Source organism: Oncorhynchus mykiss, chromosome 17, assembly GCF_057628025.1.
Source record: "Oncorhynchus mykiss isolate SJ-2025 chromosome 17, ASM5762802v1, whole genome shotgun sequence".
Lineage (NCBI taxonomy): Eukaryota > Metazoa > Chordata > Actinopteri > Salmoniformes > Salmonidae > Oncorhynchus > Oncorhynchus mykiss.
In genome coordinates, this window is record NC_143038.1 from 10078710 (window position 1) to 10363615 (window position 284906).

A 284906-nucleotide genomic window follows, 5' to 3' on the forward strand; every position below is an offset into this window, starting at 1 on the left:
AGCAAGGAGGCCTACAAACCTGACTCCGTTACATCAGCTCTGTCAGGAGGAATGGGCCAAAATGCACCCAAATTATTGAGGAAAGCTTGTGGGAGGCTACCCGAAATGTTTAACCCAAGTTAAACAATTTAAAGGCAATGCTACCAAATGCTAATTGAGTGTATGTAAACTTATGACCCACTGGGAATGTGATGAAAGAAATAAAAGCTGAAATAAATTATTCTCTCTACTATTATTCTGACATTTCACATTCTTAAAATAAAGTGGTGATCCTAACTGACCTAAGACAGGGAATTTTTAGTAGTATTAAATGTCAGGTATTGTGAAAAACTGAGTTTAAATATATTTGGCTAAGGTGTATGAAAACTTCTGACTTTAACAGTATGTATACTGTAGCTAAGAAAGTAATACTAAGTGTATGTTATGTAGTAAGCTGTTAGTAGCCCATGTGCCTCAGCCTATAATTTTGTCTATTTACCACTCTTAATTTTGCCTACTGTTCTGACTTGGTGGTGCACATGTAGTCCATAACCTGTTTTAGAGAAAAGTAATCATCGAATTTTGTAAGAGCTTCCATTGTCTGCATGTATGCTCCCTTTATTTATCCTACGGTTCTGACTTGGTGTACAGGGAGAACACTGTAAGAACGGCCCATGTTCTGAATTCGGTCGCTGTACATTTCAAAAGTGCTAAACAAATAGTTATATTGATTACGTCCACCCTAGCTCGCTCACTAATGTCTTTATCGAAATTACAGATTGCCTCTTATCTGCTTGTCGTCACCTTATTCCATAGTTTGTACATCTCAATTATCATTAGGAACCACATTTGTTTTTAGCAGGTCAGCCATATCAGTTATGTTTTTTTAAAAGGCAGTAAATGAGGCTGAATTAACTGTTTCTCTGCCAGCAAAGGCTCCGCTGATAGCCAGGTGGAGCAGTGGTAAAATGTTGGGACTGTTGTTGGGACAACTTTATGTAGGCCTTAACAGTTTGTGGGCACCTTTGTCACCTTTATAGTGCAATTAATGTATTGTTTAGTGTTGTGCAGTGGCTTTGATGGTATGCATCCCACTGTTTCATTTGTTTTTTTTTGCCCCACCAAGATGTACATGCTAAAATCGTCACTGATTGTTAGAACTCAAATACTTTGCATTCTTGCTCACATTCTTTGCAATCTGTACAATGTCAACAGTAATGCTTTATTTGCTTGTTGCCATCTTTATAATAACACATTAAGCCTCTTCTGACCTGGATTGAAATGTTTGTCATTTTTTTATTTATGGCTCTGCTATAATCCACTTGTTGTTTGATTTGTCAGGCTATTGATTCATGGTATGACCCTCCATTTGTATTGTCTTCCAACACGACCTTGAATACAGTTCAAATACGTTGAATACAGAAAAAATTGACATTTTCTCTGCGACAGTTATTTAGATAGTACTGTTCGATATCTATGGATAGGCCAGCTTGCGAACGTTGACCTCCATCACTGCATCACTTACTTGATGTGTGGCACCTGTTATGCAGTACTCCATTATATTTCGTAAGTATTTCATATAGCCTATTGTTCATGTACTGGGGAGAAGTGTGCAGAGATGGATGACCCCCTAGACTAAATGCCAGATGTAAGGGCTTAACTGACACACCCCCAGGCCTCCTTGGCACAGTCCTGTGATTCTGGATGCCTGCAGGCTGGGAAAGTCCAATCCCATTTTAAATCAAGCAGAGGATTCCACGTAAATCCCTTTTGACTTCCCATTTTTGGATTAGGCACATTATTTTTTTCTGAAAGTTCTGGGGTATTCTGATTCAGGCTCAGTTCTTCTTACGCCTGTAGGGCTCACCAATAGACTCAGGCAGTGGAACTAAGCAGCCTTGAAAGTTGACTCTGGTGGTGGACCATGCAGGTATTTTTAGAAGCGGTGGCAGTCACATTATTATGCTGTATCATTCCTAAGGTATTCGTTGGACATGCCTTGAGTATTACTGTTAACGACGTGTATATTTAAGTGGAGTTAGAAAATACATTTCTGTTAACAAGTCTTCAAAAGTTACATCCGGCAAAATACATTCTTGAGATTTTCAGTTGACAGAAACCTCAGCCTTTCTGGTTGGTTGACCTGGAGCTATGATTGTGTGGTGGACCTGGACCTGGAAAACAGTAATGAGATTATGTTTTTCTTAGCCTTTGATGGTCCAGACATAATGATAGAAACAACCCGTTTAGAAGTATACCCTTGGTTCTTGTGCAATGTATGGCCTACATACAATGTATGGCCTACACTTAGCACAGTATGCACTTTCCCTGAACTCAGTATTTTATTTAACTAGGCAAGTCAGTTAAGAACAAATTCTTATTTTCAATGATGGCCTAGGAACAGTGGGTTAACTGCCTTGTTCAGGGTTAGAGCAACAGATTTTTACCTTGTCAGCTTGGGGATTTGATCTTGCAACCTTTCAGTTACTAGTCCAACGCTCTAACCACTAGGCTACCTGCCACCTCAGTATCTCCTGTGTGGTGGAATATTTTATATGCCATGCAGCCGTTTAGAGAGGAAAAGAATCAGGCGAGAGATCAGATGCTACACGTTTATGATTTCATTCGATCTAATACAATGTATACAATTCTCTCATAGAGTAAACATTTTACTAATACCCCAATTATTATTCCATAACAAGCACAAATTCTTGCTGCGTGTTCTTCAATGTTTGTAAAGCATGGCCCTGTTCTGGACCACACATACAAGATCTTGACATGTTTAAACCCAGTATATAGCTAGGCTACACATGCAAAAGTTACTTTGAATCTTTTTACAGTAGAATTAACAGGTAAAGTCCAAGGCAAACAGGAATATCCTTCAGAAATACAAAGACAGTAGAGCAAAAGATAGAGATCAAGTAATATAGTGTAAGTATACACAGTTGAATGTAAATGAAACACCGAAGGTCTTGGATCCAAAAGGAAAACCAGGACCATTGACTTGAAACATAGCACTATTTTACCTAGAGATAATATCTACAGTAGCACAGAAATGGAATGTTCTTCTGTATGACCCATGTGACTTTTTAAACCTTTATTTAACTAGGCAAGTCAGTTAAGAACCAATTCTTATTTACAATGACAGCCTGCTTGTAAAGATAAGGCCTTAGACTTATGTATAGTGTTCTTCAGTACATGACAAGGGAATACAATGTAATGTACACAAAGCACTCCTATAGTTTTTGGGGTTTCATGCCTCAAAATACCTTCGCTCATAACATCTTTGGAGATGCCTTTCGTTGTTCATGTCACTTCATTGTGTTTGGAATACAATCAACTCATCAGCTACAGTATATCCTCCTTCCTTAATACCATTTCCTATGTCTTTCTAGTTGGGAATGACATCAGTAGCTTTGTTGAAATTATGTGTGATAACGGTTAAGAACAAGGAATTTTTACAATGACAATTCAAATATGACCAGCTTTTGGAAGATGGACTTTTCATTGGGTGCTGCTGGGGTGGAACTGCTCTTGTGTAGTCTAGGGGAATAGTGGATGTCATGGTGGAATGTGGCGGAAAGTAAGAGCATCCCGTTTCATTGAATTGCCTCAGAGAGCCAAAAATACACTTTAGGGACTTGTCTATTGGAGAAAAAGCTAATATGAACTATTAGTGATCATCAAGAGGCTCCGTTTCAAGGTTAATGACCCAGAAGCATGCAAAACTGGATGTCGGTTCAACCAGCCCACCGGGGATGTTTGTCTGTTTGGTCACAGTTTAGGTCAAAGTTTACCATATGTAGGTTAAGTAAATGTCTACAGGTTAGTAATAAGTTCAGAAGATAAGTCATCGATTGAGGGACTGCTAGGTAAACTACAACAGTATTAACATACAATATCCCATAGATCCTTTGGATAACTTTGGCAGTTTTTTTATTATATATATATATTTTTATACAAGGAAGCAAGTTACAGATACAGTACAGTTGGCTAAGTCCGCAATAATTGTCTTTGGCCCGGCTCATGTCAGGTCATGTCACACATCGACCCAAATGTCTTTGATATTGTGATTCTGAATGGCAATGTAATACAGCTGGTTTTCTATCTACTTTGTCCCCAGGCTGGGAGGTGTGAATGTTCAATGTTGCCTAATGAAATAAGATATTTCTGTCCCAACATTTACTACCCATGGTAGGTAGCAATGACAGCACAACCATGATGAAGGGCGTTGCTATGATGGGCTTAGTTGGACTTGCTACAGTATGTGTTCTGCTGTTCTGGATAACAGCCAGAGGAAAGGCCTTGAATGACTTCTAGGCTCCTCTGTCAAACCAGAGGGGTGTGTGAGAGAAAGAGTGAATGGTAAAAGTTGTGTGCCTTACAGACACAATGTGGCTTTGTGAGAGCAAATCAGTGCAATCCCAATGTAGCTTGGACTCTCTAGCGCTCTATCACTCACACGGTCTCTATTCCCTCTCCCTCTAGTCTATCTACTCACTCTCTGCTGACAAAAAGAGCTGCCTATCATTTGTAGGAGTCAGTTTTCGGACAACCTGTTCTGCACTCTTCTTTCAGTTCTTGAAAGAGGAAGCAGGACAACTGTTGCCCCCGTCCGTCTGGTTTACCCCCTCGGCACTGTCCCTCGCCTCTACATGAAGCTAACTGTGCCAGTGTACTGTTAACACCAATAATGAATGTCCAGTCGAGATGAATCCTTCCTGGAGTCAATTAGTAACCCAACTCTCTCAGGGGAGGATTAAGTGCACCATCCGTTTCTAGAAATGACAAACGACCGACCTCACTGAACTCACTGATCAGACTGTCCTGTATTCAAGGGTCGTCTTCTCTCCTGTATTCCCTGTCGTCCACAGGTTTAGCCTGAGTCAGTCAATCAACCAATCACATCATAGATCATATTCTGAGGGAACCAGTCATGATCTTTTCCACCCATTTGCAATACAGTACAATCAAATCGCTGTAGGGATGTTAACAGTCTTGTCCACGTAGTGTATGTGGAAGATATGTAGAGTATGATGCACTAGTAAGTTTGTCAACATAATAATTCAAATCAATGATTCCTTTGCTTCATCAATGATGTCAAACCTGATAACTGGCTCTGCCAGAGTAAAAGTCAAGGGTGTTCACTTATTTATACTGGAGGGAGTCCATGTATGACGATGATGCTATCTCTCTGTAAGGTTTCTAATGTTATTATATAGACACCTGATGTTTCTCCAAACATTTCAACTAGCTAGCAATTACAAAGGATGTCTAGAGCGTGTTTTTTCATCACACAGTCCTCTTCTCTTATAGCCGTAAGGAGTTTTCACTAGCCACACATGCTACAATCATGCAAAGTCACTACATTAGTCCATGAAACAGTCAGGCGGTTAACTATAGTAATGCTCCCACTGATATCTGTGTATTTAGTTGTATGTTTTATTTCATCAATGTAGTATAAAAACTTGGAGATATTTGTGTGACAGCTAGACAGTATTTGTGGTCAGTCACACATTTAGGCTATTCTAAGATTGTCCCCCTCATCTGGGAGTTTGTATCTCTGTCTCCTTCTGAAGAAACAATCCCCCTCAAAAAGCACAGGGGGAAGAAAAAAAAACATTTTTGGCACAATGAGTGTATAGCACCACTATAAACTACACAATACTGCCAACAAGCAGTCTCTTGGTTGGAAAGAAATCCTGTATATAGAAGCATATTCATACAAACATGAGAGCAGCAGCACTGGCGTCTTAGTACTTCAGCCCCAGCTGGAGAAACAAGATTATCCTATCAGCAGTGTACAGAGTCCCGAGCCCAGCTATGATGCCAGTCCCCCTGGACAAATAAGCCAGAGAGAGAGAGAGCTCCCAGTCAAAGAGAAGGGGGGGAAGCGGAGAGGAGGGAGAGAAGGGGGGGGGTAGCGATAAAGCACATCTATTCTGGGCTCCTCTCAGAGGTACAGTTTATTCTTTCAAAAGTAATCTCTCTTTTCACTACATGTCTCCAAATGTTGTGAAAAGCTGTGGCTTATCATCAATTGGTAATTCTCTCTCTCTCTCTCTCACACACACACACTCCCAATATTAATTATTTTCTACAGCTGCTGCTGAATGGTTGATGTTGAGCCATGTTAGGACACTTAACTCATGCAAAAAGGTTTTATGTTTTTTTGTTTCAAAGATGCTAAGAGATGGAAATCAGAGTTCAACTAAACTATACAAAACCAACGTTGTCCTGTTTTGAGAAGAATGATTACAACACTTTTATTTGGGGGCCTGTTGTTTGCCACCTGTTATTTAAAGCAAGAGCATCTTCCCAACTTCACAGAATCGTAAAATACACACATGTGCTCAAAAAGATGCATACAGACATACACTCACACACGGAAACAAACGATAATAAAATAATAAAATTCTATGGTTTCCTTTTATCTTTTTCATATCAAGCAAGTACCGTTAGCCTCACGTGGAGTGGGGCTTTAGGGTTAAGTCCTTTCCTTCCATAGTTGTAACTAAACAGCACCAGTAGAATTTGGCTGGCCCTAAGCCCTAGCCCTGGCCCCCCAGGGGCCCTGCCGGTCCCCTCCTCACTCTCTCATGGTTGCAGTCATTAGCTGGTGGCAGTCCAGTTCCCCACGCAGCTCCAGGGGCCCCGGCAGCCTCATGCCCGTCTTCTGGTCGACACACCAGCACTTTCCCCGCTGCCCGTCACGTGCTGGCTGGCACTGTAGACACAGGAAACAAGACAGGTATCAGTCAAAAGCCAAATGATATACTAGTTTATACTATTTGACAAAAACAGAATCATGTCTATGTATGCATGGGAATACTTCGGAACAGATTTCCTAAATTGAATCATTTTGAGCTGATTTCCTGGTGATTCTATAGTATTTTATGTCCAACAACGAAATATATATTTTTGTCGCTGAAAACTTCAGCACAACATGGAGCTTGAGGAAGACCAGTGGAATTAGTTGTAAATCTGTTCAGCGATCATTCCGCTCCTTGCCACTCCTGTCATGCTAATCTTTGGCAAGGAGTGGAACGTTAGCTAAACAACCTGGTACCCAGGCTAGTGTGGCCCATGTACAGTTGAAGTCAGAAGTTTACATACACCTTAGCCAAATACATTTAAACTCAGTTTTTCACAATTCCTGACATTTAATCCTACTAACAATTCTTAGGTGTCTTAGGACAGTTAGGATCACCTCTTTATTTTAAAAATAATGAGTAGAGAATTATTTATTTCAGCTTTTATTTCTTTCATCACATTCCCAGTGGGTCATAAGTTTACATACACTCAATTAGTATTTGGTAGCATTGCCTTTAAATTGTTTAACTTGGGTCAAACGTTTCAGGTAGCCTTCCACAAGCTTCCCTCAATAAGTTGGGTTAATTTTGGAACATTCCTCCTGACAGAGCTGGTGTAACTGAGTCAGGTTTGTAGGCCTTCTTGCTCGCACACACTTTTTCAGTTCTGCCCACTCATTTTCTATGGGATTGAGGTCAGGGCTTTGTGATGGCCACTCCAATACCTTGACTTTGTTATCCTTAAGCCATTTTGCCACAACTTTGGAAGTATGCTTGGGGTCATTGTCCACTTGGAAGACCCATTTGCGACCAAGCTTTAACTTCCTGACTGATGTCTTGAGATGTTGCTTCAATATATCCACATAATTTTCCTCATTCAGGATGGCATCTACTTTGTGAGGTGCACCAGTCCCTCCTGCAGCAAAGCACACCCACAACATGATGCTGCCACCCCCGTGCTTCACGGTTGGGATGGTGTTCTTTGGCTTACAAGCCTCCCCCTTTTTCCTCCAAACATAAGGATAGAATATGGCCAAAAAGTTACATTTTTGTTTCATCAGACCAGAGGACATTTCTCCAAAAAGTATGATCTTTGTCCCCATGTGCAGTTGCAAACCGTAGTTTGCTGAGCGGCCTTTCAGGTTATGTCGTTATAGGACTCGTTTTACTGTGGATATAGATACTTTTGTACCTGTTTCCTCCAGCATCTTCACAAGGTCCTTTGCTGTTGTTCTGGGATTGATATGCACTTTTCGCACCATCTCCGTCTCCTTTCTGAGCGGCATGATGGCTGCGTGGTCCCATGGTGTTTCTACTTGTTTGTACAGATGAATGTGGTACCTTCAGGTGTTTGGAAATTGCTCCCATGGATGAACCAGACTTGTGGAGGTCTACAAATGTTTTTCTGAGGTCTTGGCTGATTTCTTTTGATTTTCCCATGATGTCAAGCAAAGAGGCACTGAGTTTGAAGGTAGGTCTTGAAATACATCCACAGGTACACCTCCAATTGAATCAAATTATGTCAATTGCCTTATCAGAAGCTTCTAAAGCCATAACATCAATGTCTGGAATTTTCTATGCTGTTTAAAGGCACAGTAAACTTAGTGTATGTAAACGTCTGACCTTCTGGCATTGTGATACAGTGAATTATAAGTGAAATAATCTGTCTGTAAACAATTGTTGGAAAAATGACTTGTGTCATGCACAAAGTAGATGTCCTAACCGACTTGCCAAAACTATAGTTTGTTAACAAGGAAATTTGTGGAGTGGTTGAATAACGAGTTTTAATGACTCCAACCTAAGTTGTTTGTAAACTTCCGACTTCAACTTTAGATGTTTGGAAATGTACGCCCATGTATGGTCATATACGTCCGTGTAGGTATCTGGAAATGGTAAACAATTTTATACTACCCTTTTGTTGTTAACGAATAGGTTACATGCCTTTTGTAACTTAACTGCTAAGCTCATGGATTTTGATCTGTAAAATAGTCATTGAAAACACCTGTTAGACACAAGAAACCAGACAGGTATCAGTCACAAGCCAAATGGCATGATAAGCATATGATACAGATAAATGGCATCAGGTATGGTGCCTAAATACATTCAGCCGTGGGACGATTTTTCTTTGAAAGGATCGTCGGAGGCTGGAAAATAGTTATAAATATTTTGTACACTGCAAATTGGCCGCAAGAATCTCAAACAGATATACTATTTGACAAAAACAGAATCATTTCAAACCTTGATTACATTATGATACGATCACATATGCCTCTCTATGTATGCATTCTATAGTATTTTATGTCCAACAACGAAATATATATTTTTGGCTCAGAAAACCACAGGAATACATAAGGTATTGCAGTTTCTTAATAGCACTGGATTATTTAATGGTGAAAGAGCCACGTCCGTTTGTGATATTACAGAAGTTACTGCAAACACCAAACACTTTTTGGCATCCTCGGACATCATTGCACGCACGATAGAAGAGAGCAGTATGTACTGCAATCATTTTTTTCACCATGCTGCACGACTCTCCTCAGGTCGGAAAAACCAAAACAATAACAACGGTGGTAGGGCGGCCAGTGGCAATGTTTCCCCCCTACTGCGGATTCCATCTTTAAGGTACCTTAAATTTCAAACCTGAGGTACCTTAAAAATCAAACCACTGTTATATTTGACATTGTTCCCTTGGTGAATAACTTTCTCTCAAGCCCCTCATTCTCACCAGTGCGAATATGAAGCAATTGAATAGAAACTTGTATGAATCATAACCACTGAGTGATACATTTCTGTACATAACCTTGGGTGGTTTTGAAACACCCCATCAGCTTGGCTCAACTTTCCTATTGAGATTCCTCCTGTGCAATGAAAAGATGCCTGATGACCTCTCATAACCTTAGTTATGCTCAAAAGGGGTGCCGTAAAGCTCTACCACAATGCAATTATAGATAAACAGTAAACAGATGCCTTTTACACACTATACCGAGCAGACAAGGGTACTTTAACTGTGTTACACAATCAAGCCTGACCCCAGACTCTGATGCCCTTGGCAGGGTAAGACTTTTACCACTGACTGACTCTGCTACGCCTGTTGCTTCGTAGCGTATTCAGCTCCACAGAGCAACGAGCCATATCTAGCTCCGTGTTCTCAGATTCGTCCCGGTCTTATCTACAAAGTCGCCCATTTCAGACATAACAAGAAATAATTGCTTCGAAAAGCTAATGACATCTACCCCAGCAATGAAGCGATTACTGTCAACCATTTCAGGTTAACCACTGTGTTGTATGTAGACGGTTCAGTTTGGATTTTCTTTGATAAATCACTGCTTGTCTGTAGATGTAGAGTCTTGGCAGGAGAAAATGCTCACGTAAAACAATGCTGTTACACAGACTTGTTGTGTTTTGGCTAATAGAGCAGTGACGAAGTTAGAGGGGATTGTTCGCGTGTGCCTGTCTGATGCCAGACGGAGTGAATGATAGGTGATCGGATCTCGCTTGCTAAAGACCTTCTCCACAGACTACCTGGATAAATGTCTGCATCCAAAATGGCACGATATTCCTTATAGTGGTCTACTTTTTTGGTAGTGCCCAATATGGCTCTGGTTAAAAGTAGTGCACTACATAAGGAATAAATAAGGTGCCGTTTTGGAGTATGTCAAGGAGTACTTCCTGAATAGTGCATCATATAGATAACAGTGGGATAATGACTACTTGTCAGTCGACAAACCTGCTTGGCATGGAAGTCTCCGTTCTTGTCACAGTTGGGTATGGGGATGCTGTAGAGATCCTCGTGAGTGCGAGTGTTAGACACCAGTCGGTCCAGCGCTCTCTGCAGCTCAGCACGGCATGGAGCCTGAGGACAACCAGTGGAATTAGTTGTAAATCTGTTTAGCGATCATTCCGCTCCTTGCCACTCCCGTCATGCCAATCTTTGGCATATGAAACGGAGAATAAGGAGCTGAACGTTAGCTAAACATACTGGTACTCAGGCTAGTGCGGCCCATGTAGATGTTTGGAAATGTACGCCCATGTATGGTCATATACGTCCATGTAGGTATCTGGAAATGGTAAACAGTTTTATACTACCCTTTGTTGTTGATTTCAGTGAACACCTGGGTTACGTTTCATGAGATGACCATGAAATGTTGAGTGCTGCAAATAACGAATAGGTTACATGTCGTTTGTAACCTAACTGCTAAACTCATGGATTTTGATCTGTAAAATAGTCATTGAAAACACCTGTTAGACCTGCGTCGGTCTAGTAACTAGACTCCACTAGACTCTAGTTGAACGTTATGGGGTGACATTATTTTTTACATCCAGCACCTGCTCAAATACTTTAAATGTGCATATGTTATGTTTTCCTATACGTAATCTTTATGTGTAATCTTTTCTTATACGGAGGTGAACGGTGGTTGGTGCGCTCACCAGGGCAGCCTTTGGGTCCTCCCTGGCGTTATTGCTTCTCTGATTGGTGGATTTGGCAGGGTGGCGGGCCAGGGTCTTCTGAATGCAGCGTTTGTCCTGGGGACTGCAGCGGATGTTACTGTTATTTGGGTGCTCAGGGATGATCTCATCCTGTCTGTCCATCGCTGTGGGGACACAAGAGTTACCATTGAGTCACAGCACTACAAGTCACACACTTTTTATTTAAACTTTTATTTATCCAGTAAGTCCTATCAATGTCAAGAGACCTCTTTTACAAGGGAAACCTCTAGAGCTACAACCTACACAACACATGAAAGACTCGCAATCCCAACCCGTACAAAGTCGCAAATCATACGTGTCACAACACAAGAGTTAAAACACTAGACCATGCCATTTTTGACAGGCTTCTCTGTAAATTACACTGCCTCTCAGAGGCTTTACGCAATTTGTTGATTGCATGAAAATGTATAATTTAATGTACCAAATTTACAGCATATTACTGATCTGACCCAACGCAAACATTGTCATACCGACACAGAGCTATCTTTCCATTAATATGTGTATGGGACCAATAACATTTGATTTGATGAAAACACAATGGGGAATTGTAGGCTAACAACCGGGCTTAGCATCAAGGACAAACAGTGGTGTTCCCACTCAGGGGGGTAAAGTACAGTAATCTCAATTTGGACTTCAGCTCTCTTGGTCTTCCTTTAACCACTGGCACCACACTTCTGCCAAGGAGAGCTATTGATGCATTTGAAATGACCACCCCCTCTCTCCTCACTGCCTGCCTACCCATTGTGGCCTGTGCCACATTTACCTTGCAACAATCCCCCAGTTCTTTGGCCCTGCAGGCAGCCAGCTGTTTCCTAAGGAAACTGCCCCCCTCCACCCCTCCACCCCTCCACCTCCCCTACAGCAAAATAAAACCCTCACTGTGCCAGATGGAGATTGGAAGAGGGTATTTTGCAGTGTCACAAGGTGCCGGTGGTCAAAGGTATGGAGTGTGGAGAGATTTACAGCCGTTTTGTTCTGGCTTGACTGTTCACCTGTGGCCTTTGCAGGGTTGGTTGGTAAAACCCAAACAACTTTTTTCCTGGATTGGCACTGCAACCATAGCACCCGGAGCCTGGGTTTAAGTGCTGCCTTGAGCTTTTTCTGCCAGATCACTGGAAAGATCAAAGCATGAATGGTGTCTCACGTTAGTGTGGCGTAATACCAGTTGCTTCTGGGAACCTACTTTCTCTCATAGTCAGATCTTCTGCATTGCCCTCTCTGACCTTTCCACGTTTTCCAAGGTAATTCACTCTGTAATTAGGATTAAATAGCAATTAGCTTTCAACAGGTTTTGTTGTGAAGTTATTTTTGCTATTGAACAACGGATAGACAAGCCTACTCATGAGGTAAGGTGACCTTTGTCTGTTTCAGACTTGGGGTAAAGGGCTTTGCCATTAGCTATTCTAGTCATATTCTAGTAATGAGACGAGATGTTTACATTTCTATACCGTACCTCTGTACGTGAGGTTGAGGTGAGGGAGTTGCTCTGAAGTTGATTGACAGGCTGTGCTCTGCTGACCGGGGGTTTGTATATTTCCGTTGGCCTTTCTCATCTGCACTTTTTTCCAGACCCAGTACGACTTCAGCTGTTTTCCCGTCTCCCCATAAGTTGTTCTTTCCCTCTTTTGCCATTTAGCGGTTTGCCGAATCCATGCTCTTTTGGAGTGCCATTTCATACAAGCCCAAAGTTATTTAAAAGTGGGTCAGGGGTGCCATGTCCTGTTTGCTGCCACCTCTGTTCTCCGGGGAGGAAGCTGCTGCTTCATTGTGTGGTTTCGGGAGGATTGTATCAACATCTCAGTTTCAAACACAGGCAGGCTAAGGCACAAGGCAGGCTGCTGTGATGAAGAATAGAAAGGGTGGGACGCACTCCAGGAAAAAAAATCCAAGTATAATCTTCTTTTTAATAAAAAAAAGTATAATGTTAAACAAACAGAAGAAAAAAAAAACAGGGCCAAAACCATTTCAGCTAGATTCCTTTGTCAAGAGTTATGACGAAGAACACAAGTACGAACAGTGTGCAGTATGCACTCGGATCCAACCCCAGCCACAGGTGCATAGCCAAGATAAAGAAAGACTCAATTTTAAGACTGTTCTGATGAAGGCTCTAACATTTCCCTCTGTTTTGACAGCGTTTAAAAACCAAAGGCCATGAATATGTCAACCCGGGAGGTTCGTGTAAAGTTACTGTGTGTTCAAGAGCTGCAGGATCCCTCAAACCATCGTCATCTTCCGTCATATCATTGAATTAGTGCAGACTAGTCTACAACCGACCGAGTTGCAAACCATTTTTCAGTCATTTCCTCTGACTTAACCGTCCTCCAGTGAGGTGTTTGCTAGGGAATGTTGGTGGTGTGTTCCCACTCCCAGCCCACAGAGGTTCAGAGGGTGGCATGGAACTCCACTGTTCCAGTTGCAGCTGTCACTGGGAGTCTGGATGGAGCATGTGTACTAGTCTCAACACTGTCCTGGGGGACATGTCTGGCTCCGTAGGCTGGACTTTGTTACACTATATAGCACTATAGTATGTCAGCTAGCGAGATGCTTATCGTCAGCCGCCATTGCATCAGTGGAAATCTGGGTGAGGAGACAGTGGGCGTTTGGCACGCTTGAATGTAAATAGTGCACGTTTGACACAAGTTGTCTCCCACTGCATAGCCTATGTCAACTCTTTGCTCTATATGTAAGCTGGCATTAGCAAGAATGTGTACAGTCTGTTTAACTAAAGTGTTACCCTCCACTTTTTGGGGTGTATTTTAAGCTTATTGGTCCATAGTGCTTTGTGTGGCATATTTCTATACTGTAAAATAATACATGTGGACATTATTACAATAAAAAGGGTTGTGCTCAACTACCCTTCCCCTTTTTTTTTCTTAAACTTCCATTTTACTTCTCTGCTTAAACCATAGAGCAGCCATAAATAGAGGTAGGTATACCCCACAAAACTAGGCCAAAAATGAATTATCCATGAAATAAGAACTGAACCATAATTACTGGTTGGTTTGGGTTGTTTTTGCTCGTGTACAGTAAGAATATCCCACAAAACAGGATCATGCACCAAAATACAACATAAAACATTGCAGCAACACACCACTCGTGCCAATAGCATCACTGCTCGCGGTGATTAAGCACATTTTGATTGCAGTATATTTGAGTCTCTAGTGTGCAAACCGCGCGTAAATACAGACAACAGGCTTAATTCAAAATTAATGAGCGACTGTTCAAACAATGCACCATGGGCTGAGTCCCCTGCCAGATGTTCCCCTGCCAGATGTTCCCCTGCCAGATGTTTGTGATATACGTGTTTACATGGGATGTTTCCAAACAAAGCATGATGGGAGTGGTTGCAGTTTAATACGTTCACACATGAACTCACACAGTTTACGAGGGACTTTTATTTCACTGTGCTCCGAGGATTAGGCGTATTTGAAATTTGACGGCCAGCTAGCGAGCGCTCATCGTCGCTCTGTGTTGTTACTCAGCGCCAGTTGGTTTGTTTGTGTATCTCTGTCTCCACAGCTCCAACACCAGGAGGGGGTCCTAAATCCATGGTTCCATGGAGGGATCAATTAGCTAATCACATTTACTGAGTTCTGCTGCAGAAAGCCCAGCTGTACAAATGGGATAAATACCCAAAGTAAGCAAATAATAAGGACCAAAACATGCCATCAGGGACATCTGCAGTTTTTTCCTCCAACATATCCTCATTGGCCACAGAGAAATGATTGAATCAGTTTCATCATTCCAGTGAGCACACAGACAAGTGTTTTCCTCACATCGTAAGAAGAACAGGAGTTGTGGGATGGTTGACAAGAACAGATGGTTGACTAGAAGTGCCACTGATCAGGCCTGCCTAAAACGCAGATACATACTGTGCATCAGACACATGTGGCTCCTGTCAGCTTACCACCGGCGTGAATGGCATTCGCAACACCTCCTTTCAGTAAATGACATTTCCATTGACATCTGTATCTGCTTGTGAATACTATTACATGTCCGAGTTTCTAAGGTTCGTGAAGCATTTGAATATGACACTAAAGGAGACCCAGTCGGAATGTTGGAATGGATTCCAAGCCCTCATAATGATTTCTAAGAATTAGGATTGAGAGAGCGTTTCTAAGAATCAGTTATTAAGGAACTGCATTAGACCTGCAGGACATGGTAAGATGCAGAATGTACTCCAGTGCTTGCGGTTGCTATGGAAATTGAGTTTCCGAAATACTGTAGCTTTGAACTTGAAGGAAAGTAACAGAATGTGCACAGTAGATTGAATCTGGACATGTATTCCTCAGATTTAAATGGTCTGTGCGCCGATCCATGGAAATGGCAGGCTAGCTTTGGGAAATGTTTATTGACAAAACATATGAAAATGTTATATTCTGAGTATTGACCGTTTCATCGGGATATGAGGCAACATCTCAGTCTCTGGGACTGCTGCTTGATGGTAGCAAGTCATCTGTACACCTACTGTCAATTCAGGATCAGTCATACACCTTCCCCCTACGGTGTCCTTTTCTTTGGGAATCTGTTCCATTAAAAAAATAAAAAAAACGATTCTATTTTTATCAGACATGTTCACTGTTGCTAGGTCTGGGGCAGTGCGGGAAGCGTCTCAAGGAGATGTACCCCTCGGTTTAATAATGGATAAACCCGGCAAATGTGCCACAAAGGAACTCATATACTTGTGGCTTGGGTTTTTCTCTTCCTCCCTCTCTCTTCCTCTCTCTCTCTGTTCTCTCTCTCTCTTTCCCTTTTCTTCCTGTCTCTCTGTTCTCTCTCTCTCTCTGTTCTCTCTCTATCTTTCCCTTTTCTTCCTGTCTCTCTGTTCTCTCTCTCTCTTTCCCTTTTCTTCCTGTCACTCTGTTCTCTCTTTCTCTTTCCCTTTTCTTCCCGTCTCTCTGTTCTCTTTCTCTTTCCCTTTTCTTCCTGTCTCTCTGTTCTCTCTCTCTCTTTCCCTTTTCTTCCTGTCTCTCTGTTCTCTCTCTCTCTTTCCCTTTTCTTCCTGTCTCTCTGTTCTCTCTCTCTCTTTCCCTTTTCTTCCTGTCTCTCTGTTCTCTCTCTCTCTTTCCCTTTTCTTCCTGTCTCTCTGTTCTCTCTCTCTCTTTCCCTTTTCTTCCTGTCTCTCTGTTCTCTCTCTCTCTTTCCCTTTTCTTCCTGTCTCTCTGTTCTCTCTCTCTCTTTCCCTTTTCTTCCTCTCTCTCTGTTCTCTCTCTCTCTTTCCCTTTTCTTACTGTCTCTCTGTTCTCTCTCTCTCTTTCCCTTTTCTTCTTCTCTCTCTGTTCTCTCTCTCTCTTTCACTTTTCTTCCTGTCTCTCTGGCGCATGAGGTTTCAAAGGCGCTGCACCGAAGTGTTGATGTAAGACTTATTGAGTAGGGCTACGTTGGGGGGGTACTTTCCTTCATGACAGGACCCAGGGGGGGTCAACCAAAGCTCAACACTGGGATAGTGGGATTCCAGAACACTGAAAACAAAACATCCAAACATTTCGACACCATTTAGCATTTCATCAATCGCTGACACTCCCTATCTTGTCAAGAGAGTTTACGAGAACTCCCAAACCGCTGAACATTCACACTTTAGCCCACTTCTGCTTCAGCGCTGCTTGCCTCAAACAGACAACACAATGGTGGGGATGGGGAAGTCAGTCAGTAAACAATGTTTAGGGAAAAACATTCAGCCAAATTAAGCCATGCAGAACCAAAACCAAGACAGTCAACCTTTTATCATGCACTAAACAGCTTTCCCCCTGTCTCTGATTCCGTTTAGTCACGCTATGTGCTGGCCTAACCTAGGCTGGCCTCGCACAGAGCAGAAGGCTCTCATTTCTGCTCTGGCAGCAAGCGTGCTGATGAGCTCATCCTAGCAGAGCTGGACGGTGGGCGATGCGCTCCAGGGCAGGGGGGGGGGGGAGGAGCAGCAAAGTCACCCAGGCCCAGGGGGAAACTGATGCAGCAGAGCTGGACGGTGGGCGATGCGCTCCAGGGCAGGGGGGGGGGAGAGGAGCAGCAAGTCACCCAGGCCCAGGGGGACACTGATGCAGCAGAGCTGGAGACGACTGGAGACTTGGGTCTCTGGAAGTGCATCCAAAATGGCACCCTATTCTCCCTAAAGCAGAGCACTACTTTTGACCAGAGCCTTGAGAATAGAGTGCCATGTCAGACGCAGCCTGGAAGTTGAGGGCTGTTCAAGTCTGTCCAAAGTCTTGCCTTGCTGTGCTGCTTGGAACTGGGAGATAGTTCACCTTCATTACCGATAACCGTTGGAGGTCCCGGCAGCGGCGGTGCTGGTAGAAGAAGCGATGTTGGAACAATCAGTGTGGATGAGATCTGGAACAAATGAGTGAATTGCTTCGTTCGCGGTACGTTTTTACGATCGCCACTAAACGTCTTTGGCATAATGGAAATCGCCACCTTGAAAAACTGCCTACGAGTTCCCCCTGCTTTGGAAGGGGAGAGAGGAAGAATTAAAAAGCAGGAACAGTTTCATCTGCTGCAATCTGAAGAATACGATGGAACAGGAATAGCAGATAAGCCATACAGTATTAGATGTTAAAGTGGAACCAGACCTCTGCTGCTGCAGTAGGAAGAAGAATGTGACTACCGTGAGAGGAGAAAGACAGGGGTTGTATCAAGATGTCTGCAGAGGGAAGTGAACAAGACATCTCCAGTAAAAGAGGAGTCAGTCAGTCAGACATCTGCAGTGCCAGTGAAGAGGGGGAGGAATGGGGCCATGAAGAGAGTGAGAATGAATTACTGATTGCAGAGAGCTCTAATAGCCTGAGACTGGCCGCACTCCATTACAGAGTAATTTCATACAGGCAGACAGGCAGCTTTTATTACCTCCTCTTGTTAAACACACACACCCACCCACACACACACACGCACGCACACACATGCACGCACATACAGTTCCCTGCAATACAACACACACACGCATGGCCACGTATTAACATGCTGAGATCGATAACAGGATACACACAGAGATGGACATACATTCACATATATGGTGCATACGCCCACATATACTGCAGCTACATCAATACACAAATGCATGCACTCACAAATATATACAAATACACTTATAATGCATTCTCACACATTTCACATTCAGTTCACACAGACACTACATGACCACAAGTATGTGGACACCTGCTCGTTTGAAAACTCATTCCAAAATCATGGGCATTAATATGGAGTTGGTCCCCCCTTTGCTGCTATAACAGCATCCACTCTTCTGGGAAGACTTTCCACTAGATGTTGGAACATTGCTGCAGGGACAAGAGCATTAGTGAGGTCGGGCACTGATGTTGGGCGATTAGGCATGGCTCGCAGTCAGCGTTCCAATTCATCCCAAAGGTGTTCAATTGGGTTGAGTTTCAGGGCTCTGTGCAGGCCATTCAAGTTCTTACACACTGATCGCAACAAATAATTTCTCTATGGACCTCACTTTGTGCAACAACGCGGCTGAGCCGTTGTTGCTCCTAGACATTCCCACTTCACAATAACAGCACTTACAGTTGACCAGGGCAGCTCTAGCAGGCCAGAAATTTGACGAACTGACTTGTTGGAAACGTGGCATCTTATGACATGCCCTGTTGAAAGTCACTGAGCTCTTCAGTAAAGCCATTCTACTGCTAATGTTTGTCTATGGAGATTGCATGGCTGTGAGCTTGATTTTATACACCTATCATCAACGGGTGTGGCTGAAATAGCCAAATCCACTAATTTGAAGGGGTGACATACTTTTGTATATATTGTGTACGTACACACACACACACACATACATATACAAACCCACACACAGAGCACGGAAATGTGATCACGCTCTCCACATCCGATGTGAGTAAGACCTTTAAACAGGTCAACATTCACAAGGCCGCAGGGCCAGACGGATTACCACAATGTGTACTCAGAGCATGCGCTGACCAACTGGCAAGTTTCTTCACTGACATTTTCAACCTCTCCCTGTCTGAGTCTGTAATACCAGCATGTTTCAAGCAGACCACCATAGTCCCTGCGTCCAAGAACACTAAGGTAACCTGCCTAAATGACTACCGGCCCGTAGCACTCACGTATGTAACCATGAAGTGCTTTGAAAGGCTTTTCATGGCTCACATCACCATTATCCCAGTAACCATAGACCCACTCCAATTTGCATATTATCCAAACAGATCCACAGATTATGCAATCTCTATTGCGCTCCACACTGCCCTTTCCCACCTGGACAAAAGGTACACCTATATGAGAATGCTATTCATTGACTACAGCCCAGTATTCAACACCATAGTGACCTCAAAGCTCATCACTAAGCTAAGGACCCTGGGACTAAACACCTTCCTTTGCAACTGGATCCTGGACTTCCTGACGGGCCGCCCCCAGGTGGTAAGGGTAGGTTACAACACATCTGCCATGCTGATTCTCAACGAGGGGGACCCTCAGGGGTGCATGCTCAGTCCTCTCCTGTACTCCCTGTTCACTCATGACTGCATGGCCAGGCACGACTCCAACACCCTCATTAAGTTTGCCGATGACACAACAGTGGTAGGCCTGATCACCGACACCGACAAGAAAGCCTATAGGGAGGAGGTCAGAGATCTGGCCATGTGGTGCCAGGACAACAACCTCTCCCTCAACGTGATCAAGACAAAGGAGATGATTGTGGACTACAGGAAAAGGAGGACCGAGCACACCCCCATTCTCATCGAAGGGGCTATGGTGGAGCAGGTTGAGAGCTTCAAGTTCCTTGGTGTCCACATCACCAATAAACTAACATGGTCCAAGCACACCGAGACAGTCATCAAGAGGACACAACAAAACCTATTTCCCCTCAGGAAACTGAAAGGATTTGGCATGGGTCCTCAGATCCTCAAAAGGTTCTACAGCTGCATCATTGAGAACATCCTGACTGGTTGCATCACTGCCTGGTACGGCAACTGCTTGGCCTCCGACCGCAAGGCACTACAGAGGGTAGTGCGTACGGACCAATACAACTGTGGCCAAGCTTCCTGACATCCAGACCTCTATACCAGGCGGTGTTAGAGGAAGGCCCTAAAAATGGTCAAAGACTCCAGCCACCCTAGACATAGACTGTTCTATGACTAGGATGGCAAGCTGTACTGGAGCGCCAAGTCTAGGTCCAAGAAGCTTCTACCTCCAAGCCATAAGACTCCTGAACATCTATTAAAATGGCTACCCAGACTATTTGCTTTGCCCCCCCCCCCCTTTACACTACTGCTACTCTCTGTTATTATCTATGCATAGTCACTTTAATAACTCCTCCTGCATGTACTTCGACTAACCGGAGCCCGCGCACACTGACTCCGTCTGTATCTGTACCCCTTGTATATGGCCTCGCTAATGTTATTTTAATGCTGCTTTTTAATTATTTGTAACTTTTTTTTCTTATTCATATTTAATTTAATTTTTTTAACTGCATTGTTGGTTAGGGCTTGTAAGTAACCATTTCACTGTAGGGTCTACACCTGTTGTATTCTGCGCATGTGACAAATTACATTTGATTGGATATTTCCATACAAACACGCGCCCAGCCATACTATCCCCACAGTGCTTCTCTCTCTGACCGATAGCTTTTCTGCTCTGTCTAAGGCAGAAGGTGTCCTTTTACTGTATACGGCCGGGCGCAAAACAGCGGGGGACTGTGTGCTCTCGGGTCAGGCCATGCGTGAAGAGCTGGTGTGTGTGCTCTGGGCCGAGGCTTAGCAGAGATTAGAGCAAACAAGCAGCACATTGCCACACCCTCCCCAGCTCAGGTAAGAGCAGGGAGCAGGGAGAGAACACTCTGGCCCTGCCCCGGCACCCTGGCCCTCTTAAGTGCGTATGGTCCAACCGGACCAGCTATGATCCAACATGAGAGAGGGAGAGAGAGGAAGAGAGGGTGTGAGAGAGATACCAACCAGTCCACCAGGCTTGATTTACAGTTACATCATATTATATACAGTACTAACCTGGAAAACGACTGAGGCTATTGTTGAGGTGTCCTAATTCTGGGTAGGCGTGCCAGTGCGCCACTAAGAGTGTTGCGCACAGTAGCCTAAAATACAATATGGAGAGTCGGACCACAACTGAAGAAAAGAAGGTGGGATAACATAATGCATCACCCATTTTTAACAAAGGGTGACCACAAGTGATGCCACCTGCACATACAGCCACATCAGTGGACAAGCGTTAAAGATACCGGTATCCCGCAACCACACCTTCCCTATTGTCTCACCTGAGTTCTCTTCCACATCCCTCTCGTCGTTGCACACTCCCTGGCCATGCATGAGTGAGTGGAGGGGCCTCTCCACGTTCCGCGGTGGGTAGCAGCGGAGCCCCGTGCCGCAGCGGGGCGAGTAGACGCCGCAGTGCACCCCCTTGGCCAGGGCGCAGGTGGGGCAGCAGCCGCAGCCCGCCTCCCTCACCGTCTCTTCGCAGCTGCCGTCAGGCAGCTGACAGCTGGCCAGCCGCTCCTCAGAGCACACGGGGCAGCGGATGGCCTCCTCCGTCAGACACAGGGTCGCCAGCGAAAGGGCACCCACTGCCCACAGGCCCCAGCAGGGCGGCGCTATAGCCGCACCGCGACCTCGCACCATGGCAGTCCCGAAGGCGTGATCTCAAATCTTTGCCCTCGATTTCTCTTGCACTTTCCCGCAGTTCGTTTGTTAGTATTCCTTCTGTTTCTCTGCTCTCTCACCCACAACTGTTTGGTCTCTGCTTTAGTTTTGGAGGGTAAGGAGGAGGAGGGAGGCGGTTGGAGGGTTTGGTCTTTGATGTTGCCCGCTGGTTGGTGTTTCGGGTGGCAGGGGTTTTGGCAGGAGTTGGAACACAATGTCCCCGCTGTTTTACCTCGCCGTTTCTTAGGCTCGATTTCCTAGCCCTAGGATGTTTGGGAGGTTAGAAAAAGAATGCAGGTAGATCAAAGAATGCTAAATATCTAGTCCTTGCTCTCCCATGTGACGAAAGTCTTTACGTCTTTGAGTCGCACAAAGTGGTTATTTGTTGGGAAGTAGAACAAATGTCCACTGGTCTATTTAGGTGAGTCTTTGTCCCTTCAAGTAGAATTCACACAGAGCCCATGAAGCCTCTTATAGTGCAAAGAGAAAAGTCTGTGGTTTGCCAATGTCCAGGTGTAGGGAAGGGGCATCAAGTTTTTCAAGTCGAGTAGCAATTTCGTCTTCCATATGGGGTGTAGGGCAATGGGTTGCTCTTGAGAATGGCTCTACACGAGTGGTTCCTCTTGGAATTTATACTGCTGGCCAATGGACACGCCTCCTTCTTCAGGGGGAGAGGAGCTGAAAGGCACAGGGAAGAAATGCCAGGCTGAAGCGCTCTCGCTCTTTCTCTCTCTCTCTCTCCCTCACTCTTTCTTTTTCTCTTGCTGTCTCTCACTCATGCTCTCACACAGAGACACACACACATACTCTCCCTCACTTTTTCTCTCTCAATCTTGAATGCTCACACAGAATTGCAGGGAAGAAATACTGGGCTGAACCACCCTCCACACACACACACACACACACACACACACACACACACACACACACACACACACACTCTCTCTCTACCCACTCTCACTCTCTCTTTCCCTATGTTGAATATTCACACAATGAGTATCTCACTTTTTGTCCCTTTATAACACAGAATCACAGGGACAAAATATGTAACTAAAGCCTTCTCCTCTCTCACATTCAGACTCAAGAGCTGGCAGCACCTTCACGGCGACTGTGTACACACATTTCTAACTCGCATCATTACAATAGCTTTGCCTTGAACCACTAACCCCTACTCCCCCCCTCTCTCTCTCACCCCCCCCCCCCCCTCTCTCGTTCTCTCTCTAAATACACACTAGCCTGAATGTGCACTTGCACACTGACACACAAACCCACACACAGAGAACAACGTATCTGGAAAGCTATTATTCTCACTCGCAGTAAAAGGCATTCATACACACACAAAGGGGATAAAGGAAACCACTTCCAAGCCATCTTAAACTCTCTTTCACAGACACACACACACACACACCTCCAGCTAATGACAAAGCATTGTTGAAATAACAAAGCTTGGGCAACCTCATGTCCCTTTCCTGCACATGGCCGTGGTTAGCGTGGCCAGTGTGTGTGTTGTGTGAGAAGACGAGTCCATTAGGCACCAGCATCCCTCTTTTCCTCCCTCTGCATCTGCCCTTTACTCTCTCTCTCTCTCTCTCTCTCTCTCTCTCTCCATTCAATTCAATTCAAGGGGCTTTATTGGCATGGGAAACACATGTTTACATTGCCAAAAGCAAGTGTAATAGATAATAAACAAAAGTGAAATAAACTCACTCTATCTCTCTCTCTCTCCAACTAGCTGTGCGGGGCAGCTATAAAAGGCAAATTGACAGTAGCCCTGCCCCCGCAGGTCTTTAAAAAGCCTCCCCTTTCCAACAGAGGGAACTTTGAACTACATCGCTAGCTGGGAGGTTTTTAATTGTGGGTGTGTGTTTGCAAATTAGAGAATGTAAATTAGTAGGCCGCCTACGTGTGTGTTAGTGTCTGTGTATTTTGTGTATATGTGTGTGTCCAGGCTCTTTCTCATTCTCAACTATTTGGTTCCAAAGCTTACAGAGCTGGGATGACGCCAATTCTCTTTTATGTTCCTCTGCTTGTGTTTTACCATGGTAACCCAGCATGTATTGTAATGCCTTTGTGTCTTTTCCTTCCCTCTTTTTTTCATTCTTCAGACTGGTGGCCTGCTGCCATAGGCTGGGGCATGGGCCATGGGCCATGGGCCAAACCTCACTAGGCAGTGTAGTACCACTCAGGTGGGTGGTACGTGTTGTTAGCGATGTGATTCCTTCCTCTCTTGATATGCAGCAAATGTCTCAGCGTTCTGAAAGATATCAAAGTCTAGTCTGGCACAGTGAATATAAGTATTTTTCATTTTGGACTACATCAGTAGTCCTCTTTGCTGATGTAGTGGGCCTCATTTATATTCAGTACAAATCCCCATGAACCATTATTGCTTTTTGGTAATACCTTTTGTAATTTCTATCCAAGTCTATTGGTATAGGGGCCATTAAGTAATGAATAACAAACTATTACAATATTGGAACGTGTACTGTAAATAGTACAATAAAACCTTTCTTCAACTGTTTGCTTTTGGCATGTCAAATATCTTGTTCAAGACATAACTGGATTAAGTGAATACGCCTGTACTGTAACAGTGGTAGAGAAATCCACAGGTGTCATCTGTGGAGGTGTTTATTGGTCTCCCATCTCTCATGAAATAATAAGGCCAACTGTAGTGAGGTGTGTGTGTGTGTGTGTGTGTGTGTGTGTGTGTGTGTGTGTGTGTGTGTGTGTGTGTGTGTGTGTGTGTGTGTGTGTGTGTGTGAGCGAGAGAGACAGGGATACAGCATTAGGTGCTGCCTGGGTCAGTTGGTGGATAGTTAGCAATGAGGCCGGGAAAGGGGGTGAGTCGGTGATGTGCGGTCTGCTTCAGCCCTCACAGCAAATTTCCAGATACGATTGTGATTCTGTTAGTCAGTGTAATACAATACACACACACTTGATTGCTTGTCCCAAGCTGCAGTAAAGCACTTTTTGCTGCTCTGTATTAGTCCAAAATGTCCAATGCCACAGCTCTAATGAGCACATATTCACACACACAGTATAGGCTATAGAAAGCGATGATCCCGCTATAACCAAAAAGCTTCCTGTGGTAGACAGAACAAAAGGTTACCTGTGGTAGACAGAACAAAAGGTCACCTGTGGTAGACAGAACAAAAGGTTACCTGTGGTAGACAGAACAAAAGGTTACCTGTGGTAGACAGAACAAAAGGTTACCTGTGGTAGACAGAACAAAAGGTTACCTGTGGTAGACAGAACAAAAGGTCACCTGTGGTAGACAGAACAAAAGGTTACCTGTGGTAGACAGAACAAAAGGTCATCTGTGGTAGACAGAACAAAAGGTCACCTGTGGTAGACAGAACAAAAGGTTACCTGTGGTAGACAGAACAAAAGGTTACCTGTGGTAGACAGAACAAAAGGTCACCTGTGGTAGACAGAACAAAAGGTCACCTGTGGTAGACAGAACAAAAGGTTACCTGTGGTAGACAGAACAAAAGGTTACCTGTGGTAGACAGAACAAAAGGTCACCTGTGGTAGACAGAACAAAAGGTTACCTGTGGTAGACAGAACAAAAGGTTACCTGTGGTAGACAGAACAAAAGGTTACCTGTGGTAGACAGAACAAAAGGCTGTTTGAACCGGTAGACAACAACACTTCACATAAATGCATCAATATCCTTTACCCAAACAACATTTTCTTCTGACAGCATTACCATGCTTGGTCATGGTCTATTCATTCAATCACTGGATATACTTACTGGCAAATTATTAAATCATTGGCAGGGATACGTGCACAAAAACACCTTGAATGGAAAGAGGATGTAGTAGCAGTCTTTGGCCACAAGGTGGATTACTTGTATATTATATGGAGCCCGTCGTTGAACATATATTGTAATATCCTGTTTTGATCAGTCGTAATCATTCATATCATAATGATAAATCTATGCATACATGTATAACGCATATTCACCACTTCAACAGTTTCACTTCACCTCCATTCTTAAAATGTCTTCAGTCTAGTCTTCCTATACAATTACAAATTATTTCCATCGCTTCGTTTTGTCAAAAATCAGCCGCCTGTTCCTTTAAGACGGTCTCCAAAGTTTAGCGTATGACGTCAACATTGGCATATCCATACCGCGAGCCGATCCAGTGGCGGAGAAGGGAATCTGAACGGCGGGAGAGACAAGTGAATTTAAAACTGGACGTGAGCGCTTCAGTATCAGGAGGAAGATACACACGTTACAGGTAGGACATTTTAAAAAGAGATGAGATAAACTGCTGTTGTCTTCCTTGAATTAAACATATTTTTAATAGGAACTGGAAATGGGAATAGGAAGATAAGACTACTGTATAAAAAACGGAATAGTTCACATGAAAATAGGTGCATTTAGCTATAATTCTAAAAGTCTTTATATTATTTTAAGCATCAACTATTAGCTTTAATGTATCCTCAAAAACAGACGAAGGTGTGCTGTAAGAAATAGGGCTTAACTTTGTCAAATATATTAACTACTTCAATGGCAAAGTGTTTTTTCTGTTGAAAATAAAATAATATTCTGGAGAATAGTATGGCTACATTGCCGTAGAAGTTGGACGTCTCTTTCACAGTTTTCTATTTGCGTCAATTTGGCAGGAAATGCATGTTCAGTGAGCTCATATTTTTTCTTCTTCATTTGAATGAACTGCTAGGGTTGAGCAATGGACCATGCATGAACAATTTACCACACATTGTTTTGTAGTTTTCACGGTTATTTTCATAAAAATGTTTGAATTTATATACATATAGCATTGAGTATGTCCTACTTAATGGCTTCTTGAATGAAACGTCACTAATTCCATGGGAATATGCCAAATTAAATGATTATTATTTTGCATATAATAACTGATTTAGAACTTTCTGAGGTAAATGTTAACTTTTGCAGTGATGGGTTGATTGACAAACTGCTTCTTTTGTGTTTTATTTCCACAGAGAATCATTGAAGATGAACACAGAGGTAAAACAAGAGCTGAAGTCATCACAATATGAAACGATGGGTAAGAACTTTCACTATAAGACTTAGATTCCATACCGTAGGCTAATATTGTTGCAAAAACAATGTTGTGCGCAGTGCAATGGTCATAAGTTGACTTACAGAAACAATGGTGGCCCAAATAACATATACGGTTTGAGATGTGTGTTAGGTTCCGTATTAAAGACTAAGATGGTGATGGTCTCTTCACAGACGTTAGCACCGCTGTGACAGATGAGAGGTCACAGACAGAGGAGGCGGAGGGAGGAGAAGAGGCAGTGGAGAGGCAGGGAGAGGAAGAGGAGGCCCCAGAGAAGACCTCAGAGAGTGGAATGGAGTGCTCAGAACCCACAGGAAACGAGGGAATGACAGGTACGAAACACATGTTGATGAGTACATTGTCCCAAAACCATGCTGTATTGACTAGTTTACCCACTTGCGTTCAATACTCAACCGACCTATGGTATGATATGCAACAAGTCATTGGGCTTAACAGAGGCTGGGAACAAAGGGGGTCAGACGCCCAAGACCACCAAAGTGTTAACCAGACATTGACTCCATTTTACAAGTTAGAGGAGTTGCTGGTAATAAGGCATTATTAATCATTACTTCCACATTTATAAACCATTTATTAATCATTGGTAATCATAAGTATACATCGTTTATTTTTGCAGTCCCTAATCTAAAGTGAGCGCAATTAATACTTTATGTGTACTTTATAAATGTTTTGAGTGACCAGTGTAATTCTCACAAAAAGACGGGCATGCAATTGGTGGACATTCCTGCAGTACCTGGTAAAATAATAGGTACACAACACAGGATGTGTAAGGAAATATATATACATGTGTGAATAACTCACTTACTAACATTTACAGATGTGGGAGCAATGATAAATGAAATGGTGAGTAAAGTGTTTTTAAATGCCTTATAAATGGTTTATTATGGCCCCTTAAATAAAGTGTTACCGATTTGGTGTCTACTGGAGCTACTACTGGAGGCCTTGCTCTTCCTTATTTTAGTCTTTTGCCACAGCTACACGGTCCGGGTGTAACCATGTAGCTCTGAATTTCTACTGAAGCGTGCCCCGAGGTTCACTGCTCTCAGGTCCTGGACTCTATATGGGGCCTCTCTCACTGTGCAAATTTTCCATCGCACCTCTGAGCGCTTTGCATGACAACGAAGCACAGCTTTTCAGCACATCAGCCACCGCTGAGACCACAGTGTGGTTTCTGGATGGAATATAACTTGACTCTCAGCAGGGGCAGGCATTGCAGGCCAGAGCCCAGGACTTGAGGTATACACAGTTGCAGCTGTAGGATATATAGACTGTAGGACTTGGGGGATAGCCTATACTCTGCAGGTCTTGAGATGTACTTGTATGGTATGAGGTGCACACTTGCAGGGTTTGGGGTGCACACTTGCAGGGTTTGGGGTACACACTTGTAGGGTTTGGGTCTTAAACTTGCAATGCTTGGGGTGTAGGCCTACTCTTGCTGGGCTTATTGGTGTGGGGCTGGGCAATACAGCCAAAATATAATTTCACTATATTTTTCTCAATTTTGATGATTGGCGGTATTTTACAGTATTTTATGTTTCTGAGTAATACAAGTTCCAAATATGTTTTAGGAGTAGTGCATGACCCTAGAATGACAACAAATTCTGATCGCTTTTATTCACGATCAAACTAGGACAAAACTGACAGGTGAAGTAGTCCAATATGTTGAACTTTTAAGTTATTTAGCACTGTATAAAAAATATCTTTAAATATGGTATTGTAAAAATCCATACCAGTATGTGGGTGTTCACAATATATTGTCCAGCCCTATATTGTTGTACATTTGCTGGGCTTGAGTTATGCACTTTTAGGACTTAGGGTGCACACTTGCATGGTTTGGGGTAAACACTTCTAACTTGAAAGGCAATGCTACACTTTTGGGGAGGGCTATGCTCTCAATCTATATGTTCAGAAGAAGATGAAGCGTGGTTGTTGTTTTCTTTTCTTCAACGTTGACTGAGAGGTTTCTCTATGCCGCTTTGTTCTGCCCTGGTTCTGGTTTCTGAGCATTGAAAGGAAATGCCTTGCTGTTATCTCAGAAAACATCTCCTAAATATTTCTCTGACACTCTGCCTTGTCCTAAATTAGCCTAACCACACTAGGAGATGTGCTAGTATCAATATATTAAAATATTCTACAAATGTAGAAGTGGAGATGTGGCATTTATCACAAAGCCTTGTATAAGTTTCTGTCTGATGATTGGCCCCGTGGAGCTCTGCTAACCAAGCTAGCACATTTGGTGCCTTGGAAGTTGTGGGAATGTACAGTACCAGTAAAAAGTTTGGACACACCTACTCATTCAAGGGTTTTTCTTAATTTTTACTATTTTCTACATTGTAGAACAATAGTGAAGACATCAAAACTATGAGCTAACACATATGGAATCATGTAGTAGCCAAAAAAGTGTTTAAAAAAATATTCAAAGTAGCCACCCTTTGCCTTGATGACAGCATTGCACACTCTTGGCATTCTCTCAACCAGCTTCATGATGTAGTCACCTGGAATGCATTTCAATTAACAGGTGTGCCTTGTTCAAAGTTAATTTGTGGAATCTCTTTCCGTCTTAATGTGTTTGAGCAAATCAGTTGGGCTTTGACAAGGTATGGGTGGTAAAGACCAAGTCCATATTATGGCAAGAACAGCTCAAATAAGCAAACAGTCCATCATTACTTTAATACATGAAGGTCAGTCAATGCGGGACATTTCACAAACTTTGAAAGTTTCTTCAAGTGCAGTCACAATAACCATCAAGTGCTATGATGAAACTGGCTCTCATGAGGACCGCCACAGGAAAGGAACACCCAGAGTTACCTCTGCTGCAGAGGATACATTCATTGGAGTTAACAGCAGCCCCCCCAAAAATTCAAGTAACAGACACATCTCAACATCAACTGTTCAGAGGAGACTGTGTGATTCAGGCCTTAATGGTCAAATTGCTGCCAAGAAACAACTACTAAAGGACACCAATAAGAAGAAGAGACTTGCTTGGGCCAAGAAACACGATCAATAGATATTAGACCGGTGGAAATCTGTCCTTTGGTCTGATGAGTACAAATTTGAGATTTTTGGTTCCAACCGCCTTGTCTTTGTGAGACGCGGAGTAGGTGAACGGATGATGTGTGATTCCCACCGTGAAGCATGGAGAAGGTGGTGTGATGGTGACACTGTTGGTGATTTATTTATAATTCAAGGCACACTTAACCAGCATGGCTACCTCAACATTCTGCAGTGATACGCCATCCTATCTTGTTGGCGCTTAGTGGGACTATCATTTGTTTTTCAACAGGACAATGACCCAAAACACACCTCCAGGCTGTGTAAGGGCTATTTGACCAAAAAGGAGAATGATGGAGTACTGAATCAGATAACCTGGCCTCCACAATCACCCGGACTCAACCCAATTGAGGTTGTTTGGGAGGAGTTGGACTGCATGAGAGAAGGAAAAGAAGCCAACAAGTGCTCAGTATATGTGGGAATTCCTTCAAGACTGTTTTATAAGCATTCCAGGTGAAGCTGGTTGAGAGAATGCCAAGAGTGTGCAAAGTTGTCATGGCTAATTTGAAGAATGTAAAATATATTTTGATTTGTTTAACACTTTTTTGGTTACTACATGATTTCATGTGTTATTTCATAGTTTTGATGTCTTCACTATTATTCTACAATGTAGAAAATAGTAAAAGTAAAAAACATTTTTTTTAAATCACTGAATGAGTAGGTGTGTCCAAACTTTTGACTGTTACTGTAGATGTTTGGTTTCACATTGGTTGTGGGAACGAAGCCATATGTTTCCTGACTGGTAAAACTGAAAGTTTTTTTTACGTTATGAGAATGTTTTATTTTTAAGTTGCACTGAGTTTATGAGAATGTTTTACTCTGGTTCCTTGAAAGTTTTCCTGGGATCTTTTATTAAAGCTCTGAGAATGGAAATGATAGGTTATTTGTAGGTGTTTTAATAACTTCCTTAAACATTTCACAAAATGTTTCATTAACACTGCTAGCTTATTGTGGGTTAACTTTTTTGAAATCCAAGCACAGATAGGACACATGAAAATCCATTTCCTTAAGCAATAATTATGCAAATACATGTATTTTTTAGTGACACACCATGAGTGAGATTTGAACCTATAATCTTCTGTTCTCTATCTATGGAACTAGTCCACTGCACCACCAGGATGGAGCTAGCATGTCATGCAAGCACTCATTAAGATCAGAACACCATTAACACCTGAACACCATTAACAAGATAGAGGATAAAGAGAGTTTTGTGGATGCTGAGGACGAAATGTAAATGTAAATCTCTGAACATTACGAAAGTGTTCTTGTGTTTTTTATGGAACGTTTTCTTCACGTTCTGAAAACAGAATGTATGTTTTTAAATAACATTCTTAGAACGTTCTCTGAACATTACAACATTTTGGTTCTCGGGAACAATTGGAGAACATGTTTTTAAATAGAACCATGAGGAAACCTGTATGAAACATAATTGCTGAAGTACTGAAATTCCCACAGAAGAACATTGTTTCTTAATATTCTTGGAACAATTTGAGAACATTACTTTAACCTTCCTGTTGTGTTCGTTTCATGTTAATTAATTCTGTGTTCCCGGTCCAAAATGACCACCTCATTATAGCTGATTATAAATTCACAATAATACATATATTATCACTTAATGTTGTGTTAGATCTTTTTATCAACTTAAGTTCTTGTGAACATTATAAGTTTTGAACTTCTATTTGCTATTTATGGCCTGTAGACCTATTTGACCTGAGCTCATACAACTTGTTTTTTAGTTAAAAAAAAGCATAATGTATGGATTATTTTGACTATAGCAAATACTCAGATTAAACATATTGTGCTATTTATCACAGACTACTTTGTGTCAAATTTTAACAAGGACATTTGTTTTGAAACCATTTCACATTTTTAAATAGTGACAGGATTTTATGTCATCAACCCGGGGTATGGCGTATCTCGTTGGCCCTGGGGTCATTCTGATAACATTTTCAGCCGACAGCCGACCTCTCCTCTCAGGTGGGGAGGAAGATTATTTGACTGGAATGTAGTAACAACAACCTCAGCAGGGCCCTCTTTCTCACCACTGGTTGTCTCTTGGTCTGGATCATATTCTGTGGTGTCTTCAACTTCTGACACTTCCTCCTCTAATGCATCTTCATTGTCAGTTTCCTGGCCTCTCTCCTCACCAGTGTCATGATCAAAGATATGATCCAGAGCCTCACATACAGTATATCGTTTGGTCATTGTGCTGCCACAGAATGAATTGTGAGCAAGGACTCAAAAAAGCTTTATATACCAGAGTTGTGAGAAAAGTTCTATATATTATTGAAACAATGTTTCGATTGTTTGTGAGAATGCCAACAGGTGTGGTTCCCGTGGGGGAAGATTATATTGGGGAAAGGTTCCCATGGGGATTGCCATGGAAGCCAAGAAGGGGAGTGAGGTGTGTGTGTGTGTGTGTGTGTGTGTGCTTAAACACACATGCATGTGGGGGTCTGGGAGAGGAAGTGTGTCCATTTGATGAATGGGCATGTGCCTGAACTCAATTTTATACACTAATTGTAGTCTCACCCATTCATTTGTAATGACTGGTCATTTTTGGCCATGAACACCACAGGTGTACAAAAGTTAAATAAAACAGCCAAAATGTTATATAAAAAATAATTGTGTTCAGATGCCCTGTGTGGACAAAGTCATCGAACCTTATGACAATTAGATTAAATGAACTACAATTTTCAGAGAGAAAACTTATAAATCGGTCCAATTCGACCGGAACACAGCAGGAGGGTTAAATGGAACCATGTAGGAAACGTTATATTGAAGTAATGAAATTCCTGAAGAAGAAAGTTGTTTCTTTTTTCTTTCTTTAAAAAAAACAAAAACATTTTACCCCTTTTTCTCCCCAATTTCGTGGTATCCAATTGTTAGTAGCTACAATCTTGTCTCATCGCTACAACTCCCGTACGGGCTTGGGAGAGACAAAGGTTGAAAGTCATGCGTCCTCCGATACACAACCCAACCAAGCCGCACTGCTTCTTAACACAGCGCGCATCCAACCCGGAAGCCAGCCGCACCAATGTGTTGGAGGAAACACCGTGCACCTGGCAACCTTGGTTGGCGTGCACTGCGCCCTGCCCGCCACAGGAGTCGCTGGTGCGCGATGAGACAAGAATATCCCTACCGGCCAAACCCTCCCTAACCCAGACGACGCTAGGCCAATTGTGCGTCGCCCCACGGACCTCCCGGTCACGGCCAGTTACAACAGAGCCTGGGCACGAACCCAGAGTCTCTGGTGGCACAGCTGGCACTGCAGTACAGCGCCCTTAAACACTGCGCCACCTGGGAGGCCAGAAAGTTGTTTCTTAACATTCTCTCAACAATTTGAGAACATTCCCAAAGACAAACCATTTGGAGAAGGTTCCTAGAACATTACTAACATTGAAATAAAATTTAACCATGTTTGAACTTTTAGGAAACATTCTGTTAAGGAAATGAAACACCAAGAATTGTATTATCATTTTTTTTTGTCAAGTTTCTTAAATGTGCTGAGAATGTTCCAAAGCCAAGCAACTATCTTGCACCATTCCCAGAAAGTTGTGGGAAGGTTGTGTGTAAAATAACCATAGGACAGACCATGCTCTCACCAAGCTCTATGAAACCTCTGGTTCTCAGAATGCTGTGTGTTAGCTGGGAAGCTTTTTTTTATGTCCATATTTGCAGAAAATTGCATGTAGAATCATTAGATAGGTTTTACAACATAGACCGGCATTTTACTCTTCGCACACTGGCAGTGGACAAAATAATAACTTTTGAGGTTTAAAGTAGTAATCAGCAGTAGAAACAATAACAAAGCCAGCTCCCACCCCTGGTTCTGTAAAAAGCAGAGGGATGGGGCTGGAGAAATGTAACCACTCTCAAATTCGTAGGCAGAGCTATGGATGCAAGAATTGACCATCCATGATATCAAAATGATAGTTTTAACCATGTTTTGAGGCTATACAGTGTTTGTTACATGTTCTTTGTTTACAAACATTGGAGTTAAACAAGCTTATATTTTGGGTTTTGATGGGCTACGACAGTTGAACTAAGCTCATGAGGCATTTGCAAGTTATATTCTTCAAGAATCAATGTGCACATATAATTAATTTATAAGTCCAAAAATGAATGTAGCAACTGCTGATTGCCCCTTTAAAGTCAGTCAGTCTGTTTATGAAACCGGTCAGCTGAAATAAGACTAGTCCCCAAAATATATATATTTTTATGTTGTTTTACCACCATAGACAAGTCACAACTAGTTTTATGCAATTAGCTCCAGGTGCTCATGAAGTCAAATAACCAAGGAGGGAAATATATTTAACCCTCTCTTTCCCATCCTTCCTAGATGGGGTTCCCGTGAAAACTGAGAGGGAAGAGTATGACGATAATGATGATCAGTACCCCAAGAGTGAAGAAGAAGGTGAACGAGACAATTACCTTTATGAAGAAGAGGAAGAAGATGAGAAGGAAAGGGATGAGGAAGACGAAGGAGAAGAAGAGGGGGAAGGGGAGGAAGAGGGAGAAACCCTTAACGAACCACAGGACCTGTCTCTGGCAGATTATGTAAAGTATGAGAGCACAGGCCCGCAGGACGCCCACACCAACTCCTCGTTGTACGCAGCAGTACCCCGCAGCCAGGCAGCAGGCAAGCTCAACTGTGACATCTGTGGCCTGTCCTGCGTCAGCATCAATGTGCTGCTCGTGCACAAGCGAAGCCACACCGGTGAGCAGAGTAACACAGCCAAACCAACCCTGGCCTTAAATAATGGTGTTTTTTGTTATATAACACTGTGGCATTGTGGCTTTGATAAACTTAGTAGATCAAAGTGTTTGATTTAAAATATTTGCATTTCAATATGTACAGTGACTCATGCGTTACACTTTGAATGGACACATTTGACTTTACATGTACTCTACATTTCTTGCCCTAGTACTGATAAAATGCATTTCAACATCTGCTATAACACAATAATCACACTTCACTCAATGGTCTGCTTTATTAGACATGTGGAACAAACCAAGTGTTACTTCTATTTAGTCACAGTACTACTGAGTAATACATACCAGTAAACATACCACAGTAGCTCAACTATATGCTACATAACTACTGTATCAGTAAGCCTTGGCAGTGTTGACAGAGTTTCTCCATGACATAGGATCCCTCTGTTTTTTCCTACACCTAGGTGAACGTCCATTCCACTGCAGCCAGTGTGGTGCCTCCTTCACCCAGAAGGGAAACCTGCTTCGCCACATCAAACTGCACTCCGGGGAGAAGCCCTTCAAGTGCCCTATGTGCAGCTACGCCTGCCGCAGACGAGACGCCCTCAGCGGACACCTGCGCACTCACTCAAGTACCTATCCACCATCTGTGTGCCACCTGCGTTTACATATGTATGACCACACATGCATATTATAATAACACAAACTCAGGTATTTTCCACCTGTTCGCACTTACTCACACACAAAATATATGTGTACACATGCAAACACACACACACGTAGGTACTTATAACCTGTCTGCACACAGTTATTTAGATATATCACTTCACGTTGGGGCTGTCAGTGACGCTCATTTAAAGAGGTTCTTGAGGCCTCCACAGTGGCACAGACCCAGGTTCATTTCCCGGGCTGTGCCACAACCGGCCGTAGCCGGGAGTCCCATATTTATTTATTTATTTATTTTACCGTTATTTTACCAGGTAAGTTGACTGAGAACACGTCCTCATTTACAGCAACGACCTGGGGAATAGTTACAGGGGAGAGGAGGGGGGTGAATGAGCCAATCGTAAACTGGGGATTATTAGGTGACCGTGATGGTTTGAGGGCCAGATTGGGAATTTAGGGTGTGAGGACGGAGCACAATTGGCCCTGCGTTGTCCGGGTTAGGGGAGGGTTTGGCCGGTGGGGCTTTACTTGGCTCATCGCGCTCTAGCGACTTCTTGTGGCGGGCCGGGTGCCTGCGGGCTGACCCCGGTTGCCAGTTGAACAGTGTTTCCTCTGACACATTGGTGGGGCAGGCTTTCGGGTTTAGCAGGCGGGTGTTAAGGAGCGCGGTTTGGCGGGTCATGTTTCGGAGGACGCATGACTCCACCTTCGCCTCCCTAGCCCGTTGGGGAGTTGAGGCGATGAGACAAGATTTTAGAAAATAGGGAGAAAAAGGGGGTGAGATAAAACAACAAAAAATATAGGAGATTCTTGCAGAGATCGTAGTTGCCCCAATATTTAACTACAGCCTCAGTAAGCAAAGTGTATGATGGTTTGAAGTGGGAGTTTGTAGTTTTAACTGAAACTCTTTTCTCACAGTAGAGAAGCCCTACAAGTGCAACCACTGCGGTCGCAGTTACAAGCAGCGCAGCTCCCTTGAAGAGCACCGAGAGAGGTGCCATGTGTACATCCAGAACAAAGGCAATGCTGAGAGAGGTGAGAGGCCCCGGGACACTCCTACATACCCTCTGTTACACACACACACACACTTCAGACACCACACACATACACACTTACACAAACGCACTTTAGACATACACACTTTACTCATGCAATCACACACGCACGCACGCACGCACACACACACACACACACACATACAACATTCACAGGCACTCACTTACACTCAGATGTGTGCACATTCTGTTATCTACTCACACATTTGTGCACACACACATACATACATACAAATTTGCTGGCTGCAGAGTTGTGTAGCTTCATTCCATTGAGTTCATGGTCGTAAGTTAGCTCACCATTAGAGCTAAATAGGTTGTGGCTGTTGCTGTGGGAGACGTTGTGATGTAAGGACACCAGAGGGGAAGTCAGTCAGAAGAGATGTAGGACAAATGTCTCAGTGTCGTGATCTGACTGCACACCCCCCAGAAGTCTGTTTGCCTGCCATGGTGGACAGCCAAGACGGTTGCGACACAAACAATACTCTGTTGTTTTGTGGTCGGTTGAATGTCGTAAGAACGGCAGATAGATAGCGTGTGGTGAGGAAGCACATCCTCGACCTGCGGTCTTCCTCCTGCAGGCCTCACAAGTCGATGAGGCAAAACACCAGGAAGTGAGGTCACGGGCTTTGTTATCTTGGCTGCGATCAAATTTTCATTGGTTTCTCCTAGGGTGAGTTTCATTTTAAAGTCATTTTGTTTGTTAGCCCTGTAAAAGAAAAAGAGAATTTCACAACCTCAAATGCTCGAGGCAGTCGACAGTTGCAGCACAGGGTGACAGAAAGCACACACTCTGTCCTTACTGTACCTCTGTACTGCTAAGAGACCTCTCTCTCTCTCTGTGTATCTCTCAGCCGGTGAGGACACCCACGTGTCCAGGACTACTCACATGGGCATGGAGCGCGCTCTGCTACTGGACAGGTTGGCGAGCAACGTAGCAAAACGCAAGAGCTCTATGCCACAGAAGTTCACTGGTAAGACCAGTCTGACTCATTCCTCACTTACAGTTCAACTGTCTCGCAGGATGTCACCTTGGTAGGGTTAACTAGGCATGGGCAAGTGTGGGCGTTCATTCAAACAAAATTATGATTACTTTGTGACTAGACTTTGTGACTAGATAGTTGCTTACTCTTTTGAGAAATTGTTCATTTGGTAATTCAATAGCAATTTGATTAATTGTTGCTGCTGCTGCTGCTGCTATTATTTTATTAGTGTTTACTGTCAGTTGCATTTAATTTAAACAAATGTAAGTTTTAAGTGTATCATATCGTTGTCTGTCTAAGCTACATGTCTGTCTGTCTGTCTCTTTCGCTGTCTCTCTCTCTATCTGTCTATTTGCCTCTCTATCTATGCAGTTCTCCTGTCCCCCCTTGCTTTGCTTGCCAAGCAGGAATTTTGGCCAGAACGGCAGCCTCATCTGCTGCACCGCGCCATAGGGTGGTAGACCACTGCCCTAATTTCCCTGCCTGATGTATATGTTAGGTGGGTATGGTTAACCACGCATAGGAATAGAATGCCAATAACATGAAGCAATAGTGGGAGATGTGCCCTTTGCACACTGGAACTCTCTCACACACAAACTGACAAGTATAAACATCCAAGTTGTAGTGCTTCATTGAAACTTCTACACTACTACTACTGCTGAGTGTTTGAAAACCGTCAGTTTCAGTAAATTAGTGATTTGTCATCATGTTGACTTCCCAAACCCTAAGGCGTTGTATCCATTTCCTATACCCAGGTCACACTTTCTTGTCAAGCGTCTCCGCTTATCATAAACTGTTTAGTTTCAGAATTCGAGTCACTGCAAAGAAACAGCAAGCGTCTGGCCTAAAGAGATCCTCCTATCACCCATCACCCTGACAAATGAACTGAAATCTTGCAATATAACGACCACAGGAGGAAAAGAGAGGTGGTGTGTTCGACCACAGGGTTGAAAACAGGCGAGAGCGCGAAACGTGAGCAGATGCCTCCGTCTCCTCTTGTGGTGGAACAGCAGCTGCAGCAGTGGAGACTGAGAGGCCTCTTCGTCTCCTCCTCGTCTCTGTGGCTGAGTCCTAAATGGCACCCTATTCCCTGTAGTTCACCAAATGGTACCCTATTCCATAATGCACCATATAGAGAACAGGGTGACGTTTGGGACACAGCTTCTCTGTCCTGTCACGCCCTCTTAGTGTTCGTTCTGTGGTAAGAAGCTCGTTTATCTACAGGGTCAGCGTCTGCCTGCTAGTTCTCTATTGTACGAGCTATCAAGATTTCAATTGTACAGAATGTGCTTTTTTTCTTCAAGTGTGACCGAGCTTGCTCTTTTGCTGCTGAAGCTCCTTATAGTTAGTGGAGTTGGCTATCTTGTGGCTCCCTCTCCACTGCACGTCTCTGGCTCTTTTCTGTCTGCGAAATGGTTACTGCAGAGCTATTTATATAGAGATATATGTATATATATGGCCATATGTATAAATATAGAGAGATATACAGTTGATGTATTTTTGTCTCTGGGTTAGTTGCCCCACCTGCACAGTGCTGAGTGAGTGAGTGCTGAGGTGTCTCTCTCTGTGTGGGTGATCCAGGGGACAACGGCATGTGTCTGGACCTGAGCTTCAAAAGGGAGCTGATCCACCACTCTGACGTCATGCACCCTCCCCTCACCTCCCCAGGATCCGAGAACCAACACATCCACCAGCCCCTCTACACAGGCCATGACCCTGACTCTGCCTCCCCCCACAGGGCCTACCCCATCCCCCTGAGCCGCGCTGACATGAGCCCCCTGGCCCTCACCAATGGTCACAAGCTGGAGCAGCAGCAGAGCACCGGTCTCGCCTACCTGCCCCGGCCCAGCCAGGGCCACCCTAGCATGGACTCACTCCACACCGATCGGGCCCAGCTCTCCCAGCCTCTCATCTACAACCTGGGGCACTTGCTGGGGCCCAGTCCCCACAACAGCCTCTCACACCCCCATACCCAGGCCCACGCGCTCCCCATGCCACCCCTAGAGTCTCTGAGGGTGGTAAGGAGCGAGGGGGAGGTAGGGGTTGGGGTAGGTACAGGAGCGGGGGCGGTGTACCCCTGCGGTCACTGCAGGGTGTGGTTTCTGGATTACGTCATGTTCACCATCCACATGGGCTGCCATGGCTTCCGTGACCCACTGGAGTGCAATGTATGTGGCCATCGCAGCCGGGACCGCTACGAGTTCTCCTCACACATTGCACGCGGCGAGCACCGCCTGGAGTTGAAGTAGTGTAGACACACATGTGCACGTGAACACACACACACATACACCCATACATGTAGTCAGACTCCTAAACGGAATAATGCATACACATTTATACACTTACACACACAAATTGTGTATTTACATTACATACACAAAAAAGTATCTCAGGGACTTTCCTTTTTGTTTTTAATTAGCACCAGTATTACCACACACAAACACAAAGAAATGTAGCATTTCAGTAAAGTAGCATTTAAAATGTTTTATAGAGTTTATTTTTCCATCTAAAATGATGGAAATGTATGTTTTATGTGGGACTACATTTTATTCTGCTTCACTAAGCCACGGAATAACTTAAATACAGTGCCTTGCGAAAGTATTCGGCCCCCTTGAACTTTGCGACCTTTTGCCACATTTCAGGCTTCAAACATAAAGATATAAAACTGTATTTTTTTGTGAAGAATCAACAACAAGTGGGACACAATCATGAAGTGGAACGACATTTATTGGATATTTCAAACTTTTTTAACAAATCAAAAACTGAAAAATTGGGCGTGCAAAATTATTCAGCCCCTTTACTTTCAGTGCAGCAAACTCTCTCCAGAAGTTCAGTGAGGATCTCTGAATGATCCAATGTTGACCTAAATGACTAATGATGATAAATACAATCCACCTGTGTGTAATCAAGTCTCCGTATAAATGCACCTGCACTGTGATAGTCTCAGAGGTCCGTTAAAAGCGCAGAGAGCATCATGAAGAACAAGGAACACACCAGGCAGGTCCGAGATACTGTTGTGAAGAAGTTTAAAGCCGGATTTGGATACAAAAAGATTTCCCAAGCTTTAAACATCCCAAGGAGCACTGTGCAAGCGATAATATTGAAATGGAAGGAGTATCAGACCGCTGCAAATCTACCAAGACCTGGCCGTCCCTCTAAACTTTCAGCTCATACAAGGAGAAGACTGATCAGAGATGCAGCCAAGAGGCCCATGATCACTCTGGATGAACTGCAGAGATCTACAGCTGAGGTGGGAGACTCTGTCCATAGGACAACAATCAGTCGTATATTGCACAAATCTGGCCTTTATGGAAGAGTGGCAAGAAGAAAGCCATTTCTTAAAGATATCCATAAAAAGTGTTTGTTTAAAGTTTGCCACAAGCCACCTGGGAGACACACCAAACATGTGGAAGAAGGTGCTCTGGTTAGATGAAACCAAAATTGAACTTTTTGGCAACAATGCAATACGTTATGTTTGGCGTAAAAGCAACACAGCTCATCACTCTGAATACACCATCCCCACTGTCAAACATGGTGGTGGCAGCATCATGGTTTGGTCCTGCTTTTCTTCAGCAGGGACAGGGAAGATGGTTCAAATTGATGGGAAGATGGATGGAGCCAAATACGGGACCATTCTGGAAGAAGACCTGAGACTGGGACGGAGATTTGTCTTCCAACAAGACAATGATCCAAAACATAAAGCAAAATCTACAATGGAATGGTTCAAAAATAAACATATCCAGGTGTTAGAATGGCCAAGTCAAAGTCCAGACCTGAATCCAATCGAGAATCTGTGGAAAGAACTGAAAACTGCTGTTCACAAATGCTCTCCATCCAACCTCACTGAGCTCGAGCTGTTTTGCAAGGAGGAATGGGAAAAAATGTCAGTCTCTCGATGTGCAAAACTGATAGAGACATACCCCAAGTGACTTACAGCTGTAATCGCAGCAAAAGGTGGCGCTACAAAGTATTAACTTAAGGGGGCTGAATAATTTTGCACGCCCAATTTTTCAGTTTTTGATTTGTTAATAAAGTTTGAAAAATCCAATAAATGTCGTTCCACTTCATGATTGTGTCCCACTTGTTGTTGATTCTTCACAAAAAAATACAGTTTTATATCTTTATGTTTGAAGCCTGAAATGTGGCAAAAGGTCACAAAGTTCAAGGGGGCCGAATACTTTCGCAAGGCACTGTATATATATTGTTTATTTTATTTTTGATTACTATTCAACAGAAGTGTCAATAGTGTCAATAGAAGTGGTAATAGGCAGTCAATATTTGGCATTACCTTTGCCATGCCTGCTGCTTTTAGGATGTGATAAACTACAGTAGTATGTCCAAATGTCCTCTGTATGTACAGCAGTAGTAGTAGGACATAGTACTGAGTACATTTTACGTTCACTGTAAGCTGACTGACAGACTCTGCTGTACATTTGTTTTCCTGTTAACTGTGCTGAGGTTCGAAAATAAAAAAAGAGAATTAAAGCTAATGTGTGGACTGTACCTTGTGAAAGAAGTAGCAAGTGTCACTACAGAAAAATATGTCTTCTTAATAGTCTATGTGCAAAAAAAAAAACGATCCTTATGATCTCAAAGGTCATGTGTCTCGTTTTAGGCTGTGGTTTGAGAAGTTCACAGCTTCAAAGAAAGACAGCACTTCACAATACACTCCCCTCTTCACAACTCCTCAAAGTCAAACTGTTTCTCTGTCCTGGATTTCAACTTACAGTATTTATCTAGCGCTCCCAGAAGTTAAGGAGATGTGCTATGAACACGTGCTGTGAGAGACTGCTTTGTAGACATGTTCTGTGGCTCTACTTATTGCACAAGTAGACAGTCATTAATAAAGAGCATGTAGGATTGATAGTAGGAATTGTAATTTATTGCTGCTTGATTATCTTTCATTAATACCAATGTTTCACACTGTACATACAGTTTGACTTTAATGGGGAACTGTGCTTGCATGTAAAAGTTGGCTAAAGATATGGCAGGAGGGAAATCTTTTACAAAATGTAAAAACACGCTTGTTTTGATTTGGGGGGAATATTCCAATCACATTATGGGATTTTGAGATTCATTGTCCAATCCAGAGGCTGGTGTGATTCACTGATAGATTTCATTCTGCTTTTGTGGCTAAAGCAGGTCACTACTGTGGTTCGTCACCCAGTCAATAGTCTTGCTCTCCTGCTACGCTATACGTCTTCAGTTCAACTCAATATGAAACTAGACGTCTGGCACACGGTAAGCAATTCCCAAAGGGCAGAAGGTTCCTTAGGAAAGAACTTGCCTACCCCAATCCAGATAAGAAATACTCAAACCAATCGAAACTGCTTATGTCCACTTTCACCTGAGTATCAGTCAGTCACACCAGTAACTCACATACCTCATAACAACAGGTGTAGACTAACCGTGAAATGCTTACTTACAGGCTTTCCCAAAAACACATAGAGAAAAATTTTGAAATGATAGAAAAATACAAAAATAATAACACAAGGAATAAATACACAATGAGTAATGATAACTTGGCTATTTACACGGGGTACCAGTTCCGAGTCATTGTGCAGAGGTAAGAACGAGGTCATTGAGGTAGATATGTACATATATATAGCTAGACTAATCAGACTCCCTAGTCGTAACAGTAAGCAGGCAATAAGTTGACGAGCCAGCCACATATCAGACAGACCAGGGACACAGTCAGTCACGACTCACTGCTCGGACCGGCGTCAGACCACCAGAACAGGTGTGAGTCTCATCTCATCCAGCTGCTGACATCTCTTTATCTGTCCTTTCCATCAGCACTCATTTCCCCTTTCTTTCTCTATCTCTCTCTTTCTTTCTCTCTCTCTCTTTCTCTCTCAATGCAGAGTTGAGTGAAGAGACTTGATACTTATAAAGCAGGCTGTGCTCTCAATGAATACGCCCAGATATGCTTAACAGGATGTTTATTGTAAAGATGACAGGTGTGTATGTCTCTGCATTAAAAACAATGATGCTAAATATATATTTTTCAATGTAAACTGTAATAGAAACAACAGAACTGACTCCTATAGGTTGAAAGGGGAGTATAGAAGGGTAGAGAGGTGGGGTGGGTGTCAATGGTAGAAAAGCATACATCCGGTTGTTACTTCCCTCGTTTGATGACCCAGTCCTTTGTCTAACTTTCTCTATCTGCCCAAGTGTCCCTGTAAAGTTCCCTGTCTCCCTCTCTTCTACAAGCTTAAAACAAGTTACCGAGCAGCAATTTGCTTACACAGACAGCAGTGGAGGCTGCTGAGAGGAGAACGGCTCATAATATTGTCCGGAACAGAGCAAATGGGATGGCATTAAACACCCGGAAACCATGTGTTTGATGTATTTGATTCCATTCCACTGATTCCGCTCCAGCCATTACCACGAGCCCGTCCTCCCCAATTAAGGTGCCAACAGCCTCCAGTGAGAGACCGAAGTAATAAATTGACCATGGAGAACATACGATGCACAATGGAATAGGGCTCACAGTGACATCTACTGACTGAATCAAGGTCTAACTTATTTTCGTACAAGAAACTGCTTCGGTTGATAATTACACAAATAAAGAGTTTGAGAATATTGATAGTTCACCAAAACCACAAAAGTAATTATTTTAATAAATAGTTTTCAAGGTAAGGAAACTAATGTGTAATTTTGTAATTTGGGTGAACTATCCCTTTAATACCCCTGTGGTCCATTTTATTGGCTGGAGGCTATTGTTCTGTTAAAATTAGGCACCTTGCTCAATTTAGATTTCAAGCACGCATTTCCTACTATGTCCACTCAAATCATTGTTTTCAGTTTCAGTTTGACCTAGTAGAGAGGATTGGGTTCTTTCTGGACTCAGATATGATTTATATGAAGTCAGATGGTTCATCAAGACCTGCCTATATAAAGGGAAATCCCACTGTGTCCACGAAGATGAACAATCTGAACTTTCTCAACGAGGTCAGTTCTCAGTGAAACAGCCACGCTGTATCATTTAGAGGATCTTCCAGTTTCAAGAATTTTCAGAGAAAACATCAACATGGGTGAGCTTTATTCAGCTCTATCATGAATTCTGCATAATATTGTAATTGTAATTTACTAAAACCAGTTAAAAGATCCTGTCATATCTTTCTGTATTTGTAGGATGTGAATTGCCTGTGTGTGTAGTAGAACTCTCTAAACATTGTGTCTGGAATATAAGCCCACAGCAGGGTTTATTGAAAAATAATCATCAATGATTATGTTGTGGTATGAGTTAGTATGCACTCAAATAATAAATAATTGTCTTTATTTTAGCAAATCATTACGGCGACATTAGCAAAGTTGACACTAACGGTGCCTCATGGGCAACAGCAAATGCTGACGGGAAAAGTTCCAGTGGCATGTGGTTTCTGACAACTGTTATATATACAATACCAGTCAAAAGTCTGGACACACCTACCCATTCAAGAGTTTTTCTTTATTTTTTACTATTTTCTACGTTGTAGAATAATAGCGAAGACATCAAAACTATGAAATAACACAAAAAAAGTGTTAAACAAATCAAAACATATTTTATATTTGATATTCTCCAAAGTAGCCACTCTTTTTCTTGATGACAGCTTTGCACACTCTTGGCATTCTCTCAACCAGCATCATGAGGAATGCTTTTCCAACAGTCTGGAAGGAGTTTCCACAAATGCTGAGCACTTGTTGGCTGCTTTTCCTTCACTCTGCTGTCCAACTCATCCCAAACCATTTCAATTGGATTGAGGTTGGGTGATTGTGGAGGCCAGGTAATCTCCTGAGTTGTGCAGTGGTCTAAGGCACTGCATCTCAGTGCTAGAGGCGTCAGTACAGACACCCTGGTTCGAATCCAGGCTGTATCACAACTGGCTGTGATTGGGAGTCCCATAGGGCGGCGCACAATTATCCCAGTGTCGTCTGGGTTGTAGGCCGTCATTGTAAATCAAATCAAATCAAATGTATTTATATAGCCCTTCGTACATCAGCTGATATCTCAAAGTGCTGTACAGAAACCCAGCCTAAAACCCCAAACAGCAAGCAATGCAGGTGTAGAAGCACGGTGGCTAGGAAAAACTCCCTAGAAAGGCCAAAACCTAGGAAGAAACCTAGAGAGGAACCAGGCTATGTGGGGTGGCCAGTCCTCTTCTGGCTGTGCCAGGTGGAGATTATAACAGAACATGGCCAAGATGTTCAAATGTTCATAAATGACCAGCATGGTCAAATAATAATAGGGCAGAACAGTTGAAACTGGAGCAGCAGCACGGTCAGGTGGACTGGGGACAGCAAGGAGTCAGAATAAGAATTTGTTCTTAACTAACTTGCCTAGTTAAATAAAGGTTGAATTTAAAAAGTATATATAATAATCTGAGGCAGCACTCTCCTTGGTCAAATAGCTCTTACACAGCCTGGTGGTGTGTTTTGGGTTATTGTCCTGTTGAAAAACAAATGATAGTCCCACTAAGAGCAAACCACCGCGTGATCGGGAATAATCGCCCCTACGTGGACAAGTACAAGGGCCGTATCACCAATGCAGGGCAAAGGTATGGAGTGGACCCAGCCATCCTCGGTGGTATCATCTCTAGAGTCCAGGGGTGGGACAGGACTGATCAATGGCTCAGGGGACAATGGAAATGTCCATGGGCTAATGCAGGTAATATAAACATTTGCGTGAGAATGAATGTGAGACTCTGGATCAGGGGTTGAAATAACATCATTACAATCATGATTGTATGCAGGTTGTAGAGACGTCATTTGTACACCCGTTATTGTAATCTGGTTGTTGAATTTCAAACGTTTATATTTTTATAAAAACTCCCTAGAAAGGCCAGAACCTAGGAAGAAACCTAGGTCAGCACCTCAGGAGTAAATGTCAGTTGGCTTTTCATAGCCGCTCCTGCTGTCTCTAGGAGAGAGAGAGAGAGAGAGAGAGAGAGAGAGAGAGAGAGAGAGAGAGAGAGAGCATACTTAAATTCACACAGTACACCAGATATAACAGACTGACCCTAGCCCCCTGACACATAAACTACTGCAACATAAATACTGGAGGCTGAGACAGGAGGGGTCAGGAGACACTGTGGCCCCATCCACCGATACCCCCGGACAGGGCCAAACAGGCAGGATATAACCTCACCCACTTTGCCAAAGCACAGCCTCCACACCACTAGAGGGATACCTTCAACCACCAACTTACCATCCTGAGACAAGACCGAGTATAGCCCACAAAGATCTCCGCCACGGCACAACCCAAGGGGGGGTGCCAACCCAGACAGGAAGATCACGTCAGTGACTCAACCCATCAAGTGACGCACCCCTCCTAGGGACGGCATGGAAGAGCACCAGTAAGCCAGTGACTCAGCCCCTGTAATAGGGTTAGAGGCAGAGAATCCCAGTGGAGAGAGAGAAATCGGCCAGGCAGAGACAGCAAGGGCGGTTCGTTGCTCCAGTGCCTTTCCGTTCACCTTCACACTCCTGGGCCAGACTACACTCAATCATAGGACCTACTGAAGAGATGAGTCTTCAATAAAGACCTAAAGGTTGAGACAGAGTCTGCGTCTCTCACATGGGTAGGCAGACCATTCCATAAAAATGGTTCTAGTCAAGATTCTAGCAGCCGTGTTTAGCACTAACTGAAGTTAATTTAGTGCTTTATCCGGGTAGCCGGAAAGTAGAGCATTGCAGTAGTCTAACCTAGAAGTGACAAAAGCATGGATTCATTTTTCTGCATCATTTTTGGACAGAAAGTTTCAGATTTTTGCAATGTTACATAGATGGAAAAAAATCTGTCCTTGAAAAAGGCTTGACTATTCCAATTATGTTGTGGCCAGAGCTTAATATTTCAAAAAGCATGGCTATTAAAGTCTCACTGGCAGTCTGTCATTCCAAGGAAATAGAATCACATCTTCTGTTTTTGAGTTCTGCCATAAACTCCTATTAAATCTTTGGATTACAATTGAATTTTACGTTCATAAACAATAGTTGTAATCTGTAGGATTTTACAGACATTATTATATTGTATTGTTTTTTGCACATGTTCATGCATTCATTTCCAACATTATAGTTCACTTCACTTTCTGATAAAGATCATCATCATGTAATAAGTAATGTAAGGCTTTGCAGTCTAAGGTTTTACAACAATGCTTTACACAATGCATCAAACAAGTGCCTAATAAAACGCATTATAAACCTACAATTGTATTTTATTGACCTCTGATTAAGTAACCATCATTATGATACTTTATAATGCCTCTAGTACAACATAGTTATCTGATTCTGTTTATGGACTATTATTATGATAATACTTTTTAATATGCCTACATATTGGATATAGTTGTCAGAACGTTTCTAAATAAATCGGCAAAGTAGTTGACCTGGACTACATATTGCTGAATGATATTAACAGTTTCCTCAAACTATGTCTGGATATTCAATTTCGGCCAGTAGGCCTAGACATTTGTGTTTTGTCTGATCCCTAAAGATGGCGCTATGCATTTAAAGTGTTTTTTTTATCCACCGTTCAAAGAGAAGAGGCACGCTTTAGTCTACACTTGTCATTATTGCTTTTCGACAGCAGGAGATCGGGGCTGTTTTGTCATTATAATGTAGAAATGGAGCATATATATTGCCATTGAGCATGGACAACTGAGGACATACAACTTCAAGACATGGAAATATTGTCATCTTCACACAGTGAGACTATTCTGCAGATGTGGGCATGCGCACTGCATCAGTTCTACGGGGGACGGGAAGACATCACGGAAAAACTCTCTGTACCCGAACCCCACGCTGAAATTCATTCTTGATTGTAGTGTAGCACGACTACCGACTACCATGTTTGAGACACCGTTGAAGTCAGGGACTACTTGACACCCTGGCGATTTAAGTCGCCGCAAAACCGTATACAATACCGTATGGGAACAGTATGCGGGAAATGGTTGGAGGTTGCTGCGTGTGTTCCGATGAGCGAGGCTGGGCTGAAAATCCTCTTGTATACTGTGATGGGCACGGATGCAGCGTTGCTGTTCACCAGGGTAACTAGCTTGCTATTTTACAATGTAATTACACTATTGGGGGAAGGATGGGGTGGTGCGTGCCTACGTGCGTGTGGGTCTGTATTTATGTGGGAGGGGGTGTTTTCCTTCTGCACGCGTTGACGTGGTGCGACCGCGAGAGGAGACTTATAAAATGACATCAAGCCCTTATGGCGCCGACTAATGCGGTTTTTGTAGAATGGCTTTTATTCGATCCAAAGTTACGCACCGTTAGGAAGCATTTTCTACTACTGGAGCGGCAGACTAGCTGGCCTATCGGGCCTTGCGGATGAATTGTTTCCACAACGATATATCCACCTTCTTTGTTGACATCTTCGTATCTCAGCAATGCAACAACGTATCCACTCAATATGTCCATGAGTTTTGATTTGAATAAGAGCCACTAATTATGATTTAATGTGTAGATATTTACAGTTGTAAGGCTATAACAGTTGTACACACCTTCACAGTATATCCCCCCGTGGCTTTTATTTATTGTGTTATGTAGGAAACATCAGTAACAATATCGTATGTAGCTGACACAAAATACGATCTGAGTTTATAAACTGTTATTAATGTCAGTAAAACCAATATGGCTGCGTTCAAAACACCACCACTCTTTGAAAAAGATGACGTACATCAATAGCCTATCAATAGCCTATCAATATTTGTATAATCTCAGAATATTTGTGACAACAAATCTATAAATCATTGTCACACTTAACTTCATGCCCTGACTATGCCTTCTCTCAATTCAGTTGCCTTGTGGTAAGAGTGTTTGTCCCGAAAAAGTTGGGAATTTGATTCCCGGCCGAGTCATACCAAAGACTGTAAAAATGGGACCTGCTGCATCTCTGCTTGGCACTCAGCATTAAGGAGATAGATTGGGGGTAAAGCCCTGTGATAGACTAGCATCCTGTCCAGGGGGTTAACTTGTACATCAAGCTGCTTCACGCTACAGAAACAGGAGATGGGCTCTTTCAGCTATGTGTCGTTCTGGCTCACACAAGCCAAGGCTACTTACTTTCTCTATGCTTGCTCTCATCAGTAAACAAATAAATAAATACAAATTAAAAGTTGAAGGTATACCAAGAAGTTAGTTAGTTACATAACTAATAAGTTAGGTAACTGTTTTTTGTTCCTTTGTTTGTGTCTCACTCATTTGAGTGGTAGACTAAAGATGTCTGTATTTGTGTCTCTATTTGTGTGTGTGTGTGTGTGTCACAGCGTGCTATGGCATCGTCCAGGTGCCCACTGGACCATGGTTCTGTCGAAAATGTGAGTCTCAGGAGAGAGCTGCCAGAGTGGTGAGTATATATGTCCAGTATATCAATATATTATCCGTATACTCATGTACTGTATGTCTATCAATGTACAGCATATCCCTGCCTGTTGCAGTAATAACACTGGTAGTACATCATGCTATCGAAGCTACTGTGCGTAGTTGGTTATTGTGAGGTGTGCTCTCGTTTCTCATCAGAGATGTGAGCTGTGCCCTCACAAAGATGGCGCCCTCAAGAGGACAGACAGTGGAGGTAATCTACTGGACACAGATTTTCTTTCCTTTATTCTTCATCATCCACTTTCCATCAATCCCGCCATTCTCCACGTTTCCCTTGTCTTACAAATATATGATGTGTTTGTGTTAATGTGTGTGTATGCACGTCAGGGTGTGCTTGTGTGTGTGTGTGTGTGTGTGTGTGTGTGTGTGTGTTTGTGTGTGTATGTGTGTGTGTCTGTATTAATGTGAGCTGTTCTCGCTCCAGGCTGGGCCCATGTGGTTTGTGCACTCTATATTCCCGAGGTGCAGTTTGCCAACGTTCTCACCATGGAGCCTATCGTACTACAGTACGTCCCTCACGACAGATACATCAAGGTATTCTTCACTTGTTCACTTCAACTTTTGATAAGCTTGTTTGTCTTTTGTGAAGAATGTTTTGACCGTCATTTAAAATGCATTTTATAGGCCTATGAAGATTTAATCAATTTGGATATATTGTTTCTTTAGCCAGAGTAAATGGTTGTCCATCTATGTGCCTATCTTTAATATTCCACACCAACGTGTGGGGGCATTTTTGTCCGATTCTGTGATTTGCAAGCAGTCACTAGTATACAATATATTTTTTGCACAGGCAAAGCTTTCATGAGATCATCCAGAGTTTTTCCTAAGCCCTCTCTTTCAAGTCCTCTCTGCAAGTTATCTCTTTTAGAGTTAGCATCTGGATGATCATGTGCCATGTATCCCACCACAGTCTGCATGCTTTTAGGCCTAATGGTCTTGAGTGATCGCTATTGTGGAAAAATCTATATACAGCATATGCCCACCAGACAAGATTTTTTGGAATGAAAGCTTTTATGCGATTGGATTACAGTTCTATTAGAGTCAATGGGATCCTACGTAGACGCTTGCTGCTGTACAATAGTGAGTGCTTGTCTTGTAGTGGTCTCATGTTACAGTGTCAGGGGCAGCTACAGTAAATGGCTTGCACCTTTCTGGTCTGGATTGTCAGAGCCATTCATCCGGATTTGCTGCCCTCCATTCTTAGAGAGCGTTTGACTGGACAATAGCCGTGTCCCAAATAGCACCCTATCCCCTATGGGCGCCTGGTCAAAAGTAGCTATACTACACAGAGAATAGGGAGCCATTTGGGACGCAGGCAATGAGTGAAGGTTCAATAAGCCCCACCACCCTCCCTCCTTTACAGTAGCTCCAGATGCCGTTTCTCTGTTTCCCTTTGGCCCATGATACTTATGGCTCACAAGGGGAGAGGAGGGGTAGATGAGAAGAAAGGTAAGGAGCCCGCTGTTCCTTTGTCCAGCACCTGTTGCTAGGCAGACAGCCAGCCCCCTCTGTCTCTGTCTGGGTAATAGCCGTGGGGGAGCGAGGTGTGGAGGGGGCCAGAATGTTTCATAACAGCCTGCTATCAATGACAGACTAGGGTTGGACTCTGGGCACTGGTGAGGCCCATACAGTTGAACAGTATCACACTGGCTGTGTCCCAAATGGAGCCCTATTCTCTATGTCGTGCACTACTTTTGACCAGAGCCCAGAGTATAGTGCACTACTTTTTAGCCCTATGGGCCCTGGTCAAAGGTAGTGAGTGCGCTCTATAGGGAATAGGATGCCATTTGGGAAACACCTACAGACATCTAGATTTGGCTCGTTCCACCAATTAGCTACCTTTTGAGTAGTCTAACTTTTTATTTCACTTAATTGTATCATTCTGTCATAAAGAGCACATGTTCAACTTAATAGAAAACACTTTTTCCCCATCTCCAGACGGTAAATATATAAATATACTATTGTAAGTATCTATTAGGTGCCAAATAAAGTAACATGGTTGACGACTTCATCTAAAATCAGCCATAAATCTCCTTGTGACGGGGAATAAAAGTTTGTACACAGCAACAGATAGGGGCAATTATATGCTTACATCACTTTAAAAAAAATACATCTCTAGTCTATCTCTGGATAACAGGGTTGACGTGTTATGCTCGACCCACTCAGAAATGTTGGGTTAAGTGGGTTAAAATCTTCATATAAGTCACAGAGGATGCACAGAGAGACATGGGTTAAAATCTTCATATAAGTCACAGAGGATGCACAGAGAGACATGGGTTAAAATCTTCATATAAGTCACAGAGGATGCACAGAGAGACATGGGTTAAAATCTTCATATAAGTCACAGAGGATGCACAGAGAGACATGGGTTAAAATCTTCATATAAGTCACAGAGGATGCACAGAGAGACATGGGTTAAAATCTTCATATAAGTCACAGAGGATGCACAGAGAGACACGGGTTAAAATCTTCATATAAGTCACAGAGGATGCACAGAGAGACATGGGTTAAAATCTTCATATAAGTCACAGAGGATGCACAGAGAGACATGGGTTAAAATCTTCATATAAGTCACAGAGGATGCACAGAGAGACATGGGTTAAAATCTTCATATAAGTCACAGAGGATGCACAGAGAGACATGGGTTAAAATCGTCATATAAGTCACAGAGGATGCACAGAGAGACATGGGTTAAAATCTTCATATAAGTCACAGAGGATGCACAGAGAGACATGGGTTAAAATCTTCATATAAGTCACAGAGGATGCACAGAGAGACATGGGTTAAAATCTTCATATAAGTCACAGAGGATGCACAGAGAGACATGGGTTAAAATCGTCATATAAGTCACAGAGGATGCACAGAGAGACATGTCATATTGCTGAATTTTGGCACTTTAGCAAGTCTTTATTCATATTAAAAATCAGATGCATTGAATGTTCCATGTGGTCTTCATTTACAGTCAAATAACACGCTTTTGAAATGCAATATTTGTGCACAATTCTTACTTAATAAATCAAAGGGATGCAAAAAGCACTCATTTCATGGAATGACCGATTTATCGTCCGTAGCAAAGTCTGCCCTTTACATCTGCGAAGGATTTCAGGTGGACATGACATCTGACGTTGATAAGAGGAGATATGTTCTGGTCAGTCGTCATCCTTTTTCATCTTTCTCCCTCCCCTCTCTTTAGACGTGTTATATCTGTGAGGACCATGGGAGAGAGAGCAAGGCTGCTTGTGGAGCCTGCATGACGTGCAACCGCCAGGGCTGTCGACAAGCCTTCCACGTCACCTGGTGAGTGGTCCGTGTGTGTGTGTGTGTGTGTGTGTGTGTGTGTGTGTGTGTGTGTGTCTGTGTGTGTGTGTGTGTGTGTGTGTGTGTCCTCTCCCATCTGTCTGACTGTCTGACCCTGTGCAGTGCTCAGATGGCTGGCCTGCTGTGTGAGGAGGAGGGCCCTGAGGCTGACAACGTCAAGTACTGTGGCTACTGCAAGCACCATTACATCAAGATGGTAAGAGATGTATTCACGTCTGTTTTCAACTTTCTAGGAGATCTCCAATTCTTCTTTATTTGAATGGAATGAAATATGGAAATGTGTTATAAGAGTGTAGTGTAATAAGAAGACTTTGGAAAGGACTTACAACCTCCTCTTGGATTGGTAACGTCCATTCACATACTGCATTGAGGAAGGCAAGGAGACAGAGCTTTTCAACCCGGCGTGGAGAAATAGCTTCTTCCCCCTAGTTGCCCCTGTAGCTCTAGCTATTGCCCGTCTAGCTATTGCCCGTCTAGCTATTGCCCGTCTAGTTATTGCCCATCTAGCTATTGCCCGTCTAGTTATTGCCCGTCTAGCTATTGCCCATCTAGCTATTGCCCGTCTAGCTATTGCCCGTCTAGCTATTGCCCGTCTAGCTATTGCCCATCTAGCTATTGCCCATCTAGCTATTGCCCATCTAGCTATTGCCCATCTAGCTATTGCCCGTCTAGCTATTGCCCGTCTAGCTATTGCCCGTCTAGTTATTGCCCGTCTAGCTATTGCCCATCTAGCTATTGCCCGTCTAGCTATTGCCCGTCTAGCTATTGCCCATCTAGCTATTGCCCATCTAGCTATTGCCCGTCTAGCTATTGCCCGTCTAGCTATTGCCCATCTAGCTATTGCCCGTCTAGCTATTGCCCGTCTAGCTATTGCCCGTCTAGCTATTGCCCGTCTAGTTATTGCCCGTCTAGCTATTGCCCGTCTAGCTATTGCCCATCTAGCTATTGCCCGTCTAGCTATTGCCCATCTAGCTATTGCCCGTCTAGCTATTGCCCGTCTAGCTATTGCCCATCTAGCTATTGCCCATCTAGCTATTGCCCGTCTAGCTGTACTTGCCTCTGTGACCATTACGGTTGGCAGCAGTGTGACTCTCTGCCTCTCCTCTGCGGGGTCCTGTAGCAGAGGAAGATGCGCTCCAGTGGAGAGAACACAGAACGCAGCTCCTTCGGCCCCTCTAGGGGGCGCTCCACGTCCCCCGCCCAGGACAAACACGGCTCCCACCACCACAGGCTCAGGAAGGTGAGTGTGTGTGTATTGTGTGTGCGCGTACGCGTTCCTGTATTTGCATAAATGCTCAAATCCTCAGCCTTTCCCTTCGGGTTTCATTCAGAGTCACAAGGACAAGATGAGGCAAAAGGAGCGGCATAAAAAGTCATCTGATGGTCTGGGGTCCTCGCTGTCCAGCAGCATGGACAAGGTAAAGCCAACCCCAATATGTACACCCCTAAATGCCCTCGGTCTCTGTCTCTTTCTTTCTAACCTCTCTGTCTCTTTCTTTCTAACCTCTCTGTCTCTTTCTTTCTAACCTCTCTGTCTCTCTCTCTCTCTCTCTCTCTCTCTCTCTCTCTCTCTCTCTCTCTCTCTCTCTCTCTCTCTCTCTCTCTCTCTCTCTCTCTCTCTCTCTCTCTCTCTCTCTCCACCTCCACCCATCCTATCTGTCTCCCTTCATTGTTCTAGTATAACCATTTGGGCTCCTAAATAGTTTGAACTATTGCTTATTGCTAAGTTGATACATTTGAGAAAATGGTTTTATTCAGGTGAGGTCCTTGGTTGATCTCTCTAACAGGACCTTATTGCAATACTTTCTAATGAGCGTAAATGGCTTTAATCTATGACATCAAACCCCTTCTCAATCCATAATGATACACTTTCCCCCGTGGCCTCTCTGTGTTGTTGATTTAGTTGTCGTCGGGTCACCACAGCAACAAGGACAGCGAGGGGAATTCAAAGAGGTTGAGCTCTCACGGCCAGGTGGGACATCGCAGTAAGAAGACAGGAAGCATTGGCAAGAGCTGCTCCTCTTCCTCTTGCTCCTCCAGTCCCTTCAACACGGGTATAAAGCTAATCCTTTATGGGCCAACTAACTGGCCATTTTGTGTCCAAGCAACTTCTCAGTCAGTTCTGTTTGTGAATAACCAACTCTCTAGTGCAGAACTATTTGGTTTGGTATAACTTCACTGTGTTTAGTCTGAACGTGTGTTTTTATAATGGTGTTAGGTATAACTCTACCGTATAGTGTTGTCTGGTTATTGTGCTGTGTTTAGGAATAACTACGGTGTGTATTCCCAGGTGGCGGCTCCCAAGACTTCCTCCCGTTCTCCTCTACCTCTCGTTTGGAGTGCGACCCCGACCGAGGAGCGGACGAGCATGGTGCTGAGGAGCACCGTGACGAGCGGACCAGATGGACAGCGCCTGAGGAAGATGACGAAGAAGAGGAGGAGGAAAAGGAAGAAGAGAAAGAAGAGGAGGAGGAATTGGACAACAGTAAATATCACAACAAGGCCTCTCTGCAGCCCCCGGCCCTGACCCCAGTTGACGGACCTCACGGAGGGTCGTCGCAGGGTCACGAGAGGTCAGAGGGCGAGGCCAACTCCTTTGAGACCAAGGTCACAATCTCCACCTTCGGCTCCATCATGCGCATCACTTCCTCCTCAGGTGGGCTAGGCGGCGGCAGCAGCAAGCTCCGCAAAATCTCCTCCTCCTCTTCCTCGGGGGACTACAAGCTTTCAAAGTCGCTTCTCAAGTCCCCGCACCTAGCCACGCCCCCTATACTGGAGGAGGCCGACCTAGAGGAAGACAAGACCACGCCCCCACCACCGCTGCCAACACACCGGGAGAGGAGGCACCGTGGCAACAAGAAGAGCCGGCACGGACCGGGGCGCCCGCGGGGGAGCAAGAACCGGGAGCGGACGGAGAGGCTAGAGGAGGAGTACCGTCAGCACCATCACCACACGGCTCCTGCTCCACCTCCTTCCCTAACCTCCTCCACCTCGTTCTCCTCGCTCTTCCCCAGCTCCTCCCCCCTCCCCCACACAGCGTACTCCTCCACCCTGCCCACCTCCTCCCTCTCCTCCTCCTCCTTCCCCTCCTCCTCCACTTCCTCTAGCGTCAGTTTCTCCACAGGCCGCGGCTCCGGTGAGTCTCACCAGATCTGTCTGAGTGGGCGTACTCTCTGTGCGGTAGCCCTCTAGCTTCCTGTGTGCGCATGAGTGACTGCAAGCATGCACTTGCATGTGAAAATAATACACAGCATTTCTGTGTATTGTGGCTGTGGATGATGAATGTACACATTATAAGTATGTGTATTTAGAGATGTTCAGGAAGCAAGATACCTCATTTAGAAAATGGCGGCCAGATTTAAGCTTGTACATATTTGCACTACAGAGAAAGAAAAGGATGAAGAAGTGTAACAGATTGAGTAAAAATAAGAGGGAAGAACCCTTGTATGAATACATTTGTTTGCTTATGACATTTTGAACAGAACTAGAAGTGCAGACTGCACATACGTAGTAAATCTTAGGTAGTTAGTGATCTGTGCGTCGTAAAGAGATTTGTTAGATTGTGGTTTTGTGTTGTGTCAACAGAGAGAGCATGTGCGTCAATGGCTGGGTTGACTTCCTGCTTCTGCTCTACTTTGACAAGATATGACCTCAACACTTTTATGTGTGCGGTTGTGTGTGTGTGTGTGTGTGTGTATGTTTGTACATATGTGCATGTGTGTGTTTAATAAATGAATTGCATTTATGAATTAAGTCTGATATTACTCTCTTGGTTAGGAATCTACACCAGCCACAAGGACCCTCTGTCTTTGAGTGGGGGTGTCTGTAACACCCCTCTATCGTTGGGCGGAGGCGTATGTAGCACCACTCTCTCTTCAGGACTCCTGCCATCTCACGTCTCCACGCTGCCACTTCAACCAGTCAACTCTGCCCTCAACACCCAGGTACTCCAGAAATCAACATCATGTCTGCGTTAGAGCCTTACCCATACCCGCGGCATTCAGGCTCTATCCTACCCAGGCCCGATTGCTTCTGCCAAATTTAAGGCCCGGCCCTTGCCGAAATCAGAAATAACTTCCTGCGTTAGTCAATCCGTTAGCTGCTCCTCTCTGTCTGTCACGAGTTCCCTGCTCTGCTCATGGCGGCTCTGAGTCTGGGAGTAGCCATAGCAACGGCTCCGCTTGGGCTACTCTGCTCAATGAAGAGACATGAGAGAGCAGTTAGCTGTTAGATAATTTTCATCGCTCTAAACCCTGCCCGTACCCTAGTTATTGATGAATAAACAGGCCCCACCCGGCCCTAACCCCATGTATAATGTCAGAGCCCGTCGAGCTCGGGTCAGGTAGCAGAGCTTTAGTCTGCTTCCCAAATGGCACCCTATTACCTACATTTGAAGTCGGAAGTTTACATACACCTTAGCCAAATACTTTTAAACTCAGTTTTTTGCACAATTCCTGACATTTAATCCTAGTAAAAATTCCCTTCCCCAGTTAGGATCACCACTTTATTTTAAGAATGTGAAATGTCAGAATAATAGAGAGAATTATTTATTTCAGCCTTTATGTCTTTCATCACATTCCCAGAGGGTCAGAAGTTTACATACACTCACATAGTATTTGGTAGCATTGCCTTTAAATTGTTTAACTTGGGTCAAACGTTTTGGGTAGCCTTCCACAAGCTTCCCACAATAAGTTGGGTGAATTCTGGCCCATTCCTCCTGACAGAACTGGTTTAACTGAGTCAGGTTTGTAGGCCTCCTTGCTCGCACACGCTTTTTCAGTTCTGCCCACACATTTTCTATAGGATTGAGGTCAGGGCTTTGTGATGGCCACTCTAATACCTTGACTTTGTTATCCTTAAGCCATTTTGCCACAACTTTGGAAGTATGCTTGGGGTCATTGTCTATTTGGAAGACCTATTTGCGAACAAGCTTTAACTTCCTGACTGATGTCTTGAGATGTTGCTTCAATATATCCACATAATTTTCCTCGCTAATGATGCCGTCTATTTTGTTTAGTGCACCAGTCCCTCCTGCAGCAAAGCACCCCCACAACATGATGCTGCCACCCCCGTGCTTCACGGTTGGGATGGTGTTCTTTGGCTTGCAAGCCTCTCCCTTTTTCCTCCAAACATAACGATGGTCATCATGGCCAAACAGTTCAATTTTTGTTTAATCGGACCAGAGGACATTTCTCCAAAAAGTATGATCTTTGTCCCCGTGTGCAGTTGCAAACGGTAGTCTGGCTTTTTTATGGCGGTTTTGGAGCAGTGGCTTCTTCCTTGCTGAGCGGCCTTTCAGGTTATGTTGATATAGGACTTATTTTACTGTGGATATAGATACTTTTGTACCTGTTTCCTCCAGCATCTTCACAAGGTCCTTTGCTGATGTTCTGGGATTGATTTGCACTTTTCGCACCAAAGTACGTTCATCTGTAGGAGACAGAACGCGTCTCCTTCCTGAGCGGTATGACGGCTGCGTGGTCCCATGGTGTTTATACTATTGTTTGTACAGAGGAACATGGTACCTTCATGCATTTGGAAATTGCTCCCAAGGATGAACCAGACTTGTGGAGGTCTACAATTTTTTTATGAGGTCTTGGCTGATTTCTTTTGATTTTCCCATAATGTCAAGCAAAGAGGCACTAAGTTTGAAGATAGGCCTTGAAATACATCCACAGGGACACCTCCAATTGACTCAAATGATGTCAATTAGCCTGTCAGAAGATTCTAAAGCCATGACATAATTTTCTGGAATTTTCCAAGCTGTTGAAAGGCTCAGTCAACTTAGTGTATGTAAACTTCTGACCCACTGGAATTGTGATACAGTGAATTATACGTGAAATAATCTGGCTGTAAAAAATTGTTGGAAAAATGTATTGTGTCATGCACAAAGTAGAAACTCTAGTTTCTTAACGTAAAGGAGTCTGAAACTTCAAAGTGGAAATTACAAACTTCATGCGCCTTTTTAAACCTCAAGTACGCTAAGTTAAAAATGTCCTACTTTACAGGAAAGTTCTCCTGCAACAAGGTGATCAAATTAAGATCTTACATCTGTAGTGTACTTTTTAGTGCACTATGCAGGGAATATATAGTGCCATTTTTACTGAGCTTTTTACTGAGCTTATCAACAATATCATGTTACAACCAAAATAGTATCCCAAATGTGTTCAGTTGTAGGGTAAATGAGATCCTAACTTTGTTCTGTGTTAAACACTTGCAGGTGCACCCATGTTCCAGCTCTTCCTACAGCCTCAGCTCCTCTCAGCCATTTAGCAGGATCCTTTCTACTGCCCGTACACTGCCCTCGCTACTGAGCCAAGCCCAGACCTCACTTCAAGGTAACACACACACACAGTCGTTAGTGAGATACTTATGTTTGCTATGAAGTTACAGTGGGGCAAAAAAGTATTTAGTCAGCCACCAATTGTGCAAGTTCTCCCACTTAAGAAGATGAGAGAGGCCTGTAATTTTCATCATAGGTACACTTCAACTATGACAGACAAAGTGAGAAAAATAATCCAGAAAATCACATTGTAGGATTTTCTATGAATTTATTTGCAAATTATGGTGGAAAATAATAAAATAGGTGTTAAGCCTATGTTAAAATTATTAAAAGGCAAACAACGATTGTGATTGTGTTGAATTGTGTTTGGGAAATGAAGATAGACATGGTTTTAAAAGGGTAGTGGTAATATTTAATTTAGTACATAAATGTGTATGCGGCTTAACTCACCCTGTCCCACAGCTCAACTTAACTTACCCTGTCCCACAGCTCAACTTAACTTACCCTGTCCCACAGCTCAACTTAACTTACCCTGTCCCACAGCTCAACTTAACCTACCCTGTCCCACAGCTCAACTTAACTTACCCTGTCCCACAGCTCAACTTAACCTACCCTGTCCCACAGCTCAACTTAACTTACCCTGTCCCACAGCTCAACTTAACTTACCCTGTCCCACAGCTCAACTTAACCTACCCTGTCCCACAGCTCAACTTAACCTACCCTGTCCCACAGCTCAACTTAACTTACCCTGTCCCACAGCTCAACTTAACTTACCCTGTCCCACAGCTCAACTTAACTTACCCTGTCCCACAACTCAACTTAACTTACCCTGTCCCACAGCTCAACTTAACTTACCCTGTCCCACAGCTCAACTTAACTTACCCTGTCCCACAGGTCAACTTAACTTACCCTGTCCCACAACTCAACTTAACTTACCCTGTCCCACAGCTCAACTTAACTTACCCTGTCCCACAGCTCAACTTAACTTACCCTGTCCCACAGCTCAACTTAACTTACCCTGTCCCACAGCTCAACTTAACTTACCCTGTCCCACAGCTCAACTAAGTTGTGCCAAGATACCACTTTTTTTGGACAAGCTATGTTTTCAAAACAGAAAGGCATACTATATTTCCCTTGATGGAGTGATGCTGAATGTAAAAAACGGCTCAACTTACCCCAGTCTCCCCTACTGTAGCTACCTGGTAGTTTATCGGGATTGCTCTCTCTCCTCTCAGAGTCCGAGATGGACGACTGTCGCTTCCCATGTCACGACAACTCGCCACGAGAGAGCCTTTCCTCACAGTAAGTTTCTCTATGACTCACTGTCACTATCAACACAAATCTCTCTCACTGTCACTATCAACACTTTTATCTCTCACTGTCACTATCAACACAAATCTCTCTCACTGTCACTATCAACACTTTTATCTCTCACTGTCACTATCAACACAAATCTCTCTCACTGTCACTATCAACACTTTTATCTCTCACTGTCACTATCAACACTTGTATCTCTCACTGTCACTATCAACACAAATCTCTCTCACTGTCACTATCAAAACTGTTCTCTCTCATTGTCACTATCAATACTATTCTCTCTCACTGTCACTATCAACACTTTTATCTCTCACTGTTACTATCAACACTTTATCTCTCACTGTCACTATCAACACTTTTATCTCTCACTGTCACTATCAACACTGTTCTCTCTCACTGTCACTATCAATACTATTCTCTCTCACTGCCACTATCAACACTTTTATCTCTCACTGTCACTATGAAAATGTCTCTTTCATTGTCACTATCTACACTATTCTCTCTCACTGTCACTATCAACACTTTTATCTCTCACTATCAACACTTTTATCTCTCACTGTCACTATCAACACTTTTATCTCTCACTGTCACTATCAACACTTTTATCTCTCACTGTCACTATCAATACTATTCTCTCTCACTGCCACTATCAACACTTTTATCTCTCACTGTCACTATGAAAATGTACTCTTTCATTGTCACTATCTACACTGTTCTCTCTCACTGTCACTATCAACACTTTTATCTCTCACTGTCACTATCAACACTTTATCTCTCACTGTCACTATCAACACTGTTCTCTCACTGTCACTATCAACACTGTTCTCTCTCACTGTCACTATCAATACTATTCTCTCTCACTGTCACTATCAACACTTTTATCTCTCACTGTCACTATCAATACTATTCTCTCACTGTCACTATCAACACTGTTCTCTCTCACTGTCACTATCAACACTGTTCTCTCTCACTGTCACAATCAATACTATTCTCTCTCACTACCACTATCAACACTATCACTGCCACTATCAACACTATCAACACTGTTCTCTCTCACTGTCACTATCAATACTATTCTCTCTCACTGTCACTATCAACACTTTTATCTCTCACTGTCACTATCAATACTATTCTCTCACTGTCACTATCAACACTGTTCTCTCTCACTGTCACTATCAACACTGTTCTCTCTCACTGTCACAATCAATACTATTTTCTCTCACTGTCACTATCAACACTATTCTCTCTCACTGTCACTATCAACACTGTTCTCTCTCACTGTCACTATCAATACTATTCTCTCTCACTACCACTATCAACACTATCACTGCCACTATCAACACTATCAACACTATTCTCTCACACTATCTCTTTTACTTTTGTATACTTTACCATTCCATTTAATTCTGTCTCTTGTGTACCAACTTCATTCCATTTCAATCTGTTTCCGTTCTCTGTAGCCATATCCCTGTTGATTTACCACTGTTATTCTCTCAGGTCTCCTATGAGCAGTCTGCCCTTACTGTTTGACCAGAGGGAGGGCGTGGGCCCTGGGGTCAGAGGTCGCCCTGAAAACGTCCCTCCATCCAGCTCCCACATAGAGCTCCTCCTGGAGAAGCATGGCAACGGAGAGATGGGAGCCAACAGTAAGTGCAGTGGGTTGTGAAATGATTCACCCCCTTGGCATTTTTCCTATTTTGTTGCCTTACAACCTGGAATTAAAATAGATTTTTGGGGGTTTGTATCATTTGATTTACACAGCATGCCTACCACTTTGAACATGCAAAATATTTTTATTGTGAAATGAAGAAATAAGACAACAAAAAAAGAAAACCTGAGCGTGCATAACTATTCACCACCCCAAAATCAATACTTTGTAGAGCCAGCTTTTACAGCTGCAAGTCTCTTGGGGTATGTCTCTATAAGCTTGGTTCATCTAGCCAACAACTGGGATTGTTGCCCATTCTTCAAGGCAAACTGCTCCAGCTCCTTCAAGTTGGATGGGTTCCGCTGGTGTACAGCAATCTTTAAGTCAGACCACAGATTCTCAATTGGCTTGAGGTCTGGGCTTTGACTTGGCCATTCCAAGACATTTAAATGTTTCCCCTTAAACCACTCGAGTGTTGCTTTAGCAGTATGCTTAGGGTCATTGTCCTGCTGGAAGGTGAACCTCCATCCCAGTCTCAAATCTCTGGAAGACTGAAACAGGTTTCCCTCAAGAATTTCCCTGTATTTAGAGCCACCCATCATTCCTTCAATTCTGACCAGTTTCCCAGTCCCTGCTGATGAAAAACATCCCCACAGCATGATGCTGCCACCACCATGCTTCACTGTGGGGGTGGCGTTCTCGGGATGATGTGAGGTGTTGGGTTTGTGCATTTTAGTCTCATCTGACCAGAGTACCTTCTTCCGTATGTTTGGGGAGTCTCCCACATGCCTTTTGGTGAACAGCAAACATTTATTTCTTTAAGCAATGGCTTTTTTTCTGCCCACTCTTCCGTAAAGCCCAGCTTTGTGGAGTGTATGGCTTAAAGTGGTCATATGAACAGATACTCCCATCTCCGCTGTGGCATTTTGCAGCTCCTTCAGGGTTATCTTTGGTATCTTTGTTGCCTCTCTGATTAATGCCCTCCTTGCCTAGTCCGTGAGATTTGGTGGGCGGCCCTCTCTTGGCAGGTTTGTTGTTGTGCCATATTCTTTCCATTTTTTAATAATGGATTTAATGGTGCTCCGTGGGATGTTCAACATTTTGGATATTTTTTTATAACCCAACCCTGATCTGTACTTCTCCACAACTTTGTCCCTGACCTGTTTGGAGAGCTCGTTGGTCTTCATGATGCCGCTTGCTTGGTGGTGTTTCAGACTCTGGGGCCTTTCAGAACAGGTGTATATATACTGAGATCATGTGACAAATCATGTGATACTTAGATTGCACACATTTTTTGACTTTATTTAACTAATTATGTGACTTCTTAAGGTAATTGGTTGCACCAGATCTTATTTAGAGGCTTCATAGCACAGGGGGTGAATACATATGCACACACCACTTTTCCGTTTGTTCTTTTTTAAATTTCACTTCACCAACTTGGACTTTATTGTGAATGTCCATTACATGAAATCCAAATAAAAATCCAGTTAAATGACAGGTTGTAATGCAACAAAATAGGAAAAACGCCAAGGAGGATGAATACTTTTGCAAAGCACTGTACACCGGGATGCTTTATGGCAGTCTATAATATATCTTCATTCTCTGATAATTTTCAGTCTGTCTTTTTTGGGCGATGTGTCTGCCTTTTTGACACCGTCTGTCATACACACCCGATGTCAACTGTATTTTTGGACTCTTTGAAGAGGAAGTGGATTCTTATCAATCCGAGTCAGTCTGATACACTTGCTTTCAGATCCTTTAAAATGTGCTGTGCTGTTCAGCGATGATCATTAGTGTATCCCTTAGGACCTGTCTTTGCACAAACAGTACTGTGTGACAACAATCAGTATGGAAGCTGTACTAAAAAACGGAAGTGACTCGAATACAGTGCCATACTCTCACTCTCTTATTTTCTCACTTTCTTTCCTACCCCTTTTCCCTGTTTCTTCCCCCCTCTCCCGCCTCCCTCCCCCTTTCCGTCTCTCTCTCTCCTCCAGTTGTAGAGATGCTCCAGTCCCTCCACTCGCTGCAGCAGGAGAACCAGCGTCTCCAGGACCAGATTCTCAGCCTGACGGCCAAGAAGGAGCGGCTGCAGCTGCTCAACGTGGAGCTGGCCTGTCCCTTCCCCCCGCAGGTCCATCACTCCCACCACTCCGCCCAGGGCCTAGTGCCCACCACCACCCACGCCCACATCAGCTTCCTCTCCTCCGCACACGGTCAGACTCAGGAAACCCTCCTCATCCTCCACTCCTCATTCACCTCCTCTCAGAAGCTTTCTATCCTCCTTACCTCATTCGTTCTTAGAGTTAGTTTGCTAGTCTGAAAGGAGTGCCACCATCCCCAAACACAAACCTTGTTTTTGTCATTATAATCTGGACAGTCGTGTGTTGTGTTTTTGTAGTTGGTTCCCTGTCCCTGTATCTATATCCCTGTGTGTGTACTTCTCTTGTCCATATAGACCCCCTCAGCACCAATAAGAGTCCCCTGTCTAAAAGCTGCTTCCTGAATGATACCTCCTTCATCACCTCATCCGAGGTGAGAACCCCTTTGTGCTCACCATACCTTACTTAGTACCGGCCAACACCTGAACCCACTGTGTAGTTACTTACACAACACTCTTACCCTTTATCCCAAACTGTAGCATTAAAGGTGACATCTGAGTTTCATTTCCAATCAATGGTGCCGCTTCTACTTGTTTGTACATTGAGTAGCAACGGTCATCTAAATGGTTTAAAAGGTTTTTAAAACTATTCTAATAAATGCAACAGAAGGACAATGGATGAAGATACTTTTAGAATGTTTATAATCCATCAGATATTGACTGAGTTCTAGCACGTAAAACATCTTACTGGCACGGAAAAATAAGGAGTTTAGGGATTTAGGTGGGAATTCAGGTATTCAATTTATTGTGAAATTGTATTTTTGTTATTAGAATGCACTCACATATAAATGTTCTTATTGTATTAGGTATTTTGGGGGGTATTTTGTGTTAAAATAAAGACAATTCTATGTGCATCGTTTGCATAAATACACCAGGTTTATTTGCATATGAGTAAATTAACATAAAGGGGTGGCACACGGCAGCATCCCCCAAACCCTACCTCTGTCTACCCTATCTGCACTCACCTGCGCTGACTAGACTGCCCCATTAATTACTGTTGTTCTCACGTTCACTTGCATAATTCAACAAGTGTGTCAATAGCAGGATACCCTCAGATAAAAATCAACATGCTTGTCTCTAGATTTACACCTACACTATCTAAACATACTTTGCATTTTTTTTGCGAGATCAAACATAATATCACTTTAATCCAAGTGTTCATTTTCGAAAGTTGCTTTTGTTGGGTTCTGAGAATATGAAAATATACTTATTTGTGTCACTGATGGAGTGCTGAGGTTTAGAGGGTCTACACCAGAAGTTAAGGGTTATAGGAGGAAGGTATATAGTGTGTGCAACTAACCTTGGAATGTGTTGAGTGCAGGGAAGTGATTACATGTGGCAGGCATTGATAAGGGGAGAGAGCCATGGATTGGTGATGGAGGGGGGGGTTGAGGTCAGGTCACCTTAAGGGAGAAATAAAAGTTTATGGCCTGTATCACTAGTGTCCTGCCTAGCAGTAAAGAACAATGTTTGTACAGATGGCTAGGAGGTGACTCAGCCTATGAGGAACGGTTAAATATCAGTGCTTGTGTGAAAATGTGTTTGTCTAATGCAGCTGTATTGATCCTCTGGGAAGAATTCAACTTAAGCTTTCACAGTGTCCGTTGAGTGTTTTACTCTGAGAATTAGAACCTAACGCATCTCATTTGTAAACATGTCAACTGTATTACTTTTTAAAATTCCACAAAAAAGTGAACGCCCATTGAAATCAAGTTATCTTTCTTGTGATTTAAATGTCAAGATGGTGCGTTATATCCCTAACGAAGTTTTAGCGTTTTTTTATAGAATCAGTGTAAAGACAATTTATTCCATTGAGCCCATTTTAGCCATTACCAGAGTGTGTTTGACAGGTTGTTATAAACGTTTCCACGGTCGTAACGTTAAGCAAGAGTATGAAAGAGTCGCAGGAATAAAATGAAAGCAATTCATCCAGCGAGATTTAAGTGACAAGTGGATTTTCATCCCTCAAACACAGGAAATAGATGACTGAAAAAGACAGATCTTCAGGTGGGCGCGAGATGCGTGTTATTACATTGAGGGAATGTTAATATATGAACTATGGGGAAATTAAACTTACAGATTGCACCTGTAAATGAACCATAACTGTCCCATTAGTTTTACCCTGTGTTTTTATCATCCGACTCTAGGAGCTCCACTCTGGTAGTCCCTCCCGCAGTAGCTCCTCCCTCTCCTTCCAGAGCACTCCACCCCCTCAGCAGAGCCCCGCCTCCTTTGGCCAGCCCTTGCTGAACGGGCTGGGTGGGCGGGTTTTGACTGACAGCCTGGGGGGCCTCAGTCAGGCCAGCAGTTCCATGTTGGGCGGGCTCATGGCCTCCCAAGCAGGAAGTCCCCAGCTGAACATGAACGGCATGCAGGGCAGCCTGAACGGGGTGATCCAGTCACCTGTCCAGAACGGCCCCCAGCCCACCCTACCGGCCCTGCGGCCCCAGCCTCCTCCTTTGGGCCTACAAGCACTGGCACAGGGCCTGCAGCTCCCCAAGAGCATGAGTCCGTGAGTACCTCCTCAATGTCTGATCACCAGAAAAGTATAATGATTGGTGATAGTGTTGGTTGATTGTTTTGTGAGGATGTTGTTGGTTGATTGCTGTTGATCAGTTGTTGTTGTGGTTGTGATAGCCACGGCCACTATTTTTGTGACAATGATACATTTTTATATAGTCTGATAGTGACAGACAGTTGATTTCTTGTTGTTACTGGCTGTGCTGACTGATTCTGGTCTAGACTGTTACTGTCATTTATTTTTGTTGTGACTAATGGGTTGGCTGGGCTGAGTGTTGTTTGGACTGGAAGTGTACCATGATGAGTAATATTTAACATGGTTGTATTTCAGGTCTTCTCTCCTGTCTGAGCAGCAGAAGCAGCTCCTTCTCCAGCAGAACTTTACTCCAGTAATGACTCTACCATGCCCTACAAACACACTCAGACATGCAAACACTTGCAGTACACGCACGCTCGTGATCTTTGGTAACGCAATACAACACAACCGTGATAAGATGGTTATCATATGAAGTTAAGATAAAACTGAAACAGTATTAATGGATAGATTGCCATGACCGAAATAAGAGATACATTATTAAAATATAGCTGCGAGCAGCAATGAACGGGGTTCACAAAGCAAGCACTCAAATCATGTCATCTTCCTTTATGGGCAATCAAGATTCTAAATACTACATCTGGAGTGAATCTGACGTGTGGTTCACGAGGAAAATATGATTCTGAGCATTAGTGTTACATATGCAAAGAATGAGTTGTTATTAATATTTTCCTTATTTTTTTTTTAGATATCATTACCAAAGTCAGTGTGGTTCATCTTAGGGATGTCTATGATAGTGATGACAAGTTTCAAGTTGATAGGCCGCTGAGGAGTGGATTTACAGTGTTTCAAATGGACATGTGAAATCAGATTTTTTACATTTTAAGCTAGAGGCTTGTTGGGGGGGGCGCTACAGGCTGGAGCTGTATAGGGTGAGGTTAGATAGGATGAGTCTGGGGGTGAGGTGGCAGAGGTGATTGGTAGGGGGCGGCTGTAGCTACAGCCCTGGAATGGCGGCCCACTGCTGGTGGTTCAGGTGTTGCCTGAGCTTGATCAGGTGTAGCTAATGCCAACACTGGGAGCTGCGTTGGTGTACTGTTTTGGACTGGAATTTGTGCTAGAGGGTGCCATTTGAAACCTCAGCTTCTCCAAGATTGCTCCATGATTTTCAACAGTTGCCTATAAACCTTGCATCATAGCTTTTTGTGGATGGGATTGTCATGACCTATGATGGATGAGGTCATGGGTTGTCTTTGGTGTCCGGTTATGGGGTTTGGACCTGGATTAGGGTTGAACTTTGAAGTCTCCCATTTGTTCCTCAGATTCTTTGTACTCCTGTGCAGGGGTGAAAGAAAAATGTATTTATTCCCGGTACGGGACGTCCTGTAGTGCACCAAAACAAATGTAATAACATATAGAATCCCTATTTATTCAATAGGATCTCTGTGGGCCTAGTTGTAAAGAATTGTCATTTAACTTTTCATGTATGACCTTTTACTTGGTATTTTATTAGGATCACCAATAGTTGTTGCTAAAGCAGCAGCTATCCTTCCCGGGGTCCACACAAAACATGAAATAATACAGAACATTCGTACACAACAGCTCAAGGACAGAACTACATCAATTGAAAACTGGCACACAGCCAACATATCAATACATACACAAAATATCTAGGTCAAATTGGGGAGAGGCATTGTGCCATGAGATGTTGCTTTATGTTTTTTTTCCAAAGATTTTTGCTGTTCATCTGAGCAATATGAGATGGAAGTTCCATGCAATAATGGTGCTATAATATTTTACACTTTCTTGAATTTGTGGCATAAAACACAACCAGTAATGATGTTTTAATTTGATTGTCAAATAATCACTTCAAAGGGCTCCTTTACTCGGCTACCCGCCCGCGCACGTTCATCCACTCAACATATTTCCAGCCTCAGTGGTGAATGAAAGAGACATCTGTTACACAAAACACCAAAAAGTGGCAATTGTCATTAGGCCAGAATTTATGTGTCCACTGCTGTCCGCGCACGTCTCGGTGTCCGCCACTCATCCCTGCCTCGTCAAAATGTTGGGGTTTTCAAACCACCTCGCATTGGAGCGTAAACTATACGACCCGTTTGCAAGTCCATTCACTCATTTTTCATGCCTCTGACATGCGGTAATGATAAAAAGCGGTGTAATAGCCTACAGCTCTCTTATAATTATTGGTACAGGCTCATGTTTTACCGGTAAGGCGTACCTCCATCTTGTTTGTTGGGACGCCACATCTTTTCCGTACAGCCTTACTTTCACCCCCGGCTGTGGTTGTTCCATACAGTAAAGGTGGGCTGTAGAAGGAGGTTTTGACTGGTTCAGAGTTCAAAGTGTCACATCGATAAGAATTCAGAGGAAATGAAGCAGGAATCCAAATAGAGTGGTTTATTGAACACAAGGGATGGCATGGTGCACCTTCACAAGTGCAGTCTCAGTGCTATGATGGGGTTTAAAACCAGACTGAAGCATTTCGAATACATTGTCTTCAGGAAGGCAGTGAGTTGCTGTGCAACAGCTTTTTCTAACATTTTTGAGAGGAACGTGAGATTCGATATAGGCCGATAGTTTATATTTTCTGGGTCAAGGTTTGGCTTTTCAAGAGAGGCTTTACTGCCACTTTTAGTGAGTTTGGTACACGTCCGTGAGCTGTTTATTATGTTCAACATAGGAGGGCCAAGCACAGGAAGCAGCTCTTTCAGTAGTTTAGTTGGAATAGGGTCCAGTATGCAGCTTGAAGGTTTAGAGGCCATGATTATTTTCATCATTGTGTCAAGAGATATAGTACTAAAACACTTGAGTGTCTCCCTTGATCCTAGGTCCTGGCAGAGTTGTGCAGACTCAGGACAACTGAACTTTGAAGGAATACGCAGATTTAAAGAGGAGTCCGTAATTTGCTTTCTAATGATCATGATCTTTTCCTCAAAGAAGTTCATGAATTTATTACTGCTGAAGTGAAAGCCATCCTCTCTTGGGGAATGCTGCTTTTTAGTTAGCTTTGCAACAGAATCAAAATACATTTTGGATTGTTCTTATTTTCCTCAAATAAGTTGGAAAAATAGGATGATCGAGCAGCAGTGAGGGCTCTTCGATACTGCACGGTACTGTCTTTCCAAGCTACTCGGAAGACTTCCAGTTTGGTGTGGCGCCATTTCCGTTCCAATTTTCTGAAAGCTTGCTTCAGAGCTCGGGTATTTTCTGTATACCAGGGAGCTAGCTTGTTATGACAAATGTTTTTAGGGGTGCGACTGCATCTAGGGTATTGTACAAATTTAAATTGAGTTCCTCAGTTAGGTGGTTAACTGATTTGTGTCCTCTGGGTAGACAGAGGGAGTCTGGAAGGGCATCAAGGAAGCTTTGAGTTGTCTGAGAATGTATAGCACGACTTCTGAGGATCCTTGGTGGGGGTCTGAGCAGATTATTTGTTGCGATTGCAAACGTAATAAAATGGTGGTCCGATAGTCCAGGATTATGCGGAAAAACATTAAGATCCACTATATTTATTCCACAGGACAAAACTAGGTCCAGAATATGACTGTGTCAGTGAGTAGGTCCGGAGACATATTGAACAAAACCCACTGAGTCGATGATTGCTCCGAAAGCCTTTTGGAGTGGGTCTGTGGACTTTTACATGTGAATATTAAAGTCACCAAAAATGTTAATATTATCTGCTATGACTACTATGTCCGATAGGAATTCAGGGAACTCCGTGAGGAATGCTGTATATGGCCCATGAGGCCTGTAAATAGTAGCTATGAAAAGTGATTGAGTAGGCTGCATAGATTTCTTGACTAGAAGCTCAAAAGACGAAAACGTAGTTTTTTTTGTTAATCTAAATTTGCTATCGTAAATGTTAGCAACACCTCCGCCTTTGTGGGATGTGCGGGGATATGGTCACTAGTGTAACCAGGAGGTGAGGCCTCATTTAACACAGTAAATTCATCAGGCTTAAGCCATGTTTCAGTCAGGCCAATAACATCAAGATTACGGTCAGTGATTACCTCATTGACTATAACTGCCTTGGAAGTGAGGGATCAAACATTAAGTAGCCCTATTTTGAGATGTGAGGTATCAAAATCTTTCAATAATGGCAGGAATGGAGGTCTTTATTCTAGTGAGAATGCTAAGGCGAACACAGCCGTGTTTAGTTTTGCCCAACCTAGGTCGAGGCACAGACACGGTCTCAATGGGGATAGTGGAGCTGACTACACTGACTGTGCTAGTGGCAGACTCCACTAAGCTGGCAGGCTGGCTAACAGCCTGCTGCCTGGCCTGCACCCTATTTCATTGTGGAGCTAGGGCTCTGTCTATGTTCGTAGATAAGATGAGAGCACGCCTCCAGCTAGGATGGAGTCAGTCACTCCTCAACAGGCCAGGCTTGGTCCCAGAAAGATGGCCAATTATCTACAAATTCTTTCTTTTGGGTGGGGCAGAAAAAAGTTTTCAACCAGCGATTGAGTTGTGAGACTCTGCTGTAGAGCTCATCACTCCCCCTAACTGGGAGGGGGCCAGAGACAATTACTCAATGCCGACATCTTTCTAGCTGATTTACACGCTGAAGCTTTGTTGCGCTTGGTGACCTCTTGACTGTTTCATCATAACATCGTTGGTGCCAACGTGGATAGCAATATCCCTATACTCTACACTCACCAGTTTTAGCTTTAGCCAGCACCATCTTCAGATTAGCCTTAACGTCGGTAGCCCTGCCCCCCGGTAAACAGTGTATGATCGCTGGATGATTCGTTTTAAGTCTAATACTGCGGGTAATGGAGTTGCCAATGACTAGGGTTTTCAATTTGTCAGAGCTAATGGTGGGAGGCTTTGGCGTCTCAGACCCCGTAACGGGAGGAGTAGAGACCAGAGAAGGCTCGGCCTCAGACTCGCTGCTTAATGTGGAGAACCGGATGAAAGTTTGTCGGCTGAATGAGCGACACTGGTTGAGCATTCCTACAGCATTTCCCTCCAGAAGCCATGAGAAAGTTGTCCGGCTGCAGGGACCGGACGAGGGGATTTATACTACTCTTTGTACTTACTGGTGGCACAGACGCCGTTTCATCCTTTCCTACACTGAAATTACCCTTGCCTAACAATTGCATCTGAAGCTGGGCTTGCAGCACAGCTATCCTCGCCGTAAGGCGATCGTTCTCCTGTATATTATGAGTACAGCGACTGCAATTAGAAGGCATCATGTTAATGTTACTACTTAGCTTCGGCTGTTGGAGGTCCTGACGAACCATGTCCAGATAAAGCGTCCGGAGTGAAAAAGTTGAATGAAAAAAAGTTGAGTGGGGGAAAACTAAAAATATAAAACGGTAATTAAAAAGTAAAAACCATAAAGCTGTCAGGTAGCAAAGTAAGGTTAGCAACAAAATGCACAGCAGCACGTAAACAAGTTTGCAAGTTGTGACCGGAAATAGGGATCGCATGGGGAAAGGTTGCAGGATTCTGTTGTGGTTTACTAGGGAAATACAAGAGGGAGATACAAACACATGTTAACATAAGCATGACTGACAAGCACAGAAGGGATAAATAAATGACATGCATCTCACATGCCAGACTGACAGGAAATTGTATTAAGTCATTTGGCAGCAGTATACAACTTTAACATCAACTAAAAAGGACCTTAATATTAACATTTATACATCTTCAATAATATAAAGTACTCACTTGTCAGTCATGCACAACATGGACAGGAGAACATGAGCTGGCCACCCCATGCATTCACCAGCAGGGATAAGGAAGATTGGAGGGAGAAACTGCTGCTTAAATAGTCAAGGGTGCTAATGAGCAGAATGGAGCAGGTGAGGTGATTGGCAAGGGGGGGCGTGGCCAGAGTAGAGGGGAAACCTGGCTTCTGCCATGAGCCTTTGTAACAAATATAGTGTGACCATCTTTGAATGCGTCAATGATATTTTCTCAAACTCTTTCTCAAACCAAATTTGGACTGAATCTGACTTTTAGTCCATGAGAATAACATGTTTTTATGACTATTTTAAGCATTAGCGTCACATAGTCAAAAAGTGAATTGTTAATAGTTTCCATTTTGTTTTAAGATATCAATGCCAAACTTATGGTTCTTCGTGGTAATGTCTTTGATGACCTAAAAAGTTTCAAGTTGATAGGCCATTGTGAAGTGGATTTACAAAGGATTTCAATTTCAAAAACTCAGCCATCTCTCAACCAATCCCTTAGCTTTTCTCAAACTAAGTTAAGAGATGGGTCTACATAACGAATTGTATTTGGATTTATGGTTCATGACAATACGTTTTTCCAAGGTTTTCCAAAATTTCCAAGATGGAGGAAAATCTGTCCTCACGGACAAATTTGTTCAGCATGAGGAAAGACACCTACATTGTCTTCAGAAAGTATTCAATCCCCAAAATTCAAAATGTATTAAATATTTGTTTTTTCCACCCATCTACACACAATACCCCATAATGACGAAGTGAAAACATGTTTTTAGAAATGTTTGCAAATGTATTGATAATGAAATACAGAAATATCTCATTTACATAAGTATTCACACCCCTGAGTCAATACATGTTAGAATCACCTTTGGCAGCGATTACAGCTGTGAGTCTTTCTTGGTAAGTCTCTTAAGAGCTTTGCACACCTGGATTGTACAATAGTTGCACATTATTACTTTAAAGGAAATTTAAGTCGAAACTGTAACTAGGCAACTCAGGAACATTCAATGTCATCTTGGTAACCAACTCCAGTATATACAGTTGAAGTCGGAAGTTTACATACACTTAGGTTGGATTCATAAAAACTTGTTTTTCAACCACTCCACAAATTTCTTGTTAACAAACTATAGTTTTGGCAAGTCAGTTAGGACATCTACATTGTGCATGACACAATACATTTTTCCAACAATTATTTACAGACAAAAGTATCTATATCCACAGTAAAACAAGTCCTATATCGACATACCCTGAAAGGCTGCTCAGCAAGGAAGAAGCCGCCATATAAAGCCAGACTACCATTTGCAACTGCACATGGGGACAAATATCGTACTTTTTGGAGAAATGTCCTCTGGTCTGATGTAACAAAAATAGAACAGTTTGGCCATAATGACCATCGTTATGTTTGGAGGAAAAAGAGGGAGGCTTGCAAGCCGAAGAACACCATCCCAACCGTGAAGCACGGGGTGCTTTGCTGTAGGAGGGACTGGTGCACCTCACAAAATAGATGGCTTCATGAGGGAGGAAAATTATGTGGATATATTGAAGCAACATCTCCAGACATCAGTCAGGAAGTTAAAGCTTGGTTGCAAACGGGTCTTCCAAATGGACAATGACCCCAAGCATACTTCCAAAGTTGTGGAAAAATGGCTAGGATTTTACTAGGATTAAATGTCACGAATATTGAAAAACTGGGTTTAAATGTATTTGGCTAAGGTGTACGTAAACTTCCAACTTCAACTGAAAAGTCCATTTGTCTCACAGTTTCTGTTGGAAAGCAGACTGGTACTCAGTGATGTGTTGTGTTGGATTTGCCAAAACATAACACTTGGTATTCAAGACATGAAGGACATTTATTTGCAGTTTTACTTTAGTGTCTTAGTGCAAACAGGATGCATGTTTTGGAATATGTTTACTCTTTACAGTCTTTCTTCTTTTCCCTGAGCGGTTTCCTTACTCTCCTGCAACTGAGTTAGGAAGGACACCTGTATCTTTGTAGTGACTGGGTGTATTGATACACCATCCAAAGTGTAATTAATAACTTCACCATACTCACAGGGATATTCAATGTCTGCTTTTTAAAATTTCTACTCATCTACCAATAGGTGGCCCTTCTTTGCCAAGCATTGGATAACCTCCCTAGTGTTTGTGGTGTTTGAAATGCACTGCTCAACTGAGTGACCTTACAAATAATTGTATGTGTGGGGTACAGAGATCAGGTAGTAATTCAAAAACATCTTAAACACTAGTATTAGTCCATGCAATGTATTATGTGACTTGTTGAGCAACTTTTTACTACTGAACTTATTTAGGCTTGCCATAACAAAGGGGTTAAATACTTGACTCGAGATATTTCTGCTTTTCATTTTTTATTAATTTGTAAACATTTCTAAAAACATAATTCCACTTTGACGTTGTGGGGTATTATGTGTAAGCCTGTGACACAAAATCTCAATTTAATCCATTTTAAATTTGGGCTTTAACACTTGAATACTTTCTGAAGGGACTGTACATACAAAGTTTCAAGACTCTAGGTCAAATGGGGCGGTGGATATGACAATCTGCTTGGCTGTTAACCCCTAATTATTCAATGAGTGTGACCATTGCCAAGTTTATTTCGGTCCCAAAAAATAAATGGAGAAGAAAAACAGCATACAGTATATGCTGCAGTCTTTTTTTTGGCCCAGCACCATTGGATTCATTTTGGATGTGCATATCACTACACATTTTCAAGTCCCTTATGTCTTGGGCTGTGTGTGTCTCAGGAGCAGCAGGTGGTGGTCTTTCAGATGCTGCAGCAGCAGCGGCAGAGGGAGCTACAGCGACTCACGCTAACCGGGGCCCTCACCTCCACCCCCACTTCCCAGTCCCCCAACCTGGGGGCCTCGCCACTGCAGGGTGGCCAGGGAAACCCACTCTTCGGCCTGCAGGATAATGCACTTCACAAGCCCGGGGTGAGTGTCGATATGCAGTTGTTCGAGACTCCTTATTTGAATAGACCATTGTATAGGTCAATTCTTGATCAACTGAAGCTATAAAAAATAAACTGCTTTGTAGGAGGTTGACTTGCTTTGTAACGCTGTTAAACCAGATGATATACTGTAGCTGTACACCTCATCAATGTTGATAAATGTATGTGTGGGCCGAACATCTAAACTCACAGGTCTGTTTTACATGTGTTTGATTTCAGGGGGTGGGAGAGAAGGGCGGAGACAAGAATGGCTGACATGTCATCTTCATGTCTGAACTGTTGCAGCTGTAACAGCAGCTATAACAGGGGAAAGGAAAGTAATTGAGCTGTTCCATGAGAAACTAATGTCACCTTTAATCTCTACCTGAAAGACTCTTGAACTCTCTGTCTTCTATCATCTCTGTCTTTCCCCCTCTTTTATGAATGTATAATGGATTCAATTTAAACGGTTATGTTTTCTTTAATGCATTGAATTCCTTTTATTTGAGGACGTTTTTTTCTTCTAGGTCTGTGTGTGTGTAGGCAGCTTTCAGAGAGCATGAATACAGTGGTCGGTAATTGAATTGCACTAATCTGTTAGCTAGACCAATTGCGTTTGCTCTTGTAGCAGAGCCAGAGACTCTGGAGTCCTGACGGTAAAATGTGGAGAGTATTGGGGTCCAGCATACAAATTGGACTCTGGTGATCAATTCCAAATCAACCCCTAGCCGCTACTCTCAAGGCACTTCCTGAGATCTGAAATGATTAGATGGGCGTAAACAATATGATGACTATTCCACCTAGCCAATCAGAAGACAAGGTAAATCAATTACCTTGTAACTTTAAACCTATCCAATCCTTTTAGATCTACTGGAGTGCCTATGGGTAGGGCTAAGTGTCAACTTGGAATTTGGGTGTGAGTGTTTTGGGCCAAAGTGTCCTTAGGCCATAACTTTACTGAAGCACTGACCCTCCACTTAAGCAAGTATACCCCTGTGGAACCAATGTATCCCTCCAAACATCCTTGTTGAGGACAAACTGTCTGACACCTCTCTAAACATCATCTGTCTTCCTCAAGGTCTGTCTTCCTTTCATTTTCTTCCCTCCTATATATTGTACAACTATGATATTCCTATTCTATCCTATTAAATGTCACAGCTACAGGCTGGCATCAAATGATCTGGGGACTGGCATTGACAGTGTAGAATGCTAACTATGCCTCAGTCCACCCCTGAGAATTTAGAGAGAATGTATGATGTTCAATATGTGTGCCACTGCCGAGATTAATCAAACGAAACCAAACATTTGAAAATTGTCAAAGTAAATATGTAAGAAATTCATATTTTTGTTTCCTCAACCCATGTGTACTTTGCTGATATAGAACCTAATAAGGGACATTTGGTACTTACTGTTTCTAGGCTACTTGGAACTGACAAGTTAGTGATTGATTAGTATGAATATTTTGCACTCTATCCTGAAGTGTTAGTGTTTTCTTATTTGTTTCGGTTGTACATATTGTTCTTTTGATGCCCGGAAAACTAGTTGTTCTTTTAGCAATACTGTATAGTTGTCAATGCCTTAAAATAATGAGAGTTACTGAGGAAAATCAACTCACCCTTAACAGCCAAAAGGCAGCTTCTTTTCTCTTATCCATTTCTTAGTCTAGTTTTTGTTCTGGTTACATTTACCGTTATTTCAGATTTAGGTGAAAGCACTCTTTTCAATCTTACCATTTATACTATTGATAGGCAACGGTGATAATGTCAACAATTGTAAAATGAAAATATGTTTATTGGTAAGTCTGAAATCATCTGTAATTGTGTCTTAAGATGCTGCTCAATGTTCTGTTTTTTAGAAGAGCTGACAAGCAACATCCCATGTTAGATGGTATCACTTTACTTTGTCTTAAGATCTATAAAATGCTGTCATAGCAATGACATAGCAGTCATGGTATTTGTGACTATGTTCTTATACAATTGTGACTCAAACTCTTATTGCTTTCATCGGGTCAGTGTTGAATCAATTGTCATCAGCTGACTTTATCTGTTATGATACGACTGCCCATGACATCTGTTACGTCATTCTAGTAACACCATTATGTACAGTATGTCTTACTACTGAGATCATGATGCCAAGTCATACATGTTACCATTCAGAACACATAGGCAACTCGGGAACTCTAATATGTAACTTTCTTTACTGCCTGCTGCATCTACATTCCTGTGTGGCACATAATAACAGGTCCTTCTGTGCTGGGATCAAGCTAATCTATTATCATTGGCCGTTCTCCCAGGTCTTTTAACTCACTGTTAGACTGGAATAATATTTTTCCTTTGTGGTGTTCGTTACTCATCTTATTTGATCATTTCCTAATTTAAATATGGTCGAAGATCATTTCCAAATGTGTATTCGTTTTCTGTTTGCAACCTCGATATTGACCTCCCGTACATGTGATGTCGGTAAGTATTGGAACTGTTCTGTTTTTTTGTAGTTTGTTGTCAGTGAGGAACTTTCAAGCAACTATGTCAGTTGGTAAAATACCGTAGCAACGAGACGATAGGAGAATGTTAACGTTGACAACACATGAGCCTATTCCTCCACATTGACAGGACTTCCGAAAGAGGTCTGCGGTTGAACAAGTACGTCCTTTACGAGTTGTTGTACGATTAAGGTAATAATCTAGGAAAGAACATGTTGAAGAGATTGTTTTTGACTGACAGAGTACTGCGAAGGAATCTTGAAAGGGAATCTTTCCCATGTTGCACTGGGGCGATTTGGCCCAATGAAATGTAAATCATTTTTTAAAATATACTTTTGTTCTTTTTTATTGTTTGAGTACAAATTGTATACTTAAATGTGTTTGTGTAGAGACACATTCATTTTCTAAGCTTTGAAGTTTGGGTAACCAAGATAATCCATGTTGTTATGTATGTATGTCATTATGTGTATCTGTTATGTATTACAGCATATTTAAGCACCTCTCTCTCAAAGAAGTTTGATGAAAATGGTACTAACTTCTTGGGACATAAAATGCATGAAATGCAGTTAAGTCTCGCAAATCAGTAGCTAAATACCAAGTTAGACTACGCAGAGTTTTTAAATGCATTGTTATCAAAAAAATGTTTTATGAAATTTAAATTGAGCACTGCATTTGAGAAAAGACAAGCATTGTTGTCAATGTACAGTGTATTTGTTTGAGAGAATTAATCAACAATGAATTTGCCAATATTCAGATTTAATGCCCTGTAAAGTATTTTGATATTTTTGTGTAAAAATTCAAAAGGTACAATTAAGACAACTGAACTTTTACTGTCAATAAATGTATTTTACTGAGTTGATTTGCATGTTCTCTTGGTTTCAAAGCTTTATTTACAGACTGCGGCATTGACAAAGTCCTCATTGTGTTGCATCACTTACTTGAAGCAGCCTGTCATAATGCCTTCATGAATCAGTCATAACAGTGTTATGAACAGTCATAACTGAAAGAGAGCGGCTCCCCAGTTGGGCTGGCCTGTGACGCACTGACACATTTTCCAGTCAGAGGAATAAGGCAACCTCACAGAGAGTTACACACAATATAAAATGTTATTTCCAGAGAACATATTTATGAGATGGATGTGATTCTGAGTAATAGCACAAATTAGTAGTTTAGGGAGACAGTTTATGATCCCCCTAGTCCAGGGATGGGTCACTTTGATGAAAGTAGGAGACATAAAAAAATCTGAATTTATCATGAGGGGCTGCAGTTGCTCCCGGGTCTGCGTACCCACATGTCCCTGGCCCAGTCTCTGTCACCGCCAAGGGATGGGTGGAGTTAGCTGCATGAAGTTTAAAAAACTCAAAGCCAGGGGAATCTGTAACAATAACAGTGTCATGAACCAGTCAAAACACTGTAGAAGAAGGAGCAAGTAAGGCGGTATGGTCCCGGCAAAATAAATAGTGGGGGAAGGCCATATCGGCAAAACATGAGCAAAAATGAGTGAATGGACTGGAAAATGGGTGGTATAGCCTACGATCCAAAATGTGATGTGGTTAGATGAGAATACTGACATTTTGCAAAGGCAGAGATGAGTGGCCGACACGGAGACGCTCGCAGACAGTTCTGGCCTAATGGAAATCGCCAAATCTCATGACACTTTTTGGTGTTCTGTGTAACAGGTGTCTCTTTCCATTCACCACTGTTCGGAGGCTGGGAATATTTTACAAGTGGATGAACTTGCACAGGTAGCCGAGTAAAGGAGCCCTTTGAAGTGATTATTTGACAATCAGATGAAAACATCATAACTGGTTGTGTTTATTCCACAATAAAGTTAATACATAAAAAAAATTAAATGACAATTATTTACAACTAGGCCCACAGAAATCCTATTGAATTAATAGGGAATCTATATGTAATTCTATGATCAGGCCCATAAACATGTTTGCACATATAATTAATTCTACTTTCACCCTTGGATAGAGGACTCCTCTTCATATCTGTACCATTGTAGCGTCTGTGACAGCATGGGCAGCGCCATCGAGGCTACAACCCATAGGAATCCCCACCCAGTTGACTAATTTGACTACTTTAAAATGCTGGAAGTATGGTGGAAAGAGACAAACAACAACCTCTCCCTCAATGTGAGCAAGACAAAGGAGCTGATCGTAGACTGCAGGAAAAGGCGGGCCAAACAGGCTGTAGTGGAGCGGGTCGTGAATTTCAAGTTCCTTGGTGTCCACATCACCAACAAATGATCATGGTCCAAACACACCAAGCCAGTTTTGAAGAGGGCATGACAAAACCTTTTCCCCCTCAGGAGACTGAAAAGATTTGGCATGGGTCCCCAGATCCTCAAAAAGTTTGACAGCTGCACCTGTCACGCCCTGATCTGTTTCACCTGTCTTTGTGCTTGTCTCCACCCGCCTCCAGGTGTCGCCCATCTTCACCATCATCCCGTGTATTTATACCTGTGTTCTCTGTTTGTCTGTTGCCAGTTCGTTTTGTTCACAGAACCTACCAGCGTTTTTCCCCTTGCTCCTGTATTAGTTCCTGTTTTCTAGTTTTTCCCGGCTTTGACCCTTCTACCTGTCCTGACCCTGAGCCTGTCTACTCTCCTGTACCTTTTCCTCAGTAATCTGGATTACCGACCTCTGCCTGACCTGACCCTGAGCCTGACTGCCATCCTGTACATTTGCCCCTGTTCTTGTAATAAACATTGTTACTTCGACACAGTCTGCATCTGGGTCTTACCTTAAAACGTGATAGCACCATCGAGAGCATCCTGACCGGTTGCATCACCGCCTGGTATGGCAACTGCTCGGCATCTGACCATAAAATGCTACAGAGGGTAGTGCATACGGCCCAGTACAACACTGGGGCCAAGCTTCCTGCGATCCAGGACCCGGTGTCAGAAAATAGTCCATAAAATTGTCAGAGTCTCCAATTACCCAAGTCAGAGACTGTTTTCTCTGATTTTGCACGGCAAGAGGTACCGGAGCACCAAGTGTAGGACCAAAAGTATCCTAGACTTCTACCCCAAGCCATAAGACTGCAATTAATCAAAGAAGACGATCAAACTTGACTATCAAACTTGACCCCCCCTCCATTTGTTTTGTACGCTGCTACTCGCTGTTTATTATCTATGCAGTCACTTCACCCCCTACCTACGTGTACAAATTACCTCAACTCACCTGTACCCCCTCACACTGACTTGGTACTGTACCCCCTGGATGTAGCCTTGTTATTGTTATTTTATTGTGTTACTTTTTATAATTTTTTACTTTAGCTTATTTGGTAAATATGTTCTTAACTATTCTTGAACTGTACTGTTGGTTAAGGGCTTGTCAGTAAGCATTTCACGGTAAGGTCTACACTTCGGGCATGTATTCAGGGCATGTGACAAATACAGTTTGATTTGATTTGAAACCCTCAATGGCACAGCCCTTGCTAAAACAGGCTTTTGGCCACTAGAGGCCTCTATCTTCCTCTATGATTGGTGATGGCTGAAGAAATTTGGCTTGTCACCGAAAACCCTCACAAAATTTTACAGATGCACAATTGAGAGCATCCTGTCGGGCTGTATCACCGCCTGGTACGGCAACTGCACCTCCCACAACGGCAAGACTCTCCAGAGGGTGGTGCGGTCTGCACAACGCATCGCCGGGGGCAAACTACCTGCCCTCCATGACACCTACAGCACCCGATGTCACAGGAAGGCCAAAAAAGATAATCAAGGACAACAACCACCCGATCCACTGCCTGTTAACCCCGCTACCATCCAGAAGGCGAGGTCAGTACAGGTGCATCAAAGGTAGGACCGAGAGACTGAAAAAGAGCTTCTATCTCAAAGCTATCACACTGTTAAACAGCCATCACTAACACAGAGAGGCTGCTGCCTACATAGAGACTTGAAATCATTGGACACTTTAAGAAATGGATCACTAGTCACTTTAACTTCTTCGGGATCGGTGTTATATGTATATATTCTTACTCAATTCCTTACTTAGATGTGTGTGTATTAGGTTGCTGTTGTGGAATTGTTAGATTACATGTTAGATATTGCTGCATTGTCCGAATTAGAAGCACAAGCATTTCGCTACACTCGCAATAACATCTGCTAACCATGTGTATGTGACTAATAAAATTTGATTTGTATGGAAGTGGACCTCACCCTGGGGCGTCTTTTTACATTTATAGGCCAATAGCTTACCTGTCTGTGTTACAAAATATTGCTACAATCATTGTCATTGGCGATATAAACCCATTTGGAAGTTGATACTTGTTGTGGGCGGTCTAACTTGTCTTTTTAATTCATTTTTTTATGTGAAAAGGGTGAAGTGAAAGCTACTGGAGATTGTTTTGTCTGACTTTTCTGAGGAGGCAACCTTACTAAAAACCGGGACGTCAACAAAGACGCTCGCGCGCCGCTTCAGGAAGAATAAACGTGATCATAGGAACAAGGCGTAATGGGACCATGGCAATTTTGAGGCAACCTCGGCTATTTGCAGCCGTTACCAATTCAAGCGTATGTATAAACTCAAGGCAAATCCATTTTTTGTAAGTAGGTCGCTTGTGAGATTTGACTGCAAGTGCAGTAGTTATAGAATAACACCTTTTGTCAGCTTTCTGGTGCGATCTGGATTCCAGCCTCTCTGTAAAGCCTCACTAAAATACTTGAAATAGACGATATGAGTATTAAAGTATCACTGTTGACGTGTGTATTTGAATAAAAATATATATAAATCTAGATTCTAACACTTAAAGACTAATTACAAGGCACTGTATAAAATAACAACATGCATGTTGTTCATAGTAGATAAAGGAAGGGCAACTGTTCAAAGAAAACCTCCATAGTCATTAGAGAACACCGTATTCACCCATGGCACAGAACTGCTATTCATATGGTAGTGAATAGGAGGGGTGCGTCACTTGAGTGGGTTGAGTCACTGACGTGGTCTTCCTGTCTGGGTTGGGCCCCCCCTTTTTGGTTGTGCCGTGGCGGAGATCTTTGTGGGCTATACTCGGCCTTGTCTCAGGATGGTAAGTTGGTGGTTGAAGATATCCCTCTAGTGGTATGGGGGCTGTGCTTTGGCAAAGTGGGTGGGGTTATATCCTGCCTGTTTGGCCCTGTCCGGGGGTACCATCGGACGGGGCCACAGTGTCTCCTGACCCCTCCTGTCTCAGCCTCCAGTATTTATGCTGCAGTAGTTTATGTGTCGGGGGGCTAGGGTCAGTCTGTTATATCTGGAGTATTTCTCCTGTCTTATCCGGTGTCCTGTGTGAATTTAAGTATGCTCTCTCTAATTCTCTCTTTCTCTCTCTTTCTTTCTTTCTCTCTCTCGGAGGACCTGAGCCCTATGACCATGCCTCAGGACTACCTGGCATGATGACTCATTGCTGTCCCCAGTCCACCTGGCCGTGCTGCTGCTCCAGTTTCAACAGCAGGAGCGGTAGAGATACTCTGAATGATCGGCTATGAAAAGCCAACTGACATTTACTCGAGGTGCTGACCTGTTGCACCCTCGACAACTACTGTGATTATTATTATTTGACCATGCTGGTCATTTATGAACATTTGAACATCTTGGCCATGTTCTGTTATAATCTCCACCGGCACAGCCAGAAGAGGACTGGCCATAACCTGTTTCCTCTCTAGGTTTCTTCCTAAGTGTTGGCCTTTCTAGGGAGTTTTTCCTAGCCACTGTGCTTCTACACCTGCATTGCTTGCTGTTTGGGGTTTTAGGCTGGGTTTCTGTACAGCACTTTGATATATCAGCTGATGTAAGAAGGGCTATATAAATACATTTTAAATGTTAAATTAGTGAAGCAGCATTGTGCCATTACATCTCAATCTTTAATGAAATAGCTAAAGCAAAGTTCCACAGTTATTTTTCAGGTCCACTGAAGAGGCTATTAAATTCCAAGTTACATTATTTTAGTACGTTTTCGTGGGGCTGGGTTGGAACAAAAAAGATTGTCCACCATGGCAGGAGTTCCCAAACTTTTTAAATCAAGCCCCCCTTCCAGCATTGGCGAACATGCCGCGACCCCCCACCTATTTCTATCACAAGCACTGTTCATGACACAAACTGTGTTCAAACTCCTCTTTTTCAAGGAGAGAACTTTTTTTTCTGCAATTCTACACATTTTGTCATGGGGTGCAGATAATTATTTTGCCATTTTAAAGCAAATGTTCTTGTAATTCTATACATTTTGCTATTTCTAATGTGTATTCATCTAATATTGAGTGACTTGATCATTACTACAAAATCTTTGGACTAAAAAACCTAGCTTAAAAACATTAGCTGGGCCTCCCGGGTGGCTGTACTGCAGCGCCAGCATCAGAGTCCCTGGGTTCGCGCCCCGGCTCTGTCATAACCGGCCGCGACCGGGAGGTCCGTGGGGTGACGCACAATTGGCCTAGCGTCGTCCGGGTTAGGGAGGGATTGGTCGGTAGGGATCTCCCGATCTCCTTGTCTCATCGCGCACCAGCGACTCATGTGGCGGGCCGGGCGCAGTGCGCGCTAGCCACACATTGGTGCGGCTGGCTTCCGGGTTGGATGCGCGCGGTGTTAAGAAGCAGTACGGGTTGTGTATCGGAGGACGCATCTCTCAGCCTTCGTCTCTCCCGAGACCGTACGGAAGTTGTAGCAATGAGACAAGCTACTACAACAATTGGATACCACGAAATTGGGGAGAAAAAAAACAACAAAAAAAAAACATTAGCTGACATGGGCTAGTTGATCTGGACATTTCTGTTATAAATAACTCTCTATGCAATGACTGACATGACAAGAAGAATAAATAAGAATCCAATTTCTAAATGCCACCTTGCGCATTCTACTATTACAACTTTCAAGAGTACATTTAAAAATATATATATATGGGGGGGCTGCTACAGTTTGGGAACCACCAGTGCCAGGATCAACACTTCTGTCATACTAAGCAATACTCGATTATTGTGTGACTAAACTGCTACTTCCTCAGATGCAGTGTTCCGCTCAGATCAATAAGCCAGTTGTTACTGCCAAGATGCCTTTCAGGGGGAAAGTGACTGGAGGCAAATGCTATGTCTGGTGTGCATGTGGACACAGCAAGAAACAGGTGAGTGTTAGGCATTGAATGTTCAAAGTAGAGTACTCTGGCTTAAAATTCCTGCCTGTGCAGAACTCTAGCCTGTACCCTAGTTATTGATGAAAAAACAGGCCGTGTAGCAGAGTTCTAGTTCAAAGCATTGAATGTAAAAAACTAAAAAACTAAAGAAGGGTTAGAACTGATGAGCCAAAATGTATGCAATATTAACCCTTTCCAATTCCATCAGAGGTGATTTATGCCTATATGCTATTTGTAGGTCTTCTACATGAGAATAATGTTTCAGATTGTAATCTGTGCTATAATTTACAAATTAAATCAGTGAAACAATAGTTCTGACAGTCTCGCTACCTCTCTCTCTCTTTCTCTCTGTCGCCCTTTCTCTGTCAGCCCTTCTGTGATGGTGCTCACAGGACTCAAGCACCCAGTATCTCTCCACCACACTTCACTCCCGAGAAGGACAGCACCCTTATGCTGTGTGCCTGTAAGCAAACCAAAAATGTACCTTACTGTGATGGCACACATTTCAAGGTCCTCTTCTAGCATCTATTCAGCTCAGTGGAAAAAAAAGTGGTTCAAATGAATAACTTAAAAAATAAATAAAACATATCATGAAGCTGCTAACTTCCTTATACTGTACTGCCTATATTGATTGTTCATAATAAATCACTTGTTGACAAAAAAAATGTATGATAAATGGATAAAGGCATTTATGTTTTGTCACTGTCCATAGGGTAATAAATAACAGCCTACTATTTCAATACACATTGTGTCATTCTTATTTTTTTCCCTTAAACCATGCATTATTTTGAGAAACAGTCAGGCAATGTAGACATTAAAAGAAAACAGTGACTTTTGGCCTACATAGAACAAAGCTCATGTTCATGTTCAAAGGATATCATCAAGGAGCCTGAGCTTAAACTGGAGGCAAGACATGATGCAAGGATAGTGAAATAGGCCTACTGCAACAAATCAAAAAAATATGTTGTATTCATATTTGTCTAACATGCTGGCGTCGGGTAAGTTCATATAGCTGATATATGATGATCGTTATTAAACTAAGTTAATGTGTAACAAAAAAATAATAATAGAACCAAAATGTGACTTCTGCTTTTAACCCAACCCCTCCGAAAAAAAACACAGGTTTTGGAGAGGTGCAGGGTGGCTGCCACACTGAACACTCGGGGAGCTGTTGTTCTGAGGGTCAAGTGCCTTTCTCAGGGGCACAACAGCAGGCAAATGGCATTTAGGAATGTAATGCCAGCAACCAATTGTTGCCAGCTCACTTCCCGACAGATTTTTTCAGTCGGACCTGAGATTCAAACTCGCAACCTTCTGGACATTTCTGTTATAAATAACTGGAAATCGAAATTGCTTCAGTTTTAAGTATTTTGTAAGGAACATTTGTATGAACAATATTTTCCAGTTTACTGGCTCACCTCTCTAACCGCCAGGCTACCTACTTTATGGAAGTGGGCTGCTTCCTGGGCTTGCAACCTGGACTCCGGGGTATATGTAACATAGTAAACGTAATCCGGGATACTCAATTAGTATACATGACATTTCGTATAGTATGTATTAATTTTCAGATATCCATAATCCATTGTGTATGATACTTTACTGATTACAATTCATATATGTTACAAATTTGCTAAACGTTTGATATGTTACGAATTCCAATTTGTTGTAGCTAATGTTAGCTAGGTGGTAACCTAGCTAGGCTTGGAGTTAGGGTCAAGGTTATGAGTTAGGTTAAAGGGTTAAACTAATTCACTTTTCACCCGGTGAAACTCTTTCCAACGGGGTAACCTGGGCCAGATAATCGAATCCCCTCAATGCTGCGCATCTTGGTTGGAGAGAAGCGCATGCAGCGGCTCACGTGACTAATTCCCGGAAGCCACCTCTACATGACCAGCCTTTAGCTACACAAAGTCTCCGCTCGTCCTTATCTCAAGTGAAGCTAACGTTGGTTGTTGATGCCATTTTCATTTTGTTGCTAATTGTCTGTCACTAATATGAATACGTTTAATTTGAAGGCTTTATTTATAAATAACAATATACAGACCACAGAGTAGCAGCCGCAGTCTACTTAATAGCACGCACCCACAACCAAATATGAACACGATCATGTCAGACAGAGTACGCAAATTAGTTTCTGCAACCTTGATACAACCTTGGACATGGCCGATTATTACTGCCCCAAAGGTAAGCAAACGATTAGTCTCAAGGAAGAAGTTTCACATGGTTAACAACAACAAAACACAATCTCTCTTGTGCATGTAAACAAGTTGTCTTTGGTTGCAACGGCAGCCTGCATTCAAATGGTGGGTTACAATGTTGTGAGGTGAGGATTTACTCCTACTCTATAGCATTGGGAGGAAGTGATTTATTGTTATCTGCCGTAATATAATTTTCCATGTTCTTGTTTGCTGACCACACACAGGCATTTGTAGGATGCATTCACAGAATTTGCATATTGGAAATCAGTTTTGCTACCCTAAATCTGAAACTTATCGTTACAGGTCCAGCTCTCCAGTCTATCCAGTGAGCCTGTCATCGCTTCCAAAAAGCCTTTCAAGGTGGAACTTGTAGGGGGAAAGCGTTACTCATGGTGCACTTGTGGACACAGCAAGAAACAGGTGAGGGCACTACAATCATGCTTTACATTGGTCACCATGCACCCATCACTCTACTTTCAATGAAACAGGTTAATTGAACTCTGTCATGTGGAATTGGATCAGATTTGCTTTAGCATACCAACGCAGCAGATTATTCAGTGACACAGAATCTAGCAGCAGTAACTAATTTAGAATTTGAGGTCCTCAATCACTGTCGTGTTTCTCCCATCTTTCTGTCTTAGCCTTTCTGTGATGGAACCCACAAGACTAAAGCCCAGGGCCTGATGCCTCTGCGCTTCATCCCTGAGAAGGACTCCAAAGCTTGGCTGTGTGGCTGCAAGTACACCGCTAACCCACCATACTGCGATGGCACTCACAAGCAGGAATTCATCCAGTCTGCCCTGCTCCCAGAGAACACCGACTCCTGAATGGCTAGGCGCTGAATATGTTTTTGTCCAATTCACTGAGGTGTGGGTCCTCTGAGTTCTGGTCCTGGAGATGTAGGACCAGAATCACTGGTTCAGAAAGTAGCTCTGTACTTGGGTGATCGATGGCAAATAGATGACTTATGTACATATCTGACATACTGTGACATGCTTAGATCTGATGTGAAAAGATCTGTGATTGGTCAAAAGACTGATTAGTGGAAAAAATATCAGAATTGGGCTACCTGTCTAAACGCAGTGTTAGAAACCCCATTAGAGTATAATGGGAAACTCTGGGCACTAGCTTTGAACAAATCTCCCATTGTCGTCCATACAAGATTTGCATGACATAAGAGCCCTGTGAACAACTCAATTAAGGATTCATCCTATGATAGGCAATCTGCAAAGTGATACTTATTATGGGGCAATTCCACGATAACAGAATGATGCTGAGATTTCACTTTAAAATGTAAAAACCAATGATTAAAGTTAATCAAACCATTCAACTTTATGCACAATGACTAGTTTTAACAATTTCCACTAAAAAACATTTACTTGGAAGAGTGCAGATGCAAAGTTAGGTAACAGAATCAGTTTCTCATTCTTTGCAATCATTGGTTTGTGTTTGCCATACGTTTTAAAGTGAAATCATTCTGTTACCGTGGAATTGCCCTGTGTGTGGTATGCACTGGTGCTTCTGTAAATGTTTGAAATTTGTTATGAAACAGATATTTAACATTTTAATGACACGCACAAGTATGGTGATGGACTGTTTCTCAAAATCAAGTATTGTAATAGAACACTAAATCATAAGATGAATTGTTTAATATGTATTATTCCCTCCATGGTGTATGCTGTCTGTTGAAATTAAAATGATCAAATACATTTTTTACTTTCTCTTAATTACGGTCACATTTTGCCATGCTATAACCTGTTTTGTATGTCACTTATGAAGAAATGCAACGTTTCAACCATCTTCTGCATTGAAGTCGTGAAAATCCACAGATGCTTTGGAGAGCACATAGTTGCCATGGATCCCAACTTAAAATCAAGTTAAGTTAAACATTTCTAAATTGCGGCATTATGATAATACATGATTTAAAGCTCTGCTACTCATGAATTGTTGTTGATAGCCATTTCAGATTTCTCTGTATTAAAGGTCCAAATGGAGACTAATCACAAGAGCACTGGCAAGTTCTGATATTTGAACTACTCGAGAACATAACTCAAACTAATCAGAATGGGACACTGAACTCAAAACCAAGTAAGAACTTTTTAATGACCTAAACATGCACATATGGCTGATATTTTAGAATAATATCATTGGATGGTCAAAATATACATTGAGGGAATGTCAAAAGTGTATGAAAATACAACATGGTGTACATGGTCAGATATACAATTCCCTTTGAGCTAATTTCTCTGTAAGTAGAACGGGTACCAGTATGTAATGTTGAAAAACATGTACGGTAAGCTACGTTTTTTCAGACAATTGTAGTGCTGCTTGGGGCTTGATAAATAATGGCTTTTCTAATGTCAAAGCACAGAGAAGTTCAGTACTCAGTATACTGTGATCTGCATTTCAAAGAAAGTGCATCAAACGTTTCGTACATATCCATTGTCCTTGGTGATTGGGGCCATTACCAGTAGAAAGTACTGCATCTATCTACATACACCAGAGTTATTATATACAGTATGACTGACGGCAAGAAGACATCTTGCTTTTTTATTTCTAGTTAATATTTATGGACATTGGCTTTGCAATGCCATTCAGCATTTTGTCAAAATTGATATTTTAAAGCCAAATTAATTCTGAAGAATTGGGGGAACCGACTGCATATTGTACAGTTACAAAACAATTACAATATCCTGTATAAAAGATACTCTATATACATGGCCAGGTATGCACGAATGCTCACATTGGATACATATTGTACATTTTGTATGTATGTTTTACTCTAACACACAGTCACACACACACATTGAAATTAAATGTCTATTTGGCTGCACTTGACAGTCTTTTTGCTGATCACAATCGCCCTCTCTCTTAGTACTCTCTTGGCAGATTTTCTCCTTGTCTGTCCATTGGTCCATTGAGGGGCTACTCCGACATTTTGGGGCAATTCCGTTCCACTCTCCATGTTTCTGGGATGTATTAGATTTAGGTTGGTGGCGGTACAGCCCCTTTGTCCCCTCCCCTAGTCTCAGTCGCCGCTCCATTGCTTTTGCCGTTGACATTCACCTTGCGGGTGTTGCTCCCTGACTTGGAGGCTAGAGGGAGCCGTTGAGTACCGTTGGGTCCTGTGGTACCGCTGGGGCTCTGAAGGGTAGAGGGTTGGCCTCGGAGGGCAGGGCTGGGCAGGGTGGAGGCTCTGGGGGCCTGACCAGCCGGGCTCTGGGCTTTGTCACTGTGGGAGTCACTCTCAGAGGTGGGGCTTGTGTTGACACCGTCGGAGTGGGCCTGGGCGGCACCTTGGGACAGCCGTCGACGCTTCCGGGTGGGCTTGACCCAGTACTGCAGGGGGAGGGGGCCATTCTGCAAAGAGTCACAGAGAGAAGATGAGAACTCTCCAGACACGTGAAAAATCACTCAGATCCTAGGACCTAGCAACGTAGATGTTTAGTGAAGTTGGGATTAGGGTTGGAAGTGACAACTGAAGCTTGGTCAGTGTTGTTGTTATAGCCAGTGTGTCAGTTGGCACTTACACGTCGCCAAGAATACATGTAGGCAATATCCATCAGCGTGTAGTAGTCCTTTAAGGGCTCATCAGCGTACAGCACTTCAATCTGTCAAGGTAGAGAGCACTATTACACATTAATAGCACACAAGTCGAAGAGAAGGGTGTGAAGTATGGGAATAAGTATGAAGTATGTGGCTAGTCCACCTAAGTGAAAGAACGCATGATCTACTGTATAGGAATGCAGCTTGTCACTAAAATACAGTATTGCGACAAAGCCGTTGTTGGTGTATACTATGGCTTTCTATGGAGTTGTGAGGTGGTTCTGTGCAACCTGTAGGAATTACCCGTAAGGTGTTTGGAATGTCCATCTTGCTACGCAGGAACTTGGCTAAGTGCAGGACGGTCATGGCTGCCGGGCATTGCAGGAAGCGTTTGCTGTTGGTCTGAAAATGAAGAGAACAGATTTTATAACTAGAGGGTAAGGGCAGGACATAATATGAAAGGTTAGAAAAATGTGGTCCTGTATGGCTCAGTTGGTAGAGCATGGCGCTTGCAATGTATGCATGCATGACAGTCGTTTTTTAAATGAAATGTATTATCATTTAGATAGTGTGGGTGACAAATTTACATCAGCATTGGCATTTATTGGGTTAGCATTTTATGGTTGAATCACTCACATTGTCTCCTTCTGTATTCATAGGTTCTGTGTCACTTCTACAAGAAAATGGAAAAACAGCATGGGTTAAGATGAGCATAGCTTTGTTTTGATGTGCTTTTTTTACCCAGCTTTCTGTTAACAAACTTATTAGCACGTAGAGATACAGCCCTATTATAACACATTTGGTCTGTTCTACAGGAAACAGCCCTATTATGACACATTTGGTCTGTTCTACAGGAAACATCCTATCTAATTGGTTGCATGAAAAAGACTAAGAGATCACACATTCTAGAACTTACTTGTTCTTCTCATGGAACTGAATGGAGAGACTGATGATTTCATCTTCTGCAATAATAGTTGGCTCCTCCACCACTTCTCCTGGCTCCAGGTGTTGGTTTTCCTGGTTTGTGTAGAAGTCCCGCCTTCGTTTCATCTCATCTGATGTAAACAAAAAGTCAAGAGTGAAAAAGATGTTGGCATATGTCCGCTTTTAATTATGAAAAGGGGGCAACTGTTCACGGGCTCAAACAGGCTTATTGTACTGTAATTAGCACTAAATATGCTCCTTGTAAAATACTGCAATGTACACTGAACACAAATATAAATGCAACATGTAAAGTGTTGGTCCCATTTTTCATGAGCTGAAATAAAATATAAAAAATGTCCCATACACAAAAACAACGTGTTTCTCTCAAATTGTGCACCCTCATTTGTTTACATCCCTGTTAGTGAGTATTTCTCATTTGCAAAGATACCAGACAGGTGTGGCATATCAAGAAGCAGATTAAACACCATGATCATTACACAGGTGCACCTTGTGCTGGGGACAATTAAAGGCCACAACACAATGCTACAAATGTCTCAAGTTTTGATGGAAGTACATCCAACAGATTACAACCTCTCACTTTCGGTTATTTGAAAATGAAATAATCTAAGAAATATTGCCATTTTTAAAACAAATCTTAAAGTTGGTTGTAATTTAAGTTTAATCCACCAGAAAAGACTGAACAAATATTACAACAAATATACTAACCGATAAAATAAAAATGGAGTTGAAAACAGTATAATCTTTGTAAATTATATCATAAATAGGACTGGTGGAGTCACACTAGCAGCTAAAAAATATCTGCTCTATCCAAAATTACAACCAACTAATTGCAGCATTACCACAACAAATGGAAGAGGCAAGAGGAAGGGGGAAAAACCTGTGTCGGCCCTGCATTAAAGACCATAATTGGTTAAAGGAAATTGTGATAAAGTATCCCTGTTTCATTTAAGGACCAGAAAATTGACAACTGTGCCATACAGATTGCAAAATAGTTGTGAAGAGATTAGGGATGTACTGATTCCATTGCACATGGCTTAAAAACAGATACACAAATGACAGCGAAAGTTAAATTAAAATTATTATACACAATTATATATTCACTATATATATATATATATATATATATATATATACACACACATATATACACACACCTACTCATTACAACATAGAATAATAGTGAACTATGAAATAACACATATGGAATCATGTAGTAACCAAAAGTGTTAAACAAATCAAAATCTATTTTATATTTGAGATTCCTCAAAGTAGCCACCTTTTTTGCCTTGATGACAGCTGTGTTTGTGTGTGTGTGTGTATATATATATATATATATATATATATATATATATATATATATATATATATATATATAAAAATTAAAATAGGTTTTTGGAAATGATGCAGACAATTACATAGATTGTGGCTTCTATCAATCTTCAATATTAAAGCTGATCTACCCCCTAAAAAAGGACATCCAACCGGCCTTACAACCGCAGATCATGAGTAACCACGCCAGCCCCAAGACCTGCATATCCGACTTCTTCAACCTGGGGGGTGCTGAGGAGTATTTCTGGCTTTAATAAAAGCCCTTTTTTGGGGAAAAACTCATTCGGATTGGCTCGGCCTGGCTCCCCAGTGGGTGGGCCTGTGCCCTCCCAGGCCCACCCATCGCTGTGCCCCTGCCCAGGCATGTGAATTTCATAGATTAGGACCTAATGAATTTATTTAAATTGACTAATTTCCTTCTATGAACTGTAACTCAGTAAAATCTTTGAAATAGTTTGCGTTTATATTTTTTGTTCAGTATTTGTATAGAAAACCCCTTACTCAAGATATATGGTCTTACCTTTGAATAATCCAGGCACCAGCTTGTATACAATGTCCTGTAGAGTCTTGTCTGACCTGAGAAAGGATATGCAAATGATAAAGCCACTTACTAAAGATAAGACCATGTTGGTTGCACTTATAGACAGATAATAACATAGGTACTCCGAGAGAGACGTGTGCGCGCGCACACACATGCAATGTAACTAACCTGATGCTGAGTTGTGGACACGTCTTGTGCACTTGCACATCACATCTGGGGCAGAACTTGTTGGTTTCCAGGAAGGCAACAATGCACGTCTTGCAGACTGAAATAAGACAGACAGACTGAAAGCAGGTGACTTACTGTAGGACTTTTTATGAAAAGAAAATGCATTGTAAATCTACATCAGTTTATAGGCCATATAGTCTAGCCCATATGCATTTAGAATAATGCAGTGGCCTTAGGAATCTTACATGAGTGCAAGCACTCCACGATGGTTGTGGCATCGATGAAGTAGCCCACACACAGTGGGCATATCAGATTAGGATTCAGCTCTGTGATTTTTAGCCGACTGGGTTGCATTTTATCCATCTGGAAGGATCTGCAAAAAGAACAACCATCAGCCAAAGAATGACTTTGATTATTTATTGGGTAGCAAGATTTGAACCACTAAAGTACATGACACATTTAGTGACCTTTTTCTGCTGTTGTTGAAATGTTTTCAAACACAAAGCCTACACATACAAAATGTGTACTGACATATTGATGTGGTTGGTCCACGGATATTGTCTATAATAATATGGATCACTTTTTTTTGTTAGAAGCAGTTATGCTTCTTGTAATGGACCAGTGTCATAGCTACTACATAGAATGGCTACTAGTGTATGACCATTTATTTTCTAATTATTTCCAGCCTGGTTGTTTTTTTTAGATATTACCCATCCACCAATCTAACAAAATACGTTTGGAACTGCTGTAGTCTAGACCCGACTACCCCAGTGGGGCCTCCTGTGCACGGTGAGGCACGTACCCCAAACCCCGAGAAGACCCACAATGAGCCCCTCCTGTACCAGTGGGTTCTTATGCATTATAGAAAAATCTAAAAAGAACTATGTAAATATAGACGAAAAATAAGCTTAGCTGGATAGTGGGAAACAAAGCAGCCATCTTAAATTCAGTGACAGGACTGGATATGAGAAACGAACAAGAGAGAATCCAAACATAACACCGAGTACCTCAGTTTGTGAGTTGATGTACCTGTGCATCGCATTATGCGAATAAAAACAATTGATGCCTTTCTTTGCTTCCTACCTGATTTGACATGAAAAACACCAGTACCGCCCGACGTGGATACAGGTAAATTATTTTGAGTCTGTTAACGTTAGATTTTGCAGCAGCGCCAGAAAATGGCTTTTTTTCCCCCACATAGTCAGAGGACCGCCCATTGTGGTCACGTGATATTATTTCCAGTCCCTGCCGCCTGCCATATACAATGCATTTGCTACATTAAAAAAATAAAAATACAACTGTCGCTGATAAGTCGCTAAAACATCCCCCCCCCCCCCTATACATTAACCACATTTGTTCATGAAGGAGTCATTGCATGCATCTTCTTTTTGACAACCATCCCTAGACGGAAAACCACGCCCCCCTAGACAATGCTCCTCTAGAGAGAATCCTGAAGTTTTTACTACAGACCATTGATTACTATATTATTGGATTTATTGTAGAATGTTGCGGGTCAATTTGACTGTAAAAAGTGCAAGCTTCATAGCCATAGGCCTACACATGAAATGTATGCCTTTTCTGCTTCATCACCATTCAATTAGAATGAGACATTTACTCTGATAAATCCTGATATCTGATTTATAGTATTCATTTTGCCATCAGCAGCATTTACAAATACAGAGATTTACTGACCAAAATGTCGCTGCACTTTCAAGGTACCACTACAGTACGCGCGCTACTACTCTCTGCCTCTTGGGGGCGCACTTCGCTTTGCGACGTTCAGTCTAGACGCCATCTTGAGGAGACCCCAAAACTGGTGACAACAATCTCAGGCGCATCATAATGGGATTACTAACCTCTAAATAAAATCACCTCAAATCGTTGTGGGTAGCAAACGACACCAGAAAGGAGAGGAGTCGTCCACCAATAGTGTATTACTTATCAAAGAAGACTGCGGCTTAGCTAAAGGCAACCTTGCCTGTAGCTAGATGGCCGGCTAACAATCTATGCCAGAAACTGGTCTGTGTGCCGCTCCGGACTGAAACCGTGCGGCCTGCTCTGGAGGAAGGGTGGTGACCGCGCAACATGCAATCCCGTTAATTTACTACAGAATCTAATTTGATTCAAAGACCCTGCAAATCGGATAGCGGATACGACAATGCATGTATAGAGATCACGCTCTTACTGCAAATTTCGTTGTCTGGAGTGATAAGACCCAGCTAGCCTGTTTGATTACAGTGCTGTCTTGCGTTGCCTAAATTATTCCCAACAGGAGACATGTCATCCAACTGTACCAGCGTTGCGCCGGTGAGCGCTAGCAAAACGAAGACGAAAAAGAAACATTTTATAGGACAGAAAGTGAAATTATTCCGTGCAAGTGAGCCTATTCTCAGCGTTTTAATGTGGGGTGTCAACCATACGGTAAATGTATTTTTGTTCATGTTCCCAAGCTAGCTTGTTTGTCTATGTGGTGTTTTGACTAGCTAACGGTAACGCGATAGTTAGCCAGCTGCTTGATTGACAAAAGCCTATTTTAGAACTCATCCATCGTCTGTAGTGTATGGGTGTTAGCCAGGTACTTAGTCTGATGCTCAGGTGAAAGCTGTTAACCCTTCATTCACCATCCTCTCTGGTCAGGAATATAAATGTAGCAACAATCTAGCTATTTGGTGTGCCAGTCGCGTGCGCTTTAAAAATGTGCAGCAAATAGCTGCGACGTTGAACATAAACATTTCACATTACCCGCGCAATTTGCAGGCATTATTTGGCACAAGCTGCATAACGTTCTGTGGGATGTGTGGTGGTCTGAAGTGAGGTAGTTAGTTGGTTAGGAGAGGAGGTCGTGAGCACTGCTCCAACCTAAGCATTCATTATGTCTAGCGCAGGCCAGAGAGGGGTGTGACTGTTGGAGAGCAGCAGGTTGCATTGAGCCTCAACCGCAGCCTGCCTGCCTATTGTTTTACAGGCGTCAATGAATGAGAAAGCGGCAAATCTAACATTTAGCATATTCTAGCCTATATTCCTGGTTTAGTGTGAAGTACACATTCGAACACTCAACCATAAAAATAATAGGTTCACAGTCTAATTTGAGTGGGAGAAGGATGGACGGTGTCTTCAACACATCCTAAAAGACACTTTATTGATACTGTTTTTCACCAAACGCATCAAGTTTCTCACTCAAATGAATGCTGCGATCACCAAATGGATTGCAGAGAGCTTCAAGGCTCCATTTTTATGGCCAGCAGTAGTAGGCGAACACACCCCCTTCCCTGCTTGACTGACACCTCCAGATCAATATCTCTGGCATGAATATGATGCCCCAGGCTTGCAGTTTTTGATTCGCTTCATTCACCACTTGAATAACAGTGCTGATGCATAATTTCACTTCCAATGTTTGCATGCATTTCAATATGTTGCCTACACTAACATGTACATTACATCTTGCATGTACTATTGTCTGTAATTATTCTTGATTTCCCCCTCTATTTGCTGTGTTTTTAGTGAGGCTATTTTCTGTATATTTCAATACCTTATATAAGAAAGATAAGGATAAATATAGACTATAGTCAAACGGACAGTTATTGTATGAAGAAGACAATTTAATTAACCAATTTGCATATTTAGTGAAGCTGTAATAATCATCCTGTGACGCATTCTGCAATAATCATCATGGACCAAGTTCAGTGTGTGGTGGATGCTGGGTGTAGATTCAAGGTGTAGGCGGCAGGCTAATTTAGGCGATTGCAAGAAAGACGTCAAAGAGCCTTCTCTTTAAGGCTCTCATAACCTTAGTCATAACCACTATATATTTCACATTGGTAGTCAGTCGTAACATTGTTCTGCTTGTCACAAATCTGGATGAATTCAGTTCCAAGCTAAGCTTTTGCTCAGAGAAGACCTTTGTCAGTCGGAGCATATAGCCAAATACAGATTTAATTGAAACTCCCTTCAAAAACGGATTCAGTCTTGATGGTAGATAATGCCAGCCTTACAGGCTTTCCAACACCGGGAACAGCCTACATCTTCAAATCTGATATGAGCCTTCGTCATACTTAAAATAAAATCTGCCATTTAGCAGACACTTATATCTTCGGCGACTTACAGTTATGCGTACATACATTTTACGGATGGATGGTCCCAGGAATCGAACCCACTACCCTGCCTTTACAAGCGTCGTGCTCTACCAACTGAGTGACAACGGACCACCTTCATCAAACTTTCTGTGTAGGTTGATTAGACATAATCCAACATATAGTCAGGATATCGATTGTCTGCCTGCTGAAGGCATTAAGCTATGCCTCTAATGACAAATAAATATGATACCTTTGAAGGACACACTATCTACCAGAGCCTAACCTGTGGGCATGTTAGACAGTGATTCCTCATAGCATGTCAGACAGTTGAATGAGAGTCTATCCCTTGAAGCAGCAGCTCTATGAGAGGCGACTAGGCTATGTCCTGCATATTCCACACAATTTGATGTGTTCGTGCTCCATATGCTATTATTTTTCCACCTCAAGATAACTTTTCAAATGTCTCCCCTATTTTAGCCATGTCTGCGTCTCCTGGATGTGTTCTTGTCTCCTTTTTTCTTTTGAAGTGTTTATTCGCGTTCCCTCCCTGCCACTCCTCTTACTGTCTGGAGTTTATAGATCTATGGAGAAGGCTCGCTCGGGGAATCAGTCTGTTCCTTACAGTGAATCTGTCTCGGTAGATAAGATCAACAGTGTGACAAGGGGACTCAGCCAGAGAGCACTGCTGTCAGTTCACTTTGGTCCAAAGTGAATGATTGTTAGTAAATAGACACTGGTTCACTGCAGTTTGGTCTGGTGTGGGGATTAGTGTGTTGACCTCCTCTTCCCTGCTCTACCATTCTATTCTGATCTTCTGATCTCCTGCTCTTTCTATCGCCCCTCTGTTTCAGATCAACGAGTTAAGTAATGTTCCTGTACCAGTAATGCTGATGCCTGATGATTTTAAAGCCTACAGTAAGATCAAAGTGGACAACCACCTATTTAACAAGTGGGTATTCTGAGTTCTAACTTTGCAACCTGCCATACCATATTACTGCACACCATATTACTGCCCATATAAACTCAAACAAGAGGCCAATTTAGCTGCATTGTTTAGAAATATACAGTACAGACCCGAAGTCTGTTAACACTATGTTATGCTACTGATTAGGAGAGAAAAGGTCTTGGCTTGGTTGGCCCAATGGTCTATGACGTGGTTAAATCACTAGCAAGATCAAGCTCCTCTATCACCTGTAATATACAGTGCCTTGCGAAAGTATTCGGCCCCCTTGAACTTTGCGACCTTTTGCCACATTTCAGGCGTCAAACATAAAGATATAAAACTGTATTTTTTTGTGAAGAATCAACAACAAGTGGGACACAATCATGAAGTGGAACGACATTTATTGGATATTTCAAACTTTTTTAACAAATCAAAAACTGAAAAATTGGGCGTGCAAAATGATTCAGCCCCTTTACTTTCAGTGCAGCAAACTCTCTCCAGAAGTTCAGTGAGGATCTCTGAATGATCCAATGTTGACCTAAATGACTAATGATGATAAATACAATCCACCTGTGTGTAATCAAGTCTCCGTATAAATGCACCTGCACTGTGATAGTCTCAGAGGTCCGTTAAAAGCGCAGAGAGCATCATGAAGAACAAGGAACACACCAGGCAGGTCCGAGATACTGTTGTGAAGAAGTTTAAAGCCGGATTTGGATACAAAAAGATTTCCCAAGCTTTAAACATCCCAAGGAGCACTGTGCAAGCGATAATATTGAAATGGAAGGAGTATCAGACCACTGCAAATCTACCAAGACCTGGCCGTCCCTCTAAACTTTCAGCTCATACAAGGAGAAGACTGATCAGAGATGCAGCCAAGAGGCCCATGATCACTCTGGATGAACTGCAGAGATCTACAGCTGAGGTGGGAGACTCTGTCCATAGGACAACAATCAGTCGTATATTGCACAAATCTGGCCTTTATGGAAGAGTGGCAAGAAAGCCATTTCTTAAAGATATCCATAAAAAGTTTTGTTTAAAGTTTGCCACAAGCCACCTGGGAGACACACCAAACATGTGGAAGAAGGTGCTCTGGTCAGATGAAACCAATTGAACTTTTTGGCAACAATGCAAAACGTTATGTTTGGCGTAAAAGCAACACAGCTGAACACACCATCCCCACTGTCAAACATGGTGGTGGCAGCATCATGGTTTGGGCCTGCTTTTCTTCAGCAGGGACAGGGAAGATGGTTAAGATTGATGGGAAGATGGATGTAGCCAAATACAGGATCATTCTGGAAGAAAACCTGATGGAGTCTGCAAAAGACCTGAGACTGGGACGGAGATTTGTCTTCCAACAAGACAATGATCCAAAACATAAAGCAAAATCTACAATGGAATGGTTCAAAAAGAAACATATCCAGGTGTTAGAATGGCCAAGTCAAAGTCCAGACCTGAATCCAATCGAGAATCTGTGGAAAGAACTGAAAACTGCTGTTCACAAATGCTCTCCATCCAACCTCACTGAGCTCGAGCTGTTTTGCAAGGAGGAATGGGAAAAAATTTCAGTCTCCCGATGTGCAAAACTGATAGAGACATACCCCAAGCGACTTACAGCTGTAATCGCAGCAAAAGGTGGCACTACAAAGTATTAACTCAAGGGGGCTGAATAATTTTGCACGCCCAATTTTTCAGTTTTTGATTTGTTAAAAAAGTTTGAAATATCCAATAAATGTCGTTCCACTTCATGATTGTGTCCCACTTGTTGTTGATTCTTCACAATACAGTTTTATATCTTTATGTTTGAAGCCTGAAATGTGGCAAAAGGTCGCAAAGTTTAAAGGGGCCGAATACTTTCGCAAGGCACTGTAACTCACCATGGGTCTTGCGATCCCCACTACACTGGAGTTGTAGTCAAAACAAGAATTCAACACTTAACTGAGCAGCTTTGCAATGCAAATCATCCTCGTAGTGAAGCACCTCTAGTATGCTGGTCAAGAGCTTCTCACATTTCCATTATCTAGTCCAGTGGTTTCCTCCGATGACATCAACACTCTGCTAATGGACTAACTATAGAATGAGAATACTAGAATGGACATTAACCTTCATATGATGGGATAACAGTCAGCCATTTGGGTCAGGGAGTTGGTCAACCATGATTTGCCAGTGCTGTGATGAGATATTGTGTAAAGAAATGCATTTGAAGAATTTAGCTAGCCAAGACAGTTTTAGGGGAATGATTCCATACATTTTTCAAACGAACTGCCAATATGCCAACATTTCATTCAAACGATGCAATCAGTCCACAGCCATAAACTGGCTGAAATCAGTTGATGATAGGACTTAGACAAGTTGTAATGCAACAAGTACTTATATTGTGTCATGTAATAGCACTCCAAGAAAACAACACAAATTGGTCTGTTAAAAATAATGGTCTGTTTACGTATATTTTAGAAGCTATTTTTACTGAAAATTGGTTTAAAACCCGGATGATCTGTATACGACTATTTTAGGTTGGTAATAATTATATTACACATCTTCTGATATATCACATTCCTTACTTTGATTTTCCTGCGTAAGTAAAATCAAGATTATGCCTCTGGCGATCTCCACTACGCCACACTACACTGGAGTTGTTGTCAGAACATTAATTCAACACTTAACTGAGCATCTTTGCATTGCAAATCATCCTCATAGTGAAGCACCTCTAGTATGCTGGTCAAGAGCTTCTCACATTTCCGTTCTCTAGTCCAATGATTCCTCAGATGACATCAACACTCTGAATGCTAATGGTCTAACACACTCTTCTATATTAACACTCTTCAACACTCTTGTATCTCTCAGAGAGAACCTGCCCAGCCGTTTTAAATTCAAAGAGTACTGCCCTATGGTGTTCCGCAACCTGAGGGAGAGGTTCTCCATCGATGACCAGGATTACCAGGTAAAATATGGTCTCCTGTGTGGAGATGTCTAAGGGGAAGAATGTAGGATGGGTTAACTGAAGAGAAAGACCATTTGAGGATGGGTTAACAGTAGTGAACTGAAAGACAGAATGAGGATAGACGTTTGCTTGGCACGGCTCAGTAATGTCAAAAGGGTAGAGGACAATTAAGGAGAGTGCAGATCAGAGTACCAGAGGGAACTCCCTGTTGTTCCCTGCCCAGTTTGACTCATTGCAGATTCCAATTCTTCCCTCAGCCCAATGTAGTAAGGCTTTATCAGCATTTCATCCCTCGGCCCAATGTAGTCAGGCTTTATCAGCATTTCATCCCTCGGCCCAATGTAGTCAGGCTTTATCAGCATTTCATCCCTCAGCCCAATGTAGTCAGGCTTTATCAGCATTTCATCCCTCGGCCCAATGTAGTAAGGCTTTATCAGTATTTCATCCCTCAGCCCAATGTAGTCAGGCTTTATCAGCATTTCATCCCTCGGCCCAATGTAGTAAGGCTTCATCAGCATTTGTTGATATAGAACTAAAAGACTGTCCCCTTTTTACTGAGTTCTCACATGTAAACAGTGGGTGTTTTTAGTGTTTAGCGATACCAAGCATAGTTTATTACATTAAGTTCAACTAACTTGGTAGCCTTGCTGACTGGATCGCTATGTGAAGTGTTTTTTGTTTAGCTTGGAATAGCTCTATGTAAATACAATCCATTGATCCATTACTAACTCGTGAAACAATTATGAAACATTCTTTACAGAGGGCTTTTCATTCATGTCAAAGCCTCAATTTTCTGCTCTGCATGTCTCTCTCCCCCGGGCTCCCTCCTGTGGTGGATCATCATCAGAACTCTCTGACGAGGAGCGCCCCGCTGAACAGCGACTCCCAGGGGCGCTTTGGCAACCGCTTCCTGTCCAGCTACGACCACCGCTTCGTCATCAAGACGGTGTCCAGCGAAGACATCGCCGAGATGCACAACATCCTCAAGAAGTACCACCAGGTGGGAGAGTTACCACATACACAAATATAACACGTTTGAATTTTTTAAATATATTTTCTGTACAAACATACACCCTCTTAATACATGTTGAAGGGAGCATGTTGGCTTAAAATATTGAGGACCTTTCAATGTGGTGCTGAAGAAATATCGGTTAATTGTTCAATTTGGTGGGACTATCCTTTTGTAATAGCTAACAATTTATGCCGACTTCATTACTGGAGCTCTCTCCCTGTTTCCTTTGCATTACTCATTCCCGTTCCTCTTTCCCCTCTCTCTCTCCTTTCCTCCATTGGGTGTCTCCAGTTCATAGTGGAGTGTCATGGCAGCACTCTGCTCCCCCAGTTCCTGGGCATGTACCGGCTAACAGTGGACGGGGTTGAGACGTACATGGTGGTGACCCGTAATGTATTCAGCCACCGTCTCACCGTGCACCGCAAGTACGACCTGAAGGTAGGTGTCGATGTGAACACTAGCTTGGAGGGAACCAACTGGGAGAACACTTACTGGTAGTACACTAACTTCAGTAGGACACTAGGAGCACACTTACAGCTGTAACACTGTTGGTGCTCATTGGGCTAAGGGCATTTGTAACAAGCTCAATGCATAGGGTGTTTGCAGAGTATTCCGGTTCCCAGTAGAACTTGAGCCTCCAGACAATTTTCTGCTCCAATGGTTGTGATGTATTTTTTTTTTAATTACATTTTTATTTAACCTTTATTTAACTAGGCAAGTCGGTTAAAACAAATTCTTATTTACAATGATGGCCTACCCCCGGCCAACCCTGGCCAACGCTGGGCCGATTGTGCTCCCCCTATGGGACTCCCAATCACGTCCGGATGTGATACAGCCTGGAATCGAACCAGAGACTGTAGTGACGTGATGCAGTGCCTTAGACCGCTGCACCACTCTGGAGCATCTAGAAGGGGAAATGGTTTAGAATGCTGCTCTTGTGGAAAAGCTCAGCAAATCTGTCTCTTTGTGCACGGGCAACAACACTGAGAACAGAGGTGTGACGGCGTGCATGCCTATTGGCTCTCAGAACACCGTTTCCCGTACAACAAACAACTCTGTCGCTGCCAGGCATTCTCAGGGGGAAACAGTTCTGCTTTCTGAAATATGACAATGTTAAAACCATACTGTCAAGTCCAGGAGAAACAGAGGGGGAACAAAGATGCAAAGAATGTCTGTGTCTAACTCTGCATTCCGTTACATCTCTGTGAATTATCTATTTTTTTTCTCATTCAGGGTTCCACAGTCTCAAGGGAAGCCAGTGACAAAGAGAAGGTGTGTTCTTTTACATATATACGATGATGAGAGGAGTGTTGGGGTACAATGACAGCACCCCAAAAATAACTGGATCGTGCTAAAAAAAAAAGCATCAAACTAACCAGCTAAAAACAAAACTCATTTACAGGCCAAAATACTTTTTTAGAAAAGTACAGAAATACTGTTTTTTTCTCCATCTAATGATAATGAAGCACAAATGAAATAACACATCCACAGTTGGGCCATGTCCGACTGCTGTCTATGCTGCGCAGAGGGGGAAGTCAAAAGGGGGTGAGTGTAGTCCATGTGGAATAGTTAGCTGTGTGTGCTCTAGTAGTATCCACCATGTGAGTTACATTACCCGCTCTGAAACCTAGAAGTAGTTATTTCCCTTCCTGGTTACGTCTTTTGTAGAGTTCGTAAATACTGCTTTGTGAGTGCTGAGTTGTTGTTGGGAACAGAAGGTTGCTGGTTCACACCCAGTGAGGGACGGACAGAACCTGGTGAAGCCAATGTCACTGGTCGTACTGCGGACCTCGCGCTCGAGAAACCCAACGTCTTAAACCATTAGACCAAGAGGAAAGACCTAAAATGGTTGTTCTTCCTCAAAAGTCAATCCAAGGATAATGAGTGGAAACTAAATCAAGACCTCTGGCACAAATGACAATCTCCAGAATATTTTGATTCTAATTTCTATCCCTCTACTCAGGCCAAGGAACTCCCCACCTTTAAGGACAACGACTTTCTGAACGAGGGCCAGAAGCTGCAGATAGGAGATGACAACAAGAAGTACTTCTTGGAGAAACTAAAGCGCGACGTAGAGGTAGGAGACATCTCATGGCTGCTCGATTTGATGTTTTTATTATCATTACAGTCATTGTGAAAATATCCCTAAATGGACTTCTGCACATTATGTTTGGTTTCTAGTCCTTTCAACCAGTTTCACCTGTGAACAAAGACATGACTTTAGGTTGACAAATAGAAAAAGAATAGTGAGTTTAATGTCCTCCACATTTCCCAAAAGAACATTTGTTACAATATCTGACATCTTTCTCCTTTTTGTGTACATAGTTCCTGGCCACTCTAAAGATCATGGACTACAGTCTCCTGGTGGGGATCCATGATGTGGACCGGGCAGAGCAGGAGGAGATGGAGGTGGAGGCAGGAGGAGAGGAGGAGGAGTATGAGAATGATGGGATGGGAGGAGCACTCACCGGCTCCTTCGGCACCCCTCCAGACAGCCCTGGGAACCCCCTCAACTTTGGCGGGTTCTTTGGCCCTGGCGAGTTCGACCCCTCCGTGGACGTCTACGCAATCAAGAGCAACGACAGTAAGAGACTGTCTTTCTTGAGTTGTCAAGTGATTTTTCTATGCAATTATACTATATTTGTGCTACTCTCTATCTACAGTGCCTTCAGAAAGTATTCACACCTGGACTTTTTCCACATTTTGTTGTGTTACAGCCTGAATTTAAAATTGATTACATTTTTGATTTTGTCACTGGCCTGCACACAAATGCCCCATAATGTCGAAGTGGACTTGTGTTTTTCTAAATGTTTACATATTAATAAAAAATTGAAATCTGAAATGCCTTGCAAAGAAGGGCACCTTTTGATAGGTATACAAAAAATACAGACATTGAATGTCCCTTTGAGGAATGGTAAAGTTATTAATTACACTTTGTATGGTGTATCAATACACCCAGTCACTACAAATATACAGGTGTCCTTCCGAACTGGAGAGGAAACCACTCAGGGATTTCACCATGAGGCCAATGGTGGCTTTAAAACGGTTACAGAGTTTAATAACTGTGATAGGAGAACACTGAGGATGGGATCAACAACATTGAAGTTACTCCACAATACTAACCTTATTGGTAGAGTGAAAAGGAAGCCTGTACAGAATAAAACATATTCCAAAACATGGATCCTGTTTGCAATAAGTCACTTAAATAATACTGCAAAAAAGGACCTGGAAATGGTTGTCTTCCAGTGATTAACAACCAATTTGACAGAGCTTTAAGAATTTTTAAAAAGAATAATGGGAAAATGTTGCACAATCCAGGTGTGAAAAGCTCTTAGAGACTTACCCAGAAAGACTCACAGCTGTAATCGCTGCCAACGGTGCTTCTACAAAGTATTGACTCAGTGGTGTGAATACTTATGTAAATTAGATATTTCATTTTCAATATTTTAGCAAAAAACATGTTTTCACTTTGTCATTATGGGGTATTGTGTGTAGATGGGTAAAGCAACCAGGAAATGCTGGAGCAATTTCTGTATAGTGCATCTTTAATTAACATTGAACATTAAACTAATTTTAGAACAGACATGGGACTGCCCAGTGAAAAGTAATACTTGCTATTTATACTCTTATGCACTGTCTTGCTCCTTGTGGTAGGTGCTGTGAAGAAAGAAGTGTACTTCATGGCTATCATCGACATCCTCACGCACTACGATGCTAAGAAAAAAGCTGCACATGCTGCCAAAACTGTGAAACATGGGGTGAGTAATGGACTACCTTTGACCAAACATGAAGCCAAGTGATTAGGCTGCAAAGATGCTAGATCATATAGTAGTTTCTAGGAGAAGATGTGTTATTACATATAAATTGTAGTTGTATGTTCCTAATGTGCATGTGTTTACACTGAACTCTGTTCTCCCTCCTTCAGGCTGGGGCAGAGATCTCCACCGTAAACCCAGAGCAGTACTCCAAAAGATTCTTTGAGTTCATGTCCAACATCCTGTCATAGAATCATCTCTCCTACCCCAGCCAATCACATCCCGTCATCAGCCACACCCACCCCTCTCTCCCTCCTCCTGCCCCTCCCACCTGATTTAGCCCCACCCCTTACCCTCCCACTCTGGGGATGACAGACTGAAAGGATGCACAGACGAAGAGCCTGTTACATTGACCCACAGAGAGGGGGCGCCGGACTTTTTCTTTAAAAAAAAAAAGCAACGTGTCTCTTCTCCACCCCCATGTCCCCCTGCCCAGCCTACCACCTCAATCTGAGCGCTCGACAAGGAAGGCTTGTGAAACAGAGTTCAATAGGATATTTGAGACCCTCCCCCTTTCTGCCTTCCCCACCACCTTATACTAGTCCTCACGCCAGCACGGGAACTGTCTCACTAATGCCTTGAAAGAGTGTCAGCTTCAGCAGTAGGAGTCTGTTTAGTACCGTCTGTTCGTTTCGTTATTATTTTCAGACACACACAAACCTCTCACAGACACAGAAGCGGTCAAATCGCATGAATCTTTTGACCGAACTCTGCCTCCTTGACTTGTCAGGAGATCCGCAGCCGACAGTATCAAAATTGGAAATGCAGGAGATTAATAAGGGTTTTACGTAAATAAATGCAATATCAAAATGCATGGCTGAAATGTACATGACTCTGCCAGTTAGTTGAAACGTCAAACCACTGAATTTAGCATCTGAGCATTATGACTAAAAAAGAAAAAACATAAGTGTCTGAATGTTACGTTGCCATATTGTTCTGAAAACTTTTGACATTTTTACCATGAACTTGGTTGGTAAAGGAAAATCCACATAAAAAAGGGGAATACTAAAGCAAATGCTTGTTTTATTACCATAAGAATCATTTTTATATCTCGTTTACATTAATGTAGCATTTGTGTTTGTATACAGTATTGTTTTGTAACAGACATTAGATCAGAAAAGTTACTTGAAAAGGATTCATTACATATTAAAAGGGAGTTATTGTTTTCCTGAATTTAATTCCTTTTCTCACCTTTGACTAACAAAGATCATTCTTTTGTGGTTTTAAATTAGGTTATTATAATGACTTATTCCGTGTCGAGAGACAAGTGTCAATAGCTGTTTAGCAGCTCAATTAATTCAAATTAGTCCCTGGAGACTGTTCTTCTCACAAGGTTACTGAATTAGGCTCCTGGCTGTCTTTCCGTTTTATTAAGTCACCACAGCACGGATAATCCACACAATTATCAATCTGATAAATCTGGCATTTAACAAAGTTAAACCCTCATCTTTCATTACTTGCTCACAAATAACATACCAGGCACACCAGAGTCATTGTAACACTACAAGTCATTCATTTTATTGAACAGTATCTTAAGAAAAACAGTACACGCAGTGTTGATCATTTTCATACAAAATAGTAGGAGTTGGTAGAGATGAGGGAGAGGAGCTTTAATCCATTCTGGCCTTCAGGGTACGTGTGGTGATCTTGTCCTTCTCACTGTCAAAATAAGTTCATCAAGGTACTGTCACTACAACAACACTGACCAGAGCATTATTAATATCACCATCTAAATGTCATTTGTATGAATCCTCTGATTAATTACACATTTAGCTGGTATTTAATAAAAAAATGTAGGCAGTGGAAGAGGAAAAGTATGACTGTACTTACATGACTTGCACAATGACACCCATGCCTGAAACGGCATCCCTGTCCACTGCATTCAGCATGGCTTGGGAGATGGTCTCAAACAGGTCCTCTGGTTCCTGCAGGTGTCAAAAATAACCATTGTAAATAAAGATAGATATAATCAACTATCACACTCAATGTATTATCTTACAATACAGTACACAACCTACCATGTCTGGCTCCCAGAGAGATTCACACATGCCGTACATCTGCTCTGAGCAAGTGCCGCTCACAACAAAGTCCTCTGTCACCATGGGGCAGCCAATCAGGTCCAGCGAGCAGATAAATGGCTCAAAGGTCTTGGGGTCCAGCCCAGCGATCACAGGCTCAATGTAGTATGGTCCAAATCTAAGACGAGGGATACACGTTTGATCAGTCACAGACTTGCCACCAAGGCGGAAGTGAAGACTTGTATATGAAATACTGTGCTTCTTCACATCAGTAAACTCACCTCCTCTCATACAGCAGGTTGGAGACCATGCTCATGAATGTCTTGGGTTTGATCTGACGCCCCTCCTTCAGCTCATAGAGGTTCAATCTGAACTTGAGCCTCTGGGAACTGTTAGAAAAATAAAGTGGATAATTAATATCACCTGCAAGGTCAATCTGTTGCACTGACCATCCAAATACTCTGGAACTTGGGAGAGAAGAGGTGCACTGATGGACCAGTGCACACTTACACTGTCTGTACGTCAGTAGCCAGGCCAGCCAGGCCAATGTAGAGTCTGTCTCCCATGGGAAAGATCTTCTGGAAGTCTGTGGTCACCATCTGAGCCTGTACACCGAATCTTCGATCTGCTGCAATGGCTACACATTGCTTACCCTTCATCGCCATGACGGCACCACCATTATAGGACATAATAGACTGGAGATGGAACACAAGGAAGGAAACGAGGGAGAGAAGTTATGAGTAGCAATCATGACTGGGACAATTTCAAAACCCAAACAACATTGTTTCCATCACTAACTATTGAGTTACTAACTTTGACGGGTGACCCTCATTTACTTCAAACATAGGTGAATTAGTAGAAACATTGGCATAACTATTAACGGCAAGATTATAAACTTCCATCAGACTCAAGTTGCATGATGTTGCATCCCTCTTCAGATAGCTAGTGATAACATTAGCTAGTCAGCTCATTCATAGACTTGCGTTAGTGACAATAATCCAGTTTATAGCTAACTAGGTAGCGAGTTAATATAGTAGTTGTTTGGAAAATGACTAACACTAGTTACATGTTCGTTGAACAAGTTAGTTAGCCATGCCAAAAGTCACCTGCAATGGTAACTAGCTAGCTAACGTTAGAAAGCTAAATGCTAGCTACCATACTGATAAGGCAGCCGGTTGCTAACGTTAGCTAAGCTAGTTTTACAAACCAATCACAAGCTACATGCATACATTATTTGACATCGTCTTACCATTGTGAATACGTTGAGGTATCTTCCTTAGCCGTTGAAATATCTTGTAAATGTTCACTATTTTTAATGACTGCGGATAACAATCCCACAGTGACTACACGATTTGGAACAGTCGGAAATCAGCCACCCTTGCTGTTTGAAACGTCATTCGGTACTACACGATGATTGGGTCTGTAAAAAGTTCCGGGTGGCCATTGGTGTTATCGTTGACGGTTGTTAGGGGACTGTGCAAACGTTCCTAGTTTGTTTGAAGCGTGCTAAAGTGAAACAATAATGAAAATAAAGACAAGTTACGGGACCAAACTTTGAAAAAGTGTACAGTAAACTATGAGCCTGTGACTAAAACACCAAACCACTGGAGATGGGCACCTCTTAAATCCAGCATTATTATCCTATAAAACAAAAGGCGTTCATGATAGTCATTCAACAATGTATGTCTACTTTAGGATGATGCTGGTGGCAGTGTGCCTGAGAATTTTTATTTATTTCGTCTTCATAGGACGTTTTCAATTATTATAGTTTTCTGAAGGTGTATCAAAGCAGTAATCAGCATCACATACAACAACACATGTAAACTCAAAGAGTATTTAGTTTGTTAGCCCCCAACTCAAAAGAGCTCTAGGAACAATGTTTTATTAAGATCCACAATTCTTCTCCGGTACAGCAATACACTAAAGATTTCCAAGAAACATCATTTACAAAAGGGTTGTGTCTGATAAAAGTTTGAATAATCCTAAACATTACAGAGAACACAATATACAATTTCCACTTAAAAACAAATCCAACATTGCTCATTCTATAAAAGGTGAGTATGGCTTGCTGTTGCTGGTGAATGGCACGGGTGAGTTTTTCCATTACAGAGTAAGTCAGATCCTTTGCATTGCTTTAGTCAGGGCAATGGCTAAGGGGCAGTTTCACAGGGCCCCGAGTACAAATGCATGGTGCCTCTGCAGTGTCTGTTTTGTTTATTAAATTATAAATGAGTTGGCAGTCCTGGCAAACCGGTGCACATATTTCAGTGTGGTAGCTGGTGCATATTTTTACTCTCTCCTCAATCAACCCATTCCTGCTTCTTCTAGTTCTCATCTCCTCATGAAATTCTTCTCCAGGGATGCGGGGGTCCTCTGTATGGAGTGGATGTTTCTCTTGACTCGATCCTCCAAGGAAGAGGTGGAGGCACTCTCCAGCTTCATGTTACTGCAGGGAAGGACACAACACTTTTAGAGGACCAGACAACAGCCAGAGTAAGCATGCAATACGTGCGTGTCAGTCAGCGAGATACTTACTGGATAAAGCCAGCGTTGCGGTCATGCTTGCCGCCTTTCTCTTTCTCCCGCTCCTTCTCCTGTTCATCCTGTCGTTTGTAACTTCTAATGTTGCTTTCGCGCTCTTCGTCTCTCTGTTTGGCAAAGTCCATCATCTCCCTCCTCTTCTTCTCCAACTCTTCAGCAGAGAGACATCTAAGAGAATATCACAAAGATAAATATAGGGATAAGAAAACCCTTTAGGATGGGGTGGTTCGATTACCATTAGTTCACCGATGATTGAACCCAGGTGTGATACTTGTATAAACAGGTGCTGTGGACTCTTACTTGGTAGTACTGCTCTGACGCCTTTGGTAGCGATCTTTCTGTGGGCTGGGGGGGGCTTTGGGGCGCTGGAACTGTGGAACTTTAAACTGGTCTGTCCTGTGGGATGAGTGGTTCTCTGATTTGTGAGAGGAGTGGTTGTCTGTCCTGTGAGAGGAATGATGGCCGTTCCAGTCTGTCCTTTGAGGCGATCGAGAGCGGCTCCTTTCCTGAGAACGGTGCCTTAAGTGATTGGTGGGCTTTGAGGACTGATGATGCCTCCCAGCTGGAAACTGAGGAAAGAAATTAGGCGATGGGCGGTACACATCTCTCTCAGGAGGATTTAAGTCACTTTGAATTGATTGGACTAAGATCTAACATCGTTCACTGTCAATATATAAAGATTGAGCCGTACTGACCTGTAGTCCATAGCCAGTGGGGACACTGCGATGGTGGGAATGTGAGTGGGTTGTTTCTTTGGATTCCTCTTTAGAATGGTGCCTAAGTAAAGATCCATCACTCAGTTAACCCAAACAGTCCCACCACAACTCTGGAATGTTTTGGACTTCTAACCACTTTTAAACATTGTGTGTTTGAGCTACATACTTATGGGTTGTACCATTGGAGTAATCTACTTATTCTGCAGCCGTCGGTACTAACCATTAGTCTGTGTGATTATTAACGGCGGCTGAGATAGAGCTGTGTTTGAGAGACAAGGGCGAATGTCTGTAGAGTCCGAATAGTTTCAGCTACCCATCTATGAAAAGCTCAAGAACACACACGTAACACGTTTTGCTCTATGACGCTCACAAGCTACAAAGGAGTCATTAGAAGGTAAGAGGTTCTTCTTCATAGAATATCATAGGACATCCCAAGACATAGTGTCCATGATACTGAAATAAGCTCAGTTGTCACTGACTAGTTGGATATCCATTTCCCAGTGAGCAAACAATTTCTGTAATTACAGCATTCATATAAATTCATTTTTATCAGGTTTTTGCTTTGGCGGACCTTTTTTCTTTATGGACATTTGTCAATTAACACAACTACTTAAGTCAAATTGTTTTGTGTTCTACTTGTAGCCCTGGTTGTCCTGAAAAGAAAAGAGTAAAACACTTCACTGAGAGGCTAAATATAAGAGCTAGACATGCAGAATTTTGCTGGGGTCTAAGGACTGATAGGATTGGGGCGGCAGGTAGCCTAGTGGTTAAGATCGTTGGGCCAGTAACCGAAAGGTTGCTAGATCGAATCCCCAAGCTGACAAGGTAAACATGTGTTGTTCTGCCCCTGAACAAGGCAGTTAACCCACTGTTCCTAGGCCATCACTGTAAATAAGAATTTGTTCTTTACTGGGTTAAAAAAATAATAATAATAATTTTTAAATAAACAAACAATCTACCCCATCCAGAAGTTGCTGTCAACAATAGAAGCGGCAAGCTATATTTTGTAAACTATCACAAAATGCTTACAAGATCAAAACAGTTAAACTGAACATCTGGTCATATTGGCATCTGTTCACTGATCCTGAGAAACCTCTATTGAAGTTAGGTTTCAGGGGCACCTGTGTATTTTGTCTTCGTCCACAGAGCTTGAGCTCAAGCTCCTTCTCTTATGCTTCTTCTCCTTTCTCCTCTCTTTCTCCTCCCTTTTCTCCTTCTTGTCCTTCTTCCTCTTCTTTTTCTTGTCTTTCTTTTCAAGATTCTGACGCAGCTGAAAGAAAATAAAAAGTGAAAAACTGTTGCTGCTTTAGAACCCAGTTAATCTGAAACAGGCTGAAACTGATTTCATCCCAGTTTGAATGGAGCCATCCAACTTACCATTTCTTTGATCTTCTTCATTTTCACTGGGTTTGTCAAGACCTCCCTCTTCTTCTCCTCCTCCCGTTTCCTTGAAAAATAAGACGTGTCATTATCATCAGCTCTTGGCTAACAGCAGAACATCAGTGTATGGTATAACAGTTGCTAGCTGGACACACTAAATGGTAAAGAAAGAGACAAGAGTGACTGACTTGATATCAAACAGCGGGTCCTCTCTGATCTTGGCGGCCATGTCGAGATTGGATGCAGGGGTGGAGGGGTTGAAGATTGAGCCAGGCAGCAGGCCGGTTTGTTCGGATGGACCGCTCTCTGGCTCCTCAAACTGCTGGGTGATCTGCTTGTCGATGGGGCGGCCCAGCAGGTACTCATCACGGGACACCTGACCACCTGGCCCCTGGTACATCCAGTCCAACCGGTCATCTTTTTTCCTGGAGTAAAACAACAAAAAAGCAGTTGAGTGTTAGCAACAATATCCAAGGGGAGCATCTCAATCCATTTGTCTGTGGTGAGGGCACACTTGAAAATAGGATAATATCAAATAAAGCTAACTCATTTGACTTTTAAACCTGGACATGACAGTGGTTTCTCTATCAAGGTGATACCTATTACTTCCTCCTCATCACAAGGGTCAGTGAGGGGAGCATTACTTTAGAGCCCCAGTCTGCTGAGCGAATCTGGTAATATCTTCTCGAGCTCGTTCCTCTCTCAGCTCCTTCTGAAGTTCCTCGATCTTCTTCGCCTCAGCCTCGTGCTTCTGTTCAGCCTTCCACACCCGCTCTGTTTTTCATAGTCTGGGGATGCCAGCTCTTCTTCAAGTTCTGACAGAGATAAGAGAAAGTGATATTCGATATAATTAAACAGAACAGGGAAAGACAGGTACAATTGATCGATACAACCATCATTTCTGAATTCCAATTGTTCTTCAGGGAAGGCAAGGAATTACTACTTCTGAGTAACGTTAACTAGCTAGGTAGTTGTGTAACAACATAACTGGGAAAATATTAAATAAACACACCTTCAAAATGAAATTAGTTAAGGGGTCAACTTAGTTAACTAGCTACGCCAACTAGCCGTGGCAGTGATAGCGTTTCTCTTCACTAAACGCTAGTTCAGAAGTTGGCAGTAATTGAATTGTCGAACATTTAGGTGGTTTTGTGATTAGTTAGCTTGCTAGACACAAACAAAACAAGCATGCGTAGCTAGCTAAGTTAGCTTTTAAATCTAATATTTGATCATACTTACGAGGTCACCTCCTCCCATCTTGACTTAGATCGTCCGATTGAGTAATAAGATATGAATAAACGTGTCCTCTACCTATGTGGTTATTGTATCTGACAAAACAAATCTATGTTATTATCTAAATAACATCGGCATTTGCATGCTAAGTTAGCGTGTTGTGTTTTCTTTGTACTTCCGGACTTTCTGATTATTTGTCTGGTTGTTTAAGAGTGCGTTCTTCTTCTTCTTTGGCTTCTTCTTCTTCTTGGGGATTGGGTTGGCCGATAGCATCAAACTTTGAAGGTGCATACACCGCCACCTACTGTACTGGAGTGTGAGGCTAGTCACGGTGTAACTATTAAATTCCCTTCATTAGTCCTGCTCCTCTAAGAAAGTGAAATAGAGCCGTAGACACCACTTGCCTCCCCCACTACACCACCCAAACCCCAACCCCGTCCAGCCTCTCAGACCCTTTCACACAATCTTTCCCTGTCTACATCATACAATTCACAAAATATCAACACAGGCTCCACCGTTTCCTCCACTAAACATTCATCATGCAGACCTGTTTCACGTCTTCCTATTATCCACAACATGGCATTCAAACCTGTGTGCCCAAATCGTAGTCTACTGCACACAACTTCCTCTGTCCTACATCCCATACTCCCCACCTCTTCCTTTACTGACCGATGCACGCAATAAAATGGCCTCCCCTTACTACTAGCATCCCACTCCCTTTGTCAAAAATGAAGCCCTTTTGCCCAGATCAAGGACTTAACTTCCCTGTGACCCAGTGGGACCTGAATATCTACCCCCTCTCTCCTCACAGCACTCTTAGTCACCAGAATCGGCCTTCTCATTACCCTCCACACTCACGTGGGCAGGAACCAAACAAAAGCTTGCCACCACTCCCATCCTTTCGAGTCTCATTAACAGCACCAAGTCTCCCCTATCCGACCTGCCCGTCTTCATTCCTTCCTTCCGTCTTTAGTCTCCCTGTCCCACCTTCTTAAATCTGTCATCTATGATCAGGGTGAACAACATCGGACTAACCACACTTCCCTGAGGAGTACCATTGTCCACTTCAAACCGCATTGACAATTCTAACTCCACCCTCACCCGTATGACTTGATCGAACAGGAAATCCATGATCCAGTTATACAGACGTCCCCCAATTCCCAATGAACTCAACTGGATCAACAACCCTCCTCTCCACACGATATCGTAAGCTTTCTCAATGTCAAAATACACAACACTCATCACCTCTTTTATTGTCAGGGCCTTGGTTATCTCTGTACTAACTGTCACCAGGGCAACCATGGCAGACCTCCCTCTCCTGAATGAGAGGAGGCAGGTGGGAGGAGCTATAGGAGGACAGTCTCATTGTATAAGCTGGTATGGAATAAATGGAACGGTATCAAACATATGGCAACCACGTTTGACTCCGTTACATTTATCCAATTCCATCCATTACAATGAACCTGTCCTCTTATATCTCCTCCAACCAGCCTCCACTGTCCTGAACCCACTCTGTGCTAAGCTCATCAAACCCCTAACTCCCAAGAAATACATAATCCTACTCACTATCATCTTTTCCATCAATTTACACATGTTGGTTGTAAGTGCGATAGGCCTATAACTGCCCGCCCTAGTCGGATCTTTACCTAGTTTTACAGATGGCAATATCACTGCACATTTTCCACCCAGCAGGTATACAACCCTAACACTGTTTCCAACACACTGTCCAGTGCATGCTTAAACATCATATAACACACTTTATCTTCTCCACAGCTCTCCAACGCCCTTGTCGTCTCAAACATAGAAAACTCTGCATCCCATTGCTTCTCCTGACTCCCATTTCCTCTTTAAGACATCTCCATGCTCCTTTAACTTTCCCTATGTCTCCTCTTACTCACAGAATGCGTTCAAGACAAGAGCCACATCAAAAACCTGTTCCGGGTGCGTTCAAGGAAAATGCACAGCGCAGCATTGTACACACACACACACACACACACACACACACACACACACACATACACACGAGCTGGTTCCAGCAGTGCATCTTATAATAAATCATGATGAAGTACTGAATAAATAGACAACATACATCATACTTCTTTCTATTTTTATTTCCATAAAGGACATTTCTCTATTAAAATTACAAGCAAGTCCTAAAACCAAGCAATAGTACAGCAGTACTTAAATTATTACGAAATATTGTTTAAATTCATATCTACTGCGACACCATACTACAGTCATCCTTAAAATAAGGTACGTTTTAAATAATATTTTAATAATCTTCAATCTGCTCCTATCTAACACATACAACTCAATAATAGCATTGATGATAATAATAATAGAGATAGCCAATAGGCCTTTTTTTTTATACATGTATCAAGTGTTCCTAGGTAGGCCTATTGGAAATGCACTACAACAGGGCAATTCTGACCCGAGTTAAGCAGGTGTAGTAGGGAATGTCATTCCCTTTTCATGCACTTTTCTCTCTACAGGTATTCTGACCTTGAACTTAAGCATGAGAATAGCATGTTATTCACTTGCTATTTGTTTGGGGTGGACATTTAAAAAAAAGAAGGTGTGGTGAAGGTTTTGATCTTGTCTCATCGTTGCAACTCCCCAACGGGCTCGGGAGGCAAAGGTCGAGTCATGCGTCCTCCAAAACATGACCCGCCAAACCCTGACAACCAAGGTCAGCCTGCAGGCGCCCGGCACACCACAAGGAGTCGCAAGAGCACGATGAGCCAAGTAAAGCCCCACCGGTCAAACCCTCCCTTAACCCGGAGGACGCTGGGCCAATTGTGCGGCGCCCTATGGGACTTCCCGGGGTCTGTAGTGACGCCTTTAGCATTGCGATGCAGTGCCTTAGACCGCTGTGCCACTTGGGAGGCCCTCAGATACGCCATATTTGAACCTTGTCTTGACTTAATTCCCTCATAACTGATTATTCATAAATACTTTCCTAACCCTAAATGATTATACAAGATCTACCAATTGGTGCTGAAAAGGAGATGAATATGCGTGTATTTAGGCCCACATGGCTTTCTTTCGTTGATCCCTAATATTCTGAACTGTTCTATCCATATATTCGAATGAGTCCGTCAAGACAATTCTATTAAAGGTACACCACATTTAAAGGGATAGCTTTAGATACATGTACTGGAAACCCTATTGAAAGAAAACTCCACAACAAAATCTATTGGCCAGCAAGTGGGAGGGTTTTCAGCGGTTTAATTAAATGTATCGGCACGCGCAAGGGAACCGCACCCTCATAAGGCAAGACTGAATACCAACTACTGTGAAGTGCGTAGGAAAGACGTGTGTAAGGCGTACATTTCCTAAGTCTGAATCAGGCCCCAAGGGATTTGCAATAGATGAGTCTCAAAGTGATGTCATTTCATCACATTTGATACACAAAAGGCAAGTAAACCCTCAAAAAACACATTTGATTTGATTTAGGGATGTTTCTAAATGGGGGCTACAATAAACACCTCAGTAAGAGATCTCTACATAGCTAAGCACATTTTGACTAAGTCGCTACTCAAAACGCAACAATGCTTTCCTAACAAGGCTAATGTGTTTTACAGTGAGCGCTATAAGCTAAGAAGCCTAAACCACGACACACAGGCCTGAGCCTATTTAGAAAGGTCTATACTGGATTCCTAAAACTTTATCGAAGTGCATCTTCTATCAAGATATAAATGGTTATTTATGACTATTAATATCAAAATGGGTTCTCAACAATTCCACTCCATCTGTTTTTGGCTTTATGCTTGAACAACCTTGGAGGAGGAATTGTTGCTTATCCTGGAAGTTGTTGGTGTGACAAAATATGGTTTACATAAGTTCCTCTCAATTAGGGATTTCAGTCCAGCGTACATTTCATGATTAGCGATGTATCCAGCCTGTCTTTTGTCCAAGGGAATCCTTATCAGCCTGTTACTACAGTCGGTTCTGTGAAGTGTGAAATGGGTATTGTGTGGATCGTACACTATCAGGGACAAGACCAAGGAATTACACATTTCCTGTGAATGAGATACGCTGTCATCATGTGACATTCACACCAGCATAGCCGAGATAAGGAGTGTCAAAAGATGAGCAACGGTGCTTGAGGGATATTTAAACGTGATGATACATACGGTGCATTTACTGTAAGTGAAATACATTGATAACACAATTCATGTCTTCTTAATGTACATTAAACAGAAAATATATTTGTTGACGTAAAACATGGAGTATGAATACCATGCCATAATGTGCTGTAGTGGGACATCTCTGCACTTCAAGTGCCATACTTTTAATTCATTTGCCGTCTACAGAGCAAATGCCGTCCTTTTCATTTGAACCGCCCACATACCGCACCAAAATGAATTTTAGTGGTGCTTTACTGTGGTGCTCTTTGGCGAAAGGTTGATGCTCACATTATGCGTGGTCAAAACCAAAAATAAAGTGTGGAATTTCCCAGTGACATGTTCATACACTCACATACAGTATATTATACACAGCAAGGCAAGGGGGTGGGTTAAAGGGTGGGGAAATGAAGCCAACACAACATACCAACATATTCTAACCCTCTACTTCCATTGCCTTAAATTCAGTTAGATGTGTGCAGTGGAGACTGGAGAGATTGATGGCTTCCTGGAAATACATATCTCTCCAAGTAGCTAGTAGTTTTACTGTAAACACATCAAGCACCATCTTCAGTTTAGCTCGTTCTCAAAGTCTCTGTGGATGGATGGTATAATAGTAGTAGCAGCAACGGAAGTCCTAGCAGCTAGCAAGCTTTGGCTCTGGTTTGGTTGCCACCAAAGCTATCCTTAAATGGAAGACAACATCTAAAAAATCATTTTCCTTGATTCCTTAGATGGATATCCTTCCAATAAGGCACTTGACAGCTTGTCCTCTGTTGGTGATGTAACATAAGCTCTTTGGTTTTATGCCCGTCTATGCTGTATGGTGCTGTTATGTGTGATATGATGCATTCTTAAAATCAGAGGCGCCTTTGTTGCCTTATGTTGTTCAATGCATCTGGTAGAAATAAACTATCAATTTATAATATAAAACCCCCTATGATTCTACCTCCACTGGACTACAAGTATTATAAACTATGGATTCTCTGTCTGATAGAAAGGGGCTGATAGTAGCCTACCGACTGTACATTATCTGTATAGCATTCCAGATGTGGACGGGATACAGTTAGCTGGACTGTCCTGTCCCAGAGGGGTCTTTCTCACATTTCGGCTGCTTAAGGGGTGCCTCTGTGTCAGATGCAGTGGCGTGGGAGGGCTGAGGAGAAGGTGTGTCAAAGCTCTTCCCCATCCTGCCCCCTTCTCCATACATCCTCTCCTCCCCTGGACCGGATGGAGACTCGTGCGTGCGCATGTGCTTGGCCAGGTGGTCGTTGCGCATGAACACGCGGGGGCACATGGTGCAGCTGAACTTCTTGGCACCGGTGTGTGTCTGCAGGTGTCGCTGAAGTTCGTCGGAGCGTGTGAAGCGCTTGCCGCAGAAGAGCCAGTTGCAGACGAAGGGCCGGTCCCCGCTGTGCCAGCGCAGGTGGGCCTTCAGGTGAGAGGTCTTGGCGTAGGCCTTGCCGCAGCCCGGGATGTGGCAGTTGTGCATGTGTTTCCTCCGGTCGTCATCAGTGCTCTGGCCCATCTGCTCGGCATGGACACAGTTGGGGCACCGGCACACAGACTGGCCCGAGCCCCTGGAGGCAGAGCGGCGCTGGGGCTTGGGCCGGACCGAGGTGGCACCCTCCTGTGGCTCCTCCAGGGAGTATGACTCCGGCTGCAGGAGCTCAGGTCCTCCCAGCGGCTCCATCTTGAAGCCATCCTGGGGGTAGAGGTGAGAGTGAGCTGAGTGTGAGGCTGGGGCCAGCTGGGCTAGCTGAGCAGAAGAACACAGCTGGGGCTCAGAGCCGTAAGGCCCCAGGGAAGACTGCAACCCCAAGGAGCTCTGACCAACTGCCTGTAAGCCCACACCCTGGCCCGCCTGCAGGTCCATCCAGCTCCCTGGCCCGGTGTGGAGGTCCCACCATGAGGGAACGTTCATCTCGTCTGAGCTGCCACCAGGGGGTGCTGTCCGTAACCAGGGTTCATAGGGGTGGGCCATGAGACCAGCTGCTGTCTGTGGGATACTGGTGTTGAAGGCTGAGTCTGGTGAGGAGTGAGCGGTAGCCGGGTGGGTCCGGGGTGTTGTGGGCTGACTGATAACTGGGTAAAGATGTGTAGACTACCACATGGCTGGATGGAAAGCTTGAGGGTTCTGTCCACGATTACAGACCTGTGGACAAAAAAAAACGGAATGTAAATTCTTGTAAGATTACTGCTTCTAGCCAAATGACTTGAAATACTGTTGGGCTACAATGTAACAAACACAAAACATGCAAATACTTGATCTCAAATCCTCCAACCACATGTAACCCACCCCCCCCCCCCCCCCCTCCCCTCCCCTCCAAACCCAACAGACACGCCCCCGTCTTTATGGACACCCACCCCATTTCTCACGCTGCGTGGCCGAGGAGAGAGCAGACGGAATGAGGGGAAGGAGACGAGGGGAACAGAAACGTGTCCGGACAGAAACCTGCCAAATGCATCCGATGCCAGGTACTTCCCATGGTGGAGGACAGTCAAAGAGAAAACAAAGAAAACAACTTGAGCAGCCGTATGAAGAGGCAGAGGCAGAGTGGAGATAAATACGAAAGGTGGTGGAGGAAGGAGGAGGAGAGCGAGAAAGAGAGAGAGGAGTGTTGACAGGAACAGCCCCGTGCAGAGACAGAGGTAAAAAAAAAAAAGGAAGAAGATCCAGGGAGGTAATGGCTGCGGGCCAAGATCTACAGTGTTTGTACATCTCTGAGATTTTCGGAGATGAAGCAGACAGAAAAACCAGTTTTTTTTATGAATCACACATGATTTACAACAACATCCCTTCGAGGCGACTAACAAAAAAAGAGACGTTGCGATGAAAAACCCGCCTCCTACACACTGGCGGCAGCATGCACCAACCGCTTCTGACTGATGGCTTTCAGGAGCCTGCGAATACAAGTCCAACAATAACACAAGAACAATGACTTTATCCATATAATTATGGCAGCATGCTCGAAGACAGTCAGCATCTTGTCCCCATTGCATTGCAGTGGGTAAACTCCAATGGACCATACAATTGCTTTAATACATACCCCACAAATTAGGTTACCTTAGAATTTTGAGAGGTGACGTAATGCACCTGTTCAAATTATAGGAGCCGAGAGACATTTTTGTCAAAAAGCTGTAACCCAATCTACAGGAGGCGCTTACTTGGTTCAAGACACGAAAATGATTCCAAAAATGCCCTGGCCCAAAATTATGAGTTGTCGTCTACCCCCCAAATATATGCCATTATTTTTACTGCAGGAAACAGTAAAGCAGTAAGGGTCGGAAGAGGTTACTATCTTGTTTGTCTGAAGATCCTAGGTCGTGATACCATATCTGGGAGGGAGAGACCATACAGCACCCAGACAATTAAGCTTCAATAGAAGGGTCAAGGTTTAATGGTAGACCTGCATCCTGTCCCTTGTCCACAAAACCATTAAAGCCAAGCTATTTCCACAACTTACAGAAACTTTGAAAAGATAGCATACAACTTGCGAGATTCAGATTCACTCTTATCCCTTCCAGTGCTTGAAAGGGAATGGAAAAGTTATCAGTACACGTTAGGTACTGGTACTCAAGCAATAGAACATTTGGGATGCGGGTACTCCCTACCAATGAGCACGGGGCCAACTCAAGCGCAGATCCCTTCAATTGATTTTCAATTTGCTGAGACAACAAACAAAGCCTTGAAGACCAACAGGATTACCAGCTATGCTTTGAACTGGCCTTCCCATGGCCCTCTTCAGACACTAGAGAGGAGATGCTCTTGAGTTGGAATGAAATCGTAAAGCGATTAGTTTGGAATTCCAGAATTAGAGGTCTGGTGTTAAAGGTCAAGCTGGTTTATTTCACGTCGCCCTGGAGCCAGAGCTCCGCCGATGCTCTGTAATTTTGGGGGAATGCGAGTCAGATGCACCGTGGCATGAAGTGTCCCCCTCTTTTTCTCTCTCTTCCCCCTCCTCTCGTTCGCTCTCTGATATAATAGCCCTGTAAACAAGTAAGAAAGTGGCCGATCCTCCTCCATTCACAAAAGTGGCTGGCTGGAACACTCAAGAGTATCCTGAGAGTAACAGCTGGCATGGGGCCCCTGGGGGTGGGGAGCCGGGGAGGAGGAAGGTGCAGGACGACAGGGCTGCATCGTAAAACCTGCCCGACCAAGACCTAACAAAGTCCCCGGTTTACTAGGCTCTGCCCTATCAAGACCCAGCACAGCCCCCCCCCCGGTTTCCTAGGCTCTGCCCTACCAAGACCCAGCACAGCCCCCCCCCCCCCCCCCCCCCCCCGGTTTACTAGTCTGCCAGAGGGGAGGAGGTTCTCCAGGGGAGGAACGCATCACGGTAGATGACGAACTGACTTTGGGGTTATTCCATGTTGGTTATCGTTCTGATTCAGCCAGTAAAGGGAAAAGTACAGATTCAATTTAATAGCAGAATAAGATTCTCAATCTTAACTGTCACACCAATGAATAAAAACTGATAATGGACCGGAGTTTGTGGATTCTCCATACTTTTCTTTTTTACCATCCAAAATGTATTTCTATCAAACACAGACATTTAGAATGGTCAGTTCAGTATAAAGTATCTGTACGCCTACTTCTAAATATCTGTGTTTGTGTTTGAATGGTGTTTGAGTTGAGAAAATCTTGTAGTTTAGTCTGATATGTGATATAACGTCACAGGTTCCAAGACGTTATAGAAGACTAAGATCCCTGTAGGATAGTGAGACTGCCTGACAGTTGTTTGTCTACTAGTATCATGGACAAATGCAACAACCTTGAGTTGTTGTATGTTCATGTGGTTTTACATCAAATGTTGTAAATGTTACGCATTATGTGTCCAAATTTGAGCATATTTGTAAACACTCTTGCACAGACATGAAATTCCAATTCAAATACTCAATCAAAATGTGAAGATGGAGTAGAAGAAGTGTCTCAACTGGTGTGTCAATAAATCATCATGACTCATATCGAGACAGGTCTACACAGAGGAGCACAACCCATGTGTTGACAGCTGGACATAGAGTACACGAGTGATATGACACCTCCTGTCTTATTGTATTAGACAACGAAAGAAACTTCTAATACACCTCCCCATTTCTATGGTCATTGAATGGGAAAACTCCCTAGCCATTGTGAACACCCGTGAGGGTCCTCTGAGGCATATTGCCTGTCAACTTTGACATCTAAATGTCATTTAGAAAGTCAAGTGCTCTGGTAGGTTTGGCACCCAAATTCCTTTTAGACTTAATTACAAATTACTGTATCCTTCTTAAACACCTATGTTTGAGGTAAGTATTTACAGTGGGGCAAAAAACGTATTTAGTCAGCCACCAATTGTGCAAGTTCTCCCACTTAAAAAGAGGAGAGAGGCCTGTAATATTCATCATAGGTACACTTCAACTATGACAGACAAAATGAGAAAAAAAATCAAGAAAATCACATTGTAGGATTTTTAATGAATTTATTTGCAAATTATGGTGGAAAATAAGTATTTGGTCAATAACAAAAGTTTATCTCAATACTTTGTTATATACCCTTTGTTGGCAATGACAGAGGTCAAACGTTTTCTGTAAGTCTTCACAAGGTTTTCACACACTCTTGCTGGTATTTTGGCACTCCATGCATATCTCCTCTAGAGCAGTGATGTTTTGGGGCTGTTGCTGGGCAACATAGACTTTCAACTCCCTCCAAAGATTTTCTATGGGGTTGAGATCTGGAGACTGGCTAGGCCACTCCAGGACCTTGAAATGCTTCTTACGAAGCCACTCCTTCGTTGCCCGGGCGGTGTGTTTGGGATCATTGTCATGCTGAAAGACCCAGCCACGTTTCATCTTCAATGCCCTTGCTAATGGAAGGAGGTTTTCACTCAAAATCTCATGATACATGGACCCATTCATTCTTTCCTTTACACGGATCAGTCGTCCTGGTCCCTTTGCAGAAAAACAGCCCCAAAGCATGATGTTTCCACCCCCATGCTTCACAGTAGGTATGGTGTTCTTTGGATGCAACTCAGCATTCTTTGTCCTCCAAACACGACGAGTTGAGTTTATACCAAAAAGTTATATTTTGGTTTCATCTGACCATATGACATTCTCCCAATCTTCTTCTGGATCATCCAAATGCTCTCTAGCAAACTTCAGACGGGCCTGGACATGTACTGGCTTAAGCAGGGGGACACGTCTGGCACTGCAGGATTTGAGTCCCTGGCGGCGTAGTGTGTTACTGATGGTGGCTTTGTTACTTTGGTCCCAGCTCTCTGCAGGTCATTCACTAGGTCACGTTCTTGTGATCATTTTGACCCCATGGGGTGAGATCTTGCGTGGAGCCCCAGGTCGATGAAGATTATCAGTGGTCTTGTATGTCTTCCATGTCCTAATATTTGCTCCCACAGTTGATTTCATCAAACCAAGCTGCTTACCTATTGCAGATTCAGTCTTCCCAGCCTGGTGCAGGTCTACAATTTTGTTTCTGGTGTCCTTTGACAGCTCTTTGGTCTTGGCCATAGTGGAGTTTGGAGTGTGACTGTTTGAGGTTGTGGACAGGTGTCTTTTATACTGATAACAAGTTCAAACAGGTGCCATTAATACAGGTAACGAGTGGAGGACAGAGGAGCCTCTTAAAGAAGAAGTTACAGGTCTGTGAGAGCCAGAAATCTTGCTTGTTTGTAGGTGACCAAATACTTTTTTCCCACCATAATTTGCAAATAAATTCATAAAAAAATCCTACAATGTGATTTTCTGGATTTTTTTTTCTCATTTTGTCTGTCATAGTTGTCTGTCATAGGCCTCTCTCATCTTTTTAAGTGGGAGAACTTGCACAATTGGTGGCTGACTAAATATTTTTTTGCCCCACTGTAGCTGTTTGACAATAAGCCCTAAATTGATCTCCAAGGTTGAGCTTACACAAGTAGGGCTAGTATAGTGATTATTATGTAGGCCTACCATACACTGATATATCAGTATTCTACTCAAACTCACAAGTAGCTATGTAACTTGTACTGAGGAGTGTTTTTTTGTTCGCTCATACAGGACTAGTAAAGCTCTAGTTCACACAGCAGTAATAGTATTTTGTGATTTATGAAATGTTTGATTTGTATTCCATTTGTATTTATCAAAGGGGTGCTGCAGCACCCTCTTCACCTCTACTTCGAATAACAGGAAGTGGTTGAAGAGCTTTATGTTAAGTGATGATAATAAACAATTATTTGTCAATCATCATTTATTTGAAAAACACAGTTTCCATCACCATTTGTCACAATAAAGAAAGTTAGACAAAATAAATATCCACCCGTCGAATGGAATAAAATGTTGTCGATCTTTAGAAAAATGTGCTTATTACTGCCGTTTCCATTACACATGTCGCAATAATGATTTATTCAACATTGCTTTTGTCGAATAAACCTGGGTCAATGGAAACCTGCCTAGACAGTCTACAGGGAGGAGGTAAGAGCCTGGCAAAGTGGTGCCAGGAAAATAGCCTCTCCCTCAATGTAAAAAAAAACAAAGGAGTTGATCGTGACCCTCTCACAGTGGAGAGGGTCAAAAGCTTCAAGTTCCTTGGAGTGCACATCACTGAGGACCTGAATTGGTCCCACCACACCGACACCATGGTGAAGAGGGCGCAACAGCATCTATACAACCTCGGACGGCTGAAAAAAATCCGCATGGCCCCTAAGACCCTCACAAACTTTTACAGATGCACCATTGAGAGCATTCTGTCGGGCTGCATCACCGCTTAGTACGTCAACTGCACCGCCCTCAACCAAATCGCTCTCTAGACGGTGGTGCGGTCAGCACAACACATCACCGTGGGCACACGAGTCACGGTCTGTTCACTCTGCTACCATTTAGCAGACAGAGACCGTACAGGTGCATCAAAGCTGGGACAGAAAGACTGAAAAACAGCTTCTATCTCCAGGCCATCAGACTGTTCAACAGCCATCGAGCCATCTTCTGTAGTAAGAGACAAAGATAGACTCACTCACACAAAACACACACACAAGCTTACACGCACACGCACACACACACCTCATACACACACAGACTCCTGTCTCACAAATAGGCTCACAAACTCACAAACACATGCACATAGTACACACACACACACACACACACACACAGCCAACGCTACTGTCCCATGTATATAGAGACATTAAACACTGGACCGTTTATTTTATATTTTTGTTTACTCTGTGTGTTCATATACTGTATTCTTCATATAGCTTCATATAGCATTGTAATATACAGTGCATTCAGAAAGTGTTCACACCCCTTGACTTATTTCACATTTTGTTACTGCCTGAATTCAAAATAGATTAAATAGATGTTTTTTCTCACCCATCTACACACAATACTCCATAATGCCAAAGTGAAGAAAAAAATCAGAAATCTATTGAAAATGTATTGAAAACGAAATACATAAAAATCTCATTTACATACACTACCGTTCAAAAGTTTGGGGTCACTTAGAAATTTCCTGTTTTTGAAAGAAAAGCAATTTTTTTGTCCATTAAAATAACATCAAATTGATCAGAAATACAGTGTAGACTTTGTTAATGTTGTAATTGACTATTGTAGCTGGAAACTGGCAGCTTCATTAAATAGTTCCCACAAAACACCAATCTCGACATCAACAGTGAAGAGGCGACTCCAGGATGCTGGCCTTCTAGGCAGAGTTCCTCTGTCCGGTGTCTGTGTTTTTTTGCCCATCTTAATCTTTTCTTTTCATTGGCCAGTCTGAGATATGTTTTTTTTTAGCAACTCTGCCTAGAAGGCCAACATCTCGTAGTCGCCTCTACACTGTTGACGTTGAGACTGGTGTTTTGCGGGTACTATTTAATGAAGCTGCCAGTTGAGGACTTGTGAGGCTTCTGTTTCTCAAACTAGACACTCTAATTTCCTTGTCCTCTTGCTCAGCTGTGCACTGGGGCCTCCCACTCCTCTTTCTATTCTGGTTAGAGACAGTTTGCGCTGTTCTGTGAAGGGAGTAGTACACAGCATTGTACTACATCTTCAGCTTCTTCGCAATTTTTCTCTTGGAATAGCCTTCCTTTCTCAGAACAAGATTAGACTGATGAGTTTCAGAAGAAAGTGATTTGTTTCTGGTCATTTTGAGCCTGTAATCGAACCCACAACTGTTGATGCTCCAGATACTCAACTAGTCTAAATAAGGCCAGTTTTATTGCTTCTTTAATCAGACAACAGTTTTCAGCTGTGCAAACTGATTTGCAAAAGGGTTTTCTAATGATCAATTAGCCTTTTAAAATGATAAACTTGGATTAGATAACACAACGTGCTATTGGATCACAGGAGTGATGGTTGCTGATAATGGGCCTCTGTACGCCTATGTAGATATTCCATAAGAAATCAGCAAGTTCCAGCTACAATACACATTTACAACATTAACAGTGTCTACACTGTATTTCTGATCAATTTCATGTTATTTTAATGGACAAAAAATGTGATTTTCTTTCAAAAACAAGGACATTTCTAAGTGACCCCAAACTTTTTAACTGTAGTGTAAATATTCACACCCCTGAGTCAATACATGTTAGAGTCAGCGATTACAGCTGTGAATATTTCTGGGTATGTATCTAAGAGATTGCACACCTGGATTGTACGATATTGGCACATTATTATTTTTAAAAGTCTTCAAGCTCTGTCAAGTTGGTTGTCGATCATTGCTAGACAAACTAGACAAACATTTTCAAGTCTTGCCATAGATTTTCAAGACGATTTAAGTCAAAACTGTAACAAGGCCCCTCAGGAACATTCAATGTCGTCTTGGTAAGTATATTTGGCCATGTGTTTTAGGTTATTGTCTTGCTGAAAGGTGAATTTGTCTCCCAGTGTCTGATGGAAAGCACACTAAACCAGGTTTTCCTCAAGGATTTTGCCCGTGCTTAGCTCTATTCTGTTTATTTCTATCCTAAAAACTCTCTAGTCCTTGACAAGCATACCCATAACATGATGCAGCCACCACCTTGCTTGAAAATATGAAGAGTGGTACTCAGTGATGTGTTGTGTTTTTGGCCACATTTCTTGCAGTTTTACTTTAGTGCTTTTTTTTTTGCAAACAGGATGCATTTTTTGGAATACTTTTATTCTGTCATTTAGGTTAGTATTGTGGAGTAACTACAATGTTGTTGATACATCCATATGTTTTTCCTATCATAGCCATTAAACTCTGTAACTGTTTTAAAGTCACCATTTGACTGGTGAAATCCCTGTGCGGTTTTCTTCCTCTCCAGCAACTGCGTTAGGAAGGACGACAGTATCTTTGTAGTGACTGGGTGTATTGACACCCGGTCCAAAGTGTAATTAATAACTTCACCATGCTTAAAGAAATATTTAATGTCTGCTTTTTTTTAAACCGTTTTACCAAAAGGTTCCCTTCTTTGCGAGGCATTGGAAAACCTCCCTGGTTTTTCTGGTTGAAACTGTGTTAGAAATTCACTGCTCGACTGAGGGACCTTAAAGATAATTGTATGTGGGGTACAGAGACGAGGTAGTCATTCAAAAATCATGTTAAACACTATTATTGCACACAGAGTGAGTCCATGCAAGTTATTATGTGACTTGTTAAGCACATTTTTACCCCTGAACTTATTTAGGCCTGCCATAATATACTTATTGACTCAAGATATTTCAGCTTTTCATTTTTCCACTTTGACATTATGGGGTATTGTTTATAGGCCAGTGACACAAAATCTAAATTGAATACATTTTAAATGTAGGCTGTAACATAACAATAATGTGGAAAAAGTCAAGGGGTGTGAATACTTTCTGAAGGCACCGTATCTACTGCTGTACATTGCATTCTGTTACATATACTGGATTCTCGATCTACTGCTGTACATATTGTTTTTGGTGTATATACGCATAGATTGCATTTGGATTTCTAATACAGTGTTATTTGGGTTGTCAACTGGATTAGTTCTGACATTCGTGATTTCTTGTTTAATCACCTAGGATTATATAATTCCCTTTCAGTGAATGGGTTGTTCCCTGCCCCTGTTGATTACAGATACATTATCAAGGTCCTGAATGTCTTGGATCAATTTGGGTTGAAGAGAATCAGGCCTACGCAGCTCTATGTGAGGCATGATGTAATGTTGTTTTATTTCTGTCAACTAAAAGTCATCTTGTTATGCATTTCAGTCACCATAACATTCATACTGTAGTTTTGTAGTCTACTACAGCATTGGAATATTGTACGAGAGAGTGCAAGATAGGCTACTCCCCTATACAAATTGGTAAAAGATTCACTATAACATATTCTAATAATTGGAATACCATTTATTGTAAAAAATAAATAAATAAAAAAAGTTCCTAAAATGCTTTTTCGTTGATTTTGATTGTTGGTTTTGATGTTGATGATGGTTCACCATCATCCTCAGTGTGCTTTTCAACATTGGAAGGCATACAGATTACTGGTGCTAATTGTTTCCCTCAATCATAATGAATACCCTTGTGTGCGATAACCAATTTCTAAATCGAGGTCTTTGGGGTGGTGAAAACATAAAAACACGAGACATTCAACAACCTTTTAGGGACTCTACCTCCTGCTTTATGTTTCATCTGTGACCAGGAAACATTCCCCTAAATATGAACTCAAACTGGAAAGGAGATTTATTTAAATTTCTACTTTATTCTACTTTATTTTGATGCTAATTGTACACATTTTCTATTTTCAAATACGTTATCAAATGCACAACCTGTCACTCAAACCCAATCCTTTCCATGAGTGGGGAAGGAATTTGAATTAGGCCTACAATAATATATATATTTATATATATATATTCATGACTTCACGACTTTCATTACAGATTATGAATTGAAATATGTCTTTCCAAATCTAAATTAAAATACAAATTGAAGATAATAAATACTTACACTAAGATATTTCCAATATTTTTTCTTACTTTTTCTTAAAAAGAAATGCTTACATTTTTACCATATTTCTTTATTTCAAGTGGTTGTAGTTATTCCAGGTACAGTCCTCTGTTTCATTGTTCATGCAACTGTCAAAAGGATGTACCCGTCACTTCGATATTGTTCCACTACACAAGAAATGCAATGCAACGGTTACCTCGTTGGTAAACAATGCGATGCTTATGAAATAAAAACGTTTATATTGAAACATATATAGCTACCTGTTTATCCAATGGTGCCCGTAGTTCTATTCCGACGCGATGTACGAATAGATTTTTGTAGCCTATTATATTCACTGGTATGAAAATAAATAAATCACCTTGGCAGAAGTCAAGTAAAAGCCTTTGGTAAAATAAAAAAAACTCGAATAAAGAAATAGATATCCTGGTATATCATAAAGTTCCCTCCATCTCGAGCAGTTCAGGTGAGACAAGACAACGCTTCCACGTACAGGTAAGCATACTCAATGGTGGCAAAGTTTATAATAGGCTATGTCTCCTTTTCTTTTCGCAGGCTCCGCCCTCTTTCGGTGTGTGCCTTTCCTTTGAAGATGGTACATGGGCATGGCTCACTTACGTTACAACATTCGGACCCATTAGAAAGTTGACAACTCTTTGAACACTCTTGTTACATCATTTGGGGTTGTCTCAGTGTATAATACTTGTATCTCAAATGGCTCTAATGTTTGCCCTCTGCGACTTGCTCTCAGAAAAACTTTACTCAAAGCAATTCTTCAAAGAATTATGTCGCAATGCACTAATGCATTACTAGCAGCTAGTCACTTACAATACAGTAGCCTACTTGTTTATTAGATTGCGTGTTAAAAATAATAAATAATTTATAACTGAATAAACTATGAATCATTAAAAAACATCAAAGCTGAGTTCATCAATACATGTCACCCATCTTATTGACCCCATGGTGACACAGTGGCATCTGGTAACATTGCATTGGTCATTATTGTCACTGGTCTGGTCACCATGTAGGCTCCTATGTCATCCTATGTAAACTACTGGCAACAGGTCTCTATAGCACAGATTGTATCTCTTAATTGTTATGCATACACAATCTACTGTAACCTGTTTATATAACCTTCAGTATCAGTTCAATTCTCAACTGTCAAGAGACCACAATTTACAAAACAGTATCATATCCTTTCATCTTCTGCATGTTACAGGCAGTGTAGGTGCTTTATCAAAGCTCAGGGGTGCCCAAATACATCGCTGTTCCTCTTACTTTTGGCAAATGAGAGGAAACACTTGTTAACTGTTGTCGGTCATACCAATGAAAATACAGATTAAATCCAATCCAACATCACTGCTCTTCACTGTTTTATTAGCCTCTTCTTCTAAAGTGTTTTATTTTTTTCTCTCTTCTCGGTTAATTCCTTTCCTGTCACAGCATGTTGGTGGAGTGACTTCAAATCAACTGACAAACAGAGGCCACAGACAGACCGGCGGGAAGTGGTTTACTTACTTACTGCCGTCGTCTTCTCTTTCTCTGAAGTTTGTATCAATAATGCATGTACATTGTGTCTATGGTTGGACTGCAACATAATAGGATACAGATGTATTTTGTTTCGTATCAAATGATGAAATATTGACTGATTCACATTTTCAGTAAAAAAAAAAAAAAAAGTCCTGATCATAACCATGAACCATAACCATTTTGTTGTGTTACAACCTGAATTCAAAATGCATTAAATGTCTGTTTTTTTTCTCACACCCATCTACACACAATACCCCATAATGACAAAGTGAAAACATGGTTTTCAAAATCTTTGTAAATTTACAGCCATTTTCAAGTCCTGCTGTAGCGTTTGAAGCAGATTTAAGTCAAAACTATAACTCGGTCACTCAGGAACAGGTCTTCTAGGTAATCAGTGTAAATTTGGCCTTGTGTTTTAGGTTATTGTCCTACTGAAAGGTTAATTAATTTCCCAGTGTCTGGTGGAAAGCAGATTGAACCAGGTTTTCCTCTACGATTTTGCCTGTGCTTAGCTCCATTCTATAGATTTTTTTTATCCTGAAAAACACCCCAGTCCTTAACGATTACAAGCATACCCATAACATGATGCAGCCACCACTATACTTGAAAATATGGAGAGTGGTACTCAGTAACATCTTGCATTGGATTTGCCCCAAACATAACACTTTGTATTAAAGTTACTTTGTCACATTTTTTGCAATATTACTTAAGTGCCTTGTTGCAAACAGGATGCATGTTTTGGAATATTTGTATTCTGTACAGGCTTCCTTCTTTTCACTCTGTCAATTAGGTTAGCATTGTGGAGTAACTACAATGTTGTTGATCCATCCTCAATTTTCTCCTATCACTGTCATTAAACTCTGTAACTTTTTTAAAGTTCACCATTTGCCTCATGGTGAAATCACTGAGGGTTTCCTTCCTCTCTGGCAACTGAGTTAGGAAGGATGCCTGTATCTTTGTAGTGACTGGGTGTATTAACACCATCAAAAGTGTAATGAGTAACTTCACCATGTTCAAAGGGATATTCAACGTCTGATTTATTTGATTTTCTACCAATAGGTGCCCTTCTTTGTGAGGCAATGGAAAACCTCCCTGGTCTTTATGGTTGAATCTGTGTTTGAAATTCACTGCTCGACTGAGGGACCTTACAGATAATTGTATGTGTGGGGTACAGAGATGAGGTAGTCATTCAAATATCATGTTAAACACTATTATTGCACACAGAGTGAGACACAAAATCTCAATTTAATCCATTTTAAATTCCGTCTGTAACACAACAAAATGTGGAGAGTCCAGGGGTGTGAATACTATCTAAAGGCTCTGTATGTGCGTAGCGTATTTCAATAAAACAGACTGACAGTGTATTACAACAGAAAACTGTAGCCTACATGCACTGTGCTATAAAAGTGCTTCTTTGATAAGGGATGTATGCTTTTCTTCTATACTTACTAGCTTTCCCAACCTGTATTGAAAAGTTCACACAGAAAGAATTCCTTTCAATAGGGGATTGATCTTGTGTGCGTTCTCACTAGTGAAATTAATCTGGATACGCATGTACACAGAGAGGGATCAAGTTGCTGAATTGGGGACCACACACAATGCCTAAATGATGTTTACCAATGTCTTTCAATAGTCAGGCATATTTCCTTGTGAATAAAATTCTTCCAACTCCAAAAGAGACTGTTTAATAACATTTAATTACAGTGCATTTAAGATCAATTACAAGGGGCTTACAAATTCTCCTAAGGTTTTAAATCTGTTTAGACGGCATGTTGGCCTCTTTTCTGTCAGTGATTGCATTCTTTTAAGCGTCTTTCATAAGGTTGTGTGTGTTTCTAAATTGTCTGAGTATGTTCGTGGATTTGACCTTCAACCCCTCAAACTGACATCAAAGACCATTTGATAGGGCTCGTACTTAAACTGTAGTCTGTTCAGATGTCAAAGATGGTTTACCTAAAATTCGATCCGCCCTCTTTCAGGCGTAGATTTGCTAGTAGGCCTTTACACTGTTCACAGCTGGACTTGAACCTCTCGCAGTTGGTCGGAGATGCTTAGTCAAATACTGTAAATATATAGTATATCGTATATACTGACAGTACACCGTCTCACAGACTCCATTTCAGGACAGGACACACCATCATTTTGGACCTTAAATCCTTCAGCTGTAACCCGGGTGCCAAGGACACACTATAGACCTCATCAACCCCCTATGTGTCAACTCATATAAATCCATTCACACTCTCCGAGGCTTATATAGCGCTCTAGTCCTGAGGCACATTCTGTATAGCTGAATCTCTCTAGTCGAAGGCAGCAGAAAAAAAATCCCACAAATCCCTATGAAATGAATCATCTATCATATCGTTGTCACATTGTTGGCCATTCTCCTTGGACTACAGCCGTTTCATTGAAGTATCCAATGATAAACAATTCAAGGAACTTCTCTTTTGTAGTTTTCTGTTACACCGCTTCCTTTGTCCTCCAATATCGTTAAGAGGCTTCTAGATGGATAAAAATACATTTAAAAAATGCAAATGATAAAAGAAGACAGTTATTGTCATAATCGTACTCATAGTTGATGTGTTCATGTCTATGGTGTACTAGTTTCTTTTTGTTTATGTCTATACCTTGTTTAACTTTTATTTGTACAGATTTGTCTCATAGAGATAAAAATCTCATTTAAATGTAACCTGTTGTAAGTAGCCTAACATTGACTAACCAACCATGAAGTATGTTTTACGTGAGTCCCATGGGAACTTCAATGGTGTCTCGGCTAAAGCCTAATATCACCGTTGGAGCCTCCAGAGGGATTGGCCAGGTAAAGCCTCATTTCCCCTCTGAGGGAAAAAAAAGTCAACTAGAGTACACAGTAAGTGTACAGTAGTAGACTTCCCATATCCTTGTTTACTATTCAAAATCCCATAAGAGGAGGTACCGGCTGCCGGGGGTTCTGAGTCTGACTGAGTCACCTTTTTTTTCTTCCCTTCTTCATGCAAACACACCTAGACACTCACTCACCACAGCAGCCCCCTCTCCCTCCCTCGCTCTCTCTCTCTGCCTCCCCTTTCAACTTCAAACCCAGTTATTTCTGCAAGCTGCTACTTTGATTGTACCAAACACCTGTATTTTTGGGGAGAGACTTCCTCAGTAGCCCCCGCCTCCGATCTTTGATTGTTAAACAGCAGTGGCGCCGCCATTACTGTCTGAGAGACTGATGCCGCCCTGCTTCCCCTCCTCCTCCTCCACTTAAGTTCCTTTTAAAAGAGAAATTGAATTGGCCTCGGAGTATGGCGAGCTCCATTCTATTTGAACCAAATTCCACCATTCCAAAGTATCTCAGTTGTAGATAAAGACTTTGAATCTCAAATTCCTGTGTGTGACAGCTGCGTAAATCAGAAAGAATCAGAAAATAATCATCATGCCAGGAAGCAGAGCCATAACATTCTAGCTCTAAATCAGCTAGACCATGACTATTCTCCTGAATGTGAGGAAAGTGAGAATCAGAGGTAACTTTAGTATAAAATGCTGTCAGAGTTGTTTGCCCTGTCTTAAGTTGTATAAACAGTACAGAAAGAGTGTGAACAGACCACACACACACACACACACACACACACACACACACACACACACACACACACACACACACACACACACACACACACACACACACACACACACACACACACACACACACACACACACATACACACACACACACACACAAAAGGCCCTCTTCCCCTCGCCCTTAATACCAGGCTTTAATACCCAACCTCTCATCCCTGCCATCCTGTCTTCCCCTCTAGATTAATGTTCTCTCCGCTCTCCACCAGCTGTTTCCGTGCCAGAACACCCCTCATCTTCCCGGGCCGCTGGCCTCTTGGTTCAAGTGGTAGATGGTAGTCAGTCTCTGGGCTGGGCCATAGGGCCGCATTGTCGCAGTGCCTGCGTGTCTATGAGAGAATAGCCGCCCTCACGCCCATTAGCAGGAGTGTCAGTGTGTTCACATCGCCACATGCCAGACCGCCCTTGTAAATAAGAATTTGGTCATAATTGAGGTTATATAAAAATGAATTACCTGTATAGACAGCTTTAAGGGAAGAGCCTTGTGCCACATAGCTAAACATTTTGAAGGGCCCCCACCTTTTGTTGATGAAATAAAATTAAATGATAGCCTCTCACTTTATTCACTAAATCAGAAAATGTAACATTTTAGATTATAATAACATTTTGTTCATCATAATGCAACTAAATATAGAGATGTAATGTTAACTTACGTAAATATGCTGTGTACGTCATTAACCGGTGTTGTTTTGAGAGTGACTTGTGGGGGGGGGGGGGGGTGTACGCCCACTGTGTGTTTGTTTGTTATAAAGTGTGTCTGTTTTGTTTAGTCTGTGTGTGGTATACGTAAGTGCGTAAGTGTGAGTCTGACTGTGTGTACATGTGTGTGTGTGTGTGTGTGTGTGTCTCTGTGTGTGTGTGTGTGTGTGTGTGTGTGTGTGTGTCAGTCTGAGCTGTGTTAACTGGGTGTGGCTGTCTGTGCCAGAGGTGGGTGTTTACTTTTCAGGGCTTTTAGTTCAGTGTTTGTGTCTTAGCACAGACAGGATGTGCAGAGGTTGTCAGCATGGTTCATGAGATGAAAGAACGCGGGGGGGGGGGGGGGGGGGTAGTCGAGCCAGTCCGATAGCAGGCTGTCTACCTGAAAGAATCCGAGCCTGCTGCCTCCACCTCCACCTCTACATACATTCCATGTGTGCTGCACAGTGCCACAAGGAAACACCTCTAACCACCTTAGTGCTTTGACATCCTTTTTCCCAGACACACAACACCCAAACAAAGCTGGGCATAGCTGAGCACTGATATGGCCAAGTGTTCAACGACAACTGGAATCACAAGCCAAAAACCTGAAGGTTAAAGGTGTTTGTGTTTATACTTCACTTTCACAGGTATCATTTCATATGTGTGGACGACACCCTATTAGGCTTAGGCAACAAAGGGAAATCCATTAGCTATTGATCAAAGAGTGAAGAGACTTGTAGACTTGTAGACTTGGAATGGACTCAACCCCTTTACTGGTGCCAAACATATTAGTTACAGAATGTAATAAAAATGTCCTAAACTTCATTTTGACAACAATTTCAGAAATGCTGTTTGGCTAGTTTATATCTTTTCGTTTTGTATTGCCAAGCTACTTCCATGGAGTATCACTGTCAAAACAAGTAAACTCACAGACAGGGTCAGTGTCCTGAGGCTGACAGTCTAGTCCAGCTACAAGACCACCAACTGTGATGTAACATTGAGAGTTTTAGCACTGAAACAATTGGCATAGAAGGCCTCGTGCATGTTTTGCACGACAATGAGTGACAACTAGATACACACATATGTCATATCTTCCTTTGATCACTCCGTTGTTGCTGTTAATCTTCCTGCGCTAAATGAAAATACCATCAAATAAAAGATGGCTTTATGTACTGTCACATCATATGAAACATTTGATCTCAAATCCAAAATACTCAAAATTGTCATTCTTAGCTTCACTGTCCAAATACATATGTAGGTGAGTGTATATGACAAGGGATGCAGGTGTGTGAACAACAAATCAGCAGGCACATTTTTTGTCACACAAAAAAAGGGAAATATTTAATAGGTTGGTGAATTATTTTATTCCATGGCTTTACTTGCTACGGGTATTTATTACCAGGAGTCCATGATACGCCTCATGCTCATGAACCTCATACCACTCAAGCCGCCCATGGCTCCCATTCCCATGCCCACGCTGAAGTTGCTGTACTCTCCAGGCCTCATGTACATCATCCTGCCTCTGAAGTGGGGCTGCTCGTACATCAGCCAGTTGCCTTCCATCACGTTGCAGGACTGGCATTTGGACATGCGGTAATGATCCGTGACGTTGTCACAGTTGTTCATAATCTCGTGCATCTGACCTCCGAAGTTGAGTGACCTCTCTCTCTCGTAGATCATCCTCATCCTGTAGTTTCCTCTGTGCTGTTAGGATAAAAGTACAAATTTCATTGATGAGATAATTATTTAGAACATTGTTTAATATGAGAGTGTGACCATTAAAATATGTTTTACCTTCAATGACAAGATGTGACAATTTTAAGCTGAAATATTTTCAACCTACCATGGCGATCATGCGGCAGGACTTGATGCAGTCACTCATTCCAAAGTGCTGCATGTGGTCAGGGTACTCGGCCCTCCTCATGAAGTACTGGTTTCCCATGTAGTTGTTGCGGTTGTACAGCATCCAACAGCTTTTTCGACCCTGCAGGAGTGGCACCTGCTCAGGTAGGAGCCCATGTCACTGCAGTCACTGCTTCACTCATAGGAACGACCCTGGAAGTTCCTGTCCTCGTAGAAGACAATCTGAAAATAAAATGGAATCATTTCTATGAACTAAACAATTGTATGAAAGAAACATTTTAGAGACATTTGGGATGGTCTACTATTCGGTCCCAATGGCGACCAGGATATTGGGATTAGTCAAACGTTCATGATTTAGTTTGGGGTGCTAGAGCGCTAGAGCCCTTTTGTATACAAATCTAGAAAAATGTTGGTATGTATTTTCAAAACTTTCCCAGTGCTTGCTTACCTTGCCTCTGTTCATGTTGGTGGTGGACATGTTTGCTAACTGTGCTGCTGGTTGCTGCTCCCGAACTGACTTTCTACCAGGTTTAACCCTTTCTTTTACACCAGACCAAACCCAAAGAATTGCTATTTTGGGGTGGTTTGTTGGTTTGGAGTTATTATAGTGGGTTATAGTGGGCTAGTATAGTAAGATAGAAGGAGTACTATAGCATCATTAGCCATATTATGTGTTTTTAGGCTCTCTAAGGTCTTCAGTTTGAACATTCTGAAAGTTTTGTGGCAGTGATTTCAGTTTAGAATGTTGAAACCTGCATTCTGCCTTTAAAATGAAATGGGATATAACAAGCTTTATAGTTTATGAAGTATGAATAGTCGCAACTAACTGTGTTGATTCAGTCCGCACATGTCCACATTGGGTTGGTGTTTAAAATTGTTATAGTTCAAAAAGTACATGTGGTATAAACAATCTTCTGAAAAGCAATTTAAGTTGAGTCAGTCTGCACATGTCAACTTTGGGTTGGTGTTTGTAGCTGAAACGGTTCAAGAGCAGTGGCAAATCCACATTTTGCTTTAAATCTATGGAGCTTTTATGCAAATTTCAAACAGTTATGTTCAAAAAGTATACATAGTATCAAAAAGCTGTATACAAGCACACAATTCCAGACCATCTGCACGTTTTAAAGGTTGAATAGAGTTTCTATCTTTAATGGTTCTAGAGGAGTAGCGGCTCCATGTTTGACCTATCCTCTCCATTTAAACCTATGACCATTAAAAGTTATTGGGATTTATGCAAAAGTGTTTGTAGTGTGAAAGGTAAGCTATAAGTAGTATCAAAAAGTATTGTTCTTACAACCAGAAGACAGCAAGCCTGCACGTTTTAAAGTTGTTTTGGTGTTGGTTGCTTTTACAGTTTTGGGCTACAGGTGGAAACAGAAGGAGAATAATAAGTATGTCGGAATTTTCGATGGATGGGATGGATATGCTATTTTTGAGCAATTCAGTTATCTATTTGATAATAGAATATAGAGGACTCAAATCTAAAAAGTTGTGATGATGTATTCTTGAATCATCTGGAATCTATCCAATTACTTTATGTGGAACAATCTCATTGTGCCTTGTTACACCAACATTTGTTGGCTAATTGTTGAAAAGGGCTATACACTTGTTTTTCTGTTATGTATTTGCAGCAAGTAATCAACGAGACTAGACCTTTAAATACAACCTTTGGATACGATCACGTGGTACGGTAGCTCCACGATAACCTGCCTTCTCTTTGCTACCGCGTCTGGTTTTGCGATTAAAAAGGTAACGATTTTACTGTAGGAATTTGAAACATATCAGTAGCTACAGTAGCCCTATTGCTCAACAGATTATAATGACAGCCAACCCTTGGATTGAAGTGAAATGACAGTCGTTTATTTGTGCATTTTAGCGTGATATCTCCTGAAACCGGGAAGGGACAGCAAGGGCACATCGCTAACGTTACCGTCTATATAGGCCCTATTTTAAATAAACGTTTGACTAAAGACCATTTTAGACCATAATGTCTCCACAAGACTTCGATCACATTGGTTAAAATGTTTCCGAATTTTATAATAGGACAGCGTTACTAAATAGCCATGTTGATAAGAAGAAGGAGACGGCAAGGACCATTCGGATTTGTAAAGATTACCGAGAAGTGCAGTGCACAAGACTGCCTCCTTTATCGCTCTGTTTGAGAAGGGATGGGCAATGCACTAGTTGACAGGAAGAACATATTATACCTGCGACTTCCCTAAAGATACTGTGCCTTTACAGGGATGGATGCCTTATGTCACGTGTATAGGCTTCTTAGGCTATATACAATAGTCAGAGTTGGAAATTAAATTGAAAAGCTGTAAAAACATGACTAATTGATAGTGAATAGTGACAGCGATATACCGTATACCGTCTATATTGTTGAGTTTGCTTAAACGCTTCTACAATTTATTGACCAACATAACTATGACTTTTTCCTGATAATTTAGCCTGACCAGGAAAAACTCCTGGCCTCCGATATGATAGCAGTTTATTTTCTGGTAATATATTTCTGGTGTTTGCTTGTCCTCTTGTTCATGCAGGATGGCAGAGCATGAGCCACCCCTCTCGTGTGACTGCTTTGTGTCCTTGCCCCCCGGCTCACAAGATGATCACGTGATTTTTGGGAAGAACTCAGACCGTCCTAGAGATGAGGTCCAGGAGGTTCTTTACTACCCGGCAACCAGTCACCCATCTGGGACCATGCTGGAGGTAAGCTAGGCCTAGCTTCACTTCTCCCCATAGATTTACCCTGCTGCAAATTACAAGCCTGCTGCCATCTTGGATCAGGGCTCTCTTGAAAAAGAGATTTGATCTCAATGAGATTAAACCTGGATGAAGCATGGTTAAAGAACTCAAATCCATCTGCCCTCTGAACATTGTATGTAGGCCTGTAGTCAGAGTTATGTTAAAAATGTTCACAACGGGTGTTTTGCTCTGTGACCAACATCACTAATTGGATTAGAGTTGTTTTCACTGGTGAGCAGTCAGTCTGGGCAATATAACTGAGAAGGGTTATCAAACCTCTAAAATACCCCACCTAGGTATACACAATCAACATTTTCTAATTTACGATTCTCAAAGTTTAAAGTTTGAATGATAGACTATCATTTATTTATTTTCACGCCTTTATGTTATCAACGGTTTATACGACAGGCTTAAGGTATTGGCTGAGTGTGTGTTGGTAGGGTTTGCCAGTATATTTGATGTTACAATCCAAAAAAAAGAGAATTGAACAACAATGTAAGTCTCCATCTCTCGTCCTGCAGTGCACGTACATTCAGATCCCCCAAGCAGAACACACCCATGCTGTAGTCCTCAGCCGGCCTTCCTGGCTGTGGGGGGCCGAGATGGGGGCCAACGACAAGGGGGTCTGCATCGGGAACGAGGCTGTGTGGACCCGCGAAGCTATCGATCCAGGGGAAGCCCTGCTAGGAATGGACCTGGTCCGGTAAGCCCGGCTGACCATAGGCCAGCATACCAAACAGTAGTGTTGTTTTGGGGGCCAAGTGGATCCTAACTTCAGAATCACCTCCTGATCCGAAAGATGGAGAGACGGGCTGGCTGGCTGTATTTCCAGGTTCCTGACCGAGCGGTCTGATTGAATGACTGGCCGGTCTACTTCAGACAACGATAGGGTAGCACTACCCTTTGAGAATCAATTTACTAACTTCAGAATCACATCACTCAAAGTTTGGTGTGAATAATCAATGCATTGTTGTAATTGGTAAATTTGTTGAAAAGTAGATATGCTTAGTCAGCCTGTAGTCAGAAAAGCAATATAGGGCTTTGCAGTAGCAGATGTGCTACTGTAAATGTACTAGGAAGACTTCCTTCATCACAGGTTAATACTTACCTGTGTGCGTAGGGACTAGTCGTGTAAACAAAGATAGGCCCTACTGCCTAAACATTTCCATAGGAGTTTTGATTGAATCTGGCCCAAGTGTGTTTTCACTTATGTCCTAAAGCTGTCTTTACATTGTCATAAGCATAACATTTAAAGGATTGAAGTGTAACGCTGAACAAATCATTTTAACAGTTGGCAATGGCAGCCGCAGGTTGGTCCTGTTGTACCACTGACTGCAGTGATATAGCAGCAGCAGGACTAACCTACTCCAGGGGTTGCTGCTCTGTGGCTGACCCTATGCTGCTCTGTGGCTGACCCTATGCTGCTCTGTGGCTGACCCTATGCTGCTCTGTGGCTGACCCTATGCTGCTCTCTGGCTGGCCCTATGCTGCTACCAGCCTCGCAACTGTGTGTATGTGGTGTCAGTGGAATAATATAAGATAGAATGTTCTATTTGATTCTATTCTACTCATAATCTATTCTATTCTATTACTATTCTGTTCCAGTATCCCAACCCTGGTCCTCGAGTACCCACAACAGTAAAAAATGTTATTGTAACCCTGGACAAGCACACCTGATTCAACTTGTCAACTAATTATCAAGCCCTCAATGAGCTGAATGAGGTGTGTTTGTCAAGAGCTACAACAAAAAAATGTGTACTGTTGGGGGTACTCGAGGACCAGGGTTGGGAAACACTGTTCTATTCTCCAGGTATTCTTCTCTACTCTATTCTACTATATTATATTCTACTCTATTCTACTCTACTTCTCTCTACTGCCCTACTCTACTCTACTGCTCTACTCTACTCCTCTACTCTATTCTATTGCTTGACAGCTTGGGGCTTGAGCGTGCGGACAGTGCCTGGGGGGCGGTGAGTGTGATCACTGGTCTGCTGGAGCAGCACGGCCAGGGGGGGCCATGCAGGGAGGACCCGGCGCCCTTCAGCTACCACAACTCCTTCCTCCTGGTGGACCGCAACGAGGCCTGGGTCCTGGAGACTGCCGGCAAGCTCTGGGTGGCACAGAAAGTCACCGGTGAGGAAACTGCTGTAACACCGTGGGAGCTGTAGTGTGAATGGACTTTGGGGGGGGAACTGACAGTGGCACAGGAAGTTACATGGTGAGAAAATTGCTCTAACATCACTGGAGCTGTAGTATGGACATAAGTTTTGAATCAGAGGTTAGTTTTGGGTTAATCTCTGTTACGAAGTAAAATCCCACGTAATTTGGTCAGCTGAGGGATTAATTTCTTTGTTCATACAGTCCGTGTTAGAAATTGAGAGTGGCAAATATGAAGTTTCCACCCTCGCATAAAGAAATCTCTCAGCCAGTATATCTGTGTATATCTGAGCAACTTCTACCAGCAGCATACAACTGTGCACTGTCCATTCGCCTGTCTTTGCTTCCCACAGAGGGGGTGAAGAACATCTCCAATGCGCTGACCATCGGGACGGATATCTCGGCTGAGCACCCAGAGCTGCGGAGTGTGGCCCAGGCCCAGGGTTGGTGGAGCGGCGAAGGAGAGTTCTGCTTCAACGAGGTGTTCAAGTCTGAAAACCCCCCCGCCAGGATGGAACTGGCCAAGAAGCGCTACAGTGGGGGCACACAGCTCCTTCAACAGCATGATGGTGAGGGAGACTATTATTTCTATTCTAATCTAATTCAACACGTTCAACTCCTTATAACTGTAAAAACTCCCAAAATGATGTTAAAGCAGACTATTAAAAACACTATACAGGTTTGGTTTGGTTGCCGCATTGCTTATACAGCTATTTTTATTACACATAATAAAGGCCCGGTATCCCCTCTTATCATTGAAAGTACGTTACATGTAACTAGCTATGTAATTTCCTGTCTCCTGCCATTTCCTCTCCGGTCGGCTTTCCCATAAAAATAGACAACTAATAACGTACTTAGACGATACATTTTCTGGGTTCCCCAGGTTCTGTGACGGCCGAGGTGATGATGTCCATCCTGAGGGACAAGCCCAGTGGGATCTGCATGGACTCTGGGGGGTTCCGCACCACTGGCAGCATGGTGTCCATCCTGCCCCGCGATCCCAGCCTGCCCTGCATCCACTTCCTCACTGCCACCCCCGACCCCTCCAGGTGCGTCACCTCACCGGCCTGGTCCCGAACTAATCACTCTGACCCTAACCTCATTGTTATCTACTCCTTGGGTTTAATCTAAATAGCTGGATACAGTGCCTTGCGAAAGTATTCGGCCCCCTTGAACTTTGCGACCTTTTGCCACATTTCAGGCTTCAAACATAAAGATATAAAACTGTATTTTTTTGTGAAGAATCAACAACAAGTGGGACACAATCATGAAGTGGAACGACGTTTATTGGATATTTCAAACTTTTTTAACAAATCAAAAACTGAAAAATTGGGCGTGCAAAATTATTCAGCCCCTTTACTTTCAGTGCAGCAAACTCTCTCCAGAAGTTCAGTGAGGATCTCTGAATGATCCAATGTTGACCTAAATGACTAATGATGATAAATACAATGCACCTGTGTGTAATCAAGTCTCCGTATAAATGCACCTGCACTGTGATAGTCTCAGAGGTCCGTTAAAAGCGCAGAGAGCATCATGAAGAACAAGGAACACACCAGGCAGGTCCGAGATACTGTTGTGAAGAAGTTTAAAGCCGGATTTGGATACAAAAAGATTTCCCAAGCTTTAAACATCCCAAGGAGCACTGTGCAAGCGATAATATTGAAATGGAAGGAGTATCAGACCACTGCAAATCTACCAAGACCTGGCCGTCTCTCTAAACTTTCAGCTCATACAAGGAGAAGACTGATCAGAGATGCAGCCAAGAGGCCTATGATCACTCTGGATGAACTTCAGAGATCTACAGCTGAGGTGGGAGACTCTGTCCATAGGACAACATTCAGTCGTATATTGCACAAATCTGGCCTTTATGGGAGAGTGGCAAGAAGAAAGCCATTTCTTAAAGATATCCATAAAAAGTGTCGTTTAAAGTTTGCCACAAGCCACCTGGGAGACACACCAAACATGTGGAAGAAGGTGCTCTGGTCAGATGAAACCAAAATTGAACTTTTTGGCAACAATGCAAAACGTTATGTTTGGCGTAAAAGCAACACAGCTGAACACACAATCCCCACTGTCAAACATGGTGGTGGCAGCATCATGGTTTGGGCCTGCTTTTCTTCAGCAGGGACAGGGAAGATGGTTAAAATTGATGGGAAGATGGATGGAGCCAAATACAGGACCATTCTGGAAGAAAACCTGATGGAGTCTGCAAAAGACCTGAGACTGGGACGGAGATTTGTCTTCCAACAAGACAATGATCCAAAACATAAAGCAAAATCTACAATGGAATGGTTCAAAAATAAACATATCCAGGTGTTAGAATGGCCAAGTCAAAGTCCAGACCTGAATCCAATCGAGAATCTGTGGAAAGAACTGAAAACTGCTGTTCACAAATGCTCTCCATCCAACCTCACTGAGCTCGAGCTGTTTTGCAAGGAGGAATGAGAAAAAATGTCAGTCTCTCGATGTGCAAAACTGATAGAAACATACCCCAAGCGACTTACAGCTGTAATCGCAGCAAAAGGTGGAGCTACAAAGTATTAACTTAAGGGGGCTGAATAATTTTGCACGCCCAATTTTTCAGTTTTTGATTTGTTAAAAAAGTTTGAAATATCCAATAAATGTCGTTCCACTTCATGATTGTGTCCCACTTGTTGTTGATTCTTCACAAAAAAATACAGTTTTATATCTTTATGTTTGAAGCCTGAAATGTGGCAAAAGGTCGCAAAGTTCAAGGGGGCCGAATACTTTCGCAAGGCACTGTAAGTGTGTGAGAAATGTTTGGGAAACTCCCCCTAGCCTACCAGAGAGCTATGTGGTAATGTTGCTATTTTGCTGATACCTTTCCAGTTCTTTCAGATTGGCAAGAGGGACTCAACAAGGGTGTAGGAGAAGTGGCAAGGGATTGGTTTGGAACCAGGCCCAGGAACCCCTCAGGCTATCTGGAAGTGCTTCTTAAGATTTAGACTCAGATTCGCTCTTTGCCGTTTAACTCTCTATTGCTCTTTTTCATCTTCATCATTTCCCCCTTTGGCAAAACTGCGTCTTGATAGGAGTTTCTCTGTGTCTGTGTGTTTCATTTGGTCCTTACCCCCTGCCCTCCTCCTCCTACCGGACTGTCCTCTGTCCTGCCAGGTCTGTTTTCAAGCCTTTTATCTTCTCTGAGTCTGTGACCCCAGTGTCGAGGGTGATCTCCCCACAGTACGGCCCAGACGACCCGGTCAGGAAGCAGCCACGCTTCCAGAGCCAAGTGGACCGCAGGCACGACCTGTACAAGGCCCATGAGGGGGCCCTGCAGACTATGGAGACCAACCCGGTACGTGTAGAAGGGGTTAGAATGAAATATGGGTTGAATATGCCACGGCTGAATGTAATAGGCTACACTTTCATAGAGTATTTTAATTAATTAATTTTTTAAACATTTTTTACATTGATGAGTGTGGGTACGGACTGATGGATATTGTATTACGTACATCACCGACTTTGAACTTTTATAATTCCCTATAAACTTCACAAATTGCTGTTTGTCAGGTCTTCTCTGCTTATGCACGTGCTTGTGTGTGGGGGGGCATTCATGTGTGTATTTTTGCGTGTGTGTGTTTCTGTCCCTCAGGACGCAGGGAATGCTCTGACGGAGACATTGAGGATGTTGGAGGGCCAGTGTCTGACGGACATATCAGCCCTGCTCAGTGGAGAAATACCAGCAGATGAGGAACTGGGGGACCTGTTCTTTGACTGTGTGGACACGGAGCTGAAGTTCTACCAGTGAGGAGGTAAGAAATGTGTGTGTGTGTGTGTGTGTGTCTCTCAGAAGCACAGTAACCTTCTCATTACGCCAATGCTGCCTCCAATTTCTCTCTGTTACAGCGCCCTCATGTGGAGAATGCTAGTGCTTGCAGATCGGCAGGAGATGGCCCTGGGACTGTTACATCCTGTGCTCCTGTTAGATTGGCTCCCTTCCATCTCACGCATACGAACCCCCTGATGCCATTCCATCCATCATTAACACAGAATATAAATGTCTTAACGTTCCATGGGATTGGAGCATCATTATCATTTGTATCACTTTAGGGAGCAATGCTCGCCCCACATTAGTGAGTATGTGATAGACCACTACAGGAGTGTACATTACCAGTTAAAAGTTTGGACACACCTACTCATTCAAAGGTTTTTCCTATTTGACGATTTTCTACATTGTAGAATAATAGTGAAGATGTCAAAACTATGAAATAACACATGGAATCATGTAGTAACCAAAAAAGTGTTAAACAAATCATTATATATTTGATATTCTTCAAAGTAGCCACCCTTTGCCTTGATGACAGCTTTGCACACTCCTGGCATTCTCTCAACCAGCTTCACCTGGAATGCTTTTCCAACAGTCTTGAAGGAGTTCCCACATATGCTGAGCCCTTGTTGGCTGCTTTTCCTTCACTCTGCGGTCCAACTCATCCAAAACCATCTTAATTGGGTTGAAGTCGGGCGATTGTGAAGGCCAGGTCATCTAATGCAGCACTCCATCACTCTCCTTGGTAAAATAGCCCTTACACAGCCTGGAGGTGTGTTGGGTCATTGTCCTGTTGAAAAACAAATGATAGTCCCACGAAGCGCAAACAAGATGGGATGGCATATCGCTGCAGCGTGCTGTGGTAGCCATGCTGGTTAAGTGTGCCTTCAATTCTAAATAAATCACTGACAGTGTCAACAGCAAAGCACCCCCACACCATCACACCTCCTCCATCCTACACGGTGGGAACCACACATGCGGATATCATCCGTTCACCTACTCTGCGTCTCACAAAGACACATCGTGTGGAACCAGAAATCTCACATTTGGACTCATTAGACCAAAGGACAGATTTCCACCGGTCTAATGTACATTGCTCATGTTTTTTTGGCCCAAGCAAGTCTCTTCTTATTGGTGTCCTTTAGTAGTGGTTTCTTTGCAGCAATTTGACCATGAAGACCTGATTCACACAATCTGCTCTGAACAGGTGATGTTGAGATTTGTTTTACTTGAACTCTGAAGCTTTTATTTGGGCTGCAATCTGAGGTGCAATTAACTCTAATGAACTTATCCTCTGCAGCAGAGTTAACTCTGGGTCTTCCTTTCCTGTGGCGGTCCTCATGAGAGCCAGTTGCATCATAGTGCTTGATGATTTTTGCGACTGCACTTGAAGAAACTTTCAAAATTCTCGAAATGTTCCAGATGGGCTGACCAGTAATGGACTGTCATTTTCTCTTTGCGTATTTGAGCTGTACTTGCCATAATATGGACTTGGTCTTTTACCAAATAGGGCTACCTTCTGTATACCACCCCTACATTGTCACAACACAACCGATTGGCTCAAATGCATTAAGAAGGAAAGAAATTCTATCAATTAACATTTAACAAGGCACACCTGTTAATTGAAATGAATTCCAGGTGACTACCTGAGGAAGCTGGTTGAGAGAATGCCAATAGTGTGCAAAGCTGTCATCAAGGCAAAGGGTGGCTACTTTGAAGAATCTCAAATATAAAATATAATTTGATTTGTTGAACAATTTTTGGTAACTACATGATTCCATATGTGTTATTTCATAGTTTTTATGTATTATTCTACAATGTGGAAAATAGTGAATATAAAGAAAAACCCTTGAATGAGTAGGTGTTCCAAACTTTTTACTGGTACTGTATGTATGTGACTATGTGTAGATCTGTTTCACATTAAAACACCTACTGTAAGTACACCATTTGTAAAATGTGCAATTCATTGTTACAAGTGAATGGGGGTTAGTTGACTGACTGCCCCATGAGAATTAACTCATAAAATATTAGCTCTGTCTGCTGATGTGTCCTGTATTTATTAACACAGTAGTTTAAAAAAACACTGCGGTATTCAATTCAGTATGTACTGACGTATTTAGTACAGTTAAGTAAAGAATTCAACAAATGTTGTACAGTTTTGTTAAAGTTGAGGAAATTCTAACTCCGTCCTGATGGTGGCAGTGTTGCACTTCCAATCAAATAAAATATCCTAGCTCACAGCTTCAGAAGTCACCTAACCAAAGATTGTCTATTATATTGACAAGATCTTTAAGTGACCGCTCTAACAATGGAAATGGAAATACATGTCCTCAAAGATTGAATACAGGTTTGAGGCGGCGAGACCAGGTGGGACCATTCAGCCAATGAGAGGGCAGATCCGCGTTTTAACAACAGCCATAGAGATTGATAGAAGACTCATCTCTTTATCTGTTCAATTATTGTATCAGTACATTTTATTTTGCGTTGTCTGATTTATTCCAACTTATTGGAATGCCCACCCAGTTGACTACTTTAAAATAGCGGACGCCCTCAAGTTCAATGTCCATGCTAAAACAGGTTATATCCATGATGTGTCTATCTATCTCTATGGCACAACTCTGATAAATCTTTCTGTTTTTAATTTGCCGAAATGCCACGTGCATCCACTTATATTGGTGCATTCGCATAAATCTAGCAACTACGGAACTTCTATTCGATCAAATAGGCCTGACGTAGCAAATTAGAATAACATTTTTTGTTGACCAAATTTGACACGCTCTCATTGACCTCACTACAAAAATTCCTCGTTTCCTGGGTTTATTTTCTTTGACAGATTTTGGGCGGAGTAAAACCTTAAGTCTTGCCTCTTGCTCTCTGACCTTGCGGAGTCCCCACATCTGTTTTTCAGTGGAAACGGAAATTAGGCTGAAAATACTGTATCCGTGAAAACCGGAAACATCTGCTTTCTCCCCATCCCACTGGAGAGGTATGACTGGGAAAGCTAACTAGCTGTGAAACCACAGTTTATAAACATTTTTATTTCTACTATAATACTACAATTTTGTTTTCAAGTCAAAGAGCTCAGTGGTAGGGCGATCAAATTTTTGAACCCTCAAAATCCAGAATGAGACGACACACAACATATGATGAAGACCTGCGAGATGCTACCAGGAGGAAAAGCGAGAAGGTAAATTATCATTTTTGTCAGTTCTTGCACATGCATTTCCAGAAGTATTGGCAATGTGACTATTTACATTTGGTGATTTAATTTATTTGCCGGTACCTTCCTGACTGGCATACTTATGTTTACATAGCTAATGTCATTTTCAGAGCAGGCTGGCTAACGTTAGCTAATCTGACGTAAGCTAGCTAGTTGCTAGGAAACTCTGATCTGCTTCTAAAATATGTGGACTGGATTTTTTTATATATAATGTTTTTACAAGTTTAATTCAATGTAACGGGTATGACAACAAACTAAACTGTGTCTGACCTACCACATGCATGCACATCCACATGCAAGCATTCCTTACTAATTCTCTCAATTACCAAACTTCAGGTTTTATTTGGAAGATGCATATATTGTACATTTTGCAAGTTAGGAAAATAATGTGGTTTGCCAAGTGGATTATTCTGTTCCATGCGCTGGCAGTCGAAATACAGAACAGAGAACAGAGTGTAGGTATGAGTTTCCTCCATGTATTTCCCGACACACAAAACTCAAGCACAGCTAACTCTCTCACTTACTATTTACTACATCTACTACTACAAACCCAAGGTTAGTATTTGTTGGGTATGTATGGGTGTCTGAGCTGTGTGTTAACTTATTGAACAGATAGTTTGGTGCTTTTTCTTTGAAAAAAAACTGATGGCTGTCCATGGTGCTGAAATTGTGAGGGCATCTATAGCTTTGCTTTGGCTTGTGGATAAATGTTTATTGGTAGGCCTATTTGGTAGTCATTTTCTCATAGTAAGCCTAACATTTCACAAAGCTATACATGTTGTCGCAATGCTGCCATTTTTTAGACTGCTGACTGGTGGCAATAATGTAAATAAAGTTGGAAATTCAAACATTACAGATGGTAAAATAATGTTTTTATGCAACAGCATACTAATCATCTACCAATGGATTTTTTAAATAATATACAACTGTCCTGTATAGGCTACCTGAACCTGCATGACATGAGCCGTCCTAGTGCTCTCTCCTAGCTTGGATAGAAAGTTGTTGTGAGTAAAACCAGTCTATTAATGCCAAGTAATAGTCAGTCCACCCTCAAAACACTAGTTTACTAGGGATTGTTTCATTATTCAGTGTACATTCTATAGCTATGTACTGTATTTAGCTGCTTTTTATAAAAATGACACATCAAATAGCCAAACAAGTTTTCTCCCGAGTGGCGCAGTGGTCTACGGCACTGCATCTCAGTGCTAGAGGCGAAACAACAGACCCTGGTTTTGTTCTCGGGCTGTATCACAACCGGCAGTGATCGGGAGTCCCATAGGGTGGCGCACAATTGGCCCAGCGTTGTCCAGGTTAGGGGAGGGTTTGGCCTGGGGTAGGCCGTCATTGTAAATAAGATTTTGTTCTTAACTGACTTGCCTAGTTAAAATAAAAAAACATGGAAAAAAGTACTTGGCTTGAGGGTAAAATCAGCCACTATTTATTGTTGAACTCAGCGGGGTTTGACTGGCTAATAGCCTGCACAAATGGGCTGCAATATTCAAGGTATATGAAATCGAACTTGAGAGAGTCTCCTGAAGTCCTCATTTTTGTGTGTGTGCAAATCTTTTCACCGCAGCCTGTAGATCCAGGTTGCGGCCCGACTGTATTGCCAACCCAGACAGTCTTTCATGAGACATGGTGCATTATAGGCCTAAGTCCATTTCGCTGCACAAAATAGAAACCTATTCTTGAATAATACATGCCAAGATATACCTGAGATACAACTCAGACACCGGTTCACCAGTATGAACGAAATCGCAAATCCCTTTTTATTGTTCAAGCCTCAAGAACGGTTGTCCGCTAAATATGATAATCTGTGTTTGTATCTGCAAATGTATTGTCTGTCCAGTATCCAGACGACCTCTCCCTAGAGCTTCCTATACGTTAATTTCTTTCCGTAACGTGTTGAAGCCGGCAATTAAGGAGAATGAGAGGCACAATTAAAGATGTTGCAGAACTGCTGTATTTGAAGCACAACTCACTTCTGACCAGTTTCCCGGATGTAGCTATGGCAATCAAGCTGTTTTTACAATCCTGTAACAGTCGCTTCTGCGGAAAGATAGTTATTTATGAATTTTAGTTTATAAAACGAACTTCGAAGTATCAAGTTCTCGGTCTGTTGTGGATGTTAGCCCTCCGTGTACATTTAAGGGCCAGACATGCTACTCTGTTCTGGGCCAACTGTACTTTGCCTATGTCTGTCTTAGCAGCACTTGACCATATAACCGGTATGAATCTTGTCAACCTTCATCAATTTTTAAGGTATAAAGCAAGCAGCTGTCTTAGTGGATGGTTATCCATTGATATTCTCTCATGTCTCCTGATAGGACCCTGAGGATAAACAACACGAATCCACCATTTACTCATTCAGGACACGGGAGCAGGACACAGCAGCCACAGGCTTCCAGCGCTTCCTCAATGTCCTCAACAAAGGGGTGGACATCAACAAGCTCTCAAATATTGTCAACAACGTGAATGAGTTACCCCCTATGCAGGAGGGCCATCCCATGACTACCTACAGGAGTGAGTATAAGGGGGCCCCAGCTCAGAGCTCTCAGGATTGCTTGGGACCCCACAGTAGAGCTCTGCCACAGGACCACAGTCACTCACACATTCTTGGAGAAAGGAGGCTGGATCTCCCACACGGCCAGCTCCAGAGCCTGCTGGAGTCCATCGGGCTAGACCTGGGGGTGGAGGAGTTGGGCCGACTGTCAGACCGGACCAAGGAGAGGCTGTACGGGATGAAGAGAGACCAGGAGAGGAGTCCCCTGACGTCAGACAGGCACTCTAGAACTAGAGACTGGGACAGAGAACGAGACGAGGACACAGAGAGGAACGGATCTAAGAGAAACGGAGAAAGAGACAGAGAGAGAGACTGGGTCAGTTCTGAGCGAGACCGAGAGAGAGACGGGGACAAATCTGAGCGAGATAGGGACAGGCGCTCTAATACCAGGGACAGGCACTCTGGTTCCAGGGACAGGCGCTCTAGTACCAGGGACAGGGACAGACACTCTGGTTCCAGACACTCTGGTACCAGAGACAGCAACAGGGACAGGCGCTCTAGTACCAGGGACAGAGACGAGGACAGGCGCTCTAGTGCCAGGGACAGAGACGAGGACAGGCGCTCTAGTGCCAGGGACAGAAACAGGGACAGGCGCTCTAGTGCCAGGGACAGGCGCTCTAGTACCAGGGACAGGCGTTCTAATACCAGGGACAGGCGCTCTAGTACCAGGGACAGGAACAGGCGCTCTAGTACCACGGACAGGCTCTTTACTAACAGGGACAGAGACAGGGACAGGTGCTCTAGCAGCAGAGAAAGGGACAGGCGCTCTAGTAACAGGGACCGAGACCGGGACAGGCGCTCTAGTAACAGGGACAGAGACAGGAACAGGCGCTGTAGTACCAGGGACTGTGACAGAGATGGCGACTGGGCCGAAGGAAGCGACAATGATTGGTATAGGGACAAGTCCAAGGAAAGCTCTGCTGAGCTCAACACATACTCAAAGGACCCTATATATCCTTTTTCTCACCCTCCTAATGCATCTATGATGGCAACCTTCTCCACCACCCAGTTCTCTCTGTATACCAGCAGACCCTACGCCAATACCTTCCCTCCAGGTTGGGGTTATCCCCCTGGCCTTATGCCCCCTAGCTTTATGCCCCCTGGTACCATGCCCCCTGGTACCATGCCCCCTGGTATTAGGCCCCCTGGTACCATGCCCCCTGGTATTATGCCCCCTGGTATTATGCCCCCTGGTACCATGCCCCCTGATATTATGCCCCCTAGTATTATGCCCCCTAGTATTATGCCCCCTGGTATTATGCCCCCTAGTATTATGCCCCCTTTTACCATGCCCCCTGGTACCAAGCCTCCCTTCCCATACCCCCCCCCTGGGTATCCACCCTACCTCAGCGCCCCACCACATTACTCTAATAGCACAGCAGCCTCAAGCCAGACATACGCATACACACAGGCTGCTAGAAACCTCCAGCTCTCATCTACTCAGCCTGCCAGTAACCACCAGTTAGCATATATCCCACTCCCATACAACCAGCCCTCTGGCACCCTCCAGCAGCTAAACACCAAGTCCACTGGCAACCTGCTCCAGCTCATGAACCTCCAACTCCCAAACAGCAAGCCCGGTAGCACCCGCCAGCTTACTTACATTCAGCCAGCTAGCAACCCCCAGGTCAAATCTATCCAGCCTGGTGGGACCCGGCAGCTTACATACATTCAGCCCACTAGCAACCCCCAGGTCACATCTACCAAGCCCGCTAGCACCCGCCAGCTTACATACATCCAGACTGCTAGCAACCCCCAGGTCACACCTACCCAGCCCGATAATGAACTCAAGTTCACAAGCATGGCTGTACTGACGCCAGCACTGAAAGTGTTGACCCCAGGCCCCATCTCCTTGAACAAGGCCCAACAACTGAAGGAGCTGTCACCCCCCCGCTGTCTGCATTACGTTAAGACGGTGGTGCCCAAGGGCAGCAAACGCCGCATGAGACGGTCAAGAGTCACGAGAAATAGGCAGGCGCTTGAAGAAAGGTGTAATAAATACAGGAAAGAGGTTCTGAGAAAGAGGAGAATATATCGAGATCTCCAAGGGAAGAGAGATGGACTGATTGCAAGAGCTGCAGCGAAAGTGGCCGCTCGGTTAGCTGCAAAGTACCCCAGGGCCCTCTCTGAAGCGGAGGCAGAGAGCGATGTTGAAGGGGAGAAAAAAACAATGCCAGAAGAAGTGATTAAGGGGAAACTAAAGAAGAAGGTTTGTAATTACTTCTGGAAGTACATTATTATCATTGGTACGATAGACCGTGGCTTACTTCTATGCTGTTCTCACTTTGTCGTTATTGCTTGTGTCTTTTTGCTAGCGATATTATTCACCATTCAGTCATATTTTTATTGACATGCGAGTGTGTACCCGTTCTCAGCTTGAAGAGTTCAACCTGAAGATGAAGCGGAAATCGACGCAACAAACACCAACATAAACTCAAAGGCAGTTTGTTGTAAGTAAAAGAAGTAGAAATACTCTATTGATTTAATCAAAGAATCTGTATTCTGGCGTGTTTACTCCACTTTGGTGAAATTTGTAAAGTTGAGTTGTTTCCTAACTTAACGACCCTGGAATATTTGATTTGGGTCAGTTATGCAGTGATTCTCTTATCAAATCAAGAAAGCATGACTGTTTTTCTATAATAGCGAGTCATTTGTCTCAACTCTTCCTCTTTTCTGCAGATCTTCACTTGGCATCATGAGCTCATCTCCCACTAGAATAGAACCTGCTGCTGACCCATCCAGACCCTATGGACATTAGTTGGCTTACATTGTTACCCATCATTCATTTATTGATTTGTAATGATGCTAACAAAGGATTTGTTATCTTTGAGCCACATCCTTTAAGGCAACATATTGAAGAATCTTTTTCAGTGTATATTCAGATTGGATTTATATGTAGTAGCATGGGTACGGACGGTCAGGGGCTTTTCTTGAAAACGTGATCTGACTTGCAAAAATGATTTCCTATATAGGCTTTTAGCTTTAATTAGGGCCTGGAGATTTTCCTAGGCTGGTCATTTGTTCAGGAAAAACTCTTAACCCATTTCTGTGGATCCTCTTTCACTGTGTATATATACAAATAAAGAGTTATTTTATTTATTTATTTTTCTCAAAAAGTAACTTCAAAATGGAAGTCATGCTGATGATCTAAACTATGCTCCACACTCCGTCCTGTTGGTGGCAGTATTGGAATTAGAATCATAACAAGGTGGGACGAAATCTTCAGAAGCAGGTACAGCAGAAAAATAAAATAGTCTTTGTCCTTTGCTAGCTAGATCGTTGCTTTTGTACTAGCTAATATATGCATTTTTTATGCAATTGCGTGGAACTTGTTTAACGCCTCAAAATCTAAAATGACATGGCGAACATAATGAGATGGTACCCTCTTTAAGGCCTAAGACGAGCGCGGGTGAGGTTGCAGACGAGGTAAACAATAATTTTATAGCTACTGCTTGCACTTTATTTTTAAGAATATAGTAATGTGTTTGGTTATGATAAAAACAGTTATTGGGCTATATGCTTCTGTCACGCTCACAGCATGTTCTGAAAATGGCATAGCTACAAGCTAACGTTAGCTACCTAGCTTAGTAGAAGAGGTTCCGCTTCAGATTCATGCAGCTTTAGTATTCTGATCATAGTTAGCATTTATGGCTAGCATTTAAACCATCAATCGCGTTCCTTACACGCTAGGAACGAATTTCCTCAAGTTATAATGAGAAAGTGCCTGTCGGTCCCAAAACACAAGTTTAATGGAGACTTGTAGGAGGACTGCGTATGACGTCGCCCACTGTTTGCGATTTCGTTAGCCTGATTGCATCCAGACTGAGAAGTCCGCATTGCTTTCCTGACCACGTCCTGAAGTGGTCAGCAAGATCTGAACACATTCAGCACAAAGCCACTTCTGTGCGTCTAGACCAGTCTTCTCTGTGATATCTTCATATTCTGATAGCCAGGGGCGCAACTTTGGTTTTAGAAGTGAGGGGGGACATAACCTGGAGGGGGGACTGGGGGTCCTCCCTCATTTTTTTTGGGACATCAAACAAATTTCCTGCATTTGTACACAATCTAATATGACCCTTTTGGCATAATGTTGTGGTCACTTACTGTAAATAATAATATATGTTTCCAAACGCTTCTACATGCGTGTGGATGCTACAATGATTATGGATAAACCTGAATGAATTGTGAATAATGATGAGTGAGAAAGTTATAGAGGCACACATCATACCCCTCCCCAAAAAAATCTAGCCTCCCATGTTATTGTAATGGTGAGAGGTTAGCATGTCTTGGGGGTATGATATTTGTGCGTCTAACTTTCTCTCTCATAATTATTCATGATTCATTTAGAATGATCCGTAATCATGGTAGCATCCACATTAATGTAGAAGCTTTTAGAAACTAATTATATTCTTATTTACAATAAAATTGACTCCAAATAGACATAATACATAATTTACCATGAATTTCTATTGGGCACAAAATAATCTGAAATGCAACCAAAACTACCAGCAAATGCATCTGACAAATTTGTAGACTCGCAACCTTGATGTTGTCATTGCATGCTATGAATGTGGGGACCAAATACTTCACTTTTTACTACTTTAATACACATACAAGGGAATTTTGTCCCAATACTTCGGTCCCCTAAAATGGGGGACTATGTACAAAAAGTGCTGTCATTTCTAAACAGTCCACCTGATATGGATGAAAATAAACTCAAATTAATGCTGACAGTCTGCACTTTAACTTCATAGTCATTGTTTGATTTAAAATCCAAACTTTGAGGATAGAGCCAAAATAAGATAAAATGCTTCACTGTCCCAATAATTACTGAGGACACTGTAATTCATATCGTAGGCCTAATAGTACTGTAGAGCTTTTTTTACTTGCACACAATATAGCTGGATCGCCCCGTCTTGTCCCTAGGGGTCCAACGCCCTGCAGTGCCCCAACCCATCACACCCCACTCAGCTTTAGGATCTTAGTGAAACATTTATTATTGGTTTCAGGTGTGTTAGGCCAAGGTCAGAATGACAACCAACAATACGGCTGACCCCTGGGCCAGGACTGAGCAGCCCAGCAGCTAGGGATTGCCTAAATGGGTATCTCCCCTGACGTGGGCATGTCTTCATGCGTACACTATTCCATATAAGGCATCCAGACCGTATGAAAGTTGCACACTATACTGTTAATCTTTCAATTTCTGCCATCCTTTGTGACATTGTCGGAGGATAACCAACCTTCCAATTAATAGCAATGCATTTCTTAGCCACTATAAATGCTAGGTTACATAGTTTCTTCTGATATCAGTCTCCAGTATTAACATTTCCAAGCAAACAAAAACAGGGAGAAAGGAGAATCTGTAGATATGCTGAGATAAAATAACATACTCTTTGCCAGAATTCAGCCAACCTTCACAAGAGCATAACATATACGTTCACCTTACCGCACCACAGACTGGTCTTCCCTGGTTTCTTGATCCTGTTGAGACCCCTGTCTCAATCTGATCCTGCTAAAATGAGGCATCCTAAAGCACACTGATACTGTGTTTTGTATCACAGCAATGACAAAATTGGGGGGAGCAATGACAAAAATGCAATTTCAGAATGTCCCGCCGTCCCCAGTGGAAGTTGCACCCCTGCTGATACTATAAGTCACATGTAAGTGTCAAGTGTAGACACGACCTGGTGTCTAGACTTGATACTTACGTGCAACTTCTGCTACGGTTTCAGAATACGGAAATCGCATTGAAAAGACTGGTCTAGATGCACAAAAGTTGCTATGTGGTCTGATTGTGTTCAGATCTAGCCTGGTATGGCAATAGCCCTGCCCTCGATCGCATGGCGCCAAAGAGGGTGGCGCGGACAGTCCAGTACATCACTGAGGCCAAGCTCCCTGCCATCCAGGACATCTACACTATATATACAGTACAGTTACATTCTAGATGATTCTGTGCTTCCAACTTAGTGGTAACAGTTTAGGGAAGGCCCTTTCCTGTTTCAGCGTGACAATGCCCCCGTGCCCAAAGTGAGGTCCATACAGAAATGGTTTGTCGAGATTGGTGCGGAAGGACTTGACTGGCCTGCACAGAGCCCTGACCTCAACCCCATCGAATACCTTTGCGATGAATAGGAACGTCGACTACGAACCAGGCCTAATCGCCCAACATCAGTGCCCGACCTCACTAATGCTCTTGTGGCTGAATGGAAGGAAGTCCCCGCAGCAATGTTCCAACATCTAGTGGAAAGATGTTTTCTATCGGGCATTATCAGCTCATTGTTATGGATGTATCCAAATGAATGTCAATAGAAAACAGCTACTTTGCTGTTATTCTGCCTGCAGAGGTCGTGACTGTGTTAGCCGCAAGAAAGTGATAGGAATGTTAGGATAGGAATAGGAATGATAGTGATAGGAATGGCAACAGAACATAAAGAACAAACGACTGGGTCGTGTCCAAAAGACGACAAAGAATGAATTTGTTTATATAAATGAAAATATCAACCTTTTTTTTTCTACCTGTAAATGTGTGCTTAGTATTGTTTCTTTGGCAATTGTGGTATAAGCTGGATAAACTGCTGTTATTCTGGCTGCAGAGGTAATGACTGTGTAGCTGTAGCAAGTTGACTGGCTAGCTAGCAGCAAGCATGGGGTAAGAACGGAACATTAAGAACGAACGAGTGGGTCGTGTCTGTAAATATCAAACTAATCGAACGGCTGGGTCGCATCTCTAGCAAACCAAAAGATGAGAAAATTTGCTTATGAAAATATCAGCGAAAGATATGTATTTGTACCGGTAAATGTGTGCTTTCATATTGTTTTTTTTTTGGCAACTGTGGTATAAGCTGGATAAACGCCTCCGTTCTGTACATTACCTTGGAAAAAGGGACCACCTTGTCCCGCTGCATCGTCTGTTATTTCCAAGGTAATTTACAGAACATCGGCGTTTACATGTACCACGGGTAGGACAAAACATTTATTTTTACTCTTCTAATTACATTGTTAAACAGTTTATAATAGCAATAAGGCAGGCACCTCTGGGGTTTGTTGTATATGGCCAATATACCACGTCTAAGGGCTGTATCTAGGCACTCCGCATTGCATCGTGCATATAACAGCCCTTAGACGCGGTACTGTGCATTTGGAAAGTATTCAGAACTCTTGACTTTTTCCACATTTTGTTACATTACAGCCTTACATGCTGACCACACCGCTCACGTGTGCGAGCTTTGCAAAATAAATGTACACATACATGTTATTCCTGCGTGGCCAGGCGCTAAAATAGAAATAGGTTCTATTTGAGCGTCTGCGTGGCCAGGCGCTAAAATAGAAATAGGTTCTATTTGTGACACTCAATGCGTTGCAAAGTCCGGCCTCGCCCATCTCCTCATTGGATTTTAGGAGCATATACCCACGTGCCATTTCCTCATTGTTTTTTAGGAGCATATCCCACGTGAGTGATTTGAAGATGAACTGACGTCCACACTCCAGTCGGTTGTAGTAATGCACTGTAAAGTTGGTTGCCAACCACCATATGAAGTCCAAAGAAGTAAAAAAATAAGCTTGAGGAAGGAGGAGAGATGACGAGAAAGGAATTCAGTTTACCGTTTTATCTGTGGAGTAGAGGACCTTGTGCATTTCAGGTAAAATAACAACCCAATGTTTATATCCCAGGACAAATTAGCTAGCAACAGCAAGCTAGCTAGCTAGCTAAACTGCCATACATGTTTAATGGTTTTCGACTTATTAATATAATTAATATAATTGGTTCAGAGTTTGTTTTGATATTTCAAACTGCGTATCCTGATCGTGTCTGGTGTGGGGGTACAAAATCAACATGCGCGCGATGGCGCATGCAGGCGCACGGCGTGTGTCCGGTTTGGTCAGCATGTTATTCTGAAATTGTTAAATAAAATTTCCTCATCAATCTACACACAATACCCAATAATGACAAAGCAAAAACAGGTTTTTATACATTTTTGCAAAAAATAAATACAATAAAAACATACCTTATTTACATAAGTATTCACACCCTTTGCTATGGGACTCGAAATCAAGCTCAGGTGCATCCTTTTTCCATGAATCATCCTTGAGATGTTTCTGCAACTTGATTGGAGTCCACTTGTGGTAAATTCAATTGATTGGACATGATTTGGAAAGGCACACATCTGTCTTTGTAAGGTCCCACAGACAGTGAATGTCAGAGCAAAAACCAAGCCATGAGGTTGATGGAATTTTCCATAGAGCTCCAAGACAGGATTGAATCAGGGCACAAATCTGGGGAAGGGTGCCAAAAAATGTCACCACCAAGGCCCTTCTCCCCCTATTGCTCAGTTTGGCCGGGTGGCCAGCTCTAGGAAGAGTCTTGGTGCTCGGTGCTTCCAAACTTCTTTGAGAATGATGGAGGCTACTGTGTTCTATTCCTTCTGCCTCATGGCTTGGTTTTTGCTTTGACATGCACTGTCACTGTGGGACCTTTTACAGACAGGTGTGTGCCTCTTCAAATCATGTTGAATCAATTCAATTTACCACAGGTTGTTTCCATTCAAGTTGTAGAAACACCTCAAGGATGATCAATGGAAACAGGATGCACCTGAGCTCAATGTCGATTTATTTATTTATTTATATATATATATATATATATTTTATACATTTGCAAAGAAAAATCGAAAAACCGGTTTTCACTTTGTCTTTATGGAATATTGTGTGTAGATTGATGATGATTTTTTATTTAATCAATTTTAGAATAAGGCTGTAACGTAACAAAATGTGGAAAAAGTCAAGGGGTCTGAATACTTTCCAAATGCACTGTACGTATAAAGCTATGATGGTACAATTTTATAAATGCCAAAAGATAATTTGGTCGTTCGACATGGTGGGATCTTTTTATGTCAGTAAATGTATTTCGCAAGAAATGGCGGTGGAAACGGCATTGATCTAATAACCATCATATTCAACTTGGAGTCACACGATGATACTGTGTGTGGTGCTGCCACTATGACTTGGGAAACCATGCAGTTTATTAGACTACAGCTGAGTTATGAAGAACTTCACAGTGTGATGAAAGTGAATGGTAGTTCTGAGCAATTAGTGCTTTTTGAGGTAGCTTTCGGATTGATGAGTAAAAAATAACCGTTTTTGATTTAGGTTTTGATGATTTTTAAAATAAATTCACTATGCATTATGTGGGTTGAATGCTCTAACATAGAATAAAACAACTAATTAATTGTAGTGACTGCCAATTACTGCTTATCAGTTAACCAACATTTATTCATATTACTTTAATAAAATATTTCAGTTGTGTATATTACATGTGTTTTATTTGATGACTTATTTCATTCCAAGTCATCTCATCTCTATAGAGCTGCTGCCTTTGCCGTCTGACAAAAATCACTATTTTGTAGTTCAAAGTAAATAAGGCATGACTGCTGAATACCAACTATCAATCATTTAGATAATGTATTTTCAGTCAGAGATACGGTGCAAAGCAATAGCTGCTCTATATCCCCTTGCGATGGCGCATTCTTCTGCCTCTTCTGTAAAAGAAACACACACCGGACAAGTAGATGCACAATGAATTGTGGTCATTGTAGTTAATTGCCATGTTTTATGCAATAAACTATGATGAATATTGGCCCTGTTGGAAACTAAAACTCCCTACCACATCGCACAGTTCAGACTGGATCTGATTTATCTCTAGAGAAACTGCTATGTGTTCATTGAGCTCACAGAAAAAAATCGGAATAAAATGGAATTCAAATAATTGAACCGACATTGGTCAATTAGTTGTTGTTTAAAAAACAAAATATTGTAGTTTAAAAACAGAAAACAGACATTTAATTGCTCAGCACTAGTGCATGGTGATCTTGATGCTCCTTTCCAATAAATATTGAATATCTTATTAATTTAAAAAATATATATATATATGTTTCACTTTTATTTAACCAGGTAGGCTAGTTGAGAACAAGTTCTCATTTACAACTGCGACCTGGCCAAGATAAAGCAAAGCAGTGCCACACAAACAACAACACAGAGTTACACATGGAATAAACAAACATACAGTAGAAAAAGTCTATATACAGTGAGTGCAAATGAGGTAAGATAAGGGAGGTAAGGCAATAAATAGGCCATGGTGGCGAAGTAGTTACAATATAGCAAATAAACACTGGAATGGTAGATGTGCAGAAGATGAATGTGCAAGTAGAGATACTGGGGTGCAAAAGAGCAAGATTAATAAATAAATACAGTATGGTGATGAGGCAGTTGGATGGGCTATTTACAGATGGGCTATGTACAGGTGCAGTGATCTGTGAGCTGCTCTGACAGCTGATGCTTAAAGTTGGGGAGGGAGATATGAGCCTCTAGCTTCAGTGATTTTTGTAGTTCGTTCCAGTCATTGGCAGCAGAGAACTGGAAGGAAAGGCGGCCAAAGGAGAAATTGGCTTTGGGGGTGACCAGTGAAATATACCTGCTGGAGCGCGTGCTACGGATGGGTGCTGCTATGGTGACCAGTGAGCTGAGATAAGGCCGGGCTTTACCTAGTAAAGACTTGTAGATAACCTGGAGCCAATGGGTTTGGCGACGAGTATGAAGTGAGGGCCAGCCAACGAGAGTGTACAGGTCGCAGTGGTGGGTAGTATATGGGGCTTTGGTGACAAAACGGATGGCACTGTGATAGACTGCATCCAATTTGTTGAATAGAGTGTTGAAGGCTATTTTGTAAATGACAACGCCAAAGTCGAGGAACGGTAGGATGGTCAGTTTTACGAGGATATGTTTGGCAGCATGAGTGAAGGATGCTTTGTTGTGAAATAGGAAGCCGATTCTAGATTTAATTTTGGATTGGAGATGCTTAATGTGAGTCTGGTAGGAGAGTGTACAGTCTAACCAAACACCTAGGTATTTGTAGTTGTCCACATATTCGAAGTCAGAACGTCCAGAGTAGTGATGCTGGATGGGCGGGCAGGTGCGGGCAGCGATCAGTTGTAGAGCATGCATTTAGTTTTACTTGCATTTAAGAGCAGATGGAGGCCGCAGAAGGAGAGTTGTATGGCATTGAAGCTCATCTGGAGGTTTGTTAACACAGTGTCTAAAGAAGGGCCAGAAGTATACAGAATTGTGTCGTCTGCGTAGAGATGGATCAGAGAATCACAGGCAGCAAGAGCGACATCATTGATGTACAGTGCCTTGCGAAGGTATTCGGCCCCCTTGAACTTTGCAACCTTTTGCCACATTTCAGGCTTAAAACATAAAGATATAAAACTGTATTTTTTTGTGAAGAATCAACAACAAGTGGGACACAATCATGAAGTGGAACGACATTTATTGGATATTTCAAACTTTTTTAACAAATCAAAAACGGAAAAATTGGGCGTGCAAAATTATTCAGCCCCTTTACTTTCAGTGCAGCAAACTCTCTCCAGAAGTTCAGTGAGGATCTCTGAATGATCCAATGTTGACCTAAATGACTAATGATGATAAATACAATCCACCTGTGTGTAATCAAGTCTCCGTATAAATGCACCTGCACTGTGACAGTCTCAGAGGTCCGTTAAAAGCACAGAGAGCATCATGAAGAACAAGGAACACACCAGGCAGGTCCGAGATACTGTTGTGAAGAAGTTTAAAGCCGGATTTGGATACAAAAATATTTCCCAAGCTTTAAACATCCCAAGGAGCACTGTGCAAGCGATAATATTGAAATGGAAGGAGTATCAGACCACTGCAAATCTACCAAGACCTGGCCGTCCCTCTAAACTTTCAGCTCATACAAGGAGAAGACTGATCAGAGATGCAGCCAAGAGGCCCATGATCACTCTGGATGAACTGCAGAGATCTACAGCTGAGGTGGGAGACTCTGTCCATAGGACAACAATCAGTCGTATATTGCACAAACCTGGCCTTTATGGAAGAGTGGCAAGAAGAAAGCCATTTCTTAAATATATCCATAAAAAGTGTTGTTTAAAGTTTGCCACAAGCCACCTGGGAGACACACCAAACGTGGAAGAAGGTGCTCTGGTCAGATGAAAACAAAATTGAACTTTTTGGCAACAATGCAAAACGTTATGTTTGGCGTAAAAGCAACACAGCTGAACACACCATCCCCACTGTCAAACATGGTGGTGGCAGCATCATGGTTTGGGCCTGCTTTTCTTCAGCAGGGACAGGGAAGATGGTTAAAATTGATGGGAAGATGGATGGAGCCAAATACAGGACCATTCTGGAAGAAAACCTGATGGAGTCTGCAAAAGACCTGAGACTGGGACGGAGATTTGTCTTCCAACAAGACAGTGATCCAAAACATAAAGCAAAATCTACAATGGAATGGTTCAAAAATAAACATATCCAGGTGTTAGAATGGCCAAGTCAAAGTCCAGACCTGAATCCAATCGAGAATCTGTGGAAAGAACTGAAAACTGCTGTTCACAAATGCTCTCCATCCAACCTCACTGAGCTCGAGCTGTTTTGCAAGGAGGAATGGGAAAAAATGTCAGTCTCTCGATGTGCAAAACTGATAGAGACATACCCCAAGCGACTTACAGCTGTAATCGCAGCAAAAGGTGGCGCTACAAAGTATTAACTTAAGGGGGCTGAATAATTTTGCACGCCCAATTTTTCAGTTTTTGATTTGTTAAAAAAGTTTGAAATATCCAATAAATGTCGTTCCACTTCATGATTGTGTCCCACTTGTTGTTGATTCTTCACAAAAAATACAGTTTTATATCTTTATGTTTTAAGCCTGAAATGTGGCAATAGGTCGCAAAGTTCAAGGGGGCCGAATACTTTCGCAAGGCACTGTATACAGAGAAGAGAGTAAGCCCAAGAATTGAACCCTGTGGCACCCCCATAGAGACTGCCAGAGGTCCGGACAACAGGCCCTCCGATTTGACACACTGAACTCTATCAGAGAAGTAGTTGGTGAACCAGGCGAGGCAGTCATTTGAGAAACCAAGGCTGTTGAGTCTGCGGTGATTGACAGAGTCGAAAGCCTTGGCCAGGTCGATGAATACGGCTGCACAGTATTGTCTCTTATCGATGGTGGTTATGATATAATTTTGGACCTTGAGCGTGGCTGAGGTGCACCCATGACCAGCTCTGAAACCAGATTGCATAGTGGAGAAGGTGTGGTGGGATTCAAAATGTTCGGTGATCTGTTTGTTAACTTGGCTTTCGAAGACCTTAGAAAGGCAGGGTAGGATAGATATAGGTCTGTAGCAGTTTGGGTCTAGAGTGTCACCCCCTTTGAAGAGGGGGATGACCGCGGCAATCTCAGATGATACGAAAGAGAGGCTGAACAAGTGACATGATGATCGATGCTTGACTGCCATTTGACAAATAAAAAATATTCTTGTTCTTATCCATAATAATCTCATCATGTAGACTAGTTTACCAGCACAACCTACCTGCACTGTATCTGCGAGCTGTTAGCTGGAGCACATGTGCCAATACTAGCGTAAGCACATTTGCTATTTTACACAACAGTTTTGTGCCAAAACTATCTGTAGAGTTGAAAATGCGATAGAATTCAGTTCATGAAAACTTAGCGAAAATATACTTTTTGTGCACACACTGATTTCTATCATACCACTGGTGAAAACACCACTGGTTGGAAAATGCGCATATTTTCTTTATCCAGATTCTAGAATATTCACATAAATCTGTCTCCAAATGGATGGAAACCTAGCTAGTGACTGCCATTATTGAAGTTGTTTGTGGTGATGCCAAAATTAGGGTTGTACAAAACAGTCATCAGCGATTGGATAATTTCTAACCAGAGTATCAACGCCAGTAACTAATTTTAAAAACCCAACTGATCGGTTTCTGGGACCAATCGGAACGGTTAGAATGTGATTGCGTTCTAGAAATTGTCGGGGAGGTACTCAGATCCAGACGGTTGTCACTAGTTACCACAACCACAAAGTCATAAACCCTGCATATTTCTGAAATGTCTTTAAACCAAACCCTAACCACACTGATAATCTCATGCCTAACCTTAAATTAAGACCAAACAGCTTGTTTTTGTTTTCTTGAATCTTTACGATATAGCCAATTTTGACTTTGTGGCTGTGGTAACTAGTGACAACCAATCCAGACTCATTGCAGATAAATGCATTAACATCCTTGGGCATAGCATTTGGCCAGAGCAAGGAGTTTGGGTAGCCAGGCAACCTAGCACGACAGTACACAACAACATGTAGCTTACATTAAGCTCACCAATGTCTTCTTACATTTTTATTTTATGCTGCAGTGAACCTGAAGAGTCATCCCAGCTCAGACACGCTGGAAGATAACATGCCAAATGGAACCAGAGAGTTACAGTCTGGTGCTTCCTCTGCTATGAGCTACATTATGGATCCATCTGCCAGAGACTGGAGCAAAGGCTCATTGAGGGGTAGCAGTGCTCCCTTCTCCCCAGACACAGATGGGGACGTTGATGGAGACCCTGTGCAGCCCAGTGTGGACCTGGAACTCGCTCGTAAGAAGAAGGAGCTGGAGGTCATACAGGAGAAGATAGCTCGCAAGAAAGCTGTTCTTGCTACACGACAGCTTAAACACGGAGCTAAGGACATGCCTAAAAAACAGACTGCATCCACAACAGTGAAGGGCATCGCTAAACAGACCAAGATAAACAATACAATATTCAAAACATACAACCAGGTCACCGACAAGTCGTCACGCGTATGCCTACCTCTTAAACGGAGGGTGCTGGACATTCTAAGTAAGTTCAGAAGAACACCGGTACGGCACCTACTTCGTAAGGTATGTACCTAATTAGTTCTGTATTTATTAATCAGGGTTGGGTTCAATTCTGAATTTAGTTGCTAATTGGTCTTTCATTTCCATAACATTTTGGGATTTGAATTGAATGGGCCACACACCACAGGAAGCAGAATTTAATTTGAATTAAAGGGATAGTTTTGGTCAAATTCCCCTTACTTTGAGTTGTCTGTAGAATTGAATTCAATGAAATTCAAATAGATAATTTATTCCATACATCGTTATGTTCATGTTGACATCATGTATGGTGACCAATACTGTTTGACATATTGTAGCCCTACCAGCTCGCTGTCATGTGTACAGTTAATAACGTGTAAGTACATTTATTTAACGTTCCGTCTTGGGGCATTCGGTCTTCGGGCGTTTCAAGTTAAGCCAGACTTGATTGTTTGGTTTCCATTGAGAAGTGATTAAAAAGATTAACGAAAGTGTGTTTTTCCCCTTTCATCAATATTTCTATATATATATATATATATATATATATATATATATATATATATATATATATATATATATATATATATATATATATATATATATATATATATATATATATATATATATATATATATATATATATATATATATATATATATATATATATATATATATATACCTGTTTTAGCAGCACGTGTCTGACGTTGAAGATATATCCATAGTCGGAAGACCGTTCTTATTAAATCGGCATCCCTCACATTACCTGTGCACAAGAAAGTGTTAAAATCAAACATGTACACTACTGCCATTCAAAAGTTTCGGGTCACTTAGAAATGTCCTTGTTTTTGAAAGAAAATCAATTTTTTTAAATCCATTTAAAATCACATCAAATTGATCAGAAATACAGTGTAGACATACAGTGTAGACATTGTTAATGTTGTAAATGACTATTGTAGCTGGAAAAGGCTGATTCTTAATGGAATATCTACATAGGCGTACTGAGGCCCATTATCAGCAACCATCACTCCTGTGTTCCAATGGCACGTTGTGTTAGCTAATCCAAGTTTATCATTTTTAAAGGCTAATTGATCATTAGAAATATATTAATGTCTCAGTTGAATTTCTTTGATTTGAATTCAATTCTACTTTATTTCAAATTCTGCTTCCTGTGGGGTGTGACCAATTCAAATTTCAATGAATGTCTTGAATATAATTTTTATCCCGAATTAACCCTGTTATGAATAGATATTTCCTGATGGATCAAAAAGAAGTTGATGCTTAACAGTAAATAATTACAAAAAAGCATTTGTGCAAAAAACTTCCAGAATTAATCAAGGCGTGTAGTGGAAAAAAGTAAAACGCCTTTATTGTTTACGGCTAGCAAGAATTAGCAAGAATTTTACAAAAAAACGAACACTCAGGATGACTACCAGATCTTTCTTTGTGTTTGGATTCTGATGTTTCTACTACATGGACTTAATAGTTAATGTAAGAACCAGGTTTTTCTACTGCTAAGAGGTAAATAAAAACTGACCTTGGATCACAATCCAGGGGCAACTTCCTTACACATACTAAAATCGTCCTTTTAGTATGTGGTCCTTTGTAGATCAGTAGGTAGAGCGTGGCGCTTGTAACGCCAGGGTACTAAGTTCGATTCCTGGGACCACGCATATGTAAAATGTAGGCACACGTGACTGTAAATCGATTTTGGATTAAACGTCCGCTAAATGGCGTATGTTATATTAAAATATTCTCTCTTTTCCTCCGGGATACCCCTGCCAAGACGAAGAAACAAAACAAGATGCGAGCATTGGAGCTGATGATTAGCGCTCCCCTAGAAAATGAAGAGGCCCATCCTCTGAGACTGAGAGTGAAGGTTTTAATGAACCAGCGACGCTCTCCCAACAATGAGGTATGTAGCCATCGCAAAAGTATCATAAGAAGCAGGTCAAGAAAACCATGGATCCCGATTAATACAATCGATTTCTGCGATTGACACCCATCTCACATACGCTCGATATGAAGTGTCTACCTACTTGTACGATTCATAATCTGTTTTTTGTGTTCTTATAGGACTTACAGTGCTGTCTAGAATGTCATGGCTATATTAGTGTCCGTCAACCACCTGCGTGGAAATGTTGTTATCCTTTCAGATGCATCAATTGCTACCTATCATGCTAACAGTCATTGAGATGGACTTGTAGCATAGCTAGTCAGATAACAGCCAATCATTGCTGAATGAGTAATTATGAGTCAAATGCAGTTGACAGAATGCAACCAAATACAGTGCCCTCCGTAATTATTGGGACAGTGAAGCATTTTATCTTACTTTGTGTCTGTCTACTCCACAGGTTTGGATTTAAAAACAAACAATTAATGGTAAATAATGTATTGTGTCATTTTGGAGTCACTTTTATTGTAAACAAGAATAGAATAAGTTTCTGAACACTTCTCCATTAATGTGGATCCTACCATGATTACAGATCATCCTGAATGAATCGTGAAAAAGTTAGATACACAAATATCATACCCACAAGACTAACCTCCCGTTATTGTAATGGTGAGAGGTTAGCATGTCTTGGGGGTATGATATATTTGTGCGTCTGTAACTTTCTCACTCATCATTATTCACGATTCATTCAGGATTATCCGTAATCATGGTAGGAGCCACATTAATGCAGAGGTATTTAGAAACATTTTCTATTCTTATTTTCAATAAAAGTGACTCCAAAATTACATTATTTACCATTCATTTCTATTGGGCACAAAATAATCTGAAACAACCAAAACAAACAACAGATGAATATAGCAAGCCCATGATAACACAAAGGTAGTGTGAAATGCACACATAAACGATACGTAAATGAAGTTTGATGGGCCGTCTTGATGATGCAAGCAGATCATACACTTTTTGTTTGTTTATAGCTGAAGTGGATAGATATTCATTGATATTTCCTCATGTCTCCTGTTAGGTGGTTCCTGATGATAAACAGCATAATCCAACCATTCAGACGCCAGTTCACTCACTCAGGACACAGGAGAAAGACATAGCAGCCACAGGCTTCCAGCGCTTCCTCAATGTCCTCAATGAAGGTGTGGACCTCAACAAGCTCTCAAAGATCGTCAACGATGAAAATGAGATACTCATTGTGGGCGAGGAGCTACCACAAGTGTGGCCGACTCTGCTCGAGGGTCATGTTGACTCCAGCAGTAGATCCAAGTCTTCTCCAGTTGAGGAGAAGAAGGTGAGGCTTGAGGATGAGCAGCGGTACGAGCAGATGCAGACCCTGCTGGAGATCGTTGGGCTGGACTTGGGGGTTGAGGAGTTGGGTCGGCTGACAGACAGGACCAATGATAGGCTGTATGGGAAGATGGGAGACTTGAAAAGGAAGGAGTTTGAGAATGAGAAGGGAAAAGAGAAAAAGGAGAGCGAGCCCTCATTTAAACATCTTAGTACTTCCTCATTACCATCAGACAGCGCCAGCCCCCTTCTAAACCAGCACTCAAACATGACCGTTGAATACAGCAGCTCTAGTAACAAGGTATGGGACATAGAGAGGGACAGATCTGAGAGGGACAGATCTGAGAGGGACTGGCACCGACACTCTGGTACCAGAGAGAAGGACAGAGAGAGGGAGGAGGATATAGTCAGAGAAATAGAGAGATCTGAGAGAGATGGGCACAGAGAGGACAGAGCCAGAGAAGGGGACAGTCCTACCAGAGAGAGATCCAGGCAAAGATGCTCTAGTACCAGAGACAAGGACAGAGTCAGAGAAAGGGACAGATCTGAGAGAAACCGAAAGGGAGATGGACACAGACACTCTAGTACCAGAGAGGGAGACAAGGACATACCGGTAGTCAGAGAAACAAACAGATCAGAAAGGAACAGAGATAAAGACAGGGACAGAGACCCAGAGAAGGACTGGGACGGAGGCCGAGAGAGAGACCGGGACAGATCTAGGAGAGACGGGGGCAGATACAGATCTGAGAGAGACGGGGACAGAGACCCAGAGAAAGGCAGGGACGGAGTCAGAGAGAAAGACCGGGACAGAGTGAGAGACCGGGACAAATACAGATCTGAGAGAGACAGAAACCGAGCGATAGACAAGGATATAGAAAGGTGGCTGCAAAGGACCAAAGACGGAGACAAACGTTCTAGGACCAGTGACTGGGACAGCGAGAGCGACTGGAACAGCCACTGTAGTACTAGAGACTGGGACAGAGAGAGATCTGAGAGGGATAGGTATGGGGATGAGTCCAGGGAAAGCTCTATTGAGCTCTACTCATACTCCATGGACCCTATATTCCCTGTTTCTCATCCTCATGCATTTATGATGGCAAACTACTCCCCCACCCAGTACTCTCAGTATATGACGTACCACAGCAGCCCCTACACCATGGCCTTCCCTCCAGGGTGGGGTTATCCCCCTGGCACCATGCCCCCTGGCACCATGCCCCCTGGCACCATGCCCCCTGGTATTATGCCCCCTGGTATTATGCCCCCTGGTATTATGCCCCCTGGTATTATGCCCCCTGGTAACATGCCGCCTAGTAACATGCCGCCTGGTACCATACTTCCTGGTGTTATGCTCCCTGTTACCATGCCACCTGGAATCATGCCAGCTGGTGCCATGCTGCCTATTAACAAGCCCCGCCTACCTAACCCCCCTGGGTATCCACCCTACACCAACTTCCCCCCATATTACTCTAATGGCACCACAGCCTTAAACCAGACATACACCAAGCCTGCTAGCAACCTCCAGCTCTCATCTACCCAGCCTGCTAGCAACCTCCAGCTCTCATCTACCCAGCCTGCTAGCAACCTCCAGCTCTCATCTACCAAGCCTGCTAGCAACCTCCAGCTCTCATCTACCCAGCCTGCTAGCAACCTCCAGCTCTCATCTACCCAACCTACTAGCAACCTCCAGCTCACATCTACCCAGCCTGCTACTAGCAACCTCCAGCTCACATCTACCCAGCCTGCCGGCACTGCAGCAGTCTTGCCCCTCCTCCGTAACCCCCCCATTTGTCACAAGAAACTAGCTCCCTGGTATAAAGAAAATAACAAAGCCCTGAAGCAAGTTTGCCGACAAATGGAACGGAAATGGCGCTCCACCAATTTGGAAGTCTTCCGACTAGCTTGGAAAGACAGTAAAGCGCAATATCGAAAAGCCCTCAATGCCGCTCGATTAGCCTACTTTTCCAAACAGATTGAGGAGAATAAAAACAATCCAAAATGTATTTTTGATACTGTTGACAAGCTAACTAAAAAGCAGCATTCTCCAAGTGAGGAGGGCCTTCACTTCACCTAAGCAGTTACATCCTGCCTGGTTGGCCCTGTCTGGGGTATCTTTGGACTGGGCCACATTGTCTAAGCACTGGGTTCTGTCTAAGCCCTTTGTGACATTTACTGATGAAAAAGGGCTTTATAAATAAATAAATTTGATTGGTTGGTCTTAACTCAGATATACACATACACCCAGCCCTCTAGCAACTGCAAGGAAAAGAGACAGAAGCATGCAGAAGCCGTAGCGAAAGTGAAAAGAATAAACATGGAAGAGACAGAAATATGCAGAAGATGTAGTGAAAGTATCCTGTCAGATGGTGACAAAGAAGTCCCCCTCTGAACCAGGGTGAATGAAGAAAGCAAAGGGGGTAAACTATATATTCTTCCCAGGTATTTTCATGAAGAGTTATCACAATCATCAAAGGAAGCGTATGTGTAAGAGGAAACGGCTTTTGAAGAGGCGGAATGAGGCTCACCAGCACAAAATAAAGTGATTGCTTGCAGAAGCAGCAGGGAAAGTGGCTCCTCGGGTGGCTGTAAAGGATTTCCCCTTTGGAGAGGAGCCCAAGATCCAGAAGGAGTAACAATGATCGATGGGGATAAACTACATGCTGACACTAGAAGAAGTGGTCCCTAAGAAGCTAGATTTGTAATGACACTAGCAAAGGATTTGTTATAGTTTAACCTCATCCTTCAAAGCTTCATGTTGAAGCTATTTTCAGTGTAATGTACTGTATGGGTAGGGCCAGTGGTCTTTCTTTACTATTATATCTGCTCAGCAAACGCATTTTCTCTCCTGTTATAAACCAAATCATAAGGGTGTAGAGTTTACTTGATCTGGTCATGTGGTTAGGAAAGACCCCTGGCCCTGGGCATAGTACATGTGTGTCAATGCAATGAAAAGACCATTGATAACATGCTTGCAAGTTCTCATGCCTGATAGCAAGAAAACTGCCCGTGTTTCATTCCCCCACTTCAGTCTATAGATCATCTTTTACTTTGTATATATTTAATTGAATAAAATATTCTGTCTAATATTGTGAGTGTGGAGTATGTCAAAGTAATTTAACCAAGGCATTAAGCTTCTCATTTCTTTTCAGGCATAACTTTCATTGGTTTGGAATTAGAAAATGCCATGTTCTTCGCACTCCGTTCTATTGGTGGCAGTATAGATCCTATGAAGCGGAAATCATAGAACAATAGACGATGTAGACAGGAAACGAGTTTGTTGGTTGACCAGTTGCCTTTATAACAAATTTAACCTAATCTATACAATTTATATGAAAGTCAAAGCACTCCGATTTTTAAGAGAGACTGGTATGCTAGTCTTGCTACCACAAGATCCAGAATGAGACGGTGAACAAAGACCTGCGCGAGGGTAGCATCGAGGTAAACAACCATTAGCTATAGTCAATGTTTGCAACCACTTATTGTGGAAAATGTGCAATGTGGCAATTTCATGAATTTGTCGATATTCTCACATGCTTGCATTTACAGACGTTAGCTAGCAAGGTATATGCCAGCCTGCTCTGAAAATTACATTACAAACTAGCTAGGTAGTTAACATTTGCTAACGTTAGCTGGCTTACGCTTGCACATTTCAGCTGACATTCAGAACAATAATGTACAAGCAAGCGAAGTTATCATAGAAGACAAATGCAACTACATACAGTTGAAGTCGGAAGTTAACATACGCCTTAGCCAAATACATTTAAACTGTTTTTCTGAATTCCTGACATTTAAGCCTCGTAAAAAAAAAAAACGTTTTATGTCAGTTAGGATCACCACTATTTTAAGAATGTGAAATGTCAGAATAATAGTAGCGAGAATGATTTATTTCAGCTTTTATTTATTTCATCACATTCCCAGTGGGTCAGAAGTTTACTTATTACAATTAGTATTTGGTAGCATTGCCTTAATTGTTTAACTTGGGTCAAATGTTTCAGGTAGCCTTCCACAAGCTTCCCCCAATAAGTTGGGTGAATTTTAGCCCATTCCTCCTGACAGAGCTGGTGTAACTGAGTCAGGTTTGTAGGCCTCCTTGCTTGCGCACGCTTTTTCAGTTCTGCCCACAAATGGTCTATAGGATTGAGATCAGAGCTTTGTGGTGGCCACTCCAATACCTTGACTTTGTTGTCCTTAAGCCATTTTGCCACAGCTTTGGAAGTATGCTTGGGGTCATTGTCCATTTGGAAAACCTATTTGCGACCAAGCTAACTTCCTGACTGATGTCTGGAGATGGTGCTTCAATATATCCACATAATTTTCTTCCTCGTGATGCAATCTATTTTGTGAAGTGTACCACGCCCTCCTGCAGCAAAGCACCCTCACAACATGATGCTGCCACCCCCGTGCTTCACAGTTGGGATGATGTTCTTTGGCTTGCAAGCCTCCCCCTTTTTCCTCCAAACAGATTGATGGTGATTATGGCCAAACAGTTCTATTTGTTTCATCAGATCAGAGGACATCTCCAAAAAGTACTTTCTTTGTCCCCATGTGCAGTTGCAAAACGTAGTCTGGCGGTTTTGGAGCAGTGGCTTCTTCCTTGCTGAGCGGCCTTTCAGGTTATGTCGATATAGGACTTGTTTTACTGTGGATATAGATACTTTTGTACCTGTTTTCTCCAGCATCTTCACAAGGTCCTTTGCTGCTGTTCTGGGATTGATTTGCACTTTTCGCACCAAAGTACGTTCATCTCTAGGAGACAGGACGTGTCTCATTCCTGAGCAGTATGACGGCTGAGTGGTCCCTTGGTGTTTATACTTGCGTACTATTGTTTGTACAGATGAACATGGTGCCTTCAGGCGTTTGGAAATTGCTCCCAAGGATGAACCAGACTTGTGGAGGCCTACGATTTTTTTTCTGAGGTCTTGGCTGTTTTCTTTTGATTTTCCCATGATGTCAAGCAGAGGCACTGAGTTTGAAGGTAGGCCTTGAAATACATCCACAGGTACACCTCTAATTTTCTCAAATTATGTCTAATTGACTCAAAAAATGTCAATTAGCCTATCAGATGCTTCTAAAGCCATGACATAATTTTCTGGAATTTTCCAAGCTGTTTAAAGGCACAGTCAATTTAGTGTAAGTAAACTTCTGACCCAATAGAATTGTGATACAGTGAAATAATCGGTTTGTAAACAATTGTTGGAAAAATTACTTGTCATGCACAAAGTCGATGTCCTAACCGACTTGCCAAAACTATAGTTTATTAACAAGAAATTTGTGGAGTGGATGAAAAACAAGTTTTAATGACTCCAACCTAAGTGTAAGTAAATTTCCGACTTCAACTGTATATATTGGAACGTAATTTGTTTGTTTAGAAGCCTGTTAATTCGTTTGAGTCCTTAGTGATGTCTTGCCTTGAACGTGCATTTATGGGCAACTAACATCTAATTCATCCATAATCAACAGCAAACATGTTTATATTCATCACATACTTAACGTTAGTGTTTATATAGTTGTCACCCAGACACACAGTACAGTTCACCACCTCTTTATTCTCTGCAGTGAACCTGGAGTATCAGCCCAGCTCAGGCACCTTGGCAGAATGGATCCAGAGAAGCACAGTCACCAGAGGGAGTATAGAGAACCAAAGGCATGCAGTCAGAGGAGAGAGTATGAAGAACCAGAGAGGTACAGTCGGCGGAGGGAGTACGGAGGACTGAGCTCAGGACAATGGGACGATAGCCTTGAGAAGAGAGGCAATGGCCAGGCTATGCCCCGAGAGCCCTACAGCGAATACTCCAGCATGAGGCGAACTAGAGAAGGTGGGAAGGAGTATGGTGCTTCCTCTGCTATGAGCCACATCATGTACCCATCATCCAGAGACTGGAGCAAAGGCTCATTGAGGGGTAGCAGTGGTCCCTTCTCCCCAGACACAGATAGGGATGTTGATGGAGATCCTGTGGAACTCAGTGTGGAGGACCTGGAACTCGCTCGTAAGAAGAAGGAGTTGCAGGTCATAGAGGAAAAGATAGCTCGCAAGAAAGCTGTTCTTGCTCTGCAAAAAGTTAAACGCAGAGCTAAGGACATGCCTGAAACACAGGCTGCATCCGCAACAGCGAAGGGCATGTCTAAACAGAGGAAGGTGAGCGATACAACATTCCAAAGATACAGTAATGTCGCGGACCAGTCGTCACGCATATGCCTACCTCTTAAACGGAGGGTGCTGGACATTCTGAATAAGCTCAGAAGAACACCGGTACGGTACCTACTGCGTAAGGTATGTACCTATTAGTTCTGTATTTATTAATCAGGGTTGGGTTCAATTCTGAATTGGTAATTGGTCATTAATTCCCATAAGTTTTGGATTTGAATCGGTCACACCCCACAGGAAGCAGAATTAAAGGGATAGTTCATGCAAAAATCTAGATTTGGGTTGAATTCCCCTTAATTTTTTCTCTAGATCGTTATGTTCATGTTGACATCATGTATGGTGACCAATACTGTTTGACATGTTGTAGCCCTACAAGCTCGCTGTCATGTGTACAGTTAATAACGTGTAAGTACATTTATTTAACGTTCCGTCTTGGGGCATTCAGTCTTCGGGCGTTCAAGTTAAGTCACGCTGAAATTACTATTAATCAAAGATGGATTTCAATGTTTGCTCAAATGTTTGCTCGCACACACTCCATTACTACTTCCTGTCTGTTGCAGCACGTCGCCCATATTGCGAGGCTGATTAGTTAGGCCAAACAGGTGGGAAACACACAGGTGTGCGTGCAAAGCAATAACAGAAATTGGAATCCATGTTTGATTTGGAAGGAAGGGGGGTAGAATCCATCAATTGAATATAATTATTTTCTGGGCACTGCTCGGCGAATCAACCGTCTACCAACCACGGAAAGTCCCTCCGACGTGAGAAAAGTGTCACCAAACAGGCACAGTCTAGGGTCGGGAAATAAGACGCAAGGTGGGTAAGGGCTATACTGCTAGACCCCTGGGCTGAACATGTCCTTCAAACACTTCCTTTTTTTAAACTCATCCTCCTAAAACGAGTTATAATTATAGTGGTCTGGAGATATTCAAAGCTAGTTATGTAGGTTGTCTCTAATTATGAATCATTCACTTTACGTCTTATTCAATGTAATGATAGAAAAACATACATTTCTCAGAATGCATTAGATTAAACACCCCAGAATGGAAGTGAACATTTCATGACAAAAATACAAACAAAATACTGTTTGACATCATTGAGTTATAATCAAACTAACATTTTAAAATGGTATCTGTATTCTTTAGTAAGAGGTGTCAGGTGATTTTGACAAAGTATTTGTCAAAGGTTTGTCTATTTTAAATTCTGCTTATAAACCATTCGAATTCAAATTTCAATTAATGGGTTGAATTTCATAAAATTCCGAGTCGACCTCAACACTGTTATGAATACATTTTCCCTGATAGATCCAAAATAAGTTGATGGATTGTGAACAATGCCAAAAAAGCCTTTGTGCCAATAATCAAGGTACTAGCGTGTAGCGTAAAACATTGAAAAGCCTTTATTGTTTGTCTCATGCATAGCAAAAATAAGAAATGCACCAATGCGTTGTGACTACAACAGCCTTCATCAGGATGACCATCAGATCTTTCCTGATGTTTGGATTCGGATTTTCTACTACATGGGCTTAGCAGCAGACCCCCTTTTCTCCAAACACAGTTCTAAGATCAGTTACCCAAAGCCATTAAGAGTCTGGGGTAAAAAAAAAAACTGACCTTGGATCACTATTCAGAGACAACTGCATTACACATACTAAAATATTGTCTCTATTTTCCTCTAGGATACCCCTGCCAAGCTGAAGAAACAAAACAAGATGCGAGCATTGGAGCTGATGATTAGCGCTCCCCTAGAAAATGAAGAGGCCCATCCTCTGAGACTGAGAGTGAAGGGTTTAATGAACCAACGACGCTCTCCCAACAATGAGGTATGATGCCATCACAAAACATAGAGATGGGCAAAAGTATCATAAGGAAGTCAAGAAAACCATGGCCCCCGATTTAATGCAATTGATTTCTCCCATTGACACCCATTCCAAATACGCAGGATATGAAGTGCCTACTTACTTGTACGCTTCATAATATTTTTTGTGTTCTTATAAGTATAGTTTTTTTCTAAAATGTCATGGCTATATTAGTGTTATCCCTGTCAGCCACCTGATGCATCAATTGCTACCTAGCATGCGAACAGTCATTTAGATGGACTTGTAGCATAGCTAGCCAGCTAAAAGCCAATCATTGCAGAATGACTCATTCTGAGTAAAATGCATTTGACAAAATGCAACCAAATACATTCGTTGTGACAATCAGATGAACATAGCAAGCCCATGATAACACAAAGGTAGTGTGAAATGCACACATAAGCGATACGTAAATGAAGCAACATTTGATGGCGCGGTGCTGATCAAACACATTTTTGTTTGTTTTAGTGCTGAGCGATTAGTGCTTTTTTGGATTTTAAACATGAAATGCATTGTGGGTTGAATGCTCTTAACAGAGTAAAACAATGACTAAAAGTACCATGATGGTTGTGACTGCCAATTACTGCTTATCACTTATTAACCATTTATTCACATTACTTTAATTTAATAAAATATTTCAGTTGTGTATATTACATTTGTTTTATTTGATGACTAATTCATTCCAAGTCATCTCATCTCTATCGAGCTGCTGCCTATGCTGTCTTACAAAATCGCTATTTTGTAGTTCTTCAAAGTAAATACTTTGAATAGGCATACTTTTATGACTGCTGAATACCAACTAGATCATGTATTTTCAGGTAGAGATAGCTCACAGAGCAACAGCTGCTCTCTATATCACCTCGCAATTGTGCATTCTTCTCTCTTCAGTAGCAGGCATAAAAGAAAGACCGGACAAGTAGATGTGCAATGGATTATGGTCATTGTAGTTAATTACCACATTTTATGCGCTAAACCATGTATAATATTGGCCTGTTGGAAACTACAATTCCCTACTACATCGCGCAGTTCAGGCTGGATCTGATATCTTGAGAAATTGTGCGATGTGCGCATTGAGCTCACTGAAAAAAACTGAACAAAATGGTATTCAAATAATTGAACATAATCAACATTTTGGTTAATCGCCCAGCACTAGTTTGTTTATATTTCTTCATGTTTCCTGTTAGGTGGTCGCTAATGATAAACAACATAATCCAACCATTCAGAGGCCAGTTCACTCACTCAGGACACAGGAGAAAGACATAGCAGCCACAGGCTTCCAGCGCTTCCTCAATGTCCTCAATGAAGGTGTGGACCTCAACAAGCTCTCAAAGATCGTCAACGACGAAAATGAGCTACTCATTGTGGGCGAGGAGCTACCACAAGTTTGGCCGACTCTGCTCGAGGGTCATGTTGACTACAGTAGGTCCAAGTCTTCTCCGTTTGAGGAGAAGAAGGTGAGGCTTGAGGATGAGCAGCGGTACGAGCGGATGCAGACCCTGCTGGAGATCGTTGGGCTGGACTTGGGGGTTGAGGAGTTGGGTCGGCTGACAGACAGGACCAATGATAGGCTATATGGAAAGATGGGAGACTTGAAAAGGGACAGAGCCAGAGAAGGGGAAAGTCCTGCGAGAGAGGGATGCAGGCAAAGATGCTCTAGTACCAGAGACAAGGACAGAGTCAGAGAAAGAGACAGATCTGAGAGAAACCGAAAGGGAGACGGGCACAGACACTCCAGTACCAGAGAGAGCGACAAGGACATACCGGTAGTCAGAGAAACAAACAGATCAGAAAGGAACAGAGATAAAGACGGGGACAGAGACCCAGAGAAGGACTGGGACGGAGGCCGAGAGAGAGACCGGGACAGATCTAGGAGAGACGGGGGCAGATACAGATCTGAGAGAGATGGGGACAGAGACCCAGAGAAAAGCAGAGACGGAGGCCGAGAGAAAGACCGGGACAAAATGAGAGACCGGGACAGATACAGATCTGAGAGAGACAGAAAACGAGAGATAGCCAAGGATATAGACAGGTGGCTGCAAAGGACCAGAGACGGAGACAAACGCTCTAGGACCAGAGACTGGGACAGAGAGAGATCTGAGAGGGATAGGTATGGGGATGAGTCCAGGGAACGCTCCATTGAGCTCTACTCATACTCCATGGACCCTATATTCCCTGTTTCTCATCCCCATGCATCTATGATGGCTACCTACTCCACCACCCAGTACTCTCAGTATATGGCATACCACAGCAGCCCCTACACCATGGCCTTCCCTCCAGGGTGCGGTTATCCCGCTGGTATTATGCCCCCTGGTATTATGCCCCCTGGTATTATGCCCCCTGGTATTATGCCCCCTGGTATCATGCCCCCTGGTACCATGCTTCCTGGAATCATGCCAGCTGGTGCCATGCTGCCTAGTAACAAGCCCTGCCAACCTAACCCCCCTGGGTATCCACCCTACACCAACTTCCCCCCATATTACTCTAATGGCACCACAGCCTTAAACCAGACATACACATACACCCAGCCTGCCAGCACTCGAGCAGTCTTAAGTCAGAGATACACATACATCCAACCCACTAGAAACCGCAGGAAAAAGACACAGAAGCATGCCCGAGGGAAAGTGTCCTGTCAGATGATGACAAAGAAGTCCCCCGCGGTTTTGACCACTCAGATAGCGACAAAGAAGTACCCCCCTGAACCAGGGTCCAAGATTAAAGCAAAGGGGAGAAACAATATATTCTTCACAGGTATATTCATGAAGAGTTATCACAGTCATCTAAGGAAGTTCCAGTATTATTTGAAACGGCTTGCGAAGAGGAGGAATAAGGTTCACCAGCGCAAAAGAAAGCGATTGCTTGCAGAAGCAGCAGGGAGAGTGGCCCCTCACTTCCCCTTTGAACCGGAGCCCAAGAAAGACGGGGAGAAACTACATGCTGACACTTCTGAAGAAGTGGTTCCTCAGGAAGCTGCAAAGAATGTGGAGGCACCATCTGAAACAGGGCCTAAGAAAGAACCAGAAGGTGAGAAACTACATGCTGACACTGCTGAAGAAGTGGTTCCTCAGGAAGCTGCAAAGAATGTGGAGGCACCATCTGAAACAGGGCCTAAGAAAGAACCAGAAGGTGAGAAACTACATGCTGACACTGCTAAAGAAGTGGGCCCTCAGGAAGCTGCAAAGAATGTGGAGGCAACATCTGAAACAGGGCCTAAGAAAGAACCAGAAGGTGAGAAACTACATGCTGACACTGCTAAAGAAGTGGGCCCTCAGGAAGCTGCAAAGAATGTGGAGGCACCATCTGAAACAGGGCCTAAGAAAGAACCAGAAGGCGAGAAACAACATGCTGATGCTGCAGAGAAAGTGGCTCCTCAGGTGACTGCGATGGACACTGTGGCCCCCTCTGAAATGGGCCCCAAGAAAAAAAAGTTGTATCCAGGTATCTTCATGAAGATTCTAATGAGACGTCTAAAGAGGCAACAGTGCAAGATAAAAGGGAAGAAGAAGCATTTTGCAAAGAGGAGGAAAAAGGCTTTCCAGTACAAGGGGAAGAGACCATTGGTAGACACTAAGGAAAAAGTGCCTCTTCTAGAGGCTGCAAAGGACTCTGGGAACCCCTCTGAACCATGGCCCAAGAAAAAGAAAAAAAAGAAAACACTAGAGGAAAAAGGAGGTATATACTACCCAGGGATATTCATAAGGGTACACAGAACCTATTTGACAAGGGGGAAACTGGCAAAGGCAAAAGCAGCTGCTGAAGGCACTGAGGCCATTTCTGAACCAGCACCCATGATTGAAGGGGGGGGAGGAATGACAGAAGGGGAGGAACTGCTTGCAGACACACTAGAGAAAGGGGTTCCTCAAGTGGCTACAAATGACTCTGGGCTTCCCCCTGAACCAGGGCCCTACAAAGAACCAGAAAGAGAGGAAGAAACTATGTTAGAAGAGGAGAAACTGCTTGCAGATCATGTGGCGAAAGTGTCTGTAAAGGGCCCTCAGGTCCTCTTGGAACCAAAGGCTGAGAAAGACCGAGAAGGAGAGGACGATGCAATTATAGATGGTGAGAAACTGCTAGCAGACCCTGTGGAGAAAGTGGCTATAACAGGCCCTGGCTTGCTCTCTGAACCAGAGGCTGAGAAGGAGACAAGGGGAGAAACAACCAGTGGCATGAGAATTAATGAAGGAAAAATAAGGTTGGTGCTTTTTTATTTTTTTACTTTTGTATTGCATTGTAATTGTTGGAATTAATGTCTTTGGTATGGAAGTGAAGTTCTCCCTTGGGTAATCTGAATGAATCTTAGTGAAAACCTGGGTATGTTGACCTTTTGTCTACCTATAACTTAGTGTTCACCATTCATCCACATTTTTGTCCTTGTTACGGCAAAAAGCCTTTTAATGACATTGAATTTCTTAAATGTTCCTCAGCTTGAAGAGTTCAACCTGAAGATGGGCACGCCTAACACAGCCTCAAAGGATGGCTAGCTGTTGTAAGTAAAAGCACCAGAAAGACATCTGTTTCAAGAGAACGATTGTTTTCTATAGCGAGTCATTCGTCTCAACTATTTCTCTATTCTGCAGATCTTCACTTGGCATCATGAGCTCATCGCACACTAGAATAGAACCTGCTGCTGACCCATCCAGACCCTATGGACATCAGTTGGCTTACATTCTTACCTATCAACCATTTAATAGATTTGTAATCACTAAAAAAATATTTGTTAAAGTTTAGCCTCATCCTTAAATGCTTTGTATTGAATTTATTTTCAGTGTAACTTATTGATATTGTGTGTGGGGTATGGGTAGGGTCTAGCACATTCATATATGCTAAGTACCTTTAGCGCCGATTGATGATAGTATCTTCTGGCCGGGGGAGTTTAATTAAGAGCCCCGACCCTTGCACTAAACGTTAACACGCATCGCTTGCGGCCTGATTTTGGAACATAAGGAACTATCTTTCAGCGTTGGACAAAAATGCACATTTATTGGGTTAGGGTTCCCACACGGCCATATTTCCATGTTACAGTGCTTGTTTACGGAAAACGGACGGAAGACGGAGTCGACTACCTTTGCTAATTACCGATCTGCATCTCCAAAACCCTGTGTGTAAACAGAAGATGGACACCACAAACTCGTTGTCACTGAAAGATACTGTCGGCTGCAACTGTTAAAACCGGTTTCATAAACTGGGTGGTTTGAGGCATGAATTCGGATTGGCTGAAAGCCATGGTATATCAGACCATATACCATGGGTATGACTAAACATTTAGTTTTACTGCTCTAATTACATTGGTAACCAGTTTATAACAGCAATAAGGCTCCTCTGGGGGTTTGATGTAGGGCCAATATACCACGGCTAAGGGCTGTGTCCAGGCACTTCGTGTTGCGTCGTGCTTAAGAACAGTCCTTAGCCCTGGTATATTGGCCATATACCACAACTCCTCGGGCCTTATTGCTTAAATAACAGAGTAAGTGTACATTTTGCATATGAAAGTAGATGCCTTGATGTTTCTAGAACCGTACTGCAATTTAGATGGGAGTATTTGGCTGCCAGAGACAATTTTCCTGTTCTAAACCAAATAAGGGCCTGGAGTTTATTTGGTCTGGTCATGTGGTCAAGAAAAATTCCTGGCCCTAGATATAGTACATGTGTATCAATGGGATGAAAATACTATTGACGGCATTATGTTTCTAAGTTATCATGCCTGATAGCTAAAAGTAAGAACTGCCCATGTTTCATTCCCCAGTGCAGTCAGCCCTCCTATTTCTATAGATCTTTCACTTTGTAAATATGTAATTGAATAAAATATTCGGTCTATTGTAAGTGTGTAGTGTATCATATTTCAAATTAACTTCAACCCATTGAGCTTCACATTCCTTTTCAGGGACAACTTCCATTGGTTTTGTATTAGATAATTCCATGCACTTTCGCATTCTGCCCTATTGGTGGCAGTATTGGATTTTTGATCCTATGAAGCTATAATTAACCTAGAAGCAGGGGCCTGGAAACGAGTTTGTTTGATCAGTTGCCGTTCTAACAAATGTAACTATATACAATAGTATTTTCTGACTGGTTGTGTGCATGCAAGTTGTTTGAACCCTCAAGATCCAGAATGAGACGGCGAACACATAAAGGCCTGCGCGAGGGTAGCATTAGCGCAGAAGGGGCACACTGGAGGTAAACCACAATTACAAGCAATGCTTGCGCCTTTTAGGTGGCCACGTGACTATTTCGATTTGGCTATTTTAGATATTTGTTGATATTCCCCTGCCTGTCATGCTTACATTTACACTATTTAGCTAGCAAGCTATATGTGGGCCTGCACTGAAAATTACATCACTAACTAGCGCATTTCAGCTGACATTCAAAACAATATCTTACAAGCGGGTTAGCATTATATAAGTCAAATGCAACTACCTATATATTGGAACTTGTTTGTTAGAAGCCTGTTAATTAGTTGGAGACCTTATGTCTTGCCTTGAACATGCATATCTGGGCAAAGAACATCAAATACACTGCTCAAAAAAATAAAGGGAACACTTAAACAACACAATGTAACTCCAAGTCAATCACACTTCTGTGAAATCAAACTGTCCACTTAGGAAGCAACACTGATTCACAAATTTCACATGCTGTTGTGCAAATGGAATAGACAACAGGTGGAAATTATAGGCAATTAGAAAGACACCCCCAATAAAGGAGTGGTTCTGCAGGTGGTAACCACAGACCACTTCTCAGTTCCTATGCTTCCTGGCTGATGTTTTGGTCACTTTTGAATGCTGGCGGTGCTTTCACTCTAGTGGTAGCATGAGACGGAGTCTACAACCCACACAAGTGGCTCAGGTAGTGCAGCTCATCCAGGATGGAACATCAATGCGAGCTGTGGCAAGAAGGTTTGCTGTGTCTGTCAGCGTAGTGTCCAGAGCATGGAGGCGCTACCAGGAGACGTGGAGGAGGCCGTAGGAGGGCAACAACCCAGCAGCAGGACCGCTACCTCCGCCTTTGTGCAAGGAGGAGCACTGCCAGAGCCCTGCAAAATGACCTCCAGCAGGCCACAAATGTGCATGTGTCTGCTCAAACGGTCAGAAACAGACTCCATGAGGGTGGTATGAGGGCCCGACGTCCACAGGTGGGGGTTGTGCTTACAGCCCAACAGCGTGCAGGACGTTTGGCATTTGCCAGAGAACACCAAGATTGGCAAATTCGCCACTGGCGCCCTGTGCTCTTCACAGATGAAAGCAGGTTCACACTGAGCACATGTGACAGTCTGGAGACGCCGTGGAGAACGTTCTGCTGCCTGCAACATTCTCCAGCATGACCGGTTTGGCGGTGGGTCAGTCATGGTGTGGGGTGGCATTTCTTTCCTCCATGTGCTCGCCAGAGGTAGCCTGACTGCCATTAGGTACCGAGATGAGATCATCAGACCCCTTGTGAGACCATATGCTGGTGCGGTTGGCCCTGGGTTCCTCCTAATGCAAGACAATGCTAGACCTCATGTGGCTGGAGTGTGTCAGCAGTTCCTGCAAGAGGAAGGCATTGATGCTATAGACTGGCCCGCCCGTTCCCCAGACCTGAATCCAATTTAGCACATCTGGGACATCATGTCTCGCTCCATCCACCAACGCCACGTAGCACCACAGACTGTTGAGGAGTTGGCGGATGCTTTAGTCCAGGTCTGGGAGGGGATCCCTCAGGAGACCATCCGCCACCTCATTAGGAGCATGCCCAGGCGTTGTAGGGAGGTCCTACAGGCACGTGGAGGCCACACACACTACTGCGCCTAATTTTGACTTGTTTTAAGGACATTACATCAAAGTTGGATCAGCCTGTAGTGTGGTTTTCCACTTCCACTAATTTTGAGTGTGACTCCAAATCCAGACCTCCATGGGTTGATACATTTGATTTCCATTTATAATTTTTGTGTGATTTTGTTGTCAGCACATTCAACTATGTAAAGAAAAAGTATTTAATAAGAATATTTAATTCATTCAGATCTAGGATGTGTTATTTTAGTGTTCCCTTTATTTTTTTGAGCAGTGTACATCATCAACGACAGACATGTTTATATTCATAACATACTTAATGTTATAGTTGTCACCCAGACACACAGTACAGTTCACCACCTCTTTATTCTCTGCAGTGAACCTGGAGTATCAGCCCAGCTCAGGCACCTTGGCAGAATGGATCCAGAGACATGCAGCCACCAGAGGGAGTATGGAGAACCAGGGACATGCAGTCACCAGAGGGAGTATGGAGAACCAGAGACATGCAGTCACCAGAGGGAGTATGGAGAACCAGAGACATGCAGTCACCAGAGGGAGTATGGAGAACCAGAGACATGCAGTCACCAGAGGGAGTATGAAGAACCAGAGACATGCAGTCACCAGAGGGAGTATGGAGAACCAGAGACATGCAGTCAGCGGATGGAGTATAGAGAACCAGAGACATGCAGCCACCAGAGGGAGTATAGACAACCAGAGACATGCAGGCACCAGAGGGAGTATAGAGAACCAGAGACATGTAGCCACCAGAGGGAGTATCGAGAACCAGAGACATGCAGCAGCCAGAGGGAGTATGGAGAAGCAGAGACATGCAGTCAGCGGATGGAGTATGGAGAACTAGAGACATGCAGTCACCAGAGGGAGAATGGAGAACCAGAGACATACAGTCACCAGAGGGAGAATGGAGAACCAGAGACATACAGTCACCAGAGGGAGAATGGAGAACCAGAGACATGCAGTCACCAGAGGGAGAATGGAGAACCAGAGACATGCAGTCACCAGAGGGAGAATGGAGAACCAGAGACATCCCAGAGAAGTTGGGGAGGAGTATGGTGCTTCCTCTGCTATGAGCCACATCATGAACCCATCATCCAGAGACTGGAGCAAAGGCTCATTGAGGGGTAGCAGTGGTCCCTTCTCCCCAGACACAGATGGGGACATTGATGGAGATCCTGTGGAGCTCAGTGGGGATTACCTGGAGCTCCTTCGTAAAAGGATGGAGCTGGACATCATAGAGGAACAGATTGCCGGCAAAAAAAACTGCTCTTGCTATGGAAACGTTTGGGCCTGAATCAAAGGCCATCCGTAAACAGAAGATGAAGGACAAGGAAATGTTAACACTTTTTTCCAATAAGGATGTTACTCCTAAAGCTAGGGTGAATAGCATTTTGAGAAAGCGGGCATGGACCAATGGATGTCGCTCAAAGGTATGTGCTTGTTACATCTGTATTTATGAATAGATTTATTTCCTGATGTTTGGATGAACTGTTCTGTTCCATTACATAGACTAAGGAGAGGCAGTAGAATAACCCCCAAGTGCAGATCTAGAATCAATTACCCATAAATCTGTCCCCTTAACCATTTAAAGGTAAAAAATACTAAACTGACTTTAGATCAGTATTCAGGGTAACGTAGGCTTGATCAGCATCGTACATCTTCAAATTATTTCTTAATTCTTTATTGTGTGTCCCTTTCAGGAAATGTGTCTTACATCGCAAACTCAACAGCACAACTTCACCACATATACATAAATACATTAGGGATGTGCTTCTTTCCCTTTCAAGATGATTCGATAGGTATCTAGATACATGGGCTCTGATATGATACGGGAACGATATGTTTTAGTTTGAAATGATTCGGTTTGGTTAGAGAATTAATAGATTTGGTTTGATACACTCATTTGTTGCACTGACACGTTCATTTTCCATTCTAAATTCAAATATGCTACTGATGAAGCTCATGAGCTGGGCCTCTCTGAGCTGTGTGTGTGTAAATTATATACAGTGCCTTCGGAAAGTATTCAGACCCCTTGACTTTTCCCACATTTTGTTAGTTTGATTTTTAAAATTATTACATTGTTTTTTTTTCTCATCAATCTACACAATACTCCATAAGGACAAGCAAAAACAGGTTTTTATGCATTTTTTTAATGCAAATTAATAATAAAAAAATAAAGAAATTATATTTACATACAGTGGGGCAAAAAAGTATTTAGTCAGCCACCAATTGTGCAAGTTCTCCCACTTAAAAAGATGAGAGAGGCCTGTAATTTTCATCATATGTACACTTCAACTATGACAGACAAAATGAGAAAACAAAATCCAGAAAATCACATTGTAGGATTGTTTTATGAATTTATTTGCAAATTATGGTGGAAAATAAGTATTTGGTCAATAACAAAAGTTTATCTCAATACTTTGTTACATACTCTTTGTTGGCAATGACAGAGGTCAAACATTTTCTGTAAGTCTTCCCAAGGTTTTCACACACTGTTGCTGGTATTTTGGCCCATTCCTCCATTCAGATCTCTAGAGCAGAATGTCATATGGTCAGATGAAACCAAAACATAACTTTTTGGTAAAAACTCAACTCGTCGTGTTTGGAGGACAAAGAATGCTGAGTTGCATCCAAAGAACACCATACCTACTGTGAAGCATGGGGGTGGAAACATCATGCTTTGGGGCTGTTTTTCTGCAAAGGGACCAGGACGACTGATCCGTGTAAAGGAAAGAATGAATGGGGCCATGTATCGTGAGATTTTGATTGAAAACCTCCTTCCATCTGCAAGGGCATTGAAGATGAAACGTGGCTGGGTCTTTCAGCATGACAATGATCCCAAACACACCGCCCGGGCAACGAAGGAGTGTCTTCGTAAGAAGCATTTCAAGGTCCTGGAGTGGCCTAGCCGGTCTCCAGATCTCAACCCCATAGAAAATCTTTGGAGGGAGTTGAAAGTCCGTGTTGCCCAGCTACAGGCCCGTCTGAAGATTTCACTAAAGTTTAAAATTTATAGTAATTTGAATTTGGCGCTCTGCCATTTCACTGGATGTTGGACAGGTGGGATGCTACCGTCCCACCTATCCATAAGAAGTAGCTTTAACTTCCTGACTGATGTCTTGAGATGTTGCTTCGAGAGGTCGGCCGATTATGATTTTTCAATACCGATACCGATTATTAAAAGCCGGTTGTTATTTATTTATTTATTTAATTTGTAATAATGACAATTACAACAACACTGAATTAACACTTATTTTAACTTAATATAATACATCAATAAAATCAATTTAGCCTCAAATAAATTTGGTTTAAATAATGCAAAAACAAAGTGTTGGAGTAGAAAGGAAAAGTGCAATATGTGCCTTGTAAGAAAGCTAATGTTTAAGTTCCTTGCTCAGAACATTTGAAAGCTGGTGGTTCCTTTTAACATGAGTCTTCAATATTCCCAGGTAAGAAGTTTTAGGTTGTAGTTATTATAGGACTATTTCCCACTATACCATTTGTATTTCATTAACCTTTGACTATTGGATGTTCTTATAGGCACTTTAGCATTGCCAGTGTAACAGTATAGCTTCCGTCCCTCTCCTCGCTCCTCCCTGGGCTCGAACCAGGAACACAACGACAACAGCCATCCTCGAAGCAGCGTTACCCATGCAGAGCAAGGGGAACAACCACTCCAAGTCTCAGAACAAGTTACGTTTGAAACGCCTGACAGTTGTCATATAAAGAAGCTGATTAAACAGCATGATCATTACACAGGTGCATCTTGTGAAGAGGACAATGAAAGGACACTTTAAAATGTACAGTTTTGTCACACAACACAATGCCACAGATGTCTGAAGTTTTGAGGGAGCGTGCAGACTGCAGGAATGTCCACCAGAGCTGTTGCCAGAGAATTTAGAAGTACGTCCAACCGGCCTCACAACCGCAGACAACGTGGGGGGTGCTGTGGAGCATTTTTGTCTGTAATAAAGCCCTTTTGTGGGGAAAAAAATATTTCTGATTGCCTGGGCCTGGCTGTGGGTGGGCCTGGCTGCCAAGTGGGTGGGCCTGTGCCCTCCGAGGCCCACCCATGGCTACACCCCTACCCAGTCATGTGAAATCCATAAGTTAGGGCCTAATGCATTTATTTCAATTGACTTATTTCCCTATATGAACTCTTAGAAATTGTTGCATGGTGCTATTACATTTTTGTTCAGTATAGTAGTACTACCCTAGGATTTGTCTTCTGGCCATATCCTTTGAGGATTCATATTGAAGCTTTTTTCAGTGTACTGTATGTTCAGATTGCTTTTATGTTATTATGGCATGGGCAGTACCAGGAGGTTGTTTTAGTTATAAAAGCCAGGAAACTGACTATTTTTAATTCCGAGATTCTATTTCTATAGAACCTGTCCTGTTTCACTTTGTATCTCAGGACTAAGAGTGGAGTAATGTATAATTTCTACGTAATGGGGCTAATATTGTTTTTTATCATGAATTAAGTTATGGCGAGACAAAACACAGTTGAACTTAATAGAAAATGTGTGTCAGTCATCTTTGTAAGTTCATGTACAGTATATTTGTGTGCATTCTGTGTTCCCCTGTTTTCAGGAAGAGATGCAGTCTGAAGCACATGGCATTCTCAGATTTTCCACAACTCAAGAAGACAAATACAAGATTGTATTGTAGTACATGTTTTTTTGCAGATTTAAAAAATAAACCCAACAATTATTGCAAATATACAGCACTTGTTCTGTTAAACAAAACCAAGTAAAACACACCAAATAAATTACACAAATAGCCAAGTCGCATCTCCAGCAGTCATTTGGAGTGACGTATCCCATATAACTTGGTGAATAGGATAGCTGTGCGTGTGTTGTGTGCATATATATGCGAGTGTGTGTGTATGTCTATAACCCTAACTTAAAGCTCATCCCTCTCCTCTCCTTCACAGAGGCAGGCTTCCCTCTGGCTATTCATGTAGGGCCTGCAGCCCAGAGTCCAGACTGTGTTGAACAGGGTGTCAGCTACCGTCTCACAGGCTAGAAGGTAAAGAGGGACATGGGGATGAGCGATAATTACTGGCCTATTTAAACATCTTGAGCAAAATATCAATAGGCCTGATGAAAGTGCAATAAAGTTCAGGTATAGGACTGTAGGTGTAATCTGTGGCTCTGTATGAAAGTGTACAAGCTGTCAAATCTTTGATTTTTCCTTAATTCCTTGCACCCCCTCAAAGTTCATTGGAGAAAGTTTGAGGGGAGGGACATTGGCGCCTCTTGCACTGGACTTTGAGAGGGAGTTGAGGAATCAAGGGCTTGACGGCTTCTACACTTTTCAGACTGTGGAACTTTCCATGTACACTGCATCAGGTTGACTGACCTTCGACCTTTGACATGAAGCCCAGGCTCTTCTTGAGGTCAGAGCAGATGCTGTGGAGACACCAGCGGAACTTGGAGTCGCAGCGGTACTTGTTGGAGCCGCAGGTGTCGTAACACATATCCAGCTGGTTGCAACACTTAGTCATGGCAGGGATACCCAGATCAACCTTTATGGAACAGGACAAGTGTGGTGAGTGTGTGTGCATGACTACATTGATTAAAGTGGATTTAACAAGTGACAATAAGGGATCATAGCGTTCACCTGGTCAGTGTTCCTAATGTTTTGTACACTGAGTGTATGTGCATTGTTCAATCTGTATATTATTGGAGTTGTATGACCAATGTACTATTTTGATTTGCATTCTATAAAAATACTTGATTGTTGAAATGTTTCACTGAGCATTAAAGTGTGTGTGCGTGTGTTTCCAATCATCTATATATGCATACACTATTGGGTACCGGAAGGCCTAGGAAGTAGGAGCTGCATCCGTTGGGCTCCTGCATCTGGTAGTCAGGGCGAGGAAGAGCAGCTTTACCTGAGGTAGAAAGAATGTTAGAGTTCAATTCAAGAAATGCCATGAGGAATATTTGAATTCCACTTATGTTTTTAAATTCCAATGAGGAAAATGGTAACTGGAATTTGACTGAATTGACTTGAAATGGAACGGAACCCAACCTTGATCGCCATTCACACTTGATTGACCAACTCAGCAAAGACCAGCCTACTGGGCACAGATGTCAATTCAAAGTCTAATCCACATTGGTTCAACGTAATTTCATTGACATGATGTTGATTCAACCAGTGTGTGCCCAATGGGAGGTTGGATGTCCGTAAGTTATGTCAGACAACAGACGTTGTTGTGGAAGATTATCAGTTCATAAATGGTGGTAACCAAAACAGGGTCCATGGTCAATACAGGTAAAGTCCATGGACATATGATATCAATGGTGAAGACTACAGCCTAGCTGTGAATCGCTGACTATTTCACACTTTACCTCTGCCAGCTATCTCTCCTTGCTCATAGTCCACTGACTAAGGTGCATTATCAGATGTGAGGTGATAAAGGTTATTAGTAATGTAAAATGAATTCCTAGTATAAACTCTCCCTAATCAGTTATACGGCGTTCTTGCATTTAAGAGTTTGAATGGCTTTAACATGAGGATATGTTAAGACTTCAGAAAATCTTAATGTCTCCATTGTGTACCATCTCCCTAATCTATAATGGATCTCTCCCTGCTGGATAATCATTACACAATTTGAATTTAGGATCACATGGAAGCGGTCTGTACAAAACAGATTATCTCGGCTGACTAATCACAAGCCTGGTCTAGATCTAGATGGACTTGTTTAGCTAACTCCTCTAACTATCGTTGGCATGCCACGCATATGATACATGTATGATAGGCTAGCCAGAGGAGTTGGTCATGTTCTTACCATATCGACAGCGGTACTGGCACACTCCATCACGTCCGCCCATAAGCTCCAGCATGGAGTCAAAGTATCCATTGACGGCTTCAAAGCCTCCCCTAACGGAGTTCAGTCCCCACTCGTCCTCATCCTCTGCCTGGGAGGGGTCGACAGGGGCCTGGCTTGGGTCCACTGGTGCAGGTTCCTCAGCGTCCTGGGAGAGGGTCTCCTGGATGGAGAGGCTCAAAACCAGAAGGAGAGCAAGGGAGGCCCAGTGTATCATATTGAGGTTCAGAGAAGCGAAGGGACAGCTAGGGACACAGCGTTGATGATCCACAGAGTTCAGCTGGAGGAATGAGAGAAGCACAAACACAGAGAGAGAGGGAACGAGACAACTCACTCTGTCACGTCAACCGGCACCCAGACCTGGACTTTGAGCTAGACACCGGGACAGCCTCCACTGTGGAGGAACGAAGGTCAGCTCCTATCTAGATTGTATTTCTGTTTTAAAGGTGCCCAAGGTGTGCTATATTTATCTGTTAGTAATGTTAATTGTAATCATATTGGTCTCAGTCAAAACACTATGGTCCTATAAAGACTGATGATCTGTCACCAATTTTGACTATAACAATAGACTGGTGATTGTGGCATGAAACAGTCAACCTACTAATTGTACTTCACACAAATGATGGTTAGAAAAATAATCAATGCACTGCATTACTAGACATGACATATTCAACCAATTCAAAGATAACATAGGCAAAGCTTGGCCCAGAGATCTAATGGTGTCATGAATACGACTGATAATTATCTTTCAACATGTTATCGTGCTGTAGAACGTGCACTTCGATAAGTACTACTTCCGAAGGAACGCAATGGCACGTAGGCGGCGACGTAGTGCACACGTGCTCGGAAGTAAGCAAGGAAAACGTAATGTCGTTCTCTGGTGAATTGTTTGTATGGTGATAGCACTGGCTTCGTAATCGAAATTATATTTTGGGAGTACTTGTCATGGAAACATGTTTGTGCTGTTCGCTCATCTAACAAGACGAACCGTTTGCAAGTGAAGTGAGCGAGCGTCAAGATAGAGGGGTGCAGGTGCACGTTAGCAAGCTACCAGGCTAGCAACTGCAGTATATAACTATGACCTAGACACATTTTGTAGTGGTCATGAATGAATAACCACTCATTTTTATTTTGAGGAGACGAGTAGGCCTACCCGACACAACAGTATATTTCAGCAACATGGCATTCACCAGCCTTTTTTCAAGTCTTCCAAACAAAGAATTTGACACGGCGCCTTGTGAGCCGAGAGAGAGGTAGTCATTATTTCTACTGTCTCTCTTATACTATGCTGGATTAATGTAACTAGCTAACATAGTAATGTTTCAGCTTTGAATTGGAGTACATAGCCAACTGTGAGAATTGATTGTATCCAATTTTTCTCAGATTTCAAAGGGATGAAAGGCAACTGGAACCAGTTGAACTGGAGGTGAACGTCCAGTCCAGAAAGTGGCCATCGCAAAGGTGTCAGCAGAGTGGCCCCAGGAAGAGGAAAAAAGGGGACCAACAGGTGAATGTGTCATGTACTAAACAGATGCTGAATAGGTCAATTCAGAATGGAGAAGTTTTTTGCTAAACATTGACTTAAGCCTAACTAACATATGCCTATCTTACGTTTGTGCAGTGCTTTGTACTACTAGGCGAATTGCATACCACATACCTGTAGATCAGGCCTCTTCAAACCTGTTCCTGGAGCGATACTCTCCTGTAGGTTTTCGCTCCTATCCCAGTTGTAACCAACCTGATTCAGTTTATCAACCAGATAATTATTAGATTGAGCTGCGCCAGATTACGGATGAGGTGACAACCTACAGGACGGTAGCTCTCCAGGAACGTGGTTGGCGAGCCCTACTGTAGATTAAAAAGTTGGTATAGAAATAGGCCACAAACCATTAACATTTGGTATTGCCCCTTTCCTTTTGATTTTGTGTTATAACGTTACCCTTTTTGTATTTTTCTGCAGGAGCAGTGTGGTCAGGCCAAGAAAAGTAAACTCCATAAATGCCCATCACAATCTTATAAAGACTTTGACTCTGTGGCCCGAGACTACAACGTGGTGAAGTGTGATTTCGAGCAACCAGGCTTTGACTTCCGTAGAGACCTGGACTTCTACAGTGATCGCAAGGAGGGTGCATCCCCAGGTCATGCTACAGAGAAGGGTGGGTTTTTATGGATTAACCCTTTACTATTAGCAATGCATTCAGACTTTAAAAGGTGTGTAGGATATTAATTTCATTTAACTTTTTCCACAGATCCTGATCAGAACAAGGATGTTCAAGGTGTAAACGAGAAGAAAGGACGGGAGCAGAAGAAACAGCGACGGGAGCCCCAGCAGCAGAGACTTGACAACCAGGCCAGAGGCAGAGGGGGAAACTCTGCCAGGAGGGTTGGGGATTTTACCGGAATGGGTGGACGCGGAACTAACCAGCCCAGAGACTTCTCCAACAGGGGCGGAGGTGGTTCCAACAGGGGCGGAGGTGGTTCCAACAGGGGCGGAGGTGGTTCCAACAGGGGCGGAGGTGGTTCCAACAGGGGCGGAGGTGGTTCCAACAGGGGCGGAGAGTGGAGCAATAGAGGCCAGGGCTGTGACAAGAGGGGCGGTTTTCTCAGAAGAGGTGATTGGTCAAAGCGAGGCACTGACCGGTCACTTAGAGGTGGCCGACAGTTCCCAAATGATGTATGTTTAACACTGGTAATTCAAAATGAAATCATGCATATTTCCTTGTCAATATCCATAGAAATGTCATTTGTAGCTTTACGATGTGCTCGGTTACAGTTAAGGTTCCCAAGTCAGTGATTTCAGTCTAATGTACATTTTCACAGGAAACTTTGACTGGAAAGGGGAAGAAGAACATGACAAAGGAATTCAAAGACCAGAATGCTTTGGAGATTGACGGAAGGTTAATCTGTCGACATTTCATCAGGGGAAACTGCATAAAGGCAGGTTTCTGTATTTTATGATTAGAAATTGTAACAATATTAATGGGCAATTGTCATTGAACCTAAACCCAATATATTCAAATGATAGTCAGGTATGTTTAAGTTTACTTATTTTACAGTAAATACTGTCACTGGCCTGACCATTTTTATAGAGACCCCAACTTATTTTGTTTTGCAGGGTGTTGACTGCCAGCTAGAACATGCTCTGGATGTCAACTACTCGATCAACGAAGTGTGTAAATTCTACGTCCAGGGATCCTGTTCGAAAGGAGAGAGCTGCATATACATGCACAATATCCTTTCTCAGCTTATTCTAAATGTCCCTTATGTAGTGGTTGCCACTGGGTGGGTGAGGGGGGAAATGACTGTACTCTGTTTTTAGTACTGTTTCCTTGTGTATCTGTCCTTCTACCTCTTGTTATATTTTGTGAAAAACTTCAAAATACTAACTTAACAACAAAATGGCTGCCGTAGGGGTAGCTGCAGATGTTTTGTCTTTATTTCCTTAACCAAGTACCCACAGTTTCCCCTGCAAGTTCTTCCATACTTACGAGAAGTGCTACCAAGGAGACCAGTGCAGGTTTTCCCATGAACCCCTGACTGAGCTCACTAAACAGCTACTGGAGGCAGTCAGTAACTGTCTACCCTGAGGGACACTCCTGCTCTTACACAGACTGACATATTGGTGCTCCCTGTTACCATTATCTACTAACTAGGGCTTATGTCTCCTATGCAGGCATTGAAGAGGGACAAGGACATTGAGGAACTGGCTAAAAACGACAAGCCAATTGGCATGGAGGAGCCAGTGGCCACAAAGGAGTCGGCGACAGCTGAGGAGACGAAGCCTGTCATTGACATATTCCTGAATCCCCTAAGGTTAAGAATACGAGTGCACGCGCACATGTTTCTTTTACTGTCCTTGTGGGGACCGAAAATGTATTGTCATTCATTTTCCCTAACCCTTAATCCTAATTGTAACCCTAAGCTTATAATAGCTTAAGTCCTCATCGGAACCTGAGAAATGTTCCCACGAAGGAGTATTGTCCTTCTTTTACTAGCCTACACACCACAGTAGTGTATTAGAATAGTAAGCATAGTAAGCCCCCCGCACCACAGTAGTGTATTAGAATAGTAAGCCCCCCGCACCACAGTGGTGTATTAGAATAGTAAGCCCCCCGCACCACAGTGGTGTATTAGAATAGTAAGCCCCCTGCACCACAGTGGTGTATTAGAATAGTAAGCCCCCCGCACCACAGTGGTGTATTAGAATAGTAAGCCCCCTGCACCACAGTGGTGTATTAGAATAGTAAGCCCCCCGCACCACAGTGGTGTATTAGAATAGTAAGCCCCCTGCACCACAGTGGTGTATTAGAATAGTAAGCCCCCCGCACCACAGTGGTGTATTAGAATAGTAAGCCCCCCGCACCACAGTGGTGTATTAGAATAGTAAGCCCCCCGCACCACAGTGGTGTATTAGAATAGTAAGCCCCCTGCACCACAGTGGTGTATTAGAATAGTAAGCCCCCCGCACCACAGTGGTGTATTAGAATAGTAAGCCCCCTGCACCACAGTGGTGTATTAGAATAGTAAGCCCCCCGCACCACAGTGGTGTATTAGAATAGTAAGCCCCCTGCACCACAGTGGTGTATTAGAATAGTAAGCCCCCCGCACCACAGTGGTGTATTAGAATAGTAAGCCCCCCGCACCACAGTGGTGTATTAGAATAGTAAGCCCCCTACACCACTGTGGTGCATTAGAATAGTAAGCCCCCCACAGTGGTGTATTAGAATAGTAGTGTATGTATGTGGTTGAGCGTTACATTTTACACTTGATAGTAAATCAACGTTATTCACTAGTGTTTTATTGATTGGCTACATTTTGTCTGGATTTCAGGCCAAACTTTTACAACAGCTCATGCACCTCTGAGCCACATGCTGAGGAAAGTACCACCGTGTATCAGAAGGAAGTGTCAGCTGAGGTCGTGGAGAAGGAAATTGCCCCTCCTACAGCATCCGTTTGGTCTCCTGATCCTCCCCCAAACTCTGGCTTTAAGGAACCGGTTTCTTATTCAGTTGAGGCTGTGCTTGGGTCCCATAGGCCCCTAGATAAACCCTTCCGTAGCTTCTTTGCAGCCTCTATCAGCCAGACCTCACAGACCCAACCAGATCCCCCCCACAACTACATTAATTCCTCCAGACTCTATCCACCCTTGTGATCCACACCTAAATTCTACATGCAGCAAGAGAAATGTTCCTTATTCAGTCGAAGCTGTGCTTGGATTCCAGAAGCCTGAAGAAAATCCCTTCACACTCCCCACACAGATCCAATCAGATCCCCCCAGCACTACATTAGTTTCTCCATACCCAATTAGTTTGTTTGATCCTCGTCTGAATAAGAGGCAGGCTTCTTATTCAGTTGAGGCTTTCTCTACGGCCCAGAAGCCAGTGAAAAACCCCTTTTGCAGTCTCTTTGCAGGGACGATCAGCCAGACCTCCACTACACCTCTCATACAGACCTCTGCTAATTCGCCCATCAACACCCCAGGATGTAAGGGACTAGCTTCTTATTCAGTTAAGGCTGTTCTAAAGTCCCACAAGCCTGTGGATAACCCCGTCCGCAGCCTCGCTGCAGGCCCCATCACCCAGTTCTCTCGCCACCCTGATATACAGACCCAACTAGATCGTCCTAGCACTACATTAAATCCTCCAGACTCCATTCGGCCCCCTGATCCTCCTTCAGTCTATAAGAGGCCGGCTTACTATTCAGCTAAAGCTGTGCTTGGATCTCCTAAACCTTTGAAACCATCCTTCAGCAGCCTCTTTGCAGGCCCCATCAGCCAGACATCTCCCCAACCTCCCACACAGACCCAACCAGATTCCCCTAGCGCTACATTTGGTCCTTCAGATTCTGCTCCTCCTGCAGGCTGTAAAAGGCCGGCTTCGTATTATGTTACGGCTGTGCTTGAGCCCGAGAAGCCTGTGGAAAACCCCTTCTGCAGCCTTTTTGCAGGAATCATCAGCCAGACCACTCTCGACCCTCCCTCACACTCCCAAAACTCCCCAGGTTGTAAGGCACCAGCTTCTAACAAGCCCATGGAAAAACCCTTCCTTAGCCTCTTTGCAGGCCCCATCAGCCAGACAACCCTCCCTGACCCTCCAACACAGACCCGGCCTTATCCCCCAATAGTCGAGCCTAAACCGGAGGTGCCAGACCCAACACGGCTCACCGGTAAGGGCCTGCTTTACTCAATACAATACTTTAAATATCCCTTTGCGGGAAATGCAACTATATTACTGACATTTCATCACCACTTCTTGTCCTCCAGAGCCATCCACAACCCATTCTGTTCTGAGGACCCTCTTCCTATGCCTGAGCCCATGCCGCCATGAGGGGGAGCAGGCGATCAGTAACAGCTGCAAAGATCCAGGTACAGTCGGACACATCATGCTACAAGTAGTGTATTTGTATTGTAAGTTTGCATAGTTTTTTATTTTATTTCACCTTTATTTAACCAGGTAGGCCAGTTGAGAACAAGTTCTCATTTACAATTGCGACCTGGCCAAGATAAAACAAAGTGTGACACAAACAACAACACAGAGTTACACATGGGATAAACAAACGTACAGTCAATAACACAATAGAAAACTATATGCCGCGTGTGCAAATTAGGTAAGATTAGGGAGGTAAGGCAATAAATAGGCCGTAGTGGCGACGTAATTACAATTCAGCAATTAAACACGGGAGTGATAGATGTGCAGATGATGACTGTGCAAGCAGAGATACTGGGGTGCAAAGGAGCAAAAAAATAACAATATGGGGATGAGGTACTTGAATGGGCTATGTACAGGTGTAATGATCTGTAAGCTGCTCTGACAGCTGATGCCTAAAGTTAGTGAAGGAGATATGGGTCTCCAGCTTCAGTGATTTTTGCAATTCGTTCCAGTCATTGGCAGCTGGAAGGAAAGGCAGCCAAAAGAGGAATTGGCTTTGGGGGTGACCAGTGAAATATACCTGCTGGAGCATGTGCTACGGGTGGGTGCTGCTATGGTGACCAGTGAGCTGAGATAAGGCGGGGCGTTACCTAGCAAAGACTTGTAGATGACCTGAAGCCAGTGGGTTTGGCGACCGAATATGAAGCGAGGGCCAGCCAATGAGAGCATACAGGTCGCAGTGGTGGGTAGTATATGGGGCTTTGGTGACAAAACGGATGGCACTGTGATAGACTGCATACAATTTGCTGAGTAGAGTGTAGGAGGCTGTTTTGTAAATGACATCGCCGAAGTAAAGGATCGGTAGGACAGTCGGTTTTACGAGGGTATGTTTTGCAGCATGAGTGAAGGATGCTTTGTTGCGAAATAGGAGGCCGATTCTAGATTTAATTTTGGATTGGAGATGCTTAATGTGAGTCTGGAAGGAGAGTTTACAGTCTAACTAGACACCTAGTTATTTGTAGTTGTCCACATATTCTAAGTCAGAACCGTGTAGAGTAGTGATGCTAGACGGGCGGGCAGGTGTGAGCAGCGATCGGTTGAAGAGCATGCATTTAGTTTTACTTACATTTTAAGAGCAGTTGGCGCCCACGGAAGGAGAGTTGTATGGCAATGAAGCTCATCTGGAGGTTTGTTAACACAGTGTCTAAAGAAGGGACAGAAATGTTCAGAATGGTGTCGTCTGAGTAGAGGTGGATCAGAGAATCACCAGCAGCAAGAGTGACATCATTGATGTATACAGAGACGAGTCGGCCCAAGAATTGAACCCTGTGGCACCTCCATAAATGCCCATCACAATCTTATAAAGACTTTGACTCTGTGGCCCGAGACTACAACGTGGTGAAGTGTGATTTCGAGCAACCAGGCTTTGACTTCCGTAGAGACCTGCACTTCTACAGTGATCACAAGGAGGGTGCATCCCCAGGTCATGCTACAGAGAAGGGTGGGTTTTTATGGATTAACCCTTTACTATTAGCAATGCATTCAGACTTTAAAAGGTGTGTAGGATATTAATTTCATTTAACTTTTTTCCACAGATCCTGATCAGAACAAGGATGTTCAAGGTGTAAACGAGAAGAAAGGACGGAAGCAGAAGAAACAGCGACGGGAGCCCCAGCAGCAGAGACTTGACAACCAGGCCAGAGGCAGAGGGGGAAACTCTGCCAGGAGGGTTGGGGATTTTACCGGAATGGGTGGACGCGGAACTAACCAGCCCAGAGACTTCTCCAACAGGGGCGGAGGTGGTTCCAACAGGGGCGGAGGTGGTTCCAACAGGGGCGGAGAGTGGAGCAATAGAGGCCAGGGCTGTGACAAGAGGGGCGGTTTTCTCAGAAGAGGTGATTGGTCAAAGCGAGGCACTGACCGGTCACTTAGAGGTGGCCGACAGTTCCCAAATGATGTACGTTTAACACTGGTAATTCAAAATGAAATCATGCATATTTCCTTGTCAATATCAATAGAAATGTAATTTGTAGCTTTACGATGTGCTCGGTTACAGTTAAGGTTCCCAAGTCAGTAATTTCAGTCTAATGTACATTTTCACAGGAAACTTTGACTGGAAAGGGGAAGAAGAACATGACAAAGGAATTCAAAGACCAGAATGCTTTGGAGATTGACGGAAGGTTAATCTGTCGACATTTCATCAGGGGAAACTGCATAAAGGCAGGTTTCTGTATTTTATGATTAGAAATTGTAACAATATTAATGGGCAATTGTCATTGAACCTAAACCCAATATATTCAAATGATAGTCAGGTATGTTTAAGTTTACTTATTTTACAGTAAATACTGTCACTGGCCTGACCATTTTTATAGAGACCCCAACTTATTTTGTTTTGCAGGGTGTTGACTGCCAGCTAGAACATGCTCTGGATGTCAACTACTCGATCAACGAAGTGTGTAAATTCTACGTCCAGGGATCCTGTTCGAAAGGAGAGAGCTGCATATACATGCACAATATCCTTTCTCAGCTTATTCTAAATGTCCCTTATGTAGTGGTTGCCACTGGGTGGGTGAGGGGGGGAAATGACTGTACTCTGTTTTTAGTACTGTTTCCTTGTGTATCTGTCCTTCTACCTCTTGTTATATTTTGTGAAAAACTTCAAAATACTAACTTAACAACAAAATGGCTGCCGTAGGGGTAGCTGCAGATGTTTTGTCTTTATTTCCTTAACCAAGTACCCACAGTTTCCCCTGCAAGTTCTTCCATACTTACGAGAAGTGCTACCAAGGAGACCAGTGCAGGTTTTCCCATGAACCCCTGACTGAGCTCACTAAACAGCTACTGGAGGCAGTCAGTAACTGTCTACCCTGAGGGACACTCCTGCTCTTACACAGACTGACATATTGGTGCTCCCTGTTACCATTATCTACTAACTAGGGCTTATGTCTCCTATGCAGGCATTGAAGAGGGACAAGGACATTGAGGAACTGGCTAAAAACGACAAGCCAATTGGCATGGAGGAGCCAGTGGCCACAAAGGAGTCGGCGACAGCTGAGGAGACGAAGCCTGTCATTGACATATTCCTGAATCCCCTAAGGTTAAGAATACGAGTGCACGCGCACATGTTTCTTTTACTGTCCTTGTGGGGACCGAAAATGTATTGTCATTCATTTTCCCTAACCCTTAATCCTAATTGTAACCCTAAGCTTATAATAGCTTAAGTCCTCATCGGAACCTGAGAAATGTTCCCACGAAGGAGTATTGTCCTTCTTTTACTAGCCTACACACCACAGTAGTGTATTAGAATAGTAAGCATAGTAAGCCCCCCGCACCACAGTAGTGTATTAGAATAGTAAGCCCCCCGCACCACAGTGGTGTATTAGAATAGTAAGCCCCCCGCACCACAGTGGTGTATTAGAATAGTAAGCCCCCTGCACCACAGTGGTGTATTAGAATAGTAAGCCCCCCGCACCACAGTGGTGTATTAGAATAGTAAGCCCCCTGCACCACAGTGGTGTATTAGAATAGTAAGCCCCCCGCACCACAGTGATGTATTAGAATAGTAAGCCCCCTGCACCACAGTGGTGTATTAGAATAGTAAGCCCCCCGCACCACAGTGGTGTATTAGAATAGTAAGCCCCCCGCACCACAGTGGTGTATTAGAATAGTAAGCCCCCCGCACCACAGTGGTGTATTAGAATAGTAAGCCCCCTGCACCACAGTGGTGTATTAGAATAGTAAGCCCCCCGCACCACAGTGGTGTATTAGAATAGTAAGCCCCCTGCACCACAGTGGTGTATTAGAATAGTAAGCCCCCCGCACCACAGTGGTGTATTAGAATAGTAAGCCCCCTGCACCACAGTGGTGTATTAGAATAGTAAGCCCCCCGCACCACAGTGGTGTATTAGAATAGTAAGCCCCCCGCACCACAGTGGTGTATTAGAATAGTAAGCCCCCTACACCACTGTGGTGCATTAGAATAGTAAGCCCCCCACAGTGGTGTATTAGAATAGTAGTGTATGTATGTGGTTGAGCGTTACATTTTACACTTGATAGTAAATCAACGTTATTCACTAGTGTTTTATTGATTGGCTACATTTTGTCTGGATTTCAGGCCAAACTTTTACAACAGCTCATGCACCTCTGAGCCACATGCTGAGGAAAGTACCACCGTGTATCAGAAGGAAGTGTCAGCTGAGGTCGTGGAGAAGGAAATTGCCCCTCCTACAGCATCCGTTTGGTCTCCTGATCCTCCCCCAAACTCTGGCTTTAAGGAACCGGTTTCTTATTCAGTTGAGGCTGTGCTTGGGTCCCATAGGCCCCTAGATAAACCCTTCCGTAGCTTCTTTGCAGCCTCTATCAGCCAGACCTCACAGACCCAACCAGATCCCCCCCACAACTACATTAATTCCTCCAGACTCTATCCACCCTCGTGATCCACACCTAAATTCTACATGCAGCAAGATAAATGTTCCTTATTCAGTCGAAGCTGTGCTTGGATTCCAGAAGCCTGAAGAAAATCCCTTCACACTCCCCACACAGATCCAATCAGATCCCCCCAGCACTACATTAGTTTCTCCATACCCAATTAGTTTGTTTGATCCTCGTCTGAATAAGAGGCAGGCTTCTTATTCAGTTGAGGCTTTCTCTACGGCCCAGAAGCCAGTGAAAAACCCCTTTTGCAGTCTCTTTGCAGGGACGATCAGCCAGACCTCCACTACACCTCTCATACAGACCTCTGCTAATTCGCCCATCAACACCCCAGGATGTAAGGGACTAGCTTCTTATTCAGTTAAGGCTGTTCTAAAGTCCCACAAGCCTGTGGATAACCCCGTCCGCAGCCTCGTTTTAGGCCCCATCACCCAGTTCTCTCGCCACCCTGATATACAGACCCAACTAGATCGTCCTAGCACTACATTAAATCCTCCAGACTCCATTCGGCCCCCTGATCCTCCTTCAGTCTATAAGAGGCCGGCTTACTATTCAGCTAAAGCTGTGCTTGGATCTCCTAAACCTTTGAAACCATCCTTCAGCAGCCTCTTTGCAGGCCCCATCAGCCAGACATCTCCCCAACCTCCCACACAGACCCAACCAGATTCCCCTAGCGCTACATTTGGTCCTTCAGATTCTGCTCCTCCTGCAGGCTGTAAAAGGCCGGCTTCGTATTATGTTACGGCTGTGCTTGAGCCCGAGAAGCCTGTGGAAAACCCCTTCTGCAGCCTTTTTGCAGGAATCATCAGCCAGACCACTCTCGACCCTCCCTCACACTCCCAAAACTCCCCAGGTTGTAAGGCACCAGCTTCTAACAAGCCCATGGAAAAACCCTTCCTTAGCCTCTTTGCAGGCCCCATCAGCCAGACAACCCTCCCTGACCCTCCAACACAGACCCGGCCTTATCCCCCAATAGTCGAGCCTAAACCGGAGGTGCCAGACCCAACACGGCTCACCGGTAAGGGCCTGCTTTACTCAATACAATACTTTAAATATCCCTTTGCGGGAAATGCAACTATATTACTGACATTTCATCACCACTTCTTGTCCTCCAGAGCCATCCACAACCCATTCTGTTCTGAGGACCCTCTTCCTATGCCTGAGCCCATGCCGCCATGAGGGGGAGCAGGCGATCAGTAACAGCTGCAAAGATCCAGGTACAGTCGGACACATCATGCTACAAGTAGTGTATTTGTATTGTAAGTTTGCATAGTTTTTTATTTTATTTCACCTTTATTTAACCAGGTAGGCCAGTTGAGAACAAGTTCTCATTTACAATTGCGACCTGGCCAAGATAAAACAAAGTGTGACACAAACAACAACACAGAGTTACACATGGGATAAACAAACGTACAGTCAATAACACAATAGAAAACTATATGCCGCGTGTGCAAATTAGGTAAGATTAGGGAGGTAAGGCAATAAATAGGCCGTAGTGGCGACGTAATTACAATTCAGCAATTAAACACGGGAGTGATAGATGTGCAGATGATGACTGTGCAAGCAGAGATACTGGGGTGCAAAGGAGCAAAAAAATAACAATATGGGGATGAGGTACTTGAATGGGCTATGTACAGGTGTAATGATCTGTAAGCTGCTCTGACAGCTGATGCCTAAAGTTAGTGAAGGAGATATGGGTCTCCAGCTTCAGTGATTTTTGCAATTCGTTCCAGTCATTGGCAGCTGGAAGGAAAGGCAGCCAAAAGAGGAATTGGCTTTGGGGGTGACCAGTGAAATATACCTGCTGGAGCATGTGCTACGGGTGGGTGCTGCTATGGTGACCAGTGAGCTGAGATAAGGCGGGGCGTTACCTAGCAAAGACTTGTAGATGACCTGAAGCCAGTGGGTTTGGCGACCGAATATGAAGCGAGGGCCAGCCAATGAGAGCATACAGGTCGCAGTGGTGGGTAGTATATGGGGCTTTGGTGACAAAACGGATGGCACTGTGATAGACTGCATACAATTTGCTGAGTAGAGTGTAGGAGGCTGTTTTGTAAATGACATCGCCGAAGTAAAGGATCGGTAGGACAGTCGGTTTTACGAGGGTATGTTTTGCAGCATGAGTGAAGGATGCTTTGTTGCGAAATAGGAGGCCGATTCTAGATTTAATTTTGGATTGGAGATGCTTAATGTGAGTCTGGAAGGAGAGTTTACAGTCTAACTAGACACCTAGTTATTTGTAGTTGTCCACATATTCTAAGTCAGAACCGTGTAGAGTAGTGATGCTAGACGGGCGGGCAGGTGTGAGCAGCGATCGGTTGAAGAGCATGCATTTAGTTTTACTTACATTTTAAGAGCAGTTGGCGCCCACGGAAGGAGAGTTGTATGGCAATGAAGCTCATCTGGAGGTTTGTTAACACAGTGTCTAAAGAAGGGACAGAAATGTTCAGAATGGTGTCGTCTGAGTAGAGGTGGATCAGAGAATCACCAGCAGCAAGAGTGACATCATTGATGTATACAGAGACGAGTCGGCCCAAGAATTGAACCCTGTGGCACCCCATAGAGACTGCCAGAGGTCCGGTCAACAGGCCCTCCGATTTGACACACTGAACTCTATCTGAGAAGTGGTTGGTGAACCAGGCGAGGCAGTCATTTGAGAAACCAAGGCTGTTGTCTGCCGATAAGAATGTGGTGATTGACAGAGTCAAAGCCTTGGCCAGGTCAATGAATACGGCTGCACAGTATTGTCTCTTATCGATGGCGGTTATGATATCGTTTAGGACCTTGAGCGTGGCTGAGGTGCTCCCACGACCAGCTCTGAAACCAGATTGCATAGCGGTAAGGTACAGTGCGATTTGAAATGGTCTGTGATCTGTTTAACTTTGCTTTCAAAGACCTTAGAAAGGCAGGGTAGGATAGATATAGCTCTGTAACAGTTTGAATCTAGAGTGTCTTTCCCTTTGAAGAGGGGGGATGACCGCGGCAGCTTTCCAATCTTTGGGGATCTCAGACGATACGAAATAGGTTGAACAGGCTATTAATAGGGGTTGCAATTGCGGTGGATAATTTTAGAAAGAGAGGGTCCGGATTGTCTAGCCCAGCTGATTTGTAGGGGTCCAGATTTTGCAGCGCTTAGAGATCTGGATTTGGGTGAAGGAGAAATTGGGGAGGCTTGGGCAAGTTGCTGTGGTAGGTGCAGAGCTGTTGACTGGGGTAGGGGTAGCCAAGTGGAAAGCATGGCCAGCTGTAGAAAAATGCTTATTGAAATTCTCAATTATCTTGGATTTATCGGTGGTGACAGTGTTTCCTAGCCTCAGTGCAGTGGGCAGCTGGGAGGAGGTGCTCTTATTCGCCATGGACTTTAGTGTCCCAGAACCTTTTGGAGTTTGTGCTACAGGATGCAAATTTCTGCTTGAAAAAGCTAGCCTTTGATTTCCTAACTGCCTGTGTATATTGGTTCCTAACTTCCCTGAAAAGTTGCATATCGCGGGGGCTATTCAATGCTAATGCTGTACGCCACAGGATGTTTTTGTGCTGGTTAAGGGCAGTCAGGTCTGGAGTGTGCCAAGGGCTATATCTGTTCTTAGGTCTACATTTTTTTGAATGGGGCATGCTTATTTAAGATGGTGAGGAAAGCACTTTTAAAGAATAACCAGGCATCCTCTACTGACGGAATGAGGTCAATATCCTTCCAGGATACCCGGGCCAGGTTGATTTAGAAAGGCCTGCTCGCTGAAGTGTTTTAGCGAGTGTTTGACAGTGATGAGGGGCTCCATGCTAACTGTTGCTTGCTTCGGGACAGAGACGTTAGCCAGGAGTAACCACTCTGATAGCAGCTAGCTAGCTGCGATGATCCAGTGTAAAGGTTCAGAGCTTGCGGTAGGAATCCGGAGATGTGGGAGAGAATAAGCAGTCCGATATGCCCTGGGTTGAATCGCACTGTGCAGACTGGCAGGAGTTGACCGGGCTGAGGTTAGCTGATGACCGCTAGCAGTGGCTAACTGACTACTAGCTAGTAACTAGTTAGCTAGCTTCTGTTGGGGGTTCTGGTTCTAAAGTGAGGTGGGTTGCAAAATATATACAAAAATAATACGTATATATATGTACATGACAAGACATCTGACTGCTACGCCATCTTGGATGAGACGTGATGTTTTTTATACTTATTTTCTCTCACCTACTTCTGGCTAAAATATTTAGAATTGTTTTACTCTTGGTGTGTATCAAAATATATTCAGGATTGTGTCCGTTACCGTTGGAAGTGTGTCAGATCTGTTGTGACCCCTTTCAGGAGGCGATGGCCTGTGTTCCAGTGAAGACAAAATCACCAGAGGATCTACTTCCACAGGACAGCAGAGCCAGGAGGTGGTTGAGGAGCCGGAGAGTGAGCGTGAGGAGCCGGAGAGTGAGCGTGAGGAGCCGGAGAGTGAGCGTGAGGAGCCGGAGAGTGAGCGTGAGGAGCCGGAGAGTGAGCGTGAGGAGCCGGAGAGTGAGCGTGAGGAGCCGGAGAGTGAGCGTGAGGAGTGCCTTCTGAGGAATGAGCTGTTGGTGATTCCATTAGAACCATTAGTGCCTTACGTGCCACTTGGTGACCCTTGCCAGGCTGATATCACCCTACCACGGTCCACCTTGGCCCGGGACGTGGTGTGGTCCTTTGAAGACCTTGCCCCTCTTCCTCCCCCCTCACTCAATCACCTCTGTCCCTCTGGCCTCCCCCTCTACTGAGAGAACATCAGGTCCTGCTGTTGGACTGTCCAGCCCTGCAGGACTCAGGCCACAGCCTTCCCCACAGGACTCCAACTCTCAGGAGGCTGCAGGAGAGCATCTCATTCCCTCCAGGAATTCAGGTAGGAGTCGGGTCCAGGTGGATACCCCCGGCGTTCACAACCTTCCAATCCAAGCGATGGTACGGATCACTCGATGTAACACTGATGTACAACCACAGCGACTGTCTGGACAAATGAGGGGCAAAAGTGACAACGTGGGTGACAAAAAAACACTGAAAGACCTTTTTTTAAGACTTTTGACCCCACATCATCTCCCTTCAGACAGTAACTGCATTTGGACTATGGATCATATTGTATGCACTGTCGGTCAATGGACTACACACCAAGACTTACACAAACACTTGGCCTTCATATGAATGCTTTTGCTCTAGTGTATTTTCCTGCTAACAGATCAGAACAGCAATTCATTGCAAAAAAATGATTGTGTAAAATGCAAGAAAACAATTACGCGCGCGCGCACACAACCCTCCTTAACTCCATTTGATAAAATGTGTTCCTCCCATTGATATCATTACTTAGCAACAGCTAATGTTACTGATGAATTGTCAGCCTAGTCTGTCTTGGTGAGAATTGTTTAGGGATTTTCTTAGATGAGGCATGTTGATGTTTTTTTACAGAATAAAATGTATATTATTGATTATTTAAGGTTATAAAAACGAATGGCATTTCATTTTTATTAAATCAGAAAGTAACATATTGGAACAATTAGTTAACTAGTAACAACTAACCGTTGCCCTCTTCCTCCACTGCTGCCGACTACATTTCCTCTTATTTGATGAACAATGGAATGTTATTACCCTGAACTGATTCTTATTCTCATGTGGAAAATGTAATTATGTAAACTAATTCTGCACCAGTTCTGCTCTGCATGTAGTGCTTCTCTTTTCTTATAGTAAGGTACAGTGCTGCGAAAAAGTACTTTATGCCTTCTGTCCACCAGATGCATCAAACTCTTTGCATTCAGGCGGAAGTCACCAATTGTTAAAGGAGCAGTCCGCAATGCTATGTTGGGGGAGCCGCACTAGGCTGCGGTGCGTTCTGTGTACCACGTGCGGTCAATATTTAACTCCTGTGTTGGTTTACCGTGCAGCGGTACAAATGGAAGTACACACAGACTCCGAATCGCTAGTTGAAAAGCAAAGCACGTGTATGGAACAAAAAATGCCGGTAAAATAAAACTTGTATGCATCTGGTGGTCGTTAGGCTTCTAAGGCTGAACCTGCAGAGTTGCTGTATTGTATGCACTTTAGAATGTTTTAATTAAAGTATATGGCCCCCATCACTTTTTCACATTTAAGTCTCACAGCCTTGGATTTTGATGCATTTGATTGGGAACTTGTATTTGTGAGTCACATTATTCAGAGCAGTAGCTTCCCTCAGTGCCTTTCCTGTCCGGCAGCTAAGTTTAGAGTGGGGGCCTGATCTAGGGTGTGTCGTGGTAGTTTATTTTTTCCACTCGGACTGCACTGAGCTCAAGGGACTTTCAGTGACCGTTGAAATGGTTGTGTACCCTTCCCCAGATTTGTGCTTCTCTATAATCACATCTGACTTGCTCTTTCTTTTGAAAGTCTATATCATACTGTGGGACCATACAGAGAGAGGGGTATTTATCCTTACAGATTAATTTAAGGTGGGTGATCTATACATTTCTTACACAGGTGGAGTCCAACACATTGTGACTTGTTGAGGAAATGTATTGCACCAGAGCAAATTTAGGCTTTCAATTACAAAGGGTATGAATACCTTTTTATTTTATTTTTTTAATCTGATTTCCACCATCTCACACATTGCACCTGGGCTGCCAGCATGAAGACATTACAAAAGGCACATAACTAAAGTATTGATCATTTTGATCATCTCAAAGCACAAGTAATAAATCCAGCACAATTTTTTTTTATTTGTACCTTTTATTTAACTAGGCAAGTCAGTTAACACATTTTTATTTACTATGATGGAAAAAATAACCAAAAAGTTGGCGTCCACCCCCACCCAGCCAACATGTGCAATAATTTGGGAGCCTGGCGCACGGTGGCTGGACTGTCATACAGCTCTATGATTAGGGTAGGACTATTCAACTTACTGTACACTTTATTTGTATTTTTTTACACCTTCCAAAATTTCATGGATTGAATTTGGTAACTTTCAGGATGAATCAAACCACTGTTTTTATTCATCAATATATATTGTGCCTAAAGGCTCTAAAGCAGTTTTTTTTCTGATTCATACTTTTATAACCCAAAAATGTCCCTAAATATACCAGTTGGTACTGAAATAGAGATGAATATGCATATTTAGATGGCTATTTTTCATTGATCCATATATTCTGAACACGTTCTCTATGTATTCTAGTCTGTCGACAAATTCTAATTAAAGCTATACTGTATTTAAAGGAATGGCTTAAGATAAATGTTTTGAAAACCCTATTGAATGACCACTCCACAAGGAAATCTGTTGGCCAGCAAGTGGGAAGGTTTTCAGCTGTTTAATTAAATTAAGTGTGCCCAAGGAAACCAGGCCTCCAAAGCTTATTGCACACCTGTATAAGTGAAGTCTGTATACCAACTACTGAGAAGTGCGTAGAAAAGGCACACGTTTCCTAAAACTGAGTCAGGCCCCTTAGAGAATGTATGCCCTTTTCAGTATAATGGTTTGATTAATCCTGAAAGTTGCCATTCAGTAGTTCAATCCATTAAATATTAGATAAATGTAGTGAAAACCCTATGGAATGAAAACTCCGTGTGAAAATCTGTTGGCCAACAAGTGGAAGGGTTTTGGGTGGTTGAATTACATGTATTCAGTGTGCATAAGGAAGCAACATAAGGTAAGTCTGAATCGCTCTTTTTTTGCTTAGACTACTACTCCTTTAGCCTGCATCTGACTCTGACACATCCTGTTTCTCTTTTGGTCCCTCATTGCTAGCGTGGAAGCCATTTTTTTACTGTCTGAATGTCAACAAGGAGAGGTTTTGACTCCACTCTCGGGCTTTGGCTGCTTCTCCAAAGCATTAGCATAGACATTGTTAGCAGCGTCATCTTGCTCACTCTATTCCCCTTCATTCTCGTCATAATCAGGGCTTTTTCTCTGGAAGCATCCCATCTGAGTGGAAAGGGAAAAACAATGTTGAACAGTTCAACACAGGGTTGTTCCTTTACAATGCAGACGCAAAGGTTCTGTCGCATCATTGATACTCACCTTATACATGGCCATTGTGAAGATGAGCAGGAAAAAGAGTCCTACTCCAACTCCTGTCCCTAGTATCAGCTCTCTTTGTGGATGAATGATGATCTCAGCCTGGACATCAATCTGGAGGAATACATTTTGAGACCACATGTTTTACGATAAAACAAGCATTTTAAAACAACTCTTATGCAGTAAATCAGTTTAATTCCACAAACGGAATTACCTGTGTTTGGTGGAAGCTTGTAGAGTTATCCTAATGAGCAAAGAAATATATACAAAATTGATGCTTTTGTCAATCTTTGCTCAAGAAATATTTGTATCTTTGTTGAAGAAAAGTTTTTTTACAGGAAACTTACCCCTGGGTCACTCGCTGTCTGGGCATATCGTTTTTTGTGATAGCCGAGTTTGACAAAACTGATGAAATTGACTGTTTCTCTGTCCCCAGTGAATTTCTTTGGCAATGACAAGCTCTGTAGAGTGAGATATTGTTAGTCAAACTACATTAAATAAAATGGTGTGCCTTGCTTCAATTCTTTAAAAGCGTTTTGTGGTAGTAGAAGAAGTGTTCTGATTTCAGATTTAAATAGCAGAGAAGTTAGACAAAAACGTCGAGCTTCGTCTAACTTGTTGGGAAAGTGGTCAAAACGGCAGATGTGTCAAAGTTCAAACTAAAAGTAGTGCTTATTAGAACAGCTGTGTGATTTCAGATTTAAATAGCAGAGAAGTAGTAGACCCATATGTAATGTCTAAGTTGTGGTATAAAATGCTCGGAAAGTGGTCAATGTCAGTTTGTAAAAGTTGACAGAAAAGTAACAAAGCTGCATCATTTGATAGGTAGATATCTGTTCTGATTTTAGATTTGAAAAGCAGATAAGTAGACCAAGATGTCATACCCTATACACTTTGGGGGAAATAGCTGATTTGTCAGCTAATAAGCCAGGCAAGTGACACATTCCCACGTCATACTTCCATGTTCCTGGTCTTTTGCAAGGGGCTTCAAGTTTATATCATAAAATCAGATGCCTTTTATGACGTTTTTGCGATGAAGACTATTGCGCTACGATTTTGCCAAATTGAAGACCAGTCAAAAACCCTACAAAAGTTCAAAAACCACTAGGCTACTTGCATGGTGTCTCTTGCATGGCGTAGTCAACAGTGAGAAGTTAATGGATGAAGTTGATGCGGTTATTAAGACATCTGTATCTCTTGATTTGTATAATAGAATTCATGGGAGTCTGTAACAATGGAACCTTTAGACTGTTGAAGAAATCCCATGGAAGTGGATGGAGGACAAAAAGCTCAATAGTTTAAAAGTATAATTTTATATATATCAATAAGTCCACTCTGCATCTTTAAAAGTTTGAATGGCGTTTCAAGCTTAAATGGTGTAGCGTGCTAAAGAATAATAAATATGACAAAGATTTAAAGTGAGATGTTTGCTGTCTCAGTCTCATTCATTATTAGCATGTTACTCTGTACCATTATTTGTTGAAGTTGTCTTAATACAGACCTTTGCATGTTGATCGAGGTCCTTGAAGGAAACATTTCCAGACAGCACAAATGTAACTGTCAAAAACTTCTCCAAAAGGAAACTTTCACACTCGATGGACTTGCAGTATTTTTCTGGAGAGCAGTACTGTAAACACAGCCAGAAGCAAAATGTGTGTTTCAGTAACATGATTTACTACACTGAGTTGTAACCTGATTGGATCGGTTACCAACAATGTCAAGAGTGAGTGCCATATTTGAATTCTCACCTCTGTTGTTGAATTGATAACCTTTCCACATTGAGTGTGGTTCTTCAAAGAAAAGAAAGGAAACTTGTATTAGGCTGTTTCCTATTGAAAGAAATTGTGGCATTAAAACATCAGCATTTTCGTAGGAAATGTGAACAGTTTTACCTGTAAGACAGATATTTCGTAGTCCTTCATTTCAAATCTGTGCTCAAGCTTAGTTGGGAAAGTGAATGTGACTGTGATGGGTACAGACTTAAATCCCAAGTTCTGCACCTGTAAACAGTGGGACATTTAATCACTCAATGATACTAACAATAACATTTGTATAGAGATTTTATACAAAGGCATTTGTTACAAAACATAAACCTTAACTCCCAAATGAGCAAGGCTAGAGCGACAGAGACATTAAAATGTGTTTTTTTTAGTATAAAAAGATCTAGCACATTACATCCACACCGTGTGAATCACAATTTCAAGATCAGTCACAGCAATAGCAGCTGATTGTTTACCTCATATACATTCACCAGTCTTTTAGGTGATGTGTCCTCCAGAGTAAAGTTCATGTAAGTGGTGGAGTCTTGGGGAAGGCTTCAACAACAACAAAAAGATACATAAGTCACTTTGATTTTATTCAATGAACTTGATGGAGTCATTCTCAAACAAAATGTCAAGTATAGGCTTGTAAAGACTTACGCTTTTGCTACCAGGTCAACTGCAAATTGAACAGGGATGGTCCGGGTTAGGGAACTATTGGTTGAGTTTCCATTGTCGCTGTAAACAAAAGCAAAGGTAAATGCATGTTTTGTGTACATTAATGGAATGCTATGAAGTCCTTCAGCTAATTGAGAAGAAGGTATTGAGGTTGTATAAAACTAGTTTGTTTTAATCAATGTATGTTCAATACTTTGACTGCATGGGGAAATGTGTGTTTACTGGACTGATTCTCTCACACAATTCACATTGTGGAAGCATATTTTCTACCTCAGGCCGATGACGGTCATTTCCATTGTGTTGTTCCAGTTGTATGTATTCAAAATATGGAATTTACTGGTGAACACAGCCTGAAAAAGAAGATGGCATCGTTGACAAAGTCAGACTTGATTTGAAATTGGATCATAACTGTGGAAGTAGAAAAGAAGTGGAAGGCATGCCTTCAGAGAGTATTCATACCTGTTGACTTATTCCACATTTTGTTACAGCCTGAATTCAAAATGGATTCAATAAAAAAAGCTCACCCATCTACATGGCATAGTAAAAACATGATTTTAGGTTTATTTTTGCAAATTTATTGAAAATGAACTAGAGAGCTCATTTACACAAGTATTCACAACCTTGAGTCAATAGTTTGTAAAAGCACCTTTAGCAGTGACTACTTCCGTGAGTCTTTCTGGGTAAGTCTCTAAGAGCTTTCCACACCTGGATTGTGCAACATTTGCCCATTTATTAAAATAATTATTCAAGCTCTGTCAAATTTGTTGTTGATCATTAGTAGCAGTATATCCTTCACGTCGGACTCTTTAAAGGAAAAAGGTTCTTCCAGTTTGTGGTGAGTAATCGCTGTTCTGAGTTTAGATACTGTGGAGTGCACCAAACACTGGTAGTGCAGAGACCTTGATAATAACGTACAGCCAGTATGATCTCAATGCCCACTGAGATGAAACCAAGGAAAAGGGGAATCAGGGGAGGTGTATGACTACAACCCAAAGTAGGATAAAAAAAAAACAGCACTTGAATCAGATTATTATTTTAGGGATAGTATGGTGCATGTGCCTTTTTATGTCGAAATGTTTTTTTTTTAATCATGTTGGTCATTTTTGCGTGTCCTGTCACTTTAAGTCATTGATGCATGCTGGGATAAAACAATTTCCCAAGTTGAGATGAATAAAGTAATGCTCTTCTCATCATTGCACACAGTGAGTCCATGCAATGTGTGACTTATTAAGCCCATTTTTATTTCTGAACTTATTTAAGCTTGCCATAACAAAGGGGTTCAACTGAGTCAAGACATTTCAGCTTTTCATTTTTAAAAATTAATTTGTAAAAACGTCAAACATAATTCCATTGACATTATGGGGTATTGTGTGTAGGCCAGTGATAAACAAAAACACCCAATTTAATCTATTTTAAATTCAGGCCGTAACAACAACAATGTGCAAAGCGTCAAGGGGTCTGAATACTTTCTGAAGGCACTGTATCACTCAAATCAAAGCTGTCACTCAATAAGACATTTAGTTACTGCTTTTAGCTCTGAGTCTTTATCATTTAAGAACATTTTAAAGCTTTTGCAGTGTATTCACAGTTGAGCATTATTTACTGGTATATCTAAGTAATCACTCACGGTAGTTTTACTACGGTAGACAGGTATGTTGACACTGCATGTAGTTCTGTCCATTTCACCTTCCAGACCACCACAGCTGAACACCGTTCTCCTTGTAGACTATGGAATACAGACAATATGTCAGGTGTGTAAATAATCACTGACAGTCTAAAATAAACAAGTATGCATGTTAAAAATGAACCAATTTACGGAACTAATCAATTCAACACTTAAAGATCCACTACGCATAAATCGCTATATGTACGTTTTTGGGCGACCTGACCAAATTCACATACAAATGGAGTTATAGATCTGTCATTCTCATTGAAAGCAAGTCTGAGAAGGGCATCTGTTCTATGTCCGCTATTTCTGTTGGATTCAAGCTTCAAATATACCTTTTCATTTTACCATACGAGAACATATTGATTACTCTCCATACACTCTACAGGAATTTGGTGTATGGAAAGTTACTGAGTGAGACAAGAGGGAGTGCATAAATGTAATATTCTGTTCAAAGATATTATTGAATATCAATGTTCCTACAGAGAGAAGCAAAAGCAACAGTCTAGCTTCAGTTCCTGATAGGGCAGGCCAGCTGCAGAACTAAGGAAGACTGATGAATTTGGCTCGAGGTCAAGTCAACAGATGAAGTGAGAAGAAACCTCTGGGAGGGGAGCCAAAGGGGCCAACCACAGCGACCCTCCTACTACAGTCCTATCGCACACACAAACACTTCCATGCCCACAAAGGTTTGAGCATCAGGCAGGGCCATGACTACACCAATGAGAGGAACCAATTCCTGCCTAGCAACATAGATGTAAAAGGGGTTGACCCTGGCTAGTAGGAGGTTATATATATATATATATATATGATTGTGTAATCATACCTTGTCTTTGCAGCTGTATGACCCAGTGGGTTTATTTATTTTTATTTTATTTCACCTTTATTTAACCAGGTAGGCAAGTTGAGAACAAGTTCTCATTTACAATTGCGATCTGGCCAAGATAAAGCAAAGCAGTTCGACACATACAACAACACAGAGTTACACATGGAGTAAAACAAACATACAGTCAATAATACAGTAGAAACAAGTCTATATACGATGTGGGCAAATGAGGTGAGATAAGGGAGGTAAAGGCAAAAAAAGGCCATGGTGGCAAAGTAAATACAATATAGCAAGTAAAACACTGGAATGGTAGATTTGCAGTGGAAGAATGTGCAAAGTAGAAATAAAAATAATGGGGTGCAAAGGAGCAAAATAAATAAATAAAATAAATACCTTAGGGAAAGAGGTAGTTGTTTGGGCTAAATTATAGGTGGGCTATGTACAGGTGCAGTCATCTGTGAGCTGCTCTGACAGTTGGTGCTTAAAGCTAGTGAGGGAGATAAGTGTAGTTCGTTCCAGTCATTGGCAGCGGAAAACTGTAAGGAGAGGTGGCCAAAGAAAGAATTGGTTTTAGGGGTGACCAGAGAGATATACCTGCTGGAGCGCTTGCTACAGGTGGGTGATGCTATGGTGACCAGCGAGTTGAGATAAGGGGGACTTTACCTAGCAGGGTCTTGTAGATGACATGAGCCAGTGGGTTTGGCGATGAGTATGAAGCGTGGGCCAGCCAACGAGAGCGTACAGGTCGCAATGGTGGGTAGTATATGGGGCTTTGGTGACAAAACGGATTGCACTGTGATAGACTGCATCCAATTTGTTGAGTAGGGTATTGGAGGCTATTTTGTAAATAACATCGCCAAAGTCGAGGATTGGTAGGATGGTCAGTTTTACAAGGGTATGTTTGGCAGCATGAGTGAAGGATGCTTTGTTGCGAAATAGGAAGCCAATTCTAGATTTAACTTCGGATTGGAGATGTTTGATGTGGGTCTGGAAGGAGAGTTTACAGTCAACCAGACACCTAGGTATTTGTAGTTGTCCACGTATTCTAAGTCAGAGCCGTCCAGAGTAGTGATGTTGGACAGGCAGGCAGGTGCAGGCAGCGATCAGTTGAAGAGCATGCATTTAGTTTTACTTGTATTTAAGAGCAATTGGAGGCCACGGAAGGAGAGTTGTATGGCATTGAAGCTTGCCTGGAGGGTTGTTAACACAGTGTCCAAAGAAGGGCCAGAAGTATACAGAATGGTGTCGTCTGCGTAGAGGTGGATCAGAGACTCACCAGCAGCAAGAGCGACATCATTGATGTATACAGAGAAGAGAGTCGGTCCAAGAATTGAACCCTGTGGCACCCCCATAGAGACTGCCAGAGGTCCGGACAGCAGACCCTCCGATTTGACACACTGAACTCTATCAGAGAGGTAGTTGGTGAACCAGGCGAGGCAATCATTTGAGAAACCAAGGCTGTCGAGTCTGCCGATGAGGATGTGGTGATTGACAGAGTCGAAAGCCTTGGCCAGATCAATGAATACGGCTGCACAGTAATGTTTCTTATCGATGGCGGTTAACATATCGTTTAGGACCTTGAGCGTGGCTGAGGTGCACCCATGACCAGCTCTGAAACCAGATTGCATAGCAGAGAAGGTATGGTGAGATTCAAAATGGTCGGTAATCTGTTTGTTGACTTGGCTTTCGAAGACCTTAGAAAGGCAGGGTAGGATAGATTTAGGTCTGTAGCAGTTTGGGTCAAGAGTGTCCCCCCCTTTGAAGAGGGGGATGACCGCAGCTGCTTTCCAATCTTTGGGAATCTCAGATGACACGAAAGAGAGGTTGAACAGGCTAGTAATAGGGGTGGCACAATTTCGGCAGATCATTTTAGAAAGAAAGGGTCCAGATTGTCTAGCCCGGCTGATTTGTGGGTGAATTAACTTGGTTTATGGTTTTTCTAGTCGTCCATATTACTTTTTACTCTGTAAGGAACCTAAAACTGCTTCCAGTTACGTTTTGTTTTTGTGTCTTACTTTCGGTTTTGTACACCAGCTTCAAACAGCTGAAAATACAATATTGTTTTGGAAAATATATTTCACAGCTGTTTAGATGGTACAATGATTCTCTACACTATACTTGCTTGTTTTGTCACAAACTTAAGCTAACTATTACAATTTTAGTAACCAGGAAAGGGTGGAGTGATTTCTGCATAGTGCACCTTTTAATATTTTATAAATAATTAGCACATGTAGGGAACATTTAAATGTTTGGCGGCAAACTGATGTTTGAATCAACGTTCTTCTATCCTGGTTCTGCAGACCCACAAGATGAGCAAGGAAAGCTTTTGTTCAAGCCCAGGAGGAACACCCCTGATTAAACTAATCATCTAACCCTTGATTGGCTGAACATGTTTTGGGTCTCCAGGTTTGAATAACACTGGTTTAGACGAGAGCAAGAAGAAAACATCAGAATGAATTACACAATAGATGGAGGGGTGCCGGTATTACCTTCAGAAGATGCATCGTGGAGAATGAGAGGCCAGGAGGGTAGAGGAGGGTTAGACTGGTGTTATAGGAGTCATCCCCGTGATTGGACAGTCGTATAGTCACATTAAAGTAACTCTGGTCCACCACTAATAAAGTTGATGTGCTGATAAGAGAGACAAGACCGTACATTCTGAAAACATGCTTTTTTTGAGCAGACAGTAATCATTATAGTCACAAACAAGTTCCATTATATGGCCTCTGTTTATCAGACACTTACATGAAGTTGAAGTCCACCTCAAGCTCTGCCAAACAGGTTTCATTTTCTTTGCAGTTCTTTTCAAAGGGCACCTATGATGAATTCAAGACAATGTGTTTAGATGACCTGTTTTCACAGGTCTTTGGCTAAATTACAATACTCAGTCCACAGTCAATGCTAGTACTGTTGATCATTGTAAGTGAACAGGTTTTAGTCAGACCCAGAACGTATCCTCGTACCTCAACCACAGCCTTTGTAGGACTGTCAGTATTCAGAATGGCAGTACAACCCTCTTGTTGGCTTTGAGATTGAGAAAAATTAAGTTGGATGATTATGGGCGATAATGTGTCAATTACGCATTGCTGGAAGAAAAGAAAATGTGGCATTCATTTCCCTATCCATAGTCCTGAAAAACCCTCATTCTTCTCACCACTGAATAAGATCAATACACAATAACAATTCAATAATAATTCAACAACCTAACAAGTTAATGTTACTCATTAAATCCCCTCCTTACGAGAGACATTATGGTTGTTGTATTGTTGCATAGCTACAGTTTCTCATTGATCCTACTGTCATGTAGACTGAGTGGTTGAAGCAGGTCCGCTCCTTTCTCAGCTCCACAGTAGAGAGAAGACTTCTGGCCCCTTTGTTCGTGTCATTGTAAAAGGCTCGGCTCCTCTGTCTCACTGGATCCACATCCAGCGTGTAGGAGACGTTCATCCCTGCACTCAGCGCCCCTGGAAAAGTACACAAAAAATCTTAAATGGCCTCCTTATCAGGGAGAGAAGTTCAGAACCTCATGGTTGCCTGCTGATGGGACAGCATTAAAGTAGAAAGCAGAGATGGAGTCAAGACCTTAACTCTCAAGTCCCAGATCCTCACCAAGGAACTACCTTTGGCACCTTAATTGGGGAGGACGGGCTTGTGGTAATGGCTGGAGCGGAACATGGTTTCTATGTGTTTGATGCCATTCTGTATGCTCCGTTCCAGCCATTATTATGAGCCGTCCTCCCGTCAGCAGCCTCCACCGGTCTTCAGACTGGAAAGAGACCAAGACCCACTTATTGTATAGAGTGATTTAGCTATGCAACGAGGCTCTGACCTAGACCACCAAGGCCACAATTACACTATATATACAAAAGTATGTTGACACCCCTTCAAAGTAGTGGATTCAGCTATTTCAGCCACACCCATTGCTGACAGGTGTATAAAATCGAGCACACAGCCATGCAATCTCCATAAACAAACATTGTAAGTAGAAGATGAGACTGAAGAGCTGTGACTTTCAACATACCACCTTTCCAACAAGTCATCAAATTTCTGCCCTGCTAGAGCTGCACCGGTCAACTGTAAGTGCTGTTATTGTGAAGTGGAAACTTCTAGGAGCAACAACAGCTCAGCCACGAAGTGGTAGGCCACACAAACTCACAGAATGGCATCGCTGAGTGCTGAAGTGCATAAAACTTGTCTGTCCTCTGTTGCAACACTCACTACAGAGTTCCAAACTGCCTCTTGAAGCAACGTCAGCACAATAACTGTTCGTTGGGAGCTTCATAAAATGGGTTTCCATGGCCGAGCAGCCAGACACAAGCCTAAGATCACCAAGCGCAATGCCAAGCATCAGCTGGAGTGGTGTAAAGCTTGCCAGGATGCCAGGAGAACGCTATCGGCCTGAATGTATAGTGCCAACTGTAAAGTTTGGTGTAGGAGGAACAATGCTTTAGGGCTGTTTTTCATGGTTCAGGCCCCTTAGTTCCAGTGCCAGAAAATCTTAACACTACAGCATACAATTACATTCTAGACAAATCTGTGCTTCCAATGTTTTGGCAACAGTTTGGGGAAGGCCCTTTCCTGTTTCAGCATGACAATGCCCCTGTGCACAAAGTGAGGTCCATACAGAAATGGTTTGTTGAGATCGGTGTGGATCGGTGTGGAAGAACTTGACTGACAGGCACAGAACCCTGACCTCAACACCATTGAACACCTTTGGGATGAATTAGAATGCCGACTGCAAGCCAGGTCTAATGGCCCATCAATGCCCATCCTCACCAATGCTTGTGGCTGAATGGAAGCAAGTCCCCGCAGCAATGTTCCAATATCTAGTGGAAAGCCTTCGCAGAAGAGTGGAGGCTATAGCAGCAAATGGAGGACCAACTTCATATTAATGCCCATGATTTTGGAAGGAGATGTTCGATGAGCAGGTGTCCACATACTTTTGGTCATGTAGTGTATGTAGTCTCAGATCACTCAATTTATGTTGGAAAGCACAAAGCCATCAGTATTCCAAAAGTTCCTAGAGTTCTTACCAGCTTTACTCTTTGTTGCCTCTGCCATGTTAAAGCAGGCTGTCAGAGTCACCACAGGGGAAATGGTCTCTTTTGCCAGACAGTCAAAGTTATCAGTGCTGATCTCCGAGGGATGGAAGTGGAGATGAGCAGAGATGCTGAGGACCGGTCTGGACCTGTTAGCGATCGAGGGTGAAGACAGTGATGTTAGCCTACATTGTACGATGTTGGGTAGCACCGGCCACACCTCATTGAGCGCAGCCCCCATTCAGTGCAGATCCCACACTAGTGGGATATTTTTTACTGTCCGTTTTAAACCAGCTGTCTTTTCTTATCCTTTTTTTGGATTCGTACCTCAAGACGACAACTGCGCCACGCGTTCCTATTACGATGTCAGTCAGTCCATCCTCACCCAGGTCCATCTTCCCATCAATCGTCTGGCCAAAGAACTGGAGCTTAGATCTCATCATCGCAGCTGAGATGCGCTGCAGTAAGAAGACAAACATTTCATGAAAAGGCCTTGATATTGATATCCCAGGAGGGATGTATGTTTTCTTTGACCATGAGCCTTTTTGAACGATTTCCATCTTCGTCTGTCTCACCTGGCTGAATTCAGGGCGGATCCCCTTTAGCTTTTCACCCAGGTAGATGTACACGGCCCCCCTGTGATCGTCCTCAAGTGGAGCGCCCACAGCTACATCCTTCAGCCCATCTCCATTCAGGTCTGTGAGAGAGGAGATGGAGGAGCCGAATCTACCCTGAGCCATCACTGAAACATTCATCTCCATCCTCAGTTCCAGCTAATAAAGGAGAGATCACATGAAGGTAAATCCATATTACATTGTCTTTTTGTGCAGTGTTATTGAAGAGGATGGATATTTATGTCCAAATGAATCAATATCGGCTTCCAGATCACTTTGTCCCTGATGAACATATTCAGCCACAAATTGCAGCATTTGAATCTGTTGTTCAGAGATTCACAGTTCAGCCCACCTTATCAGTTAGTGTGTAGACGTAGATCCTTCCCTCTCTCGGTGGTTGGTGAAACATTGGTGCACCCACCAGGAGGAAGTCTGTGTTGCCGTCTGAGTCTATGTCCACAGAACACAGCTCTGCCCCGAAGTAGGAGCCCATCTGAGAAAATCCAAACTTACATTCATACAAAAATGGTTTTGAAATGTTTTAAGAAGTCTTCTGGTTTTTGAATGGAACTCATTAGTAAACATAAAAAGTGATATCATGTGTTCCTATACTATCGAAGGAGTGAATCAACCGTTGAAGTAACCACAAAAGCTGGTTTCATGCTGTCCCTATTGTATAACTTGATTGATATACAACACTGCTTACAGAAATAGCTAATGTTTACCAACCTGTTCTCCAGACAATCTTTGTGCCACAGTCCAGTTGTTGTTAACCTTGTTGAAAAGTAGGATCCGTCCCATGTGTTCAGATCTTGGTGCTCCGGTAAAATATAGAAAGTTCTGGTTCTTCTTCCCAACAGCTACAGAGTATCCTATAAGAACAATAAAGAACTGTAGGTACATTGTAACTACACTCCCTTCTCTGAAACATCTGAACTAATGGAGCCTTGAAAATAGTGTTTATTCAAATCAAATCGTATTAGTCACATGCACCGAATGCAACAGTGAAATGCTTACTTACGAGCCCCTAACCAACAATGCAGTTTAAAAAAAATACGGATAAGAATAAGTAATAAAAGTAACAAGTAATTAAAGAGCAGCAGTAAAATAACAATAGCGAGACTATATACAGGGGGGTACCGGTACAGTCAATGTGTGGGGGCACCGGTTAGTTGAGGTAATATGTTCATGTAGGTAGAGGTATTAAAGTGACTATGCATAGATAATAACAACAGAGAGTAGCAGCGATGTAAAAGAGGGCGAAGGGGGAGGCAATGCAAATATTCTGGGTAGCCATTTGATTAGGTGTTCAGGAGTCTTATGGCTTGGGGGTAGAAGCTGTTTAGAAGCTTCTTGGACCTAGACTTGGCACTCTGGTACCGCTTGCCGTGCCGTAGCAGAGAGAACAGTCTATGATTTGGGTGGCTGGAGTCTTTGACATCTTTTAGGGCCTTCCTCTGACACCGCCTGGTATGGAGGTCCTGGATGGCAGGAAGCTTGGCCCCAGTGACGTACTGGGCTGTTCGCACTACCCTCTGTACTGCCTTGCGGTCGGAGGCCGAGCAGTTGCCATACCAGGCAGTGATGCAACCAGTCATGCTCTCGATGGTGCAGCTGTTCAAATTCCCTTTTGAGCAATATTTTTTTTTTTAGCTTAAAACTTATTTTGGCTAGGCCCTTTTTCTCAATTTCCGCCTGAATGACGTGCCCAAAGTAAACTGCCTGTTGCTCAGGGCCTAAAGCCAGGATATGCATATAATTGGTACCATTGGAAAGAAAACACTTTGAAATTTGTAGAAATGTTAACATAATGTAGGAGAATATAACACAATAGATATGGTAGGAGAAAATCCAAAGAAAAACCAACCAGAATACTTTTATTTTTGAGAGACCATGCTCTTACAATAGAAAGTATAGGGGCATACTCAATTCTAGCTCCCAGGATGCAATTCCTATGGCTTCCACAGGGTGCCAGCAGTTCAAGGTTTTAGGCTTGTAACTTCCAAAATTAATAAGAAATATCAGTTTTAGTACAGGGACAGTCTTGGAAATTCGTGTTTGCGCGTTTGATGAAAACAGAACGCACATGCTAAAAAAAGTTTCCTATTGAACATACTTCTTTACGTAAGAAATATTAAAGAAGAATTGTATCTAACAAAACGACACTACATATCTGGGACCCGTTGGATGACAAATCTGAGGAAGATTTTCAAAAAGTAAGTGAATATTTATTCGCTATTTGTGAATTTATGAAACCTGTGCCGGTGGAAAAACATTTTGATGTGAGGCGCCGTCCTCAAACAATCGCATGGCATGCTTTCGCTGTAATGGCTACTGTAAATCGGACAGTGCTGTTAGATTAACAAGAATTTAAGCTTTCAACCGATATACGACACTTGTATGTACCTAAATGTTTAATATCCATAATTTTTATGATTGTTTATTTGAATTGCGTGCCCTCCAGTTTCACCAGAGGTTGTCTGGCTAGCGGGACACCTAGCCCTAAGTTAATGTTCCATTACCCATATAGGAGTCTTTGTCCAATGTGGGGTCCTGAATTTCCCTTTCCTCTGATCTCTGACCCTCAGTCTCAAAGAGGGATCCACGCCAGTTGCTTGATCCCACTGAGCCCAAAACCAAGGTATCCTGTAGAGGAAATAAAACATTGGGTCATATTTTTCATTAATAAGCATTAGTTGCAATGGTGGTCAGTACATTTATTAAAAAAAATAAGATGATAAAACATACTGGACATACTATCGTGTATCTCACCTTATTAACGTAGACAGCACTGAACCCACTCTGAGACATCTCTTTCATCAAGTTTCCAGCCAGAGCAGTCTTGGAACCTAGAATATAGGAACACTGATATTAATTGCGATACATTGATACTTCTACTGTGGAATGTTTTGAGTAAGGTGTATATTTCAGGAGGTGACCAGTATTTCCAATTCAGTTTTTTTTAATGAATAACAACTCTCAGTTGACAGGGACTTTGCTGTAAAATAAGTCAGTACTAAGGGATTTCAACTGAATCTGGAGTTGTACCTTCAATGTTGAAGATCTTTTTTTGTAAGTTGTCTAGGATTCCTTTTAGTCCGTTGTAGTCCTGGATGAGGAAAGTGTTGTTCTCTTTTGGCTCTGATGCTAGTGACTTTAGTTTCGTCAAATCAACATTCTTGACCTGCCAAGAAATATATCACTTGAGGACAGGAATTATAGTGAAGTCTAATTTCCTTTTCAATATGCATGATATTTAAACATTCACTTCGTAACTGGGAAGTTGGACTGGACCCTTGAAACTACTAATAACAATAATAATAATAATAACAGCTGTATTTGTATAGCGCTTTTTAATACAAGTAACAAAGTGCTACACATCATTCAAAAAAATAAAAAAATAAACAGGAGGAAGGAGAATAAAAATACAAATTCAACCTGGACCTTGGAATGGCCAACAGTGCCCTGTCAGAGGATTTCAAGCTGCATCCTGGCTCATAGGGAGATAAAATATCTAATAAATGGAATTTGGCTTAACCAAGCCTTAAAGATGGAATCCTTAGTTCTCCTTCCACCAAAGGCAAACGCAAAGCCTAGACTCAAGACTAGACAATGATAGCTCTCTTGTGCCTGCACAAATGATGTCACGGAACAAACCTGACTAACCAGAAACACCTGTCAATCCAATCCCAATACTTTTGTTACCCTGAAATATAGGAACTACAGTATGTATAGAAAGTGTGGTCATTTCAAAATGACACAACCAATATTTACACAAAAACCCTCAAATTAAAGTTGATAATCTATACTTTAACCTCATAGTAACTGTTTCATTACAAATCCAAACTTTTGGAGTATAGAGCTAAAATTTAAAAAATGCTTCACTATCCCAATAATTACGGAAGGCAATGTATTTCTTAGATGATATCGTGAAGGCGGGTCTGGACAACCTTCACATGCAGCTCGAGGTCAGGTGGGGGCCAAATAAAATAACCTCAGATTTCTTATTGTTGAGCCGGATAAATTGTCAAGCATTTGATGTCAACAAGACACTTGTGAATGGTAGCTACACTAGGTTGGTCACTGGGTCTGATTGGTAAACAAAGCTACGTGTCATCTGCATAGCAGTGCAACTGAATGTTAGGATTGCGGATGATGTCACCAAGGGGAAGCATGTACAAGGGGTGAAAAATGGGGCCTAGAGTGGATCCCTGAGGGACACCATAGTGAATAGGTGTTGGGGATGATACTGAACCACCCATGTTCACTGAAAAACTCTACATAACTGTGAGTCACAGTAATCTCTTATGCACTCTGGACATGAGTTAGTAGTACCCAACTCGCTAATGAACACTTATCATCAAAACAGTATGTTGTTTTAAAACTCACCTCATTGTGATTGATCAATTTGAAGAAAGAAGTTCAACAACAGGTTGAAACTGAGTGGAAAACATAGTTGTTGTGGATGCTGTTTCCAAGTCTAACACAACGAAATGGACAGCGCTTTATAAGGTGATGATTAATTCAAAACACTAGAGCTTATGCTCCCCCCCCAAAAAAAGAAACGTAATGAAAATAATGACTGTGCCTACTGCATATTACACACGGCAGAAACATTTTTTTTTAAATTGTATAATAATGATTTAAGATATCTTGGTACATAATTGGTCTATAATATAAATCTGAGTTAGCCTACAATTATTGTGAATTATTATTTGATTTTGAATAGCCTAGTAATAGGGAATTTTGTATATTTTCAAAATTAACAGGCAGACACATCACCTTTAGCTACAGAATAGCTCACAGTGTGTGCAGAGAGGGGCATCAACAGTTTAATGAAATATGTTTTGTTGTGAAAACATACTATCAATGTTCCCGAACAGATTTCACTTGATTTCCCAAATTAAGTACTGGGTAGCTGCAGGAACAGGGTTAAAGAGCATACAGAGTTTGGGAGGAATATCACCTGTCGCGCAGTGAAATAGCCGAAGTAGCCTGACCAATGCCAGTGAAAATTGTACCAGCCGGAAAGTGGCCGACCATATGCCAATATATTTGCACCTCTGTGAACTTTAAGTGAAATTATTTGAAAATGTACCTTAATCTAGGGATGGAAGGTAAATCGAGAATTGACGGTAAATTGATCAGATAAAAACACTGCTGCTTTAGCATTAGCTAACTAGCATTAGGATGAACAAGCTAACTAGCATGAGGATGAACAAGCTAACTAGCATGAGGATGAACAAGTTAACTAGCATGAGGATGAACAAGGCAGTTTAATAAAAAACTTGCTGTATTTCAATCTTCTTCATTCCCCGTAGATTGTTGTGGGATAAGTACTGTAGCACTATAGCGACATCTTCCATCCCTGGATTGAGGTACGTTTTCAAACCATTTCACTTGAAGTTCACAGAGATGCAAATATATTGGCCTTTGGTCGTTTCAACTAGGAGGAGAGCATGCCTCCTCGTCAAAATGTATTGGCTAGTGATCAACCAGCTGTAGTTATGGGAATGAAACCAGTTTCAAATGAATTTAGTCATACAATTGTGTGGTGTTGTGTTGGGAGGATACAGACTCTCCCCTTTTAAGGACTTACCCCAATAACGAAACGGATGATGTTTTTGTCATCACTTCTTTTGATAGAGTTAAACCTTTTATCAGTATCACTGGGATCTCCATCTGTTATTATGACCAGTACTTTAGTTGCATCTGCGGTGGCGCCGGCGGCTTGGTTTTCAAAAATGTTTTTCCTGAATTAGATGTATACAAACAACAGATCAAGCTATCTTTCTTACACCAAAATCCCCGTTCATCAAGTAAAACTGATTAATAATGATCAACTGTGACCTACAAAAGAAAGTCTATCGCCTGATGTGTGTTGGTTAGACTAGACATGTGCTTTTCTTTCCAAAGATTAGTCAAGGCTCTCCCCTCTTTGTAGTCATTGAAGTTGAAAACTGTCCTGGATCTTGATGAGAACTGAACTGCTGCAAACTGTGGTTTAAAAAAATAGGAAAAGATGACTAATATTGATTTCATTCCATACTTTCCATGCAGCGACATTCATGGGTATTGCACATACACTCTTAGAATTAGTGGTGACTCGAGGAACCCTGAAGATCCTCAAGGAACCCCTGAGGTTCTACAAGGAACCATTGCTAGTCAATGGTTCATATTTGCACCTTCAGTTAGTTGAGGGATTCTTGGAGGAACGGTTAATGGTTTAATGTAGCATTGGCCTCCTGGAGGAACCCTGGAGTGGAGGCGCGGCTTAGTAGTCGTGTGGCTTTAACATATATATTTTTTTGGTCACCCGTTTTTTGGTCACCCGTCACCAGAGTAAATGTCATTCCTATTCATCTGATCTGTTGTATTGTAATCCCATGTTAAGGTTTAAGACCGACAGTTTTGTACCTTCATCAATAGAGGCATATTAGATCCTCAAGAGCCTATGCCACTCCCGAGGTTAGCATAAATGTGTTAGCATAAATGTTAGCAAATGTGTTAGCATAAATGTAAATATTCTTAATATTATATTAGAATAAATATGTATAAATATTCAAGTTTATTTTTTTGCAGTGTATAAACATTTACGCTAACGGGTGGCCAAAAATAAGCATCCGAAAGCGACACCTCCAATAAGCCACTCCTACAATCTGATAGGCTGCCACCTCTACAATATATTATTAGAAAGGTTCAAAATGTAACTCCTCCCATCACAAAAAGGTTCCGGTTTGAAACTTTACACAGAGGCTCCTCGAAGACCCTTTTCAGAGGCGTTCCTCAAGGAACCTGTTTGAACTGGAAAGGTTCTGCCGGTGTGGCAACACAAAAGCTTCTTCTAAGAGTGTAGATAAACAGATGTATGTTCAGCAACCTCACAAGCATGATTCAAGTTATTACATTTAAAGGGAAGTTTACCTTGATTGAGGAGTTTTTTAGGGTTGTCATGATATTGTTTATGAAACCTTTGTTCTTATCAAATTCATCCGTTGTCATGCTTCCTGATCCGTCAAAGAGGAAAACGAGGTCCACTATTTTCTTAGTACATTCTGTAAGAGAAAGTGAATTACATAAATGTATATGATGAATAACACTCACAACAATCTTTACATATTCAGGAATCTAAATCTTATCATTCACTATTCATATTTTGTGACCTAATCCTAATGTAATTTAGCATGACATGAATAAACAGTCAATGTATACCTAAAACCCTTGGGTTATGTTATTGTTATCAACAATTGTGTTCAAGTTTCGCCTTTATACCTTGGAAGGCAGGTGTGAAGTTCGAGGTGATCTGGAGCTGGCTGTTGAACTGATAACAGATACTGTTCAGATAGGAGTTCCCATCACACTCGTGTGCCAGACCAGGGCTGCAGGCCTGAATGAGGAGAATAAATCATTGTAAATGTGATAAAATAATGGGTTGTCTGGTGGACCTTAGATGTCTCCAAAGACAGTTACAGGAATTTGCCATGATCATTTTTAGATAGCTGAGGTATTGTTTTATGACTCAAGTGAAGCAAGTCATTCAGGTTTATATAGGCAGCCCAATTCTGATATGTTTTTTTACACTAATTGGTATTCTGTCCAATCACATCAGATATTTTTCAGAGCTGATCTGATTGTTCAAAATAACAATTAGTGAAATCAAGATCATAATTGGGCTGCCAATGTCAACACAGCCAAACACATGTATTACACATACTCACATTGAGTATTTGAAAACAAGAACATGGTGGTTATCTTACAGTGAATGTTGGAGGAGAAGTAGATTGTCCAGCCATAGAGAGTCCAATGTACTTGATTGTGTCCGTTTCTGTTGGAAGGCAAAAGGCAGACTTAAAGAATCAACTAGTGTTTCTCATTTTCAAGACCTTGTTGACATTTCAGCAATATTTTAATACTCTGACAAATATCGATTAGCCATGGTTACCGTGATAGGTGTTACATGTTCTAATAATTTGTATAATTATTCATTTTGTTAAGGTAACCACCTTTCTAAATTGCAGTCCAGTAAGTACAGTATAGTGTATCATCAACTTCCATCTCTACCTTGAGGAGTGTAACAGTCTGTACAGTCTGTTCTGTCTTGAGCACATCTACAGATTCCACCAGATCCGTTCTTCTGATATGGAGCACTGACCATTACCCTGTGGGTGAGAAATAACAGTATAGATTGGTTGATTGAGATGGGCCTGTGTCACTACTTACATATATACATTCAGTTTATCATGTACACCCTTTACCTCTAGAACAGCCTGAATTATTTGAGTCATGGATTCTACAAGGTGTCGGAAACGTTTGTTACTCAATTGGTACCATGGGACCTGACGTGTGCCAGGAAACCATTCCCCACACCAGTACACCACCTCCACCAGCCTGTACCGTTGATACCAGGCAGGATGGATCCATGGACTTATGCTGCTTACGCCAAATCCTGATTCTACCATCAGGATGAAGCAACAGGAACTGTGATTCATCAGACCAGGCAATGTTTTTCCACTCCTCAATTGTCCAGTGTTGGTGAGCATGTGCCCACTGGAGCCGCTTCTTCTTGTTTTTAGCTGATAGGAGTGGAACCTGGTGTGGTCGTCTGCTGCAATAGCCCTTTGTCTTAATGACAGCTTTGAACACTCTTGGTATTCTCTCAACAAGAATGTTGAAAGTTTCTTCAAGTGCAGTCGCAAAACCCATCAAGCACTATGATGAAACTGTCTCTCATGAGAACCGCCACAGGAAAGGAGAGGATAAGTTCATTTGAGGATAAGCTGCAGAGGATAAGTTCATTAGAGTTAACTGCACCTCAGATTGCAGACCAAATAAATGTTTCACTGAGTTCAAGGTGGAAATCTGTCCTTTGGTCTGATGAGTCCAAATTTGAGATGTTTAGTTCCAACCACCGTGTCTTTGTGAAGGGATGAGTAGGTGAAGTGATGATCTCTGCATGTGTGGTTCCCACTGGAAGCACGGAGGAGGAGGTGTGATGGTGTGGGGGTGCTTTGCTGGTGACACCGTTTGTGATGTATTTAGAATTCAAGGCACACTTAACCAGCATGGCTACCACAGCATTCTGCAGTGATACGCCATTCCATCTGATTTGGGCTTAGTGGGACTATCATTTGTTTTCCAACAGGATAATGACTCAAAACACACCTCCAGGCTGTGTAAGGGCTATTTGACCAAGAAGGAGAGTGGTGGAGGGCTGCATCAGATGACCTGGCCTCCACAATCACCCAATCTCAACCCAATTGAGATGGCTTGGGATGAGTTGGACCGCAGAGTGAAGGAAAAGCAGCCAACAAGTGCTCAGCATGTGTGGGAACTCCTTTAAGACTGATGGAAAAGCATTCCCCAATGAAGCTGGTTGAGAAAGCCAAGAGTGTGCAGAGCTGTCATCAAGGCAAAGGGTGGCTACTTTGAAGAATCTAAAATCTTTGATTTGTTTAATACTTTTTTGGTTACTACATGATTTTATATGTGTTATTTCATAGTTTTAATGTCATCACTATTATTCTACAATGTAGAAAATAGTTTTAAAAAATAAAGAAAACCTCTTGAATGAGTAGATGTGTCCAAATTTGTGATTGGTACTGTATATAGTGCATGTTTGCAGACATAGGTGCATTTTTCTGGTCATTTTTGTTTCCTCAGGTGTGTAATACTGTTTTGCAGATTAAATTTGTAACATAATGCATTGCATTTCTCACTACTATGATAACAGTAACACTTGCCCTTTCTCCTTGCCAGATATGAATTGCAGGACTTTGTATCCAAAGAAATCCTTTTCCTCCCCCTTGTAGATTTTTGGGTTTGCTTCATCAATGTTGAAAGCCATTGAAGAGACAGCTGGCAAAGAAGGGTAGAGAGGCACAATCAGATGATTAGCTAGGTGTCCATCCAATTGGCGAAAGATTTTCATGCGAATACTCTAAAACCTCCATAAAAACAATATGCACTCTTTCACACCAGAGATCAAATTGACTTGTTGAGGATAAAAGTATATGCGTGATTTTCTTTTTAAATGAGCATGTCACCAGAATAAAACCCTCGATATTTATTGGAAATGATCACCAAGCTCATCATCTTGCACTTTCACCACCCTGTGAAGTTCATCATAATGTATTTAATCTGTAGACTAATAAAATGCATGCTTTCCCGGTGAGTCCTAGTGGGAGGACAACACAGCATGACTCGATATGATTATTATATCAATATTTCTCTCATGATTAATTTTACTGAGTCGAAAAAGATCCCACCTTATCTAGTTTCCATCAGGCCTGTCATCTTAGATATCAGATCTTCCATACAACATGGGAAATTGGCATAATTTACCATGTAATATGTTAGATAATGCTCAGTGAAAATAAGTCTATCAACAATTGAATATATATTTATACATAATTCACACCAGTATCTACAGCAGGAGTTGCGTGAACTAATTCATTATCACTGTCTGTCCTGTAACCTAAGTTCACAGTGTATCAGTGCAGAAATATAGACTATCAATTTATCATTAAAAAAAAATAAAAAATTGCTCAAAATAAGTGACCAAACTTTAATGCTATTACTGGGACTCGCATTGAGTTAGGCAACTCATCTAAGAACTATTAGGAATAGAGAGAGCCCAGTGGAGCTGATGCCAGTGGAGATGCGTGAATTGTGCAGGACAGGAACAGTGAAGATCGAGAGATGTGTAAATGAGTAATTAAAATACGAATCTATAATTCGTAAGCCTATGCTGCCATACCACCTGACCTGACCTGTGCAAGACAGAGGCAAATAATATCCATTAGAGACAGATTTTGATATTATATAGGCCTTCATAATATAGGCCTACTATCACATATTACATTGATTTTAAGTAACAGACATGTACAACAAAATGTACAATGGGAACCCAGAGGATATCACTTGAAAGTATTAAAACGCTTGTTTCCAAAGTGATCCTCAATGGTAAAAACAATAACACATGAATAAAAGACCAAATAAAATTACAAACAACAATATATACATTCATTTATATTGACATCCTAAAAACTGTCACTATTCACGGCAGTTTTCCTTAGCCTTAAGAATCAAACCATATTCATTTCTACATTAAAACAGTCTATGCATTGCACATCATAACTATCATTCAAATAAATACACCTGACCAGCAGTAGGGGGCACAAGGGGCAGTGGAGTGGTTTCTCTTACTTAGTCAACCTTGTCTAAATGAAAACCTTTTCCTGCTTTTTAAAGTTATTTCTACTTTTTTTTGCTTGATCTCCAAGGGGAGACTATTCCATAGACAAATGCCTGTATATAAAAATGTGCTCCTCGCAGTACTGTTTACTCTTGGGATTTTACAAGACATAACACTAGCTCTGGTATTGTAACTGTGTTGTTAAAGACCATATCAATGTGTTTTTTCATATAACCTGGGGCACAATCATTTAAGATATCAAACATATGATTACGTTTAAATTAGTCCACTCTGGACTCCAAAGGCAACAATCCCACCTCCCGGAACTCCTGTACCCCTATGTGGGTCCTAGGGTGGACATTCAGCATATACCCGATAACATTATTTTGCATGACCTGCATTCTCTTTTTTGTTTTTATTGATAGCCCACTATACCAAGCAGAGCAGGCAACATCAAAATGACACTGAATCCAGGTTGGGACAAGCAGCTTCTTAACTTTGATCCTAAAATATCTGGTGTTACGATATAAAAATGTCAATTTGTTCACCATTTTAGAAATATTTTTGCAGAAATCAGGTCTCCGGAAAGGGATTGACCTAGTTTTAGATTCAATCTTCTTGACCTTTATCTCGTCAGCCCTAAGCTGTCTACGTTTTGTTCCAAACAAAATCGATAAAGTTTTTCCCAAATGTAGCGACAATTTGTTGTCAGTCAACCAATCTCTAACGAAATGCAATTCCTTACTCAGGGTCTCCTCTGTGTAAACTGTATCCTTCCCTGATACAACTATTGCTGTCATCAATCAGCGTAAAAGCATGAGTTTCCACTTTACAGTATCTGGCATATCATTAACGTATGTAAGAAATAAGAGAGGCCCTAAAATTGATCTCTGCGGTACAGGATATTTCTTTGGCCTCTGACAGAACATCACCAACATTACATACTTGTGTTCTGTTGGTCAGATAAGACCTAAATGAATTCACTGCTACATCATTTAGACCCATGAATTTCAGTTTCATCAGAATATCATGGTCCACAGTGTCAAAAGCTTTCTGCAAGTCTAACATGACCATACCTGTATAGCTCCCCTTCTCACTTTCCTGCTTGATGTGGTCAAAAAGGTGGATAAGGCAAGTATAAGTGGAATGAGCTGTTCTAAAGCCAGATTGGAGTTCATAAAGAAGTTTGTGTTCGAGAAGGTATTCATAAAGTTGATTAAAAACGAATCTCTCAACAACTTTGGATAACGTGCTGAGAATCGACACAGGCCTGTAGTTTCCTACATTTGTTTTACTGCTCTTCTTGTGGAGCGGAATCACCCGGGCTGTTTCGAGATCATTGGAAAATGTACCACTACTAATAGAAAGGTTTACAATATGCGTTATCATTTTAGCAGTGACACAAGCACTATGCTTTATGAATCTTGCAGGAAGGTTGTCCAGCTCAGTTGCTTTGTCTGTGCTCATTAAGCATAGTAGATTGGAAACAAGCTAAGTGTTACTTTGAGAGTTTACAGCTTAATCACGTGACAAGGGTTGGATATCTCCACACTTTATGTGAACAAGCAAATCACAAATGTTGCAAGCCACCGCTTTTGAATTCTTCCTTACCTCAGTCTGGCCATAGTTTTTTTTAGCTTGCTTTGTGGTGTTTGGGCCATGCGATGTGTGTACTTCGCCACAGAGTAACAGACTGAAAGTAAAAAGCAGCTTGTTGGTGTTGACAGCGGTTATCCAATGCCTAGGTTTTTATTAGCCAACATGTTTAGGAAAGGAGAAGTGTGATTTGCTCGTGTGTTTGAAATGCACTGGTGGCATTAAATGCTGGGTCCTTTTGACGGGTATGTTTGTGAGTTAGCTTATTCTCTCTATGTCCATTCAGAACTTTTCCTAACGTAAATTCATACATTTCTGTTGTTGCGCATTGTGACGAGACTGTAGTTATCAATTTGGCCGAGTGCTTGGCCTCTGGCCATGGGACTGATATTGTCACGCCCACCGCGGAGACGCACAAAACAGGTAAGCACTGGGCTGGCACATCATCTGGATGACACAGGTGAGCATTAACGTGTCTCCATTTTACCTGGGCTTCTCCCAAATCGTTACAATATACAATATCGGTGGCGCCGATGTGTTCTGAATTACATTTAGGCTAACAGTTGGTTAAAGACGTTCTTGCCCTGGGCCCCATCATTGTTTAGTCCAGCCCAAATAAATGGCGCTGGTCCAGTGTGTGTTGGAACCTTCATTGTTAATGCTTTGCTTATTGGTTATGTGGTGCATTGCCAGAGAACCATGTTGGTGGACGATTTGTTGCATATATTATATATATCCTAACTAGAAATATAGCATCGAAGAGTGCCCTCCTTTGAATAAAAAAATGACCCGCAGCTGACCATAGTCTGGCGCAGGCGTTGGTGTAAACAAGGTTCAGTCTGTAATATGTGCACATGGCTGAGAAGGTGCACAAACGTATTTTGAGGAATCCTAATTTCAACATTCTTGACTGAACATAGGTGTGCTATAGGCTACTGTTGTTCAGCCAGAACTGCCATCAAAAGTGAATGTAGCTGTAACATTGTAAGTAACTTCTTTATGACTTTTTCACCATGAAAAATGTGTGATAAATGGCCAATAGTAAATGCCTATCATTGACTGTCTCAAAAACATGAATGCATTATAAAGTGTTATCTCGGTTTAAAAAATGAAGTGGTTCCAACCAACTATTGTTCCAACCAACTATTGCCTCAAAACCAAAAAAAGCTTTTTGGTGGAAGTGGGTTACCGTTATTGACGTAAAAGCACAAATAAAGATATGACAAGTTCTGTGAATTAAATTTAGAGCGTTATATTTTACTGGGAGCCCCATTAGCCCATGCAAATGACCACATTAGGCACCTTCCTTTCACATAAATGATCCCTGTGCAAGTTAAGTATCCATCTTGAAAACATATCCTCCACTACTTCAACTATACTTATTGCTTACAATGGTGTGAAAGGTTCAACATATTTCACACTGAGGAAAAGCTCACTTTTTTTTTACTCTAATATAAAATATATAGTAATGAAAGTAATTGACTTGTTTTTACTAGTTGAGCTGATGATAATATTAAGCTGAGTGAAATCCTGTTAGTCAGTGCTTACCCATGGCTCCCATCCAGGTGAGCAGGGAGAGGGGTCCCTGCCTGGACATCTTCTCCTTCACTTTGTTCACTAGCATGCAGTGAGGAAAATATTGCAACACTCAACCTTTGCAAATGAAACTTACTTGTCTTCCTGTACTTTGTTTCCTGTGTGCCTCTTCTTATAAGAGGCGTCTCCACCCCCAAAAGTATCTGCGGTAGTTCATTATCATTTGGGTGATAATTTGATTTATTTCACCTTTATTTAACCAGGTAGACTAGTTGAGAACAAGTTCTCATGTGCAACTGCGACCTGGCCAAGATAAAGCAAAGCAGTGTGGCACAGACAACAACACAGAGTTACACATGGAGTAAACAATAAACAAGCCAATAACACAATAAACAAGTCAATGACACAGTAGAAAAGAAAGAAAGTCTATATACAGTGTGTGCAAAAGGCATGAGGAGGTAGGCAATAAAGAGACCATAGGAGCGAATAATTACAATTTAGCAGATTAACACTGGAGTGATAAATGAGCAGATGATGATGGTGGATGTACATTGCCTTCAGAAAGTATTAACCCCCCCTGGACTTTTTTCACATTTTATTGAACAGCCTGTATTTAAAATGTATTAAATAGAGTTTGTTTTTTTCACTGGCCTACACACAATACCCCATAATGAGTATGGTTACATGTACACAATAATCTGATTACTGTGGATATTCAGATTAAAATAATTGTTTGATAAAAACATTTACATGCTTTGCAAGAATAAGAATTTCCTAATAATCATGTTAAAATGGACGCATCTGAAATCAGGCTACCTGATGGCACTCTGATAAATGCAGAATATTGCCAATCCAAATAAATGTTCTTCCACAGCGACCATGTTATTTTTGGGAAGCATATTTGATTATGAATTCGAACATATAAAGTTAATGAGAAAATGTATTAAAAATGAAAAGATGAAATGTCTTGAGTCAATAAGTATTCAACCCCTTTGTTATGGCAAGCCTACACCCAGTCACGACAACGATACAAGCGTCATTCCTAACTCAGTTGCCGGAGAAGAAAGAAACTGCTCAGGGATTTCAGCACAACTTTAAAACAGTCACAGAGTTTAATGGCTGTGATTCCAAAACATGCATCCTGTTTGCAACACGGCACTAAAGTAATACCTCAAAAGATGTGGCAAATCAATTAACTTTTTGTCCTGAATACAAAATGCTATGTTTGGGGCAAATCTAATACAACACATTACTGAGTACCACTCTCCATATTTTCAAGCATAGTGGTGGCTGCATCATGTTATGGGTATGTTTGTAATCATTAAGGTCTGGGGAATTTTTCAGTATAAAAGAAATGTACAAATTGGAGCAAGTACGGGCCAAATCCTAGATGAAAACCTGGTTCAGTCTGCTTTCCATCAGACACTGGGAGATGGATTCACCTTTCAGCAGGACAATAACCTAAAACACAAGGCCACATCTACACTGGAGTTGCTTACCAAGAAGACAGTGAATGTTCCTGAGTGGCTGGGTTACTGTTTTGACTTAAAAGATCCGCAAATGGTTGTTGGTCATTGGTAGACAACCAATTTGACAGAGCTGGAAGAATTTACAAAATAATAATGGGAAAATGTTGCACAATCCAGGTGTGGAAAGCTCTTTAGAAACATACCCAGAAAGACTCACAGTTGTAATCGCTACCAAAGGTGATTCTAACATGTATTGACTCAGGGTTGAATACTTTTCTAATCAAGATATGTGTTTACATTTTTCATTCATGTTTTACAAATGTTCAAATTTCCCTTCCACTTTGACATTACAATGTATGTTGTTGTAGATTGTTGACAACAAATGACAATTAAATCCATTGTGGAAAATAAAAAAAATAAAAAAAGTTGAGGGGTGCTAACACTTTCTGAAGGCACTGTACATGTTTTTTGCTCATTCCTCTTTTGCATGATTGGTATTGGTACATTCCCCCAGCTCCTTATTTTACACTTCCCCAGTGAGAATACCTAAGTATCAAATGTGAGAAAACTGAGAAGAAAAGCAGCACAGACTACATACTACATCCAATCTATAACAATGTCTTATTTGAGTCAGAACAGGTGGCTGGAAGGGATGTTTTGAATGAGGCAACAACAAACGTATGAGAAAGATTAGAGACACAGGACAGGAGTGCTTCTGTGGTTTATAATTCATCCACAAGGTGCTCTTTGATCATGGGATAAAATACTATAGAACAAAAATAAGTTGACGCCTTGTGGCTTATGCATGGCAAGAATTTTAAAAAACACTGACGCATTGCGGCTACAGCAGCCTTCGTCAGGGTGACCCTGAGCTTATTTGGCTATTCAGTTGAGTTTCATTTTATTTCACATATAAATATATCACATTTTGTCCTAATTGCCACATTGACATTTGCTCTAATAAGTTAAGTAGAGCATGATAGCTCAGCACACAAAAAGCCTGTGAGAAGATGGGTTTAGGTACCTTTTTAACCATAATGCTCTTTGGCTATGTAGTGACATTCGTTTGACACTGACACGTACAGTGTGAACTGTTGCTGCGTTTCCATACCCTCATGTTGCTCTAATCAGTTAAGTAGAGCATGATAGCTCAGCACACAAATAGCCTGTGAGAAGATGGGTTTAGGTACCTTTTTAACCACAATGCTCTTTGGCTATGTAGAGACATCCGTTTGATACTGTACTGTGTGAACTGTTGCTGCGTTTCAATACCCTCATGTTTGCTGTTTGTGCAGTTTTGCATTTTGTAATTTGTATATGATGTGTCTGTCTTTGTAATTACAGGCCTCATTAAGGTTAAATATAAAATACAATGAATAATACAAGAAATCTTACATAAGTGTTGATAAACCCGTTGTGTGTTTGATCTGTCAGTGCACAGCTTATTGCAGTGTGTTGATAAACTTGTTGTGTGTTTGATCTGTCAGTGCACAGCTTATTGCAGTGTGTTGATAAACCCATTGTGTGTTTGATCTGTCAGTGCACAGCTTATTGCAGTGTGTTGATAAACCCGTTGTGTTTGATCTGTCAGTGCACAGCTTATTGCAGTGCGTTGATAAACCCGTTGTGTTTGATCTGTCAGTGCACAGCTTATTGCAGTGTGTTGATAAACTTGTTGTGTGTTTGATCTGTCAGTGCACAGCTTATTGCAGTGTGTTGATAAACCCGTTGTGTGTTTGATCTGTCAGTGCACAGCTTATTGCAGTGTGTTGATAAACCCGTTGTGTTTGATCTGTCAGTGCACAGCTTATTGCAGTGTGTTGATAAACCCATTGTGTGTTTGATCTGTCAGTGCACAGCTTATTGCAGTGTGTTGATAAACCCGTTGTGTTTGATCTGTCAGTGCACAGCTTATTGCAGTGTGTTGATAAACCCGTTGTGTGTTTGATCTGTCAGTGCACAGCTTATTGCAGTGTGTAGCATAGTGAACAATTGAGGATGACGTCTGGGGATTGCAACATTCCCCTTCTGTTTGTGTCTACACACCATCTAGAAGTGTTGTTTGTGTCTCTTTCTTCCTGCCTCCTCTTCGACCCTAGCCCAGGTAATTTGTTGTCATTTTTGTGTTGGTTTTCCTCATAGTTGCTTATTTTAACATCTTTGGGTTTTTAGAAAAGTGCTATAAAATCATATGTATTAAACTAAAAGCCTCATTTCTGCAATTGCAGAACTGTAGTTTCATTTCATTTCATTTCGCCCTACATTCCTACTGATCTGGTTATAAATAACAGAACTAAGTAGTGCCACTGTATCTGTTACTTCTGTATTCTTTCTGGGATCCAGACACTTTTAAGTACATTCTATTTCCTGTCATTTCTAGTCTTTTGGTTTCATAATTGATATCAAAAACAGGTTTCCTCTTATAAGTCAAGCAGCCTGTAGACCATAGAATTTGATCAAGGTGATCTGGCCACCGAATGAAACCACCATTCTACCCAACATTTGATCACTGAACTTTACTCAAAACTTTATCTTTACCCGTTGCTATTTGTGGCAAGTTTCATCATAATAACAGTACAAAAGACATTATAGTCTCTGAACCAGCTTGGAATATTGTTTTGATTGGTTGATTTTTATCCTGTCTTTCCTGTGGCCTGTTGGGTTAAAGGCTAATTATCTGTGCAACTTTAAGCTAGCTTAATAGTGTAAAGGAAAACATTTTCAATGCCAATAAGTATTGAATTTACAATGAGCGTCATTTTGTGCAAATCAATGAATATCAGTATTTCATTGTTTGTGTTGATTTATTTCACCCCCCCACCCCCACTCTTTCCCCTGTTTGAAGGATAACTTTTTGTTGTTGCGCCACATCCACTCCAAGTTAATGTGATACAGAAATACAACTGCATTGACAGACACTAGTTTGACAATGAGACAAGATGCTGAGGACACACAAATATTTACAAACAAATAAACAGCATATCAACCCATCTGAGGAGATTTACATCCAATGAAGGGAGTAGTACACAGTGTTGTACGAGATCTTCAGTTTCTTGGCAATTTCTCGCATGGAATAGACTTCAATTCTCAGAACAAGAATAGGCTGACGAGTTTCAGAAGGAAGTTCTTTATTTCTGGATATTTTGAGCCTGTAATCAAACCCACAAATGCTGATGCTCCAGATACTCAACTAGTCTAAACAAGTTATATTACTTCTTTAATCAGAACAACAGTTTTCAGCTGTGCGAACATAATTGCAAAAGGGTTTTCTAATGATCAATAAGCCTTTTAAAATAAACTTGGATTAGCTAACACATCATGCCATTAGAACACAGGAGTGACGGTTGCTGATAATGGGCCTATGTAGATATAACATTAAATCAGCCATTTCTAGCTACAATAGTCATTTACAATATTAACAATGTCTACACTGTATTTCTGATCAATTTTATGTTATTTTAATGGATAAAAATGTGTTTCTTTCAAAGACAAGGACATTTCTAAGTGACCCCAACTTTTGAACGGTAGTGTACATTTATAATAACAAATCCATCACAGATCAGACTTGCACAGACTAGGCTGCCGATCATACATCCCCGATTTTGCACTTCTTGATGTGTTGTTTTCTTCTTGGTGTTGTTGCCAGGGCTAGCTACAATGACAGGATAAAAACAAATGTTTTAATGCACATGACCGTGGGGAAATCAGAGCTGTGTCCATGGTAACAACAGAAACAATTCATTTAGACCCAAAACAGGTGTTTATTTGCTGAAATGTGTGCCATTGCCCGGCTATTAAAAGGGACTGGGGTAAATATAAGTACTGTAATTAAGTGCATGTATTGTCAAAAGTGGATCACTTCAATAAATGGATCACTAATCATTTTAAACAATGCCACTTTAAATAATGGCACTTTAATAATGTTTACATATCTTACATTACTCATATCACATATATATATAGAATGTATTTTATACCATCTACTGCACCTTGCGTATGCCACTCGGCCATCGCTCATCCATATATTTATATGTACATATTCTCATTCACCCTTTAGATTAGTGTGTATTAGGTAGTTGTTGGGGAATTGTTAGATTACTTGTTAGATTTGTGTGTATTAGGTAGTTGTTGGGAATTGTTAGAAGTAAACAGCGGCTTTGAGAATGATGATTGCATGCAATGATGATGCAAAAAATGACTAAGTACCCGCGTCACTGTCCATTTCTTGTTTTTAAAGGATGAGAGAAGTGCTACACCTGGTGGAGAGAGATTGTAAGACATAAATAGTTGCTTTATGCGTGCTGTACGTTACGACATGACACGTCAATATGTAATGGAGGGTCTGTTTTTTCAACTTTTCTCCAATACTATAAAGCCATTACCATGACGATCAACGCTTGAATAGAAACCTAGTTCACACCCCCTCTTTTGAAGTCAACACAGTCGCTACAGTCCCATTAGTTTTTTTTTGTCGCCTCGTTTGAATGTGGCAGTTGCACACATTTGTATGGAATGGGGTGAGTTTACGTTACCCCAGTTATCACTCCTTTCATCAGCGCCCTTTTCTTGAGAGCGAAACAATGAGCTTTTCTTGCCCCCATTTGTTTTACTCTGAGCGCCTTCTCCCTCTGACCAGCAGAAACACAAACAATTATCACTAGCCCACTTCTGGTTACCTTCACCGATTCCACATTACCCAACTATTGTTTCACCCACAGTGAAACCACAAATGGATCAGCCAAAAGGCAAGGGTCAATTTTTTTCCATAAACTTCACTCCTACTGTCACAGACTCATCTTTATCCTGATCCTAGGTGCATACCTCGGTCTCCGATACCTACCACCTCCGATAATTCACCCTCATTCACTTCAATTTCTCGTCCTTCAGCTCCCTCTGCTTACACATTTTTCCCTTCTTTTCCCAGTTTACACATTTTTCCCTTTAACAAACCATTTCCCTTTTTTACACCATTCTTATCCGACTCAAGCTCACCCTCTTCTTCCCTCTCTCTCTTAGACCTTCTCTCCCTCTCCATTTCCCTCTACTCCTCCTCCGTTTTCCAAGTACACCTCTCCTATTGATAATACTGCACTACTCCTAACCACCATCTGGTTTCCGTCTTGTCCAGTGACTCCATTTCCGTCCTCTCCCTCTGCATTCATTGCTAGGCTGCGGTTGCGTTGCTAGCCCGCGGGCTCGTCTCAGGTCTACATGGGTGCGTTCCAGGTGGTCTTCATTGCTTCATCATTTCTGTGTCTATTATAACGGATCGTTAACATAACAGATTAGCATAATTGGTTCAGATTATTTTAGGATTTATTGGCCTCTACTTTTATATTTTACAAATCCCAAATCACTATTGCAGGGCTGACCAACTCTGTTCCTGTTCCTGGAGAGCTACCATCCTGTAGGTTTTCGCTCCAAACCCAACTAAGGTGATTCAATTTATCAACCAGTTAGTTAGGCGTGCTAGATAAGGGTCTGAACAAAAACCTACACTCCCATTCAAACACAGAATCCTATACTGGATTTCTTCAGACTGCCAAGACAAGATTTGGATGGATGGCCACGTGAGGCTAGTGTTGAATATATCACCTAACCACACACGGGTGGTGTTCCTGCCTGATTACGTTGAAGACGTTGCATTGCATCAACCAATGGTTGTGCCACGTCATCGACTATCGGGCATTATATTCCTATATCATAAGATGTGGTTAGCTGATATGTTAAACATCTATCCAAGCTTCTGGACGTCCTAGACGATCAATTCTCATAGCTTTTAGCTGTACCCTTATCCTACTCCTCCTCTGTTCCTCTGGTGATGTAGAGGTGAATCCAGGCCCTGCAGTGCCTAGCTCCACTCCTATTCCCCAGGCGTTCTCTTTGGATGACTTCTGTAACCGTAATAGCCTTGGTTTCATGCATGTTAACATTAGAAGCCTCATCCCAAAGCTTGTTTTGTTCACTGCATTAGCACACTCTGCCGACCCGGATGTCCTAGCCGTGTCTGAATCCTGGCTTAGGAAGACCACCACAAACTCTGAAATCTCCATCCCTAACTACAACATTTTCAGACAAGATAGAACTGCCACAGGGGGCGGTGTTGCAATCTACTGCAGAGATAGCCTGCAGAGATCTGTCCTACTATCCAGGTCTGTACCCAAACAATTTGAACTTCTACTTTTAAAAATCCAACTCTCTAAAAACAAGTCTCTCACCGTTGCCGCCTGCTATAGACCACCCTCTGCCCCCAGCTGTGCTCTGGACACCATATGTGAACTGATTGCCCCCCATCTATCTTCAGAGCTTGTGTTGCTAGGTGACCTAAACTGGAACATGCTTAACACCCCAGCCATCCTACAATCTAAGCTTGATGCCCTCAATCTCACACAAATTATCAATGAACCTACCAGGTACCACCCCAAAGCTGTAAACACGGCCACCCTCATAGATATCATCCTAACCAACTTGCCCTCTAAATACACCTCTGCTGTTTTCAACCAAGATCTCAGCAATCACTGCCTCATTGCCTGCATCCATAATGGGTCAGCGGTCAAGCGACCTGCACTCATCACTGTCAAACGCTCCCTGAAACACTTCAGCGAGCAGGCCTTTCTAATCGACCTTGCCCGGGTATCCTGGAAGGATATTGACCTCATCCCTTCAGTAGAGGACGCCTGGTTGTTCTTTAAAAGTGCTTTCCTCACCATCTTAAATAAGCATGCTAAGAACAAGATAGAGCACACAAAAACACTTTCAAACGTTCATAGATGACCAGCAGGGTCAGGTAAAGACCTTAATGGCATTAGAGGGTGCAAACATTTCAAGACTCTAGGGTCAGATGGCTTTCATGTTTCTGTTCACCTTCCCACCCATGGGCCAGACTACACTCAATCATAGGACTGACAGAATAGAAAAGTCTTGAAGGTTGAGACTGAGTCTGATTCTCTCACTTCGGCAAACCATTCCCATAAAGAGGAGCTCTGTAGAAGAAAGCCTTGTCTCCAGCTACTGAAGCCCTGCTTCCAATTTATCTGATTGAATTAGCAGAAAAGGTTAATTGCATATTCACAAATATTATAAGCAAAACACATTCAATCTAACCTGGAATGCTGTTTAGCAGCACCATCCTCCTTTGCCTCGGTTTCCTCCTTCAGGACCTTCTGCCGACGGAGTTGTATTGCTGGTACTATAACATATATGGAGGTGAATAGACATTTCATACATTGTTCAAAATACATCAGTGTTTTTTTTGTTTTTGTTGCAAAATGATTACAACACAATCCTGAACAATGGGTCGTCTCAATACTTAACTGATTTCCAGTTATACATTATACCTTGCTTCTCCCTGACCCTGGCTGTGTAGTACAGGAGGGCATCGGTGAGGGTGTCAACACGATGAGACGGTGTCTTCTCTTTTGTGATCTTCACAAATGTTCTAAGGTAGGACCACAACCTCTCCATCTGTTCTCCGTCAGCAAGCCCACAACCAGTCACATACCTGGTACCATCAGTGACCTGAAATGTAAAGTACAATCAGAAACCATAATGAGCATTACAATGGGTGATGATGATTAAGGGACTAGGACAAAAAAAAACTGTTTCTTAATACTATTAGGGCCACTATCTGCAACTACAAAGAATAGTTTTTTAACAGAATAAATTATAAAGAAAAAAATGTATTCATTACCTGACAGTCAGCATCATAGGCATGAACGGCTGGCACTGCAAATGTAGTGTTCACCATCAGATCGGGACTGTTTTTCTAAATGTCCAAATCATTTAGTGTAGGAGCAGGTAATTTTGTGCATTTTTGTGTAAAATACTACCTATGATTACAAAGCAGGTATGGAGCAATCTGTTTCAAGCCGTTCATAAAACCGTATCAAGCCGCTCATAAAACCGTATCAAGCCGTTCATAAAACCGTATCAAGCCGTTCATAAAACCGTATCAAGCCGCTCATAAAACCGTATCAAGCCGTTCATAAAACCGTATCAAGCCGCTCATAAAACCGTATCAAGCCGTTCATAAAACCGTATCAAGCCGTTCATAAAACCGTATCAAGCCGCTCATAAAACCGTATCAAGCCGTTCATAAAACCGTATCAAGCCGTTCATAAAACCGTATCAAGCCGCTCATAAAACCGTATCAAGCCGCTCATAAAACCGTATCAAGCCGCTCATAAAACCGTATCAAGCCGCTCATAAAACCGTATCAAGCCGCTCATAAAACCGTATCAAGCCGTTCATAAAACCGTATCAAGCCGTTCATAAAACCGTATCAAGCCGTTCATAAAACCGTATCAAGCCGCTCATAAAACCGTATCAAGCCGTTCATAAAACCGCATCAAGCCGCTCATAAAACCGTATCAAGCCGTTCATAAAACCGTATCAAGCCGCTCATAAAACCGTATCAAGCCGCTCATAAAACCGTATCAAGCCGTTCATAAAACCGTATCAAGCCGCTCATAAAACCGTATCAAGCCGCTCATAAAACCGTATCAAGCCGTTCATAAAACCGTATCAAGCCGTTCATAAAACCGTATCAAGCCGCTCATAAAACCGTATCAAGCCGTTCATAAAACCGTATCAAGCCGCTCATAAAACCGTATCAAGCCGCTCATAAAACCGTATCAAGCCGTTCATAAAACCGTATCAAGCCGTTCATAAAACCGTATCAAGCCGTTCATAAAACCGTACTACAGCGTAGTGGTTTACTACAGGGTAGTGGTTTTCCAATTTAAATTACAATAACTACCTTCCAGCATGCATTGGATTTATGGAAAGCCAAGGTAGTCCCCCTCAAAGAAACCAAGAGGTCCACTGAAATTGCTGTTTGTGGCAGATGGGTGGCAGGCCAGAGTCTATTGGAGTCCGTTCCAGGTCGGTATCCCCGGCCTTCACAACCTACCAATCCAAGCGATGGTACGAATGACCCCACCTCACATTGACGTGCAACCAAAGCGACTGTATGGACAAATGAGAAGCTAAAGTGGGAACTTCAATGACTCATAATGAAGAGCACCGATTGGTACATGTGTAAAAATAATCAAAGCAGATGCTGAATTTCCCTTTGAGCATGTTGAAGTTTTTAATTAGGCTTTGGATGATGTATCAATACACCCAGTCACTACAAAGACACGTGTCCTTCCTAACTCAGTTGCCGTAGAGGAAGGAAACTGCTCGGGGATTTCATGATGAGGGCAATGGTGATTTTAAAACAGTTACAGTTTAATTATTAATGGTTGTGATATGAGGAAATTGAGGATGGATCAACAATATTTTAGTTACTCCACAATACTAACCTAAAAGACAGAGTGAAAAGAAGGAAGCCTGTACAGAAACAAAAAATTCAAAACATGCATCCTGTTTGAAATATAATGCAGATAAGTAATACTGCAAAAAATCCAACACATCACTGACTACCACTCGTAATATTTTCAAGAAATGGTGGTGGCTGCATCATGTTATGGGTATGCATTACTGAGCTCTCCGGTTATGCCATTCTACTGCCAATGTTTGTCTATGGAGATTGCATGGCGGTGGGTTTGATTTTATACACCTGTCAGCACCGGGTGTGACTGAAATAGCCGAATCCACTCATTTGAAGGGGTGTGCATATACTTTTGTAAATATAGTGTACATCTTACAGAATAATGTGAAACGCATGAAACAATAAAGCTCTTTGCCAATGTACATTTCTCTAGTAAGAACATAGCACTTTAAATAATGACATTACAGCAATAATACAAAGATAAATAATTGTTTACCTTGACATAAACATTGAAAAAGTATATAATATGTATAACACTGAATCACTTTGGTCACGTTTTATCAAACATCAATGTCCATGAAACATCTACACTACCGTTCAAAGTTTGGGGTCACTTAGAAATGTCCTTGTTTTTGAAGGCCAGCATCCCGGACTCGCCTCTTCACTGTTGACGTTGAGACTGGTGTTTTGCGGGTACTATTTAATGAAGCTGCCAGTTGAGGACTTCTGTTTCTCAAACTAGACACTCTAATGTACTTGTCCTCTTGCTCAGTTGTGCACCGGGGCCTCCCACTCCTCTTAATATTCTGGTTAGAGACAGTTTGCGCTGTTCTGTGAAGGGAGTACTACACAGCGCTGAACGAGATCTTCAGTTTCTTGGCAATTTCTCACATGGAATAGCCTTAATTTCTCAGAACAATAATAGACTGACGAGTTTCAAAAGAAAGTTATTTGTTTCTGGCTATTTTGAGCCTGTAATCGAACTCATAAATGCTGATGCTCCAGATACTCAACTAGTCTAAAGAAGGCCAGTTTTAATGCTTCTTTAATTAGCACAACAGTTTTCAGCTGTTCTAACATAATTGCAAAAGGGTTTTCTAATGATCAATTAGCCTTTTAAAATGATAAACTTGGATTAGCTAACACAAACGTGCCATTGGAACACAGGACTGACGGTTGCTGATAATGGGCCTCTGTACGCCTATGTAGATATTCCATAAACAATCTGTTGTTTCCAGCTACAATAGTAATTTACAACATTAACAATGTCTACACTGTATTTCTGATCAATTTGATGTTATTTTAATGGACAAAAAATGTGCTTTTCTTTCAAAAACAAGGACATTTCTAAGTGACCCCAAACTTTTGAACAGTAATGTATTTAAAAAAAATGTATTTCAGACTTAATCACATATTGAGTGATATGCATGGTTCTGTGGTCAGGACAGACTATATTAATCTAACAATTATTCTCAGAGTTTTTTTTTTTGCTTGGACCTCTACTCCTTTCTCTAACCTGCTACGTCAATTATCTTAACCTGCTGCGTAAGTTCTCCTAACCTGCTATGAAAAAGTCCCTTGCATATGGAAGTGGCGTCAAGAGTTTCTCTACTCCATCAGCCTGCTTCTGACTCTGACACATCCTGTTCTTCTTTTGGTCCCTCCCCTACCGCCTCACAAGTGGGGAAGCCATTGTTTTCTGTTTGACTGTCGTCAAGGAGAGAATTTGACTCCACTGCTCCACTCTCAGGCTCACTCTCAGGCTCTAGCTTTTTCTCTGTTATAGGCTGAACAGCGTCATCTTGCTCCCTCTGTTCCCCTTCATTCTCATCTTCCTGTGCATTATCAACAAGCCTTTTTCTCTTGAAACATCCCAGCTGAGTGGAAAGGAAAAACAATGTGAAGAATATGAATCAAAGTGTTGGTCCTTTACAATGCAGAAGCAAAGGTTCCGTCGCATCATTGATACTCACCATATACATGGACATTGTGAAGATGAGCAGGAAAAAGAGTCCTACTCCAACTCCTGTCCCTAGTATCAGCTCTCTTTGTGGATGAATGAGGATCTCAGCCTGGACATCAATCTGGAGGAATACATTTTGAGATCATGAGTGACGATGGAATAAGCATTTTAAAAACAATTCTTATACAGTAAATCAGTTTAATTCCACAAACGGAATTACCTGTGTTTGGTGGAAGCTTGTAGAGTTATCCTAATGAGCAAAGAAATATATACAAAATGGATGCTTTTGTCAATCTTTGCTCAAGAAATATTTGTATCTTTGTTGAAGAAAAGTTTTTTACAGGAAACTTACCCCTGGGTCACTCGCTGTCTGGGCATATCGTTTTTTGTCATAGCCGAGTTTGACAAAACTGATGAAATTGACTGTTTCTCTGTCCCCAGTGAATGTCTTTGGCAATGACAAGCTCTGTAGAGTGAGATATTGTTAGTCAAACTACATTAAATAAAATGGTGTGCCTTGCTTCAATTCTTTAAAAGCGTTTTGTGGTAGTAGAAGAAGTGTTCTGATTTCAGATTTAAATAGCAGAGAAGTTAGACAAAAACGTCGAGCTTCGTCTAACTAGTTGGGAAAGTGGTCATAACGGCAGATGTGTCAAAGTTCAAACTAAAAGTAGTGCTTATTAGAACAGGTGTGTGATTTCAGATTTAAATAGCAGAGAAGTAGTAGACCCATATGTAATAATGTCTAAGTTGTGGTATAAAATGCTCGGAAAATGGTTAAAATGTCAGTTGTTTGTAAAAGTGTATGCAGTCAATGCAGTAACTAACAAAGCTGCATCATTTGATAGGTAGATATCTGTTCTGATTTTAGATTTGAAAAGCAAATAAGTAGGCCAAGATGTCACACCCTCTAAGTGTTTGTCTAATTTGTTGGGAAAGTAGCTGATTTGTCAGTTAATAAGCCAGGCAAGTGACGCGTTCCTACGTCATACTTCCGTGTTCATGTCCCTGGTCTTTTGCAGGGGCTTCAAGTTTATATCATAAAATCAGATGCCTTTTATGATGTTTTTGCGATGAAGACTATTGCAGTATGATTTTGCGCATTGAAGACCACTGAAAAGCCTTCAGAAGTTCAACAACCACTAGGCTACTTGCCACGTCTCTTGCAATGCGTACTCAACAGTGGGAAGTTAACTTAACGAATGAAGTTGATGTGGTTATTAAGAGATCTGTATCTCTCGATTTGTGTAATAAAATCTTGGAATTCATGGGAGTCTGTAACAATGGAACCTTTAGACTGTTGAAGAAATCCCATGGAAGTGGATGGAGGACAAAAAGCTCAATAGTTTAAAAAGTGTAATTTTATATATATCAATAAGTCCACTCTGCACATTTAAAAGTTTGAATGGCGTTTCAAGCTTAAATGGTGTAGCGTGCTAAATAATAACTATGACAAAGATTTAAAAGTGGGATGTTTGCTGTCTCAGTCTCATTCAGTATTAGCATGTTACTCTGCACCATTATTTGTTGAAGTTGTCTTAATACAGACCTTTGCATGTTGATCGAGGTCCTTGAAGGAAACATTTCCAGACAGCACAAATGTAACTGTCAAAAACTTCTCCAAAAGGAAACTTTCACACTCGATGGACTTGCAGCATTTTTCTGGAGAGCAGTACTGTAAACACAGCCAGAAGCAAAATGTGTGTTTCAGTAACATGATTTACTATACTGAGTTGTAACCTGATTGGATCGGTTACCAACAATGTCAAGAGTGAGTGCCATATTTGAATTCTCACCTCTGTTGTTGAATTGATAACCTTTCCACATTGAGTGTGGTTCTTCAAAGAAAAGAAAGGAAACTTGTATTAGGCTGTTTCCTATTGAAAGAAATTGTGGCATTAAAACATCAGCATTTTCGTAGGAAATGTGAACAGTTTTACCTGTAAGACAGATATTTCGTAGTCCTTCATTTCAAATCTGTGCTCAAGCTTAGTTGGGAAAGTGAAGGTGACTGTGATGGGTACAGACTTAAATCCCAAGTTCTGCACCTGTAAACAGTGACACAATTCAATCAACCAAACCTAAAAATAACATTTATATTGAGATTTTATATGTCACAGAACATGTAACAAAACATATACCTAAGCCCCCAAAAGAGCAAGCCTCGGGCAACAGAGACAGTGGAGGCGACTGAGTGGATGGCTCATAATATCGTCTGGAAAGGAGCAAATGGAATGGCATCGAAAACACAAACATGTGTTTGACATATTTGATACCATTCCACTGATTCCGCTTCAGCCATAGCCACAAGCCCGTCCTCCCCAATTAAGGTGCCACCATCCTCCAGTGGACAGAGAATATGTTTATATGCACACTAATAATTAAATATTAAACTAATAATGGCAATACTCAGTTTAGCATTAGTCATGTGAACACCTTTCTCTGATGATCTTACTAGGCGTAAGGTCATGAGCAAATTAAGCATGAGCAAGGTCATGAGCAAAAAAAAATGTGCATACAAACTTTATACTCTGAGTGTACAAAACATTAAGGACACCTGCTCTTTCCATGACATAGACTGACCAGGTGAATCCAGGTGAAAGCTATGATCCCTTATTGATGTCACTTGTTAAACCCACTTCAATCAGTGTAGATGAACGGGAGGAGAACAGGTTAAAGGATTTTTAAACCTTGAGACAATATAGATATGGATTGTGTGTGTGCCATTCAGAGAGTGAATGGGCAAGACAAAAGATTAAAGCGCCTTTGAACAGGGTATTGTAGTAGGTGTCAGGTGCACCGGTTTGTGTCAAGAACGGCAAGACTGCTGGGTTTTTCACACACTACAAGTTTCTGTGTGTATCAAAAATGGCCCACCACCCAAAGGACATCCATCTAACTTGACACAACTGTGGGAAGCATTAGAGTCCACATGGGCCAGCATCCCTGTGGAATGCTTTCGACACCTTGTAGAGTCCATGCCATAACGAATTGAGGAAGGTGTCTCTCATATTTTGCACACGCAGAATCCAATTTTTATTTTTTTATTTTATTTCACCTTTATTTAACCAGGTAGGCAAGTTGAGAACAAGTTCTCATTTACAATTGCGACCTGGCCAAGATAAAGCAAAGCAGTTCGACACATACAACGACACAGAGTTACACATGGAGTAAAACAAACATACAGTCAATAATACAGTAGAAACAAGTCTATATACGATGTGAGCAAATGAGGTGAGATAAGGGAGGTAAAGGCAAAAAAAGGCCATGGTGGCGAAGTAAATTTCAATATAGCAAGTAAAATACTGGAATGGTAGATTTGCAGTGGAATAATGTGCAAAGTAGAAATAAAAATAATGGGGTGCAAAGGAGCAAAATAAATAAATAAATAAAAATAAATACAGTAGGGAAAGAGGTAGTTATATGGGCTAAATTATAGGTGGGCTATGTACAGGTGCAGTAATCTGGGGGTGCTCTGACAGCTGGTGCTTAAAGCTAGTGAGGGAGATAAGTGTTTCCAGTTTCAGAGATTTTTGTAGTTCGTTCCGGTCATTGGCAGCAGAGAACTGGAAGGAGAGGCGGCCAAAGAAAGAATTGGTTTTGGGGGTGACCAGAGAGATATACCTGCTGGAGCGCGTGCTACAGGTGGGTGATGCTATGGTGACCAGCGAGCTGAGATAAGGGGGAACTTTACCTAGCAGGGTCTTGTAGATGACATGGAGCCAGCGGGTTTGGCGACGAGTATGAAGCGAGCGCCAGCCAACGAGAGCGTACAGGTCGCAATGGTGGGTAGTATATGGGGCTTTGGTGACAAAACGGATGGCACTGTGATAGACTGCATCCAATTTGTTGAGTAGGGTATTGGAGGCTATTTTGTAAATGACATCGCCAAAGTCGCGGATTGGTAGGATGGTCAGTTTTACAAGGGTAAAAGGTTGATTTGTAGGGGTGCAGATTTTGCAGCTCTTTCAGAACATCAGCTGACTAGACTTGGGAGAAGGAGAAATGGGGACTGCTTGGGCAAGTTCCTGTGGGGGTGGCAGTGCTGTTGACCGGGGTAGGGGTAGCCAGGTGGAAAGCATGGCCAGTCGTAGAAAAATGCTTATTGCTTATGCTTCCCAAACATGATATGATCACTGGGATAGAACGTATTTGTGACAGAAGTCCCATCAGGTAGCCTGATATTCAGCTGTCCATGTCAAATGCATTGTAAGTGAAATTGTTATTTTTTGCAATGCATTTAAACTTTTTAATCAAACTATTATATTAATCAGAGTATTCACACTAATCGGATTATTGAATGCATTTAAACGGCTTGAGTAACAGTAAAAGTATGTTTTGTTTTTAGAGTGTAAAGCATCAGAAAAAGTGTCCCTCACATAGAGTGAATCACAATTTCAAGATCAGTCACAGCAATAGCAGCTGATTGTTTACCTCATATACATTCACCAGTCTTTTAGGTGATGTGTCCTCCAGAGTAAAGTTCATGTAAGTGGTGGAGTCTTGGGGAAGGCTTCAACAACAACAAAAAGATACATAAGTCACCTTGATTTTATTCAATTAACTTGATGGAGTCATTCTCAAACAAAATGTCAAGTATAGGCTTGTAAAGACTTACGCTTTTGCTACCAGGTCAACTGCAAATTGAACAGGGATGGTCCGGGTTAGGGAACTATTGGTTGAGTTTCCATTGTCGCTGTAAACAAAAGCAAAGGTAAATGCATGTTTTGTGTACATTAATGGAATGCTATGAAGTCCTTCAGCTAATTGAGTAGAAGGTATTGAGGTTGTATTAAACTAGATCTTAGTTTTAAGCTATGTTTTGTTCAATACTTCGACAACATGGGGAAATGAAGTGTGTTTCCTGGACTGATTCTAATCTCTCGTCTAGCTGCTGCTCTAACATGTTCACACTGGAAGCAGATTTCTACCTCAGGCCGATGACGGTCATCTCCATTGTGTCGTTCCAGTTGTATGTATTCAAAATATGGAATTTACTGGTGAACACAGCCTGAAAAGGAAGATGGCATTGTTGAGAAGAAAAAATAAAGACGTTACTGATTTGTCACATCTTTATCATCTAAGGACAACATTTTAAAAGCTTTAGCAGTGTATTCACAGTTGAGCATTATTTACTGGTATATCTAAGTAATCACTCACGGTAGTTTTACTACGGTAGACAGGGAGGCTGACACTGCATGTAGTTCTGTCCATTTCATCTTCCAGACCACCACAGCTGAACACCGTTCTCCTTGTGGACTATGGAATACAGACACCATTTCAAGTGTGTAAATAATTCCAGTTTGTACATCTGAGTCACTGACATAGTGTAAAATAAACAAACAAGCTTGTTAACAGCTTAAGGAATTAATGCATTCAACACTTAATATGTTGCAAAATGTTATGAATAATTATATCATAAATATAAATATAAATATTTGGCGTAAATAAATATTTGGCGGCAAACTGATGTTTGAATCAACGTTCTTCTATCCTGGTTCTGCAGACCCACAAGATGAGCAAGGCAAGCTTTTGTTCAAGCCCAGGAGGAACACCCCTGATTAAACTAATCATCTTACCCTTGATTGGCTGAACATGTTTTGGGTCTCCAGGTTTGAATAACACTGGTTTAGACGAGAGCAAGAAGAAAACATCAGGATGAATTACACAATAGATGGAGGGGTGTCGGTATTACCTTCAGAAGATGCATCATGGAGAATGAGAGGCCAGGAGGGTAGAGGAGGGTTAGACTGGTGTTATAGGAGTCTTCCCCGTGATTGGACAGTCTTATAGTCACAATAAAGTAACTCTGGTCCACCACTAATAAAGTTGATGTGCTGATAAGAGAGACAAGACCGTACAGTCAGAAAACATGCTTTTTTTGAGCAGACAGTAATCATTATAGTCACAAACAAGTTCCTTTATGTGGCCTCTGTTTATCAGACACTTACATGAAGTTGAAGTCCACCTCAAGCTCTGCCAAACAGGTTTCATTTTCTTTGCAGTTCTTTTCAAAGGGCACCTATGATGAATTCAAGACAATGTGTTTAGATGACCTTTTCACAGGTCTTTGGCTAAATTACAATACTCAGTCCACAGTCAATGCTAGTACTGTTGATCATTGTAAGTGAACAGGTTTTAGTCAGACCCAGAACGTATCCTCGTACCTCAACCACAGCCTTTGCAGGACTGTCAGTATTCAGAATGGCAGTACAACCCTCTTGTTGGCTTTCAGATTGAAAAAATTTAAGTTGGATGATTATGGGCGATAATGTGTCAATCACGCATTGCTGGAAGAAAATAAAATGTGGCATTCATTTCCCTATCCATAGTCCTGAAAAACCCTCATTCTTCTCACCACTGAATAAGATCAATACACAATAACAATTCAATAATAATTCAACAACCTAACAAGTTAATGTTACTCATTAAATCCCCTCCTTACGAGAGACATTATGGTTGTTGTATTGTTGCATAGCTACAGTTTCTCATTGATCCTACTGTCATGTAGACTGAGTGGTTGAAGCAGGTCCGCTCCTTTCTCAGCTCCACAGTAGAGAGAAGACTTCTGGCCCCTTTGTTCGTGTCATTGTAAAAGGCTCGGCTCCTCTGTCTCACTGGATCCACATCCAGCGTGTAGGAGACGTTCATCCCTGCACTCAGCACCACTGGAAAGGTACACAAGAGTCTGAAATGGCTTCCTTATCAGGGAGAGAAGTTCTGAACCTCATGGTTGCCTGCTGATGAACACCATTAAAGTAGAAGGCAGAGATGGAGTCAAGACCTTAATTCTTGTGACCCAGATCCAGACCGAGGTCCAACCTTTCGATACACTTGGACTTCATCTGGGTCTTCACCACAGGTCGGTGGCACCTTAATTTGGGAGGACGGGCTTGTGGTAATGCCTGGAGCGGAATAGGTGGAATGGGAACAAACATGGTTTCTATGTGTTTGATGCCATTCCATTTGCTCTGTTCCAGACATTATTATGAGCCGCCCTTCCCTCAGCAGCCTCCACTAGTCTTCAGACTAGGAAGAGACCAAGACCCACCTATTGAGGTCAGTAATTTAGCTCTGCACCGAGGCTCCGGCCTAGACCACCAAGGCCACAATTGTGTGGTCTCAGATCATGATTTATGTTGGAAAGCACAAAGCCATCAGTATTCCAAAAGTTCTTAGAGTTCTTACCAGCTTTACTCTTTGTTGCCTCTGCCATGTTAAAGCAGGCTGTCAGAGTCACCACAGGGGAAATGGTCTCTTTTGCCAGACAGTCAAAGTTATCAGTGCTGATCTCCGAGGGATGGAAGTGGAGATGAGCAGAGATGCTGAGGACCGGTCTGGACCTGTTAGCGATCGAGGGTGAAGACAGTGATGTTAGCCTACATTGTACGATGTTGGGTAGCACCGGCCACACCTCATTGAGCACAGCCCCCATTCAGTGCAGATCCCACACTAGTGGGATATTTTTTACTGTCCGTTTTAAACCAGCTGTCTTTTCTTATCCTTTTTTTGGACTCGTACCTCAAGACGACAACTGCGCCACGCGTTCCTACTACGATGTCAGTCAGTCCATCCTCACCCAGGTCCATCTTCCCATCAATCGTCTGGCCAAAGAACTGGAGCTTAGATCTCATCATCGCAGCTGAGATGCGCTGCAGTAAGAAGACAAACATTTCATGAAAAGGCCTTGATATTGATATCCCAGGAGGGATGTATGTTTTCTTTGATCATTTTCTTTGAGCCTTTTTGAACGATTTCCATCTTCGTCTGTCTCACCTGGCTGAATTCAGGGCGAATCCCCTTTAGCTTTTCACCCAGGTAGATGTACACGGCCCCCCTGTGATCGTCCTCAAGTGGAGCGCCCACAGCTACATCCTTCAGCCCATCTCCATTCAGGTCTGTGAGAGAGGAGATGGAGGAGCCGAATCTACCCTGAGCCATCACTGAAACATTCATCTCCATCCTCAGTTCCAGCTAATAAAGGAGAGATCACATGAAGATAAATCCATATTACATTGTCTTTTTGTGCAGTGTTATTAAAGAGGATGGATATTTATGTCCAAATGAATCAATATCAGCTTCCGGATCACTTTGTCCCTGATGAACATTTTCAGCCACAAATTGCAGCATTTTAATCTGTTGTTCAGAGATTCACAGTTTAGCCCACCTTATCAGTCAGTGTGTAGACGTAGATCCTGCCCTCTCTCTGTCGTTGGTGAAACATTGGTGCACCCACCAGGAGGAAGTCTGTGTTGCCGTCTGAGTCTATGTCCACAGAACACAGCTCTGCCCCGAAGTAGGAGCCCATCTGAGAAAATCCAAACTTACATTCATACAAAAATGGTTTTGAAATGTTTTAAGAAGTCTTCTGGTTTTTGAATAGAACTCATAAGTAAACATAAAAAGTGACTGTGTTCCTCTTTACTATGGGAGTAGCGATTCAACCTTTGACGTAACCCCAAAAGCTGGTTTCATGCTTTCTTGTAGATCTCGATTGATATACCACATTGCTTACAGAAATAGCTAATGTTTACCAACCTGTTCTCCAGACAATCTTTGTGCCACAGTCCAGTTGTTGTTAACCTTGTTGAAAAGTAGGATCCGTCCCATGTGTTCAGATCTTGGTGCTCCGGTAAAATATAGAAGGTTCTCGTTCTTCTTCCCAACAGCTACAGAGTATCCTATAAGAACAATAAAGAACTGTAGGTACATTGTAACTACACTCCCTTCTCTGAAACATCTGAACTAATGGAGCCTTGAAAAAAGTTGTTTGTTCAAATTCACTTTTGAGCAATATATTTTTTTGAGCTTAATGTTCCATTACCCATATAGGAATCTTTGTCCAATGTGGGGTCCTGAATTTCCCTTTCCTCTGATCTCAGACCCTCAGTCTCAAAGAGAGATCCACGCCAGTTGTTTGATCCTACTGAGCCCAGAACCAAGGTATCCTGTAGAGGAAATAAAACATTGGGTCATATTGTATGACATTTTTTTAATAAGCATTCATTAACTATATACTGTGTCTATAAACTAGTTGCCATGGTGGTCATTACATTTATAAATGAGTATTTAAGCATTTACAAGGATTTGTAGTAAAACGTAGAAGCATTGTCGTAAACATTTTAAAACAATTTATACATAGTACAAATTAACATTTAAGATGATAAAACATACTGGAAATACTATCGTGTATCTCACCTTATTAACGTAGACAGCACTGAACCCACTCTGAGACATCTCTTTCGTCAAGTTTCCAGCCAGAGCAGTCTTGGAACCTAGAATATAGGAACACTGATATAACTAGCGATACTTCTACTGTGAAATGTATTGAGTAAGGTGTTATAACCAGAAATAAATACCATCAGGAGGTGACCAGTATTTCCAATTCATTTTTTTTAATTTTTTTTTTTTTACAACTAGTAAATCTCCATTGATAGCAACTATTTATTTGACCTTTGTCCAGACCTGTAAAGTTGGGTCAGCTCAGGGATTTGAACTTGCAACCTTCCAGTTACTAGTCCAACGCTCTAACCATTAGGCTACCCTGCCGCCCCACTTTGCTGTAAAATAAGTCAATACTAAGGGATTTCAACTGAATCTGGAGTTGTACCTTCAATGTTGAAGATCTTTTTTTGTAAGTTGTCTAGGATTCCTTTTAGTCCGTTGTAGTCCTGGATGAGGAAAGTGTTGTTCTCTTTTGGCTCTGATGCTAGTGACTTTAGTTTCGTCAAATCGACATTCTTGACCTGCCAAGAAATATATCACTTGAGGACAGGAATTATAGTGAAGTCTAATTTCCTTTTCAATATGCATCATATTTAAACATTCACATCGTAACTGGGAAGTTGGACTGGACCCTTGAAACTACTAATAACAATAATAATAACAGCTGTATTTGTATAGCGCTTTTTAATACAAGTAACAAAGTGCTTCACATCATTCAAAAAAAAAAGAAAAGTAATAAACAGGAGGAAGGAGAATAACAATACAAATTCAACCTGGACCTTGGAATGGCCAACAGTGCCCTGTCAGAGGATCTCAAGCTGCATCCTGGCTCATAGGGAGATAAAATATCTAAGAAATGGAATGGGGCTTAACCAAGCCTTAAAGATGGAATCCTTAGTTCTCCTTCCACCAAAGGCAAACGCAAAGCCTAGACTCAAGACTAGACAATGATAGCTCTCTTGTGCCTGCACAAATGATGTCACGGAACAAACCTGACTAACCAGAAATACCTGTCAATCCAATCCCAATACTTCTATCCCAATAATTACGGAAGGCAATGTATTTCTTAGATGATATCGTGAAGGCGGGTCTGGACAACCTTCACATGCAGCTCGAGGTCAGGTGGGGGCCAAATAAAATAACCTCAGATTTCTTATTGTTGAGCCGGATAAATTGTCAAGCATTTGATGTCAACAAGACACTTGTGAATGGTAGCTACACTAGGTTGGTCACTGGGTCTGATTGGTACACAAAGCTGCGTGTCATCTGCATAGCAGTGCAACTGAATGTTAGGATTGCGGATGATGTCACCAAGGGGAAGCATGTACAAGGGGTGAAAAATGGGGCCTAGAGTTAATCCCTGAGGGACACCATAGTGAATAGGTGTTGGGGATGATACTGAACCACCCATGCTCACTGAAAAACTCTACATAACTGTGAGTCACAGTAATCTCTTATGCACTCTGGACATGAGTTAGTAGTACCCAACTCGCTAATGAACACTTATCATCAAAACAGTATGTTGTTTTAAAACTCACCTCATTGTGATTGATTAATTTGAAGAAAGAAGTTCAACAACAGGTTGAAACTGAGTGGAAAACATAGTTGTTGTGGATGTTATTTCCAAGTCTAACACAACAAAATGGACAGCACTTTCTAAGGTGATGATTAATTCAAAACACTAGAGCTTATGCATACCCCCCCACGTAATGAAAATAATGACTGTAATCTTTTTTTTTAATACTGATTTAAGATATCTTGGTACATAATTGGTCTATAATAAAAATCAGAGTTAGCCTACAATTATAGTGAATGGGAAAAATATCCTTTCTATTTAATTTGCTAAATTTAATTATATTCTACTTTCTATAAAATCATATAAGGGACAAGGGACATAAACATATCTTATCTGCTAAATCAGGGTAGAGAAGTAGTTTGCTCTTGCATCTTTAATCACAACATTGTAATTTCTCATCAGATCCTTCATTATCTCAAAGAATACTTGATGTTATCAGGCTTTCCTTTTACGTTCAGCATTTATTTTAAAAACATTTTTTAAATAACCTTTTAAGGGTAACGAGTGGTCATCTAACCAAGGTGAGACTCTGGCAGACAGTTTATCCTTGGTTTTAACTGGTGTCGCTGAGTCTAACGTAGCCTGACATAACGTATGTAATTGAACCTGTTCAGCAAATCATCAGTGTGATGTCACACAACAGGATCATTAGCAGAGGAGTAAAAAGCATTGGTAAATTTACTAGCAGTTGTAGAGGTATTGATGGGAGTGGGAACAGACACATTTTTAGATGGAGGAGAAAGCATTTTAAAACCAATACTGAGATGGTCAGAGACACACATCAATAGTTTCCAAGTTATCAATATTCAGACCATAGGACAGCAGGAGATCAAGAGTATGGCCTTTGTTGTGTGTTGGCCCTGTGGCATGTAGCACAAAGTTAAAGGAGTCTAACAGGTGAAATATGCACTATGCAGAAATCGCACTGCCATTTCTAATAGTTTGCTTAATTTCAGTTTGTGACAAAACGCGGAAGTGTAGAGAATCATTGTACCATCCAAACCGCTATGAAATATATTTTCCATTACCAAATATATTGTACTTTCAGCTGTTTGAAGCTGGTTTACAAAACTGAAAGTAAAAGACACTAAATCGAAACATAAAAATAGCGCACATAGAACAGATCAACCAGATCTACCGCTATCTTAGACTTGCTTTCAATGAGATTGACAGATCTATAACACACATTTCTATGTGAAATTGATTGGGTCGCCCACATACATTTCAGCTTTAAAAAACTCCCCAGCTTGTGTATTATTTGGGGAAAACACATGAATGTAAGCAGCATACATTGAAATCATACATTAAAAGCACTAACACTGGTATACACAGGTGATCAACTAGTCGAAACGACCATTTGCCAATATATTTGCACCTCTGTGAACTTTAAGTGAAATTATTTGAAAATGTACCTCAATCCAGGGATGGAAGGTAAATTGAGAATTGACGGTAAATTGATCAGATGCTGCTTTAGCATTAGCTAACTAGCATGAGGATGAACAAGCTAACTAGCATGAGGATGAACAAGCTAACTAGCATGAGGATGAACAAGCTAACTAGCATGAGGATGAACAAGCTAACTAGCATGAGGATGAACAAGGCAGTTTAATAAAAAACGTGCTTTATTTCAATCTTCTTCATTCCCCGTAGATTGTTGTGGGATAAGTAATGAAGCACTACAGCGACATCTTCCATCCCTGGATTGAGGTACGTTTTCAAACCATTTCACTTGAAGTTCACAGAGATGCAAATATATTGGCCTTTGGTCGTTTCAACTAGGAGGAGCGCATGCCTCCTCGTCAAAATGTAATGGCTAGTGATCAACCAGCTGTAGTTATGGGAATGAAACCAGTTTCAAATTAATTTAGTCATACAATTGTGTGGTGTTGTGTTGGGAGGATACAGACTCTCCCCTTTTAAGGACTTACCCCAATAACGAAACGGATGATGTTTTTGTCATCACTTCCGTTGATAGAGTTAAACCTTTTATCAGTATCACTGGGATCTCCATCTGTTATTATGACCAGTACTTTAGTTGCATCTGCGGTGGCGCCGGCGGCTTGGTTTTCAAAAATGTTTTTCCTGAATTAGATGTATACAAACAACAGATCAAGCTATCTTTCTTACACCACAATCCCCGTTCATCAAGTAAAACTGATTAATAATGATCAACTGTGACCTACAAAAGAAAGTCTATCGCCTGATGTGTGTTGGTTAGACTAGACATGTGCTTTTCTTTCCAAAGATTAGTCAAGGCTCTCCCCTCTTTGAAGTCATTGAAGTTGAAAACTGTCCTGGCCTTTGATGAGAACTGAACCGCTGCAAACTGTGGTTTAAAAAAAGAGGAAAAGTTTACTAATATTGATTTAATTCCATACTTTCCATGCAGCGACATTCATGGGTATTGCACATACACTCTTAGAATTAGTGGTGACTCGAGGAACTCTGAAGATCCTCAAGGAACCCCTGAGGTTCTACAAGGAACCATTGCTAGTCAATGGTTCATATTTACACCATTTGGTTAGTTGAGGGGTTCTTGGAGGAACCTTTAATGGTTCAATGTAGCATCGGGTTCGTGGAGGAACCCTGGAGTGGAGGCGCGGCTTAGTATGGGTGTGGCTTTAAGATAATGTATATATTTTTTAGGCCACCCATTATTAGAGTAAATTTCACTCCTGTTTATCTGTTCTGCTGTATTATCATCACTTGTGATGGTGAAACCCAAATATTTTTGTAGCATCAATGAGGCTTACAGAGGTGTTCCTCAAGAGCCTATGCTCTTCCAAAGTGGGAATAGTTGCCACTTCATTACTATATGTAAACAGAATAGATCATATTATTTACATTATATTCAAATATATAATATGTCTAATTATTCAAGCATTTAGGTTGGCATTGTGAAACTTAACATGATGAACAGGAATGACATTTACGCTGACGGGTGGTCAAAAATATATACTGTACTCTATATCATCTACTGCATCCTTATGTAATACATGTATCACTGGCCACTTTAACTATGCCACTTTGTTTACATACTCATCTCATATGTATATACTGTACTCGATACCATCTACTGTATCTTGCCTATGCTGCTCTGTACCATCACTCATCCATATATCTTTATGTACATATTCTTTATCCCCTTACACTGTGTATAAGACAGTAGTTTTGGAATTGTTAGTTAGATTACTTGTTGGTTATTACTGCATTGTCGGAACTAGAAGCACAAGCATTTCGCTACACTCGCATTAACATCTGCTAACCATGTGTATGTGACAAATAAAATTTGATTTGATTTGAAAAAGTCTGAAAGTCACACCTCTAATAAGCCATGCCTCCGATCTGATAGGCTGCCACCACTACAATATATTATTAAAAGGTTCAAAATGTAACTCCTCCCATCAGAAAAAGGTTCCGGTTTGGACCTTTACACAAGGGTTCCTCCAAGACCCTTTTCAGAAGGGGTTCCTCAAGGAACCTGTTTGAACTGGAAAAGTTCTGCCGGGGTGGCAACCCAAAAGCTTCTTCTAGGCACCTTTACTTCTAAGAGTGTAGATAAACAGATGTATGTTCAGCAACCTCACCAGCATGATTCAAGTTATTAAATTTAAAGGGAAGTTTACCTTGATTGAGGAGTTTTCTAGGGTTGTCATGATATTGTTTATGAAACCTTTGTTCTTATCAAATTCATCCGTTGTCATGCTTCCTGATCCGTCAAAGAGGAAAACGAGGTCCACTATTTTCTTAGTACATTCTGTAAGAGAAAGTGAATTACATAAATGTATATGATGGATAACACTCACAACATTCTTTACATATTCAGGAATCCAAATCTTATCATTCACAATTAATTTTTCAAATCAAATCTAATTTTATTTGTCACATACACATGGTTAGCAGATGTTAATGAGAGTGTAGCGAAATTCTTGTGATTCTAGTTCCGACAATGCAATAATAACCAACAAGTAATCTAGCTAACAATTCCAAAACTACTACCTTATAGACACAAGTGTAAGGGGATAAAGAATATGTACATAAAGATATATGAATGAGTGATGGTACAGAGCGGCATAGGCAAGATACAGTAGATGGTATTGAGTACAGTATATACATATGAGATGAGTATGTAAACAAAGTGGCATAGTTAAAGTGGCTAGTGATACATGTATTACATAAAGATGCAGTAGATGATATAGAGTACAGTATATACGTATACATATGAGATGAATAATGTAGGGTGTGTAAACATTATATTAGGTAGCATTGTTTAAAGTGGCTAGTGATATATTTTACATAATTTCCCATCAATTCCCATTATTAAAGTGGCTGGAGTTGAGTCAGTGTGTTTGCAGCAGCCACTCAATGTTAGTGGTGGCTGTTTAACAGTCTGATGGCCTTGAGATAGAAGCTGTTTTTCAGTGTAATTTAGTATGACATGAATAAACAGTCAATGTATACCTAAAACCCTTGGGTTATGTTATTATTATCAACAATTGTGTTCAAGTTTCGCCTTTATACCTTGGAAGGCAGGTGTGAAGTTTGAGGTGATCTGGAGCTGGCTGTTGAACTGATAACAGATACTGTTCAGATAGGAGTTCCCATCACACTCGTGTGCCAGACCAGGGCTGCAGGCCTGAATGAGGAGAATAAATCATTGTAAATGTGATAAAATAATGGGTTGTCTGGTGGACCTTAGATGTCTCCAAAGACAGTTACAGGAATTTGCCATGATCATTTTTAGATAGCTGAGGTATTGTTTTATGACTCAAGTGAAGCAAGTCATTCAGGTTTATACAGGCAGCCCAATTCTGATATGTTTTTTTACACTAATTGGTGGAGCTGATCTGATTGGTCAACAGACCAATTAGTGAAGAAACATTCATAATTGGGCTGCCTATGTAAATGCTGCCAAACATATATTACATATGTACAGTACACTCACATGGAGTATTTGAAAACAAGAACATGATCAAAACAACTGTTTGGTGGTTATCTTACAGTGAATGTTGGAGGAGATGTAGATTGTCCAGCCATAGAGAGTCCAATGTACTTGATTGTGTCCGTTTCTGTTGGAAGGCAAAAAAGGCAGACTTGCAGAATCAACTAGTGTTTCTCATTTTCAAGACCTTGTTGACATTTCAGCAATATTTTAAAGCTCTGACAAATATCGATTAGCCATGGTTACCGTGGTAGGTGTTACATGTTCTAATAATTTGTATAATTATTCATTTTGTTAAGGTAACCACCTTTCTAAATTGCAGTCCAGTAAGTACAGTATAGTGTATCATCAACTTCCATCTCTACCTTGAGGAGTGTAACAGTCTGTACAGTCTGTTCTGTCTTGAGCACATCTACAGATTCCACCAGACCCGTTCTTCTGATATGGGGCACTGACCATTACCCTGTGGGTGAAAGGTTAGTTTGGTCGATTTAGATGAGACTGTATCCACTTCTTGTATATATGACAAACTTTAGATCAAGAATGGTTGCATAACGTTTCTGACAATATGGTAAATTACTATTTATGTTGGTTACTAAGGTCAGAGTAGCAGCTGCATGTTGAAGGAATAAAGCAGGATGTTGTCAGAGGTGTGATATGATGAAACACAAGTCAGCATTTCCATTCCATCAACGTATGCATAACTAATTCACTGATGCACTTTAGTCGTGGGCATTGGATTGAGCTCACATCATTTAAGAAACTAAATAAGAATAGAATATGTTTCTAAACACTTCCACATTAATGTGGATGCTACCATGATAACTGATAATCCTCAATGAATCTTGAATAATAATGAGTGAGAAAGTTAGAGGCATAAATATCATAACCCCTAAAAAAAATGCTAACCTGGTGAGAGTTAAGCATGTCTTAGGGTATGATATTTGTACGTATACCTTTCTCATTTTTCAAGATTCATTGAGGATTATCTGTTATCATGGTAGCATACACATTTATGTAGAAGTGTTTAGAAACATATTCTATTCTCATTTACAATAAAAGTGACTCCAAAATGACACAATACATTATTGACCATTCATTTCTATTGGGCGCAAAATAATCTGAAACACAACCAAAACGAACAGCAAATGCATCCAACAAGTTTGTAGAGTCACAGCTTGATGAAATCATTGTGTTCTAGGAATATGGGACCAAGTACTAACATTTTTACTACTTTAATACACATACGGTGCATTCGGAAAGTATTCAGACCCCTTGACTTTTTCCACATTTTGTTACGTTACAGCTCCCGAGTTTTTATTTTATTTTTTTATTTTATTTTACCTTTATTTAACCAGGCAAGTCAGTTAAGAACAAATTCTTATTTTCAATGACGGCCTGGGAACAGTGGGTTAACTGCCTCGGGGGCAGCTCGGGGGCAGAACGACAGATTTGTACCTTGTCAGCTCGGGGGTTTGAACTCGCAACCTTCCGGTTACTAGTCCAACACTCTAACCACTAGGCTACCCTGCCGCCCCGGAGGCGCAGCAGTCTAGAGTGCATCTCAGTGCTAGAGGCGTCACTACAGATACCCTGGCTCAAATCCAGACTGTATCACAACCGGCCGTGATTGGGAGTTCCATAGGGCGGCGCACAATTGGCAGAGTGTCGTCCAGGTTTGGCTGGTGTAGGCCGTCATTGTAAATAAGAATTTGTTCTTAACTGACTTGCCTAGTTAAATACATATATTTTTAAAGCCTTATTCTAAAATGGATGAAATCAATTTTCCCCTCATCAATCTACTCACAATTCCCATAATGACAATGCAAAAACAGGTTTTTAGAAAAGTTTGCAAATGTATTAAAAATATAAAATGTAAAGATCACATTTTACATATGTATTCAGACCCTTTACTCATTACTGTGTTGAAGCACCTTTGGCAGCAATTACAGCCTTGAGTCTTCTTGGGTATGATGCTACAAGCTTGGCACACCCGTATTCAAGTTTTTCCCATTCTTCTCTGAAGAGCCAATCAGGGGAGATGGGTTGGGGAGTGTCGCTGCACAGCTATTTTCAGGTCTCTCCAGAGATATTAGATCAAATTCAAGTCCGGGCTCTGGCTGCGCCACTCAAGGACATTCAGAGACTTGTCCCAAAGCTACTCCTGTGTTGTCTTGGCTATGTTCTTAGGGTTGTTGCCCTGTTGGATGGTGAACCTTCACCACAGTCTGAGGTCTTGAGCACTCTGGAGCAGGTTTTCTTCAAGGATCTCTCTGTACTTTTCTCCGTTCATCTTCCCCTCGAATCTGAGTCTCTCGGTCCCTGCAGCTGAAAAACATCCCCATTGCATGATGCTGCTGCCACCAAGCTTTGCCGTAGGGATGGTGCCAGATTTCCTCCAGACGTGGCACTTGGCATTCAGGCCAAAGAGTTCAATCTTGGTTTCATCAGACCAGAGAATCTTGTTTCTCATGGTCTTGAGAGTCTTTAGCTGCCTTTTGGCAAACTCCATGTGCTGTCATGTGCCTTTTACTGAGGAGTGGCTTCAGTCTAGCCACTCTAATATAAAGGCCTGATTGGTGGAGTGCTGCAGAGATGAAACTCTATTGAAGTTGAGTTCTTGGTCACCTCCCTGACCAAGGCCCTTCTCCCCCGATTGGTCAGTTTGGCCTGGCAGCCAGGTCTAGGAAGAGTATTGGTGGTTCCAAACTTCTTCCATTTAAGAATGATGAAGGCAACTGTGTTCTTGGGGACCTTTAATGCTGCAGAATTTTTGGGTAACCTTCCCCAGATCTGTGCCTCGACACAATCCTGTCTCAGAGCTATACGGACAATTCCTTCAACCTCATGGCTTGGTTTTTGCTCTGAAATGCACTGTCAACTGTAGTGCCTTATATAGACAGGTGTGTGCCTTTCCAAATCATGTCCAATCGATTGAATTTACCACAGGTGGACTCCAATCAAGATCTCGAAACATCTGAAGGATGATCAATGGAAACACGATGCACCTGAGCTAAATTTTGAGTGTCATAGCAAAGGGTCTGAATACTTACGTAAATAAGGTATTCCTGTTTTTTATTTTTAATAAATGTGCAAAAATGTCTAAAAACCTGTTTCTCTTTGTCATTATGGGGTATTGTGTGCAGATTGATAAAGAGTCTTTTTTTAAATCCATTTTAGAATAAAGCTGTAACGTAGCAAAATGTGTAAAAATGCATTGAATAAGTGAATTTGTCCCAACATTTTTGGTCCCCTAAAAAGGCGGGACTATGTACAAAAAGTGCTGTAGTTTCTAAATGCTCCCCCAGACATGGATGAAGATACACTCAAACTAACCCCATAGTCATTGTATAATGACAGAGCTAAAACAACAAAAAATGTGTGACTGTCCCAAAACTTTTGGAGCTTACATTTTATATTTAGCTTATATTTCTAAATACATTGCTATGGATATACAGTTGAAGTCTGAAGTTTACATACACTTAGGTTGGAGTCATTAAAACTCGTTTTTCAACCACTCCACAAATGTCTTGTTAACAAACTATAGTTTTGGCAAGTCGGTTAGGACATCTACTTTGTGCATGACACAAGTCATTTGACCAACAATTGTTTACAGACAGATTATTTCACTTAAAATTCATTGTATCACAATTCCAGTGGGTTAGAAGTTTACATACACTAAGTTGACTGTGCCTTTTAAACAGCTTGGAAAATTACAGAAAATGATATCATGACTTTGGAAACTTCTGATAGGCTAATTGACATCATTTGAGTCAACTGGAGGTGTACCTGTGGATGGATTTCAAGGCCTACCTTCAAACTCAGTGCCTCTTTGCTTGACATCATGGGAAAATCAATATAAATCAGCCAAGACCTCAGATTCTTTTTTTTGACCTCCACAAGTCTGGTTCATCCTTGGGAGCAATTTCCAAATGCCTGAAGGCACCACGTTCATCTATACAAACATAGTACGCAAGTATAAACATCATGGGACCACGCAGCCGTCACACCGCTCAGGAAGGAGATGTGTTCTGTCTCCTAGAGATGAACGTACTTTGGTAAGAAAGGTGCAAATCAATCCCAGAACAACAGCAAAGAACCTTGTGAAGATGCTGGAGGAAACAGGTACAAAATTATCTATATCCACAGTAAAACGAGTACTAGATCGACATAACCTGAAAGGTCATTCAGCAAAGAAGTCGCCACTGCTCCAAAACTGCCATAAAAAAAGCCAGACTACGGTTTGCAACTGCACATGGGGACAAAGATCGTACTTTTTGGGGAAATGTCCTCTGGTCTGATGAAACAAAAATAGAACTGTTTTGCCATAATGACCATCGTTATGTTTGGAGGAAAAAGGGGAGGCTTGCAGCCGAAGAACAACATCCCAACCGTGAAGCACGGGGGTGGCAGCATCATGTTGTGGGGGTGCTTTGCTGCAGGAGGGACCGGTGCACTTCACAAAATAGATGACATCATGAGAAGGAAAATTATGTGGATATATTGAAGCAACATCTCAAGACATCAGTCAGGAAGTTCAAGCTTGGTCGCAAATGGTTTTTCCAAATGAACAATGACCCCAAGCATACTTCCAAAAGTTGTGGCAAAATGGCTTAAGGACAACAAAGTCAAGGTATTGGAGTGGCCATCACAAAGCCCTGACCTCAATCATATAGAAAATACGTGGGCAGAACTGAAAAAGCGTGTGCGAGCAAGGAGACCGACAAACCTGACTCCATTACACCAGCTCTGTCAGGAGGAATGGGCCAGAATTCACCTAACTTATTGTGGGAAGCTTGTGGAAGGTTACCCGAAACATTTGACCCAAGTTCAACAATTTAAAGGCAATGCTACCAAATACGAATTGAGCGTGTGTGTAAACTTCTGACCCACTGGGAATGTGATGAAAGAAATAAAAGCTGAAATAAATCATTCTCTCTGCTATTATTCTGACATTTCACATTCTTAAAATAAAGTGGTGATCCTAACTGACCTAAGACAGGGACGTTTTACTAGGATTAAATGTCAGGAATTGTGAAAAACTGAGTTTAGGTGTATGTAAACTTCTGACTTCAACTGTATAGAGTGCATGTTTGCAGACATAGGTGCATTTTTCTGGTCATTTTTGTTTCCTCAGGTGTGTAATACTGTTTTGCAGATGAAGTTTGTAACATAATACTTAGCATTTTTCACTATGATGATAACAGTAACACTTGCCCTTTCTCCTTGCCAGATATGAATTGCAGGACTTTGTAACCAAAGAAATCATTTTCCTCCCCCTTGTAGATTTTGGGGTTTGCTTCATCAATGTTGAAAGCCATTGAAGAGACAGCTGGCAAAGAAAAGAAAGAAAGGTTCAATCGGATGACAGACACAACTATTTGGGTTAGATGCATAAAAATGATATTCGTAAATATGAACTGTTTAGTAGGCCTAATCCACGATGTACAATAAAATACATAATTTAAAACAGCATTTCACACAAATCGTAGATATCCGATCTTCCCTACAACACGGGAAATTGGCATTATTTCATATTTCATATTATAGATTGTGGTCATGTAAAACCAGTGCTGGCGCTATATGTGGGCAAGATTTGGACACAGATTTGGACACAGATTTGGACACAGATTTGGATACAGATTTGGATACAGTTATTTATTGATATAAATATTACTGCACCAGAGCTACATGCTCTAGCCAGTCAAACTTCCTGCCAGTTCATTGCCAACCCAGTAGCTTATTTTATCCCCAGGAAGCAAGAGCAAACTGCTTCTCCATATTAGCTCAAAAAATTGCTCAAAAATAAGTGACCAAACTATATTGCTATTCCTGGGACTTGCATTGAGCTAGGCAACTCGTACAAGAGCTATTATCAATAGACAGAGGAGAGGGGAAGAGAGAGAGGCCAGTGGAGCTGATGTCAGCGGAGAAGTGTGAATTGTGAAAGATGGGAACAGTGAAGACAGAGATGTGTTACAAATTCGGGTAATTCATATATTAATCAATCATTCGCAGGCCTATGCTGTCATACCCCCTGACCTGTGCTATGCAAGACCGGGTCATAGAATATCCACCAGAGACAGATTTAAATATCATATACTCCTTCACAATAAAGGTCTACTATCACATAGCTGTCTCTCTCCCCCTTCAAACTTTCCTTGTCAATTAATTTGGTAGGCTACATTGTTTTAGCATTATCTAAGGCCTAGGTTTTTAATAGCCAACGTTGTTAGGAAAGGAGAAGTGTGATTTGCTTGTGTGTTTGAAATGCGCAGGTGGCTTTAAATGCTGGGTCCTTTTGATCGGTATGTTTGTGAGTTTGCTTATTCTCTCTATGTCCATTCAGAACTTTTACTGACGTAAATTCATACATTTCTGTTGTTGCGCATTGTGACGAGACTGTAGTTATCAATTTGGCCAAGTGCTTGGCCTCTGGCCATGGTCCTGATGTTGTCGCTCCCACCGCGGAGACGCACAAAACAGCTAATCCCTGGGTTGGCACATCATCTGGATGACACAGGTGAGCATTAACGTTTCTCCATTTTACCTGGGCTCCTCCCGATCGTTACAACATACCACTACATGTGGCTCCGCTGTGTTCTGAATTACATTTAGGCTAACAGTTGGTTAAAGACGTTCTTGCCCTGGGCCCCATCATTGTTTAGTCCAGCCCAAATAAATGGTGCTGGTCCAGTGTGTGTTGGAACCTTCATTGTTAATTCTTTGCTTATTGGTTATGTGGTGCATTGCCACAGAACCATTTTGGTGGAAGATTTGTTGCATATATTAAATATATGCTAACTAGAAATATAGCATCAAAAACAGTGCCCCCAGCTGATCATAGTCTGGCACAGGCATTGGTGTAAACAAGGTTCAGTCTGTAATATGTGCACATGGCTGAGAAGGTGCTCAAACGTATTTTGAGGAATCCTAATTTCAACATTCTTGACTGAACATAGGTGTGCTATAGGCTACTGTTGTTCAGCCAGAACTGCCATCATCAAAAGTGAATGCTTGTAAATAACTTCTTTGACTTTTTCACCATGAAAAATGTGTGATAAATGGCCAATAGTTCATGCTTATCATTGACTGTCTCAAAACCATGACATCGACAATAAAGTTGTATCTAGGTTTAAAAGGTTAAGTGACCTACAGTTCCAACCAACTACTGCCTCGAATTGAAAAATGGGGAAGTCGGTTACCGTTGACGTGAAACCACAAATACAGATACTGTATGACTAGTTCTGTTTTCTAAAAAGCTCCCAAAATAATGACAATGGAGCATGTAACAAGTGAATAACATTTAGAGCATTAGATGTAGATTTGATTGGGATCCCCATTAGCCGATGGAAATGGTAACATTAGGCACTTTTCTTTTACATAAATAATCCTTGTGCAAGTTGAGCATCCACTTTGAAAACATATCCGCCTCTACAATACTTCAAGTGTGTCTATTGATTACAATGGCGTGAACAGTTCAACATGGTAAGACTAAGATTTAGTCAGGAATAGCAAATCTAAAACTAAACTACAATTTAAAACGTGTAGTATTGAAAGTAATTGACTTGTTTTTACTAGTTGAGCCGATGATAATATTAAGCTGAGTGAAATCCTGTTAGTCAGTGCTTACCCATGGCTCCCATCCAGGTGAGCAGGGAGAGGGGTCCCTGCCTGGACATCTTCTCCTTCACTTTGTTCACTAGCATGCAGTGAGGAAAATACTGCAACACTCAACCTTTTGCAAATGAAACTTACTTGTCTTCCTGCACTTTGTTTCATGCGTGCCTCTTCTTATAAAAGGCGTCTCCACCCCCAAAAGGAGCTGCGGTGGATCACTATCATTTGGGTGAGAAAGTGGATGTACATTTTTTTTGCAATTTGCTATTTTGGATGGTTGGTATTGGTACTTTGCCCTGTCCCCTTCTTTTATACTTCCCCAGTGAGAATAACTTCTAAGTATCAAAATGTGAGAACCCTGTCAAGGAAACCGGTATCGATTACATACTACAGAGGCAACAACAAACACACGAGAAAGCTTATTTGGCAATTCAGTTGAGTTTAATTTTATTTCACATATGATTCTAGTTTGAGTTTTATTGATTGTGTTTGAAATCACATAGGCCTAGTAACAGAACCAGAAAGGTTACTTTGTCAAACCTCAGACACTCTTGGATACCAGTTTGATTGAGATTCTCCTTGCTTCAATGTCACATAATAATTTGAATCAAATTTTGTCCCAATTGCCACATGTACATTTGCTCTAATACAATAAATAGTTAGTTAGTTTCTAAAAGTCTGTCAGAGGAAGGGTGTTGGTAATTTTTCTAACCACCGTGCTCTTCGGCTTAGCAGTGACGTCAGTTTGACACTTGCACTTACAGTGTGAAATGTTTCAACTCCCTCATGTTTGCTGTTTGTGCTGTTTTGCATGTCATCGTATATTTGATGTGTGTATCTTTGTAATCACAGGCCTCATTTGCAAAAGAGACATTGGTCACAATAGGACTCCCTGTCAAAATAAGGTTAAATATAAGAACTATGATACAAGAAATCTTACATTAGTTTTAGGAACCCCCTGCTGTGAGGGGAAAAAAGTATTTGATCCCCTGCTGATTTTGTACGTTAGCCCACTGACAAAGAAATGATCCGTCTATAATTTTAATGGTAGGTTTATTTGAACAGTGAGAGACGGAATGACAACAAAAAAATCCAGAAAACGCATGTCAAAAAAGTTATAAATTGATTTGCATTTTAATGAGGGAAATACGTATTTGACCCCATCTCAATCAGAAAGATTTCTGGCTCCCAGGTGTCTTTTATACAGGTAATGAGCTGAGATTAGGAGCAGACTCTTAAAGGGTGTGCTCCTAATCTCAGTTTGTTACCTGTATAAAAGACACCTGTCCGCAGAAGCAATCAATCAGATTCCAAACTCTCCACCACAGCCAAGACCAAAGAGCAGTGTTTGGACTGTCAGTGCATGACTTATTGTAGTGTGTCGTAGAGTGTAAAGTTCAGAGGATGTCCTCTGGGGATTGCAACATTTCACTTCCGTTTTGAACTATCTACACACCATCTAGAAGTTTTTGTTTGTGTTGTCTCTTGCTTCCCACCTCCTCTTCCACCCTATCCCAGGTAACGTGTTGCTTTTTTTGTGTTGGTTTTCCTTATAGTTGCTTATTGAAGCATCTTTGGGTTTTAGAAAAGCGATATAAAATCATATGTATTAAACGAAAAGCCTAATTTCTGCAAATTATTAATTGCAGATCTGCCTAGATCCTGGCTTAAAACCCTCTAGAGTCTATTGACACCCCGAAGAGTCAATCTATGTAACATAATACAAAAATCTCCATTAAAATCAGTCAGTTAAAGCTAGAGATATCTTTTTTTTTTTGCATAGGCTGTGTATAAATCCACCGCAATTGCTTATGGCGGCATTCTGCATCTGTGGTGGAAGGTGGCCGAGCTACAACGGCTCTTGTAAGACCATGAAACATCCTGAAAATTGGTCTTGTCACAAAAACGACTGTAGCATTCAGACGGTTTAGCTTGCATGACCACTTTATGGAAAGATAGTGTTCTCCGTTTTACTCTATGACCCCCACAAGTGTCAGGAGACTCATCTGAAGGTAACCAGTACCCGTTTAAAAGATGAATAGAAGTATGGAGGTAGTTTAGTGCATATCCAAAAAAAGAGGTTAAATATGTGTAAAAGAAAACACAACAACAACTAGAGCTTTCTCATACAGTATCTCCTAGATATAGGACAGACATTTTAAAACCTTATTCATTTTTTTACTGTTTTAATTGCCATTCATGAATGTGTTATTCGGCTTAGTCTCTTAAGTATTATTAACAGCTCTACTGATCTGGTTAGAAACTGTAACGTCCGGGGTGTAGTGGGTGAGAAGTGCAGGAAGCAGAGAGTTCAGGGTAGTGCTAAACTTTTTACTGCCCAAAAACGGTGAACATATGCCAACCCCACAAAACACAGGGCGCACACCAAAACAAATACCCCAAACACGGGGGACTTAAACAGTCCAGAAAAACCCAAGAAAATGGGAAAACCGTGACACAGACGTGTACACCAAACAATCCCGCACAACCAGCAGGCGGGCCTGGTAAATAAAGACCGACCAATCAGCCTTAACCAAACACAGGTGAAACCAATAAACAGAAAAGGGGAAAAGGGGATCAGTGGCAGCTAGCTGGTGACGACGAGCGCCGAGCGCCACCCGAACAGGAAGGGGAGCTACCGTCGGTAGGAGTCGTGACAGAAACAAGAAAAATAAGTAGTGCTATTCTATTTATGGAACTTCTGCATTTTCTGTGTGATCCAGACACCTGTCAGTCTATTCTATTCCTAGTTCTTTGGTATCCTTATCCCAATATGTTTTCTCTTATAGGTTAACAAACATGTAGACAATATAATTTAATCAACGTTGGTGTGGCCACCGAATGACACCACCATGCTACCCAACATTGCATAACTTTCTCTTCCAGTTGAATTGATACTAGTGCCAACTTTAATCCTCTCTTTCTGTTATAAGCCTGTGTGTAGCTGGTGCAGAGGAGTCAGGTGCAGGACAGCAGATATGAGTTATAAACATAATTGACTCAAAGAATCAATAATACAACTCAATAATCTAGGCCACAATAACAGACCATATCACATACAAACAATCACTCACAAACAAACATGGGGGAACAGAGGGTTAAATAATGAACAAGTAATTGGGGGAATGAAGTCAGGTGTGTAAGACAAGGACAAAACAAATGGACAATGAAAAGTGGATCGGCGATGGCTAGAAGGCCGGTGACGTCGACCGCCGAACACCGCCCAAACAAGGAGAGGGACCAACTTCGGTCGAAGTCGCGACACTTTCCACTTTATTTTTATGCTTTTTGTGTTTTTGTTTTGCTTAAAATTGTGTTTTGTTCCCTGTGGTGCTTTTATGCTATACTGCATATCACGTGTTATGACTGGGCGAGATCCACCAGAATTCTGACAAGTGGAGTACATAAATGACATGGATTCTGCCTGTTCATGTCCTCTGTTCCAGAATGCGGATGACTGGTTTCAGATAAGAATAAGGAGACCATTGAAAAGACTCTAAGCAGTGAACTGACTAAAGTCAGTAAGTAGTTATCCGACAACAAACTGCCTCTGCATTTAAGCAAGACAGAATGTATCCTGTTTGGTTCCAAACACAAAGTTAGAAACTTCCAACTTCTCGGTCAAGTGTAATGGTCTAGCGGTGAAGGAGATATGCTGCATTACATACTTGGGATGTAATCTGGACCAACACATGACAGGTGAAATCATGGTTCTGAAGGTCATTGTTCTGAAGGTTCACTACAGGACAAAGTTCCTGGCAAGAGTCGCCAAGTTCCTGGATACAGAGACTATGAGGACCCTGACAACATTTCTGACAACAACATTCCTGACAACATCCATGTCACGAACCTCGCCGAAGATGGTGCCTCTTCCTGTTCAGGCGGTGCTCGGCGGTCGTCGTCGCCGGCCTATTAGCTGCCATCGATTCCCTTTCCGTTTGTTTTTGGTTATTGGGTAATTGGGTACACCTGTTTTGTGTTAGGGTTTGTTTGTAGGGTATTTAAGGGCACTAGGCCCGCTGGGTATTTGTGCGGGCTTGTTTCTTGTTACTCTGTTGGATGATGTTATTTGTTCGTGTCTTTATTCTCCGGACTATTTTGTCCTGTTGTTTGGACTGGTAACTTGTATACGCCCTGTGTGTTGGCGTGACCGTTTTTGTTGCGCCGGTGAATAAATTTGACAAACGACTGAACCCTGCTCTCTGCGCCTGATTCCACCCACCACTCCTAGTTTATCGTAACAATCCAGTGCCACTTGATGTGGAAAATGACATAATTAATCATGCTATCCCGTTTGTTTACGGCCAAAATAACGGTCTCGTTATATTCTAGGGTTTTTTCTAAACGGATACGAACTTGTCTTTCTATGACTTAGTCATAAGACTGAGCTTACAGCTAAGAGCCGTTTGGGTGCTCTTACAAGAGGTCACATGTATGTACATTTGCAGAAAATAGCACATTATAGTGTTTGCTGTTGTGAATGCAGTTAGACGGTTGAGCCCTCGGGCTGTCAACCTCATGCTTTCTTAAATCTGCACAGACAACTAATTGTTTTTTACACACTATCTGCTGGCTGCCACGTATACAGAAAGGGGTTGTATTTTTTCCTATAAAAGCAGAGACCCGACTATGTTTGTTAAGCATTCAACATTCCTGGTAATGGTTGATTGATTCATTTGTGCAAATCTTATAATAAAGTTCCTGTAAGAGGAATCTACAGTCTCTCTCTTCCTATAGAATTACTACCACACACTATGACTATTCTTGTATCTCATGGTTCAGTGGCATAACAACAAATCTGAAGGACAAATTAAAAAAGGCCCAAAAACAAACTAATGAAGAGAGTTGGGGAGTAACGGATTCTCCTTGCTTCAATGTTACATAATAATTTTAATGCAATCTGTTATACGTAACGGATTATTAAAAATTGAATTGTAATCTAAAATATTGAAATCAGATTAGAGATGCTTTTGAAAAACTAGATGATTACTTCTAGGATTACTTTTAAATTCAGAAATTATGTTTGCGAAAGCAAATTATATTTGACACCTTTCTGCTTTCTCAATGACATTCAAATCATAATTGAAAAAGGCACACGTTTAAGTTTGTTCGGCCTAAAGTCTGACCACAAGTCAGCAGAAGCTGTAGACACCAGGTACATGACTTGACTTGGACTCGAGTCTGACTCGTCACAAATTTGATGATTTGATACTTGACTTGATAGATCCAGGCTCCCGATTTGGGCTCCCGAGTGGCGCAGCAGTCTAAGGCACTGCATCTCACCCGGCTGTGATTGGGAGTCCCATTGGGCGCCGCACAATTGGCCCAACGTCGTTATGGTTAGGCCATCATTGTAAATAAGAATTGTTCTTAACTGACTTGCCTAGTTAAATTTAAAAAATGTAATAACTTGAGACTTGACTTGAAGCCTCAAGATCCAGGACTTGACTGATGACTTGAAATGATCTGGCCATGTTTTGTCACTTGTTTTGTGGCACAGAGTCCGTGGATTACTCCACACGCAGACAGAGACAGTAGCTGCAACATCGCCCCTTGCAATAAAAAGTGCAACAGATTGGCTTGTGAAACGCACACTCAACCCTCTGATTGGACCAGCAAACCGTGAATCAACACAGGTCAGGTGAGCTAGCGAACACATTGCTGATTTTCTGTACAACTATAGAATTGGGTGCAGTGCAAACATCAAATTGTAGGTAGAGAATTGACATAATAAATAATATTCAGCACCAAAAATGTAGTGATCAACAACATTAACCTCGGGTGGTTGTGATATATGGCCAATAAACCACAGCTAAGGGCTGTGTCCAGGCACTCTGCGTTGCATCGTGCATAAGAACAGCCCGTGGCCGTGGTATATTGGCCATATACCACACTCCCTCGGGCCTTATTGCTTAATGATATTTTGCTTTCGGCATTGGATCACCAAGACCAGTAAATAAATCTACACTCTGAGCAAGTCAACCTGCCTTTCCTTCTGCTGATTTCATGCCCTTGTGTATTCTTACTGTTATCTGTAACTGTACTCTATCGGTAATGTACGGGGGACTTTTCACTGCGTTAGGTCTCGTGTTTGACATGCATAACTGTTTTTTTGTTTGTTGTGCAGGTGAGCAAAGATGAGCTGGACTGGAGCACCAATGAGCTGAGGAACTGTCTCAGAGCCATAGGCTGTCTGGTAGCCTAGGCTCAATAAATAGACAAAGATTTTTAGTTGAACAAGTCATTGCATGTATAGATTTTTTTTTAGACTAATTGACTTGAGACTTGACTTGAAAAAAAACATGTCTTGACTGGAGACATGACCCCTTCTAGTACTACTTGGGCTCGACTTGAGACTCGGACCTTATGACCTGAGTCTTGCTTGTGGCTCAAATAATAGTGACTTAATAGTGACTCTGCAAGACAGAGACCACTATGATGACACACCAAATGCCTTTGATGGTCAATCCGAAATCTGCAGTGACCGTACAGCATTTACTGTGATATAGCCTCAGCAGAAGTCATTCATGCTTCTTGCACTTTGCATAGCTGAGCAGAAGGAAGTTGTCAAGGAAGTGAGTTTGTGTTTATACATGCTTCAGTAGGCTCCGCAATTGGGTTACACCCTCCATACAGAGCCTAATAGGCTGACCACACCGCTCGCTTTGCATGCGCAAGCGTTGCAAAATATATTTAGAACTCTATGTTATTCAATTATTCCACCCACACTGCTCGCACGTACCAACGAGCGTCTGCATTGCCAAGAGCTAAAATAAATGCAGGTGTAGAAGCACGGTGGCTAAAAACTCCCTAGATAGGCCAAAACCTAGGAAGAAACCTAGAGAGGAACCAGGCTATGAGGGGTGGCCAGTCCTCTTCTGGCTGTGCCGGGTGGAGATTATAACAGAACATGGCCAAGATGTTCAAATGTTCATAAATGACCAGCATGGTCAAATAATAATAATAATCACAGTAGTTGTTGAGGGTGCAACAAGCCAGCACCTCAGGAGTAAATGTCAGTTGGCTTATCATAGCCGATCATTAAGAGTATCTCTACCGCTCTTGCTGTCTCTAGAGAGTTGAAAACAGCAGGTCTGGGACAGGTAGCACGTCCGGTGAACAGGTCAGGGTTCCATAGCCGTAGGCAGAACAGTTGAAACTGGAGCAGCAGCATGGTCAGGTGGACTGGGGACAGCAAGGAGTCATCATGCCAGGTAGTCCTGAGGTATGGTCCTAGGGCTCAGGTCCTCCGAGAGAGAGAAAGAAAGAGAGCATACTTAAATGTACACAGGACACCGGATAACAGACTGACCCTAGCCCCCCCGACACATGCAGCATAAATACTGGAGGCTGAGACAGGAGGGGTCAGGAGACACTGTGGCAAACAGGCAGGTACTCACGTGCCATATAGAAGCAGGTACTCACGTGCCATATAGAAGCAGGTACCCACGTGCCATCTCCTCATTGGTTATCCCCACATGGGTGATTGAAAGACGAAATGTTTTGCCGGTTATCGTGGTAATACTATGAAAGTGTAGATGCCAATCACCATATAAGTTCAAAGATGATAAAGCCGGGAAGGAGGAGAGATGACTAGGAACGATTTGGTTGGCCGTTTTATGTGTGGATTAATTGTCAGAGTAGAGTAGAGGACCTTGTTCAGGTAAAATAACAACTCAATGTTTATGTCCCAGGACAAATTAGGTAGCAACAGCAAGCTAGCTAAATAGGTCAAATTAGCTAGCAAGTGCAAGCTAGCTAGCTAAATTGCCATACATGTTTAATGCTTTTCGACCTGTCCCCAAATAAATGTCATTTGTTCAGAGTTTGTTTTGATATTTTAACCTGCATGTCGTGATCGCGTTTGGTGTTGGGGACAAAATAATTGTATGCACGATGGCGCACGCGCGCAGCCGGTTTGTGTTCCGTGTAAGACCACATTTTCAGATCAAGCATAAATTGGCTTATAGGCTTTTGTAGGCTACAGTCCAAGCTATGTTTTCCAATGGTGCGACCGCTGTCAGCATCCAAAGATGATCCAACTTGAATAAACGCTTGGAGGTTAGGACGACAGCAATGATGTAGCCTACATAGCCATTGATGTGAATCACACTAATGCTCTCTCAATGAGCTATGTGTGACAGTGGAGACCCGTCATTCAGTGCAATGTAGGCCAGAGCCCCACATTTTTAGCCCACATTGTTTTTTACAAATATGGCGCATAGGGGTTGGTAATGTTCTCTAGTTGCCTGATATTGGCTCAGTGTTCTGTCACTTATGGGGACACTATGTCACGGCCAAATCTAACGGTAGAGCTTGACAATTCAAGCCCCTTGGGTGCTGCCATAAGTGCCCATCCAAGAAGGCTCAAGGTCATTTGCCATAGATAAAATGATGCCAAATCACGTTATATGTACAGTAGCTTTGATTAGACTGATCATGTCAACATCACACTATCAAAATCTTAGCTAGCAGTCATCATCATGAATCAAGTTGACAATCTACTGGCAAATCCTTTTTATTTGTTGTCATGTGAAGAGAAATAATGAAGAGAAATTATAGATAAAACGTATTGGTGCTCATCGGCCATTGGATATAAACATTACACAAGTTGGAAATCGCAAATTCAACAATGAGTGGTTTGGAAGGAATCAGTGGCTATCTGCAAGCAATGCAAAGCAATCACTAGCCTGCTATTCAGTGGAGTGTGTGTGGACCCAATTCTCTGTTTAAGGGTCTCTTTTCCAAGCTTAAAATGATTAACATTCAACATTGGCCATGCTGTCAATCCAGCACCATTTCTGAAGCTCTCAAAACAACTGTTCCCTCAGAATTGGGAAATATGACTTTAGTGAGTTCGAGACAGCTGGTAACTCAGGAAGAACGAGCTCCGACTGGGAAAATACATTTTGAACGGTCATCCAACTCGGAATTGTAAGTGGGGAACTCTAGAGCTACGACCTGAAGATCACTGACTTCATCATGATTCTACCTTGTTTTTTCCAGAGTTCCCAGTTGTCTTGAAAGCACCATAAATCCAGAGAATGCCAGACTTTGATGACAAAGTTTGATAACAAAATTTGCCCACAAAGGACCGCCACTCCACCTTCCTGTACAAGTGAACACAGTACAACAAGGTGAGTCCAAAAATGTTTTGAATGCTGCTGCATAAATTATGTAATATGCCAGGGATATATAGTACCAGTCAAAAATGTGAACTACTCATTCAAGGGTTTTTCTTAACTTTTTATATTTTCTACATTGTAGAATAATAGCGAAGATATCAAAACTATGAAATAACCCATATGGAATCATGTAGTAACCAAACCATTTGAGATTGTTCAAAGTAGCCACCCTTTGCCTTTGATGGCAGCTTTGGAAACTCTTGGCATTCTCTCAACCAGCTTCATGACCTAGTCACCTGGAATGCATTTCAATTACAGTTTTTTACAATCGCTTACACACTAAAAGTGGTACTTGAGGCACACTCAGTGAAACAATTGACTCATGTGTCTAATCTTCAGACCAAGTCTGCAAAACTACAAGCACATTATTATTTGCAATTATAAAACACACTTCTTGCAAACTACTAAACACAGTTCTCTACAGTAGACACATCATTCAAAACTAACAGGTCTTGTGTTTCGTTTGGAAAACATTGCCATTTCAAATGCCACACTCATTTACCAATTACCTACACCCATTGCTCATGTGTGAAAACACTTATAGTTCATTTCTTCGCTTAGAAATCAGAGCTTGAGCACTATAAATAGGCTTCAGGTTGTCTTTCTTGGTTTGGACATCAATGGAGGCCAATTTTGGAGAGAGAGTTAGAGGAAGAAGAGTGAGCATAAGAGGGGGACAAGGAGGAGGAAGAGGACAAGGAGGAGGACAAGAAGGGCGAGAAGCCTATTTGTTTATCTTCTACTGTATTTGTTTTGTCTGTTACTGTTTATCCCAAAATCTGGATGAAAATAAAAAAAATTGAGAAAGAAATACATTTTATTTCCCCCCCCCTTGCATTTCTGTTGATAGTGTAAATATATACTGAATATGCATACATATTTGTGCACATACATGTATGTGTGAGTGCTATGACAAACTGCCGTGGACTCCACCGAACATGCAAAAGACACAAGATAGAAGTGTTTTACATTTGTCACATCTGTGTGTAGTTGACGTGTCTAAGAGCTGATCATTTGATGGTTTGTGTGTAGAGTTTTTATACAAAAACACGATTTTGAGAAGAGTTCAAATAGTTTTGAATTAAGTGTTTGGTTTTGAAAGAGATGTCTGACGTTTTGCATGTTGTGTGTGTGCTTTGGGGTTTTGTTTGTAGAGTCTACAGAAAAGGAGCCATAGTTTCAGAAATCATGTGTAAGCAATTGTCAAAAACTGTAAGAGGTGTGCCTTGTTAAAAGTTGATTTGTGGAATTTCTTTCCTTCTTAATGTGTTTGAGCCAATCAGTTGGGTTGTGACAAGGTAGGGGTGGTATACAGAAGATAGCCCTATTTGGTAAAAGACCAAGTCCATATTATGGCAAGAACAGATCAAACAAGCAAAGAGAAATGACAGTCCATCATTACTTTAAGACATGAAGGTCAGTCAATCTGGAACATTTCAAGCACTGTGAAAGTTTCTACAAGTGCAGTCGCAAAACCATCAAGCGCTATGATGAAACTGGCTCTCAACTGGCTCTCAACTGGCTCTCACGACTGCCACAGGAAAGGGAGACCCAGAGTTACCTCTGCTGCAGAGGTTAAGTTCATTAGAGTTACCAGACTCTTGCAGCCCAAATAACTTCAAGTAACAGACACATTTCAACATCAACTGTTCAGATGAGACTGTGTGAATCAGGGCTTTATGGTCAAATTGCTGCAAAGAAACCACTACTAAAGGACACAGATAAGAAGAAGAGACTTTATTTTATTATTATTTATTTTTTATTTCACCTTTATTTAACCAGGTAGGCTAGTTGAGAACAAGTTCTCATTTACAACTGCGACCTGGCCAAGATAAAGCATAGCAGTGTGAACAGACAACACAGAGTTACACATGGAGTAAACAATTAACAAGTCAATAACACAGTAGAAAAAAAAGAGTCTATATACATTGTGTGCAAAAGGCATGAGGAGGTAGGTGAATAATTACAATTTTGCAGATTAACACTGGAGAGATAAATGATCCGATGGTCATGTACAGGTAGAGATACTGGTGTGCAAAAGAGCAGAAAAGTAAATAAATATAAACAGTATGGGGATGAGGTAGGTAAAATTGGGTGGGCTATTTACCGATAGACTATGTACAGCTGCAGCGATCGGTTAGCTGCTCAGATAGCAGATGTTTGAAGTTGGTGAGGGAGATAAAAGTCTCCAACTTCAGCAATTTTTGCAATTCGTTCCAGTCACAGGCAGCAAAGAACTGGAACGAAAGGCGGCCAAATGAGATGTTGGCTTTAGGGATGATCAGTGAGATACACCTGCTGGAGCGCGTGCTACGGGTGGGTGTTGCCATCGTGACCAGTGAACTGAGATAAGGCGGAGCTTTACCTAGCATGGACTTGTAGATGACCTGGAGCCAGTGGGTCTGGCGACGAATATGTAGCGAGGGCCAGCCGACTAGAGCATACAGGTCGCAGTGGTGGGTAGTATAAGGTGCTTTAGTAACAAAACGGATGG

At 42.1% G+C, this 284906-nt stretch overlaps 20 protein-coding genes and 1 pseudogene across 39 annotated transcripts; 12 read left to right on the forward strand and 9 right to left on the reverse strand.

The window, feature by feature from the left end:
* Positions 1-2577: 2577 nt before the first annotated feature.
* LOC110493635 (insulin-like growth factor-binding protein 4) lies at positions 2578-23461 on the reverse strand. Its single transcript, XM_036949621.2, has 4 exons — positions 21511-23461; positions 11220-11383; positions 10519-10644; positions 2578-6706 (listed from the first exon to the last, which is right to left on the reverse strand). Exons 1-4 carry the CDS (start codon positions 21869-21871, stop codon positions 6569-6571), a joined length of 789 nt encoding a protein of 262 aa, XP_036805516.1. The 5' UTR covers positions 21872-23461; the 3' UTR covers positions 2578-6568.
* A 2353-nt stretch (positions 23462-25814) lies between these two features.
* Positions 25815-41908, forward strand: LOC110493636 (zinc finger protein Aiolos). 5 transcript variants are annotated; one of them, XM_090204755.1, is made up of 9 exons: positions 25940-26133; positions 26858-26922; positions 27111-27269; positions 34349-34726; positions 35187-35354; positions 36307-36423; positions 37295-37414; positions 37796-37922; positions 39005-39128. In XM_090204755.1, exons 1-8 carry the CDS (start codon positions 25997-25999, stop codon positions 37882-37884), a joined length of 1233 nt encoding a protein of 410 aa, XP_090060881.1. In that variant the 5' UTR covers positions 25940-25996; the 3' UTR covers positions 37885-37922; positions 39005-39128. The 5 variants fall into 5 exon arrangements, with proteins under 5 accessions (XP_021423696.3, XP_090060881.1, XP_090060880.1 ...); XM_021568021.3 differs by lacking the exon at positions 37796-37922 and having other exon boundaries at positions 25815-26133; positions 39005-41908; XM_090204754.1 differs by lacking the exon at positions 39005-39128 and having other exon boundaries at positions 37796-38951.
* Positions 41909-47871: 5963 nt separating this feature from the next.
* LOC110495131 (protein AF-17) lies at positions 47872-79073 on the forward strand. 2 transcript variants are annotated; one of them, XM_036949624.2, is made up of 20 exons: positions 47872-48453; positions 49681-49760; positions 49934-49988; positions 50220-50329; positions 52989-53092; positions 53216-53309; positions 54234-54353; positions 54445-54531; positions 55017-55167; positions 55404-56249; positions 56891-57057; positions 59334-59451; positions 60632-60698; positions 62211-62359; positions 64359-64577; positions 64820-64896; positions 66670-67034; positions 67374-67431; positions 75556-75744; positions 75981-79073. In XM_036949624.2, the coding sequence occupies exons 1-20, from the start codon at positions 48345-48347 to the stop codon at positions 76014-76016; spliced, it is 3201 nt and encodes a 1066-aa protein (XP_036805519.2). In that variant the 5' UTR covers positions 47872-48344; the 3' UTR covers positions 76017-79073. The 2 variants fall into 2 exon arrangements, with proteins under 2 accessions (XP_036805519.2, XP_090060884.1); XM_090204758.1 differs by lacking the exon at positions 75981-79073 and having other exon boundaries at positions 75556-75843.
* A 5543-nt stretch (positions 79074-84616) lies between these two features.
* On the forward strand, positions 84617-85861 carry LOC149975720 (CDGSH iron-sulfur domain-containing protein 3, mitochondrial-like). The gene is made up of 2 exons (XM_090204759.1): positions 84617-85323; positions 85702-85861. The coding sequence occupies exons 1-2, from the start codon at positions 85207-85209 to the stop codon at positions 85852-85854; spliced, it is 270 nt and encodes an 89-aa protein (XP_090060885.1). The 5' UTR covers positions 84617-85206; the 3' UTR covers positions 85855-85861.
* Positions 85862-87013: 1152 nt separating this feature from the next.
* On the forward strand, positions 87014-89239 carry LOC110493638 (uncharacterized). Its single transcript, XM_021568023.3, has 3 exons — positions 87014-87516; positions 87834-87950; positions 88172-89239. Exons 1-3 carry the CDS (start codon positions 87427-87429, stop codon positions 88355-88357), a joined length of 393 nt encoding a protein of 130 aa, XP_021423698.3. The 5' UTR covers positions 87014-87426; the 3' UTR covers positions 88358-89239.
* A 375-nt stretch (positions 89240-89614) lies between these two features.
* On the reverse strand, positions 89615-95283 carry LOC110493637 (polycomb complex protein BMI-1). The gene is made up of 9 exons (XM_021568022.3): positions 95143-95283; positions 94305-94432; positions 94060-94156; positions 93871-93926; positions 91993-92131; positions 91713-91749; positions 91380-91478; positions 91061-91141; positions 89615-90890 (listed from the first exon to the last, which is right to left on the reverse strand). The coding sequence occupies exons 2-9, from the start codon at positions 94420-94422 to the stop codon at positions 90516-90518; spliced, it is 1002 nt and encodes a 333-aa protein (XP_021423697.2). The 5' UTR covers positions 94423-94432; positions 95143-95283; the 3' UTR covers positions 89615-90515.
* A 523-nt stretch (positions 95284-95806) lies between these two features.
* LOC110493639 (phosphatidylinositol 5-phosphate 4-kinase type-2 beta) lies at positions 95807-108016 on the forward strand. Of its 2 annotated transcripts, none has more exons than XM_021568025.3 (10): positions 95807-96480; positions 98984-99081; positions 101920-102016; positions 102864-103016; positions 103320-103466; positions 104262-104300; positions 104992-105105; positions 105354-105612; positions 106683-106786; positions 106954-108016. In XM_021568025.3, the coding sequence occupies exons 1-10, from the start codon at positions 96337-96339 to the stop codon at positions 107032-107034; spliced, it is 1236 nt and encodes a 411-aa protein (XP_021423700.1). In that variant the 5' UTR covers positions 95807-96336; the 3' UTR covers positions 107035-108016. The 2 variants fall into 2 exon arrangements, with proteins under 2 accessions (XP_021423700.1, XP_021423701.1); XM_021568026.3 differs by having other exon boundaries at positions 95814-98283.
* Positions 108017-108333: 317 nt separating this feature from the next.
* Positions 108334-110285, reverse strand: LOC110493640 (proteasome subunit beta type-3). Its single transcript, XM_021568027.3, has 6 exons — positions 110111-110285; positions 109372-109556; positions 109143-109250; positions 108862-109039; positions 108674-108768; positions 108334-108502 (listed from the first exon to the last, which is right to left on the reverse strand). The coding sequence occupies exons 1-6, from the start codon at positions 110111-110113 to the stop codon at positions 108454-108456; spliced, it is 618 nt and encodes a 205-aa protein (XP_021423702.1). The 5' UTR covers positions 110114-110285; the 3' UTR covers positions 108334-108453.
* Positions 110286-110696: 411 nt separating this feature from the next.
* LOC110493641 (pre-mRNA-splicing factor CWC25 homolog) lies at positions 110697-114902 on the reverse strand. Its single transcript, XM_021568029.3, is given in 10 exon segments — positions 110697-111307; positions 111397-111570; positions 111703-111971; positions 112098-112179; positions 113240-113388; positions 113496-113565; positions 113687-113923; positions 114143-114274; positions 114276-114313; positions 114738-114902. Coding segments are annotated over 10 exon segments (1284 nt in total). The 5' UTR covers positions 114756-114902; the 3' UTR covers positions 110697-111192.
* A 1924-nt stretch (positions 114903-116826) lies between these two features.
* LOC110493642 (transcription factor Sp6-like) lies at positions 116827-131257 on the reverse strand. Its single transcript, XM_036949626.2, has 2 exons — positions 131014-131257; positions 116827-121013 (listed from the first exon to the last, which is right to left on the reverse strand). The coding sequence occupies exon 2, from the start codon at positions 120840-120842 to the stop codon at positions 119925-119927; it is 918 nt and encodes a 305-aa protein (XP_036805521.1). The 5' UTR covers positions 120843-121013; positions 131014-131257; the 3' UTR covers positions 116827-119924.
* A 6710-nt stretch (positions 131258-137967) lies between these two features.
* LOC149975721 (gamma-crystallin M2-like) lies at positions 137968-138926 on the reverse strand (annotated as a pseudogene).
* A 1132-nt stretch (positions 138927-140058) lies between these two features.
* Positions 140059-149169, forward strand: LOC110493643 (secernin-2). 4 transcript variants are annotated; one of them, XM_021568033.3, is made up of 9 exons: positions 140059-140188; positions 140983-141151; positions 141709-141890; positions 143121-143320; positions 143698-143913; positions 144228-144393; positions 146480-146660; positions 146958-147117; positions 147212-149169. In XM_021568033.3, the coding sequence occupies exons 2-8, from the start codon at positions 140984-140986 to the stop codon at positions 147111-147113; spliced, it is 1269 nt and encodes a 422-aa protein (XP_021423708.1). In that variant the 5' UTR covers positions 140059-140188; position 140983; the 3' UTR covers positions 147114-147117; positions 147212-149169. The 4 variants fall into 4 exon arrangements, 2 of the variants coding, with proteins under 2 accessions (XP_021423708.1, XP_090060886.1); XR_016487737.1 differs by having other exon boundaries at positions 140071-140188; positions 144228-144488; positions 146112-146660; XR_016487736.1 differs by having other exon boundaries at positions 140071-140188; positions 146195-146660.
* A 595-nt stretch (positions 149170-149764) lies between these two features.
* LOC110495133 (uncharacterized) lies at positions 149765-156013 on the forward strand. The gene is made up of 4 exons (XM_036949634.2): positions 149765-150318; positions 152679-155123; positions 155290-155364; positions 155594-156013. Exons 1-3 carry the CDS (start codon positions 150256-150258, stop codon positions 155344-155346), a joined length of 2565 nt encoding a protein of 854 aa, XP_036805529.2. The 5' UTR covers positions 149765-150255; the 3' UTR covers positions 155347-155364; positions 155594-156013.
* A 47-nt stretch (positions 156014-156060) lies between these two features.
* Positions 156061-173954, forward strand: LOC149975722 (uncharacterized). 5 transcript variants are annotated; one of them, XM_090204764.1, is made up of 5 exons: positions 156076-156146; positions 160352-160554; positions 167160-167671; positions 169410-169538; positions 170599-173954. In XM_090204764.1, the coding sequence occupies exons 3-5, from the start codon at positions 167204-167206 to the stop codon at positions 172936-172938; spliced, it is 2937 nt and encodes a 978-aa protein (XP_090060890.1). In that variant the 5' UTR covers positions 156076-156146; positions 160352-160554; positions 167160-167203; the 3' UTR covers positions 172939-173954. The 5 variants fall into 5 exon arrangements, with proteins under 5 accessions (XP_090060888.1, XP_090060890.1, XP_090060889.1 ...); XM_090204763.1 differs by having other exon boundaries at positions 156088-156340; XM_090204762.1 differs by lacking the exon at positions 160352-160554 and having other exon boundaries at positions 156061-156146.
* Positions 173955-174069: 115 nt separating this feature from the next.
* LOC110493644 (uncharacterized) lies at positions 174070-184681 on the forward strand. 2 transcript variants are annotated; one of them, XM_021568034.3, is made up of 6 exons: positions 174070-174302; positions 176421-177135; positions 178688-178831; positions 180049-183053; positions 183286-183347; positions 183439-184681. In XM_021568034.3, exons 2-5 carry the CDS (start codon positions 176461-176463, stop codon positions 183302-183304), a joined length of 3843 nt encoding a protein of 1280 aa, XP_021423709.3. In that variant the 5' UTR covers positions 174070-174302; positions 176421-176460; the 3' UTR covers positions 183305-183347; positions 183439-184681. The 2 variants fall into 2 exon arrangements, with proteins under 2 accessions (XP_021423709.3, XP_021423710.3); XM_021568035.3 differs by having other exon boundaries at positions 176421-177000.
* Positions 184682-184845: 164 nt separating this feature from the next.
* Positions 184846-189472, forward strand: LOC118940392 (uncharacterized). The gene is made up of 2 exons (XM_036949635.2): positions 184846-185035; positions 186999-189472. The coding sequence occupies exons 1-2, from the start codon at positions 184971-184973 to the stop codon at positions 187762-187764; spliced, it is 831 nt and encodes a 276-aa protein (XP_036805530.2). The 5' UTR covers positions 184846-184970; the 3' UTR covers positions 187765-189472.
* Positions 189473-191299: 1827 nt separating this feature from the next.
* LOC110493650 (group XIIB secretory phospholipase A2-like protein) lies at positions 191300-193842 on the reverse strand. 2 transcript variants are annotated; one of them, XM_021568045.3, is made up of 4 exons: positions 193436-193842; positions 192459-192535; positions 192001-192166; positions 191300-191660 (listed from the first exon to the last, which is right to left on the reverse strand). In XM_021568045.3, the coding sequence occupies exons 1-4, from the start codon at positions 193689-193691 to the stop codon at positions 191542-191544; spliced, it is 618 nt and encodes a 205-aa protein (XP_021423720.2). In that variant the 5' UTR covers positions 193692-193842; the 3' UTR covers positions 191300-191541. The 2 variants fall into 2 exon arrangements, with proteins under 2 accessions (XP_021423720.2, XP_021423719.2); XM_021568044.3 differs by having other exon boundaries at positions 192447-192535.
* A 460-nt stretch (positions 193843-194302) lies between these two features.
* On the forward strand, positions 194303-198627 carry LOC110493649 (uncharacterized). Of its 4 annotated transcripts, none has more exons than XM_090204766.1 (9): positions 194303-194727; positions 194858-194981; positions 195435-195630; positions 195724-196163; positions 196295-196411; positions 196590-196704; positions 196933-196991; positions 197148-197287; positions 198305-198627. In XM_090204766.1, the coding sequence occupies exons 1-9, from the start codon at positions 194654-194656 to the stop codon at positions 198624-198626; spliced, it is 1587 nt and encodes a 528-aa protein (XP_090060892.1). In that variant the 5' UTR covers positions 194303-194653; the 3' UTR covers position 198627. The 4 variants fall into 4 exon arrangements, with proteins under 4 accessions (XP_090060892.1, XP_090060893.1, XP_036805532.2 ...); XM_090204767.1 differs by having other exon boundaries at positions 195724-196148; XM_036949637.2 differs by lacking the exon at positions 198305-198627 and having other exon boundaries at positions 196933-197040; positions 197148-197285.
* Positions 198628-201174: 2547 nt separating this feature from the next.
* On the forward strand, positions 201175-209716 carry LOC118940116 (uncharacterized). Its single transcript, XM_090204768.1, has 9 exons — positions 201175-201343; positions 201438-201814; positions 201946-202062; positions 202241-202355; positions 202585-202643; positions 202800-202939; positions 203957-205291; positions 205389-205490; positions 208565-209716. Exons 2-7 carry the CDS (start codon positions 201590-201592, stop codon positions 204276-204278), a joined length of 978 nt encoding a protein of 325 aa, XP_090060894.1. The 5' UTR covers positions 201175-201343; positions 201438-201589; the 3' UTR covers positions 204279-205291; positions 205389-205490; positions 208565-209716.
* A 1231-nt stretch (positions 209717-210947) lies between these two features.
* LOC110493648 (integrin alpha-X) lies at positions 210948-237323 on the reverse strand. Of its 2 annotated transcripts, none has more exons than XM_021568038.3 (31): positions 237171-237323; positions 232573-232687; positions 230894-230991; positions 230590-230657; positions 230105-230219; positions 229757-229887; positions 228687-228829; positions 228432-228585; positions 225881-226016; positions 225605-225681; positions 225355-225478; positions 223562-223704; positions 223185-223325; positions 222794-222991; positions 222546-222676; positions 222213-222367; positions 220477-220643; positions 220143-220265; positions 219925-219995; positions 219669-219810; positions 216315-216413; positions 214958-215037; positions 214670-214747; positions 214486-214564; positions 214142-214249; positions 213998-214039; positions 213751-213876; positions 212597-212710; positions 212464-212493; positions 212253-212363; positions 210948-212156 (listed from the first exon to the last, which is right to left on the reverse strand). In XM_021568038.3, exons 1-31 carry the CDS (start codon positions 237244-237246, stop codon positions 212103-212105), a joined length of 3429 nt encoding a protein of 1142 aa, XP_021423713.3. In that variant the 5' UTR covers positions 237247-237323; the 3' UTR covers positions 210948-212102. The 2 variants fall into 2 exon arrangements, with proteins under 2 accessions (XP_021423713.3, XP_021423712.3); XM_021568037.3 differs by having other exon boundaries at positions 223185-223340.
* Positions 237324-247693: 10370 nt separating this feature from the next.
* Positions 247694-273444, reverse strand: LOC110493647 (integrin alpha-L-like). The gene is made up of 31 exons (XM_036949636.2): positions 273241-273444; positions 270825-270939; positions 265973-266070; positions 265667-265734; positions 265187-265301; positions 264292-264422; positions 262849-262991; positions 262594-262747; positions 259475-259610; positions 259063-259139; positions 258689-258812; positions 258403-258545; positions 258032-258172; positions 257641-257838; positions 257386-257516; positions 257053-257207; positions 256366-256532; positions 256032-256154; positions 255816-255886; positions 255560-255701; positions 255025-255123; positions 254796-254875; positions 254483-254560; positions 254299-254377; positions 251805-251912; positions 251661-251702; positions 251414-251539; positions 250217-250330; positions 250085-250114; positions 249875-249985; positions 247694-249778 (listed from the first exon to the last, which is right to left on the reverse strand). Exons 1-31 carry the CDS (start codon positions 273314-273316, stop codon positions 249518-249520), a joined length of 3636 nt encoding a protein of 1211 aa, XP_036805531.2. The 5' UTR covers positions 273317-273444; the 3' UTR covers positions 247694-249517.
* Between the last annotated feature and the right edge of the window lie 11462 nt (positions 273445-284906).

Coding starts and splice junctions, on each gene's coding strand:
- LOC110493648 (XM_021568037.3), bottom strand. CDS start 237,246: ATGCTAGTGAACAAAGTGAAGGAGAAGATGTCCAGGCAGGGACCCCTC. Junction 232,688..237,170: donor CACCTGGATGGGAGCCATGG/GTAAGCACTGAC, acceptor CTTCTTTGCCAG/CTGTCTCTTCAATGGCTTTC. Junction 212,711..213,750: donor ACCTCGATCAACATGCAAAG/GTCTGTATTAAG, acceptor CTCACTCTACAG/AGCTTGTCATTGCCAAAGAA.
- LOC110493637 (XM_021568022.3), bottom strand. CDS start 94,422: ATGGATAAAATGCAACCCAGTCGGCTAAAAATCACAGAGCTGAATCCT. Junction 94,157..94,304: donor CGTGGAGTGCTTGCACTCAT/GTAAGATTCCTA, acceptor GTCTTATTTCAG/TCTGCAAGACGTGCATTGTT. Junction 93,927..94,059: donor TGTCCACAACTCAGCATCAG/GTTAGTTACATT, acceptor ATCCTTTCTCAG/GTCAGACAAGACTCTACAGG.
- LOC110493636 (XM_021568021.3), top strand. CDS start 25,997: ATGACGTCAACATTGGCATATCCATACCGCGAGCCGATCCAGTGGCGG. Junction 26,134..26,857: donor GGAAGATACACACGTTACAG/GTAGGACATTTT, acceptor TTATTTCCACAG/AGAATCATTGAAGATGAACA. Junction 37,415..39,004: donor TATGCCACAGAAGTTCACTG/GTAAGACCAGTC, acceptor TGGGTGATCCAG/GGGACAACGGCATGTGTCTG.
- LOC110495131 (XM_090204758.1), top strand. CDS start 48,345: ATGCGGGAAATGGTTGGAGGTTGCTGCGTGTGTTCCGATGAGCGAGGC. Junction 60,699..62,210: donor CGAGAGAGCCTTTCCTCACA/GTAAGTTTCTCT, acceptor TTATTCTCTCAG/GTCTCCTATGAGCAGTCTGC. Junction 62,360..64,358: donor CGGAGAGATGGGAGCCAACA/GTAAGTGCAGTG, acceptor TCTCTCCTCCAG/TTGTAGAGATGCTCCAGTCC.
- LOC110493643 (XM_021568033.3), top strand. CDS start 140,984: ATGGCAGAGCATGAGCCACCCCTCTCGTGTGACTGCTTTGTGTCCTTG. Junction 141,891..143,120: donor CTAGGAATGGACCTGGTCCG/GTAAGCCCGGCT, acceptor ATTGCTTGACAG/CTTGGGGCTTGAGCGTGCGG. Junction 143,321..143,697: donor GGTGGCACAGAAAGTCACCG/GTGAGGAAACTG, acceptor TGCTTCCCACAG/AGGGGGTGAAGAACATCTCC.
- LOC110493640 (XM_021568027.3), bottom strand. Junction 109,251..109,371: donor GCTACTGACGTACAGACAGT/GTAAGTGTGCAC, acceptor TTTTTCTAACAG/TTCCCAGAGGCTCAAGTTCA. Junction 108,769..108,861: donor CTCTCTGGGAGCCAGACATG/GTAGGTTGTGTA, acceptor TGACACCTGCAG/GAACCAGAGGACCTGTTTGA.
- LOC110493642 (XM_036949626.2), bottom strand. CDS start 120,842: ATGGCCCACCCCTATGAACCCTGGTTACGGACAGCACCCCCTGGTGGC.
- LOC149975722 (XM_090204762.1), top strand. CDS start 167,204: ATGCCAAATGGAACCAGAGAGTTACAGTCTGGTGCTTCCTCTGCTATG. Junction 167,672..169,409: donor TACGGCACCTACTTCGTAAG/GTATGTACCTAA, acceptor ACCCCTGCCAAG/ACGAAGAAACAAAACAAGAT. Junction 169,539..170,598: donor GACGCTCTCCCAACAATGAG/GTATGTAGCCAT, acceptor GTCTCCTGTTAG/GTGGTTCCTGATGATAAACA.
- LOC149975720 (XM_090204759.1), top strand. CDS start 85,207: ATGCAGTGTTCCGCTCAGATCAATAAGCCAGTTGTTACTGCCAAGATG. Junction 85,324..85,701: donor GTGGACACAGCAAGAAACAG/GTGAGTGTTAGG, acceptor TTTCTCTGTCAG/CCCTTCTGTGATGGTGCTCA.
- LOC110493635 (XM_036949621.2), bottom strand. CDS start 21,871: ATGGTGCGAGGTCGCGGTGCGGCTATAGCGCCGCCCTGCTGGGGCCTG. Junction 11,384..21,510: donor GGATGTGGAAGAGAACTCAG/GTGAGACAATAG, acceptor GTGTCCCCACAG/CGATGGACAGACAGGATGAG. Junction 6,707..10,518: donor GAGACTTCCATGCCAAGCAG/GTTTGTCGACTG, acceptor CTGTGTCTACAG/TGCCAGCCAGCACGTGACGG.
- LOC118940116 (XM_090204768.1), top strand. CDS start 201,590: ATGGGTGGACGCGGAACTAACCAGCCCAGAGACTTCTCCAACAGGGGC. Junction 201,815..201,945: donor ATGATGTACGTTTAACACTG/GTAATTCAAAAT, acceptor ACATTTTCACAG/GAAACTTTGACTGGAAAGGG. Junction 202,940..203,956: donor ATATTCCTGAATCCCCTAAG/GTTAAGAATACG, acceptor TCTGGATTTCAG/GCCAAACTTTTACAACAGCT.
- LOC118940392 (XM_036949635.2), top strand. CDS start 184,971: ATGAGACGGCGAACACATAAAGGCCTGCGCGAGGGTAGCATTAGCGCA. Junction 185,036..186,998: donor GCAGAAGGGGCACACTGGAG/GTAAACCACAAT, acceptor TATTCTCTGCAG/TGAACCTGGAGTATCAGCCC.
- LOC110493644 (XM_021568034.3), top strand. CDS start 176,461: ATGGATCCAGAGAAGCACAGTCACCAGAGGGAGTATAGAGAACCAAAG. Junction 177,136..178,687: donor TACGGTACCTACTGCGTAAG/GTATGTACCTAT, acceptor ATTTTCCTCTAG/GATACCCCTGCCAAGCTGAA. Junction 178,832..180,048: donor GACGCTCTCCCAACAATGAG/GTATGATGCCAT, acceptor GTTTCCTGTTAG/GTGGTCGCTAATGATAAACA.
- LOC110493639 (XM_021568025.3), top strand. CDS start 96,337: ATGTCATCCAACTGTACCAGCGTTGCGCCGGTGAGCGCTAGCAAAACG. Junction 96,481..98,983: donor TGTGGGGTGTCAACCATACG/GTAAATGTATTT, acceptor CCTCTGTTTCAG/ATCAACGAGTTAAGTAATGT. Junction 106,787..106,953: donor CCAAAACTGTGAAACATGGG/GTGAGTAATGGA, acceptor TCCCTCCTTCAG/GCTGGGGCAGAGATCTCCAC.
- LOC110493649 (XM_090204766.1), top strand. CDS start 194,654: ATGGCATTCACCAGCCTTTTTTCAAGTCTTCCAAACAAAGAATTTGAC. Junction 194,728..194,857: donor CCTTGTGAGCCGAGAGAGAG/GTAGTCATTATT, acceptor AATTTTTCTCAG/ATTTCAAAGGGATGAAAGGC. Junction 197,288..198,304: donor ATATTCCTGAATCCCCTAAG/GTTAAGAATACG, acceptor TCTGGATTTCAG/GCCAAACTTTTACAACAGCT.
- LOC110493647 (XM_036949636.2), bottom strand. CDS start 273,316: ATGCTAGTGAACAAAGTGAAGGAGAAGATGTCCAGGCAGGGACCCCTC. Junction 254,378..254,482: donor GTTGACCTGGTAGCAAAAGC/GTAAGTCTTTAC, acceptor TTGTTGTTGAAG/CCTTCCCCAAGACTCCACCA. Junction 251,913..254,298: donor GACTGGTGAATGTATATGAG/GTAAACAATCAG, acceptor CACTGTTTACAG/GTGCAGAACTTGGGATTTAA.
- LOC110493638 (XM_021568023.3), top strand. CDS start 87,427: ATGAACACGATCATGTCAGACAGAGTACGCAAATTAGTTTCTGCAACC. Junction 87,517..87,833: donor CGATTATTACTGCCCCAAAG/GTAAGCAAACGA, acceptor TTATCGTTACAG/GTCCAGCTCTCCAGTCTATC. Junction 87,951..88,171: donor GTGGACACAGCAAGAAACAG/GTGAGGGCACTA, acceptor TTTCTGTCTTAG/CCTTTCTGTGATGGAACCCA.
- LOC110493650 (XM_021568044.3), bottom strand. CDS start 193,691: ATGATACACTGGGCCTCCCTTGCTCTCCTTCTGGTTTTGAGCCTCTCC. Junction 192,536..193,435: donor CCAGTACCGCTGTCGATATG/GTAAGAACATGA, acceptor TTTCTACCTCAG/GTAAAGCTGCTCTTCCTCGC. Junction 192,167..192,446: donor GCCTTCCGGTACCCAATAGT/GTATGCATATAT, acceptor TGTTCCATAAAG/GTTGATCTGGGTATCCCTGC.
- LOC110495133 (XM_036949634.2), top strand. CDS start 150,256: ATGAGACGACACACAACATATGATGAAGACCTGCGAGATGCTACCAGG. Junction 150,319..152,678: donor CCAGGAGGAAAAGCGAGAAG/GTAAATTATCAT, acceptor GTCTCCTGATAG/GACCCTGAGGATAAACAACA. Junction 155,124..155,289: donor AGGGGAAACTAAAGAAGAAG/GTTTGTAATTAC, acceptor ACCCGTTCTCAG/CTTGAAGAGTTCAACCTGAA.